Below are 287,497 nucleotides of genomic sequence, written 5' to 3'. Positions count from 1 at the left end.
TCACCATGAGCCATCTAGACTTACCAGCACCAGGCTGCATATTCACCGTCTCCGTTTCCACCACTTCTCTCTCTCCTTTTCCTCTAACATTTCTCCTTTACTGTCACCACAACGTGTAGACAATAATTCCAACTCTCCAAATCTTTCATAAGCATGCTCTCAGTTCCTAATAACATTCTACCCTCTAAACCTTTTAGTTTGCAGCCTACCAGAAAATGCAGTTGTGTGGTACGTGAAAGACATCTTGGTGAGTTTCTGAAAGTTGACCTGGGAATGCATTCTGTCCATTGCTTCACATTGGCTTTGTGGTTTGTAATTCGCCTATTCTTGCATACCATTTGCCGGCTTTATTTTCTTTATGCTCTGTAGCTCAAGTTCATACCTCCCCATGCCAAAGTTGTGTTTACAGTATTCTTCCACAAACTCATTTCTGTAATAAACAGCCTGTAAATCTGGTTCTTATTTAGTCACATTTGCTGTGCATTCAAAGACCGAGGTCAAATGTCAAGCTGTATGTTCGAGGGAGCCTGGAGTTTATTTTACTTTCGGCTGACTTCAAAGTGTGAGCGTTCACAGGAAAAAAGAACGCAGCATACTTTCTCCATGGAGCCTGCTTGTGCCCCTTTTAATGTTATGTTAGACATAGCCATCTCAAAATGTATCTCGTTCTTCAGCTGCACAAAACATTTGCCTTTCATTTGTAGGGCATGAAGTTCACTCTTGACATTGTCAAGAACGTTTGAACGTTTCTAAAATCATGTTTGAAAACGATTACTTACAAAAAAAACTTGTACTGACTTAGGGCCTGATTACGAGTTTGGCGGTCTGAAAACCCGACAGCCAGACCCGCGGTGAGGAGACCTCTGCTGAGCTTGCGGTCTCCCCACCTGCCCTATTAGGAGTTTCCCAAGGGGCAGGTGGAATCAGCCGGGCGGTTGTAATCAGTAGGGCGACGCTGACTTCAGCACCTCCCTGGCTGATCACAACCAAGACTGCTGCCATCCCATCAGGATCAGAGATCCTGGTGGAGATGGCGGTCCGACAGCCAGGGTTGTAATGTGACGGTCGGACCACCACAGCCGTGGCAGTCCAACCACAACTGCGAGTCTGGCAGTCTTCAGAGACCGCCAGACTTGTAATCTGGCCCTTAGTCTGATGTACTAGTACTGCTAAAATGAAACAAATGAAATACATTTTTGCAGAAACGTTTTCATATTTAACACATTTTTTGCAAAATGTCTTTTAAAATGAAGATGGTCCGAAAGTTTAGTGTGCAGGATACCCTTGTTACTTGCTTTCTTTCACGTTGATTAACTTGAGAATAAATGCTTGCCCGTTATCAACAGGGGACCTCATGCAAAGTTCAGGAGGGCCCTTGCGGACTGATTTAGTCTGATGTACTAGTACTAAGATGAAACAGTTCTGCATGTGAATGAAATACATTGTTGGAATTTTTACAGAGACTTTTTCATATTAAACATGTTTTTTTGCAAAATTCCTCTTCTTTGGTGAGCCCATTTAATTTGTGGAACTGCCTTTTTAGGAACAAAGTACAAAACCAAATTTGTGAGACACACACTCAATAAAGAAATCTGACACCAGTTTATAAAAATGACACATACTTTTATATAAATTTAGATACCAAGATCACTAGAATCAGGAGAGTAGTTTTTGAGTTATGAAGTTTTAGAGTTTGCAAAAGTTGACAGTGCATTTTTCAGATGCGGCAATGTCATCCTATGGAGGAGGAACAAACAATGCATACAGGTATAGTACAATCTTCTGGACGTAAGGTAAGAATGGGGCAAGGTCCAAGGCCACACCAACAGTTCACCTCAGGTGGCACTGAGGCAGCCGGGTGCAGTTCAACGTTGGGTGCCCCGTGTAAGTCTATGGGGATCTGTCCGGTCACAAAGTTGCTGCGGGGTGGACTGAGAGTACAGTATGGGTGAACCACCAAGGGGCTTCAAGTCTTGCGATACTCAGGTACACCAGTGGTCCTGTTCTCCTCGGTCTGGGTGTCCAGGAGCAGAGGTGGTATGGACAGTCGGGTTTTCTGTCACTGGTGGGGGGTCACAGTAGAGGAGGCCCACAGAATCAGGCTGCAGGCATGGACTGGGTATCCAGTCTGACTGAACCAAAGAGTGGACTCAGGTCTCATGAGTCTCAGGGATTTAGGGACACCTGTGGTCTTCTTCTCCTCAGTCCAGGGTGTCCGGGTGTAGAGGTGCAGTGGACCGTCGGGTCTCAATCACCGGAGGCAGTTGCGGTACGGAGGGGTCTGCAGACGCCGTCGGAAAGTCCACAGTGGGCAAGCTCAAGGTGGGCTTTGTCTCTGGAGGGCCTGGGAACCACGCTGGCACCGTTGGCCCACTTCAGCTTGGGCTAGGAGACTCGGATGCAGTGGTGCTACCCAGCTTCAGGTTTTTGGCAGTCCTGGTCCTATCAGTTCTTTTTTGAGTTGCCTGCAAATGCAGGGAAGCAGCTCCTCTGCTCCAAGGGAGTTCTTGTTTGTGGTTTGCAAAGCACTGGCACCTTCCTGGTTTCTTGGGGGCTGCAGCTGCAAAACAGGTCAGTTACTCCTCAAGGGTCAGGTGCAGAGGGAGGGCTAGCAGGGTTGGGGCCAAGTTCTTCGTGCTCCTTGGCTCTCTGGGTCAGCATATTTCTTGTCCACCCTGTCTTTTGTGTTCAGAGAAGATCTGATGTCCTGGTATCAGGGCGTCCCCTAAATGCTCAATTTAGGGGGAGTTAAGAGGGATGAAGGGTAGTAGCCTATGGGCTCCTTCCCCTTGGGGGTCACTACACCCCCTAGATGACCACTTCCTTTGGGGAGTATGCATCACCCTGTCCCATCATTCCTAATTCCACCACTCACAAGATGGCAGAATTCCTAAAGTTGTCTTTATTTCAGGCTGGTCACCCTAGGGGTGTGTCCGGCCTGCAAGTGCAACATGTCTTCTTGATAGCTAATTGTGCCACCTGTCCAGGTGCCAGATAAGCACTGGAGCAGGGGGTGGGCATCACCCTCTGAGGAAAGGCAGATCTGCAAACTAAAGGTGGTAGGCTCCTTTGAGCTTCCTGCCTTGGAATGCAGGTTTGCTGGTCATCCTGTTGGGAGGGGTGTGTAACACCCTTTCCAAAGGAGGCTTTGTTTATGACCTCCAGAGAGCAAATGCTCTCACCCTTAGGGGTCAGAACCTTGTCTGTTGGTGGCTGGCTAGAACTAGTCAGTTAGCCCATCAGCAGATGGTAGGTTTTCAGGGGGCACCTCTAAGGTGCCTTCTGGGTGCATGTATTAATAAATCCATCACTGGCATCAATGAGGGTTTATTAGTATGAGATGGTTGATACCAAATATCCCTAGTTCCAGTGAAGCCACCATATAGCTGGGGAACTCGTACTGACCAGTGCCCAGCACATGTACTTAAAATGGCTTTCCTGTTCACTCACTAGGTCTAAGAATTGAAAAAAAAAAAATAGCAGGGGCATATCCACTCTTGCAATATAGTGCACCTGCCTTAGGGCTGTAAGCCCTGCTGTAGGGGTGACTTATAAATATTACATGCAGTGTTTAGAGGACATGAAACACAGGCAAAGTGACCTGTTGTGTTTTCACTTTTTGAGCACCTTTGTCATGCAGCCTGCAGTGGCAGTCCATATGAGGTTGGTGCTGGGTCCCTTAGAGTGCCACAAACTGCTGCAGCTTTTGGAGACACTCTTCTGTACCTAGGTCCTGGGCACCATGGGTACCATTTACTAGGGACTTACAGAGGTGCTAAAGGGCCTGGCCACTTAGGGATCAAGTGACCAGATGTCTTGTTTTGGGGAAGAAACACTGGCACTGAGGACCTGGTTAGCAGGAACCCAGTGCACTTTAGTCAATGTTGCATCAAAATCCAGGCAACATTTTTTGGGGGGGGGGTTCTGCAACCAGAACCCAACTTCCTACAACACCCTAGTTAATGCTTTCTTTCATGTTGATTAACTTGTAAATAAATGCTTACCCGTTTTGAACAGGTGGCCACGTGCAAAGGTCAGGAGTGAGCTCACGGCCCCCAGACTACAGATCTACGGGGACGTTATAGTATAGATTATACAGCAGCGTTAGCTTCAGTGTAGCATAGCTGCAAGTAAAAAAAATGTTATAAAGTAATCAACGCTCACTGTGTCATAAAGCTTTTTATCTTTACTTTCAGCCATTTGCAACATGGCTAAAAAAACATTGGCAAAGCCAATGGATCTTGCATAGGCAAGAGCTTTTGGCTTTGCCAATGCTTGTTAAGAATGCCCCTAAAATGTCAAACACGGGCTATTACAAGAATGCATTGACAAATATTAATGCTCACATAATGGTAAACAGAAAACAGGCATCATATTCTTCTCTGGACAGAGATTTTCACATTGTATTTTTTAACATGCTTTTTATTGATTTTTCAACAACGTTCTGTTGTAGACCGGCGAGAAATTGTACAGTGCTATGGTATTAGCTGATACATAAACTCCATGGGCTACGAAGGTATCGTGGTGAGTATACATATTGATTCTGAGCTTTTAATTCAGTCATTAGCGTTTATCGACATAAATAGCGAAGCGATTTATAACAAAACATTTCGGGTCTGATTTTTACTTTTTTAGCGCCGCATTTGTGTCATTTTTTTGTTATGCAAAAGTGGTGCAAACTTACAAAATATAATTGAATTTGTAAGTTTACTCCGCTATTGCATCAAAAAATAATGTAAATGCGGCGCTAACAAAGTATAAATCAGGCCCTCCGTACCTTAAAACATAACCCACGCCCCTCCCACTCGGAAGTTCACTCAAGGAGGCAGGATTTGTGGGCCAGAGGGATATTTGTTCTTCATGCAATTGTTATAAATGTGGAAACGGCGATGGGGGCGCGGGGACTGTATTTGCTGTCAGTCTCTTAAGTCACATAGAGGTCTGGGTGGAAACAGGGTACGAGCAGCCTTCTCGCTCGGTGTTCCTTATCTGACCGTGTGTAAGACCTCACTCAGACCAGGGTACGAGGGCCACTCATTATTCTCTCCTTATCAGAGCTTAATATGAGGCACTTATTGCAGGTGGGGCCAATGTGCACATGTTTAGGGGGAACAGCACTTATTTTTGCTCTTCAGACTTTGGCACAGAGCAAGATATGAAAACACTCAAGGGTGGAAACTAGGAGAACAAAAAGAAGAAAAAGTTTGGCAATGGGAGAATATAGGGGTGATAATTAACCTGCACATGTGAACTAAAGGCCCAGGGAGTATCTGGTGGTGGATTACATAGGCACGAGACAGAGTTATGACAATGCAACCTTGCAATCAGCTCAAAGGCATTCAATTGCTTCAGCTGTGGACTTCTGACCAACTTTTTCAGCCCCGGCATATGTTCTTTTACAAATTAAGCTCTGCTCCTTATTGCTTCAGTCCAATATCAAGGCATCCCAAAAGGATGCTATTGGTTGTTTCCTCAGGCCCCGTAGCTCTTCCCTATGCAGAGCTTCACTCTCAGCCAAGGACAACCCCTCTGTCCTCCAGGCCACCTTGGTTAGAGGACCTCCAGGTTCCAAAGCAACATTAAACTTCCATTGGAATCATTAGGAGATCTGTGAATCTGTTGTCACGTTAGTCTCGGTGGATCTAGAATAGCTGCATAATAGACGGTCTTACACTGTTGTAATTTGTGTTCTACCCGAGACTGATGCGACCAAGGTCTGTACGGTGCCCTGATATTCTCAAATGATGGGGCAGTCCCACATGATGTGACAAACATCTGCAGGGAAGTGATGACCCCTAGCACAGTCCGAGCGAGACCCTGGACAAACACTAGTGATTTTTTGAGGTGTGAAGAATGAATTGTGGCGAATGTTCAGCTGGATAAATCTGAATCTGGCATTTCTGGAGACCTTCCGCGAATCTCCAATTTCTCTCTGACATTCCTTATCATTAAACACTCACCTCGAGATATCCTCCCAGGACTCCCTTGGTGGCTGCAGAGTTATGTTTGTGTGTTCCCAGATGACCTGGAGGTCCAGGTTATTTGTTTCCAATCCTGCTACATGGTGTGTAGGGTTTGTAACAGTGCATGGTGGGGGCTGGGGGGGCGGATGAGGAGTAAGGGTTTCTCTCCAGAGCTGTTGAAGGATCCCCAAATCCTTGCATATATGAGAAACTGACCAAGTGCCAAATTGCATGTTTCAAGTAGTGTAGGTAATTTGAGCAAGGCTCCCTCTGCATAAAGATCACCCAGGGTGTGGAGGCCCACCTCTTCCCATTGTAGTGGATCTCAGCCTGATAGGTATCTAGAGTTGGTTGGAAGGCCACCGGGGTATAGCTGAAGCTATGGTCAGGCAGCACAAGTGTATGTGGAGGCCTTCCTCAGGAGTTTTGAGTGCCTGAGGTCATAAATTTGGTACACCTTCTTGAGCTGGGAAACAAGTGACAACCCAGGGCGTTGTCTCGCACCTGAGAGGTCATGAGCCCTGTCTCTTGAATGTGAGATTCTGCCTACCAGCGGGCCAGCCATTAAAGTTGGGTGGCTAGGTAGTACCCGTAAAAATCAGGGGCTCCACATCCTCCCTTTTCAGGGGGAACCGTAATTTTGGTAAGCTTATTATGAGAATGATGATGCTGATGAAAAGATTTCTATTGCGCACAGCTACTCCAAGGAGTGTCCCGGCACTTACCACAGGTCTGAGGACTGGAGCCGGTTAATCTTAGTCCTGCACAAAAATCACGTTTTCAGCTTCTTTTTTTTTTAAAACATGAAGCTCCAGAGCGAGCTGGTTTCATGCTGCTGATCCTAGTTAGGTGAGTGATCTTCCTCCTGCTCTGGCCCGTCAAATTCTGGGAGTTACTTCTAAGAGTTTGTGCGCCGACCTCAGGTTTTTTGATGAGACGTATAAACTGAACCTTGATCTGAGATTGGCGGAACCAGTCTGGTGAAGAGCCCCGTGAACCAGAACTAGTGCTTTGAATAAAATTATTTTCCTGATACGGAGCCAGTGGAGAGCACGCAGATGGGAAGACATCCACGTCCTGATTGGCAGGTTTAGAAACAGGTGAGCTGCAGCATTTTGGACTACTTGAAGCATGCCCAACAGCTGTTCTAGTCGTCCAAAATGGAGGACATTACCATAGTCCAACCTAGAGGCTATAACTGTTTTTTTTTCGCAGTGGACAGAAATTGTAAACATTTTCTTAGGGTGCACAGAATCAGTGGCAGCTCCATAGCAGCCACCTCCCCAGCCCCCCCCCGCCCTCCCCCCCAACCCCCCACACCCACCAGCAGCAGCAACTGCAAAACTTTAAAAATTAAAACAATACTAAACTATGCTTATTATTGTTTTATTTTTAAAGGGGTGGGGCAATTGGCGTGACGAGCACATAGGGGGTGTGCACAGCACTTAGCTCAGTGCAAATGTGTATTTGGCCGCCCGTGTCAGACTGGCTAAGGCCACAGGTGCACTGAGCACTCTCCAACCCAGCACTGTGTCGCTGGGTTGGAGACAGCAGGCAGAGACTCCCAGTCTGCGTCGGAGCGTCAAACCAGGGCGCTCTGGCCAATCCTCATGGTGCTTTCATGCCGCCAGCAGTATGAAAGCAGCATTAGGATTGGCCGCTTAAGGCACTCTGTCGGGGATTTATGTAGGATTTACTAGAAACTCCTGATGTTCAGCGATGTGATTTTTCACGGGATTAAACCATTCTGGTTCCTATGAATTGGTGTGGGTAAAATTGGAAGTGGTCGATCAGCTAGGATTTTGTGAGGATCTTACTCAATTACTTCTGCCCCAAAAGTTACTAGAATACCCCAAAACTATAATTCATCAATGCAGAGAACCCCCAGATTATCACTTGGCCAAAGTAAAACTAAAATAACAACAGGATTCCTGAACTGAAGGAACGTAAGACAGAATTGTCACTTACTCAACCGCTCCTCCACATCTAAGCCATCCGGCTCTGTATTAGAGCTCCAACTGGTCCCCACCCAGCTCAGGTAATTGGGAGCTAGGGAAGCCAATCTCCCAAAAACCTCAGCTCCATAACAAGGTCTGACCAGACAGCTAAGAGGCTGAACAAAACATTCTCTTTGGAAATCTCTGATCTGCCCTGCATCCTTCATCTCTACAGAATGGCGTCCATTTACCTCAGAACTGAGAAAACTCATTAACTATTCTGGGCCTTCATCAAGTCTGATACACAGATTTTTATTGGTTGGTCAGATCACTTCATGGTGTTGTTCTCCCTCCTCTACTCTAAAGTAATAAGGACAGATCAACCAAGAAAACCAAGAAAAGGGTTTTTACAAGGACATTCATCAAGAAAATCTATCATCTAGAGCAGTGGTTCTTAACCTGTAGTCCAGGAACCCCTAGGGATCCTCAAACCCTACTTAGGGGGGCCGGGACTGCGTAGGAAATTAAATAATATTAACATATCAATAAAGTTCATATAAATAAAGAAGCAAAATGTACAATTGAAAACTGTAAAACATTCTGTAAATGTGAATGAATTTGAAGTCAGAGGCTAAACATTAGGGTTAGTATCCTCAGACTGATTCATTAGACAGAACAGAAATGAAGTATGGACAGTGAGTGGCCTCAAGCCCTCTCCAGACTGTCATTCAGTCTTTGTAGAAACACCCTGCGTTTAGGATAACCATCAAAATACGATCGTTTTCTCAAACAAAACACATGATGTTTCCGATTCAGCCCTAGTGCCAAGAGGCCCGGTGAATCCAAATAAAGTTAAATTAAAGCTCCAAAACACTGACGTGCTCCATCCTTCCATAAAACCTCACTTTTTTAGGCTAAGCCTGCGGCAGTGCAAGCATTACTTTCACATGCGCTCTGGCTTGCGAGACTATTGTGTAAAAGAAAGGGCTTGCAGCCCGCCCATGGCTTCCCATTCGTGGGCTCCTTTGTCACTCCTCTTTGGTGCCTCTTTATTGGCCAGCCCAGGCTAAGCCTCACTTCTGTTCCCTTCCTGGAGCACAGACCAGTCACAGATTAATCCTACTTAATGAGTGGCCATCACTGCTGGTGCAATTCTCATGCCTGTTGCTTCCCCCCCACCCCACCCCCACCTATGGCATTCTCGGTGCCGCTGCCTCTCCAGTGTTATTTATTCCTCTTTTTGGCACTGTTATATAACACAAACTCGAGCGCTTTACAAAAGCACTGTTTACATTATTTATTTATTTTAATTAGGCACAGAGACATTAAATTAAACAAATTATATTCATGTTTAGGGATAGGGCGATTAGGCAACCTGCCCGGAATCAAAGAATGTTGAGCCGCAGCCAAGACTCGAACCCGGCTCTCCGGCTTCGAAGTAAGCAGCTCTCGCTATAACACCACATTCTCTCCCCTGTGATAAGTGTTAAGTGTTTCCTATTGTTTTCTGTGCAGTGCTATATAGCTAACTCCAGCACTTTACAAGATCACCAATTACATTCAGTCTTATACCGCACATACTCAAGCACTTTACAAGAGTTTTTAAATCTCTGATTTAAAGAAGCATTGCCAAAGCCATCAGGTTTCGCATATGACAGCTACTGGCTTTGGCAATGTGTTGTAGCCATGTTGTACAGCAGTGAGGATGCTTTGCAGTGTGGCTGAAACTAATTTAAGAAAGCTTTTTAGCCACACTGCCAAGCATTCGTGCTGCTGTACAACATGACTACAAAACATTGAAAAAGCCAATAGCTCTCGTTGGCGAGGCCTACTGGCTTTGTCAATGCTTGTTCTAAAGAGTGAGGGAGGATACAATCTTCTCTGCAGTTCCTGTATGTGGAAATGAGGCTCCCGAAAAAGTCCAGCATGACATTTCAACTTTACTGATTCCAAAGGAGGGAGTACTACTGCATTTCTCACCAGGGAACTAACAAAGGGCCTGATTACGAGTTCGCGTAATTGTCCGACACATGCGTAAATTCCTGTTTACGCACGGGTCGAAATTGCGAATTAAAAAGGTATTTAACGTATCTGATAATTATTGGATGCGTTAAATACCTCAAGCTTCGTTAAATTTCAGCAGGTCAAACGTGCCGAAATTTAATGGGGAAATGTGTGCGGTATTTACCATACCGTGGGATGTTGGTGTGTTAAACATCAAATTCTGCACGATATTCCTCGATTAGCTCTCTACGTGATGGAGTCATTCACTGGTCAATATCAATACGTTCATTTTGGGGCCAGGGGGGTCTCCTGCTTTTATTATAACTATTTTTGCCACAGCGTGAATACAAATTCCTATCCTGGAAAACTCCCCGTCAAGTGGCCTTTATGTAGCAAAGTACAATTGGTTACCTTTAAGGATTTCGCTGCCCACAACTGTACATGGTCTGGTAACTGTTAACAGTAGAAATAAACACTGCGGAAGGGTGTGTCTAATAATCGGGTTTATACAGCGCTCAATGCCTGTTTTTGGTTTCTGCCTCACAACTTTACATAGTTTAGTAACTCTTGACGGTCCTAATAAACACAGCGGAAGAGTGTACCCAGTAAATGCTTTTATATAACACTTAATATCCGTTTTTGCAGTCCCTTAGGCATTCCACATAAGGGGTACGGTTGTTACACAATTTAAAGGCACTCAACTTTTCGGCCTCGGAAGGATGGAAGGCTGAATGGGCTGTACCGGAATTCGAATTGTGACCTTCATGGCACTACAGATCAGATATCAGCAGCGAGCCTTCACCCACTGAGCCATCAGACAAACCAAATCACAAAATGCACTAACCAGAGAGACACGGGAATAACTGTCACATGCCATATAAAAGGAATGAATCAGAACCCCCGAAACTAGTAAATAATAAATGAACAAGCCAAAAACAACCTGGAAGTGTCTGAACGCATTGCACATCAGAGTCCAGCTGCACGAATTTAAGAGACAGACAGTGACTGAAAAAGTCCGCGTTACTAACCTGCTGTCGGCCACCTGCGTAGGTCTGGGGGTCATTCACTGCATGAAATCAACTCACCTCATAAAGGGTTGTTTTTACCGCCACCCCCTTATTATAAAGCCCCACTAATGCAGGCTCGTGAGCTACAAAACAGTAAGATCCGCGGCCTCAAGCAGTGAGGGAAGGCCACGATGAAAGGACATGTTTGCTGCTCAAACTCGTAGGAGATGAGTCACCCATCACTCTCTCTGGCACCAACCAGGCCTGCAGTGAGTACTTCCCACATTGCTACTATCAAGTGCACACCCTAGAAGACAAAGTAACAAACATGGCCCCAAATAAAACCCCAAAACGTTTTTTTTTTTTTTTAAATGTTCTAACCAAAATCTATTAATACACAAAGGCAGAGGGACCGCAGGAGGGGAAGCTTGTGTCACACAGCAAGCAAGTGAACCTGGGCGACCGCAGTGCAAGCTTCCCTTATAAACACTCTTGTTACTGTGAGGGAGCGACTCCCCATTGCTCTCTCAGCAGTGAAAACATGGAAAATAAAATTAGAATAAAACTGGTTATTAAAATTGTATTTTTCTTGCTGAGCCGAGTCTAGTGCGGGGCAGTGCAATCCTAATGAACAGCAGCAGCAGGGAGGAGGCGTGGTGGGAACTGCAGCAAGTGCCATGTCGGTTTGGCCGGCCATCTTAGGATGGCCAAACCGACATGCGCACTTAGATCTCTCCACCCGAGTTGTGCTGCACAGCCAAGTGGAGAACAGACACAGGCTCCCAGGGCCTGACAGAGCATCAAACCTGACCGCCCAGACCAATCCTGGTGCCTCTCTCATGATGGGTATCACCAGCATGAGAGCAGCGTCCGGGTTGGTGTTGGGAGTCTGCTAGCCTGTGCCTGGAGTGCAGGAGTCGAGAGGTGCAGAGGAACAGAAGAGCACTGAAGCGGTGGCCACCAGGTAAGTGCTATTCTATTTTTTTTTTTTCTCCCTCGCACTGCCCCCTTCGCTCTCCCCCCAATTTTATTTCACAGCAGCCGCCACTGTTAGAGTGTTTCCCTCCCTCCACCCCAACACACAGTAAGGGCACGGCATGTGCAGGCAGGATTGCAAGCTTCCATCTCACACAGAACAGATATAACACAGGCAGCCGCAGTGCCTGCACAACAATGCACACAGTGCAGACACACAGAACAGTTACAGCACAGGCTGCTGCTTTGCATGCCCCCCTCTTCCCCCACTGACGTAACCTTCCATCTCAAACAGAACAGATACAACATAGACAATAGCTGTGCAAGGTTCATGCCCAAGGAACAGTTACAGTGCAGGCAGCTGCTATTCATGTTGTCTCCCACACACACTAAGAGACATATTCAAGTAGCAATGCAAGCTTCCTTCACACACAAACCAGGTACAGCATAGGAGGCGCTAGTGCATCTGATATGCATGCATTCATATTCATTCATTCATTCTCTCTCTCTCTCTCTCTCTCTCTCTCTCTCTCTCTCTCTTCCCCCCCCCCCCCCCCCCCCAGATACAGCATGTGCGGTAGCATTGCAAGCTTCCACCCCATCCCAGATATAATCGATGCAGCACACTTCCTCCCTCACACACACCCTAAGGAGTTGCAGCATGTGCAGCATTGCAAGCTTCCACCCCATCCCAGATATAATCGATACAGCACACTTCCTCCCTCACACAAACCCTAAAGTGTTACAGCATGTGCAGCAGTGCAAGCTTCTGTCACGTACAGGACAGATACAGCATGGGAAGCAGCAGTGTTCTAATTATGAATGTTCTCTTCTAGGTATTCGCCTTTTTGAGCTACATGTGCTACTCAACCAAAAGTGAATATTTGTGATTCATACTGAACGCTTTCTTTCTTTATTTCGGCCAATGGCCATAAAAGTGTCATAAAGATTTTTTTTTAAATATAGAATGTACATTTACTTTGTCTTATACCGCTATGTAAGATTATAAAAGCTGAGCATAGGAAGTGAGAGAGGAACCTTCACACCAGTTGACAACAGAACAGGCTGTGCAGTATCATTGTGCAGAATTCCAATAGAGGCCACTGGACAGAGAGACACTCAGTGTTTGTTTGATGAGCTCGTTAGCACAGCTGACCTCGCCTGACAAGAAAAGCAGACTCTGGTATTATACTGAAAATAAGCCCTTAATGTTCAGACAGGTGTGAACCATCTCTACAACGCAAAATATGTTGTTACTTTCTGGTGTACTAGAATTAATTTAGTGCTTAGAAGTTGTAGAATGATGGAGGAATTACTACAAACATATACAGCAATGATGTTTCAGTTTTTCCTTTTATTTATGCTTTTAGTAAACTTTACTGTTGCCATTCTATTTGTTTTATTTGTGGTTACACTTCATATTGTGTGCATTAGAATAGGGGTCTTATTTTAAAAACACATTTTTAAAATGTTTCCTAGTGTTCTAGAGTGTGTCCTTCCTGAATGAAAGAGGGTTTAGGGTTTCACCAATTATCACTGCAATGTCACAAGAGATTGAAATACATTTCACTCAAGTGCTGCTCAGTGGGTTGTGGGGTGGTTGCTGTCCAAATGTTTTTCTGTCTTGGATGGCACATTGACTGAGTCCTTGCACCCAAGAGGTCTAGAAAACCGTATGCTGCTGCCAGGAGAAATCTAGAGTATGCATCTGCAGTGCAAGGTTGCATCACACACAGAAGAGGCACAGCCCAGACAGCTGCTACACATGCCCTCCACCACACACGCACTGTGTAGCATCAGTGCAAGTTACTCTTGTTTTTCAGCATCTTTGAATTTTGAAACCAAAAGATCTCAAAATCAGTAAACCAAAACATCAAGAAGAGGTGTGGGGGGTCAGGAAGCAGTCAAAGGAATAATGAGATCTAGGGGTTCCAATAATAAAGCAAGCAGAAAATGAAGGTTGTGGTAAAGCTGTGGACATTCATGAAAAGACCACCTCTGGAGAGTGGTGTCCTGTTCTGCAGGGGCCATCTAGAATATTGTCTTGTTCTTGACATCTCACAGGAGTATTGTGCTCCATTCTCAAAGTATTACCTGGTAACTGCTGTTACTTTTGTGGGCCACTTCTGCCATTTTATGTCTCAATTTGGGCGCTCTAATCTATTGTGTCAAGTCCTGTAAAGTGTCTAATTCTGGAGGCCACATATTGAAGGCCGTGTTCATTTGCGGAGGCCTCGTGTGGAGCATAGTATCCAACCAGCTACATGCAAACACTTCAAAATACAGTTTGCAGCCAACATCTCACTGGGCAATACCCTCTAAAACAGAACCTCAGGACCCAGCAAACATTTTGGCAGCCACATCATAGACTTTGTTGCACTCGTCCTCATCAACACAGCACTTTCATCTTTCTCTGAGACTAACTTTCACCTAGAAGCCCACAACGACCCAAACTCTACTAGAAAACCTCATAAACCTTAGCCTCACCCAGCACATTACCAAACCCACCCACACTGCCAGACAACTCCTGGACCAGATCATCTCAATCAGCACCATCACAGTCCACAAACCAGCAACTATGCCCTGAACAGACCATGTCTTTGTCAGTTTCAGCATACCCACCCTGCACCACCACAGACCTACCACCTCTGGAGCCACGCCACAGCTCAAAAAGCCTCACGGAAGAGGAGTGGGCTACCGCCCTCTCGACGCATCGGCCCAAGCACACTTGCAACTGGCCAAAAGGCATCAAAAAGCTTAACAGCTGGATTCCCGAATATGCTGACACCCTGGCTCTACTCAAACGCAACCCAACAACAAGAGCTCGAACACAGGCCAGGTGGTAAACGAAGAAACTCAGGCTGACAAAATGCTAATGCAAGAATTTGGATTGCAAATTGAGATCAAGGCAAGACACCACAGGTAAAGACACCTTCAAATCAGCCCTAAGAAGCTACCACCAACAGACTCGGAACAGTAAGCGCTCAGCTCTTGCAGACTGCATCAGAGTCAGCACTAACAGCAGCAAGGAAATCTTCAAACATTTCACCCTGCCTCCTGCCACCTCCAACAACATCATGCCTTTGCAACAAGCTCTCAGAATTCTTCTGTAACAAAATCACCTCCATATACAGCAACTTCAACCCTCAACCGGCCCCCGTCACTGTCGCGACTCAACTTTCTATCATGGTCAAAGATTGACCCATCACCTCATAGCCCACCATCACCACCATTGAAATCACTGCTACCATGAAGTCAATTCACTCATGGACCCCATCTGACTCTTGCTCCCACCACACCTAACACCCATCCTCAATGCTCAGTGACTGCACCACATTACCAGACACCTGGAAACATGCCACCATCATGCCCCTGCTCAAAAAACCACCTGCTGACCCAACCATGTTTCCAACTACAGACCCATCCCTTCCCTACCACACCCAGCAAAGGTTTTAGAGAAACTAATCAACTGATGCCTCACTGATCAGCTCAGCAACCACCAGCTCATCAATGCCACGTAGTCTGGATTCATGCCCGACCACAGTACAGAAACAACACTCATCGCTGAAATAGACATCTGCATGACCTTTGACAGAGGAGACACAGCAGCCCTCATTCTCCTGGACCTCCCTGCAGCATCTGACAAAGTCTCACACAGGCGTCATCAGGTGCCTGAACAAGATGGGCATCCATGGCCCCACACTATGTTCCTTCTGAACAGATACAAACAAGCTGTTAAGCCAGGCACCTTGCTTCTCGTAAGCCTGCAAACTCATCTGTGGAGTGCCTCATTACTCACTTCCACCCTCTTCAACTTATACATAGTCCCTCTGACCAACGTTATCTGTGCACACAACATCAACTGTCTCTCATATGATGACGACATGCAACTCATTCTTCCTTTCGGACAAGACCCCCAACACAAGAAATATGTTCACTGCCTGTTTGACCCAAACTGCTAACTGGATGAAAGCGTGTGGTCTCAAGCTCAACACAAGCAAGACAGAAGTAGTAGTTATTGGCAAGAACTCCTCACCATGTGACTCAAATTGCTGGCTTGGCAAACTCAGAGCCACACCCATGCCAAGAAATGCAGAATAATAAACAGCAAACTGGACATGACAGCACAAAGTAACTCCATCAATGAAGTCTGCTTCCACACCCTGTAGATGCTGAGGAAGATGCTGAGAAGATCTTCAAATTGCTTCCAAGCAACACTACTGTTGCTCATGCCCAAGTCACCAGCAAGTTGGACTATGGGGACACCTCTACACCGGGATCCCCAAGCAACTTAATAGAAGACTACAAACCATCCAGAGCTTGGCAGCCAGGCTTATCCTCAACCTCCCACAGAACTCACACCACACCTCAGGGAGCTCCACTGGCTCCCACTACACAAACACACTCATTTCCAACTCCTGACACTACACAACTTAGGTCCCCTCCTTCCTGAAGTCGCATCTCCTTCCACCAACCACCCAGACACCTTGGCTTTGTAGGACTCCTACCTGCAAGCATCCCATGGATACACAGAACCAGATCAGGAAGATAGGTGTTCTCTTACATTGCTCCTAAAGTGTGGAAGAGCCAATGAATACACATCAAAGGCTCCGCTCTGCTTGAATTCCACAAGATGCTGAAGACCTGGATTTTTTATTAACCACCCTACCATAGGGTAGGCTAGGTTCACACACCTGCTTTGCGCCAGGATACCATTGCGGGTGATAGTGTGCTTCACAAATGCACATAACCCGTTGGTTGGAAACCCACAATGCCTGGCATCTCAGCACCATGTCCAGATTGTTTTAGACCTTCGGTTTTTAAAACAGTAGCTATGTGCTTCTCTCTTATGCCCTGGCAAGCATGGAGAGCCTGAGTGAGTTGCAAGTGTGTGTTGATAACAGTAAATAATTTGTTGTGTATAGTGTAGGTTTAATATATTCACTTGCTGGTTGGAGGTGTGTTACTGTTTGTAGTCTCTAAATTCATCTTTTTCACTTACACATTCATGTCCAGCTGACAAATAATGTGTGTGCTGCAGTCTATGTTGTCTCCAAAAAGACTGCCAATTCAATAGTTTCCTTAATGTGAAAAGTAGAAGCATCTTTACTTAAGCATTTTGGATGTATTCTACCTCTATGAAAATCACTCACACAAATATATCATTTTATGATAGCTCATTGAAGGCATATTTGTGCATTGGCAACTGGATTCACAGCGAGTGTCTGCTGTGCATGGTGGGGCAGAGGATCTACTGGGTGAAGACATGGACATCTGGAAGGAAGTGTTTGCAAATGTTACTTTTAAGCACATATGTAGGCAATTTGCTAACAATGTAAGGTCTGACAGGATGTGCTACTGTGATTACATGGAGCAAGGGAGGGAGGCAGTAGGACTTGTGTGCATGAAGGAAATGCAAGAACAGCTCCTGTGTGTACAGAGCTAAAATGTAGCCAGTTGTGTGACTAAGAGGAGGCAATGGCAACCCTTGTGTGTCATACGATGTAAGCCACATCCCCCCTGTGTGTAGTAATAATGCAGGAGGAGATAGCAGCCACTTCATTGTAAGAGAAAAACAGCAGAGGTCATTGAGTTTTTCAATAAGCGTTTTGATAGTAACCGATAAGGAAACACCCACACCTTATGTTGTTTAAAGCACTAAGGACCAGATGTAGCAAAGGTTTTTACCCATTCTGTGTCTATGGGAAAAAGTGTTCGTACATATGGCCCTAAGAGACTACAAGACGTTGAACCAGACGTATGTCTGTAGGTAGAAACCTGCTGGACAAACCAGCTCAGCCCCTTGCTTGGACTGTAACTGTGGCCGCCCACAGTAGACAGGAACAGGACATTCTCTAAACATCAGGTTCTTCAGGCCTGCAGTAAGTCCTACTTCTTTCCTATAGACTGCCTTTGGTATATCATCTTTCTCTCTGAAGTACAGTAATGTATAGCTCCGTGGTCTGTACAAACTGGGCCATAGTTTTGCATACAAAATCTGGAAGGGGTAATGTTTGTATGTATATGATATTTCTATAGCACAAAGTTAGCCAGAAGCCAGCGGAGTTCAGTTCATGGTCACAAGTAAGCATACAGTCAAATTATTTGAGAAGTACCTGAGTTGTGGACGATTAATGCACTGTGATTTAGTGTTGTTTTGAAAAGGTGAGTACTGGGGGAGACCTGATGGATATAGGTATGTTGTTCCAGATCGTGGTTGCTTAGCCGGAAAAGGCCTGCTCTTTTGTTTTTACTTATTTGCACTTCTTAGTCTGCAGTCAGAGGGGTGAGCTTATCTGCAAGGTAAGCTGGAGTTCTGGGTATGATGGCTTTGTAAACGATGCAGCTAGTTTTGAAGGTGGTGCGGGCCGGCAAGGGGAGCCAAAGGCACGCCACTGAGATGGGGGGATGTGATCATATCTCTTCAGCCCCTGGATTAGATGTGCTGCAGCATGTAGGATGGCTTGCAGGGGTGCCAGGGTGGAGCCTCAAGAGGCAATGGAGCAGGGTATTACTGTCCTCCAGAAGTGAGACTATAAGGGTTTGAGCAGTAGTTACTATCTGGAAGAACTTTCTTTAGAAGAAAGAGCTGGTACCAGGCTGTCTTTTTATTTTTGGCAATGTGCTCCTCGAGTCTCAGATTGGTGTTTAGGGGAAAATCAAGTAACTTGGCATTCAGAGAAAGTTGGGGTTCGAAGTCGTCAATGTTCATGTCATAGAGCCAGATTCATATTGAATCTTGTTTGTTGTTCTTGGCAGGAATTCTGTTTTGGATGGGTTGACATTTAGGTATGTACTGGGCTTCCAGGTCTGGATGATGCACAGGCAGAGTTCTAGGCATTAGATGTCTGAAGCAGAGGAGACTTTCAAGTAGACTTGTGGATCTTCAGCATGTTGGTGCATTGTGATGCTGTTATCTGTGAGTAGAGCACGAAGAAGTTCCATGTAAATGTTGAAGATAGCAGGAGACAAAATGGTACCTTGGGGACCTCCACAGGTCAAAGGGATCTTTTTTGACAAGAGTTGCCCACTTCAGGAGGTTAGGTTGCATCCAGACTGGCACAGATGGCGTAATGGTTTCTTGTGAAGAATTCGAGAGCTGGAATGTGTAGGATTAACAGTGCCTTTCACTTGACCTCCAGATAGCATTTAGAAACAGAATTAAAACCTGTGTTTTATTATTAACAAGAGTAGATGCTTTCCCTCCTATTCAGTGCTCGTCAGTTTGAATAACATTTCCCCTATGATCTGTCTCACAAAGCAGCAGCAAGAGATCACTATTAGGAGGTGTTCAGAGAATAAAATAGAGTCCCACCTGAAGCTCCACACTGGCAGCTGGAACCCTGGTTAGGACAACATTCATCATAGACTTTCAAAGAATGCCTGTATCATTGGAATTTTAAATAAAGATCTGTGTTTGTAGTGCAGCATCACAAAAGTGAATGCTAACCTCCTGCCTAATAGAAATAACAGGGGCCTCCATTTTTTTTTCTGGAGTCACTGTATATACCCTATGAGAAAGTCCTTTTGAACAAGAATGTGTTATAAATTAATTTCACTGTTTTATATTGCTAAATAGTTGTTTGCGGGAGACTTACAAATAACTTACTGAGAAAACTAAATTTGGGGGTATTAGCAATGCACATGCCTTTATGGGGACTCTATACGACATAGATCTGGGGTCGTATTACAGAATACAGCGCACTCTCCTTGTTTGCGCCTGGCGCACCATTCGGAAGGTGTCCCCTGTGCAAACAAGGAGAGTGGGCCGTATTATACAGAACGCGCTGCCCCAGGGCAAACAGGGCATTTAGGAGAAATAAGAAGCAGCTGGTTAAAAGCTGCTCCTTGTTTTTCTGTGCAGGTGGCACCCCGCCTGCACTTTTAAGGGGGATTGGAGATCCCCTTGAAGGCAGGGGCAGTGAGGGACTGCACCTGCCTGCAGGGGGATGTCTGAGGGGCCCATGGGACCCAAAGAGCGCTGTCTTTCGAAGGGGCGCTGAAAGTGCGCCATCTGCTTGTGGCGCACTTTCAGCGCACTTATAAAGGCATGTTTGCCTCCCCTCTCACGTCTCTAATACGACGTGGGCGCAGAGCCCCCGTGTAAATGAGGAAATGCCCTCTGATGATAGTGCTGGTGCTATATGTGCACCAGCAGTATCGGTAATAAAGAAGGGGCCGTACAGGTGTCCGCAGCCCCTTCTTTAATACCAAAGTGCCCCGGGGCGTGCAAAGCAGGTGCAAATGCCTGTTGTGCCCACAGGGCACTTTATGTAATAGGCCGCAGATGTTCTGTTTTTCAATAGGGTACGCTTATGGAAACAGTACAAGGATTACATGCTTATTATCTGGAATGGCATAGAGTAAAGCATTCTAGATTTTGTCACAGAAATAAATACAATCTGAATTTAGGAATCTCTGTCACATTGAAAAGGAAATAATTGGATGTTACTGGACTTAACAATAAAGGCAACCAACGGAAAGTTGAAATATGAAGTCCACATCAAGAGTACTGACAAGTACTCATTATTACTTTTTGAAAATTTCCAGCTGAAAGGATTAAAGAAGAATTGACCTCTGTATCATCACTGTGAACCTGAAAGAACTGTTCTGATTTAGGGGCATTTTACAACTAAGCTGAACAACATCCAAGTCAGCTTAATAAAAATAGGTATCTGGATAAGCTACTCCGGACAGCCAGAAAGAGCATGAAATAACAATAGAACTGCTCTTAAAAACCTAATAAACCTCCAGATTATTTGTCTAGTGACCTACAGATCCATCAAGATTTGTAGAATGAGAAGATTTTAGATAATGGAGATCACAGTTCACCATTACCTCTGTTTGCTTTGAAATGAATAAAGCATCTCAGAGAAAAATGAGTGCATGCCAGACTAAAGTGTATCACTACTGGGTATGCCAGGAGTCTGGGGACACTGCTCTTGTGTAATGCATTCAGTGTGCAACTCATCTGGACTTAGATCTTGGCAGACCATAGGGACAGAGAGCAGTGACACATTGTATCTCAGGAAATGAAATATCTGAGCACACGCTCCTACACATTGAACAATACGGTCATCACTGGTGAAGGGTCACTATATGGATGACAGAATATCACATCAACATCCATCGATGCACGCTAACACTTGGTTTGTCATTTTACAGCAAAAAACAAATCGCAACAGGAATAATATTTTTTGCAACAATACTGGGTACAATTTACCCAAAGAGAGACTGATGTTACCACCAGCAAACTATTGGACAAAGGAGAGAGGTGGTCATGTTCTCGGTCAGTCCTGTGCTGAGCTGTCTGTGTGCTGAGACTGATATGTCCAACACAGTTTTGAGTTCCAGTGGCAGCACTATTTTTCATCAGGTGCTCAGTAGGAAGCAGCTCAGATTGCAGTTGCATGTCTACATGCTACCCAAAAGACCCTATGGTAAAGGACATTATGTTTAAATGAACACGTAGATACCCCCTTTTATATGTGATTGGAACACAATTAACTGTTCTTGAATCTCTTGACCAACTACATGTACTGAAAGGAAGTAATCAGGTTTGTAACCAGAATCAAAAATTTGACAGTTTTCTAGTGGTGACTGACACAGCCCCATACCCATATTCGTCTCACCAAAAGTCTCCTCTATGAGAAGGTACATCGTAAATGTTTACCCAGATCAGACAAGCAACACGAAGGAGATAGGCATATCTTCCTGAACTGGACCGCTGACCTCGTTGGTGTAGGTAAGTGGAGATCTTGTATGAGAGTTGGACATAGAAAAGATATAGAAATGAGACTGCAACTTATTTGCTGGTCATCGTGCTTTTTACGTCCTGGAAAGCATCCACGAGTGGAACATACTCAAGGTGATGAGTACCCAGAGACTAAGAGGCACATATGAAAAGAGTATAGTTAGTACATTGAACACAATTCAAGTGGAAATTAGGATGGAATGGGAATGGATTTAAAGGGTGATGTTTCAGGTCCCCTGAGACAACAGACCAGTGACAATGATTGATTGTGTGTGGATAAGGTGCTATATAGCTTACATATATAATTGATATGGAGTACAGTCCTATATTGTGACTATGTCAGACTTTTTTTCCATTTTATTAGTACATGGGGTATTCATTATGGTACAATACATTTCTTAATGTTATAGGTACTAACCTCAGTACTGATGACCCAGTAGTCGCAAAAGAAAATGGCTAATGCAATCTGTGCATCCTTCTGAAGCTCTCTCCCCAGTGTACATTAAAGAGTGTTTTAACTGTCTTTCATTGTTTGTTTGTCCTGATGAATGTTTGTACTTAGAAATGATCGAACACTGGGCACTGAAACATATCAACGTTTAGGACAAGAATGTCAACTGCATGGTGTTACCTGCTTAGGGAGCCTGACCGTGTGTTATCCGATATCCTAGTTTTTGAATTTGGCCATAGTGTGCGGGCAAAGATTTTCACTTGTCCTGTGACATGAGTGAGGTTCTGGACCTTTACTCTAGCCTGCAAGGGCTCACAAAATGTTCCTCATTAAACAGACAATGGACTACTGTCCTTGTTGTGGGTTTAGTACATAGAGCACTGGTGAAAGCATATTGTGTTTTGTGAAATTAGTTATGGCCAGACTTGTTATTATCTGTGTCACCAGAGCAGAGACCTACTGACCCCTCATGTAAAGGTTAGCATCTATGCACTTACCCAGATCCCAGGGCTAACATCCCAAGTGTATGTTGTGCATGCGTTTATAAGTGGTCTGCATGGAACATACACTGTGTGTATGAGTGAATCAGAATAATGGAGGCCTGTGAGATCCATTTTGAAGGCCTCTGGTCTGGCCTTCTGCACAAGATGATCGTGAGGTTGTTTTTCCAGACAGTGGAAGCGCCAGGCTGACATTCCTGAAGCCGGAGGGAGGAGACCTAGACACTGCAGTGAAGAGAGAGGAGACAGGCGCTTTCAGAAATTCAGTTAAGCCGTTTACTGAGTGGGGCTTGCTGATTAGCCTTCCTGTAGCGCTGGGGTGAAGGGTGGGACTGCAGTCTCGTAAGCCCAGCCTATTGTCTTTTCCCTGCTCACTGTTCAGTATGGCTGGGGATAGCTGGTGCTTCTTATGGGTTCTCTGGGCTGATGTCTACCCTGCTGCACAAAGCCTGTGTCTGTAGAGTAGCCTGGGGTGAAAGGAGATCCACCCCCAAAAGATTTCTGAAAATGGAGACAGTAGATCCATATTTCATGCTTGCTTTAACTGAACATAAGTGGGAGCCACTTGTTGATCCTGTTCTAAGTTCTATTTGAAATAGGAATGGAGTACTCCTGAGCAACAAGAACTAGTGTCTGACACCCAGCTCCCCAGATGTGGGGGGACATCAGCTGAAGTCTACCTCTTACTGCACGAGCTGTTCTGAGTGCCTAGAAGCCAGCTTGCCTTCTGAAAGAGGGTAGGAGCCTGCAAACCATGCTGTAGGAGCGAGATGCACAGTGACATCTAGCAGTGGTTCTGCAGCAAAAAGAGGACTACAGAAAGCCGTCTGTGCACTAGAGTTGGTAAGCTGCACACTCAAGCGATACACAGCTTGAATCATAAAGATATGGTGCAGCCTATCAGTGGCAACGTGACCTGAGCTGCAGTGTCATGAGAGTGCAGCGTGATCTGAGCAACTGTGCCAAGAGATCAAGTGCAAAATGACTGCATTTACTGTGTCAAGAAGAGGAGTGGGCTGAGCTGTGGATACCCCACCCACCTGGTGAGGTCCACCCGTCACCTCACGTGCTTCCAAGGACCCAGTCGGCAACTGGCTGCCACCTTACGGACTAGAACAGCTGGGAGGGAGCCAACATGCACTGCTGGGACCATGGACACCCATCTCCCTCTTTCAACAAACTAAGTAGCCAGAGATGCAAACACGTGGAAGGCCCGACTGTGATGACTGGGTTGTACTTATCCCTAGAACTGGGAGAGTTGCAAAGCTAGCAAGAAGCACAGCAGCTAAGAGGATTGGGTCCATTCAACAAGCTTGCATTTGTCTTTGGTTGAGGACCTACAAAAAGAATGCGGAACTATGCATTATTGTAAAACCGCACCTGAACTCATTCTTGCCACATCATGCCCAAGGCGGTGTGGAGGCGTCCACCTGAGTCACAGGGGTCACCGCGGTCCATAGCAAGGACTATCCCCTGGGCACTAACTTAAATCCTCAATATATCTCTATGTGGTATTAAGTACCAATGTGTTATAAAGTGCTTTTCTTTTTGATATTCAATCTTTTGTTATACCAATGTATATTGTGTTGAGGTCAAGCACACCCGCACCACTCTCCTGAGAAGCATGTGACTGCTCACCATCACTACCAGAGTTAAATGCTGAGGATGTCTTAGGCCCGGTTTTCAGAGACAGTGTAGGATGGATCCCAGGATATCAGATGCAAACGATATATGGTTGAGACACAGGAGCCCCTGCTTGCCTCATACATTTTTTAGATCTGGTTTCATAGTGTAGCTGTCACCAGATCTTAAATGAACATCAGAAAAAGGGCTTTAAGAAGCAGTACTGAGAGGGGGCCGAGGCCTTGCGCACACGTTCATCTTCCTCTCTACAAGTTTTGACTGGGGAAAAAGTTGTTCGCTTTCACTGAAAAAAAACGTGACTAAATAGCATTTTTGGTCTTGGGAGAAAATGTGTGTTCACTACAGTAGGCTGGACATGGTGAAGGCCAATGATCAATGTTTTTCCGTTTATTATGAAATGTTATCACAAAGTAGGCCTGACTTGCATATTATTAAAAACACATGTTAAAGGCAAAATGCCTTTATAGATATATTTCTATTACACTATAACAAAGCCTGTAGACATCTATTTCGTTACATGGAATCTTACAGATTACCTTAATAGCAAAGGGGTTTGGTGTTTCTCTCCTTACAAACCCTGAGAGCAGAAAACTTGCACTGTTACAATCCTTGATAACCCTTTATATTATTTTGTCAAAAGTAATTTTGTACATATTTGTAAATTTATGACTGTATGCCTGAGTGATGTCTCGTAGGAAAGTTTATGCTCAATACAGCAGGCTTCAGTTCATATGGTGACAAGCCAACAATTAAGGTTTCTTGACTGACTAGATCATCAACAAAAATTAGCCCAGATGCCAATTTTTATATGAAACTTTATCAATCAATCATTTGTATAGCGCAGCCGTGTCACCCCAGGGGGTGTCTGGGCTCTGGGGTGCAAGGTCTCTTTCGAAGAGTGAGGTTTTGAGTTTCTTTCTGAAGTCTGCAAGGGAGGGTGCTGTTCAGAGGTGACGGGGCAGGTAGTTCCAGGTCTTGGCAGTGATGCAGGAGGAGGCTGCAATGGATTTGTGGTGTATGTGAGAGGTCTAGTGAGGAGGAATCAGGTGTCTGGCGAGTTGGTGGAAGTTCAGTCGGTGGCTGATGTACGCTTTGGCCTTAGTCGTGTAAGGCCTTGTAGGTGTGCGTGAGGATCTTAGACTGGCATCCTGTATAGATGGGAAGCCAGTGGAGTTTTCTGAGGTGAGGGGTGATGTGGACCCGTTTGGGGAGGAACAGGACGAGTCTGGCTGCCGTCTTCTGTATGGTCTGTAGTATTTTGAGAAGCTGGATGGAGATGCCGGCATTGAGTGCGTTGCCATAACCAAGGTGACTAGTGTCGAGGGCCTGGGTGACGTTTTCCTGGTGTTGACTGGGACACATCTGAAGATTCTACAAAGCATTTGTAAGTATGTGGAAGCAAGAGGAGGTGACTCAGTTGATGTGTTGCTGTATTGTCAGTTCATTGTTGAGGATGATGCAGAGATTGAGTGCCTGGTCTGTTGGCATGGGGGTGGGTCAGAGTTCGGCTGGCCACCAGCTGTCGTCCCATATGGATGTGTTTCTCCCAAAGATCAGTAGTTCAGTTTTGTCTGAGTTGAGTTTGAGGCAGTTTGCTTTCATCTAGTCTGCTACGTTGGACATGGCATTGGGGAAGTTAGTTCTGGTGATGGAGGGGTCTTCGGTGAGGGAGAAGATGAGCTGTGTATTGTCTGAGTAGGATAGGATGTTGAGACAGTGGGATCTGACGCTGTTGACTGGGGTTTGGGGTCATGTAGGTGTTGAGCAATGTGGGGCTCAAGGAGGATCCTTGGGGTGCAGCAGGATGATCTGAGTACATCCTGTAAGTACTTTCTCTTGTATGCCAGTGTTGTAGAGCCTGTTGATGAGGGTGTGGTGGGAAACGGTGTTAAAAGCAGCTGAGAGGTCGAGGAGGATCAGGGCAGCGGTCTCCCCGCAACTGAGGAGTGTTCCAATGTTGTCTGTGGCTGCAATGAATGCGGTCTCCGTGCAGTGGTTGGTGCAGAATCCAGATTGGGTAATGTCAAGCAGTTTGTTTTGTTCTAAGTATTCTGTGAGTTGGTGGCCTTCTTGAGTACTTTTGGAGGGGTAGTGGAACAGAGAAATCAGTCGATAATTTTGGTGTTTGCTGGGGGTCGGCAGATGGTTTCTTTAGGAGGAGTCTGATTTCGGCATGTTTCCATTTGTCAAGGAAGACTTCTGTGGTAATGGAGGTGTTGAGGACGCTGGTGAGTTCTGTGCTGATGCGAATGGATCTGAGAAGATGTGGTGGGGGCAAGGGTCGGTGGTGCTCTGCAATGGATGGTTGACATGATGGTTGATATGGATTGTGTGGTGAGCGGAGTCCATGTGGTGATCGTCCGGCTGGAGTGTGTTGGTTGGTCGCGGCTGCAGAGGTTGTGAACGGTGGGTTGAAGTTGTTGTAGATGGTGGTAATCTTGCTGTGAAAGTAGCCCTAGAGGTTGCTGCAAAGTTCTTGAGGAGGGTGGATGGTATTCTCTGTGGACGCCAGTTTGGAGTGTTCTTTGATTTTTTGTTAAGTTATTTTGTGCGGTTGGTTGCTATGTCTATCTGGGCTGTGATGGCTGCTCTCTTGGCTTCCTTGATTTGCCTGTGGTAGTCGACAAAGACAGCAAGACTGACATATTTGTTGTGAAAAGCAACTGATAAAGGACAGGCCTTTAAGAGTTGATTACTATTATTACACATTGTTACAGCCTGTATACAGGTTTTTGTTATATGGAAGTTCACAGACTACCAGAATAAGCAAGAGATTTGGTATAGGATACCCCCCTCTGAGAATATCACCAACAGATATACAAGGAGTCTGAGGGGAAATTATTTTTATTTTCTGTACATGATTAGTGAGGTATTTTAATCAAAGAACTCACTTCTCTGTAGGAAAGGCATTGCCTGATTTTGTGTTCAAGATGGCCTTAGGAATTAAAAGGAATATGCCAACTGTAGATGACATATTGCTGTGTTGAGGGAGATGCCTAACTTTGTAAATAGTTGCACACAAGTTCCTGTGGATATCTCTGCTTTGGACAAAATCTTCCCTTTTTCAGCTATCTTCCCAGATAGGAGACAACCTAAAGTCATTGACAACATAGGTAAGCTGCCACTGACCATGTATTTTGTGAATATCCTTGGTGCCAAACGGAGTCCAAAACAAAGAACTGGAATTGATTGTATCACCCAACTACACAGAGTCAGTGTTTTAGTGGATAGGTATGTATACATAGGCATCCTGCAAGTCTACAGAGGTAATAAACTCGCCTTGAAGTTACTGCAGTATCTCTTGTAGAGTTACTATTGTAAATGACTGCTTCCGAAGATATTTGTCGAGCTGTCAAAGGTTCAGTAAGGATCACCTTTCTCTTGATTTTGTTTCTTAAATCATGAAAATCCTGGAGTACAACCCCTTGTATTGCTGGCATTTGGGAATGGCTGCATTGCTCCCTTTCATAGAATCTGGTGAGTGGTTTTCCCCAGTAGAACCCAGCCAGCACATTGGAAATGGCCCTTTCTGCAGGCTTTAGGACTCTAGGCACTATACCACTGCTAATCAGTGCTAAAGTGCAAGTGCTCTCTCCTCAAACTTGGTATAATTGGCTTACACCTGTTTGGAGTATTTAATTTACCTCCAAGTTCCTTGTGAAGTGGTAAACCATATAGCCAGGGTCTGTAAATGAAATGCTACTAGTAGGCCTGCAGCACAGATTACGCCACCCACAGAAGTAGCCTTTCAAACTTGCCTCAGGCCTGCCACTGAAGTGTCAGCGTGGGCAGTTTACTGCCACATTGACTTGGCAAGTCAAACTACTTGCCAATGACTCAAACTTCCTTTTTACTACACCTAAGTCACCCCCAAGGTAGGCCCCAGATAGCCCTATTGGCAGGGTGCTTGTGTATGTAAAAGGCAGCACATATATTTTTATGTATTACATGTCCAAGTAGTGACAACCAGCCTATTTTGTTTGTCATTGCTGTTAGTGCTGCTCCTCTCATAGGTTTGCATTGGGAATTCCCTTATATATGTCTACGTGGTAATTTCTTATCTGTAAGGAGCAGCATGGGCATGTTTGGTATGTTTTGAATGGTAGTGAGAAATCCCGCTTGCTGGTGTAGCAGGCTTTGAAAAATTATAAAAATGTTACTAGACCTGCAAGCCGAGTAACTTGAATAATCTATTCGACCTAACTGAAATGTACTTGACCCGTAAATGGGCTCAAATTGTGTGATCCTACGCAAATATTTTAGTATAGTCACCTTTTTCTTCATTCTCACATACAAGTGCACCTTCAAATATGTGAGCTGAGCTTTTGTGCTGTATAAAAAAAGCCTCTTTTGTTTGATTAAATAGACTAAGGTCCTCATTACGAGTTTGGCTGTCATTTCAGAAGACCACTGTGGTGGGGGCCGCCAAAAGACCCCCAGTGCTGGCTGTATCCCGACTGCCGTATTACGAGTCACATACTGAAGACCAGCCAAAAACAGCCACAAATTTGAGACCGAAAGGCCGACTGAGGGTTGGAGAGAGGCGGTCCTTCCATCAGCACCGCCACACCGACAACATTCCAACCTCCATATTACGACCCACAAATCAGCACAGCGGTCACTGCACGGCGGAAAACCATTGGCGGTGTGAACTGCTGCAGTAAAAAAAAAACAACAACAAAATAAATCGGCTCCACCAGAACCCAACACCTCATTGGACAGTACGAATAGCCCACACCTGAGACAACCACACATTAGACACACCCTCACACACCACTATAAAACACCCCCCCCCCCCCACACAACCCACAATCCTTTACAACTAAAACCACAGACAGACACAGGGCGAGGACCCACAAAACGATTACTTAGCACTGATACATCATAGGCACAGATACACGTCACACTCAGCACACAAGTGCACCATCAAACACTATACACACATCAAAACTGCACACAAAAACCACAACACACCAGCACCCAAAACTAAGCACCCCACACACTCCATCAAGCACCAAACACTCCATCCTTGCGCACTACACCCCTGTGACCCCCGGAAGCCCTCAAAACCACTTCACTACCACCATGTCTCCTCAAAAGCACCCACGATTCACAGACGAAGAGTTTTGGGTCTTGGTCAATGAAATCGTCAGAGTAGAGCCACAACTGTTGGGAACACAGGTCCAGCAAACATCCATAGCCAGGAAAATGGAGTTATGGCAGAGAATCGTCAACAGGGTAAACTCAGTGGGCAACCATCCACGCATGCGTTCCATGGCATCACAACACCAGACTGCCATCAACAAGACTGGCGGTGGGCCCCTACCTCCTCCCCCAGAGTTTGCATTGTGGGAGGAGAAGTTCTTGGCCATCCTGCATCTGAGGGCCTTACTGGAATAAGCAGAGGACTGGTCTCTGGTAAGTCACTAGCACTCCCCTGGCACCAACGACTCCTGTACAACATGCATCCCCTGCACCCTATCACTTCCTAATTCACCCCATTTTACACTTCTTCCCCCCCATCACCTAATGCCCCTTCCCTGCATGCCACACCACCCCACTTCCACTATACCCACACAGTCCCCCCCTCCCCCAGTGCACAGAGAGCACTCACAATGGCAAGCACCACAACTCCCACAATGCATTACTCCCTACATGAGAAGCTGCTATCCCCACCTCACAGTTGAACATCTGCACGTAAAGCCATCACACCAGCTACACCAACTGGATGCTTCGACTGCGTACTACTACATGGCAATGACAGCAATGCTATCCACTATCCACAACCCTCAATGGAACATGGATACAGTGTCTCAATCCATCACCCACAAACAATGCCTGGTGCTGCATCTGTCATTGTCATCACTGGGAAGCAAGTCAAGCCACTTTATGCATCAGACCATGATACAAACAAGTACACCTCCACAATGTAACTCTCTCTCGATCCACAGGTACCCCTGACACTGCCACCCTGCAGAGGATGCCAGAGACAGCCAGCCCTCCCCCAGGATGAAGGCCACAGTCAGGACTACAACTCTGGATGTCTGGACATTGACAACTTACCCAGCACATCTGGGATAACTGGTCAGTCCACCACCACCAGCCTCACCCTTCCCACATCTGAGCCCCCCACCCCTGTGGCAACAACAGCACAGCCAACCCCTCTTCACCAAACCTGTATCCCAAGGACTGGTCAATCAGCTGTGTGCCTCACAGTACAAGGACCAGAGTCTACCCCTCACACCCAAGACGATGAAGGTCCTGGTGTAACTTGAAGTGGGCGACACCGTGCTAGAGGCACAGGGGGCCAGGGGCAGTAGGAGGGCACCTATGGGCCAAGGGATGCGGTCCCCAGGGGAAACGACTGGCCAGGAGGCCATCTCCCAAGCCCTGGGAGCATACCCGCAATCCCAGGACAAGACGGGCCAAATACTCTCCACCTTGCATGAGAACTAGAGGCTGCAGAGGGAATACCACCCCAGGAGGCCTTGCAGCAGTGGCAGGCTCACAATGCCACCAAGGCCTCCATTGCATGGGTGCTCAAGTAACAAACAACTGTCCTGCGTATGTCCTCCATCCACCAGCAGGCCCTTTCCACTAACCACATACCAACTGAGCCATCCATTTCTACCACAGCTAGTGGACCCACTGGCATCCCTCCCCCTGCAGCTGAGGGAACCCCCACGCAAACAAGGTTGTCCATCCAGACATCCCGCAGGACCTGATGCCACGACCAAAACCACTGACAGGAAGTGACCCTCTCCTGAACATTTTCCCTTGTGTGTCACTGAGACACCCTGTTGACTATCCACAGTCATGTCTCCATTTTCCCATGGCCCTTGGATACTGGAACTGTACTACCTACAGCTGGGCCAACTACTATGATGATTTCATCCACCATGACCCCACTCATCACCCACTGTATTTGAGAATCACATTAAACACCATAGAGCACAGCTACTGCTTACATGGCTTTATTGTAACAAGTATGATTTCCTGTAGTACAATATGTAACTACAGTTAACCCATTGACCAGCAAAAGTCTGTAAGATGGACAGAAGAGGGAGCAAAGTGCAACAAGTTCGGTAGTAGAACAGACATTCTGAAACCATGTGTCAAGGGAGCCACCAGTCAAGCCAGCAACCAGAGTAGCACCATCTACCTGACCTGCAAATAGACCAAGACAGAGACAACCACCATGATAGGAGTCAATGTTGGCCACTCAATACACATGCAGTCAATTGTCGTCCTCCCTAGTGTGAACTGGCAAGTGGAATGTTAACACACATTACCATGGCAGATCCACATTTTCAAGACATGCTTTCCCAATGGTTGCTACCTCACAGCTGACATTACCCAACTAAAGGTAAGTTCCACTGTCAGTATAAGTTAGGTACCATATTCGTCCATTGTGTACAGTGAGGATAAGTAGCAATACTGATAACACTACTTTGGTTGGCAGTACTTTTGCAGTTGACATAACAGTACTGAGAATATACAACACGCCCAATCCTTTGCAGATGTGATGCTAGCCAACAGCATAGTAAACATAGCTCTGACATTTGAACAGGAACACCTCCCCTCATGGGCATTATGTGTTCCCCCAAACCCACAGAGGGATATCTGCACTTAACACCTCCACTGATGGCCCACATCAGGAGGGGCAATGTCACAAGGCAGACAAGAGTACAGTTCACATACAATAGAGTTAACACATACCTGAATTTCATTGGAAGTATTGGTGTATCAGCTCTGTTCTAGAGTCAGCTGCATCCCCAACATCTGCCACCTCATCACTTTCTAGGTCACTGTCATTAGCCACCGGTCCAGCTCCCACCTCCTCAACATCCAGTAGTGGTATGTGATGTCTCAGGGCCAGAGTGTGTGGCATGCAGCAGGCAACAACAATCTGGCAGACCTTTAGTGGTCTGTAGAGCAGGGCACCTCCTGAGACGTGTAGATACCGGAATCTGGCTTTCAGTAGCCAAAAGGTCCTCTCGATGACACACCTCGTCCTGCAGTGGACCTCACTGAAACGGTTTCCCCCATCTGTTGTCGGGTATCTCACTGGTGTCAGCAGCCACAGAAGGTTAGGATAGCCAGAATAACCTGTGTGCACTAAGGTCGGACCTATCACAATACCAGTAGATCAACAGGGCAGAATGTGAAGAGAGGTGACATTTCAGTTGCACACATACTATTGGATACACACCAGTAAGCCAGGCCCTCTCTCTCTGTAGTTGTGCCATCATGTGTGGGACACTGCTGTTCCTCAGAATGCACAGATCCAGGAAACTTGGCCGTCACTTGGGAGATATGCTGGTCAGCGAGACACATCACCTGGACATTTATGGAGTAAAAGTTGTTCCTGTACACTTGTTCATTGGCCCTGGGAGGGACCAAAGCAATGTGGGTGCCATCTATGGCCCCTATCACATGAGGGACATGTCCCATATCATAGAAGTCAGCCTTAACAGAGTGCAAATCCGCACTTTGGTGGAACCTGATGTAGCTGTCCAGGTGTTTGAGTAAAGCACACAGGACATCCTTCAACCCAAGACTGAACATCGGCTGTGACATCCCTGCTGCCAAGCCCACTGTAATCTGGAATGAGCTTGAGGCAAGGAAGTGTAGCACTGATAAGACCTGTACTGTGGGTGGGATGGCATAGGGATTACATATGGCAGGCAAGAGATCCGGTTCCAACTGGATACACAGTTCCATGATAGTCTGACGGTTCAAATGATAGGTCTAGATGATGTGTCACTCTTCCAGAGTAGTGAGGTCGACCAGGGGCCGGCACACCGGAGCATGTCTCATTCTCACCATTGCAAGGTATCTAGGAATAGGAGAGAGGAAAAGTCACAAGTTGACAGTTCACATGCCACCTAACACTATACTTGTAGCACACAATAGTACTATGGACGTAACGCTGAAGTATACACAATCCATTTGGGCATGGAGACTGAAAGTGTATGCCATCCTAGATTGCTGTTGCAGCCCTAAACAGCTTGCCACACATGAAACATGCAACACTTCCATGTAACAACACCCTATTACCACAGGTAATAAGGGGTATGTAACTTTTTAACATACAGATATGGTTACCCCGTCTGAGGCAGCAAGTGACTGCACATGTCCTGTCATTGTCATCAGTACATCTAACTACACTGTGAACCCAGCTTTGATGTGTGAACATAGTTAATATATGCAAATGTCACTACAATTCATCCATGACGCACTTATTATTCTACAATACGCTAACTACATGTATTATGTCAGCCGCCTGTCCTGCATGCACAGGATAGATGGAAGTGACCTTATTCCGCCGGTGTTATTCGCCATGGCGGTAGGCGATCGCAATAGTCGTGCAAGTCCTCATTGAATAACATTGTTGCCTATGGGAGACTGGGGCCAATGATGATCACCGCCGGCAATGATGTACGTGGCGGCCATTTTCTGTTGTATAACTCACTTGACTCTTGACACTCGTGCAAGCAAGACCTCCACTGCATGAGCTGCTGTGTACTGTCTCTGGGAGCCATAATGCCACGTCCTGCAGGAGATAGGGCCCCAGCCTTCACCCAGGAGGAGTTGGAGAAGCTAGTTGATGGGGTTATACCCCTGTATGGACAGTTGTAAGGGGCACCAGAGCAGCAGGTGAGTCCAATGTTACTGTCCTGTCTGATAGTGGTGTGTGTGTGAGGCTGAAAGGTGTTGTGATGACAAACACAGAGTGGATGCATGCAGGTGGCAAAGGAGTTGGTGTGTTTGTGGTGTTAAAACACCTTCGTGTGGGCATGAGATGTGTTGGATGTGTGAAGTTCACTGCTGTTGCGGTGATGCCACTCTACATGACTTTCTCCTTCTGTCTATGTCACCCATGCAGGTCAGCGCCCATCAGAAGAAGGGGATTTGGCCTGCCATCACCAAGCAAGTGCAGACCCTGGGGGTCCTTAGCCGGCAGAGCACCCACTGCAGAAAACGGTGGAAGGACCTGAGACAATGGGTCTGTAAGACTGCTGAGGCCCAGCCGGGGACGTCCTCCCAAAAAGGGAGGGGTGTCTGTTTGACCCTGATCCCCCCCCCCCCCCAATAGCCCGCATTTTAGTGGTGGTCTACCCTGAGATGGATGGGTGTTTGAGGGCAGCACAGCAGCCACAAGGGGGTAAGTACACACTCACATCTCGCTAATGTTAGGCTTGTATGGGTTTGGGTAGCCTACTAGTGAAGCGTGTAGATCATTGATTGACTATGGGTATCAGAAACCCTGACAGGATTTGTATTGATTATGTGTGCTAATACCATGAAGACAGTGACTAATTCCATGTTTGGGTTTGTCTGGACACCCTTCACATCTTTTGAGAGACCAGCTCCTTCTACCAGCATCAGTATACCCGAGTTGTTGGGGCACTGCCATCAGTATTACTCTGCCACTATGACAGAGGTAATTTGTGAGTTCTCAATCAGCTGCCTTTCACTGAATGTGTAGATGGCTGCAGAGGGCCAAGAAATTACTGATCTATTGCTAATGGACTTGTGGCCAAGCTACCTTACCATGCAGGATTCGATTGAGTAGAGTACAGGATATGTCTATGTAAACGATCATGGTAATGTGCCCAGTACTATGCATTGTTAGACCTTTCATACAGTCAATGAGTGCCAATGTTCCCAAATTAGTAGGTTTGTTCAGCATATCTTTTGTTTCCCACAGTCATGCATGTCAATGTAAAGGCATGCCCTGGCATGACATACCAGCAGAAAATTACGTTGTTACTTTGTGTGAATGATGGGTAGGTATTGACCCATTCCACCATTTCCTTCTCTCCCACCCTCTCTCTCTCTATCTCCATCAGCATCATCAGGTGAAGGATTAGGGGCATCAGCGTGTGGGGAAGCTGCAGCCCACGGGACCCAGGAGGCTGACACCAGCGGAGCTGAGGGGACCAGTGGGACGAGTGCAAGGGGAGTGCCACGGGGGAGACCGGATCTTCAACATCTTCAGATTCCTCCTCCGATGGACATTTCCTGGTGGTGGCAGACCCATCTAGGACAAGCCCAGCACCATCCTCGTCTGCCACCCCCCTTACCAGCACTGCCCTTCCTGTAGCTCCCCACCCAGTTCCCCGTACCAACTTACCCAAGAAGGTGGGCGTCTCCTTCGCCACAGGCACCTCTGCCCCTCCCCAATCAGCCCTGCTGTCCTCAATGAGGAGGCTATTGACCTCCTGAGATCCATCTCTGTGGGACAGTCATCCATCATGAATGCTATCCGGGGACTGTCATCACAGAAGCAGCAGACCAATGCCTACCTGGAAGGCATTCACAGTGCCCTGACTGCCCTGCAGAGATCCTTTCAGGCTCGGACCTCCTCGATAACGGCAGCCAGTGTCCCTTCATCTTCCGTCCACCCCTCCAGCTACCTGTGCCCAATCCCACACCCCCTCCCCACACCTATCCAGAGTACAGTCAGACCACCATTCATCCACCTCAACAGACACGGTTCTCAAAGAAAAACAGGCACCACAAGACCCACCACTGCCATCCACAAAGACAACATAAACATGCAGACACAACATCCACTCCCTATACAGACTCCCCCACCACCTCCTCCCTCACAGACACTACACCACTCAAACCAGCTATCACCATATCAACACTCCCAGATCCAGCCAAAAGTCCCCTCATACCAGTCACAATAGCAGACCTGCATACATCCACCCCATACACCACAAGCGCACCGACCACGACTACCAACCCCCCACATGCAGCACATCCACCTTACCTGCAGGCACCACCCAGACACTCACACATCCACCCTAGCATCTCCCTGCATCTCCTCCCCCTCCTCCCAAGACACCTAAACGCCTGCACTCACCCACCCAACAGACACCCAGCACACATGGCTTCCACTCGCGCACCAGCCCCCAAGGCACCTACCAAGACACACCTCTCAACCACTCCCTCTACCTCCACTCCCAAACGTTTTTCCCATGACCACCCGTTTCCCTAAAAAAAAAGGATTCCTTTATAAGTTTTCCCTATCCCCTCCCACTGTCTCAGCCCGTGGTTCCCCAAGCGCCCGGTTACCCTCCCAAACCCAGTCCTCCCATGCCGCCCCTGTTACTGCCCATGCCCCTCCCCTGCAAAAAATACAACCTCTACCAAACCCAAGGTCACCACTCCAAAGCCCAAAAGCCCTCCACAAACCCTAAAACTAAACCCAAAGCCCCCCAAACAAAAACTAAGGCAAAGGACCCCCCTCCTAAACCCAAGCCCCCACCTCTGCCCCCCCCCCCCCACACCACTGAGATGACTGCCTGCTCCATTGATGCCCCCTGCCATGTGGAGACCACTTTGCAGTCAGGAGTTCAGCTGGGGCCAGAGACTGCTCAGTGTGCCTGGACACTACAAACTTTTGGACTGCCCAGTAGGCCTGTGTTGTACATAGTACTTTTCTAGTAACATATTTATTTCAATATATCTGCACCACAGAAAAGTTGGTGTCAAGGGTAACAAACTGGTCCTGCCTTTCCTTCCACATCTATGTGTTGTATTTGTGATATTTGGTGTGTCTTCTGTGCATGTGATGTGTTTGTGTAGCAGCATGTGTTATGCAGGTGAATTGTGCTATGGACTTGTTGTGATGGTGTTGTGTGGTAGTGGTGTGTGCAGTAATCCATCTGTGTTATGCTTTGTGTGTTGGGTGGACATGGCGTGTAATCTGACACGTTGTTTGGCAGAGTTTTGGTTTGGATTGGTTGTGTGCTGTGACGTGTTGCTGCCAGTATGTGTTGCCCTGTGGAGGTGTGCCTCTCTGCCAATGCATTTGTGTTGTTGAGATGGTGTTGGAGTTGTGTGACTCTGTGGTGTTGTGTATGAATGTGTTTGACGGTGGGTGTGTGTATGTTGGCAGTGGTGTGTGTGGTTTGTGTGCGAGTGTGTGGGTACAGGTGTTTGTTTGCATGTGTGTGTGGCCTTCGCTAGCCGTACTGGGTGTGTGTGTGTGTGTGTTGTGTGTGTTGTGTGTGTTGTGTGTGGGTGTGTACTAATAGTCTTCCCCCTAGGGTGTGCTAGGAAGGTGTACCTATGGTTGTTGTCTTCGTCGCGTCACTGTTTCTGGAGTTGTATGGCCAGTAGGCGCAGTGGGAATACTTCATGTTCGGGTTCCATGGCGGCTGCCTCTGTGTTCCTGAAGTGTCTCCTATTATATATATTTGTTTCCACTCATCTTTTCGTGGCGGTGCGACCGCCCTGTAAATCCTGGAGGTGTGCAAGCTTGTAATATGCTCGGCAGAAACATGGTCTCCACCGGCCTGGAGATGCCTACCGCCGGCTGCAGCAGTCCATATGTACTGGCGATGTATTGGCTGTGTTCCATTCGGATCACCATCATGATATGGTGGTCTACTCCGCTGGCCTGGCGGTGGTGTGACTGCACAGCCGGCTTGGCGGTCTGCGGACCGCAAAACTCGAAATGACCACCTAAATGGTTGCTCCATGTATAATAAGAATCTAGCCCACATATAGGGGACATATGGTCCATGACTTGCCTCTTAGTTTACCAATAACATTGCCATCAAGGCAGGTGTGTTTCTCAGTTTATGTTTAAACGCTCACTTTTAATAAATATATCACCAAAGCATCATGTGTCATTTATAGACAGTAAATTTCCAAGAAATGTCCTAAAAATATTCTACTAACTTGCAGCTTTACTGATAATACTATATAGTGTATAAAGAATAATCTGTGAAAATTGGGTCTCAGAAAACATATTTATCATTTGCAAATCACCAAGCGAAGTGCTGTGATTTGTTTTCATATTTTTACAATATTTTTTAATCACACAGAAGTACAAAAAATGGGCTTTCACAACTACTGAAATATATTTTGAAATGTTTCTACACATTTAAATAACTCTTTGTACAGCACATCAGAGAGTTCACCTTACAAAATCCTGGAACTCTGCAGTCAGAAGGAAAATTAATTGTAGGACAAACTGACTTTTGACCTCTGTCTCTGAATACAGAGATACTGTGAAGAGATCACAAGATTTAAATGCATCTTTATAACTCTTGCACTTTCTTAATGAACAGAACACCTGTTCTTTGTCAACTCACCAGAAGGGACCAGTAAGTCCTAAAAACAGCTCGACCTGATAAACTATGACTTGCCATAGTAAGTGGACGAGTAGAATTTTTGAGGCCTGTGTAGGTGAATTTTAAATTACTATTTTGGAAATGCCACTTTTAGAAAGTGGGCATTTCTCTGTGCTTATTACTCTAGTGCTTTGCAGCCTGACTCCAATCCACATCTGGGACAAAGTGACAGCTCCATGTGGTGCATACTTTCCCCACAGCTATCACACAGGAGGGGCTGGGTGTGACAGAAATGCATCTGCATACTAAATATCTTCCTGGGCTGGTGAGAGGGAGCACGTTCACACCTTACATGTGAATAGGCTGTGTCCTGCCCTGACACAATGGGATGATTACCCCCCTACTGATGCCTGGAGACAGGGTTGGGTTGGAAGGGTGTTGTGTCTCACTTGAAATGGCTCCTTATAAAGATACCTCCTGAACAAAGGCATTTTCTGAGTATAAATACAGGGGTTCTTACCCATGAGCACTTTGTAACTGGGAGTGAACCTCTGGTTGAAGAACTGCTGAGCTGCAAAAGGACTAATCTGGACTGCTCTCCTGTGGTTGCCCTGCTGCCTTGTATCTGCTGGGTGGCACAAAGGACTCACCTGGATTGCTTTTCTGCTTGTTGCCAGCTGCTCCCCGACTCGGGTTACACTAGACACTGGTGGGCTATCAGGAGGAAACGCTTCTTGCCTGGTTGTGCTGGCCTTCTTACATGTTTGAGGGAGTGCCACTTGTTATCTGCCTTTGTGTGCTGGCCTGCTGACTACTCTGCCCTACTCCCCGCAAGTGTTATCCTGGGATTGGCTGCCCAGACTTGGCTGTGGGACTCAAGAGTTCAGCCCTTGCAGGCACTTTCACTTCAGAATGTGGCTAACTTTTCAGCGCGTAGTGAGTGGTTTTGTTTATCTACCCATGTGGGTGAAGTGTTTCCCGCACTCCTCTCCCCCCACAGCACCGCAGCAGGAGAGGCAGTCTGTGTTCACGGGTATTGCCTCCAGGGATCATGGAATGCCTCTCTCCCTGTGCGCTAGGCAGGACCCAGCGGTAGAAGCCAAAGAAGTCTTCCTGTGACGACTGCTCGACTGTGGACATCACATTTAGCTCCCACCCTAGAGGGCGGATGCACCGTTCAACTCCTGCATTTCAGGGGCCCTGATGCAGAGGTACTGGTCAAGGATCAGGACTTGAAAGTGAGGAAGCTGAAGCCAGCGGACTGTCAGTGTTGACATGAAGTCTTGCTTAATCTGTACAGCAGATTTCTTCCTAGGCTGTTGTTTAGAGTAGGTGGTTGATATGTATGTGGTGGGTAGCAGGGCTGCCGATAATAGGTTGTCTGGGAAGAGTATTGTTGGTGTAAGAGAGTGATACAGCTGGTTCTTGCCTATAAAGGAGGACAGTCCTCTGCCCCTTGACATTAAAGGCACCATACTGCAATCCCTGTCTGAAAAAGGTTGATTGGAGCCCTCCTTGTTGTCAAATGACAATCACCCCTACCACCTGTCTCAATCCAGTGCTTGCCACATCCACTGTACCATCTATCATTGCCACCAAAGCTCTTTATCCTTCGTAGAGTAACCCAATGCTTCTTATTTTATTTTCTTGTGACATGTGGTTAAGGTACAGGGCCATGCTTACCCACATTCAAAAGTAGTAGTAGTAGCAGACTACTGCCAGTGAATTATCCGTTTTAACAGATGTTCCAGTAAGGTGGACACCCTTTTACCAAACATATTCATCTTTCTGCCTTGTTTTGCGGGTTTGTCAATGACAAAGAGGGATTTTTGCACAGATCTGTGCAAGGGGTCTTCACTTAGGCGCACAGGTGCATCGCCTGGGAACTATGGCCAGTACAGAAACTGGCATTTGCATGATTTTAACTCCTTCCCTCTAGATGTGGTCTAGGATGGAGACTGATTTTACTATGCAGCTTCATATATGAAACTCAGTCTCTATGATAAAATGGTACTTCAAACCCTTTCAAGACCCTCTCCACCAGAGTGGTGATGTCATGAGGAGTCGAAGCAGCCGCTGGCATGATCAGTATTTTGGTGGTAGAAGCAACAGATTCATCCAATTTATCAGACATATTTCTCGAATAGTCTTCAAGTACTTCTTCCTCTTTGAAATTCGCGAGTCCACGTCCCCACTTTGAATGTGAGTTGATGGGTGGAAGTTGCGGCGAAGGTGGGTTTGGGGGTGGCAGACTGTGGTGGTGGTTGAAAGGAGATGGAGGGCATCCTTTGCATTATATTTTACTGGAGGGAACATTTTATTAGTTCTGCTTCATCAAATTCAAGTGTCAATCAGGTCAACAGACACTAACCAAGATGTTTTTTAGTATTAAGAGTTCGCATAACAGTCATCATTAAGGCCTATCGTAACGTGGATGTCAGTAACCCCAGTGATATTCCTTCTCATGAAAATATCTGTATTCTTTTTTGTGATGTTCATGATTATACCGGTCCCCTTTCTTCCTCATCATCCTAACACTTTACTCTATGTTGGGGTAGGCTTCTTGATGTTCCAAAAGGCCCTTCATCATACTATTACCCCTACAGTATCCAATAATTTAGCTGGCAACTACAATGGAACCTTGCTTGAAGTGTCTGCAGAAGCCAAAGCTCTCTTTTCCGGTAGTAAAGGCAGAGAGACAGTTTTCCTCTTTGGTGTCATCGATAAGGTCACTTCAGATGGTACTGTAGAATGAGGTGCCACTGACAATGGAATTATCGAAGGAAGCATTGACAGGAAGGAGTATGTCCAATGACAAAGGTGGTGTTGTCGGCAAGCTTGTTGACAGTACTGCAGACTGTGGAAGCTCGTCTGCAGTTGACAAGGCTGACTGTGATGGCACGATTATGTGCTAAGATGTGTGAAGTGGTTTAGAAATATTTTTCTTTCTGATGTGTGGGCCAGGTGATTAATTCTTTGAGATGTCTTCTTGCTGGACTTCTTTGAAGCCTTAAGACCTGAAGTAGATTTTCCTTCAGGTGTCAATTTATGAGGCACTTTCTCCCCCTCTAAGCACTGCTTTTATGGTTTCTTAACTTCAAGGCAAGAGCTGTGATCTAAATTCCCTATGATAGGTGACTACTTGCCTTTTTCTTTTGAAGCCACCTCAGGTGCCGCCCTTCTTAGCCACTCAGTGTTTTTGCTACACGATTCCAGCAAATTTGGCACACCTTTGGTTTGTGGAGAGGAAAAATAATAATAGATCTATTCAAGCTATAGATCATCCATAAACAACCTGTTTTTTTCAATATGAACTGAAACTCCTTAAAAGTCTTTTTAAAGGTAATTCTGCCATATGTGGCAAATACATTTCTCCTTTTGCCTCTTTACTGACAGAAGTAATGCTCTAAAAACACAGTTTCCTGTATAGAGGTAATCCTGAAAAAACTGTGAAAAGTCAAAGGAATGAAAACCTCTGAGCAGAGCTCTGATCAGGACTCCTTTTCACATGACGTGTGGTAGAGACATGAATTATGGAACCTCATATGATGGGCGTGGAGGTCATTGTACTCATCTCCCTGGCTGAAGCTTGGGTCTTTTCTAAGGTGGAAAATGGGTTGATAAAAAGTAAGGTTTTCATATGGTTTCCAAGGGACTTTTCTCGGTGTTACTAATGTAAGGTTATTGTGGAAGCCCCAGCTCAGCAGCAGGGAATGAGTTAACCATGAGAATCTATGAAAGATCCAATGCATGAGAACATAAGAAATCCTTATGTGCAAGCTGCCCAAGATTCTCAAGACACTGAAATTCACAGGAAGCAAAAGTGAGCGAAATGAATGGCTTCAAGATAAAGTCTCAAGCTACCCAGTTGTTAGAGGTGGCTAAGTAGGCTAAAACTTAGTTGGTTTAAAGAGTGGTGGCTTCTGTCGTTGGAAAATATTTCACAGAAAACATAGTTTTGTTGGTTGTCATATATTAAACAAACACCTGTTCAAGGGTTTTATACATTCATCTAGAGGTTCAAGAGCTGATGTTTTAACCTTCTCTTTAAATGAACATAAATAGTTGGAAGAAGGAAATGGATCGTCTGGCGACCCTTTTCGGTTCTGAGCCCCCTTTTGAGGGAGGATAGCAAAACCAAGGAGAGCTTCAACTGTATGCATTCCAGGGGTATAAGCAGTAGCATAGAAGGCAGGGATAGAGAACATGACGACTGCAAAGACGTTCAGATAACACTTCACAGATTAGAAACAAAGGTCCTACCAGGCAGTAACGGGTTACACTTCAACCAAATAGTGACTGCAAGAAGACAAAAAGTTGACCATACGACATTTGGTACGGGTGTAGCCATTACATATTTAGCCTCCGTTTTACAACTTCTGGTTTCCGCTTACTGGATAAACAAAGTTTTCCCATGACGATTACTGGAATCCATTTGGAGGAAAATTGCTTGCTGCTTCACAAATCAGTATTGACTACATGAAAGTAATTAGTCATTTACAGTTTAAGAATTTTGCTTCATAAACTACAAACAGGAATTTAGTATGGTGGTCCCTGGTCCCATCTCTCTTGAGCATGGCAAGGTGAAACATGAAACAGTCACTTGGGGAACAACACTGTCCTACCTACCTCTTTCGGCTACCCTCTAACACTCTTGTAGGGTTAAATACCAATATCCCTTTTGGTCCATAGGTTCAAAAGTGTAAACCCAGTGTCCATATGAGAGCATAGAAAACAGAAGGCTTTGTGAATAAACAAACATACAGAGAAAGAACGAAAAAGAACTAAAAAAATAAATTTGTTGTGAAGGGACTAGCAGAGGTAATTTGTTTAAGTCTTAATTAGAAAGTTGCAGTAGTTTCCTACTTTCATATCTTGCCTACAGGTAGTGTTTGCAATCTTTTGTCGAAAGTCCTACTGTGGACAATACTGATAGTGGACTTTGGGTCAGCCATTGATTACCACTCGTTGGCGATGTCAATTTCAATTTGGTCACTTCATTGCATTTCTCGCTTCCCCTGGAGCACGGCTTCTTTACAATCCCTTTGACTGGATCACTTGGATCTTTCCACTGCTTACATTAAGGAAACTACTTTTTTCTTTCCTGTTCAGGACTTCACAGAGTGCATATGTTTTCTTGCTTACATTCTCTCCCCTACACGTCCTGCTCAGCTTTTTTCTTTTCATTTACACCCCCGCCAGATCCTTACTCACCCATCTCTTTTAGCTGCTCCTACTACTTGGAGGTATGCAGTTGCTCATTAAAACAAAAACAAAAAAGCCACAGACTGCTGCAGTTTTCATCACACACATATAAGCATATCCCTGTGTAAGTCATCACACTGGTGGACAGTCATTTGTTTTGCAGATGCTGTTTAGCATCGGCAACAACTTTTTTCCTTTCAGCAACAAGCACCGGGAAAAGCAAAAGATCAGCTTGTTTTAATGAATGCCAGCATCGTGAAATTGTGGTAAAAACTCTTCATAATGAGGATTAACCTCAATGCACCGAAATTCTCCAATGTGGGACACAGCTAGACAGACTACAATTCAATCAGGTTAGGAAAGGCAGTGTAAGGGGGCAGACAGAGAGGAAAAGGAAACTAGAAAGAGAATAAATGTCAATGAGAGACAAAGTGCACTGTGCGTGGAGTTGCAAATGTAGCAGTGAGGAGACGCCTAAGAGCCTGTGGGCAGGGGGACCCACAGCACACACTGGAGTAAATGGAGGAAGGGAACATGGTATCACATTAGTGCTTGAGAAAGGCAGCATGAGAGAAGACAGGACATTTGTTCTGGGAAAGAATAAGTGCACGCAATACACACCACTATTCAATGTGTCCAGATGAAATCATTTGCGGGATAACTGCAGGGGTGACCAGAAATAAGTAATTAAATGAATGTGCATGATGCCCCCTGGACCCAAAATATTCTCTGCAAACAAAGTATGAACAATACTTTTTTCTTTCTTTACAAAACCTCATTTTTATTACACATTGCATTACTGAAGAACTTGAAGGGTACAGAAAACAAAGCTCAAACTCCCTGAGGAGTGAGTGATCAGCACATTGCACATGGAAAATAACGCACATTGTATATGCCTGCTGTGGGTACACGCTACAGAACACTAACAATTCTACTACTTTGAGTCACAATCTCTTTCATTTGTGCGCCACTCAGTATTCCTTACACAAGTGTCTTGTAAAGCAGGTAGTTTTTCCCAATCTGTAAATCTTTAGCTTCCAGAGAAGTGATCACCAAATTCTCAGGCAATCAGCATATTTGTCTTAAAATGCACAACTAAATAATAAAACTATCCAGTACCAATTTAGGCTTTTGGGTGTGTTGAAAATTAAAGGTGTTTTAGGCAACGAGTCTGGGAAAAGAAAAAAAGTCTAAAGAAAAATATTCTTTACAACATAAACTATATTAGATAGTGTGATGGTTTTAAACACAGAGATGGTAAATGATTTGAATTGACAATCAACAAACTTTCCCCACAATGCGATTGCAAAAACCGTACTTGCAATGTGTCTTAGATCCTCATGCAATGCTAAAGGATTTTTAAACACATCAATTACTCCTAAGACCCAAATAAGGGTGTGCTGTAGGCTTAAAAACTTTTTTTTTTTTTTGATACAGCAGGAATGCTTGAATAAAAGTTTGTCTGTCTTTTAGCCATCAATCCTATAAGTTCTCCGATCTAGGATTGGTGGCATCGCAGACCATTCACCTCTGCTGATTTACTCAAACTAAAACACAGAACAGGAACACTCAGATTTTCTAATTTATCCTACTCCATAGATAGAATCTGTAGACTACAGCAAGTAAATGCAAGATCAGAAAATGTCCTACTATAATGCTTATACATTTTGGATGGCAAGACCCTCCCACCTTCACCAAGTGGGCCAGCGAGTAGAAATAGCTAGTATAAAATACTGGGAATTAGAAGGCTAGATCAATCTAGCATATTTTTGCTCCATGCTAGCACAATGGCCATGCGGATGTTTAATTATTTTTATGTGTTGCAAAATAACACAAAGTCGACTAGTCAGAACTGCTGCTTTACAAACATTGCTCCCATTTGAGTTATTTTGAACAATCTTATTTAAAAGTACAGGCGGGCAGGGCGTGGGATACATACTGTCGTCACTGTACAAAATTGCAGAACAATGTAACATTATCCCTTAGAAAGGTTAAACAAACCTGCATAATTTATCCATGAGAGCAGTGTGTTGTGGTGAAGACAGGAATTTTGCTAAGGGCAAGTAGGAGAAAAAGAAACCCAATAAGTGCACAGGAGCTGCAATCTCAAAGGCATTAGAAATATCAGTGTCCAGTATAGCGTTTTCACAACAGGTTTAGCCCCAGGTAGTGTGCAGACAATTACAGCAGTGAAGTAGATGCAAACTCTACACAATAAATTATATATTAGGAGTATTCTTTATTTGTTACGAACTTCTGCTGAGTAACCTCTGAACAGTGCTGCTGCTTGTGCTGTCAGTTCTTCCTTTTGCTTTTTCTGCAGATCTTTGTAGACTCTTTTTAGGTTTAAGGCAAGTAAATGCTCATAGGACTGAGGCATATGTTAGTTTTCCCATACTGGTGGCTGTTGACATGTTTTGTGCTTTGGCAAAATGGGAGGTGGTTTGTGGTTGACTATGGGCTCCCGAATATGAATTCTGAACAGAAGTGCTTGCCGGGCACATCCATGCAACTGCTTCCCGAAGAATCCACCTTCAGCTTGGGAGCTGTAGCGGGGATCAATTTACTCTAAATTCCAATGTATTTCTACAGGCCCTACCTTCTTTCAACTGCACAAGTTGAACAACTGAGTGTGCCATCCTACTGTGGTGTATGAATCAGTCATCAATCCAGTATACTGTTCGCTTCTTCCCTGTTGTGATTTCTAGCAGTGGCAATTCGTCTCCATCCCAAGTCAAAGTGCAGTCATATCCAATGTAAGCAGTATCCACGCTCGTGCAAAATGAAACTAAGTCATGTCTTGGGATCTGGAGAAGCCACAGGTAACCTGCACTGAAAAGCTAAGCCCACATGCATGCACCCTAGGCCTTCACTGAGCATGTTAGTAGGTACAGTTTCCTGAAAGATACCACGTTTATTTAGACATGAAGACAGCAGCTCTTGAGAAATTGACAACCACAATCTGCCCACATGGGCAAGGTCATTCACCCCCTTCCCCTGGCCTCCCCATCCAAATAAAAATCAGCAGCAAAATTTCTACAGGCTAACTTGGATCCTCTTCATTTTTTTTTTTAGCAAAGTGCTACTATCAAGTCACGGGGAGCATGGGGCGGATGAGGTGTCCTATTCTAAAACAGATGAAATAACCTAATCTAGTTAAAGTGACTCATGTAACTATTTTCATGCAGAATACTGCTTTATTTTGTCATGATCGATGAGAAGTCAAGCTGGGCCCTCAATTTTCAAATTCTTTACAAAAATGCATTTTTATGCAGTTAAAAACTTCACAACAGAGTTGAAGACATGTTAAACTACTATAGTACCATATTCGACACCTTAAAATAAGAAATAGGCATTTTATGGCCTGGCATTTCAGGCATTTTGAGCACCTGATAAATTAAGACTCCCTGCGACCTGGCAAGTCCAAACACCAGTCACAGGAAGCTCCCAAGATTAACACACAAACGGAAGACGTGGGGAATTGTCCCCACTGTGCTTTGAGTTCCATAACTGGTGGGTTTAGCAAAACAGGTAAGTACTTATTCATTACACAGATATGGGCTGACAACATTACTGTGCATATCAGAGAAGGGTGAAGAGATAATATTTTAGAGCCATATAAGAAGAAGTAATAAGGGGCAAAGTTAAAAGCAGTCAGTGTTTTAGTTTCCGCTCTAAATCTTGACATCATGCTGGCTAAAAAAAAAAAGGGATCACAAAATGGTGGTGAAAGGTTTATGAAAAGTGCCCCTCTTGCATTTCAGGGGAGGATTTTTGTTGAGCATAAGTTTCTGAAAACCATGACACCTTCTTCAATGGTCTCATCATTACAAATGTCCTACCTGATTTCCAAATACATTTCGCTCATTCTGAAATACACAAGACACTGACTGACAAAAAGTTAAAAAGCCATGTGAGGCAAATCTAACACACCTGCATGTTGAACGTAATGTCTATCAACATTATGAACCTTGGCTAAAGTCACAATTTTTTTTGTTAGCCAAAGTACCCACTTGATTTTGTATGAGGGTCCATGAACATGTGCAAAGTTCCTCAAGTCAGTTAGTTCCTCTGACAGAAATATTTGACCATTTGTAGACCCAGTCCTTTGCAAAGATGCCTCCAGTGATTACTTGATGTAAACTTTTCTGATTGCCCTGGCCAGGCTGCCAAACCCACACATATTTCCATAGGTTTTCTTGCAAGGTTTTGTCAGTTCTCTAGATAAATTTGAAGCATTTTGTCTTATCGTGTGGCAGACGTGTCTTGAAAAGAACAGAGTCTACGCGGAACTGGGTGTACAGAAGTGGCATGTACCCATATACCTTAACAAAGAAGTTAATGCATTTGTGCCGCTCGTGGAAATGAGAGTCATCATGCGAGAGAGCCTGAGGGCAGCCCGGACAGCGGAAGGTCCAGCGTGATGTTACCTGAAAAGAAAAGAGCACAGATTAAAAGAGGGGGATTTGTCAGTAAGAGCACAGCAGATTACTGATACTCTACACTAGTGATGCTTCATATATTTCAGTTCAATTAAACACCAGAATCGCAACCCAAGGTTTTGACTATTAGTCTCCTAAATCCTAAAAAAAAATATATATATATCAATATATAAACCATGAATCAATTAACGAGTAATTGCTCTCTAATGGTTATCTATCGCTTCCTGCCTACCAAATATGTAAATACAATTCATGGATTTTTCAGTTTAAAAGCCACAAGGATATCAAACTCTATTTTGTGCTTGTTACGTTGGCTTCTTCCACAAAGAATATTTTTGGTAAAGCACTATAATGAGAAATTTTTCAACCATAGCTCAGAGTAGACACCATTTAAGCTGAAACAAACTGTAAATCAGGCCTTCATGGTGACATCAATCTAAAAAATGGAAGCTAGCTTCTCTGGTTGAAGAGCATTAAATTCATTAAGAATCATCCTTTCACATTCCCCTGATCTTTAGAAAATATATTTAAAAAACTGTGAGGAGCTTATTGAGCACTACTATAGTTCAACGAACCGTTTTTACAAATGTAGGGGAGCTATTGTTTCAAGTGAAGCAGCTAACATCCATTAGTAAGATGTAGTGAAGCTTCATCACCCCCCTATCTCGTAAGAGACTACTGTGTGCTTCAGAAGAAACTGTTATGACGAGGGCCTTACAATTTTATCTGATTGGAAGGCCCAGTCTTATGGTAAACTGATGACTCTAGCTGCTCTTACGATACAAGTTACATGTGGGTAAATGGAAGCCCTTACCTAAGTCATGGTTAAAGGTGGTCAAAATAGAAGGAAAATAAATTTGTCACTAATTTAGATTTGGTCCAAAATTAAATAGCGTGCAAGAATGTGCATGGTCAAAGCTTCTGTATATCTTTTCATGTTTTCCATATCCTGTGACTCACACAGTACTGCGTGTGAGGATGGAATGGTGTCAAGGTTGTCTTGGGGTTTATGAAGGTGGCAATAATTGAAGTGGGGTTTGGATTCTAATATCTGAGACTTGATCAAATAGCTTTATCTCTGCAGCATTGGTAGTGATGGGCTTCTTCAGGAAGAGATAAGCCTTCATGGATGTTGTTTAATTAACATATTCTGTTCTTTTTCTCAAAAGACCAATACTTATCAGTCAAAACATAACACAAATTCTTACAAATTAAGGTTATTGACACCTTGCATGAATACAATTAACAGTAAATGGGATGCGATATACACATTGAGCCATATTTAAAGAAGAACCTGAATGTATAAATTGCTGGAAACAACTTTTTGAAATTCCCATGCCAGAAAATGTTTTACTTCAGTCAACTACATAGGACATAAAGAAGATGGTCCCCCCTGTGATAATGTAACTTAAGGAGCGATGCTGATTGTGCAACAGCGAGCTAGGCAGGCATTTACCATTTAGATGCTCTTTTGGTTTGCGTGTTGAGTGTTTTTGTAGCCTTAAATGTTCTGGCACTGTTTCCCAAGATTACGAAAGGGAGAACAATTTCTGTCTAAATATTTTTAATAGCTGCCCAGATGCAATCAGTGTATGGGGAAAACGATTCATATCTTTAATGGATAGTCAGAGGATTTAGAAAAATGACTGGCATGAGGGACTGAGGAGAAACGGTAATCCCTCGCTTAACCATGACGGATGATTCATCAGAAAACTGCTTTTTGGAAATATTTTACTGGAGTGTCTATGGAGGTCTTCAGTACATCTGACGAGGACAGGTGCCGGTCACTGAGAGGGTCACTAAGTTAATGAATAAAGTGTCTGAAACACTTAGGCCGATAACCGAATATAACATTAAAGGCTCGGCACTGCATATAGAAAGCATGAGAAGGTACAGGACACTTATTAATAAAGTTGTCATTTTTAACAATATCTCTTCCCTTGGAAACCTTGGAATTGGGGATTTTACAAAAACCAGACAAACCACTTTGAGACACTGATCCGACCAGGGCCACTCAAGTGAATCACTCTAGACAGATCCAGTATTGTGGGATGTTAAACAGAACTGGATGTCTGTGCTTTTAATACCTGTGTAAAACAAATGTAATACAGCATTCAGAGCTCAATTTGGGGCGCTCAGTTGTTTTCCAACACAAAGCTTTGAAACTGATCCAACTGTCAAACTATCCAGCCACTCACTGGTGGAGAGAGAGCAGAGGTGACAATGTTAACATATTCTGATGACAGATGAGATCTTATCAAGATGTGGCTATACTTACCAGACCCAAATGAATTAGCCACCAATATAGCAAGATAAAACACAATGTAAATCGAGGGGTTAGGGCTAAAGCAGGTGTGGAGATGTGGCCACTATATTTAAGTACTTTAAGATGACGATATACTACTAGACCAAAACCTTCAGTAAACGAAATCCAAGTATTATGGTGTGATCTTAGTCCTTGTTTTTAACTCCTAGTCATTATGTAACTGTGTCAAAAAACTTAAACTAGGCAGAACAGTATTCACTAATTTACCCACATTCAAATTCAGCTTATGGAAATCACTACGTAATTCTTGTATTTTTTTACTGAAGGTTTTATTAATGTAAAGCTAAATTAAAGTACAGCTGAATTTGAATGTGGTAAATTCGAGAATACTATTCTGCATGGTTTTGAATTTTTGACACAATTACGTATTCACTAGAAGTTAAAAACAAGAAGTTCAAAAGATCACACTGTAATACTTGTATTTCTATTACTGAAGGTTTTACTCTAATAAGTGTTTACTAGAGTAAAACCTTCAGTAAAAGAAATATAAGTATTATGTAGTGATTTCCTTACAGCTGAATTTGAATGTTGTAAATTAGAGAATACTATTTTGCCTAGTTTTGAATTGATGATACAATTACATTTTCACTATGATTTAAAAACAAAGACCATGCCTGGAAGAGGTGTTCATTAACAATATTTAACTTTAAAAAAAAACAAATAGGTGTGATAAGCTATTGTGTTTACATGTTTAACTTAAGTAATACCTAGTTTATGTTTTTTAGTTAGTTGTGCAAGGTAGCACCAAGTGTGTTTAGATTTCAAAGCAGATTCAACATTCAGAAATGCCTGCACTTTAAAAGAAGATTCTCTGAAAACGATGGACTATGTACAAGTTTCCTGATAAAAGCAGATGCTTAAACTGAACCGTTCTATTGAATGATTCAAATTTCACGGGTTACCAATTTAGTTTTTCAATTTAATCAGCTGGCGGTTTTATTAACTGAGAAAAGCAAAAAGTGCACAACTTTTACAGTCGGGCAAGATCACTGTGATACTGTGTAAATAATGAGCTGATAGCATGCCATTTTTGAATTGCTTATTTCAAGATCATTCTAGCTACAAGGATCAAATGAATAAAGCTCCATGGCTTGGCATATGAAACAAAGAAAACTACTGAAAACAGTTAAATGACAGGAATTCTCACCAAAAATATTTACTACATAAGAAATAAAATCGAATCATGTTGCACATTACCTTGATGGGTGGTTTTCTTGTAATATGAGAGACCAGAAAGTTCATGGCAATATCCTCACAGTTGATGTACTCGTCTACCATGTCCCTGATGGCTTGTGGCATCACGTAGGAGTAAAGGTAGGCATAGTACTAAAGAAACCAGAAAGAAAACGTCCATTATTTACAAATATTACTGTGCAATTACAATTATATTTCAAAATAACCCATATCATATTTACTTAATGTATAATACACAGAAAATTAAAAACATTTTGTCTAGTATTTTGTGAATTTGGGCTTTACTTCTATTTTTCGGAGTACTGGAAAACTTTTATCCAACATAAGAATTTGGTCTAACAAAAGAGTAATTTGGGCTTTTCTCTATTCCTAATTTACCTATGTTCACAATGTCGTTCTGTAAGAAAAACTTATTTTATTAAAAACATAATTATAATACATAGCACTAGAATGGTGTGTAAAGAATATGTGCGTTTCTGTGATGTCAGTATGATTTTTCAAGTCATTATGTTAAAAAAAATAATTCTGCTACTCAGCACTGTGTGCAGAGACCCTCACTAGGAGATCGAAATCTCATTCTCAAGACACTTCGCGCCACTGACTTCAGATGATGCTGCTTGAATGGTGTGTGATTTGTGTGTATTGCTAGACAACGCGTTAGAATAAAAAATAAAAAAAAAAAGTAGCTCCTTAAAATTTTCAATAATGCATTAAATGTAGGCTGTGAATGATGAATTCCACATTGGACAGACATCCACAGACTACCTAAGGAATACTGCAAGCTTGATTTGGGTGTTCATCTGAAGCATTAATTAGGCAGTCACAGCATCTACCAGATTCACTTGTGAAGAAGTAATTTAGTGTCTACTATAGGCAGAGTATGTCTTTCAGGGGTTACTAGAAGCAGGAAGGATGCTTCACTGACAAGATACTCATGAAATCTCTGATGCGTGTGGGATCTGTGAATGTTCCAAGACTGTCACTTGATTAAGAATAACTCTGGTAGATTTGGTTTGCTAGAGATGCAAAGTACAGCTGCACATATGCGAAGATAGTCTACTTGCATCTAGGATACATCACGCGGTCAGAATAAAGAGGTTTTAAAGTGCAGCCCACCAAGCTACGCATTTCCCACTCATCACTGCCTACCATAGGTGGTAAAAGAGCCTCACAGTTTTTCATGCTGTTCACAATTAACTTTTTTGATTTTTAAGCCTTCTTTGTGCGCTGTTTATTAAAAGCGATTTTATTTATATTCTCAGTTTGTAAGGTATCATGATTTGGCTTAATATCATCTTGATAAAAAAATGTAATTAGATGCAACAAAAACAATACACTTTGGAAATAGCATCTGTTTAATGTGCTCTTCTATAGCGTCAAAAGAAATCAAACTGCCCACCCAGCATATTTTCAAGCAGTAACAGTCACATTCCTACCGAAAAACACGAATTGTGACAAAAACTGCTTCATAAATTTCAACTTCAAACACTTTCTGAATATCTACAATGTTCAAGTAAAAAGGACAAAACGAACAGGATTTGGTACTCTGGTGCTGTTTCACTAACCTGCCCACCTTCCCATCACCCTCAAAATATTTTTTATTTCCTCTCAGTATGTGAACGAAGAACTCTTGCAAAGTGTCCTGTTACTTAGCCTGGTGCTAGGGATAAAAAGAATGACAAACAGATTGTGGGGGATCAAAGATGAGACGGTTTATGCTGATAAGGATTGTAAATGAACCTGGATTAAAATTTGGGGTGGGTGTCTATCATGCAACCCTTATCAAGGTGACCCTCAGACTTTCTAAATTAACCTGAGCTCAAGCTACTGGCAGCTATAACAGAGCAGTCAGGCTTAACTTAGGGCAATGTGTAAAGTACTAATGCGGTACCAAAACAGTAATGAAGTCAAAATGCAAAACAAACATCCCAAACCAAACTGGAAAAATAGAGTTAAATCTAGGAAACAAAATGACACTGAGATTACAAATAAATAAATAAGGGGAACCAGGGATATTCATTTTTAAAGTTGTAAATACAAATAGTGCCAAAGAGCACAAAGTGCCAATGATCGCTGTAGACCACGACCTTAGGCTTAATTTGAGGCTGACCGCAACGGAGCGAGGATCAGACACATTAACAAGGCTTGTCCTGGTCAAAGATTCTACCTTCTGACTTAGTCGTTTAAGTCCCAATCCACCACTGAAAAACACTTCTAACCGTTCCCCCCCCAGCCCCCTCCCCCTCCGAGTGCAGAGGAGGCACTTAGAGGGTGTCAGGCAAAGGCCATCAGCTGGGTCCAGTCCAGTTCCAGTTGCCACTGGTTAGCTAGGTACTTCCAGGAAAAGGCATCTTGTGGCATGTTGGCATGTATCCTTGTAGCTCCAACAGGTCAGGCTTATGACCCTATGAGTCCACATCTTTAACTTGGGTTTGAAGAAGGAGCAAGTCTAGTCTTTTAGGGCTCCTCTCGGGTCACAGAAAGCAGGTCCAGTCCTTTTCCGATCTTCTGCAGGTCCAGAAAGTGTTCTGAAGTGGGTACCCACATTTATGTCTGGCACTAGCTAGTGGGTGGGAATGATGCATGGACGTGCCCTAACCAATGGGGTAAAAGTTCCCAGGGGCAACCCTACACACTTTGTGCATTTTCAAGATGGCCAACGTCTTCAGTCACAATAAACTCTGGCTCTGAGGGCTGGGTGTGTGTGGGGGTTGTATTGCTGTAATCCTGGTGCACTCCTACGTCTAACACTAAAATCTCTGCCTCCTTGATCAGACTCAGCCATACATCATCTGCAACAGTAAGTAACGCTACCTAAGTGCCATTAACTGGTCGGAATCTAGACTGAGCACGATCTGATAAAGGATTAGTTTTGATGAAAGTGAGGATTTGATAAGGGACATATTTGTATAGAATTCTGGCAGTGAAGTGTTCAGAGAGAGGTCTGAAATTGCTTAGGATTTTGGGGTCAGCAGACTTTTTCTTCATGTAAGGCATTACCACTGACCTCTTGGAACTGTAGTGACAAAAGTGAGTTACTCAGGAAATTGAGGACAGGGGCAACAGTGCTCAGGGCCCTAGTGAGGATGGGGACTTGGCGGGGATGCGCTGTGGTGAGCCAGATTTTATACGTTGAGCCAAAGAAGTAGTAAAACCGATTAAAAGCCGACTAAGATTGTGAAGGAAGACGAGAAAAGGGATGAGCTCCTTAGAGAAGGAGACATGGACATAATGTCAAAAAAAGCCAGCTTTTTGGAAATGTTTCTAAATAATATTCATAAAAATACTGTAAAGCTCAGTCAAAGGAGAATAGATACAGCAGTGGCGTAAGGCTCCATTATGTCTTTTTACTACAACAAACACCTCTGGAAAAGTTAACTTCAGCTTCAATTCTAGAGACAAAGTAGTCTGAGTGAATCTTTTAAATACATTTTGTAGCCTTTTATGGAGAGTCTGTAGGTCGTTCTGGAAAGAGCACTTGGCACCGATGCCATACCTTTTCCAGGGAGTTGTAACGACGTTTAGCTTTGGCCATGTACACTCAGTAAGTCTTAATGCATCGGACAGTGATAATCCTTAAAATGTGGCAGGAATCCTACCCGCCTCAATCAAAGTAGGACAGCCCCGGCCAAAGTAACGGGTCACTTCACTCACTTCCTAAATGATCTCTACTTTGGTTGTAACCAATAAGGACAGGTCAAAGTTGTTATATGTGATCAAGCTGTTTCCCTTCAAGTATTTTGGTGTTTGGGGCAAAATGCTGAAATTCTGCCTTTACCCCCAATAGCTGTGTGCAAGGTACAATTTTTTTTATTTCTATTCTTAATTTTATCTAGACCAGGTTGAGAGAGTTCAAGATTCTTAGCCCCTGTGCTACCAGTGTCTCCAAAGGCAGCACCTGGCTTGTAAAAACATACACATTGCCACTGTTATTTCCTTAAGAGATTCCATGAAAATAAATCCCTTCAGTCTGCATATAAGGAAAGAATCATCAATTTCCAGAGTAAGATGCCAGTCAATACATGCCGAGTGTTCAGATGTCATTGTTTACTATGTGCCCAAGTGTACCTGCTGAAGCCTTATATAGCCTCAAGCTGCCAAAAAGCACCAATGCACACATACTATGACATGAGTTTACAGTCTGTAGAGTGCTTTCCTCGCCAGAAAATGGAGCATTTTCAAAATACATTTTCATCCTTTCTTCCATTGAGTAGTTGTGACCTTATGGTGTAGGGGACTTGTGTTGGTGGGAGAGTGTTCAATCATTGGTGGAAAAGGTTGCCCTAGTGCATACAATGTACGGTTGAACTTGCGGCACAGACATTTTCAGGCTCAGAGAATATTCGGCTGGTCAATTGTCAATACACGGCTAACTGTATATCCTCACACTGCTGCAAGCTAAGACGGCAAAGAACTTGACAAACATCCGTGAAGAAAATAGCAGTCTAAGACTCATTTAAAGAAGTTCAGATGTGCATGCATGCTCCAGGAAATCTGAATTGTCTGTAGAGCTTTGATTTGTTAATTATGCTGTTTAGATTCCAGAGGTCTGCTAGAAGATTAAGGCATTTGTCCATTAGATCCAAGAACTTTTAGCACATCTTAAAAAAAAAGGAGCCTTGGGGACCTGTGCTCTAAGACAAATAATTAAATACTAATTAGAGAAAATGCAATTGTGCCCTTGAGGAACATTGTGCTCCAGAAGGTTAGAAGGTGAATTTGAAGTAAATTTACAAGGCTGATGAATTCCAGTCCCAACTTACTGATGTGAAATTCTGATGGATATTTTAGGGGTTTAGGCCTTACCCAGGTTATTTTATAGGGGACACGATGAAAGGTATTCAAATGTATTTGGGTTGACACGTGAACATGGGAGAGCCACTTTGACCATCCTCTATTCCCTTGGAGTGGCTAGATCTATGGAGCTTGCTTGGATCTGACTTGGCCAGATGCACTAAACACTGCAGGATTTGAAAATTAACAAAAAAGCTACCTTGTGGCTGCTGCCTTACAGACACGTCAACCATGCTGCCTTCTAACTTAGTGTGTTTCATGGTCATGACTCTGCCAGCAGTACTGCTGTCTAGACCAGAGTAAAGTGTTTGCATCAACAGTGAAAGTTCAATATCCTTAGCCAATGGTGCCTTGTGCCACTTGGCGAGATCCGTGAGGTCAATAAGAAGCTTTAAGGCAGGTTACCTAACTCCAGTACTACTAAGCCTGGAGCTGCAGTTACATCTAAATTGATTCCCTACTACCTCAGGAGTGCAACTAAGAAATATTCCGAGGTCGTGTAGCTATTAATCACTTACTTTTTTCAAAATATTATACCAAATGTAATTTTTTTTAGGGTGCATGACTGTAAGGAATTCTCAGCCAGAGATTACTTGTAAATAATTTTCTTCTATTTATGTTGGGCTTTTCAATGAGAAATAGAGTTCATGTGGAAAAGAGAACCTGAAGCCCGAACCCCTTCACACCCACTCAACGCTCCTTTTACGTCAGTGCAGGATATCTGGATAGCGGCTAGGACTCTGTGCACAGTGTAGAAAATAAATCTTACCTTTGAAAATGGAAAGCAAAGTCATTTTCGCAAAAAGACTTAAAAAATTGTACAGGGTATCTCAGCTACAGCATTTTAATTATATATACACCCTAAAATGAGAAAGGGGAGGTCCATATGCTCACACTGGAGAAATGGGGGAGAAAGGGTGTGGGCATGTATAATGTTTTAGGCTCTTAATTCAAATGGAACAGCTCATTTGGGTTGAAAACAGTCTGAACAGGGACAGGGTTTATTGCATAGTTCACCTCGTGTGGCAAAAACTCATTTAAGGGAGTGAGCACGCTTTATGAAAGCTGTAGTTACCATTAAGTGCATAAAATATAAAAAACAAACAAAATCATGACCTATATTTGGACTCGTTTCCTTTCAGCAAATTAAGGCCATGTACTATTTCCATAAATCTCACCTATGGGTTCCTGGGTTTCTTCGCAGAGGAGCAACAGACAGATCTTTTAGTAAAAAGGCAAGAGGTCAAAAAATATAATGATGTATACCCACACAGCCTGGTGTACCGCAAGCATTGCAATTCAACATCATTACTGTAGGAGAGTGTTTATTTTATTTTTAGGAAAAAAAAAACACACTGTGGTGGACAGTTGGACAACAGCGGACATACTTACCTTGTGAAAAAAGGCTGCGCCTGTAAGCACCATGGACAGCTCACAAGAATAGTTGGAGTTGTAGAGCCAGGACTGATGAGGGATGTCCCATGCGTGGTACCTTCCAGGGAAACCAACAACACGATCTCTGGCCTCTCTCCACACCCTGAAACAGAAAAAGAGTTTTGTGAAAACAATATGGAGATAAGCCCTACACTGAAAGTGGGTACTTTACATGAAAGCCAGCTTACGACTCGCGTACAAGGCCTGCACCTACATTCTCAGTTTACCCAGCACAGAAACTAGAATGCTCCAGCAAAACAGGACTTTAATAACACTACTCCTCAAAGCACATCGCTTCAGGACTATGTGCACCGTCAGTCACGCTCTCAGGTAACGCTGTAAGAACCTAGTACGTACTCAGAGCCCTCGTTAGACCTGCTCTTCCACTTCAAATCTTCAAACACAAACCAAAGGTACGTCTACTTCAAAGAAACTATCTCGAATCCCTCTGTTTCTGTTGCACACACGAAGGGATGACATTATGGCTTTGTCTGCACGTATCTGTCTCTTTACACCCCTCCCTTTGTTTTTAGATTGTACAACGCCTTGAGACCCTCACGGGTGAATAGCCGCGCTTTACAAATCCCTGATTGATTGATTTTGCTACTATCGAGCTTTGATGTCTTGGCTATAGTAATATGCATGCTATTGAGCTCTGCTGCATAGATCTTCACTTTTAGTATGTACCTATACATGTTTGGCTATACCCACCTTAGCTATTTTTATTCGTATTTTGTACATGAATGTTTAATAATGAGTACCAAATGGATGCAGTTATAATGAGAAAATGACATTAAGCTTTTGTGGAGGACATATGCAGAACAAGTTTGTATACAGAAGAGAGAGGGTGTTGAAATTGGAGAAATGCCGCTCAAAGACCACGTTTGGCATATGTACAATAACCAACCTATTAGTAAAGCAGTGCACTCATAGGGAAACACCCCAAATCCCTGAAATGAATTACCAAGTAAAACAGGCAAAACAAACATTGACACATGAGGCACTTGCTAAAGTAAATCGATTAGTAACGAGTCTTAGTACTAATGAATTCTTTGGAACCTGTAAGACAAAATAAGATAATCATTGACATAGCCACATATCATGATTTCCAAATAGAGTCCATCCATGAAGAAAAGAGTAGAAACGTATTAGATCTCCAATGTAGTTCTTCAGTCTTCGTGATTTATTTCAATTAATTGCACATTCCGTTCTCCAGTGTATGACAGTATCAATCAGCCACAGTCAGATAACATGTTCATAATATCCTTATGAAACAGCCAACACGTGTTTTGTCTTGGGGATGACCCCACCGACTTCCTCAGGGTGAAAACTCAAAGTATCGTAAATATTCTTAAATATAATGACAGATATGTTGCTCACCAGTACAATCCTTACGTTGTGAAGTTGCCGGTCAAACAGCTCAATATTAATACACCAAAATCTCAATCCAAGATGCGTGAGACTATATGATTATGACCAGATAATATCAATCGAAGAAAAAGTGCATTCTGACCGTGTATCAGTCGTGAGTAAGCTAACCGAAAAAGTTTCTTCTCTTTTCATGGATAGACTATCTGGAAATCATGATATGTGGCTATGTCAATCATTATCTTATTTTGTCTTACAGGTTCCAAAGAATTTGTTAGTACTAAGACTCGTTACTAATCAATTTACTTTAGCGAGTGCCTCCTATGTCAACATAAGCAGAACAAGTCCATTGGCTTTTAAACCTCATTAGTTCATGAAAACATAGGCCTGCTGCAGAAGGAGTAGATTAACTTGTTAAGAAGTAAAGAAACCTTACACCTTACAGATCATGCAGACGCACTTTATTTCTACCCTAAGGGCCCGCTAGGTCGCCACCAACCGAATGATAGTGATTCATGGTTATTAGAAATAAATGTTGCCATGTTCACATTCGTATTAGAGATAGTGTATCACTTCCTCTTTAAAAACACAAAACAAAAAAACTCACTCACTCATATATATATATATATATATATATATATATATATATATATATATATATATATATAGGACTAAACAAACCCAACTTGGAGGGAATGCCGTTTTCCCAGTTTTTACATCCAACTTTCCTAAAGTAAATCTCATATTTTTCATAACTGAAGAACTGTAAGACATGTTAACGCTAAACACTTTGAATAAAATCTTAATAGAGAGACTCCCATCAAGGAAGTTCAGTGTTATTAGCCCATTCAAGATGGTGAGGTTGTTGCTTGTAGTCATGTCCTTTTGCCCACCTCAGGTAAGCTCACTCTTAAACAAAACACCTACGCACTTACGCTTGCCAACCATGCTCAGAGAAGCATCCAGCTGAACAAAACATTCCAAAAGCAAGAGCACGTTTTTGATTGTATTAATAGGTAACATATTGCTTTCACTGTAATCAAGTAGGCAGGTCACCTACCCCGAAAGACACAGTGTTCTGTGTCTAGAATGACAAGGTCACCAGCATGTAATGGAATACCTGCATGTCTCCTACCTATGTTTGTAGAGAAATCTCCAGATTTTGCCAATATCCTGGTTAAAGATGAGCCAAAACCAGTCCATCATTACGTATCTATCCTCTAGACCATTAAAGATTTTAATTTTTCTACATATATGCCCTCTACAACTCAAATAAATGTTCTGCAAGGCGGTCATAATGAAGGATTTAATCGAGAGGATGAGAGAACTGGAAATACTTAGATCTTCCATCTCTGCTTTGGAACGCCTTGTGGAACACGGCTTGAAAGGCTACCAACTAGGCACAAATGTTATGCTCCTATGTGAACCACAGAGCGTCGAACCATGAAACAAAAAATGTTGTCAATTAATATAGTGCTTACAACCCATGATGAGGCGTTGAAGCGCTTTTCAGTGAGTAGCACGTTACTCAGGAACCCAAAGGTGGATTACTAGATGGAAATATAGAAGTTGTCATTAAGAGTAGTGGGAGTGCTAGACCTGTGAGTCTGCTTTATGGATGAATAGGATAAAGGATGGATAGAGGAGGGAAGAGTTTAGAAAGGATTATTTGGTGGTTTATAGTTATCTAGGAGGTATGGGATGAGTTTGATAGCCTGCTGCTGGATGACTGGGATAAAGGATGGCTAGAGCAGGGATGAGTTTAGAAAGGATTATTTGGGGGTTTATAGTTATCTAAGAGGTATGGGATGAGTTTGATAGCCTGCTAGCTGGATGACTGGGATAAAAGATGGACACAGGAGGGAAATGTGTGAAAAGGGTCATTTGGGCCTTCATAAGTTTGGGAAGAGTCCTTTGGGCCTTCATAGTAGCAGCAGGGATTTGGGGTGAGTTAGAGAGTGGAGGCAGGGGGTATTTTGGAAGAGAAATAGGATGACGGATAGTGGTGGTATGGTGAGGTTTGGATAGATTCGTGTTTTTTTTCTCTGCAGTGGGAGGAAAATAGATAAGTACGCAGATGTATAATCACAAGAGTTCTACATACATCAATTGATACGCATATTGAAAATAATCGGGAGTTATACAATTATACTAAAGTCCTATATGTACATGCATGAATATTTACAAACTTATGCTTTTCATTTTTTGCAGTAAATTGAGTTAATTGTATTTATAACGTTTATAATCTAAATGTTTCCAGTAATATTTCAATAGTGAATCGCTTGTAGCTGCATCTTCTATAAACATATGCACACAGTGAAAAGATGTGTTAATATTGTAAAATAAACCCATATGCATACCAAAAATGATGGGCTGCACTCACCCTGGGAGTAAAAGCCTGTTTGTTCTAAGGTTTTGAAAGTCATTTTAACTAATCCGTCCTCCTAACCCAGACAAAACAGTGCAGCTGAAACCAACAAAGCAATTAATCTATGGGATAGTGGATAGTCTTTTCTCACTTTTAGACTATAGATTTCACTGCAGAGCTCACCCATGTAGGTGGGACTCAGACCGAGAGTGCCGCATAAATAAAATAAAAAATACATTAAAAAAGGAGGAAGGTACATTTTTTCACAAAGCTCCGAAAACGTTTTTCATAACAAGTTAGGTGCCCTGCAAAAATCATCACACGAAAAAAACAACTGCACAAGTTGCATTATTTTCGCTAGTATAAATGCTTGATATATTTATACTTTCAGGACTAGCCACGTTTACTTCGTTGATTTGTGTTTTGTGATCTTGAAAACTATATTACACCAATTGTAAACATGCTTCCTACAGTTGCTTCATTGCAGAAGTACGTGCTTCAAATAAATACAGCGGGTCCCTTGAGCACAGAGTTAACAAGGGAGCCATTTCTGTAAGAGAGAACAGACGGTGGAAAGCCCCGCTAACCCGCAAAGAAAAGACTGTCTAGGTAATTTCTCATTTCATAGCGTTACTCCATGACTTTGGAAGTCCACACTGAAGCTAGAACTAATCTTGCTGTGCGCACTGTTAACATTCAAAGTTGAAGTTCCTCAAATAGATTAGCATTTCTGTTTGGCGAAATCACAGTTAACGCGCAATAAATCAGGCGCCAAGAGGATTATTAAAGAAAACATTGTTCTCCTCCAGCACGCGCTGGCATCTGCTAAGTCATAAAATGCCCCGAGTTACCCGTCAAAAAACAGGCGTCTTTTAAAGACACATTTATGATGCAGTGGAACAGCAAACAAGCGCAAGGAGGCAATTAGAGGCGGCAGAGCCAACGATTTTCTAAATTGTGTATTTCCGGAATACAGCCAGCTTGTTGACATCCTTGAAACCATTATTGCTCTATTTAAGTCTCACAATTGTGGTGATTACGTCTAATTACACATGGTGGATCAGTCGCCCCGAGTTCACACAACTGAAAATAGAAGCTGGGGCCGGGAAAACGCAAATTGCTAGTTTGTGGTGCAGGGGAGCTTTGGTGTGCAGCAGAAACTGAGCGTCAGGCAGTGGTGGCCGTACGTGTTAGTGATCGGACTGTGCGTCACCAGAGCGCACCTGACGCAGGTCTATTCACGTGTTACAACCTGAGCAGGACTTCAAGGAATGATTGCACAATGCCCTCCTCTGCAGGATGCTGCCTTGGGGGGATGGTGGGAGGGGGACGCGGATGGACGAAAGCATCAATGGATGGCAGGACTGATGGGTATAGGTTGGTGTGTGTGTTGTTCTGGCTGGGCCCATTTGAAGTGGCTGGCCCCGTGACTATATCGGGGGTCGGACAGGAGCACAAAGCTTGAACTCTCCAGCCCGACAACTGAGCTGATCCTTCTTCCGCCTGCAGTCAGCAGGGGCGTAACAAAGGCTCCCACAGCCCCACGGTGCTCCAGGGGGCCGCCTCAGCACAGCACCTGGCCTTAGTGATTTCGGAGGTGGCCCCCTCCATGTTTTTTGCAGGGGTGAGTGGGGGTGTCCATTTTTGTTACGCCACTGGCAGTCAGCACAGGTGGGAGCATAGAAGAATGCTAGTTCTGAGGGTCTGTGTAGCGAGTATGTGAGCTTTGGGGGCCCCAACGAAAAGCTGTGGGTGCCCTACGTGGGACCTGGGCACCCATTATTAAAATAAAATACATTAAAACTGTAAACTTTGCACTTGTATAGCGCACTACTCACCCGTTAGGGTCTCAAGGTGCTGTATGCATACCGCTGTGGAACCCCTCCTGGCATTTCCCTGTGAGGCGCCCACTCCTGGGCACCCCCAAGGTGAAGCCAGGCATCCAAGCGCTGTGAGAGCCGTTATGGAGATTAAGCAAGCTATTGCCCAGAGTTACAGAGTGGGACCCATTAATTAGATTAGGCACCAAGGCCAGAATTATCCGATCCAAGGGATTTGAGCCCAAGACCTGCCGAGGCGGGAATTGAACCCTGGTCCCGGGCCAGATTTCTGCATGAGGGTCTGCCGCTCTAACCATTGTGCCACACCTCTCCACATTAGAAACATCTTTTCCTGTGAGGGCCACATTAAAGCCCTTTGGGCACTCTGGTCAGCTGGGTCTAGGAGTACTGGAGCGACCCATAAGCCCTTGCAAGGGCATTACAGGATTTGTATTTTCTGCCTGCAGTGCCTCAGGGAGGACATGAGCACCACCAGCATATTCTCAACTGTTTGTGAGCCTACCTACTAAGAGTCTGGCAGTCCCCACAGGAGACCCAGTAAAGTTTTTTTTTTTTTTTTTTACAAAACTGCCCTAAGTCTTCTGGGGATGGAGGAGGTAACACTGGTGACCCTAAAATAGTTTTCACACACTTTCAACCATTCCCAGAGCTTGGGCTTTTGCCCTGAGGCTCTGGAGTATGGACACTCTAGTTGGCTTGTCCTAAAGCTGTACTTGCAGCATGCTGAAAATAAAAAAAAAACCTTGTTTTTTTAAAATTATAATGCTTAATGGGCAATTATTAGTTCATAATATTTCATGTGTCTTAATGAGGGTAAATTAATGTTTTCTGGTGACGATCTCGTTAACAGCGAGTCACTGCAACTTGTTAATAACGCCACTGTATAGTGGTAATATCTCTAACAGTTTTAGGGTGTTTTGATCTGTTAGGATATGCTTTTGCTTTTAAAAACCAGGCAACACCATTAAAAAGCTTGCAGGCCTGCCTTTCCAAAACTACACCCCTTTAAATTATGTCTGATATACGTGGACTGTCTCAGGGTCTTGCATTTCAGAGCTCGCTAAAGGTGTGGACTTGCAGGAGAGTGTCACCAAAGGTATTCCTACTTGTACATATTTGTGAATTAATTTATAGTAGTAAGTAGTGGGTGCATAATAAGGAACATTCCCTTTTTTATAAATAAAACACTGGGTAGACCAGGATTTATTAGATGTTTATTATATATCTGCGTATTGGAGTATTAGCCCCCAGTGTAGGCCTTGGATTGTTCTACTTCGCTGCCCTGAGAGAATCAAGTGCTACAATGGGGTAGTTGGTTCAGAGTAAATGGAATGCTGCAGAACGATCCACATCCTTACCAACTAATAACTCCCTTTCATACATTGGTGGAGGTTGGGCGTATTGTGAAAGGCTGTGTGGTGCTGGCGAGGGAAGCAGAGAGTTTTGGGGTTCCTGCGTGATGGGGACTGGTAGCAAGAAATATTTGTGTGATGACCAGTATATCTAACAGAAGACAATGGTGTCAAAGTGACGTCACTCATCCACGCTTTCAAACAGTTGTCGGAAACCTCAGAATCTACAGAGCAAATGACAATAGAATTCGAGCTGGGAAAGTGCCCAATCTCACACTGCATGGCTGAAGGTCGTATGAAGAAGCTGGTTGCTTGCAATCAAGGAATTGGCTGCACTCAGTGTGTTGGGTGAAAGGCCCGGCCTAAGGCCTTGTACAGCAGGGAGCTGGCCCCAGGGCCTGTGGCCAACTTTGCACTGTCCACAGCTGAAGGCTGCAGATGTTGCACAAAGGGCCTGGTCTGAGGCCAACCCCACACTGCACAGATAAAGGCTGTCCCCAGTGGGATGTTGCCTGCTTGTGTTCGGTTCTGCCCTAGCCCTGTGCCCAACCCCTTGCTCTGTATGCCAATGGAGAGGACAAAAATGTTTATTTTTTTTAACCAGGAAAAGTGGTTCCAACAGGAATCTTTCTTTTTTTTTTTTTTTTAAATGTTTTTTGACTTTGATTTACTTTTTTTTTTTTTAAATGGAACTATAAAGAAATAAAAAAGGGCATGGCATCAAAAGGACTACTTTTTACAAACATCCTCATGAGCACTCAACAGGTCCCCAGCAAATGCAAATTTCAGACAGAACATACAATATAGCGCATTACGTAGATACTGGGGTCGTGGTCACGGGTCAACGTAGCAGCATCAGAAGCAGTTTCCCAGCCTGCAGTTGGAAGTGGCTAGAGGAGAGGTGAAAGTAGAAGCTTTAATCCTCATCACATTTCCACTTCATGGTGTTTAGCTTCGTACTTTGGCAAGACCACATGCTTTGAACATTCCAGAGGCTCCTAAAGAATATTTCTCCCTGGCTCTTGTGGAAAAAATCTCTATGGCTGATCTTGCAAGTAATGATCTGTGAAGACACTTTCTTTTGTCCCTTTGCAATTGTAATTCGCACACAATGGACTGCTCTGCAGTGATGGCACTTCCTGCTCTTGGGTCTCACAAGATTACCTCAGTATTTTATGGGAGGTCAAAAAAAATGAAAACTGACATTTGATTGGCCACGCACAAGACACTACTAAAAAATAAAAAATAAAATAAAAAACATAACCTTTAGAAGCAACCTCAAACTATTTTGCGAACCATCGTTAATGTTTAACAAAGACAGTTTGCAGTGCATACAATCCAATGTCATCTTGGCGTCACACAAAACTGGAGACCATCAACAGGGGTGTGGAATTCCTATAGCCCGATGCCCAGGACATATTGTTTGGGATCAATGGCAACAACTTTTCCTATTTATTTTTTTGTCCTTGGGACATATAGGTGCACCCCCCTGCAGCATAAACCCTTTAGCTACCAGTTTACTGTACCACATTACGGATCAGAGAAGGGCATTGTCTGCAGTAGAGGTAACATTTGTGTTCATAAGTTAATGCTGTTCGAACTTGTATTTATGGTTCATTAATGCAAAGCCTTTATTATTAGGGTGAGCGCGTGCTAAGGGCATATACTAAGCTCAGACAGCACTACTGATATGAGTTCCAGTACATAAAGGTGTACACACATTTGCAAAGATGAACAATATGAGGCTACGTATAATGCTCCCAGAATGCTCTCTGATTAGATGCAAATATGTGTAGAAGCTTGAAAGCAATAATGAGGATTCTTTGATTTCAAAAACAAAATGTTCATTAAAAAATACAATGAGGAAAAAAATGGTTTGCTAAGCTATTGTGAAATTTTAGGTACCATTTCTTTAAAGCATCATTTAGTAAAATGTGTTGATGCATGCTAGTATTTAAAAAAAATAAAATATTTCCATAATGGAAAAATCAGTGAATCCCGTTTCAACAAGATTATGGGAAACAATGAAAATAAACAAGCATTGTCAAAGTCAGTAGGTTTAACATTGGAAGTCAGCCTTTCGATTTTGTCAATGTGTGTCTTGTTTTGACATGGTTTTTGTAAAACTTTATTGCTGTGGGAGCGGTAGGGCCCTCACTATTATAACAAACGTTGGCAAAAGCAAAAAAAAAATTTGTCTCAAAAAGCACACATTGCCACAGAAGTTCCTGGTATTGAACAAATCTTCTTTGCGTGCAGATATGTTCCTTGTAAAATAGCACAGTACTGTCACTCAAAGTGAAGGCAGCCAACAGACAGAGACAGACTGAACTGCAATAAAAACAATAGGTCTCGGTGAATTCCAGACCGAATTAGAGGCCCAATTCTTAAAGGAAGTCACAAAAGTGCACCCATGGTATATGTCCTTCCGTTAGTGAAGATTTACAACTCATAAATTACCAAGAATTTCAGAAGTAGGCCAGGAAATGGTATTCCTAGAAAATATTTGTGAACTACACTTTAGCTCAAATATGTGCACCTAGAATTGCTCATGCGAAAATCTGCTGAGCATTTACAAGTTCACTTTCCCTCCAATTAATTTTCTCTCCAACTGTCCAAGCTTTCTCACTATGGTAAACAATTAGAGAAGAGATGGTAAAACACTATCAAATGCAAGTTTGTAGGTTTGCACAGACTCAAAAGGGCATGTCAAACCTGAAACTATTGCTCACTGCTACCTACAGCCTCAGTATGTACATCTGTAGACAGGTGGCAAAGTAAGGGATTTGCTTGTATGCAAACGCTTCTATAGTATGAGCCCTGGCATATCAGAGAGGCTCTTTTTAGAGCCTTTATATAATGAGATTGCTGCCAAGGTTTGTCACGTACTACATGGTGGCACCAAAGGGACAAGTGGATTTTTTTTACAGGGCAAGTAGATTTATAAAGCAACCTGTCTCATGGACAAGTAGATATTTTATTAAATTTCCCACCCCTGCCATCAAGCATGATCTACATCATCCACCAGGCCTATGCACTACAAGAAGCAAGGTCAGCAAATGAGTCACTGTCAGCAGGCAAAAAACATATAAGTGAGCAGAAGGTTACATGTACTTTGTGCTATAAAGTGTGGCATATAGGGAAGAGTGGACAGTATTCCATCCTTAAATTATTTTTTGCATAGTGGGTGAAAGTGGAGTCTAGAGAATAATAGGCATGCGCTCTGTGCATTATTTAATAAATGTGTAGCGAGAACAAAAATGTGCCCTCACTGTCTGCTTCCAGGGAGGAAGGGGGGTGCATGTGAATCTACAGCGCAACAAGCTAAGAACAGAGGTTTACAGGGTAATATTTTGCTTTGGTAGCATCAGTGGCGGTAGATACACATGCTTTGCATAAACTGAAAAACAGTTTCCACCTTACTGTAATTAATGGACTGATGATGCAGCTGCTTAATACAGCTTGCTGATGATCTACTATATTCATACAGTACTGTTTTGTGAAAGTGTGTGGAGTGTACCAGGTTGCAGATTTGCAAATATCTGCTAGTGGGATACTGCCCACGAAAGACATGTCTGCTCAGTTTGTGTGTGTAGTGTGTGCCCTAGGAGGTATGGGGAGTACATGATTAGCTTTTGCATAGTACGCCTGGATCAATTTAGTATTTAACCTTGCAATGCCTGCTTTGGAAGAAAGTTAACATGGTTCAATAAAGGCAACAAAAAGTTGGATGGTCTTTCGAAAATGTTTAGTATTATCAATATAATACACGAGCACTCGTTTTACATCTAAGGTGTTCAATGCTATTTCTGCTACAGAGTCAGGTTCTGGAAAGAATGCAACTGTTTGAGTCGCATGAAACAGTGATACTAAGTTAGGTAAGAACTCGAGGCTTGTTTTAAGAACCACTCTATCTGTGTGAACGGGAATAAATGGCTCTACTATGGTAAAAGTATGAAGCTCGCTGACATGCCTAAGCAAAGTTATTGCTAAAGACTATATTTTCCATAAAATGAACTGCAAGGCACTAGTGAAGGAGAAGCCCCATAAGCCATGTGAGAACTACATTAAAAGTTCCAAACAAGTTGCTCTCTCAAGGGTGTAACTCTTTTGAGACAAACAGAAATTCAAAACAAGCATTGGCAAAGCCAATATGTTTCGCCTATGCCATAGCTATTTGCTTTGTCAATTATTTCATTGGTATTCACTGGTCCAGGTCTAGGCAAAACCAAAACATATGCAAGCAACCGAAATACATATGAAACACTGGTGCAGCACATTTAAAGTGAGAGTTCTTTAATAAACAGTGTGCTCGTAGGCATTTCAGGCTTTTCAGAGAGATCCTAACATCCAAGCTATAATTAATTTTAAGTATGTGATTTGAAACCTAAACATTGTTTTCTGTTTCACGAGTTACAATAAATAGATCTAAGCTGTGCCCTACAAGTCATCAATGATCAGCGATTGTGTCTAGTTTATTTATTACATAGTCGTGGCATATAAAAAATAGCTGCCTGTCAAGTACTCGGTATGACTATTAGTAACTAAAATATACACAATTACACAGGAAAAGGTACTCGGAGATTGTGGAAACACAATGTCAACTCACTTTTTTGCAGTTTTAAATAGCACAAACTCGACCCAAAGGTATTGGAGCTCTTTACATTATAACAAGGACACCATTTTGTTTTTGCTTTTTTAGTTATGGGGGACCAAGTGCTTTGTCCCAAATCACAGCACGTTGAGCCGACGCCTGGACTTGAACCCAGTTTCAGAAACGACAGTTCTGGCCATTACGCCAAATTCTCTTCTAACATCCCTGTTGCTCAAAGACCATCAAAGAGAAAGGAATCAAAGAATACACACTGGAGTGTGTAATTGAGTTCGGTCAGGCAGTACATAACTTTCAACTGTAAAGTGGAAGATGAAGTGATTGTTAGGTGGTTTTAAGAATACTTAAAATAAACGGAACATGAAGCAGCCGTGTGCGTGTGAATAAATAAGGTAGTGCCTGTGGGTGTCACATGAAACGCGTGTAATGGCAGCACAGCGCACCTGGGTGCCACACACTTTAATAGTATAAGTGTGCGCATGCTAGAACAGCAAGCAACCAACCATCAATCCGAATTTGCCAGGGGGAAGTTTAAAAACAGCATAGTATCCTTGTAAAGAACACATCTTCTGCACATGCGTATCAGTGTGCACGCTATGGACCACACAATAATGTATATAAAAGTGCCAGCCCCGTGAGTGTATGGTGTCTTGTTGCTTCAGCCTGCCACTGTACCTGGGACTGTGCATTGCACATACCAGCGCTTCCCTGCACCACTGCACCTGTGTCCCTGTATGATTTGTTACTATAAGAGCCTGTTCATGCGCAAGAGTGACATGCCTTAACACTGCCTCCAGGACTGCGAAATAAAGCCAGATTTTAACATTGGCTACAATATGGGGTGTGCATATGCTCCATGGAGGCGGCCATGTCAGAGACAGGAAGATAACATTAGTCCTGGGCCCCACCCAATTGTCTGTACCGCTTTGATCACTACTGAGACTTCTCTGTCTGCTTGTAATTAAAATGGCATCCCTTGTGACTCAGTTACGCCCCCAGCGCAGTGTGGAATACGCAGAATGGATGTATCCGCTCCAGAGAACTTGATGTGTGTTTGGCATTCACAGGTGGAAGGGGTAGTGGACTGTAAGCTTACTGCCATATATCAGCATGGAGACCACTCAGTCCCAGACACTAGCTACCCCTGTACTCAAAAAAGCTCAACCACATAGACCATCTGAAAAATTGAGCGATGGAAGAAAACGTACAGCAAAAAGCAATAGAAATGCAAAATCCTGCAAAAAGGATGAAGCAAGCCAGTGTGGCAACTGGAGAGGGAGAGCACAACAGCCTCACTATTGTGCAGGGACAAAAGTAAAAAAAAAAAAAAGAAGAAAAAATCAAATATATATATGTACCTCAGAAGTGTGCATCAGTGGTAGTACACTAGCCGCAAACCACCGCCTGCCAGACGGAAACTGTACTTGGTCCAGGCTTCAAGGAAAAGCCTAAGAGAAAGGAAGTGAACGTTGATATGACCCCGACGGTATTGACCAAGGAGAAGCCAGAAAATGCAAGTGACTGGGAAGCCTACGAATGTTAAGTATGGGGGCGGGTTCTAAGCACCTTTATATATATTTTTTTAAATACATGTGACTTAGCAAGCACAGTGCACAAGCGCTGTGCAGGCGACACCTAAAAAGAGAGGAGTGTTCCTCGTTCTGCATGTATGCATTTACATCAGCTGAGTAAAGGCATACATGCCTTGTGAAATAGGTATGACGCTATAGTTTGCACTGTAACGTTAAAGGGGTTTAACTGGTTTGAGATGCAGAAATGGATAAATCTTTTCCACTTGGCTGCATTACATGCATGAGTAATAGGCCCCAATGCCTCACGCAGTGACAACGCTAGCCCAAGCCCTACACTAGATTGCAGTATAGCTGCACAAGGTATATTATATACACACACATAACCACACATACACCCCTGTAGGGTCCTGACACCCTCTGTGTCTTCTCTCAGGCCTGCCCTTCTTTCTTTTCCTATGATACTCTTTAAGAAAGTGAATGCTTGGTGGCCCATCGCCACTTCCTCTCCATCCATCTATGTAAGAGAGCAGGCACCCTCATGACTGTGGCTGTGTCAAAGGTGTTGCGGAGTACGACGGACATATGTAGTCTGAGTACAACCGAGATATGTAAGCTACCTCTTTTCTCCTGTAGACCTTCAAGAGAGAAGGGGTAGAGAGAAAGCCTGCAAGGACCCCCTCCATCCTCAGGTCTGCGGAGGCCGAAAGAGGCACAGGGAAGCAGGGAACAGTCTAATCAGTACTAGTTTCTAACACACTGTGGGCTATAAATGCAAACATACCATTCTTTAATGGCGCTCCTGTGCTGGTCTATTAAGAACACAATTAGACCAAGCACTCATTGCTATGAGTATCATGAAGTCTGCATGCAGAACTGCCAAATTGCTCCATGTCGGCAGGAGAGCTTGCTTTCGGTTCAGGGTTTGCACCAATAAATACAGTGCATTCTGGGAGCTGACATTTTCATTAGCTGGGATTAACCCAGTTGGATCAACATTCTTGATAAAGATTTAGAAAAGGGCAGCCAGGTAACAGTGCTCTGAAGGCATGGAACAAGATTGTAACCTGGTCCCTCATCCTATAACGAGGAGAGGGCTGCTCTTCAAAATAGAGGTTGCATTACTATTTTCAGTGACAAAATGTGCCCATGCTGTTACAGATCTAGGGTTCTGTTGATGTAGTGGAACTGTCTGAATCACACTATATGAACTGAACGGTTGAAGCCAATGGAAGGGGACTACTGTACAGACCAGACAGTGAGACTTATGAACGTAAAAATGTATGACTCAACTACTTAAATGATAGGTCTTACCTGCTGAAAAGAATACGAAATTCTATAGTTCTAGATAACAATTATGCTCCTTTTTTTCCTCATACATGATCATTAATTATATATTATGAGTGAAGAAAATATGAAGAGAAAACGAAATGACTGGTATGTAGGTCTTGAACTTCATAATCTGTGATTCTGGAAAATTGTGTGGAAGCGTGTGTGTGTGTTACGCACAACAGAGGAAGGCCAGATAGGCGAGGACTGGGAACTATTTTTTGTCTCACCAATAGCACTGGGGAAAAAAATAAATCACATCGCTAGTTGCACACAAAAAAAAACAGAGGCTGTGAAACTGACGCAGTGGGGTAGGAGTTTTTTCCAGAAGTACTGAAAAGGAACCCTGCAAAAAAGCTTCACTTTTCAGGATTGTCTTCACCAACAGAGAGCCTTAACCTTAATTGGCGACACCATCCCTAGAAATAATTCTCAATGTTGTACCTAAGGTAGAAACCCAAAGCACAAAGAAACTTAGCCTCCATCCCACAACTCACAACTCTCCCAGAGATCAGGATGAGGCAATAATGCCAAAAAAATTGATATCACCAACTGTTATGACTGACCCCTTGTACAACTTTTGATTCTGCAGTGACTTTCTTCAAATGGATAGCAAATCTGCAACCCGAACTGGAGCGCTTTCTGAAAGGGGGGAACAAATCAATGTCAAGCATATCAATGTGCACAGCAGGCACTTACCACAGTTCCGCTTCTACAGAAGGGTTCCTGTAGCTTCTGTGATTTTGCAAAGCTACAAAATGATCTTTGATAAAGTGGAATGCATTTCTGATAGGTCATCTCAATCTTTACTTGGGTCCGGGCAGGGTTAGGGAAGGGACTGCAACACCTAGCGTGTGTGCTGACAGATGTTTTCATATTGTAGTGGTTTGTTGCAGTCGCCACTTCTGTAAACTGGACTACTAAATCAGATCTTAAATCGACCCTTAGGTCCTATTATTTCAATATTTGCAGCTGATCTGAGATAATATTCACCTGCCATCACTGACCCTTTACCAGTCCCTCCAGAGTAGCATGTTTGCTTCTTTCTCAACTAAATATCCATCCAATTGCCAGTCAATCCTTCTGGGAAACAGTCTGTGGAAGACATCTTATGAGAGGGAGAACGTACTCCATGAAGAAGCCCTCGTTCCATTTAGCCCTTAAGTTTAGTTCTGCAGTTTATCAGCGAAAGTCAAAGGCAGCTTCTAGGCTGATGTAGTTCAACACGGTGGTTTGTCAAGAGTGGTCATGATACCTTGCTGGCGATGGAGCCTAAAATATAGTGCTATCCTTCATGTCACAAAAGTCACCAGAAGGTGACAATTTATGTTTTATGATAAAAGTACTAATAATTAAACGTAGAAGCTGCACTGACACTTTAAATGTGCACTTGATGTATTTTAAAGTTTGACTAACGTGGTATTTGAATTACACTGAATGCTAACAGGATTAAAGTAGTATAAAAATGTCATGTAGATTCTAGTTTAACAGAATATATTCAAACAATATTGAATTTTAAGTGATTGATTTAATAATGTGTGCAAAATAGAGAAAAATGTAATACTCTAACATATCTATTGACATCTACTAACTGATTTCGTTTTCATTTAGACTGAACAGAAGATGCATTTTACTCATAATAATGATGAAGTTACAATATTTGTATATTATATGTGTTTATTAAAACGGATTAACTGAATGTAATGTCATGATTTTGTGTTGGCATACGTAAGGTCTGCAGAATTTGCATTTAGCAGTCACGTAACTTGCTGAATTCATATTTTTCAATAACATGAAGTCTTCTTTCAGATTTTGTTCCCATGAGAAGCATAGCCTTTTTGTAATAGACGCCATTGTTTAAATGTGGAAAGATGTATTCTTTTAGCCTTGAAATTAGGACATTGCAGAACGTGAAGTGACATAGTATAAAATTGTTTAAAAACCTGCTTGAATCCACATGGAAAGAAGGATCTGGGAAAGAACGGAAATATTGCAGTTTGGATTTGTGTCATAAATTATCAATAATTATTGGACGATGCCCGTGTAACGTAACGTGGACTGATCCCCCTGACAAATCAAATTATTTCTGAACTTTGATAATACAATGAAACTTGGACTTTGACTTGGAAAGAGAGAGGTTAGAACTTTGGAGATGCGTGAGACGCTCACGAGAGAGTTGATGCCTTTCGACGTGAACTTTTGCTGAAGAATAATCACTGTAATCTGAACCCTTGGAGAGGCGTTCTTCTCTTACCATTTTCCTTTGAAACGTCCCATTGAGAGTTGGAACTTTCCCAAGCCCCTTGAGGAGACTCTTGAGTTCCTGACAAGCTGACACGTTTCTCTTTTTGACCCCAGCAGTTAGAATCTAATGACTGAGTTTCCCCTTTTTCCAAATTCTTTTGTCCCCCTTTTGATTACGTTTTCTTGTGCATGTGTTCATCCCCACATATGCTAGCCCCTGATTCGGTAATGACCGGGTTGTCCCTTACATGTAATCATAATAATAGAGCTTTCTGTTGAGTGTGATTGATGCATGTCCATAATTAGCAACGTTTACTGCCTTTGTTACAGTTGATCCTATTAGTGTTTTGTTTTGTGGCTATTGAATGTTGTGGCTATTGAATGTTCAGTTTTGTTAATGTTACTTTGACTAAACGTTTTTCGTCACATTGGGCAACCCTTGGTAATAATGTATATTTATAACTTTGTTTTGAAAATAATCTATACAACTTTAATCCTGAATTTGTAATAAATACCCTAACCATATTCTTGACTGGAGTTTTCCTTGTATGGTCAAATGTGTCATACGGTAATTCTATTGCATGAAATTGGTTTTGTTTGATGGTTCTACCACACTAGTCCAGGTTCAAAAGATCAGTCGCCCTATGTGAGCATTGATTCCTGCAAAGGATGGAAAATGCTGTAACTGTGGTCAGCACAGAAATGAGCTTCTTGTTCTAGCTCCTCACTCTTACAAAGGTGGCCAATGATGACAAAAGGTAGATACGACATCATGCAGCTTCATATGCCTTGTGGTCATAAATAGACAGGCGGTAATGCCATGCCTAGGCATTCTGTGACATGTCACAAACACAAAAGGTATTATGACAAATGCACAGAGTGATCCACTCTGGGAAGAATAATAAGAATTCACCTTTGTGAGTGAGCGAGCATAGAAAACCAGCAGCTACAAAAAGAAGGCTGGTAGTAGAGCATAAAAACACACTTCAGTGAGAAACTTACAGCTCTGTGGACCCGCGATTAATGATGTGAAAATTACAGAGCTCAGGAAAATAAAGGAAACCATGGCAGTGCTTGAGGTATTGTATTGTGTGTTGATGTACATGGAAGGACCGAGCCAAGAGGTGATCTCTCGACTCAAACCTGCAAGAAGAGATGTAGTTTCGTGACAGCCCATACAGCTGGACAGCCTTTATGACTCACAAAGGTGGTCATTCCGACCTAGGCGGGCGGCGGTTGCCGCCCGCCCGTCGGAATCCGCCTGAATACCGCCCCGCAGTCAATTGACCGCGAGGGGTATTCTGACTTTCCCGCTGGGCCGGTGGGCGATCTGATTCAGATCGCCCGCCGGCCCAGCGGGAAAGCGCCTTCCACAAGCGGCTCGGAATCGAGCCGGCGGAGTGGAAGGCGTGCGACGGGTGCAGCAGCACCCGTCGCGCTTTTCAGTGTCTGCATCGCAGACACTGAAAAGCCTAGTTGGGCCCTGTTAGGGGGCCCCTGCCGTGCCCATGCCATGGGCATGGGCACGGCAGGGGCCCCCAGGGGCCCCGCGACCCCCCCTACCGCCATCCTGTTCATGGCGGCTTTCCCGCCATGAACAGGATGGCGGTAGGGGGGGTCAGAATCCCCTCGGCGGCGCAGCGAGCTGCGCCGCCTTGGAGGATTCTACGGGTCAGTGGAAAACCGGCGGGAGACCGCCGGTTTTCCCGTTCTGACCGCGGCCAAAGCGCCGCGGTCAGAATGACCAAGGGAGCACCGCCGGCCTGTCGGTGGTGCTCCCGCCCCCGTTGGCCCTGGCGGTAGGGAACCGCCAGGGTCAGAATGAGGGCCAAAGTGTGCTTCATAATCAGAGAATATAACTTGGCCTCTTAAAGCCAAGGCTTGTGTTAAAAATGAATCGTAAGTCTTCATCTTTAAATCAAAAGTGAATGTGATCCTCTGAAGAACACCCTGCAAAAATAAGACCCGGGTTGGACACTAAGGGCTACACTTAACACCATAAGCAAATACAGAGGTTAGGAATGACTACAGAGACATCTGTGGACAGATTTAGCTCTTCCCTTTTCCGGCAGAGGATTTCCTTCCTAAATGTAGACTTTTTTTATTTGACATTTACTGGCGTATATGGCTGATTACAATGTTATCTTTCAAAAAATTAAATTGGGGTTGCTAATTTTGTTAAAAACCTATAATAAAATGCTCTGTGTGTTTTTTATTATATATGGAGTCTAAATTCCATATATTATGACATTTTGCAAAGCAGGTGAAGTTAAGACGGAAACAAATAGTGCAAGTATGACAAACCTACAAGTCACCCAATATCAGACAGTCTCCTGTAGGCTTCCCTTCCTGTTGTGTGTTAGCTCTTCCCTGGAGCACAGACCAACAATAGGTGTTCTTCTTCGTCTTTTTGTCACACACTATTTTTTTTATGTTATAAGTGCTTCAGAATTATTCCTATATGTGCAATGTAATTTCCTACTTTTAACACAGGCATACATCTTTTTATGTTGCCTTCAACCTATTTGCCATCCCTATTGGTAATTTAGTTACTTAGGCTCACAACAGTACTAGTCTACCCTACTCCACTCTGCGTCATTCCACTCTACTGTACACCAAGTCACTCCCCGCACTCTATGCTATACAATGCCACTTCACACCATTTCACCCGATATCGCTCCACTCCACTGTACATCACTCCACGTCACTCTACACAATGCCACTCTAGGCCACTCTACTCTATGCCACCCTGCATCAATCAAATCTAAGCCACTGCACGCTATGCCTCTCCACTGCACTGTATGCCACTCCATACAATGCCACTCTACACTACTCCATTCCAATTCACTCTATGCCACTAGCCGTTTCGCCAATCTACTAACTTTTAGACTTGCTAAACAGCAGCCATGCTGTTGTAACACATGACTAAAAGACATTGGCAAAGCAATATCTGTCACACAGGCAAGAACTATTGGCTTTGACAATGGTGTTCGAGATGCTGTTACTTCACATGCTGGTGTGGTCTCTGCTTTGTAATGGACAGTGGGTAAGGAGGTGGATGCCTCAAGTAGTTCCTTGGTGAGAGCTGTGGAATACTATATTTCTAGTGCCATACTAGTTAGTGATTTGGGTTGAATACAGCTGCAATGGTCTGGATACCCTTAAAAGCCAGCCAGAAAACATCTGATATTGTCCTACCAGCCACCATCCTATCTACATGACCTTAGGCAGCAGGTTCCTTTCATGCACCAGTCGCGTGGTTGTAATGCACTGCAATAATTCTTAATGTCTGGCTTCTCATGGGTAAAGGCATCATCAGTACATTCTACGAGATCCTCAAAGGTTCCTTTTCGATACCTATATTGTCAAATGATGTTGCAGCGTCTAAAAGGTCTCATTTCCAATGCTAACTAGCAACTTTAGGAAAAGGTACAGACGCCTCAGCATAATTACCATTATTATTGCAGCTATCCTCCCTAACCATGATATATACTGAATCCGTCACCTGAAGCGGTCTTACTTCAAGTTTTCAAACAGTTGTATTTTCCCCCACAAAGAGCAGAGACTCACTCAGTTATGTTAACCCCTAAGTATTTCACAGAATTTTCTTTGACCTTTAATGGTGTTTCATGTTTAAGCCGCTCTCTCGTTTTTAGCTGATTCTGTTCATAGAGGTAGTAGCTTTGGCTTGTCAGAATTAATTTTATATTCCAAGACTTCTCCGAATCATCAGCAGTGTAACAATTGGGGTTCTCATACAAGTCTGGGCAGAAGAGTCTGCAAAGAGGCGGGGATTGAGCTCTGCTCCAAAATAAAGTTGCTGTATGTTTGGGGACTTACATACTGCTGTTGCCAAAAGGTCTATGGCTACAGCAAATAGTAAGGGAGACAAAGGAAATCCTGTCCTGTTGCTCTGTAAATCCTAAAATGTTCTGAGAAGATCCAGTTAACCATAACCCTATCCCATGGGTGGATGCTTGGAGCCATTAACATCCTTATCCATTGCTCATGGAGGGTAAATCTTTCCATTACGTTTTTAAAAGGATTTTTCAGAACCTAAGTGCAGTATTACAGATTTTTCTATTAGATTTTTTAACAAGGTGAATCGTTTTCCTAATACTGTCTTTCTCAGATGAAGCCCGACTGGGGATCATGTACCAGATGTGATAGGACCATGGGTAATCTACTGGGTAGGATTTTCATATAACATTTAAACATCAAAGTTTAGCAATGCTATTGATCTGTATGAATGCATTCCATGGGATCGTCTCGGATTTAGGCAAGACTACACTGTTTACCTTGTACTTGGATGGAATTGCCTCTTCCCCATCAGCTTTGGACTGAAACACCTTGGTCAACGTTGGTGTGACCTGAATCACAAGCATCTAATAAAATTACCCTATGAATTCTTATGGACCAGGTAAGGTGAAGGATTTCGTGTTCCTAATAACCAACTGGGCCTCTTCCAGTATAAAAGCCTCATTAAGCTGTATTCTGCTGACTACTGGAGGGGATGGGGATTTGAATCCTTTTAACATACTTGTCTGGCTCTCTGACGGTTTCTTCGTCATTCTCTAAAATCTTTGTTCTAGTCTTGTCTTCAAATGCTCAAACTCACTTCTCTATTTCCTGTTGCTTGGCTTGTAAGGTCATTACAAATAAAATGTGAGCCTTGTTATCTTAGTCACAAGTGTTTTGTTTCAACCTAAGCATGGCTGTTCCGATTTGCTCACTAACAGGGCATTTAATTGGCCTCTAAATGCGGTTACTCTTTTCAGGTCTCAATTGGCTTTGGTGGCTTTAGGTTTGTTTTCAGCTTCCTTAAGGTATTTCTATAATTAGGCCTGTACTAATGTCATATTCCTCTTGTCTGCTGCTGCCAAGGGACTACGTTCCCTCAGACTACGGCTTACACAGCATCACTGGTCATACGTCAGGATGTATCTGGTGAGTCACTATTCTATAGGTAATCTTTAATGGTCAGCACCATATCTGGAATGCAAACTGTTGGAACTTTGTCTATCCCCTAACTTTCTAAGTCCACAGGGGCATCATCCAAAATTGCTAGGATGTTTGTTCTTATGGTTAGTCCCAACAGTCCAGTGGATACAAAAAAGATTGTTCATTTTTAGAATAAATGTGATGTACATGTGAGTAGAACATAGTCTTTTTCTTTTCTGATGTAAGTGACCCCAATTGGCAAAGAAGCCCAAGTCTATAAGGTATCTTTCACATCTAATGATATTGATCTAGTTGGTTAGCAAAGGAATCCCAACCCATCAGGATTTTCATCAATTCTATGGTTAAAGTCACCCCGCGTTTTTATGATTCCTTTTGCGACACCTTGAGGTTTCCTCAGTTGAGTTAAGGAGGAATCTACCCTGTGCTTGACTGAACATACACATCAATGTGACTCTCTCAGTCTCCTGTCTGCATTCAGCCATTTCATATCGCCGGTCTACTAACATTTCCAGAATGTTAACCCTGGTTGTATTGTGGATCGGGTTTGCTATCCTTCATTTAAAAAAAGAAAAATCATCTCCAGTGGCGTGTACTCAAGTGCTATAGCGCTTAGTTTTAAACCTTCCAGACTCCCCTCTTTTCAGGTGCATTTTACATCTGCTTTATATTTGTCAACCTTCGAGTACAACCATAACCTCTTGGTCAGGGAGTTCAGTGTCCTGATGTTAAAGTTTTTCTAGGGCTGCTGTTAGTAAGCGGGAGTGTTTCCTTTGGGACAGCGTAGTCCGAGCTAGATCATGCAGCAGGACACTTACACTGAAAAGTGAGAGGACTTTTCTTCCTGGCTTCTCCACTGATTTGTTGTATTTGCAGAGATGTCATTTTAGAGACAAAATCACTCTGATGCCATTCATTTCTTGTTTCCTAGGCCCAACTTTGTGGACTCAATCTGAATTTCTTCACTCTCTTCAAGGTCCAGTACTTGCAAAGACAACTGTTTTGTACATTCCCTGATATCAGCGCATTCACTTCTTTCTTCACGTTCAATCCCCTAGTGCAGTCTATTCTGGTGCAGCTCTTCAAATCTTTCCATTTTGCGTGCAGTGAGTGAACTCAGTAATCCAGTTCCTTAAATGTCCCCGTTGTTTTGAATTTAAATATAAGACCACTGTAGTCTAGTATTTGTTGGCCCAGCAGATCCACGTCTTGCCTTAATATACTCACCGCCTTCTCTGTTCCCTTGTAGAAATCTTCCAGTTAGAGTTTTAGGGACATTTTCGATCCCTTACATAGTTTTTTCAGAGTGCAAGGAGGTCATCCTCTGTTGGCAGTATGGTATGAAATAAGGATGGCAACCTACTACGGGTTCTGACGTTTAGCCCAGCTTTGCCGCAAGGAGTTTTCTTGCAGGAACGTGCATACAGTGAGCTCCAATGGTCTGATTAGCCCCTTTCACCTGTTTTACCACTAATTCAGGGAGACATGCCCTGCCTCTGAAACGAAGATGCTATTTTAAGCACAAAGATGGGTAAATTGCATCTGGTTCTCATTCGATGTCCAATTCCATCAACATGGCAGTTGTTTGTAGTTAAATTACTAGGGTTTGGTCTCTTGAGGCGTCCGAGTCACGGATGACATTGAGGTGTTTCGTGTCATTATTTATCCAATCAGGTCACCTGTTCCGTTTCAGAATTGTTCTCCGTGGGACTCAATCTGTATAATATTATGCATGTCACCCTCTGGATTTCAATATATTCAATGTATCTAATATATTGCAGCAAGGTCCCAGTTCCAAGACTAAGATATGCTCTGTATCTTCCACTTTCCTGGGCTCCTCAGCTTTCTGCATCGCAGAGTTTGGGCCCCAGATCTTCGGCTCAGCCTATCCATGCACAGTGCAGCTTGTGCCTGCAACTTTACTGCTGGGCATTCATGCCGGGCTTGGTTGAGCCTCCTCCTAACTCTTCTCCTTGCCTGGTCGCTTGCGTGAACTCTCGAGTCTGTTGTCCTTCTGCATTATCTCTAACTGCAGGCCTTAAGCAACCACTCCCAGCTCTACATAGCTCCAGCCTCTACGCAGGGAGGTCTTCTCCAGCCTGGATCAATACCTCAGTTCTCAGCCGCAGTCCATCTCTTCCTTAGTTTATTCTTTTTGCTCTTTCGCCCTCGTTTTGGTCCGTTAATGTGCGGCGATATGGCGTTCTAATGGAATAAGTCTGCCATCTTGGGGGTCCAGTCACGGTTCCCAGGACATTAAGATGAAAGAGTTATGCACATCTAGGTTTCTGACTAATGGGAGACACTGCCTGGGATCAACATTAGCACAATGGAGCACAACCAGATTTCAACACTACACAGGTGTGATAACAAGGAACTTAAATGACTACAACACACTGAGCTGGTGAACAAAACTGAGGATAACTGCAGGAAATATGCCATTGATTTGTGTGATTCTTTGTTTGAATTAAATAGAAAACAATTCAACCACAACACAAACAGTACGAAAGCATATCCCACGCACCCCTGAGTATCAGCCATCCATTACTACACCAGTCTCTATTTTTCATGTCAGCTTGAGTCAGTCCACTACGGTTTTCCAGAATCAAGCCATTTTCTAGACAGAAAAGTCTGCTGCGATTAGATTTCTACACTTCCGTTGTGCACATCTGGTCCTTCAATGTTTAATGTTTGTACAACTCCATAGGTTTCTGTACCAGGGCAAGTCACAGCAGGGACTCTAAGTGCAAGAATACAAAAACTACAGGTTTACATACTTTACTTTTCACATCATTTCTTTACCTGTTGTCTGTGGAACCAGGGATCTGCAACTGTTTAGAAAATTATTATTACTGAATTATTTACAGATATAAAAGTAAAATGTAAAATTGACAATTTTAAAACGCTCTGTAAAGCTGCAGGAATTTGAAAACGGGAGCCTAAAATTTAAGTTGGCACCCTTAGCTTGATTCGTGAGACTGGTGCAAGTACAGCAAACACTATTAGGGACTGCTGATGACCTCAATTTAGGTAGCGGTATCCACCGAAAAGAGAAGATGCATTAAGGGCAAAACATAGTGAAAAAAATAAAACCAATTTTTGGAAAGCCCCAATCATTCCATTAAAATTTCGATTTAATTTATTTATTTATTTTAAATGGTGAATTAAAGAAATATTTTAGAATGTGTGTTTGATGCATGGTGGTTTCTGGAGTTTTGTGCATCTTGAGGTTCAAATCCTAGAAACTGCTTAGACCGCAGTACCGACCTTCCAAGCAAGGATTCCCGGGGGGTACAGAAGTCAAAAGGTAAATGACTGTTACTGAAGGCTGGAGCGCTGCCCAGGGCACTTGGTCTCTCCTCCGACAGACACCGGCGGTGAAATGCATGACGACACTCGGAGATGTGGAACAACCAAATCAATTTCCATTTCCACTCTGAAAAGCTGCTCATTGAAGCAGCGCTGCTTTGTGGAATGCTGGAAATAATTGGAGGAGCCTGCGGTGCATGCAAATGTGCATCATGGCTCAGCATCCTGTGTGCTGTGACTGCTGAGCCGAGAGGGGCTGCGCGAGCTACCTGCGCGTGCGCGTGCACGTGCCCGGCCCGCAGTCACCCACGCACGGTCCGGGACAGCAGGGGTGACCCGCCAGGCCCTGCTGTGGGGCAGCCAAATGCACGCGCAAGCACTCGTGTTTCAGCTCGTTTCCTGCGAGGCAGTAACACGGGGTCGGACTCATCACCCCCTGTTCCTGCCTCCCTCAAATGGTTACCCCTGGAAGCGGGAAGAACATAAAAACAGCCAGCATCGCTTCTAAAGCTCTGCATCTGTGCACACCCAAATCTGTGCACGAACATCCCTCCCACGACACCCACCGAACACGCTTCAGAAAGAGAACCGCCGTTACTCACTCGTTCTCTAATAAACGCCCTTTAAATGAGGAGTGCTGTCGACGGGCATTAAACTTTCTTTTTTTACATCTTTTCAAAAATAATCTCAATGCAGATATATTAAGTAAATGTATTCACTACGATTAATCTCGCCGCACATCTACTTAATAACCACATTTACAATCAATAGCGTCTTCCTTTTCAAATGATAAATTGTACGTTTATAAATTGTAAATTTTCCAATGTCCTACGTATACTTGCAGGCTCTTAAACATCTGACATTCTTGTTAACTTCAGCACTGCATATAACTCAGACCGTTTGTTTATAGGCCAGCGCCATTTGCTCCGTCTTTTCCTACATGGCGTGCATTGTTCTTCTGACCGAAACGGACTTAAGTTAATTTCTAGTACTGAACTGTTGAGCGCAGGCAGGGGCACGGGTGGGCCTGGTTTGTACTATAACAACTAATACATTAATAGTAGCAGATCTGGCCCACCACAGAGAAAACACTATTTTGTACAGAAGCACGTTTACTATACGAAGACGATTCACTATGATGCACTTGGCTGGATAAATGCATGATCTATTCAAAGTATATTTGAGGGATATGGCTGCTAAAAGGGAGTGGATGACGCGTGGAACGTTGAGGGTGGGATCAGACATAATACTTTCTTTACTCTTGGGAGGCAACATGAAGCAAAGCGGTCCACGCGGTATGACCGAAGGAAACCACCACCATGGTACTTAAACAAGGGACAAAGACTGGCTACTGCCCATACAGCATCACTTCTATTTAACAGTCTCCCTTTGCTTCTACCTTAAACATTTCAGGAGCCAGAAAAGAATGTTGGGAGTCAAAGTTTAGCAAACATCATCACACACCAAAGTCATCAGCTATCTCCATTTTTTTGTTTGTTTAACATTATTAGGACAAAAAGGCAGAAACACTGCTTCACGGTCTGACAGGCAAGCACCCTTAAGTATCTGCAAGGCTGCATGCCACATTGTAGAACAATAAAAAAAAAATAGAAATATGCGCCTAAGATGGTGACAGAGTGACTGCACATCCATACCACTTTGGGCCAACAGTCTGGGTGGTAAACCTCAATAGGAAGTCAAGAGAGAGTCCGACCATTACCTGCGACAGTGGGAACTCGCTAAATCCACCAAGGAAAAAGTCTAGAAATACTTATTTTCACTGTTCACAGAACTACTTTTCATTTGCAGAACTGCAGAAGGTGTCTGGCTAGAGACTTCAGGAGGTAGAAATATAGAATTTGAAATATTGCCCAGGATTTAGAACCCTAATGTAACCCATATGTTTCAACATATGCTTCATACTTCTTTATATTATGTTTGAAAAAGATGGCAAATCAGGCGAGAGCAGCGTCTATGAGTACAAATGGTGCACAAGTTTGTCGATGAACTGAATGTAGGGCAGGTGGTGCAGGATTCAGCTTAAAAGTAATCGAGAAAAGTAACATCCTGAAGAGACAACTGTGGGCTTATGGCAAATTTAACAGCACTGAATATGCAGTCTGAGCCTGAGCCCAGCATTTGCGGAAAGACAAACCGATGCACAGACTGGAATCTCATTGGAGTCTTGGACTACAGACTGTCGCCAGTGATGATTGGGGCAGGTACTATACAGTGGCTTCATAGGGCCAGGCTCAGGGTTCCTACTGCATCCAGGATGTTCTTAAGACCTGACTGGGTCCCTTTACATGGCCTACAATGGCACAGATACACCGTATTTATATGGATGGTAATGTTTTTCTCAGATGCCCAGGCAGACCTTATATAAATGTATAGTTTTGGCAAATATCATGAAAACGGTCTCCGAGATAAACTATTCAGTCTGCTTCATTAGAACGAGAAAAAAAGATCTTTAAAACGCACTGGGATTTGTCGAGCCTCCAGAGAAGTCAAGCTCAGAGCTACTGCACTAAGGCCTTCAGTTTTACAAACGCAGCTGCTCCAGAGCCAGGGCAGGAAGCTGTAGCTTTGAAGATTGAAATAGGTGGATTCGCATTTTTACAAGGCAAAGCAACAGAATTAATTAAGCGCAGGGTTCAGGAGTCCAGACACTTCGACAAGTAGGAAGTGGATGAGTGGGGTCCACCTGGCATCTTCAGCGCAAAGGGAGGCCTCGGGGAAAGTTGAGTACCACAAGAGAAACTCAGTACTTATGTATTCAGTTCCAGAGAAACATTACTGCTGTTAAAGTTCCTTGCCAACCCTAAAAACGTTCTGCCTGTGACTGGTAAAAAATAAAAAAATATCAGCGTCAGCCTCACAGGTAATCTTGCCGAGATAAATGTCAGTTTTCCATATCTGCATCCTCCCTTTTCAGTTTCAGGTTTTTCTATGTAATTAACTACTTAGCCTGTTTATTTTACCAGGCATATGCTGCTAGGCCACTGAAAAAACACCTAAGGAACATTCTTAAAGGGTGCCCCCCCCCCCCTTCACAATGCATCCAGTAGGAGGGGCCACTACAGCACAATCACCATTCCAAGCAGTAAGTTACAACACATTACATTTGCAATTAAGGGTTTAAGAGTGGGTGAAGATAATGCATTTAAGGATCCGAGCATGGGTAGTAATAAGGAGAAGAAAGGGGGTTTCAGGGTTCAGGGATGGGTAGTGGTAAGGGGTAATAATGGGTTTTAGGCTCAGAGAAGGATAGTACAAGTCATAATATGTTTCTAGGGTTCTGTGGAGAGTACTCTATATGTTTAGTAAGGTTTTTTTTTTTTTTTTTTTTTTTTTTTTTTTTTTTTAAAGAGTTCCAGGATAGGAAGGGGTAGTAAAGCGTTTTAGGGATGGCTATGAGGGATTAGGACACAATATAAAAACTACATCTTAAAGAATTGCCTACTGGTGGTCACCAGCAGGCAGTTATAGTAAGGACCTAGTTACCACAGGAAAAGTTTTTTTTGTTTGCCAATAACGTTAGCTCCGTTTGACGAATCCTCACAAAATTGTTTTAGAGCTAGTTGGCACTCACTTCAGCTGCTGTCTTGAAAGTTCCGGGGTGCTCCTTCAAGCAGGGGACGAGAAAATTGTGGGGTCCAAAAAGACATTTTCTCCATGCAATTTCCCAAAGGGATTTTTAGACACTGCTGGACGGAATTACACCAAATTTGGCAGAAAGCTACATCTTGGTCTCAAGAGTGCTTTTGTAATTTGGTGTACTTTCGTTCAGTAGTTTCGGAGATATTAGAGAAAAAAATATATAGCTAACTGGGGACAAGGATCCAACAGATCTCATGCTGAGATCTGATCGGCTGTCAACACTTCAACCAGGAAGTGTTGGCAGTCATTTTGGGACTCTGAGTCAGCCCGGTTTCAAAACAAACCTGTCAGGTCAAATACATGTTTTTTTTTTTCATTTTCAAAGAGAAATTCGCAAATCCCCAGAAAATAAATAATAAATAAATAAAGTGCAGTTTCCAATTCTAGTTTAAAACAATACCTCGGAAGGGCCAGGTCCCAGGGGCACTATTAAGTTAATAATTTGTTGAGGGGGCGCATGCCAGGGTTTGGCCAAAAATTGCAAGTGGAGGGGGGGGAGAAGGGGTCGTGCACCCCTGCCCCCAGGCAGGCTCCCTATGTCCCGAGGTGTGCTGTCGCTTAGTGGGAGCTTTGGGAAGAATTGTGCCTCCCCCGAGGCCCACAAAATTGCACAAGGCACCAGGCAACCAAGTAACAAGTAGCTGGGCCCCCGAGATGGGGTCCCTGGGTCAAAATCAGCCCGGGGAAGAGGGTCATGTGGTCCACCTCTTTTTTTGGGGTTGGCTGGGCTCTTGGGGATGGGGTCCCTGGGTCTAAAACCGGCCTGGGGGAGGGGCCTTTTACTATTGTAGGGATGGGTGCCTGTGGGGGATTAGCCACAGGCCTGACCCTACTGCCAAACCCTGCCACGCATGGCTGAAGGCCTTGCGTGGCGAGGGTTGGATTAACATAAGGTATTTTTATATTACCTGATGTTAGAAAAACCCTAGAAATTCACTGAAACGTTACAGTTAGGAAATAGAATTGCAAAAAACCTTAGAAATTCACTAAATAACCACAGGTTAGAAGGACGTTATATTTAGGTTCAGATTTTACACGCACAAAACCATAGCAGTCGCCATGCACTGCTACCTATCCCACATATTACCTAAGTAATGACCTCTTCTATCAAATCAAAATCAAATCATTAACATTTATAAAGTGCGCTACTCACCCGTGCGGGTCTCAAGGCACTTGGGGAAAGAGGGGGTTACCGCTGCTCGAAAAGCCAGGTTTTTAGGAGTCTCCGGAAAGCAGAGTGGTCCTGGGTGGTCCTGAGGCTGGTGTGGAGGGAGTTCCAGGTCTTGGCCGCCAGGAAGGAGAAAGATCTCCCACCCGCCGTGGAGCGGCGGATGCGAGGGACGGAAGCGAGTGCGAGGCCAGAGGAACGGAGGAGGCTCGGTGGGTTCTGAGCGAAATGAAGGGAGGTAAACTCTTTGGGAGCGGTTTGAGAGGAAGGAGGCGATCCAGTCCAGGGCCTGGCCTTGGATCCCGGTGGAGCGGAGGCAGGTGATTAGGGTGCAGTGACAGACAGTGTCGAAGGCAGCCGAAAGGTCGAGGAGAATGAGGGCGACTGTTTCACCGTTGTCCATCAGTGTTCTGATGTCGTCTGTGACTGAGATGAGGGCGGTTTCCGTGCTGTGGTTGGTTCGAAATCCGGTTTGTGAAGGGTCGAGCAGGTTGTTGTTTTCCAGGAAGGTGGTCAGCTGTTTGTTGACGGTCTTCTCTGTTACATTGGCTGGGAAAGGCAGGAGAGAGATGGGGCGGAAGTTTTTCAGGTCGCTCGGGTCAGCCGTAGGTTTCTTTAGTAGGGCTTTGACTTCGGCGTGTTTCCAGCATTCGGGGAAGGTAGCAGAAGAAAAAGAAGAGTTGATGACGGCCTGGAGGTGCGATGATGTCGTCGGCTTTGTTAAAGATGAAGTGCGGGCAGCGGTCCGAAGGGGCGCCGGAGTGGATAGAGTTCATGGAGGATTTGGTTTCTTCAGTGTTTATGTGGGTCCAGTTGTTGAGGGTGATGGCCGGGGGTGCGGGTTCGGTGGTGTTTGGTTGGGTCTGGTGTCCGAAGCTGTCGTGGAGGTCGCTGATCTTGCGATGGAAGAAGGTGGCGAGGGATTCGCACAAATCCTGTGAGGGCGTGACGGCGTTGGAGAACTCCTTGACGATGCTTAAGAGTTCTCTGCTGTTGTGGCTGTTTTTGTCCAGTCTGTCGGTGAAAAAGTTCCTTTTAGCAGCGCGGATCAGGTGGTGGTGTTCGCGGGTAGCGTTCTTGAGGGCGGTCATGTTGTCTGCAGTGTGGTCCTTGCGCCAGGCCTTCTCGAGGGCGCGACAAGTTTTCTTTGATTTCTTTGATTCTTTGAGGGTGTCCGAGAACCAGAGAGGTTTTTTGGTGTTGGTCTGTCGATGCGTGCGTTTGAGGGGAGCAAGGTTGTCCGCGCAGTTGGAGATCCAGTTTGTGAGGCTGAGGGCTGCGTCGTTGGGGTCGGTGGTGAGGGTGGGTTGGTTGGCGGCGAGTGCGGAGAAGAGTTGCTCTTCGGGGATCTTGTTCCACTGTCGACGAGGGATGGGTTGAGTGCGGAGGTGGCGGGTCTCGCGTCGGAATGTGAAGTGGACACAGCTGTGGTCGGTCCAGTGTAGAGTGGAGGTGTGGCTGAAGAAGATGTGTTTGCTGGCGGAGAAGATAGGGTCGAGCGTGTGTCCGGCAATGTGGGTGGCGGTGTTCACCAGTTGTTTGAGGCAGAGGTTGGCGAGGTTGGCGAGCAGGGTGGTGGTGTTGGGGTCGTTGTTTTGTTCCAGATGAAAGTTGAGGTCGCCTAGGAGGATGTAGTCCGGTGAGGCGAGGGCGTGCGGGGAGATGAAGTCGGCGATGGCGTCGCTGAAAGGGGCGCGCGGTCCGGGAGGACGGTAGACGAGGGATCCTCTGAGGGTGGTCCTCGGGTCGGTGCGAATCTGAAAATGCAGGTGTTCAGCGGCGAGAGGGGTGTCCTCGGTGGAGGTGGTGACGCTGATGGAGTCTTTGAAGACGATGGCGATACCTCCTCCTACTTGGTTGGTGCGGTCTCTTCTGGAGATCTTGTAGCCTTCGGGGATGGCGGTGGCGATGTCTGGAACAGAGGAGGCATTCATCCAGGTCTCCGTGATGAAGGCGACGTCCGGGGCTGTGGAGTCCAGGAGGTCCCTGAGTTCAACGGCGTGCTTGTGGACGGAACAAGGGTTGACCAGGATGACATGGAGATGACTTTTTTATGACATCATTTATAATATAACTCCAACATCTGCAATAATAGGTTTGATGAGAAACCTGTTCACGGCGGAGGGGCGAGTTATAGTTAACAGAGAGCACATGTTATAGTGTCTTGAGACAAGTATAAGTATAACTGTTGAATTTCTATGGTTCTGTGCGTGTAAAATTTGAACCTAACTATAACGTCCCTCTAACTTTGTTTTTTATTTTTTAGTGTACACACACACACACACACACATATATTTAGGGTAGACCAAAGCTTGCATATAGATGTGTAGTCTAAATTACGCAAAAGTCATCTCCATGTTAACCGAAGCACTAATGGTTTGAATGTAGAAGCTGAACAGACATGTTTTTATTAATATGCATTTGTTATCACTAGAATTCGACATAGGTGGCATTTCAATTAAATTAAATGTTCAGAGATTATATTTTCCAAATTATTCTAGCCCTTTTTGTCTTTTGTCTGCACGTGTTCCGCCCCCCTGATTTGGCCAATTGTAGGGTTTCTCCTGTGCACAGCTACATTATGACTCTGCTAAATTGAATTGACTGACAATTGCTAATCCTGAGCAACACTTAATTTATGTATTTTGAATATTTATTTTGATTATATGTATTATCCTTCTTGAATGCTAACTTTTGTTAATGGCGTCCGAATTTATTTTGTCAACTTGGACAACCGTTGGTGATTACGTATCTTTATAACCTGGTCTTGTGAACTGTACACGACTTTGAGCTTCAGATTGTAATAAATCCCTTAACTTTATTTCTGACTGGAATTTTCCTTCCATGGCCACACTGATGTGTAATTTAATTGGGTTCGTATGGAAGCTGTGCTAGTGGTTCTACCACACCCTGTCGCAAGGTCCAAAGATCCATCATCCTCGAAGGGAAATGATTCCTGAGCAGGATGAAAATGCTTCAGCAGATCTGGCAGCAGAGGATGGCTCGTCCCATAAGTGGGAAGAATCATTTATATGTAGTATTAGGGAGTTCAGGACTAGCCCCATGTGACTGCCCAAACACTGCTCACCCCGACATCTGTCCCATGTTTCATTCCAAAGATTGATGAAGTTCCAGCGTCGTGCCTACAAATGACGGATGTGTGAGTATTAATAGGCTTTTGCACTTGCATTGCTCTGGCTTGAAGATTGCGGCGAAGTGTGACGTTCTGAAGTGTTTTGCAGAGTAGTTTTACTCAAAGTGATTGTGGCTCTTTTTGCTTAATAACTGTCCGCAGCTGTTGATGGGTCCGTCGTGGCCTAAGATCCCGGGATAACGCACAAGTGTAGAACACACTTGGTTAATTATTGTCTGCAGTGAGGTACTTGTCATGAGATGTCACTGACCGTGCCAACAGTTTTACCTTGACTGAGTGTGAGTTATTGGTTGATATTAAGTGAAACCTGAGTGCACATGGAGGATCTGTATCAACCGGAGTGAGAACTGCTGGTCAAGTTTCACTTAATAAACAGACAGCACACCTTGGGACATAGGGAGCCTGCCTGGGGGCAGGGGTGCACTACCCCATCCCCCCCCCCCACTTGCAATTTTTGGCCAAGCCCTGGAAAATGTATCTCTGTACAGCTTTGAATTGTTTGAGTCCTACCTGTAGTGTGCAGACAGGTTGTTGGTTTTTGCTAGCAATATTTTGCATTAGGTCTGTGTGAGCGATTGAGTGAGAGACAATTGCGAAGTGACTACAGTGCTGAAAGAAGAGTGTGACAAATCAATTTGTGCTGCACTGGTATAGGCCGGTTGGTGTGAAACCGCAATGGTATTGGTGGACAGTGCTGTACTGCTTTTGGTTAAGAACAGTGAGAGCAAAGGATTTGGGTGATTGAAATTACTTCCTGGTACAATCAAAAAGTTATTGTAATTAAATAAATTCTTCAAAAGTTAAAGTATGCTTCAAGAGGAAATGCATTCATTCCAGTTAGGGAATTACAGATAGGTGGAGGCAAATAATGTATGAGATGATACCGCACCCAAGACCTGCACAGTCTGAAGTCCTTAGTCTTTGGGAACTCGCAGCATGAGAAAAAAAGGCAACCAAGTATGAGAACAGAATGAAGAAAACAATTAAGACACTTTCAGAGGCTAGATGCAGAACAAAAATGTGGAGAGCAATTGTGATTGAGGATGTTAGACTATTTCCAGCTATTTCAAATGAAGAAGGCAATAAACCTAAGACTAAAAGAAGGCAGAAAAGGCAGAACAGGCAACAGAATCTTAGACTAAAAAGACAGTAACATATGACAGAGATTCAGATGATGAGTTAGTAAATCAGGCCCTGATAAATCGTCTGCCTTCATATCACTAAGTTGAGGTAGGAGCAAGAAGCGAAGCAACACGAAATGTAACCCCGACTGTGCCAACTGCTCCAGTTGCACAGACCTAAATTCAGATAGTCAAGGTACACCTGCAAATTCAGTTACACAAGTTCCTGTACTGTTTCCATCAGTTCCAACTATTAACACAGTTCAGCCCGTACCAAGCCCAGTTGTCAACCAAGTTGTGCCAGATCCTAATGTGAGTCAAAGGGTGCAGTCACCTTGTGTGAATCCGCCTATGCAAAACTCTACCCTGAATCAACCTGTGCCAATGTTTAGTCCAGAACAGTCAATGCCAAATGTTACTCCGAGTCAAACAGGACAAAGTTTCAGTACTGTCACCCTTGCATGCTTCAGGAACTTCTGGAAGTAATGCCCATTCAATAAATGTCCAGACTTTCCTGATTCACCAGTTACATTTGCTGGGATATCACAAATTGGTGTGCAGAGATACATTTATTCAAACAATTCAAAGATGGAGAGAACAGATTCTCTTGTTCAACATTTGACCCCTATTCGAATTGCAGAACTTAACTTGATGTTAAATTAAGCAGGACTTATTCCTGATGTATGGTTTCCTCAGGGAATCCCACCCTGTTTCATGCCCAGGCCTGATCAGATCCGGAATGTACATTGCAGCACTACGCAAGGAGAAGTATCGCAGAGAAATAGTATTAGTTTGCAAGGTTTCACAGCACAACAGCGGACAGATTGGCTAAATATTTGAGTCCGCAAGGTGCAAGAAATTCCAAAGCTCGAACAGAAGAATCACCCGAGAAAGATCAGTATATGTTCCCCGATCTAAACTGGAATTAAATTAAATGATTTTAGGATCGTTAGACACAGCTCAATTGGAAACTTACAAAAGATTAACTATGGTTCATGTGCAAAGATGTTATACAAGGTGCAGGACAGGCTTATGAGAGATTAGCTGAAGTGGCCAAGAAATATGATGCGGATTTAGAAAAATCAAAGCCCTTAAAGAGAAGAAGCAGATTACAATTCTGCACAAAGGACATTGTCAACATGAGATCTCCTAGAATGAGACTGTACATTAAGGAATTGAGTACATACAATAAGACATGAGGAGTCTTAGATAAGTGGGAAGGTAGATGGGCGAAGAAACAAGATCGGAAGAAAGCAAAGCCAAGGGCAATGTGAAAATGATGCCTATGAGAGACATACCAGGTGGAGAATATGCCCATATACCCTGGAACAGGAGTGATATACTGTCATGCACAAATGATTACCCGAGATTGAGAGAAAAGCTGTGGAATGATGTAAGCAAAGAGATTATTGAAACTTTCAAAATGCCTGTGTGAAGATTTTAATACGTTGTTTGACATTGTGGTGCTCACTGATTCATGCATTGAATGCAACGTGCACGTTGATCGGCCTGACAGTGAACCTTGAAGAGAACCGGTAACAGGTGCACCATCTGAAGAGGTATCGAAAACGTATTACAAGATGATTGAATTTCTGAAAAATAAAGTGCCCCCAAAAGATACTCATTAGCAGAAATCTGACAGAAGATCTCAGGAATCAAAAGAGTTGGTTCATGCTTATTATGAAATGTTGTTGCAGGCTTTCAAACAGCATAGTGGTACAGAGACAATAGGAACTAAAGATATGGGTCATTCTGTGTTCAGGTTTGTGCAGGGATTGAAGCCAGACATAAATGAAATGATTCAGCAACACCTGATCTGTTGGCAGAATAAACCGATTGATAAATTCCTGCAATATGCAAAGTAGTATAGTGATGAATTGGAAGTGAAGCATAAGAAATTGAAGTAAAAGGTAATGGCCATGCAATTGAAAGCTGCACAGAAAACTAATCAGAATCCGCTGATGATGGTGAATACAAGTTAAGTGCAAGGAGTACCACAGCAGGTGATGAGCGTTGTTCAGCCTAGAGGTAGAGGTTGTGGTGTTCAGATAGAGCAAAAAGGAGGTGTTCTTGATGTTCAGGCTTTGAAGAGAAGGAATCTGTCATGTGTGCAGAAATTGTGGTCATTGGCAACTGCAGTGTCCATATAATAATGTGAATAATCAAGTTAATCAAGTGCAGAATGCTGGAGTTGCTCGGATGCAAGGCAATAATCAAGTTCAAAGAGTTCAAAGAGTTCAAAGACCCTATGCGTGAAATGTAATGTGTCCAGAGGACAGCAGATGTAGGTACTGCAAGCCCTGATGACACAGCAGCAAGTGACTGTTCCCCCAACAAAACATGAATCAAATTGCAAATGCAAATATAAATCAGATAGCATAATACTTTCCCCTAATAGACTTGAGCGATGAGGAATTTTCACAAATTCTTCAAAGTGATAGCTATGATGCTGAGGATTGCATGCTTAGAAGTAGATCTACATTGTCCCAATGTAAATGCCAATGTTCTGTGCCATGATGTGTCATTATTGGTTGAGACAGGAGCTACACGTTCCACTGTCACAACAGCTGAAGAGTCAAATTTGCCTCTTTCAGGAAAAAAGCCGCAAATAAGCAATTGACCAACCCTGTAATAGTGTGTCCCTGTAAAAATAGGTTAATTTGAAGATGAGCACCAATTTGTGGAATGTGATTCAAACCCCATAAGCTTGGTAGAACGTGACCTATGGTGTAAGCTAAACTGTTCTATTAGCTGCTGAGGAATAGCAATTCAAACAAATGAGGAAGCTGTGCCTCATTGTACCCAATGCTCACATGTAATGAACTGCCTGAAGATTTGAAAGAAACAGTGACACCTGAAGTTTGGGATTTCAGGAAAAGAGATAGGACTCAAAGGAGACAACCCTATTCAAATAACAGTGAAGCTCAATGCAGTGTATCCAAAAACATCCCTGTTTAATATGTCACCAGAGGCAATTGCTGATTACCCTTTTGATTACCTGTCTGATTCAGCAAGATATCATGAAAGAGATTTTGGGAAGTCCATGTAACTCTCACATTCTCGGACTGCAGAAGCCCAATGGAAAGTACTACATAGTTCAAGACCTGAGAAATGTGAACAAGATTGTTGTTCCATGTTGTCCTGTGGCACCAAGTCGAGCAGTGATTTTATTTCAAATTCCCTGTGAAGCAGCATGCTTTGCTATGACTGATCTTTGCCAAGCCGTTTTCACCAACCACTGCATGAGGAAAACCAATTCCTCTTCACGTTCAAATCTGTCAGTTTTGTGTTGACATGGTGCAGAGTGCCACACAGGCATACGGAGTCACCATCCATTTTCAACCACATCTTGAAAAAGAATCTGGAGTCCCTTAAAATGTCCTACAGTCCAGTAAGCAGACGACCTGTTAGTCGCGTTAAACACCCGAGAAGCTTGCAGAAGAAATACAATTGCTCTCTTGAATCATTTAGGAGAAAATGGACAAAGTTTCCCCAGCAAAACTGCAGTATTGCAAGAAAAACGTTCTGTATTTAGATCACAACATAGAGAAAGGTGTGAGGAAAGTTTCACAAGAAAGAAACTCAACGATCATGAAAATTAATTTCGTTGCCACACAGAAATAAGTCTGGATGTTCCTGGAAATGGTTGGCTACTGTCGTCAGTGGATCCCACACTTTTCCCTTTTGGTCAAGCCTTTATAAATGCTGACACATAAGGATATGCCTGATCCGGTACCTTTGGATGACAGCTGAATACGTGCCTTCACAGAGCCTATGCCGAGCCCTAGCTCTGAGAATGCTGGTTTATAACAAATGTTTTTCTTTATTTTGCTGTGACAGGGATGGATGTGCTTTCTAAGTTATGACACAGCTGCATAGAAATGTAAACAAGTCTGTGGCTTATTTTTTTTTGCTACACTTGTTCTTGCAGCATCAACAGTGCCTGGTTGTTTAAAGGCTGTCGCTGTACTCCGCATCAGCATTGATTAGTGTAAAGGTATTGTTATGGGGCTCTCATTGAATTTTGTTTTGACCTATACAAATACAAAATATTTAATAAGTGCACTCTTAACCCATTACAAACAAGTTACACTTGCTTTGTTTTGTGTGAATATTAGATGTTCCTTTCGAAAGGTTCAAAGAAAAAAGCATTACATTAATATGTTGCTCCTTTATATCTGTAATGCATTTCGGCGGAAATCGCCTTTGTCAAATCAGGTTTCTGTGAATCTCAGGAAATGCGCGCTTTATGCATATTTGACAGGACTTGCACACAAATGGCAGGCATCAATGCCAGAGGGGGGTGCGACTGGTAGTGTTGCAAGAATGTGTAAACATTCACATATACATATATATATATTTCAAAGTATATTTGAATGAATGCATTGTAAGTGTGCTTTAATGCATTGTAGTATGCTCTTTAGTTCCACTAAAATGAATGCATGGGAAGTGTATTCACTAACTGTATTGCATAGTGCTGGAACAGCAACTTTATTGAAGAGTAGAGGGCAGGGCCTGGCACACTCAGCTGCAGAGCTATATTCACTAGAGAAGCTTGCCAAGCCATATGCTCTCCTATCTATGTGCATTAATCATATCAAAGCAAACAGATGCTCAGCCTCTTCATACTCTTTTTACACTTAAACCGCCTGCAGAAGACATCTGTTTTTCAAGCAAATGCAATGCATTTTAGGCTACTCACCGGAAACCAAACATGATCTCATCGTGGCGAAGATGGGCATCATCATCGATGGAAAGAATTGCTTCAGTTTCAATCTCATCCCATGGTAGGAATCGGTTATTCAAGCTGTTCTTTTCTGTGCGGACAACCTAAGCGAGAACAACGGTGCAGAAATTGGTTTGAAATCAAATACACTTGTCATGGCACAGAGAAAGCAATTTATTTAAATTGTTACTGAACACTAATATATGTGAACTTTGGGCCAAGGTGGATGGGCCTTCCAAGACATGCTGCTTCGACTCCTATGCGTCGATTCCCTGCAACAGAACACCCTTACACCAAACGTAGATTCCGCAGGCTTCTGCTGTACTCATGTCTGGAACAACCAAGGATAATTCTAGCTCCTAGTGAATTTCTTCCCCGCTGTTTTGCAGCAATTCACTACATGTTACGTATATCTAGCGGAGGTGTAGAATGGATTAAAAGATCTCGCCATCTTTCCCTGTCCCTGGATTTTCTAGCCTCTACCTCTATTATTCAACACGGACTACAGTCCTGTGCTCCATTTGACATCCCTGGCCGTCTAGTCTATTTGCCACACAAGCTGCCAGCCCACTCCTTAGTAATCTCTATTCCTCCATCTCACCAAACATTCTAGAAAATCTGATTTCAATACTTTCACGTGTTTAATCTGCTTCCTAACTATTAACACTTTATTGATGATTTCCCACCTCTCTACTCCAATCAACAGATACATTTGATAATCCTTTCACTCACCCACATCTGGAACAAGGTCTCTTCCTCTCAATTTCTCCTTCTTCTGGCTTGCTTCACTAAACCACAACCCTCACCTCTGCGTTCCTCCTCTCTGGACTATGTTACCATGTACCTTACCTTCAATCAACATTTCTCACTCCAGACATGAAAACTGCTGTCTGATCATCACAGAACAGTCACACTCACCTTCCTATTGTTCCAAACATTTGATCCCTCCGTTTCCTACACTGCCACACAAAGCTAAAACATACCTACTAGTAACAGTTTTCTAACTTCTGAAAACATTTTCCACTGACACACGCTTCCTCTTTCCAATATTAACTGTCTAGGCCTGCAAACTCCGCAATCTCCTGCGGTACTACTCGACGGGCAACTCAGACTTGTTTCCTTCTCCACTTGTCGGTCTTTATGCTCAAAACCACAGAAAAGCGTTGTTCCCTATAATCCAATATGACTAGTTCTTCTTCAGAGAGTTTAATTTATGCCTGCCAAATGCTTAGATATCTGGCTTTACAAGTTTACTCACACACACAAAGTGTAGCAATCACATCACGGTTGAAAACCAATGGGAAATCACAAGCGTAACTCTTTCACCCAATACACAAGCCAAATTAGTCTCGCCTTAGTTTGACACAGAATTTGTTAAAAATAATAGTAGACACAATGCGTAAATATGTGGTCATCGCAGGATTATGTGATTTTGAAGAACATAGCTGTGATGAAAAAACCTAATCTGAAAACAAGAAATATAGAAAAATAATAATGCCAAATTAAGGCATTAAATATGATTAAAGAAAACACTTAATGATCGCCTAGTGAAAGAAAAATTATTTTTCACTGAAGATCAACTATTTGTAGAATAAAAGCCAAATAAATGGCATAGGATTTAAAATAAATTTTATTTGAAAATTAAACTGTATAACAAGATTATTCAGGTTTTGAGGTCCCCTTGCTTTTCCATTTAAACTTATGGGAGACAAGAAGCAGGACATGGTGCGCAAGGGACATCGGGCCAGTTAAAGTATGAGTGCGGTATAGATGTGACAAAACAACGTGCCAAACTGCGAGTATAAAAAAAACAAAAAACACACACAAAAATGTGATCTAAGAAAAGGTCAAAGGTTCAATTTTGTAAGATGTTTCAAATGATAATCAGATGGAGGAATCTATGCAAGCAGGGATTCATTGGTGCAAGGCCCTTTTCTTCTTGTATATGAGCAGTTATGGACTACTGAATAGTAAACTTTGCTGGGTAAAGGGTATTAATCACTAAAGGTTCAGTGTGCAGTGAACCGGTGCTCTGCAGAAAGTTAGCCAAAAACATCCCTCTGCATACTTGATACTACGAATATAGCTAGTTTTTAAGTTACTAGGGGCATATATTTTTGGTTTCATGTACCAGGTCCCGAGAGGGATTTATTTTAAGAAAAACATTAGAGCACTTTAAAAAAAAAAAAAAAAAAAGAAGAAGATGGGAGCACCTAAGGAAGCTTACAGGTATGAGAACACTAACTTGGTTATTGATCATCGAGGACTCTATAAAAGACCATGAGCAGTGATTGCAACCACTCAGAACTGACCTGCGCTGGATCCTAAAAAACCTGGCTAAGGATTGGAGGAATGCTATGGTTTCCAGTGCAAGTCTCAAGAATATCACAATACTGCCATGCTGGGTGGTTGTATGGACCACATTCCTATACCATGGAGAACGAGCTGTCGTACTGGCACATGGCAGGCTCAAAAAGACCAGCCCTAACCAAGGCCGGACAGGCCGTAGCGGGCAATTCGGCATTTCCCCAGGGGGGTTTGGAAGATTGGGGGAGGGTTGCTTTTATTACTGGGCGCCGATTTTGTAGCAGTGCAGTACTTTCAAAAGTACTGCAGAGTTCCTTGCGTATCCAACAGCTCTCAGGCAACAATAAAAGTGCCAAAATAACTCTAGTGATTAATGTAACTGCTGTAGAGAGATTGGGTTTTGTCTAGTGGCAGTTTTGAATCATCTAAGGTAGCGCAGAGGGTTAATATGGCTGCTGCAAAGAACGTGGATTATGCAAATCACAGAAACGTTTTTTATGTGCAGAGCTCAGTGGGTTACTGCTTTTGTCACAAAGCTCCTTTTGTTACTGTACAGTACATAGGTTACAATCATAATCTAGCACAGTGAGCTATGAACTGCCACCCAAGAGCTGCAAACAAACTGCAATGGTGCAGGTTGGATAGTTACGTTCTGTCCCAGTCTACCATTATCCTAATTTTGCTAAAAAGGTGTTTGTTTGGGTAGAAACAAATTCTTATCAATAAAGTCAACCCTAACCACTATGCTACGTTCCAAATCCTGAGTTTATGCTTCCCCAGATAAAGCACTCTTAAAAATTGCCTACCAGTGTGGATGACATGCGAATCTTACACCTTGCAGTCCGCTTACCACCTATTTAACATTTTCTATACAATGATTTACACGCGTATGATTCATTGTCTCTGTATGCGTCAGTAACGTAAAGTGCTCCGACACCCTACACTGGTAAGAGAGGCACTCTCAAATGAAATACATGAGAGAAGGGCTATGGAGAGATGAGCGCCACTGCTGGAGAGGGGATCATTGAAGATCCCCAATAAAGACTGCTGTATCCTGGTGTTCTGTAAGGCCATCATTTACTATACTTTAAAATCTAAAAACAATTAATACATAACGAAACATGTTGTGTAATGGACCATTTTTGCCATTTTCCCCAAATATTCTTGGGGAGGGCTCTCTCAACCTCCCTTCTGGAGGTCAGACCCGCTCACTACACTTGCTATGCACCCTATGGGGGCTGGCTGGCAAACTTTAATTGCCAGGGCTGCTTTGGGTTCCCAGCAAGGCCCCTGCCCTTGCTTAAAGCAGGGGGCCAGGAGAGGGCCCCGAGGGTCCAAAAGTCATGCCTGGTTTAGAATTTGAGCACCCAGCCCACCTTAGTTGTGATGACTTTCAGAAACTTTGCCTCTCTGTTTCTACATAGTAGGAGTTGGGCACTGAGGGTGGAAACGTTCAAGGCTGGCTCGATGAGAACACTGCATACCCAGCCAGAAACCTGTAAAGTAAAAAATAATATTGCCCATAGCATTTGACTATTTACTCAGGGGGAGGGACAATAAAAGACCCAAAAGAGGGGTCAGAACAAACTTTACTAAGATGGTAAGCAAACTGGGCTTCTTAGGACGTAGGAACGACATAGTATGCAACCTCCATTTCTTACGGATGTAGATAAAAAGACGTACCAATGATTATGAAATAATTTCTTTTTACTATCATTCTACCCACAGCTTGGCCTCCTGGAATATGAAGAGGGCACACTTTAGGTGTATCACTAGTACAGCAGTTGAGTAAGCAGCAAACATACCCAGAGCTTCCAAAAGATTCAATAATGTACGGACAGAAGGTAAGAAAATCACACAACAACAGAGAATTGCTAAACAACATGGAAGGGGGCTGTGCAGCGGATTGCAGGGTTGTACAGAGAATGTTTGTCAGTGAAACTGGCTAATGCATGGAGACACTGTCTTGTGCTCTCCTCATGGCCACATCGGGTTGGCTGGCATGAAAGGGATTGAGAGGGTGCGCCAACTCAAGAGTGAAAGGTGCGCCAACTCAAGAGTGAAAGCGATGGTGGTGTGAAAGAGGCAATTCCTCCACACCCCGGAGAGAGGTGCTATAACGTGATCAGGCTGCACCACAAAAAGTTGATCCTGTGAAGCAGCAACATTTAGTAGGAGCTCTGCACCTAGCTATGGGCAAAAAGGGGAGAGCTAGAAGCTTACGGCAAAGTGGCTGAGCAGCCAGACCCGTTGGCCTGTTGGAATATCGTGCGTGACTGAGTACGGGTGACGTTGGAGACAGGTTGTGCGCATGTCTGGGTACGTGTCTGTAAATCCTGTTTGCTGCTGCAAATGTATCAACTGTTTCTTCTATAGGAATGAAGCAACAGAATAAACAGAATACATGCAAATTAGGTTGCGCTCTCTGAAAATAGCACCGGTGTTATATCTGCGCTAGCTCTATAAGTATTACAGAAGGAGCCTCTATAACACCATAGCCACCTCCATTTTGTGAGCCTCTATGCATCTCCCCTGTGTCCTGATACAGGCCAGTGTTCAAGGATTGCAAAAAGACCCAGGTAAGGAGCCCTGAGATTTTTCTGGGTAAATAGTATTATTTGTTCAAAAGTGTTTGTTTCAGCTACCTGTGTATGTTTTACTGTGGACTCTCTGTGTTTCAGGCAGCCTGGCCTCTTTTAAAGTGGTGTTTTTTTTAATTCATTTTTGCCGTGAATGTGTGAATTGCCTTGCTAGTTTGTGGCACCCCCCCCCCTTTTTCACTTCTAAGTAAAAAGGCTACATACATCTTGCAGAGTGTGTTTTAATCTGTTTCTGTGATTTAAATCGTGCTTAAAAACTGTCTGCACCCCTGTATTTTTGCCTTTAAAAAAGCCAGATTTTAGAGTGCGCGCCGAGCACTATTGCAGTGTTGGTTTCTTAAATAATCTCTCCCTTACCTGGAAAGTAGAATCTGCTAGCCTGGAAGTGTGGATTCAGCCTGTCTGTATCCAAGGAGATTCTGAACAGAGCAGCAGTTGCCTTTCCCCCTGACCACAGGGACTGGATTTCAGTTAACTTGCTCCTTATATAAGTTCCTATTGGTTGTTGCATATGTTGTTGTGATAGGTTGTTGTGATAGGTTGTTGGGAGATGGTCTTTCATTGATTGCTGGCTCCAGGGCTGCAGTTATGATTGGTGGATAGGGCTGGGAATCTGATTGGCTGTTGGTTCTAGGGCTGATATTCTTATTGGCTGTTGGTTCTATGGCTGTGATTGGTGGATACGTCTGGGATTCTGATTGTCTGTTGGTTTTAGGGCTGTGATTGGTGGATAAGTCTGGGATTCTGATTGGCTGTTGGTTCTAGGGCTGGGGCTGTGATTGGTGGTCAGGAATAAGGCTATGATTGGTGTTTAGGGCTGGGTCTCCCATTAGTTGTTTGAATCAGGGCTTGAAATTGGATTGGCTAGGGTTAGGACCATCTTCTTATTGGCCAGTAGGGCTATAAAAGGCTAGGACTCAGGGTGTCTCAGCCCGGGCGGAGAGGACAAGGGCAGCTGCCTGTTTGGGCCTGTTCAGGACAGGTAGGGACTAGGGACATAAATGCTGCCCAATTCTCAACTGACCAGGAATGGTTTCAGCCCCTACACATCCCTCAACATGCAAACACATATTCTACAAAGACATCCAACTCATGCATCACAAACTGACCACAGACAGAATGCATTGCCCCATCACCCAACACCCTATATACAACACATATACACATATCCCCCACAACTACTACAGTCAAACACCTGCATTCTCACGGCCAACACTACTCTGTCCACTCCCACTAACACAACCTGCCATCACTCCCACAATACAAAACTACAGTAAACATTTCTCTCAGTCTTCCAAATACACTCTCTGCTCATACTAACCAACAACACTATCCGCTGTTTGCTCCACACAGACCACCTGTCATCATAACAATGCCCAAACCCTGCCTTCAAACACACCATCTACAAACACTCTTCCCCTCTCCTCACCAATTACACACAACCATACAATCCCCACATTTCACTCCACCACACATTACCTCTTCCAGTCAACGCAACTAACACTAACTCCCCTGACACACATCCATCACCTCTTACACACCTCGTACATTCATCTCCAAAACACATCAACACCCCATCTAACACTCAAATTCCACTTACCAGCACTAACTCGCATACAAATCCCTCACTAAAAACAACTACACCAATATCCCCTCTCACTATTCCACAAAAACAATACCGACCACAAACATCAGCACATCAAAGCAACACAAACTTACATTACACTTATCGTCATACCCACTCCCACCCTCAGGACTGCACAAAGAATACAAATTCCATCCTATCTCCACCCCTACTTTCTCACTCTTCACAAACACCTACCACAAGCACCCCAACCCAGCAAATTTCATTCACTCGCCCTCTCCTCCATTGCACAATTTAGAGCCTTACATCATGATCCACATGCTCCTCCACCACGCCTAACCCATACTCCATCCACACTAAACAAACGCAAATAAAATAAAAAAACATGCCACTCATAGCAACCTCGCATCCCCTTGTCTGTTACATAATAAAACTACCCTACAAAAAACAGTACACTCCTCATGTCTCTCTCAGTCACCAAGTCCACCACCCACACACACAGACCCAACAAAATGCCTCCTTAACCTGCTGGAAGAGGAACACTATATTGAAAAGCAAGACTATTTTGAGCCTCAAACAGTTATCACAACTAGCAACACTCCTGCTTCAAGCTCACATTATACTACTTACCCTTCTCCTAAACAAAACAACACTACCACTAACACACCTTTTCTAAACTGCCAGCTCATAAATGCTCGATCACTCTCAAAAAACAAGCACCACATCTACGACCTGCTCACAGACACACAACCTGACTTACTATTCATAACTGAATCCTGGTTGGGAGATGACATGGCACCAGTGTTGCACGAAGCCGTTCCTCCGGGCTATCAAACCATCACTCAAAACCGTATAGGCAAGAGAGGAGGTGGACTAGCTATTATATTCAAACAGGCAATGAACCTCAGTAAAACAGACAACATCTCCATACAAGGTTGTGAAGCCCTCCTCACCAGATGCCACCCTACTCCAACTTCCTCCTGTAACTTTCTCCTCCTTTACAGACCTCCACCTAACAACTCCACATTCCCAGATGCTTTTCTAGACACAGTCTCAAACCTTATTACACTATACTCCAATCTATGCATTCTTGGGGATCTAAACATTTGGTTTGACAAACCCAATATGCCCCATCCAAAAGCTATCACCACTGGCCTAGTCGCATTGAACCTACATCAGATTGTACACAATCCCACACACATCGCTGGTTACATCCTAGATGTCATTTTTGCTAAGCCTGAACTAGTTACTATTCATAGCATCATGCCAATCACTTGGTCAGACCACCATATGATAACTTTCCGGCATACAACTCCACAAATCAACACACCCCACAACTACTTACATACATACACCTATCGACCATGGAGCAAACTCAATTTGGATCACTTAGAAACATAACTAACAGCAAACACAGATCTAGATACAATTAATTCTGTGCCAAAACTTTATGAGTGGCTACAGGAAGCTTTTGATATCCTAATACCACTCAGAAAAACTAAACATGACAAAAGAAAACCAACACCTTGGAGAAACACAGAACTTAAAAAGATAAAGCAACAGATCAGAAAGCTGCAGCGGACCTGGCTCAAAACAAACAGTCAAGACAAACTGCAGCTACACAAACTTAACAGGATATACAAATCATCAATCAAAAAATCTAAAAAAAGATACTACTCAGACAGAATTCAAAATGCTCAATCTACAACCAAGGAATTTTATAAAATTCTCAATGAATTTCAAAAACCTACATGCATGGAAGGAAGTCATCCCACTACTCAAGATTTCACAAACAAATTGGCAACTCACTACACAACCAAGGCAGACACATTGGACTCCTATTTAAAACAGAAGAAACCCATCAGCACCAACCCCTTTCCTAAAATACCCTTTAAGAATAAACCAACCCAACCTCTACAGTCCTTCAAACAAATATCCCAGGATGAATTTATGGATTTGGTCAAAGAAAGCAGACCTTCTGGTTGCCCTTCTGACCCTTGCCCACCACAAATCTTCAAGAAAATTCTTCTACTTCTGCTGTCACACCTGTAAGAAGAATCATCAACAACTCTTTAACTTCAGAAACTTTTCCTGTAGACCTGAAAAAGGCATACATACGACCTTTATTTAAGAAAACAAACCTAGCACCGCAAGGCCCCAACAACTATAGACCAATCACAAATGGACCTTTCCTGGGCAAATTGATAGAAAGAGCAGCATTCGCCCAGATGTCAATTCATTGAAGAAAATTCTATACTTTCAGACTTCCAAACTGGAGTCCGCCCAGGAAGAAGCACTGAATCGGCACTCCTAGCAATCTGGGATGATTTTAAAAACAGTCGACCGCAATGGAGTTGCTGCACTACTTCTCTTGGACCTCTCGGCTGCCTTTGATACGGTTGACCATGACACCCTAACTCAAAGACTCCACAAAGCCGGCATACAAGGGATTGCTCTCGACTGGATTACTTCCTATCTTAAAAAAAGATCTAATATCATCCACTCGCCCCCCTTCTCGTCCGAATCCTACCTCACAGAAGCAGGGGTCCCCCAAGGGTCAATCATCTCACCTTTGCTTTTCAACATCTACATGATATCTTTACCAGAACTGATCAATGATTTCCATCTCACATGCTACAACTATGCAGATGACACACAAATACTACTTAAATTAGAATGCCCCAAAAACATTGAAAACTCACAAATCTTTAGTTGCCTCAGAGCCATTGATCAGTGGATGACCTGGAGCCATTTCAAACTAAACACCTCCAAAAGAGAAATACTCTTATGTGGTGACTGGAAAAGTTATGACCCTCTGTGCGTCTGGCCTGACGATCTCGGACCACCACCTCAATTATCCAAGGAAGTTAAAAACCGAGGAATCACCATGGATTCCAAGTTAACTATGAATGCCCAAGTGGACAAATTACCACGAACAAGCTTCATCATCTTGAAGACTTTACGACGCATCTTCCCCCACCTCGGATTTCCACACAAGGTGCAAGCTACTATCTAGCTTGTACTATCCAAACTGGATTATGCCAATGGCCTCTACCATGGATCATCTCTATCTGTTATGAAAAAACTACACGTATCCAGAATTCCGCAGCCAGGCTACTATTACATGTAAAGCCGCAAGCCCACATCTCCCCTGCCTTGAGAGCACTACACTGGTTACCCGTTGTCAGAAGATGCACTTTCAAGCTGCTTTGTATCACCCACAAAGCTATACATGGAACAGGACCGCTTTTTATCAGAAAGAAAATTAGCAAATACATCCAACAAAGAAACCTCCGCTCAAGATTGGCACCCCGCCATACAAGAAAAAGACTATAGGTGGTACATCCTTCTCCGTCCAAGCAGCCAAACTATGGAATTCATTAACCCCAACTATAAGAGCCACAGATAACTTTCTTGTCTTCAGAAAACTACTCAAGAGTTGGCTCTTTCCTTCATAACCACCATATTCAAACAACTATGAACTGCATATGCCTATGTTGATAAATATTTTTTCAGATTATGTGTATATTTCTATTTATTTATAGTTTCTTTAGAAAATATGTATTGCTACTATGTCATAACAATAAAATACACACACACTCTTTAAACCTGTTTGACTAAGTATTTTTTACCCATGGTTCTAATTATGTATTGTATGTGCATGTGTGTGTTAAGGGGCCACAGACCATGACAGGGCAGCCTCCGCATAAGGGCGAAGCATCCCATCTTAACATAGAACAAAAATAGCTAAGGCACCAGTTTGGGATCCATCCAAACACTTTATTCCAGAGTGAACAACAACTCGCCTTTTTCTGACGCGTTTCGGCTCCAACTGCCTTGATCACAGGTGTGAGAATGCAAGTGATCACAAAGCCAGTGCTTTTTAAATTGCTGATCATGGAATAAAGTGTTTGGATGGATCCCAAACTGGTGCCTTAACTATTTTTGTTCTATGTTAAGATGGGATGCTTCGCCCTTATGCGGAGGCTGCCCTGTCAGGGTCTGTGGCCCCTTAATGGAGCGTGTTGTACAAAGATTTATTTTGAAGGGGCCCGACCCGCTTTCCTCAGTGAGAACCACAGCATTTATCCGAGACAGAAAGTCAAACTGAGGTGAGCAAGGGATGGGAGAGAGGTATTTTACCTCCCTTCTAGCTGTTTGGGACCTCCTTATAACGAGAGGAATATGGGCAACAACTTTAAACAAGGACACTTTTCCAGCATACATTGTAACTTTGGTGTCTAAAACGCTATTTTATGCAGTACAAGGATTCAGCACCAGAGTTTAAGAACATGGAATGGTGCACCTTGGGACATGGAGTTCGTGATTATCAGGTCACATGATCAGCAATTTAAAAAGTACAAAGATTTATTTTGAAGGGGCCCGACCCGCTATCCTCAGTGAGAACCACGGCATTTATCCGAGACAGAAGGTCAAACTGAGGTGAGCAAGGGATGGGAGAGAGGTATTTTACCTCCCTTCTAGCTATTTTTGTTATATATATATATATATATATATATATATATATATATATATATATATATATATATATATATATATATATATATGTTGTTTCTGCGCTTGGCATGTTCGTGGATCATTGCATGGCTCCTGGGTGGGTTGTTATACTAGATATCTATGAATTCCTGCTCTCATCTTATCACACTTATCTACTCATCATCATATGTCATGTCTCTATCAAACTATCCTCCATTCTCACTCTGACTCATCCCAAATCCCTTCTACTACTTTCATCTCCTAAATAACTCTGCCTAAGCTCTTCCCTCTGCTTCCACATCTATCTCACCAAACCTCACTCTACTACTGTGACCTCCCACACAACCCTACTAAATTCTCCTGCATTTATCTCACCCTGCTACTATGCTCTCCCTAACCCTTCCACATACTCTTCCTTTCTCCACCCCCCTTTACTCATCCCAAGTCTTTGGGTTGAGTAAATGAAGGATAAACTCCCAATTAACACTTCTGGATTTCTTTCCTCCTCCACCCCTCCATTACTCCAGTCAATCTAACTAACAAACTCTCATATCCGCGGCTCATATTAACTCTTAATAATACTAAAACTGTACTCTTTATTTCCCGATACCAATATATCACTAATTCTTGTTGGGTTCCAGAGTAGCGTGCTACTCATCGAAAAGCGCTTCGACGCCTCGTCAGGGGTAGTAAGCACTATATAAATACGATTACAATAAAATTACAAAACAATAGTGCTTTGAGGGTGCCAAAAAACAAGGCGCACATGCCCGTTGTGCTCTGGGGGCACTATGTGTAAAACGACCCCAGAACTTTGGCACCTACAGAATGCACATGCAGTGACTATCTCGATAACATAAGGTCTCGGTGTTTTGAAGGGCATCTACATGTTTAATTGTGAGGGAGCAATGGTTAATTTGTAAAAGAATTAGTATGGGTACCAGAGTTGCTCTCAGAAGCCTGCGGGTGCCACTGTTGAACGTCGGCGTTGCACGATTCCAAGGCTGCATAGTCTTGATTCCATCTCATACCTGTTTCATGCACCAGTCTGCACTCCCTTCCCCTTTATCGCACTCTTGCAGGTTTTTTTGTTTTTTTACATCACTACTTTCTCCCTCTGGCACTGTTTTCACGTCTTCCTCTCCTCTTCTTCCCACCCTTTTTTTGCATTCCCCTCTCCTGTTCTCGGTCAGTGGCTGATGAGGAAAAGCCACGTGGCCCACAAATGAGTGCTGGAGTGCCTCACCTGCAACCACCGGCTCAAATTAAGCATCAACTGGGAGTTAAGTCACAGAAGCTCTCCTTCGCAATGCGAGGAACACTACAACTTCAAAGAATTAAGGAGATAAAACTAGAACATCACCATGATACTACAGTGGAAAAATACACACTTAAGCAGCTTCAATTCATCAAAAATACGAATTACATTTAAAGCAATATTTTGTTTGAAATCGTCCATGATTAGAATTTGTCATGAAAATCACACGAATTTTTTTTCTCAATTCTCCATCCTATGAGCGCCCGTCCTAAAAAGCACACAGTGTCGCAGCCAAGAGGCAACAGCAGGCAGCGAGTGGGCAACAGACATCCTTTACTTAATCAGTGAATGCGTGAAGCAGATTTTACAACCAATGCATTTCATTTTCAGAGGATGCAGAACAACCGAGACCAGCACTGACCCGGACAGTGTGACCTCTCACTGCTGGAACATTTAAAGGCACCTGGTCTAGGGTGACCAGACGTCCCGGATTTGCGTGGACAGTCCCGGTTTTTGAAAGAGTGTCCTGGTACTTTCTTCTAAAACCAAAAATTGTCCCAGTTTATAAGGGAGGGTCGGGTGAACCTGCACATTATTCACGGTTTTGTGCAGGTTCACAAATTTAACCGGTCCTCTCAGACACCAAGGACAGAGGTTCGCTGGTTTAAACTCTCCTGCTGTGCTGGGTCGCCCCATTCAAGCAGCACAGCAGAATTTATTGAGGTGTACATCAGGGCGAGTGTATGTGAATGCCAAACAGCCTGACCCAGGAGCTCTACATAAAAAGGGGAGGGAATGTAAAATAAATAAATTTAAAAAAAAAATATATATATATATATATACATATATATATATACATATACATATACATATACATATATATATATATATACATATACATATACATACACACACACACAATGTATGCCTTGTGACCTAATAGGACATTTAGTCCTATTTCTATGTCTGTGCCCTTTTGTTGCTGAAACTCTCCTGCTGTTCTGCCTCGCCTTATTCAAGCAGCACAGCAGAATTTTATGATGTGAAAATCAGAGCCGGCGTATGCCAAGGCCGGGCCAACCAGCCTGGCACAAGACCTCTACATATAAAGGGGAGGGAATGTAAAAATATCTATATGCTTTGTAACCTAATAGGACATTTAGTACTATTTCTATGTCTGTGCCCGGGTTTTCTTGCTGAAAATCTGGTCACTCCCCTCTGGTCCTCATTCTGTAAAATCCTGAACACCACGGCCGTGCCAGGCATCAGTGCTTTAATCTTGGTGGAAAAGGAAAACAAAAAAGTGGGCGTTATGAACCACAGCCCTAAGTCAATGGCACCTTTAAAGCACATAACTCCCCCTGCATGGTTTGCACATGCTTTTCGAGAGAAATGTACACCTCTACTCTATTTCTGATGACTTCTTTCCGTATACTGTTAATGCATACTGTGTTTTACCGTGTGAGGTTACAGACACTTCAATAAAGAACTATGATAAAAGCACAAAACCCACACGGGCAGCATCCTTTTGTTCTGTTAATGAAAAAGATGCCTATAACGCGCGTTCATGCTCAACGCACTGCACAAAAACCGTAAATTGGTAGGTTTAAACTACAGCACACGACACGGTACAGAAAAGGCGTAATGAGACGGTCTCTTTCCTAAACAGGCTTTTGCACCCTGCCAGGAGCAGCAACCATCAACGCTGCAATTACTGAGCATCCACTCATATCACTCTTCCAGAGTGATTTACAGCACGCGCAGAACCAATCTTTGGTAATCCGTGCTTTATTGCATATTTAAAGTGAGCTTTTCATCAGCATGACATCTGTAAACAAATGGCAGCCCTCGCGCCTGCTGATGGATGCCTTCCACGCAGCACGTCTGGAAGCCACTGCAAGCGGTGTACAGCCATCATCACTGCGGAGATGACGAATACATGTTCCGCCGTGCAGTGGGCGTCATCAGCCCCATAATACAGCAATTTATATTCAGCACAAGCTGCGACCTCGCGGACTTCGGGGATCTCCTAACTGGCGCGCTATCGCCAAAAGATCGTCTTTTGTGCCCAGTGTTTGATCTTTTCACTAGCCTGGCACAGAGGGGTTACCCTCAAACATGGCAACAGCCTGCTGCTTTTCAGTCTCCTACTTGGCGACCGCATCTTGTTAGAATCAAACGTTTTTTGTTCCCCCCACGGAACAATTATTCACCCTTCATTACAAACCCTGCACGCGCTACTGCCTAACACACCCCATACATTTTGGGAGAAACAAAATCTGAACCAACTCAATATTTCAGTATTGGCATTCAAACACGAGTACTGGAGAAATAATGAAGCAGGAAATGTAATCTCATCAACGTTATTACAAGGCACAGGAACAATCAATTACAAATAATTCTTCCAACGATAATGGTTGTTAAAGAAATCCCCACTAACAACATAATTGACCCTTCCCTAAACTTTTAAAATCTTCACTCATCAATCGGTTTTTTCCTTTCAATTCACTAGCCCCAAGTCCAGACATTCGCCCCATCCCGGGGTGTGCAAGAGTTACATCCGGAAAAATGGTTTCAAATGCTTTACATGCTGCCTTTGAGGGGATGTTGCGGGGGCAGGCCACGAAGGAAACTGAAATCTAGGCCACCTACCTAATGTCCTTACTCTATTCTCAATACCCTACATGTGGAGGGGAAATCTTCACGCTGCTTGGCAGCCCGCTATGCAAAATAACTGTACTCCCTGGCCTTGGCTAGCTATTAATATACAGATGTGTGCCCACAGGCTTCTACTTGGCAATGACGTGGTGGCAGGCCCCATGTAATCCTGGTGGTGTGTAAGCGAGCAGCAACATCACTGTACAGCAGAGGGGAAGACACACTAAACCGATACACTTAGGTGTTTATGGATAGCAGACAACGAGAAGGCAGAAAGAGCTGTAAGAAGAAAATAGAAGACTGTAGCAGGTGATAAAAAACACTCAAATTCTGCTGTCAAACCATCGACCACACACATCTAGCCCACGCCCAAACTAGGACCAGCACCTGAACCCACCCTCAAGCGCTTCTCCCCAAATACGCGTGGACCGGAGTTACACAAGTAAAATAAACCGGTTCCACAAGGAAAAGGGCTAAGGCTAGACTTGGCAATATATAACAGGTGGAGCTATAATTATTTAATATTCAACTAATGAAGCCGAACATTAATATGTAATAGTCATTCTGGCATTAGATGGGGGAGTGCATGCTTTTGCATTCCATAGGTTTGAGTCTGTTGTCACACTGAATTTCAGAGACTGTGTGGTGTGTGATGGAGGGTGTCCATTATATATAGCTGCAGCAGTGCAACTACGCGGAAAAAGTTGTGTAAGTTAATAGTGTATGCGCGTGACCAAGGGTACCGGACATACATGTCTATCAACTTGATGCAAGACAAACGCTTCCCTGTCTCATCGACTTTGGCAAGCTGTGGTCCAAGCTCTTGAGTGGCCTCCCAACTGCTGTGGTTCGCCGTGCGGGCGATGACCCTTGGGCCTAAAGTGAGAGGCGAATGCGTAATAGTAAATCTCTTGCTTGCACTTGTAGTGGTTAGGATCTAAAACCACACGTGTGACGTGTTAACCTGAAGATTTTGTACGTCCCTAAATGTTTAAAATTGAGTGGTGTGAAATCCGGGTGCGAAATCCAACTGTGTATTTCACACCAATATGCAAAACGTGTTACTGATATGTGTTTATTAGATAAGGTGGCCAGTGGGGTGTCAGGCAATCTGTCAAATAAAATTTATAAATATGGCACCTATATTTCTACGTGTTAAATGTTAAAAACTACCATTTCAATAGTCATATTTTTCTTTAACTTGAAGACATTTTCCATCCATGAGATACAGCCATGACAGCAAACACCGACCACACCAGCCAGTGCATCCAACGACCAGACTTAACTGTGGGAGATGCATGCTTTGGGTGCAGACCAACAATTGTCAACTCTGAACAGTTTGCACCGGAGAAGGGGTGGGATGGAAGCCAAGGGGCCGTGACTATTTCCCCCTCTAGACTAATGGTCCAGTGAAAGGATTCAGATGGCTCGCTCTAGTTTTTCACCAGAATCTTCAATCTTGGAACAATACCAAACAGAGGATGACTGGGTCTGTGCATACTGCAATACTTGTGCAGGGTCTGCACAGACACACCCAAGTGAACACACTCATGATCAGCTCTGCGCCGTCTGAGAGAACACTAGCCTGATGACTCCTGGCTGCTGAGGAGTCACAATAGTTATTTCAACAATGACAAAATGCTTTCCTAACAAAAAGGGAGCAAAAAGTCAAAGGGGACAACAACAAAAGAGAATGGCTATGGTGGAAAAGGGGAAGGAGTAATTGAAAGGGGAAAGGGCTTTAGGAATAGGGCACTAAAGCACAGATAGGAAGCCAGGTGGACCAGAATAGGGACAAATAAAGGTACTAGGCACCAGTAGGCATGGAGAAATGAGGTATTCCGCAGATGCGTGTGTAGGGCTCGTCTACTAGGCCAGGGGTACTATAGTACAGGTAATGGTAGAGGTACATTTGCAGGGCAGCTGTACTAATGTTCAAGTAATGGTACAGGCAGGAGTACAGGCACCAAGGTGTAGGCATAGACAAAGGTACTAGAGAACAGGTGGCAGTGCTATGCTATTGTCATGTGCACTAGTATTTCGGCACAGAACAGGTACTGTGATATTTGTACCAGACTAGAAGACTAGGGAAAAGAAGGCACTGCTGAGGGAGGAAATAACTTTGATATAGGAAGAGTGGTGTAAGTGAAAGAAGGTACCCCTTCCATACAAGAAGAGATTTTGCGAGAGTTCCCAACCTGTAAAAGGCGCATACGGAATTTATGTAATTCTAGAACAAAACAGACTGCAGCCATTTTACCACGGATTCAACATTTCGAAAAACTGACCAGAAGTTTTTCCAGAACACTTCTCTTCAGGTACATTTTCTCATGAACCCTACACCTCTGCATGATAAGCTGGTCACTCTAAAAGTCAGTATTTATACAAGTATGCTTGGACATAATCATTTTTTAAATCCGGGGACCCACGCTGAGTTATTTATGGAAACCAGAGGCTCAAGCAATTTCAATGATTTGAGCCTCAAAACAATACACAAAAAATACAGAAACAAGCACTCGCCAAGTACACAAATTATGAAATATTGAATTCACAAATAAATATAAGAAATTAGAACTTTCATTTTAATGGGAAGATTGGGGCTTTTCTAAATTCAACTGAGGCGACCTATCATCCATGATAAATTCTGTTTGATGCATTTGCACTACTCCCACGAATCAACTCAGGGCGCAAACTTAATTTTTACCCTCCAATCTCAAATTCCTTCACATTTATGGAATGTTTTAAAATGTTCAATGTTGAGTCTTATATATATATATATATATTCATTTTATTAGTCTGTGAATATTATATAGTTTTCTAGGCAGTCTCGAACCCCCGAGTATGTGCCTTACCACGGATGCCGTAGTTGTAAATGGCGGCCTTACATACAAGACAAGGCATTTAGTAGCCAGCTAGCAGGTGCTCTCCACTGGTAAATTAACCCATGCTTCTATTATGCGGCACTCCGAGAATTATAAAATGTTATAGAAAAAGTGCAAAAGTCTGCCCGTTGGAAATGCACCTAGAATGTTATAATTTTAGAAGGGGCATGCTACTCATTCTGTTCATAACTATACTTATATATACATTATCAACTACTATTATTGACTCAGAAGCACTTGGAGCAAATCTTTTTCGCCACCGCTATCGGTCTCAAATCCAATCCAGTTCAGTCATGTCTTCTTTCTCTATGGCTGGGATTTTGTATTCTGTCTCATTTGCCATTTTCAGATCGAATGGCAGTCATTTATATTCATGCAACCACTACCTAGAAGAGATGATAACTTGTAATTGAAATTCTCAGAAGGTTATTTTTATTAGAGTGAAATGAAGCTCTTTGCAGCCCATGAGCATTAAAGGAACCATGAAGAAGGAATTTTTACGAGAAAAACATATTACTTTCTGTGAGGAGTTGTATTGAGAGCGCCCAATTGGCGCAATGTACTGTCAAATCAAAGCAGAATGTCACAGCAATTCCCAGGTGCCCAATGAAAACTATGCTAAATTGTTGTGAGAGGGTTTCTTATGGGGTTTTAGGTTGAGATACCAAAGTCCCAGGACACGTAGATAGGCGACAAATCTGAAATTCACAAATCAGCATAGACTTGTGATGCATGACAAGTTGGATAAAGAAGTTCGGGCAGGTATAATGGCAGGTCCTTTTTCGGACTGGCAATTAGATGACCTGATTGTTTCACCGATTGGAGTTGTTCCTACTAAAGAAAAATTACAATTTAGGTTGAGTCAGCATCTGTCCTGGCCAGAGGGTCTTTCAATTAACGATTTCATCCTGAATGACTTGGTGTCCGTTTCTTTCTCTTTGGTGGACGTCGCCATGCAATTGGTGGAGCAGGTCAGACGGGGGTATGATGGCGAATAGTCATGTTAGTCAGCCTTTCGCTTGTTGCCGGTACACCCTTCCGATTTCCAGCTCCTGGGGTTACAGCTTGAAGGTTGCTGCTATGTGGATAAGGCTCTGACAATGGGCTATTCCGTTTCTTGTGCTTTATTTGTGTGTTTCAGCACATTTTTGCAGTGGCTGTTCACTCGTGTAACAGGTCACAATGGTATCACACATTATTTAGATGACTTTTTCATTGCAGGCAGGAAGGGATCTTGGGAATGTCATGACAAGCAGGAGAGCTTTTAAGCGATAATGGCAGATGTTGCCTCTGGTGCCAGAAAAACAGTGGGCCCCTCTCAGATATTGTCATTACTAGGTATTGAAATTGACTCAGAAGCAATGTTAGCATGACTGCCGGAGGATAAGAAGTTAGCAAGGAGATTATTAATTGACGAGATGTTGAGGAAGCAAAAAAGTGACAGTGAAGGAGAAACAGATTTTGCTCGGCCATCTTAACTTTGCTTGCAGAGTGGTCCGGGTGGGATGAGTTTTTTTGAAGGAGACTGGGTCTCTCTTTGCAAGGAAAATAATTACCCCACCCTCATGTTCGCCTGCTGGTGGGGGTGAAGGAAGACTGGAGGATGCTGCACTTCTTTTTGGAATCCTTTAATGGCATTCCGTTGTGCCCATGGCAAAGGTTACAAAGGGAAGCACAAATTTTCTCAGATGCAGCCGGCGGCTGCGGATTTGGCATTTATTGGCAAGACAAGTGGTATGCTGAGGAATGGTCACCAGAGTGGGATCATGGGGGATGTAGTATTATATTTCTGGAGCTATTTCCGGTGGTGGTGGCAGTGGTGTTGTGTTGGTCAGTTTTGGCACACAAATGAGTCCTATTTTGTTTTGACAATTTGGCTGTGGTGCAGGTTATCAATAGATAATCTGCGAGAAATCCCAAAGTCCTGAACCCTTTGAGGGCTTTTGTTTTAAGTTGCCTCAGACATGACATTGCATTTCGTGCTTCACCTGTGCCAGGTGTGGACAATGACATTGCAGATGCTTTGTCTCGTTCACAGTGGAGGAGATTTCCATGGGCTGGCCACGGATGTGGATGTGGTTTTGACGCAGATGCCAATAGAGCTGTCGAGGATACAACTGGTTTGGAATTCCATAGCGTAGTCTACCAGGTCGGCATATGCCCAGGCATGGGCGGAATTCCTGAATTGTAGGGCGCGTCGTAGGCGGTGGGCTTGTGATAGGGAGGAAGATGTTGTGCAGTACATAATGATGTTGACTGGCAAACGACAATCGAGGGTTACCATTACAGGAGAGTTAGCAAGCATCACCTTTATGGGTAAGATGCTTAGGATTAACCATCCGTCGGCAGAGGAACTGGGTATGAGAATACTATAGGGTTGGTGCTAGGGAAGTAGGAGCATCAGGGAAGAAAAGGGAACGGATATCTTTGTTCCTTTTGGGGCGACACATTGGGGTTCTTTCTGACGTTTGCAAAAAAACAGAAGAAGCATTGTTATTTAGCACACTTATGTCTTGGGTGATTTTTGGGGCTCTTAGGGTTTCCAAATTGTTAGGTAGGAAATGGGCGATGGGATTGACCTGGCGGGATGTACAGTTCGGTAGACAGGGTCTAAGGTTGTGGGTGCATAAGTCAAAGACAGATCAGCGAGGCCAGGGGACAGCAGTGAGTTTACGGTATTATCCAGACAAGACTATATGCCCTGTCCAATTAGGTTGTCCGCTTCAGGCCGCCCGGGGTCAAAGGGATTTAGGGTTTTTTGTGCACAGCAATGGGAGCCCAAGGACACATTCTTTTCGTATAGGGATGGCCACATAAACAAGCAGGCAGGGATGGGTGAGGGAGAGAATTATGCAGGTGGGTAGGTGGCGGTCAGTGTTTTCATAGATATGTCATGGCAACGAATAGTGATTGTTGAGCTGGTCACACCACCAAGAGAATGTTTTTGTTTATTTTAAAGGTTCGGTGGCAGGCCCCGGTGTGCCGGCCTTGGAAATCTGGATTATGGGGGCATTCCTTTTTTAAGAGGGCTGAGAGACAGGCGCTAGAAACACATTTTGGACTGCAATTGGGTTTGGACAGCCAGTGTTATCGCCTGCGTTGGCATGGGAAAGGTGGTATGCTATGAAGAGAATTGATCCCATGCCTATATGGTCTACTGCAGAGAAGAACATGCCCAGATGTGCTATTACACTTGGGGGGGAAATAACTTAGTAAGATCCAAAGGCTTAGTGGTGATTAAGCAAATGAAAAACGACTTAAAAGCTATCCTGGTGTTATGGCATGCTATCATATTATATGGACAGCGGTTATGCCACGGAGAGCTTGGCGTGGGGCTACTCGCTCAGCCGCCATTGAAAATGCAAGAAAGAAGCTTAATAAAGAAATGCTGATTTGTTTGTAGGGAAAAGCGGATTGGGAATCGAAGAACACGGGGACATTAAGTTTCAAGACAGAGTTTTTCAGGGGAGACGGAATGCACTTGTCCTTCATGGGCATGGGCCTTTCTTTCTTACAGGTAAGAGAGACTTTAGCGTCTACATTGAAGTTATAGAGGGTCTTAGTGCTAGGGGGGCAGGAAAGTCCTTTAAGGACTTGTCCTGGGTGGCGGACAGGCTGGGCTTGGGGCAGGTCAGGCTGGAGAGTCTGGGGTACATAGGACCAAACACGGAGGGGACAGCTTTTCAAGCTTGGTTGCAAATGTTATGCATTCAGCAGTTTACAGGTTTACATATCAAAATGCTGTTATGGTTGAAATTAGTTTAGAGCAAAGGTGGGGAATTTGCATTGATAATGGTTGGGACAAGGAGGGTACTTTAGGAGAGGGGTGGAGGTTATAGGACAGGTTCATGTAGAGTGAGGTTTTTAGTTCTGGAAGTCTAAGACCAGGTTTGCTGCTGTAACTAGTGAAGTCACTAGTTTAACCATGTCGTCTCGGGGAAAAACTGGCCCACATCCCCTTTGACAACCCACAGCATGAAATACAAATGGGCATTTCCAGGAAGAGAGCAGAGGACCATAACAGGTTTGCTGTTGTGATTGTGCACCTAAACCAATAAAAGCGGCCTTTTTCACACAATTACTCACAGTTTTCTTTGAGTTCATCTTATTCCCCAATTCAATGCAATGTGTCTGACTCATATGTGCCAAGCAGCAGAGTGGGAAGAGGAGGGGGAACAGGGAGTCCGGAAGATGGGATACTGACAGTAAAGAGATGAAAGAAGGGGGCGTGGGAAGGGACAACAACAGTAGGTGGGGGAGTGCGGCACGTGTCACTGGAGGGCAGGGGTGTAAGTACAACATCTAGGGAAGGGGGTTGGACAGAATGGGGGTTCACAGTGAGGATCCCCGTGACTTGTTCCCCTCGCCCATCTGCGCACTGAAGGTGCTGAAACGGTCTCTATTCTTGCAAGTAATCTAGTAATCCATTCATGGAGTAACGTCCGCACTAGGCCCAAGTACCATTTGGGCTTACTACGACGAACAACCGAGAGGAAAACACGCGGACTAGTCTCTCACATATATAACTATACACGTGGAACTATTTTGGACTTTCCACAACACATGGAAGTGTTAGGCCCCTTGGCCGAGAGGAAGCCATCCCCCAGCACTGGCCACTTTCACTCACTCGGCTGAGCCAACAGAACCGGCTGAAGACGGCGCCCTGCTGAAGAACACCTGCTCACGCTTAGGCATTATTTTTAAACCTCACTTGCGATTCTAACAACCCTGTTATATTTTGGCAGCCTTCACGCCACCCTGGGCAGCTCTTCTGGCAAACGATGCCATCTGAACATCAGGAAGTTTTTTGTTATTTTTAAGTAACAAAAGCGCAGAGAAGGCACTCCTTCAAGAACAAGGCAGGGCGGGCTCTGAAGGCTAAACACTGCTGAAATATCAAACGAAAACGCACATAGACCACCAGTCCGGCTTTGAGGGTGACGCATTATGGGGGATTTAGGGAATGGGCACATGAAGGGGTCTGCGATCTCCAGCTCCGTTTACAAACTTCAATGAACACTCACAAACTGCTCTCATGTTACTTTATCGGTTACTTGCACATTAATATGATAAAACCTTCTGGGCCCCATAGCTTGTTCTTTCCCTTTACATTTGCTCTCATGTTTCACGTGTGTTCGTCTGTCATACTTCAGCCTTTTTTCTATTTACCATTTGGTCTGTATTTTGGTTAATTGTTCTGTAATGCAGGCTACAGTTAACTTGTATTTTTGTTGGTATTTAATAAAGTATTTTTTTTTATTTATTTTTTTAAACACGACATATTTTTCGCATCTCCCAGAGCATGAACTTTCCCAACTGATGAAACCATTACACCAGAACTAATTTTACCACTAGATCAAATTCCCAGCGCCATCTTAAAGTGCAGCCACAATTCTTTCACAGTGCACTGGTTACAGAAAGTTATATAAAAAAAAAACAACACCAGAACAACTCAATCACCCCAGATCAAATTAATTTAGCAGGCATTCTAATAGCGTATGTATATAAAATATCGAGACTTATCTCTTGCAGAAAAAAACAATTGTCTGGATTGTTTATAACGTTCTTCTCATCTTTACAAAATTCTCAGTCAAAAAAAAGTGTTCCGACTGATCAAGAAATGTTTATTGCAGATTGTAAGAGAGGGCAAAGGCAGGTGTACAAAAATGCCAATTTCTGACTCGCTCTACAATAAGAAACTCTGGTAAGGACAGACTATAAACTTTTTTTTTTTTTTTTTTTTTTTTAATATTACCCCTCGCACTAATACTGAACTTGTCCAATGCATGCTCCGAGGACTGCACAGCACTAACATAGTGAGCTATCTCGTACTGAGATTGTAAAACTGATGCGACATTTCCAACCATATACTCCAAATGTGTAAAACTTTACAGGAGGCAGACGTTAATGCAGACTAAAGGTTATTCCGTATGAATTTATGAGCACAGCGCGCTGGGGATTACAAATGTGCACTGAAAGCAATCAGACGATGCATGAAAGTCAGACTTTTCCTGTAGAGTAATAAGCATTTGCAATGCAATAGGTCTCACATTTTCAGGAATTCGAGCTACTGGCATTGTGAATTCATAACTGGACTTTTCTTGCCATATAAATTGGTTAATCCTGCCTCATAATTTTGTCTTTCGCTGCCATACAATTCCAGTGGCCCAGCATGTAACTAAAGCAAATGCTTATTCCTCTATCTTAAAACATAAACAATTACCATATAAGCCTTTATCAGAAATAAACTTTTGACATTAGAGTGTAATGCTCAAAACGCCATAACAAAAATATAATTTGGGACGGATTGGAGGGTAAAAGCAAAGAGGGATTCGGGAGTAAAGATGGAGAAGACAAGTGGCATAGTAACGTGTCATGGACCCTGGAGTAAGAAAGGAAAATGGTTGACTGCAATTTCGGTAGGAAAATACAGCAGTAATTAGAGTTGAGTGAGATTCATAGGTCTCCTGGCCCCAGTGCCACTGCACCTGTTGCTCCATTGATAACTTAGCCTCATGAGAGAAAGCGGATGGGGCAGAAAAAGAGAAATGAAAGGAATACAACAGTCAAAAGGAACAAAGAGAAGGGGTTGCAAACAAAAGAAAGAACTAGAAAATGAAAACAACTAAGAAAAGAAATAGAGCAAATATGTGAGACAAAAGAAAAAAAGGGAAGGAAGCTAGCGAACAAAAGATAACCAGTAAAAAAGAATGAAAGAGAAACAAGCAGCAAAAGAACCAGGGCATGTATGTACCAACACATTTCCCACAGACGCAGAACGGGAAAACAATTTTGACAATTTGGGTCCGGACAAGTAACTTGTGGCTTCCGCATACAGATGGGAAAAAGAGGGATTTATAGTAAAATGTGAATTGACAGATAAAGATAAAAAAAAAAAAAATTTTTTTAAAAAAACACCATATAAAGGAAGGAAGAAAAATGTTTTTAAAAAAAAGTGAAAGGACACATATTGAGTCAAAGGAAACAGCAAATAAAAGAAGACAATGAAAGAATGGAGAAGAGAAAAAAGTGAAAGAATGCCTGATGAAGAAAGAAGAGAAGAACGAAACAAGGAAAGAAATAACCAAGTTTTTGTGAGTTTGAAAGAGGAGGCAGCAAGAGGAAGAGGGAAATTTAAACAAGCATTTTCAATGCAACGGGTCTGCATTTGCTTGAGTTAGAGCGGTGTAAAAAAATAAAATAAAACGCAGCGCGATCGCGCTATGTAAAACACAGCGCAATGGCGCTACGTGGAAAATAAACAGATAAAGTAGTCCGGACCCAGGCTCAAAACATCGAGCCTCGTATGTTTCTAGTAGTTTACCAGTGCTGTGTAGGTGGGCTAAACACTGGAAAAGGCATGACTTATGCATGCCTTTCACAAATGAAAGCAAGCGGATTTTAAAAGGCAAGCCCACAAACCAATGTAAGTGACTGACGTGACATGAAGCCCAAAGAGAGATTACTGAATGGACTGAGCGCTTTGCGCTCGCCCATAAAAAAGGGAGAGGAGTAGAAATAAACAGTTGAAAGAGTAAAAGTGTTAATGTGTGGATGTTAAGAGCTGGAAAGAGAAAGGTGGGGGATAAAAAAGTGAGCAAAGGAAAGAACAGAGTGACATAGGTTAAACAGACCCTCCCAAATAAAGAAGGCAGCTAAGAATAGATTTAATTAGCTCCTCCACATCCTCAAACAGAGGTCAGAGTTCGGCAGGGGGAGCTGCAGAAGAGCAGGAGGTGCATTAGCAGAGTTCTATGTGAAGCCCAACACAGCAATTTTGGGACGCTTCATGTGCCCGGGCCCAGTGCTGGAATAACAAAGGCAGTGGGTGAGGAATGAGAAACGGAGCGCAGTGTAATTCCTGGTATTGGAATAATGGGGTGCTGCAGGTTAGGGCTGAGGTGCACTGACAGAGTTGTATGTGGGCTGCATTACTGGAATAGTAACGGGCACACAAGGTCAGAAGTGGGGTGTGTTAATGGAGCTATGTGTGGAACTTAGTATTGGCGTGCCAGTGTTTTAGAGTGTTAGCCTGGAGATGCCCTGGTGAAGCTGTGAATGGGGCCCAATATGGGAGTGGCCTTGCCTCTGAGCCACAGAAGCGAGGAATCCTAAAGGGCGTGTGTGTGACCCTTAGCACTGTGAAGAAATGTGCACTGTATTTTAGAACTGATGGATTCTGGTCGAGCTGTGGTGGTTCCCATCAACAGTGGCGTTGGATGTTAGCCTTGAGGTGCACTGGCTGAGCTGTTTTTTGCTCTTTTGGGTCCAGTATTGGCTTGGCAGTGGGACTGAATATTAGAATTGAGCTGCTGCAATGGAATTGTATGTGAGCAGGGTCCCAGTATAAGAAAGGAAGTGACCTCGCCGGGGTAGGACTGCGGTGCACTGATGGAGCTGCGACTGAGGTCCTAGTACTGGAGCAGCAGAGTCCAATGGACTGTAAAAACTGAAGTGCTCTGGCAGACAGCATGTGCGCCGTTCTGGCATGGGCACAACTGAGTGTGTGAACTGAGGTGCACTGATGGAGCTGCGCCCGATGTCCCAGTACTGGAACAGCGGAGTGTATTAACTGTAAGTAGGTGCTCTGGCAGACGGTGTGTGTGAGGTTCTGGCACGGCTGTGGGGCTTGGAGTGTGTGAACTGAGGTGCACTGATGGAGCTGTGCCTGAGGTTCCAATACTGGAACAGCAGAGTGTACGAACTTTAAGAACTGAGGTGCTCTGGCAGACAGCGTGTGGGTTTCTTACACTGGCACAGCTGAGGGCATGGAATGTGTGAACTGAGGTGCACTGATGGAGCTGCGAGTGGGACCCCAGTATGGAGCAGAACTGGGCACTGTCTCCAAGGATTGCAGAGCCCTGGTAGAGCTGGGTGAGGGGTACTGCCACTGGAACAGCAGTGGGCACTGAGTGCTTGGAAGAAGGTGCTTTGGCTGAGCTGCATGTGGGTAGCAAAACTGAAAGAACAGGGACGCCGTACAAAGGTTTCCTAGGTAACATCAGGTTACATCTGGGGGTAGGGTCCCTGGGTGGGGGGGAAACGTTCCTACAACACCACTGAATTACTTCATTAGGAAAGGTTAGGCACGTCTGACTAAGAAAGCAGGAACTGTGAAGCAGTCACAGTTCATTTCAAAGTTCACGAAAACAACTTTGTGTTGTGCAGATAACACTGCTAATCTTTTTTGCAGACCCTGATGTAAGAAGCCCTAGAGAGCTAGGCTACAGGCAATCCAGAGGGACCACAGTCAGGCAGACCAAATGTGACCAAGATAACAGCCAGATTTATAGCCTTGTTACAGCTAAGCTCAGAAACGGAGGTGCTCTGGCACCCAGCATGTGTGGGGTTCCTGGCACTGGCAGGGCTGAGGGCTTGGAGTGTGTGAACTGAGGTGCACCGACGGAGCTGCGCCTGAGGTCCCAGTACTGGAGCAGCAGAATGTACTGACTGCAAGAACTGAGGTGCTCTGGCGGACAGCGTGTGTAGGGTTCCTGGAACTGGAACTGAGGTGCACTGATGGAGCTGCAAGTGGGATGCCAATATGAAGCAGAAGTGGGCACTAACTCTAAGGATTGGGGAAGCCTGGTAGAGCTGGGTGCCTAGGCTATAAGCAACCTGCAAGCAATCTGCCGCCCTTGCTCTAAACACACAGGCAGGCACACTTGGTAAATACAATCCAAGCCAAGGAAGGGCAGGAGCCAAGCAGCTGAGAGAGGGTGCAGTGAGCCCACAAAGACCAAATGTGACCAAAATAACAGCCTGATCTATAGCCTTGTTTACAGCTAAGCTCAGAGGAAGAATGCTCTGAAAATGAAAAGGGAAGCTTCCCTGGACAGGAGCAGTAAACAAAGTAAAGAAAGACCCCTACAGACCAGATGAACAGGACAATGCATAATTAAACAGTAATTGGTCCCTGCTCCCACACAGAAGGAGGGACAAAGGCATGACTGTCCACTAGCAAGCAAGGATTTTTAAATGACACAAACTAACAAACTAAATAGCTGGAGGCCCACAGAAGAAGTATACTTAAACGTATACAAGAGGTCGTACACTTACACGCAACCTAAAAACATTGGATGATGTATACAGAAGGTTGCAGATCTCACTCCACTGGTGCATGTGCTGTCTGAGTGCCGTAAGACCATTACAGAGGAGGCAGACATTCCCCACTTCAGACTGTTTACTGGATCTGCCTCTACACAAAACGAGAGCACTACGGATCAATGATGGGGAAGTGATTGCACACACTTTTTATTTATTTTTATGAGCACACGTTAAATTACCCACCACATCCTCTCTCTTAATCGTGTAAGTAGAACACTCACCACGCTGCAACACGAAGGCATACTGACATCCGATTCACAGACTTTACACAAAGCTGCGGCACTCATCCAGAAGAATGAATGGCTGCGTGGGCACCACGAAAATACAAACTTTTGCTCCTTAAGGTTACACATGTTACTGCAGCTGTAGGTCAGCCCACTAAACTACCCTACTGTGACTGTTGCCTAAGGGTGACAGGTTACACAAACATCTAATCAGCAGGTGTTTTTAGGCCCCGACTGTTAAACCCATTTGTCAATAACCACTATACGTAGTGCACCAGGAGACCCTGCCACCCATTTGCAGAGCACACCGGGGATTACAAATTTGCACTGACAACAATCAGGAGATGCACAAAAAACAAACTTTTGCTTCAGAGTAAAAACATCAGGCTGGCTAAATGACGTATTGGATAGACTTGTAACAGGGTTGGCACCTGTAAAAACATGCACTTGGGGCAGTGACAGCGATAATTACGTCAGGGAGTAAAATGGTGAAATATACACCAGGCAACAAGAGGCAGGCAGGTAGTGCGAGATCCCCCTCTATGTAGCAACACAAACGATGGAAGGCCCCTGAGGGGCGCTGCTACAAATACACTGAGATAATCGGTACCTAACAACAAGCAGGATGGAGGGGTGAGGGTACAAGCAACCAGGAGACAACTACAACAAGGAAGCAACCAACAGGTCGGGAAGCTACAAGGAAAGCTAGCTGAATTAAATGAATGCCTTCTTGTGTTAAGCGCTCCAGTATCTTGGTGTCGAGTTCACGCTATTTAAAAACACCAACAAAAAAACAAAGTCAAAGGCTTTCTTGAAGCAGGACAGGACAAATCGGTCTGGATAATGTACTGTGCTAGGTGGGAGGCCGGCAATGGGTGCGAGGGGCAACACAGAGGGAAGAAGCAGACAGAAGGTCGGAGGGAGCAGACGACAGAGCCAGCTACGAAACATGCTTTCTGTGTACAGTGGCTCAACAAAAAGAAAAAAATAGCTCCGAAAATCGCAAGCAGTGTAAGGACACAAGTACTTAGTCACATTCTAGCAGAGGGAAGTGCTGATGGCAGAGTTGGCCAACAGGAAGCAAGCGATTAAGAGTGGCTTTGAAGCCCACCAATGATAAGCAGTGGGTGGCCCTGGAGCCCACTAACAGTTAACATATCTGGAAGCGCATGCACTGTCTACACGAGACCTAAAAACACTGATCAAAACTCAATACTGTAGGAAGGGGAGATCATTGTGCTCACTTTCTTTTACATTTAGTATACATCTATTTGCGGCTTTAGAGAAAAAAATAACGAAAGAATCCCAAAGTGTTTAAGAGCTGGGTTTGCGGACATACATGTTTTGACTATGAACTGGAAATCTCTCTTTGGCTGCGAGATGCTTACGCGTTTTGCTCTGCCAGGATTCTTGGGTGAATCGAAACAATTTTGAAATGTCGTGAGATGAAGGGTCTGGGGAATACCCAAAGAGGTTGCAAATAGCTTTAAAAAAAAGTCCAAAACTGCACTAAGGGGCTACCTATGCAGATATTAGCCTACCTAGTTCTCTCTCCATATTATTATTATATATATATATATATATATATATATATATATGTGTATATATATATATATATATATATATATATATATATATATATATACATACACACAAAAAATAGATGGCAACTGTTCAATGCTCTTAAATGTACACTTAAACATAGGTCACCACGGCTCTTTATATCCAAAACTATAGGGAAAAAAAACTTGCTTACTATGTCTGCAAGCGTGCATTGCAGGTCGTTACTCACAGTAAAGGAAACCTTATTTTTTTTGTTTGACAGGATTAGAATCCATAGTTAATTCTCAGCCATAAATCTGGCCTTTACCTAAACTATTAATGAAAGTCCAAAGAAGGCATTTAATACTTTTGCTAGTTCCTTCAAACTACTTCTCAACTAATACTTCTCAACTAAAGAGAAAGAATTACGTATGAGCCACAGTGTCTCTTGAATCTTTCAGCTGAGGCCACAAAGCCATAAGTAAGCAATACATTTTGATCTGTGGTTCTGTTTTTAAATCCTATAAGTATCCTCTGAATTAAACGGTGTTACCTTCAAAAGACACAGCCCCACCAGCTGGTTTCTGCAATTTCTTCACAAAATTCCTTACCTCCTTGTCAAAAACTCCTTAGTCTGTCAATATACAGAGTTCCTTACTCAAAGTGTAAATAACACGCATGCCTAGGTCAGAATCATCCACATCAGAAATACTGTTCAGATGTGTAATAAGTGAGATCGTATTTGGGCTCATTCTCAGAATCCACTTCCACACTGAGAACCACTACACAAGCCCTGCCTACTTTCTTGCCTTTAGGGTTGGACCGGCCTGTAGGGCAATCCTCCAGTACCAAAGGGCTGGTCTGACATATTGTTTGAGCTGGTTTTCTGGTTGGTTGTGGGATGGTTTTATGGTGGGCTGGGTGGATATTTACTGTTGATTTCCCATATATTAAACTAAAGATTGCCTCTAGCAATCTCAAATCCATGCAGGATTCCATACCTTGATTTGCTGAGAGGGGTAAAGAAAAGGGGATATCCGCCCGCCCCCTTTAATGACTTTATTTATAGGAACTGTCAACCTATGAGTGGGCCAAACCCTGAAATTTTAGAGTAGTAAGTTCAGGTAGAAAGTTGAAGACAATGTCAGAAGTTCTATTATGGAGAGTCTCCAGGCATTCATACTTGTAGTAGTGAGACTCATTAGAAGACATATTTATTTCTAAGTTGTTGATAAACCGATCATACAAATAAACCAGGCAGCATGTGTTTCACCCCCTAGTCTGCACGCAGGCCTGGGGCTTTTTTCATGGCAAAAAGGCTTAACGTATTTCAAGTCCACTATTCCAAGTAATTAGTAGAATCAATATGGATCAACAATTAGACCGCGTTCAACTACCAACAGCAAGGACATTTAAATTACTTCACCTACTTTCACTACATTGACAGTAAGCGCACGGGTGGATAGCTGTTACCTGCTCGACTATGTCTTTCAATTGGCTCTACTAATTACTCTGAGTATCAGACCTGAAAGAAAATAAGCCTTTTCTTTATTTAATGCTTGCTACCAATCTGGAGTTGGTACAGCAAAGAAGGGCATTGGTTTTAAAAGTGTGGTCAACCAACTTCCAAAAGACGTTTGTCATTAGTTTACACATGCTGAAACAGCATTCCTTTACAGGAAGAGAGACTAAGAAAAGCCCAAAATTAGACCACTTTGTTGGTTTTATAGCAGGGCACTGGCACAGACTTCAAAGAAACGGATGGATGGGTAGGTGTCTGAGGGGACCACAACCACCTGTGGGAATAGTGGTGCGGAGGTACATTACATTTTGTTTCATTTTACTTTAAACACAAAATTGAGACCCATCCAATTATTTTTGGTTTTTGCAGCCTGGTTTTAATTTTTGGGTGAAAGCCTGCCAGACAGGACAGCTGCCTGGTTGCTAAAGGGGTCTTTGGGACATTCTGAAAAATGACCTAAGAATGCATTTTGCCCATTGCTTACCATTGGCTTTGTGATTTGCCCGATTCTATTTGCTGGATTTATTTGTTTTAGGCTGTCCAGCATGTCTTTGCCCCTCCCGTGGAGCATGGACTGTTTACTGCTTCTACCACAAATGCTCACTTTTTGTAAGCAGGCCTTTGAAGTACAGGAAACGTGACAAGATGAGAACAAACTTTAAAGACCGAAGTCAAATGTCAGACTCTGCCTGGGGAACTTAGTGTCTACTTTTCTTTGTCTTACTTCAAAGTGAAAAATGTATATGACAATCTGTATCTGAAAGGATATTTTTCTTCCTAGCACACAACAAAATGTAAATGTCTGTAAATGAACTGTGCAAATATTTCCAAGTACATTAGAAAAGCACAAAGTGCATTTTTTTGTAATTCTGAAGCGTGTTGGAAACAAATATTGTAATACAATCAAAACAACTCAAAACACTGGGCAATGACATTTGCACACATTATTGTTTGTGCTCTGTATAGTCTGATCGTTAAAACTGTATGTCTGTGCAAATGTAATGGTCATTTTAATTGCAAGTACGATGTCTGCAATAGCAGTGCACTACCACACCATGCGTACTCTACTCCATCCTAGGCCACTTCATGGTACTCTACGACACTCCAATCCATGACCCGACACTCCAACACTCTACTACTCTCCACTCTACAACAGTCTACTCCACTCTACATAACCCCCTCTACGCCATTCCATGCCACTTGACTCCACTCTACTCCACGATACTCCAATCTACGCCATTCTCCTCTATGTCACTATCTTTTAACCATGCTGAAAGCAGCCATATTGATGCAGAACATGGCTAAAACACATCGGCAAAGCTAACAGCTCTTGCATAGGTAAGAACTATTGGCGTCGCCAATGCTTGTTCCTATTGCAGACCCAGCAGTCAGCACATTTTTTTTTTTTTTTTTTTTTTTTTTTTTTAAACTTAAAGTCTGGTTTTCCACTATGTTAGCTTAAAAACTTTATTGAGCTGTAGTAACTGCTGTACATCACTGATCTCACACAGTTCTAATTAGAAGCTATATGCAGAACCTAGCTTCGGCCAACTACGCGATAAGTAACATGACAGATTTCTAACAGAAGGAGAACAGCGTAAACTGGACTTTGGGCTTGAGGGTTGAAAGAAGGAGACTTGCATAGGTCTGTGGCCTCAGCTCCTTCAGGGAAAAGGGAAAAATCACTCTAAGAGCAGAACACCAAGCACCTCACTATAGAACCAGACGCAGCCAGGAAGAGCCACGTTTCCTACTATATGGAATATTTAGATATTTTAAACTGGTGCCACTAAACAAAAAAATCCCAAACATACTCCTTTTTTTGTTTCTTAAATAACATTCCCTAAATTCTAGCTGTGGCAACCATAAGTCCCAATCCAGAATCGTTTTATTAGTATTGACCTTTCCCAAATTATCAATACAATTTGCAAAGCTTGATAAGGTTATAAATGACAATGATGCCCTTTCTATTGTAAATTCAAAGATAAGTCACCCTGAAGCGAAAAAGTTCCAATTCCCTCCCAAACACATGATCATAACTTTATCAGGGTTTAACTCACCTGAAGTTCCAAGTGGTTTGACATAAGCCGGCTGTGATACCCATTCACTCAACTAAACAATTACTAAGACCTCCTAGTGCCACTGCTATTTCTAAATTGGAACAGTAAAAGGAATGATAGGTGAAGCAGACAAAACTTTTTTTAACCCATCATTACATTTTTAGGGCTTTTGGAGATAGCTAAAAAAAAAAAATCTCCAAATATACTTAAGAAAATGGAATGTATGGGCTTTAGAGGGATTAAGGTTCAAAGGGCTCGTGAATATCTATTTTTTCACCTAATTCATCATAACCCAGATTATCAGAGCCTATGAAAAACTTTGTTGTCCTGTAGAATCACAGTTGTCAACATGCTTCTCCAAGCATCACAGCGCGATACAGGAAGGTTTTTCACAATACAAAAGCCAGACCATTCACATCATAAATGGTGGCTGCAAGGTTGTTGCCCTTGCAGAAATGATTCTCTAATTATGTTTTGGGATAAGGGAGACCGGGTTACAGAAGTGAAGATCCGTGCCCTTCTTTTCCTACATTTCAGACCCTCCTGTCACACACCTCCCTCAGAATGCTCAATATTATATCTTCTTAACAACCTAGCCACTTCGCTCTCCTACACATCTACCCTAGACAAGCTGCCCAATGTGCTACACCTCTCCGTTACCCATACGTCAAGCTCTTAGAACCTTGTGCATCAGCTACATCTGCAAAACTCCCTTCCCCGAATGTCCATCCTCCCTGGCCCACCTTCCTCACTGGTCGTGTTCAGATACGGACCACTCGACCCCTACCTGTACTCTACATGGACCTGCCCGCCACCACTTGGGGCTGTTGTAGGTGGTACGATGGCAAACAGGTAGGCGGGCTCATAGCCATGTTAGCAGAGGGATGTTGAGGCAGAGTGCTATGGTATTTTCACACATGCACAAATAAACAATGCTGCAAGTGACATGCGTGCTGGCGATAAAATGCTAATTATCTGTGGGACACTCGTTTAATCCACACTGATTTTAAGTGATTATAATATAAATATGTACCACTCAGGACTATCTGGCATCAGGCTGGGCTGCAGGCGCTTGAAGGATCTTGCGTGTTGGTCGTCCTTTGCCTTATGCATCCAGGCAAACATTGTCTCACTCTGGAATAGATTTCATAGCAAGATATCGACTCGCAGCGCAAAAATAGTGGTTTTAGGAAAACGATGCAGAACGAGGTGTTCGAAGTGCCAAGGGACCTGGTGAGCTGGCACACTGTCAAACCTCAGCTGCAGAGAGGTTTTGTTACTGTACCTTTGTGAAAATAAGCTTTCACGACATGAAGACCACAAAACAAGAAACAGTAGCGAGCCATTCAAGCCACATCATTTTGTCAAGCAGGCTGACAAAGATGAATTATTGAATATTCTGAAAAACACACAATAAAACAGTGACACTAATCTAGATTCATCGGTGTCGACCACACTGGTTAAACGCATTAGCTTGCTGTCTCCTCAGCTTTGCTGCTGATATGCGCTATTTTGCTGCCTAGCTTTTTTTTTCAAATTAGTTGTCAAGTGCAATTTGATGCTTGATACTTGAAGTGCCTCCTGACCTTCGATGCAATCTGCCGCTTCACCCAGAGACATTCATTTATGTACTGAAGGAAACCAATGGGAAATTCCCATCTTGGGGCCAATGGGATGCAGCCTTGGGAGGTCACATTTTTAAGGAGGGACAGCGGAACTCCTCACCGCTCCCCCGTACCACAGACACTGCTGCTGTGATCGGTTAATCCAGTGGTGCCCAAACTGGGAGCCGCAGCTCCCTGGTGCGCGGCTCCCCTGGCTAGTTTTGATGGCGCACCAGGGAGCCACGGCTCACAGTTTGGGAACCACTGGCACAAACGAGACATTTAGTCTAAAATGGCTGCCAAATTTCCTGGCTAGAGATACTCTACGTCGGGAAATGGCATCACGTTTTGTAAAAGCCACGTGCTTCCGACTGGGGCAAAAAACTTACTGGGGAAACAAAGGGGTGAACTTGGAGGAAGGCTCTCCGCGCAGGCAGGCACATTAGAACCTCGCACCCGTTCGCATTAGGGCCCGCTACACAGAACACTGGCGACCAGAGCTCGTTAATACTCTAGTAGCCCTTGCTGCTTGCTTCCTGAGCTACTGGAGAATGAAACTCTCCTGCGACTGCGACAATTTAATGGGAAAGCCTCTGGGAACTTGGTCCGAGAGGCCTGTCACCTTACAGAACATGTGGCTGTCACTGCTGTCAATAAAACAACCGATACAACTCAGTCTACACAAAAGTAACATTTAGAACAAAGATTTGTAGATTTTTTTCCCCCCATATCATCTGTGCAGTGAAACAACGTAGTTTAATCGTGGTCACGTTCTCCTTGCCCAAGACAAATGGGGGTCCACATGGCTTGATCCTATATCCATGCTATTACCAGTATAAACGAAGCCACTAGGTGAGCAGGTTGGTCCAATTTGGCCTCATCAGCATTCGCCATTATAGGAATAATTCCACCCGACATTATCCCTGCGTCAAATCCAGTGGCCGTGAGGCCCTCACAGTCGGCAAGGCAGACTCAGGCCAACGCACAGACTCCAAAGTCCTATGTAATGGTTTCCTCGTAGAGGCTCCAAGCTTCTTGGTGCACTATTGGTACAACTCAGTAAGTCCAATTTGCACCTTATGGCTTTTTGCATCGCTCCTTTAAATCCAATAACATGGCTGTACCGTTGACTTAGGAATTTGGTTTTGTGCTGCTCATTACAAAAGGACGTCGACTCTCACATTTCCTTAGTGTCTCAATAGTTACTTTGTCGTAAATAAACCCTGCCACAATCAGGGGTTTCCTCAGGACCAATGCTGCACGTGCTGTTTCCTCGGTACCCCATCATGCGAAATTAAGTGGAATAGTGAATTAGCCTGGGATGAGTGCAACAGAAGTGGAAACAGAGACAGATCAGCTACACAGGTACTGCCTACAGTATTCTGCTGAAAGCAGTCATAAATCCAGACAAATGCATAACGAACTCTGACTCGATTACAGTGCTTTATGTTGAAAACCAACATCTTACATAATGTAGTTTGCATGACCCACAAATTAGTCTGCAAAAAGCAATTTAGTAAAGAAAACAAAACAAATGAGTAGTGGGCACGACATTTCTTAAAGCAACCTGATTATGGGATTGGATGTCTGTCTTGCTCCCAAAAACGAGCGTCCATGTGAATACACAAGACAGACATATTCACACTGATCTGCCAAGTGAAATCATCCTTAGAACAAGACAAGGCAAGACTGTCTATAACACAAGCCCGACACTCTTTAATGTGTAAAAGCCTTTGAAACTTACATTTCAATTGTAGAGCAAGAAAAAAAAATGTGCGGTCAAATATGAAGCTTACCACAACCATCCCAGGTCACCTACATATACACTACAGTTTTTAAACGTTATAAATGCAAAATAAATACTCATAACTGACAGGAGCATAACAGAGAAATCATAAGTTTTTTTTTTTTTTTTTTAACTGTGCTTCTGCATCCTCTTTCAAGTTTCAGATGCTTTGGTGTGGTGAGGCACAGGCCAACCCACACTACATGTTTAGTCTCAAACAGGAAGGGATGTTGATCTTCGTAACAAACAGCAGAACTATGGTTGTAAAGTTAAGCATATGAATGAGATCCAACAATGATTGAGGAAAGCTACAATTCTACATTGGAAGACGTCAGCTGGCGCCACAAGCTGCTACAAAAGTTCTGACAACAGATCAGGCCCTGGGGCGCCACATAGTAATGGATCCTAGCGGGGAAATGGGCAGAGAGGAGACTGGCCTCTCTGGGGTTTATCCTCAGAAAGAACGCAAACTTGGGTTGTGGGGACATCTCCGTAGTGCATGCTAACATATGGATAAATATGGAAGTGGGTCTAAAACAAAGATAGATCCCCGTGTCTTAGATGCAAGAAGATCATCCATTACAACCATGTAATGACAAAGCCAACAGGAAGGGCCTATTTAGTGAATGTGCTGGCAAATGCGCAGAAGGTTGTATTTATGGACTGTGGAGGGATGTGTGGTCTAGTCTGGGTCTTGTCACGGTTTTTTTCTGGTTTCATTTGTATATGTATGGTCGCCTCAGTGGATGTTGTGTAAAGTGGGGTGTCCAAGATGCAATGTTGAAAGGGCTACATCTATCACGGTTGACCCAAAATATGGTAAAAATTATACACCTATGCCAGCTAATGACAGACACAGGCTGTTATTCTGCCATTAAACTTATGAAGAAGATAAATAATTGTTGTGTCCCTGATATGGTGTAGTGCTGCAAGGACTAGAAGGTTGCCCCCCTATCCCTCCCTCCCAGTGGACATCAAAGCCATTGTTCAGCGCTGTGAGACCCAAGGAAAATGGGCCCCTCCCACATTTCTCCTTGCACTGCACTGTGGCTGCAAGTCCCAGGATATTAGGCTGCTCTTCTGGGCACTACTGTGTCAGAGCTGTAAAATGGCTATTTACATTGGCCCATGTCAGGGGCACAGACATCAGTATTGCAGCAGCTGCAGGGGCCCTAGGTCCAAGGGGTACTAAGTGCACAAGGTACCCACATTATAGCTATATTTTCCTGTGTACCTAGTGGGTGGAGAAGTGGTGATGCCTTCACAATGCTCTAGTGCCCAAGGCACAATTACAATGTTACTAGGCTCTCTTCCATGCGCCTGGATGCTAATTTTGAGCACACAGGGGAAGATGAGCCCATCCATGGACCCTGGAGCGCTGGATCGGTCTTGAGAGGCTCACAGGATGGGTTTTTTCCCCCCAGAGTTAGTATTGTTACTAGCTACTAGTATCAGCTATTTAATAGTTCAACAGGTGCAGTGGAACCAGTCGAGGGATGTTAAGGACACAGTGAACTAGGACACTGGTCCCATCTCATGCGCCTCAGTCATGACCCAGAGCTGCGAGGCTCCGAAAAGGTCCATCTTACCTGGGCCTCCCAGCCATAGTCCAGTGCTGCAAGGCCACCTCTCCTGGGTATTGCAGCCCCTGATCATGGCGGTAAAGCCCGGGAGATAAGGGCCCTCTCAGGGACACAGCTATTAACAGTACAGCGGGTGCAGTGGTACCAGGGGGCTAGGGGTCCAAAATATTGCTATATTTTACTGTCTAGCCAGGGGACTGGGGAGACAGTGATCCATTTACCTTGCTTTAATCAGGGCTCATGGCACCAATGCTAACACGACTGGCCCCTCTCTCTCACGGGCCTATCAGCCATATTCTAGTGCAGCAAAGCCTCCCTTTGCAGATGTTTGTCATGCATCCTACAGCAGTGGTTCCCAACCTGTGGGCCAGGGACCCCCTGGGTGTCCGCAAAGCCACCTCAGGGGGTTCGCAACTGCTTAGAAAATTAAATAATATTAACAGATTAGGTCCCTAGCTTTCAGTAATGACTCAGTGGGGTGGTCTCTGGATTGCAATTATGATTCAGTGGGGGTCCCCAGGTTCCAGTAATGATAAAGTGAGGGTCCACAGAAGTCAAATGGTTGGGAACCACTGTCCTAGAGGACACCAAATGTCCAACATTATTTTCTGTTTTTCCAGAGAGTCATGCAGTCAAGCAGGATCAGCAATAGGGGATGTAAAACAATCCGGCCGGCTGGAAAGCCTTGAGCAACCAAACCCAACACAGAGACAGAGACAGCGAACGACCACTCTGCAGAGGTGCGAGGGGCCAGGATTTGTTAACATGGTAACTGGGAGGGAGGACTTGAAGCACAGGAGATGACCGGAACAGGACAATTTATCAAAATGTTTACCCCTTCAAGTACTTAAAATGAGGAATGAAAAAAAGTGAGAATGAAACACCCCGATGTGAGCTGGCACCCACCCCAAAACATTTGAGATAATGGCCAGCTGGTGCATGATGGGAGAATGACATTCTCTCTGTGCCTGTGTGTCCTCATCAGCCATGAAGATGGAGACAAAGGCAAAGGGAGAACATGATTGGGCCGCGAGCAAACCATTTGGTCAAATAGAAGACCCACAGCTGACACACGGGACTGCCTGGTTCAAGACTCACAACTTTCTTTTTGTTTCTACCAGTTAAAGATATTAGGAGCCTGACTGAAGGCATGGAGGCCTCGGGACTGCCGTCATTAATTGGTGCAAAACCGTTTAAAGTAATCACAGATTGGATGTTGCGAGGGGTCATAGATAGTTATCAGTCCAAGGACATCTTTCTGTCACCTATGTTGTCCTTTATTATTTTAATCTGGTTAAAGAATTGAGAAAGGTCTCAGAGTTGTTTGGAGTGTTTTAGAGTAGCAGAGGAAGAGGACAGTTCTGGAATAATACTGTCCACAGGGTTAAAGCTTTGGAGAGAAGATCAGAAGAAGCTTTTCTTGGCTTCTCTGACTTTACATTTATAGCTAGCAGCTGTGTTGATATATTCTAATATTTTGTTTATATCACAGCCTCTACACCATTGTATTTATACTCTGCACACTTCCAAATTGAGAGATTGTAATTTGTCACTGAGTGCTGTCCAAAAATTACCCTTATTTGTGCAGTTGTCACTGTTCACTGGTGAAAAGAACCATTTTAGGTCTGGCCTAAAGACAGCTTTCCAGGCTCATCGGCCTCATTTATTCTAACAATTCATAGATATGTAACTGTGTACAGATTTGTCTCTTAAATTGTCACTGACATTTTGTTTTTGCCCGCTATAGAATACACAATGGAACAATGGGGCAACTCCGGTTACTCACTGGCTCGCTTGTCTGAGAGTGACAGCATTTGCCAGATCGCATGTGCACAACTGCCTAAAATGTAGAGCACTTCAGTGCCAGGGATTTGAGAACCATTTTTTTTTTACTTTTAAACTTTGCAGTGCAAAAAATTAAAATCTGCACATTTGCCAAGATTATACCTACTGGCTTTGTCAATGAACGATTTAGTTTGGATTGGTCCAGCCAGTAAGTGTCAAGAGCCTTTTCAGAAATATGTTTGCAAACAAGCCGAAGCGAAACGGCTTGTATGGAATCTTGCGCATTACTGCCATTCAACTCACCTGAACAGGGCATCTTTGTGGCTTGTTCTCAAGATGTGGGTAGGGGTGGGCATCTTCCCAGGCGTAAATGAAGGCAACTACCACAGACAAAACTAGATAGATGCGGGAGAGTCCTCCCACCCCAGACATAAAATCTTTGAAAACTTACTGGTACATAAAACTATTCCTTTGTCTTGGACAGCCCTATCCAACAGCAACAGCCTACGTGAAGGGTAGAGATGGGATGTGGATGAGTCAGAGTGCACGTGGGGCTCAAACAGGGGCATGAAAGTGGAAAAAATGAAAAACGCACAGCATAATTGTGAGCTACATACAGCTTTGGAACTTCATTACTGCAGTTTCTAAATTCTGTCGATCCAGGATGACAATGTATTTAGGTCAAATCAAACTCCTCATTCAATAAAAGCTATTCGTATTAGGGTGAAGAGGTAACCCACAGAGGGGTGCTGCACTTTTAGGTCGAGCATAGCAGCTCGCAAGTGCTGGTTTTCAAACGTGTTACTATTTATTTAGTCTTTTAACCAAGTCCACCTCACGCCCATCACTATCGCTCGTTCATGGGCTTGCCCTTCAAAAATCCTTTATCATTGGTAAATGCCTTACCTTTGTCCCTCCTTGTGGCGGTTTGGTTACCGCCTTGGACATCAACCCTGTTACATGTCTAATTGCACTTTTGCCGATCCGTTTACTGCTAGCAAACTTCTTTTGCTTTTTGTGTGTCTCCTTCACGCCAACACGGATGGCGGCCATTGTGCTTTGAATCGTTTCGCTTATGTGAAACTGTTTTACATTTCATTTTCAATTTATGTGGCAAGAAAAGTCCGATTAGGAGTTTAGACCGCTAACAGCACTAACTGGAGCAAATGCGAGACCCACTGCATTGCAAATGCGCGCTTGTTATTGAAAATGCCCACTGGATGACTCTGCATTTAATTTGAAATAAAACGTTCTCCAGGCAAGGGTAGGCCCAGGCACGCAGTGCAGCCTTTAAAGTAAATAAACAACAACTCTACGGCCAGCTGCAGTGTTAAAACTGTAGAAAGACCACATTCTCAGTCTATGGGACATGGTATCTTTCTACAACATCTATTGTCCTTTCAGACAGTAGGACAAGCACTCTTCTGCTCTGAACATAGCAGATTAAGGTTTATGATGATTCTATGGTGTATGTACACACAGGGCACAAGTCCTTAAAAAAGTCGGGGAGATTAACTCCCACTCACGGTGCTTGAAATCTCACAGGAAGTGGGATCACAACCCATGACCTCACTGGAAGTAACATCACAAGAAGTGACAGATCTTAACATTTCACACAAATGTTTAACAGGTCCATCATGAGTGCATTTGAGCACATTACAATATTTAAGACATTCGATTTTGCATCTGGGTTGAGTAAAAAAAAAAAAAAAAAAAAAAAAAAGCGATGCAACCCCGACACAAAATCTGGGCCTCAATTTATACATTTTTTTATTTTTTTTAAAACTCTACCACAAAGAAATTGGCAACAAGGATAAGTGTGGCAGTAAATCGGTTCTGCTTAACGTGTTGCAAAGTCACCATTTTAAAATATCCTATGGGATTAAGGCATCTGCTGCAGAGATCTTTGTGTGCCCAGTAAATCTCAGGGAATAATAATAATACTGATAAAATAACTGTAGGGTAAGACATTTGCTGGAGAGACCTGGGTTGTGTCTAGTCCCAGTTGTGAAACAAAGTAGCATGCAGGGTTATTCTGGCTCCTGCTAAGCACATCATGTGATATGCTGATGCCATTTTATTTTATGTGTCTAGGTAAGAGGTCACTGCTTTTAACACAGAGATCATTCTGTTATTTGCAGGTCATAAACTGTAATCTTTCTAAGACAGCACAATCTGCTATGAAGGACAGGTGAATCCTGCAACTTCTAACTTTCACTATGATATGTAACATATCCTGTACATTGATTTACACACATGATTTATTGCCCTAATGAGATCGTGTCCGCTAAAGAGCTCAGACACCCTGCATTGGGATGTGTAGCAATGTAAAAGAAATAAATCAAAGTAGTAAGATTTCAATTGTTATTTGTATAAATACTGGGACAGAACAACGCACTTGACATTCTTACAGTGCACACACCTCCTATTTAAAGGGACTGAACAAAGTCAAAACATAACAACCTTAACTACCTGGGAGGTGATAAGCCATGCGCCTTTGTTGCAGTCTCCACTGCATTTGATTCTAAGTGTGAGGCTCCAGACACACCCATCCACGTGCAGTGATGGCGACGCAGCAGGGGAAGAGCGCGACGCAGCAGCAGGGGAAGAGTGATGCCGCAGCAGCACCAGGGGAAAGAGAGCGAAGCCGCCGCAGCACCAGGGGAAAGAGAGCGATGCCGCCGCCGCAGCACCAGGGGAAAGAGAGCGATGCCGCCGCAGCACCAGGGGAAAGAGAGCGATGCCGCCGCCGCAGCACCAGGGGAAAGAGAGCGATGCCGCCGCCGCAGCACCAGGGGAAAGAGAGCGATGCCGCCGCCGCAGCACCAGGGGAAAGAGAGCGATGCCGCCGCAGCAGCAGGGGAAAGAGAACGATGCCGCAGCAGCAGCAGGGGAAAGAGAACGATGCCGCAGCAGCAGCAGGGGAAGAGAACGATGCCGCAGCAGCAGCAGGGGAAGAGAGCGATGCCGCAGCAGGGGAAGAGAGCGATGCCGCAGCAGGGGAAGAGAGCGATGCCGCAGCAGGGGAAGAGAGCGATGCCGCAGCAGGGGAAGAGAGCGATGCCGCAGCAGGGGAAGAGAGCGATGCCGCAGCAGGGGAAGAGAGCGATGCCGCAGCAGGGGAAGAGAGCGATGCCGCTGCAGCAGCAGGGGAAGAGAGCGATGCCGCTGCAGCAGCAGGGGAAGAGAGCGATGCCGCTGCAGCAGCAGGGGAAGAGAGCGATGCCGCTGCAGCAGCAGGGGAAGAGAGCGATGCCGCTGCAGCAGCAGGGGAAGAGAGCGATGCCGCTGCAGCAGCAGGGGAAGAGAGCGATGCCGCTGCAGCAGCAGGGGAAGAGAGCGATGCCGCTGCAGCAGCAGGGGAAGAGAGCGATGCAGCAGCAGCAGCAACAGCAGGGGAGAAAGGGATGCAGAAGCAGGGGAGAAAGGGATGCAGAAGCAGGGGAGAAAGGGATGCAGAAGCAGGGGAGAAAGGGATGCAGCAGCAGGGGAAGAGCACGCCATGCAGCAGCAGGGGAGAAAGGGATGCAGCAGCAGGGGAGAAAGGGATGCAGCAGCAGGGGAGAAAGGGATGCAGCAGCAGGGGAGAAAGGGATGCAGCAGCAGGGGAAGAGCACGCCACGCAGCAGCAGGGGAAGAGCACGCCACGCAGCAGCAGGGGAAGAGCACGCCACGCAGCAGCAGGGGAAGAGCACGCCATGCAGCAGCAGGGGAGAGCTGGCCTGGGACCTGCTAAGAGAGAACAATGGAATAGAGGTATGTGTGGGGGCTTAAATTAAGGGGGAAGGGAACAGACTAACATTGATGAGTTTAAATACATGCATACGCACTTCAACAGCTATTCATCAATCTACTTAAATGACGTGTCTAGCTGGGGCTTTCACTAATCATGCCAAAGCTCTCGTTCTTCACAGACACTAATAAACGACAACGAATCTACAAAGTGAACGTGTAAAGTCCCCAGTATGCACCTTATTACGTTAAATACCTGCTGACAAGCCACCTAAAAGAGTGGAAGAATAATTTAATTAGAATGCACACGTTTTGCATTTGTTGGGGGGCACACATGGTGTAAATTTCTAGGAGGATTTAAATAAATGGGAAAATTCGGTGCAAGACCCTACAATCAGTAAAAGACGCCCGCAGGTACACTGATGAAGCATTCCAAACTGAAACCACGAGGTCCGTAAACACATGCACATTTCCTATTAAAGTGAGGCAAACTACGCAAATACTTTTAATCAAGGCACCTCTTGTAATGTGGTTTCCATTTGGCAGACTGAAGTATGGCATCCAAGAACTTGCTCTTGGCAGTACACGTTCAATACCACATCTGTTGGCGTTTGCTTCCCTGCAAGTCTACAATTCAAATTCTGAGGATGTAGCTATTTACTTTTCTAGAACCTCATTTCGAGGCCCCCTAGCCTCAATGAACTCTGGCTTGGCTACAAAGTATGTCGGTGACGTCAGTCGCAGGCAAGAGCAGAGATGAAACCGACCCGCTCACGTCAGTCGAATCATAAAACAAGCCTAAGGTACAGATGCTCAGCGGCCATTTACATTCTAAATCCAACTAACTTTGGGCTTAATTTGCTTGCCGACGACAAATGAAAATTACATTTCACAGCCTTATCTGGGACAGCATTCCAGGCACTTTGTTATACGCACCGGCAGAAAGACAGGGAACGTGAGGCTCTGAACACCTGCCAGCTCAGACTAAATTTATCTCAACAAAAACAGAAACAGGCACTTGTTTCCCTTTGTTAACCGATGTCCGCCAGTGTAGTAGCCTCCGTGGCTTCACATTACTATTCTACCTGTGACTTAAAACGATTGCTCCTGCCCACCCCCGGCCTAGAAACACAGCCTGGCGCACAGAATGAACGGCCCTCTACAGCGGAACACACGCGAGCTGTGAATCTGCGGAGATTCACACCGAGGGGCGTGAAGGTGGTGAGCCATTTCCGACAAGTCACAACACAAAGAAACAACGTAATTTTTATTACGCCTCTCAGGGTGTCTTATCGGCTTCGCCACGCAGTATCACTGAGAAAACTTTGCAAATACAGTTCGCAATACGTAAAGGACATGAAGAAATAATGCAAAATTAGAGAACATTAAAAAAAAAAAAAAAAAAAAAAAAAAGTAGCTCTATTTTGCACTAACTCGTGGGATTTGTAAACGAGTTCACCACAGTATAAAAAGCAGTATGGTGGTTATGGCAATAGTTGGTAGAAGGTACAAATGTGTGTATTATAAATATATATATATATATATATATATATATATATCTACACACACACATTTACACGTGCGCACAAACATACACACACACACACTATTCGTGTCTGGAATACAAAGCAAAAATATTTTTTTCATCTTTATTAATTAAAGTAGCTTCAGTCCTTTTCCTAATTTGTCCCATCAATGGTCCCGACCCTCCCTATCAACTATTCAGCGCCTCTCTCCCAGGCTCGAGGTCTTTACTCTGCCTTCGCATGCCTTCAGTTTGGTTGTACGCCTAATATCAAAAGAGCTCCCTGGAATATGATTTGAGCCCACCCTTACTTTAGGGGGTCACGGTGAACCCGATGATGAAGCACGCCACTATTGGAGTGGGTCAGGGTTACTGATGAAAAATGATTTCTTCCCTTTTTTCCCCCCTCACCTTCTAGTGAAGTAGTGTTTGGGCATGATATCTAACAATGCCTACTTTCAGTGTCTCTTCGTTACAGAGGGATACCTTGATGTTGATGGCGTATTTCACGAAGGAGGACGTATCCCTTAATCCTTTGACATAGTACAGGATCTCCACACCCGGCCAGGTTCAGCAGGTCTCCCGACCTCCCTTACTGGGGTTTTGAGACGTAACCACAAACATCAACCATGAATACAGGGAGTGCAGAATTATTAGGCAAGTTGTATTTTTGAGGATTCATTTTATTATTGAACAACAACCATGTTCTCAATGAACCCAAAAAACTCATTAATATCAAAGCTGAATATTTTTGGAAGTAGTTTTTAGTTTGTTTTTAGTTTTAGCTATGTTAGGGGGATATCTGTGTGTGCAGGTGACTATTACTGTGCATAATTATTAGGCAACTTAACAAAAAAAAATATATACCCATTTCAATTATTTATTATTACCAGTGAAACCAATATAACATCTCAACATTCACAAATATACATTTCTGACATTCAAAAACAAAACAAAAACAAATCAGTGACCAATATAGCCACCTGTCTTTGCAAGGACACTCAAAAGCCTGCCATCCATGGATTCTGTCAGTGTTTTGATCTGTTCACCATCAACATTGCGTGCAGCAGCAACCACAGCCTCCCAGACACTGTTCAGAGAGGTGTACTGTTTTCCCTCCTTGTAAATCTCACATTTGATGATGGACCACAGGTTCTCAATGGGGTTCAGATCAGGTGAACAAGGAGGCCATGTCATTAGATTTCCTTCTTTTATACCCTTTCTTGCCAGCCACGCTGTGGAGTACTTGGACGCGTGTGATGGAGCATTGTCCTGCATGAAAATCATGTTTTTCTTGAAGGATGCAGACTTCTTCCTGTACCACTGCTTGAAGAAGGTGTCTTCCAGGAACTGGCAGTAGGACTGGGAGTTGAGCTTGACTCCATCCTCAACCCGAAAAGGCCCCACAAGCTCATCTTTGATGATACCAGCCCAAACCAGTACTCCACCTCCACCTTGCTGGCGTCTGAGTCGGACTGGAGCTCTCTGCCCTTTACCAATCCAGCCACAGGCCCATCCATCTGGCCCATCAAGACTCACTCTCATTTCATCAGTCCATAAAACCTTTGAAAAATCAGTCTTGAGATATTTCTTGGCCCAGTCTTGACGTTTCAGCTTGTGTGTCTTGTTCAGTGGTGGTCGTCTTTCAGCCTTTCTTACCTTGGCCATGTCTCTGAGTATTGCACACCTTGTGCTTTTGGGCACTCCAGTGATGTTGCAGCTCTGAAATATGGCCAAACTGGTGGCAAGTGGCATCGTGGCAGCTGCACGCTTGACTTTTCTCAGTTCATGGGCAGTTATTTTGCGCCTTGGTTTTTCCACACGCTTCTTGCGACCCTGTTGACTATTTTGAATGAAACGCTTGATTGTTCGATGATCACGCTTCAGAAGCTTTGCAATTTTAAGAGTGCTGCATCCCTCTGCAAGATATCTCACTATTTTTGACTTTTCTGAGCCTGTCAAGTCCTTCTTTTGACCCATTTTGCCAAAGGAAAGGAAGTTGCCTAATAATTATGCACACCTGATATAGGGTGTTGATGTCATTAGACCACACCCCTTCTCATTACAGAGATGCACATCACCTAATATGCTGAATTGGTAGTAGGCTTTCGAGCCTATACAGCTTGGAGTAAGACAACATGCATAAAGAGGATGATGTGGTCAAAATACTAATTTGCCTAATAATTCTGCACTCCCTGTATATGGATTGTTTGCATCATCATCAAAATCAATAAATGGAGACGTGGGGTGGATACTACATCTTTAGCTGTAACAAACTCTAAACTCCTGAACAGCTCAATCTAGATATTAACACAATATAAAAGAATAAATCATAGTTGGAACTTTCAAACCCATCAAGGCTATGTGTTCGTGACTGAGCACAGAGTGTTCTGAGCTAAATGGAAGAAGTGCTCTCATGTTTTATACTCTGGCGTTAATTGCTTTGCAAAAAGATAGTTGAAGGGGCAGATGTGTTCCTTTCATTTTTTTTTATATTGTAAATAAAGACAATCATCTCAAGGTGAACATAAAATATGCAGCTCCCTCCTGCATGCCAAGTTATGGGGCAGGAAGGTTGGACTGATTTTCCATCTTGAATTTCCGAGTTATGAGTCCTCCCATTCGCGTAAATAAGCACCGTTTACGAGAAGAAACAGATTGGTTTCTCTGCAGGTGAATAAGCCATGGCCACAACAGCACACGAGCTCCGCTGATAAAGACGGGGTTTGTGCTGTGTTGTTGGCAGCCAGTCAAGCATATCCTAGCAGCCATGAACTAGCATCAAATCCTATAGAGCAGAAAATATTTTTAATTTAATAAAAATGGAACATTTTACTGTAGATACCTTGAGCACCGTGATCAAGGAAATCACATTGGGACTGCAATTTTATCAAAGATTAATGCAAAACAAAATTCAATGTATTGCATTTATAGGCAAGATACTCAAATGGTCTTTATACGGATATTTCAAATAACTGAGGAGCTCCATGACCATACAGAGGAATAAGGTCAAAGGCCGAGTTCCTTTATAAAGCCACACAAGGGAGAAGGAATTTTATTCTTTATGTTACATGGTCATGATAGCCATCATCGATAAACCTGTTTTTTATTTAACTTTGCTCTTTCTTGTGAAAGATACTAGTGGTGGACAGACTAAATGTGAAATAGGTACTGTGAAAATAAGTACAGAACAGGCTGCTTATTAATAGGTTGCAAAGGGATTTTAAGTAGTTAGGGTTGCTTAAAAGCGGCTACAGTTCAATCCTTGGGATAACTCAGTTAACCATGCAGTGCAACAAATAAGTTTGCTATCATAAATGCCACCTTGTCAACAAATGTTTCAAGGGGACATATAAAAGAGCTAACAGGACAGCTGTCCCTTGTCCTGTTTCACTAGCATTTGAAATTCAGCTCAATGATCTGGCTTTTATCCTGTCTGCTGGATATGCCAGCAGGAACCGTGACGTCACTCGGAAACTGGATTAAGGTGTTACAGTCAATAGCCAAGTCATTTCATAGCTGGTTTCTAGATAATTAGATTGTAATATGAACATTCGAGACAAGGATTACATGGACTGCAGATTTATATGCATTACCCCTACAATATAATTGATGTTATAATGATCATATAATTTTTTTCATTTACATATCCCTTCTCTTGAATTGTATATTCTGGTTATTTAGGTACAAGTGTGAAATATTAAAATGCACATTTATTCAGGTTATCATTCATTGCTACATGATAATCAAGCCTGCTGGAATATATGTTCATGTTATTTTATTTGAATTAAATCATCTGCTCCAGTGCAAATTTTAAATAATGCACAAGTTATCAAAAAAATTGACAAATTCACTTCTTGTTTAATGTTTTCAAGCAATAAGTACAGCTTCAAAGAATGTACGTAAGTGAAATAGTGCCAAGGCCTTTTCTGCTAATTGTTTATTCTGCAAGATTCAAGAATCAAAAAGACATATTGTATAAACTAAGAACAGAGGAGATAGAAAGGAACTTCATGGCAGAGGCCAGAGAAAGACGCCACCCGGAACCATATCACTTTCCTTTGCTGAAGGCTACCAGTAGTCACATTTAGCTTTTGTTCGGTGGGCTTACTGGCCAGACGAGAACAGCAGATGCTGCTACTTTGCTGAACATTGGTGAACCATATTTAGAACTTGAACTAGGCACCTTTTCGGTGCAAAGCTTAGTTTAGTTAGCCAAAGAGATGTTATGTTAGTCTGATTTGTAAAATGCAAGGTTGCTCAAGAGGGGGTGGGGAAGGAGTGTGGGGCTCCCATCCCTATCATACCAACTGGAGCATAAAGATGAAGATTTAAATAGCCAAGCTTTCAAAAACTTTTGGAACTTCCCAAAGGATTCGCATAAACACAAAATTGGAGGGTGAGCTTTCCAAATTTTGGGTCTCAGAAAAGCAAAGGAGCACCCCCTCCTTGTCACACCAGTTTGACTCCAGGAATCATAGCTGGATTTTGACTACCCACATAGAGAAGAGTTAGAGACATGAGGATCAACAGGCATAATTAGATATGTAGGTCCAGATGGAGTCATGGCTTTGTACATACAGCACAAAGCTTTGAACTTAATAAGCCTGTCAATGGAAAGCTGACGAAGATCCCGAAGATAAGGAGAAACGAGGCATACTTCAGAATGTGGCACAGCAAGAGAGCCGCAGCATCCTGAATTGTCTGGAGTCTTTTCACAGGGGATTTAGCAGCCCCTCAGTATAGTACGTCATCAGAGTCTAATCTGGAAGTAATCGAAGCCTGTACCATTTTCCTTTAAATAGAAGGGGCTAGTAGCTATGAGGTTCTCCCCAGACATCCAAGTAGGCCGAAGCAACTGATGGCCACCTTATTTGCTAGTCGCTGGTAAGCTTTCAGTCCAGCCAGAAATCCAGATCTCTAAGAAATGATGGTGAGGTTACAGATATTATACTTAATGCAAAGATAGGTTTATGACTTTGGAGGGGTTACCTGAGCATCAGCCTGTGCTTTCAATATTGCACATATGAAGGTGCACTGGGGTATACTTCTTAGTCCCGATCTCGCGGATTTGGTCCTCATGATGGCTTGTTGCAAATGCGCTATCATGAAGAGCTAGGAACTCATTGATATTGATATGCCTATTGGATTATTCTGGTTCTCACGGTTTTTGGAACTATGCATGCCCTGAAGAAGTCTACTGGTGTAGACGAAACGTGTTGGCAGGCTGTATTTTAATGCTACAATTGTTGAAAACAAGGATCACAGATGAAGAAATGAATAAATGGATGAATTATATAATCTGACATGCTTAGTTGATTTTGTAGAATTGGGGCTGGTGCTTGGCCATTTTGATTTCTTAATTCATTGTATGACAGACACCCTCTGGGCAGTGGATGGATTTTGTGTTTGCACATCATGTGTTATCAGGAAATTGGTAGTGAGAATGGTGGTGCTATGAGAGTCTTGCTGCCTGGTGTTTACTAAAGAAAGCTGATGATATAACCAATGTGTCATAATATCTATCATTCACTATTTTGATAAATATCGCCGCCACATCATTTTTCTTGATTTTTATAGCAGTTACTATTCATACTGTATGCACTAGAATAATATTTTGAATACGAAAAGAAATCTTTAAATTAGATCCCTGGTTTCCTACTGTTCTTGAGTGTGCCTCTCCATAAATAAGAAGAGTTTGGATCCCACAAATTCTCTCTCTGATATTTCATAGGATTTATTGTTACCTAAACAGCATCAGAGTGCTTAGTGTGTTAGTGGGATGGTTTCAGTCTTGGTGTCTCTCTGTTTCCATTTCTGGATGGCACGTTGACAAAGTTCTTAGTGTCAGGGAACTCTAAAAAGGCCATTACCAGGCTATGTTCTGGAAAATCCAGAGAACTTATCAACTAGGCAGTAAAGCAACTTGCACATTGTTTCTAGGGAATTCTTATAGGAAAACTCGGTCTGTTCCTTCTAGAAATTTAGCTATAGGCCAGAAAAAAGCCTACATACCGGGGATTCCCAAGTTATTGAGAAAGAGAAAAGACACATTATTGTTTAGCTCAAACCTTGTAAGGGATTGAGTGTAGCCCCTCACATGTTTGGGCAGTGGATCTTCTTTGGAGACGTATGCAGACACCAAAGTGTGACAAGAAGATGATTTACTCCATCAGTCTCGTCAGAGCTCAGGAGAGGAGACTTCCAGATTTTCAGATTGTCCAGAAGCAGTGTCCCACTGTGATACAGTACATAAGGGCAACTGAAGAATGTCTTCTTATAGCCGTGTACCTTTTTATTTGATGTTCCGCGTGATGCTTCCATTGAGGCAGCTGAAATGACCGAGGTCGGAGCTCTCTCATGTGAAAAGCTGATGTTACGGCCCTGAGGAAAACTGTTTTCAGTGTCAACAGATGTAGGAGACAACTGTGTAGTGGTTCAAAGTAAGTACACATCAAATAAGCAAGGACCGAGTGAAGCCCCCACTATAGCATCACAAACGTTTTGGGGGGGGTGGGGGGGACATGTGGACCAAACCTTTGAAAAAACACAACTGGCAAGGGAGAAGCCAGAACAATAAAATACCTCCCACTTTAAATCAGTTGCCAAATAGCACTGAATGTGCACCTTAGGCAAATATAACACTTGTTTGACAGCTTCCCCAAATTCTGAAAACAATCGGTCGAAATGGTTCTTTTTAGACTTCAGCTCTTAATGAATTTGGCTATTATTCCTTCCATGCCATCTATCCACCCCACCCTTCCTTCTTTCCAGAAATACTTATTTTCTTAATCCATGCATTTTTCTCTCCATCTAACCATCCTTTTGCTATGCATTCCTCTCCCTCTCCTTTCATCAGGCTTTCAATTCAATATTTTCCCATCTAATCAGACCTATCCTTGCAATCATTTATCCCTCCCACAGTCCATCCTTCTCTTATCCATCGTTCTCACATATCTCCATACATTCATCCTTCTGTCCATTCATTCATCCATCCATCCACCCAACCAACACTGCTTCCTTCCCATCCAGCTTTTGTTTTATGTAGTCTTTTTTGCATGTGTCACAGCTTCATCAAGCTCTTTTACTGCAGTGTTTTTTGTGAGTTTTGTTTGGGGACAAGAGTGATTTAAGTCAGAGGAAAAATACATTTTCTGAAAATTCTATGCTATATTCATATTCTGGTGGCACCCACCAACCGCCTAAGCTGCAAAGGTGGGGGATTTCTGATGACTCTGACAGACAATTTGAACAAGGATGGAAGGACCAGCCAAAGCAAAAAGGCAGAAAAGCCTGGAGAGTAACCTTTAATGGCAAGTACTTACTGCAGCAAAGACAGAACAAACAACAACACATCTGACAGTTTAGCCTGCAATGGGTGTATATTACAGGTTTAAAGATACAGCCAGGTGGTGTATGAACAAGGAGATGCCCTAGCAAGTTGGCAAAACACAGAGATACACAGCCTCTTGTCACAGATCCAGAGCCCCACTCCACCCCGCTTGTTGGAATGCTACATGGCAGTGGTGTTGTCCGTAAAGATCTGAACCATCCTCCTCTTGATGCAAGACAGGAAGGGATTCAACACCAAGCTGAATGGTGTTAATCAGCCCTCTGCCTGAGACCAGAGTCCTATAATCTCCACCTCTCCCAAATGACCTCACTAACCCACGGGTAAGGAGTTTGCTTCATCTGCTCTGGGTGGGGCTGTTGGTCCAACTGTGGTTGAGCAGTCACCATTGTACATTTTTTGCAGTCTTCCCTGAAATCTGGATATAATCCTTGATGCTGGGCCCACCCAGACTTCAGATCTTACTGCAGAGTCAGTATGTGTCACCTGACAAGATCAACCAATCAGGATGTAGGAGGCATGAGAACCATCTTCACTGATATTCATGGTGAGGCTCACACAACTGGATCCTAGCTCGAATGGTCTTGACTTCTTGCTCTAGGAGGGATGCCTCAAAAACACAGTAGCCAGGATGCCTCGAATGAAAGGGACCCTCAACGAAGGAGTCAGGTTTGTCTGCAGCACACGGACTGTGAATCCCAAGGATGTTAGGAGGCTTGCCATCATCTGGTGGTAGCCTTCGACTGACTGAGGTGATCCCGCCTTCAACAGCCAGTTGTCAAGGTATGGCATGACGAATACTTTTGACATTTGAAGATACGCTGCAACCATTGCCATCTTCCTCATGAACAACCAAACTGCATTGGTAAGGCAAAAAGACAGCAGAAGAAACGGAAAATGCTATAGGTCCACCTTGAAAAGGCAGGTAGCGTTTGTAGGCCTGCAGGAAGGGACTAAGGAAATAGCCATCCCGCAGGCCTAATGCTATCATCCTGCAGCTCCAAGGCTACCATCCAGGCTCCTGGACTCAGGGCTGACAGAACCTGGGCCAGTGTAAGCATCTTAAATTTGATCTCTCAAAGAAGGATGAGTGGTCAGAGATCTAAAATAGGGTGAATTCTTCCACCCTTCTTTAGCACTAGGAAATACCAGGGGCGACATGGAGGTCAGATTTTGGAGGCTGGGATCAACCCTAGGGCTACCTTCTGCAAAACAGCCTGAACTTCTTCTGGCAAAATAAGCAAATGGTCCTCCAAACGCTGCTCTAATGCAATGGAATAGGCGGCGGGACATCTTGGAATGGCAGTGTGTAGCCCCCTTTCATACTAACTGAAGGACCCGCCTGTGTGATGTATTTGCTTGCCACTTGTGGAGAAAATGTGTGATCCTGCCTCCCATGCGCTGGTTGTACACTAATAAGGGAAACTAAAGCAGCTTGAGAGGAAATGGCAAAGTTGCTGCCCATTTTGGCATGTGGGTTGATTACTAGATTCCTCTCTTGACCCTGAAAGTTATTGTGCATCTGCTATTCGGACACTAGAGGATGCCTAAAGGCGGAGCCCCCCCGGTAATACCTCAAACATGGCAAAATTGATGTGGATACTATCTCAAGGGTGTAGAAAGGCAGAGGGAGAGAGTGCAGTTGCTCAGTTTTCTTTGAAGCGCTTAAGGGCAGAGTCAGCCTTCTCACCAAAGCAGTTAGACCCCTTCGAAAGATATCCGTAAGTGAGACCTCGCTGTCACTCGAAAAGCCTGTGGATCCCACCCATGCATGGGGTCAGAGTCTGTCTTGCTGCATCCTGGCTGGATGATATACTTGGCCACACCCTAGCCATCCTGAATGGTCTGTGCCAAATTGGCCCTGAACTCCTCTGGAACCAACAACAAAATTTCATCCATGTCCCGTAATGGAGTAGCGTTCCAGCAAACAGCTGGGGTTGATGGACCTAAGGGCAATGCTGGCAGAGGAAAACAGTCCGAAATGCCTCAATCCTCTGACTCCCTATTCAGCTGGTTTGTAGGGAAGAAATTAGAGCTGACTGCGGCTGAAAGCCTGTACCACCAGACTCTCCAGGGTAGCACCAGGAGCTGACAGGAAACCTATCTATTTACCAGTGGGCATGAACAAGGTCTTGCCCAAGTGCACATTAGGCTATAAATGAGCACTTTGTTAAATGGTAGCTGAGGGTCTGAGGAATACTGACAGAGTTGCAGAATCTTTGTGAGGATGGCAGACTTTACTTTGATGGAAGACAGTTGCAAATCTAGGACTTCCTGTCCTCTAATAGGTCCATATAGAAAATGTCATCATATTGTGGGACAAGTCTTCCCACGTCATGTCCAAAACGTGGATGGCTTTGATCAGAGTCTGATCCAAAGCGTTGTTGGAGTCCTGGATGACAGCTTCTAGGTAAAGGTACAGTCTTGTAACAGGTGCCTTTAGCTGTGGTCAAGACAGATTTTGCACAGAGTCAGATAGAACTATAAACTCTACATCCTCTTCCTGTGTCAGCAGCAGCAGCAGCAGCGCTGATGTCGACGTCGTAGGAACTAGCATGGCTCGAGGTGCTGGACATGTAAACAGCGCCACAGTCAGGACCTAAACCCAAAGTGGGCTCAGGAGTGATAGTCACCACCACCAAGGTGGAGGCTCTGAGGATCCATGGAGGCTAAAAGCATGCCAGAGGGAGCCAAGTAAGATGTCGAAAATAAGAGGCATGGCCTCCTAAGCTCTGCATTCTGTTGCGGCATCATCAGTGGACCCAGGTACTCCTGGTTTATTGGAATCAGCTCCGCAGTAGGAGACCAGGAGTGAGGGCACGGGGAGTATGGAGACATCCCCACGACGTCTGAGACAGAGTGGCAAGGCGTGCTTGGAATTCATGCATTTCTTTTTTTACGCGAATCGGCCACACAAAAAGAAATAGGTCTAAGCCCTTGACTTCGAATGGTTGTTGCCTTTACTTGACTTCTGGTAGTGCTCTGCGACGTTCAGCTTGGCTCTGCATTCCCTGATCGCCTTAGAGTTGTGGCTTAACGCTAAACACCAGAGGCACACCTTATAAGGATCAGTCACAGGCACTTACTTGCGAATGTCTCTACAAAGTTCAAACCTTGTAGTTTTTAGGAGGGGGCATTTTTCCTTGCACACTGAATTTCAGTTTCTTTTTTTAAAGAAAAAAAAAACCTGTGAACTGGATGTGAAAAAGTAGGAACTAGCTCTGGATCTGCATATGTTGGCCCAGAAAGAAAGGAACTGAAGTCAGCGCACCTGGATGGCTCCTATACACAGCTCCAGTCGTCACTCTGAGGACGGAGAGTAGTTGACAAAGAAGCCGCATGCCCCACCTGTCGGTGTGCAGGCGCTATACTGAAAAATCTCCCAGTTAGAAGTAGCCATCAGAAAAAGAAATACACAGAATTATAGTTACTGTGCTAGTAGCAGCAGACAGAATTCAGTCCATATAGGGAAATATTTTCTTTCGTGTAGAATCTGAATCTGTAATGAGATTTTTGATAACTTTCTTTCATGAGTTATTGGAGAATAAAGATTTACTTTACTTTTCAGGCAACTAGATTTAAATGAATATTGCTGTCTGGATGAATGCTAAATTAATAGTAAATACATCAAGCCAGCAATTAGCCTTCCAGAAGTTAGGCTAGCACCATTTTAAGGAGGACTAGGAGACATAGCATTCAATGTCACCATAGGCGGTACTTTCTGATACTTGGACATTTCAAAGCAAGGGATCCGGGATGACCAAGATTCCTGCTTCCCTACACAGAGCTTGAGACTTGTTAGTAGGCATGAATGAAGAGCCCATTCATTCTTCAGAAGCTGGATTGGACAAAGAGGGGCAACAGCATGAGGGCTGGAAGGTGCTGTAACTCAGGATGTGTGTGGGGAGAGGGCGTCTCCCTCACGATCTTGCATTTGTGTAACACAAAAGACGCTTGAAGACTACAAAGTACACTTCATAGGCAGAAGGTACATTAGTCTGTCATGAGAAAGGGTATGAACTTGAGTGGGAATTGTGGGTAATATAGCTATGAACCAACAGCAGAGTTTGCTGACAGAAAACATCAAAGAGTTAGATGTGGGTATGAGATCATGATTTGAGGTGAATAATTCTGCTAATATTTTCCTGGTTTTCAACAACTGACTGTGACTAATAACGTTTTGCCCTCTAATACAGCGTTGTTTGGTTGGCTCCTGAATAATACTTCAGCATTTCTAATTTTATCTAAACTTGGTTTCATGTTCATTTCTATTGAAGAGTACAGTCTTGCGGCTCGGACCACGTTACCAAAGGGGACACCGCTTTCACCGCGGCATAGCAAACTATGGACCAAATTCAGCAGGATGGTCCGACAGAGCTTTAACATCATAACCCCAGGGTACCCTTAAGCAGTCAGTGCTTGGCTTTCGTTTACAGAAGTGCAATTTTAAGAGGGCTTAGGTGGGTTGGACCCCTGCACTGGGAGCACTATCTTAGAGTCCTATGCAATGAAACAATCTACTGAGAGAACTGATGTTGTAAAGGCCTTCAGTCAAGTCAATATCAGTGTGATTTTTATTACAAACAAATCCCCTTTATTGTTCAAATTACATCCAACACTGCTCTTTATTCACGGCTCTTTTCAGCACAGCACCTAAGAACATAAAGATGCACATTAAAGTATTAAAACTGCTGAAATTGCTTTAATGATAATATATCATTTGCCATATCTAAAAAACACTTTCCAACAACGTGGGCGGATAATCAATTACTAATGGAGCAGAATGTTCTTGTGTTTGGCCTCTGGCTACTCTGAAGATTGGTTATTAATCTGGGATTTATTTTCGTGGCAAACACATTCAGCTGTGAAATAGGGAAATTACTCTGAAGTGCACAGCTAACATACCTGCACAAATCAATGGGATGTATGGTGCAAGGTAGACTGCACATTACGCATACATAGTTTAGGGTATGCTATATGTAACTCTATATGTATATAAATGCAAATATATGTGTGTGTATATATAAATACATAAATATAAATACACAAACACAATACAGGTGTGTGTGTGTGTATATATATATATATATATAGATATATATATATATATATATATATATAATGTCACTTATCCAGTGTACATCTGTTCGTCACATGTTCCGCTGCAGATTCACATGCTAAGCAAATTCTGCCATCTAGTGTTGGGCTCAGAGTGTTACCAGTTGTTTTTCTTCGAAGAAGTGTTTTCCAGTCACGGGATCGAGTGACTCCTCCTCTTTGGCTCCACTGCGTATGGTCATCGACTCCATGTTAGATTGTTTTCCCGCGGACAGTAAGGTAGGAGTGATAGAGTATAAAGAAAAGAGATGTCCATGCAAATGGAATTATATATATATATATATATATATATATATATATATATATATATATATATATATATATATATACACACACACACACATATGTACAAGTGAATGTTGAACTTAAACGGCTACAGGCTCCCGGGGAGGTGGGAGGGTGCATGTGAATCTGCAGCGGATCATGCCACGAACAGATGTACACTGGGTAAATTACATTTTCCGTTCAATGGCATGTGTAGCTGCAGATACACATGCTATGCATAGACTACAAAACAGTTTTGCCTCCCATAAGCGGTGGTTAGCCTGTAGGAGTTGAAGTTGTTTGAAATAGTGTTCTTAGTACAGCCTGTCCTACTGTGGCCTGTTGTGTTGCTAACACATCTACACAGTAATGCTTCGTAAATGTATGCAGTGTAGACCAAGTGGCTGTTTTACAGATTTCGGCCATTGGTATGTTTCCTAAGAAATCCATTGTAGCTCCTATTTTGCCAGTGGAGGGTGCCCTAGGGGTAACTAATAGCTGCCTTTTAGCTTTTAGGTAATAACATATTTGGATGCATTTTACTAGCCATCTAGCTAGCCCTTGCTTTGAGACAGGGTTACCAGTATGTGGTTTTTGGAACGCCACAAATAATTGCTTGGTTTTCCTAAATGATTTAGTTCTATCTATGTAATACATTAGTTCTCTTTTAATGTCTAATGTATGCAGGGCTCTTTTTGCTACAGAGTCTGGCTGTGGGAAGAAGACTGGTAGTTCCACTGTTTGATTGATATGAAACGGTGATATAACCTTTGGGAAAATTTTTGGGTTTGTTCAAAGTACAACTTTATGTTTGTGTACTTGTATGAATGGTTCTTGAATAGTGAAAGCTTGTATTTCACTGACTCTTCTTAATGAAGTGATTGCAACTTGGAAGGCAACTTTCCATGTTAGGTATTGAATTTGACATGAATGCATAGGTTCAAATGGTGGACCCATGAGTTGTGTGAGTACTATGTTTAGATTCCACAAAGGCACTGGAGGTGTTCTAGGTAGAATAATGAGTTTTAATCCTTCCATGAAGGCTTTGATAACAGGGACTCTAAATAAAGAGCTGTGTTTTATATTTTGCAAATAAGCAGAGATTGCAGTGAGATGTATTTTAATGGATGAAAAGGCTAGATTTTTGTAAATGAAGCAAATAACTTACAAGACACTGAAAGATGAGTAATTTGTTTAGATTGACAGTAATATACAAACCTTTTCCATTTGTTTGCATAACACTGCCGGGTAGTGGGCTTTCTTGCCTGTTTAATTACTTCCATACATTCAGTTGGTAGTTGTAGATATCCAAACTATGACTTCAGGAGCCAAATCGCTAGATTGAGCATTCTGAGATATGGATGTGGTTAGTTTTGGGTTAACAGATCTGGTCTGTTGGGGAGTTTGATATGTGGTACCACTGAGAGATGTAACAGCGTTGTGTACCAGGGTTGACGTGCCCACGTTGGTGCAATAGGTATGAGTTTGAGTTTGTTTTGACGCAGTTTGTTGACTAGAAATGGAATAAGGGGGGAAAAGCGTAAGCAAATATCCCTGATCAATTCATCCATAGAGCATTGCCCTTGGATAGAGGATGTGGGTACCTGGATGCAAAGTTTTGGCATTTAGCGTTTTCGCTGGTGGCGATTAGGTCTACGTCTAGCGATCCCCAGTGGTGAAAGTATGTCTGAAGCACTAGGGGATGAATTTCCCACTCGTGTGTTTGTTGATGATTTTGGCTGAGAACGTCTGTCAATTGGTTGTGTATCCCTGGAATGTATTGTGCTACTAGGTGAATGTTGTTTTGTATTGCCCAATGCAAATCTTTTGGGTTAGGAGGGACAGTTGAGATGAATGGGTCCCTCCTTGTTTGTTTAGGTAATACATTGTTGTCATGTTGTCTGTTTTGATAAGGACGTTCTTGTGAGGGAGAAGAGGCTGAAAAGCTTTGCGTGCTAGGAATACAGCTAGCAATTCTATGTGATTTATGTGAAATTGTGTTTGGTGTCCCATTGTCCTTGAATGTTGTGATTGTTGAGGTGTGCCCATCATCCAATCATTGATGCATCTGTTGTAAGTATGGTGTGAGGCACAGGGTCTTGAAAAGGCCGCCCTTTGTTTAGATTTGTGGAATTCCACCACTGAAGTGATATGCATGTCTGGCGGTCTATCAACACTAGATCTTGGAGGTGACCGTGTGCCTGGGACCATTGCTGTGCGAGGCACTGTTGTAAGGGCCGCGTGTGTAACCTTGCGTTTGGGACAATGGCGATGCAGGATGCCATCATGCCTAACAGTTTCATTACGAATCTGACTGTGCACTGTTGGTCTGGCTGAATTTGTGCTAATACATTGAGAAATGCTTGCACTCTTTGTGGACTTGGACTTGCAACTGCTGTTTGTGTATTCGGCGTGGCTCCTAAATACTGCTGAATTTGCGCAGGTTGTAAGTGGGATTTTTGGTAGTTTATGGAGAACCCTAGGGTGTGTAGGGTTTGTATTACATAATGTGTATGATTTTGGCACTGTGTATGACTGGTACACTTTATTAGCCAATTGCTTAGATATGGGAAGACATGAATGTGTTGTCTTCTGAGGTAGGCAGCTACCACTGCCAAACATTTTGTAAAAACTCTGGGAGATGTTGTTATCCTTGAGGGTAACACTTTGAACTGGTAATGTTTTCCTTGAATTACAAACCTGAGATTTTCTGTGCGCTGAATGGATGGGTATGTGAAAATACGCATCCTTGAGGTCTAATGTTGCCATGAAATCTTGCTGCTGTAGCAGCGGGACCACATCCTGCAGTGTTACCATGTGAAAGTGTTCTGACAGGATGTAAAGATTGAGAGTTCTGAGATCTAATATCGGTCTTTAGGTTCCGTCTTTCTTGGGGATGAGGAAGTACAGTGAGTAAACCTCTGTTCCTATCTGATCTTGTGGTACAAGCTCTATGGCTTGTTTGAGTAATAGTGATTTCACTTCTTCTTGCAACATTGAGATATGTTGGGAGGAGAGATTGTGTGGTTTTGGAGGTATATTTGGGGGAATTTGTTAATTCTATGCAATAACCATTGCAGATAATACCCAGTTGTCAGTTGTAATGGGTAGCCAATTGTGGAACCTTTGCAGTCTTCCCCCCACAGGTGAGGTATGAGATGGGAAGAGCTGGAGTAAGTCACTGTTTTGGCTGTGAGGCTTGTTTTGTTGGCTAATATTTTCCCCTGCCTCTTGGGAATTGGCCTGTGTAATTACCTTTAAACCCACCTCGTTGGTATTGAGGTTGGTAGGTTGGCTTTGATTGTGAAGTGGATGCCCCAGGTGTTTGTGCTCTAAAACCACCTCTGTATTGGGGTTTCCGAAAGGATCCCATGTATTGTGTCATATACAAAGCACCCATGGCTTTAGCCGTGTCTGAGTCTTTTTTCATTTTATCAATAGCCGTATCTACTTCAGGGCCAAAAAGCTGTTTTTGATTGAACGACATGTTAAGGACTGCCTGTTAAATTTCAGGCTTAAACCCTGAAGACCGAAGCCATGCGTGTCTCTGTATAGTAACAGCAGTATTAATTGTTCTAATTGCTGTGTTTGCTGAATCTAGGGCTGATCTAATCTAGTTATTAGTAATAGCCTGCCCTTCCTCGACTATTTGTTGTGCCCTTTTTTGTTGGTCTTTCGGGAGATGTTGTATGATATCCTTCATCTCGTCCCAGTGTCCTTTGTGAATGTGAATTCTGGCCTGCCTTTCATCAATGTCCTCCATTTGTGTGTGTTCCTCCGAAAATGTATGGCTTTCTCTAAGTACTTTGGAAAGTCCATGCTCCTCCATATAAACTGGCCTTATCGGCTCTGAAGATGGTTTTTTCGGGATCGAAAGGCTGGGAGTGGTTGTTGGCCTCGGCTCCGAAAGTGATTTTTGCGGTTTCGACTTGAGGTTTCAATGTCTGCTTGCTTCGGCGTCAGTGCTTCGGCAGTGTGGCCTTTTTCGGTGCCGAAGTTGTTGCTTGGTCACCGAGGATCTTTTTGCGGGTCGAGCCATGGCCTTCCAGCAGTGTCGTTCCCAAGGCCTTATGTTTGGGCTTGGATGGGACAGTGGCAGGCGTACTCACTTGCTGTCCTGCTGTGACCGGTCTGTCCTCCTCGGACTCCTGCTCGGAGTCGGACCCTCGGACGGAGACTGTGGTGTGCTCGAGCTCCTCTTCCTCGACGTTGAGACATTCTGTGCTCTTTGACGCCATCTCCAGTCTTTGTGCTCTTCGGTCTCTGAGAGTTTTCTTCGAACTGAAGGATCTGCAGGCCTCACAATTTTCCTCTCGATGGTCTGGGGAGAGACAGAGATTACAGACGAGATGTTGGTCTGTATATGGGAATTTGGCGTGGCACTGAGGACAAAAGCGGAATGGGGTTCGGTCCAGGAGGCTTCCACGCAGTTGGCTCGACCAGGCCAGAGTTGGGGGTGAGCGCCCCGAAGGGCGAGTAAAGATGTTTGATCCGACTGTACCGAGGTGTCGACGAGAGATGTTACGCGACCGAAACAATACCGACAAGAATTAACGAGTTATAGAATTTTTCCGATTCGAACTATCAGAGCGAAAAGAAACACGTTCGAACCCAATGGCAGAAAGAAAACAATCTAACATGGAGTCGATGCCCATGTGCAATTGAGCCGAAGAGGAGGAGTCACTCGGTCCTGTCACTCGAAAATACTTCTTCGAAGAAAAACAACTTGTAACACTCCAAGCCCAATACCAGATGGCAGAATATGCATAGCATGTGTATCTGCAGCTACACATGCCATCAAACATATATATAAATATATATATTATATAAACACACATATATGCATGGAGAGAGCGATATAGAGAAAGCTCTGATAAATCAATTTTCATCAACGCCATCAAAGCAGAAAAACAATTATTTGAAAACATTATTCAGGTTCAAGCAAGGAATAATCAAAGTGTGCCGCTGTCCTCCACCAACATGGGGAATACTGCATGACTAAGAGGTAATTGATAGGGACTGCCAAAAGTGGGCAGTATATTGCCTGACAGCTGGACCCCCTTATGCTTCTACGGTAGAATATGGAGCATCAATAGGGTACGTAATGCAGATAATGTTCAGACTCTGCTGTTCGGCAAAAAAAACACTATTTTAAGAACTAACTGCAGATCGGAGCAGACAGAGTCCACATAAGGACACACAGAAGGAAAGTCCAATTACTGTAAGTGGCAAAAAATTCTAATCAGACACCACTTCCACTAAAAAGAGAATATTTGGTGCCCAGAAGATGTTCAGATATTTATGCCCCCTAAAACATCCAAGCTGGAAGCAACACCTTGCCTCTGAGGCAAAACTTACTACTGTTTGTAGCCCACAGCTTGCAATCTGCTTCATATTCAAACAAAAAGGATTTTGACATGAAGAAGGAAGCTCACATTGCACCAAGTGGCGAGCCTTCAAACTAGAGGAACCATACACGTATAAGTGACTATGTCCCATTGCCCTGCTTGTTGGTTTGTGGGGTGGGACCAAGGAAAGGGAGGCGAGCGTCAGGCCAATCACTGCCCACGCAGCCAAGGAGATGCCTTTCATGGATGGGTGGGGCTTAGAGCCCAGCACTGCCTGGCCAGGCATTCATACCCTCCCCCCACGACACACAGGCTTCTGACGCCACTACCCATGTTTATGGAAGGCTGGAATGGCATATGGGCTTGCAGGGTCCCCACAGGAGCTGGAAACCTACTCTGCCTACAGTTTCCAGGTCACCTTGTGTTCACCATGTGGGTTCTTTACTAGGTGATAGGTGAAGCTTTGAAACATGGTGTGTGACACAGTGGCACCATGTGAGCAGGGTTGTGTGGCTGTGACCAATGGTTGAAGGCTAATCAGGGTGAAGAGGGTAAGAGGCGACAGTCTCGGTTCAGTGCAAGAGAGTCATCATAAAAGGTAACTTTACTCGACTCCTAGAGCCAAGCTCCCTCCTAATACAAACCTAGGGAATACTTCAAAAGAAAATAGGAGAAAGGCTGAATGGGGCAGCAAACGGAGAGAAAATAGGCCCTGGTGCCGGCAATTTTGCTATCACTGGGAGCCTCTTAAACGGACAAGGAGATATCACTTCTTTAGGGTAAAGCCCAATAAGCCATTCGCTGCCCACAGTGAGGTAATGGCTTGAAAAACACCGCACATCTCTGTTCCCCTGGGCAATGCGCCAGTCACCTGAGCTGTCAGCCCTGCAACCGGTCATGAAGAGTGGTGCATGCGGGAGGGAGGTCTGCAGCCACAGGAAGGAGGGGAAAAAGGACTTACATCGCACCGTTTTTGCTGATGCACATCTAAAATTAATCTTTTAACAAGACGACGGAAAGAGCACTTTTCAATTTTTGCTCATAAAATGAAATAAAAAAAAAATGTATAAAATACTTGGATGTTGGGATAGTTTGCAAAACTGTTGTGTCAGCCATGTCAAAAAACAAACACACTTATGGCAGAGCACAAATGGCGTTCAGCACTCCTCAACGTTTCTTCTATATAAGCTCTAAAGAACAGGGACACAGTTACTTCACTTTCTGTATCTCAAGCACGCTACACCTTATACAGTGTTGCTTGGTTGCTGTAAATTGCACCTAATTTCATACTGTGGCAGTGCCTTGAATCCAGGGTATAAGGCAATGCATGCACACCTTAAAGAACATGAATATGTCACCCAGATACTGCTTCAAAATGGCAGTCATCCACTGGTGTGAGTCAGGGACACAGGCTTTTTTTTTTAATTTTTTTTTTAAAGCTGAGATATACAACAAAAAAGTCAAATATTTCCGTCGGGGTGCTCCTGGTGTGATATGAAGGGATTTATGTATAGTTCGGGCCACTGGAACTATGGAATTTTACCATCGCAATGTTTTACACATAATTATGGATTTGTAGCAATTGCCACCTAATTGATCATCTGCTGTATAATCTACGGAGTTTAACACAAAAAAAAAAATTCTAGCCCAAACTGATCAAAAGTGACAAAAAATGTGGCAACGTGTTGCCGCACCGTGGTAGACCCTTCACAAAGGCTTGTGTGTCACTCTTCAGTTACTTACTGCCGTATTTGGATGTCAAACTGATACTGAGGTGAAACCTTTGCCCAGGTAGTGTTAACGTGCAAAAACAACAAAATAACGAGGTAACACTATCACAAAATCTTCTGCATTATGCTGCATAATTAGCTTTTTCTTTCCACATAATTTGGTCTGCCCCTGCCGCATACTTCCAGTGTCCCTGTGTATAGTGTATGCTCACCAATTAGTTTGTCTGTGTAAAAATATTGCACTTATGGAGTAATACTGCGAAAAACAAAAAGTGCTTTCGACATTTACATCAGGCCTGCTCCCTGATCACTGGCACAACCTTCACGAGCCCGCAAGAAATCCAAATCTAAAGCTGTGTTGGGCCCCAAACTACGGAACCGCTGGCAGCGAGAAGCAGGATTCATCAGCACCGCAGTCTCTCTGGGGGCTTCCAGGCTCGCTACTGCTAGGCAGGGTGGTATCCCTGGCTCACTACTGCTAGGCAGGGTGGTATCCCTGGTTCGCTACTGCTTGGCAGGGTCGTAATCCCAGGCTCGCTACTGCTAGGCAGGGTCGTAATCCCAGGCTCGCTACTGCTAGGCAGGGTGGTAATCCCAGGATCGCTACTGCTAGGCAGGGTGGTAATCCCAGGATCGCTACTGCTAGGCAGGGTGGTAATCCCAGGCTCGCTACTGCTAGGCAGGGTGGTATCCCAGGCTCGCTACTGCTAGGCAGGGTGGTATCCCAGGCTCGCTACTGCCTGGCAGGGTGGTATCCCTGGCTCGCTACTGCCTGGCAGGGTGGTAACCCTGGCTCGCTACTGCCTGGCAGGGTGGTAACCCTGGCTCGCTACTGCCTGGCAGGGTGGTAACCCTTGCTCGCTACTGCTTGGCAGGGTGGTAACCCTGGCTCGCTACTGCTAGGCAGGATGGTATCCCTGGCTCGCTACTGCTTGGCAGGGTGGTATCCCTGGCTCGCTACTGCTTGGCAGGGTGGTATCCCTGGCTCGCTACCGCTTGGCAGGGTGGTATCCCTGGCTCGCTACTGCTTGGCAGGGTGGTAATCCCTGGCTCGCTACTGCTTGGCAGGGTGGTATCCCAGGCTCGCTACTGCTAGGCAGGGTGGTATCCCTGGCTCGCTACTGCTAGGCAGGGTGGTATCCCAGGCTCGCTACTGCTAGGCAGGGTGGTATCCCAGGCTCGCTACTGCTAGGCAGGGTGGTATCCCAGGCTCGCTACTGCTAGGCAGGGTGGTATCCCAGGCTCGCTACTGCTAGGCAGGGTGGTATCCCAGGCTCGCTACTGCTAGGCAGGGTGGTATCCCTGGACTGGGAACGAAGAGCTGGAACCTAGCACGTTACGCAAGAGCTGGGAGCCTGTGGGCAGCTCGGAGCAGCAGCTAAACCCCATGCTGGAACCGCGGACAGGGAGGGGATTTCCTACTCTATTTTTAATGCACACGCCCAACGTAAACAATAAAACGCTGCTTTCTAAAAACTTTTGTTTACTGGGAAAACTTCGACTTAAATCAGGTTCTTTAAAAAGTAAGCTGAAGGACAATTCCAGGGACTGGCGGCCCAAGGACACTTCCAGGGACGGCCCAGGTCGCTCGGACATTTGGAGTTGGCATGCCAATGCTCGGAGATGCTAATGGCTGCTTAGAATGACGCGATGCAGCCCAGCTCCAGCTGTACATAGTCTCACATCCTCAGTACACGTGGACCGGCCATCGCTACAGTGAGAGGAAGTGATAACGTGATGCCGTGACCGCGGGTGCTGGTGTCAGCGTCTGCGGGCACTTTGCCCTTATGTGGCGCGTTCCTGCTGACCCAGGCACAGACTCGGAGTTGGACTGCCATAAACGAAGAAAGGCGCTTTAACGAGGACACTGTAGTGGGCAAGGGATGCCACTAGGCAATGGAAAGTACCAAGGCAGGCAAGTGTTACGAGATGCGTGCAATGTGCCCGCAATGATTAACATTATTTGAAATTAGGGGCAATTGCTCCTCATTAGGCTTAATTTCCGTCATCGCCGAGGACTCCACAGAGATGCTGCGTGTTTTATGTTCTATCTGAAAATGGCTGACGAAGAAGCAAGCAAGGCTCGGAGACATGCGAAAGGCCCACACCACCTAGTCTCACCAAGAAACTAGGATCTGTGCGGAGACAACACTTCCCTACTGAAGTGACACCCGTGGGGTCCCGCTCGGGTGGAAATGATTGGATTACACAAGGGGCTTTATGCGCCTCGGCTGGACACAGCCAGCACACCTGCAGGTTACAGGTGTGAATCCTGGGAGCACCGACTCAGCCTTTCACCCTCGGAGACCTGTAAAAGATGCGCAGATGAGCTCTGTAGGGCAGCTCGGCCGTGAGTGCGCCCTGCAAGAAGAGTCTAGTTATAGTGGGGCGCCACAAGGGAAGAGTCCAAGCTATACTTCGAAAATCTGATGCTTAGTAGTGTGCAGATGCCATGTGATTTTTTTGTTTACTGCAGCTCATCAGGTAAGGCTGTGCAAATGAGGCCAGAGAGTGGCCTCTGGAGCTCAACTACAACACGCAAAGAGAAAACCTGCTCTTAACCCCTTCGCTGCCAGGCCTTTTCCCCCTCCTGAGATAGGCTTTTTTTTGGCTATTTGGGGCAGTTCGCGCTTAGGCCCTCATAACTTTTTGTCCACATAAGCTAGCCAAGCCAAATTTGCGTCCTTTTTTCCAACATCCTAGGGATTCTAGAGGTATCCAGATTTTGTGGGTTCCCCTGAAGGAGGCCAAGAAATTAACCAAAATACAGTGAAAAATTTGTTTAAAAAAAAAAAAAATGGGAAAAAGTGGCTGCAGAAGAAGGCTTGTGGTTTTTTCCCTGAAAATGGCATCAACAAAGGGTTTGCGGTGCTAAAATCACCAGCTTCCCAGCTTTCAGGAACAGGCAGACTTGAATCAGAAAACCCAATTTTTCAACACAAATTTGTCATTTTACTGGGACATACCCCATTTTTACGATTCTTTTGTGCTTTCAGCCTCCTTCTAGTCAGTGACAGAAATGGGCATGAAACCAATGCTGGATCCCAGAAACCTAAACATTTCTGAAAAGTAGACAATTCTGAATTCAGCAAGGGGTAATTTGTGTAGATCCTACAAGGGTTTCCTACAGAAAATAACTGAAAAAAAAAATCCTGTGGATTTTGGCCTCTAACTCAGCCGTCCCCAGAGGGGGCAGAAATGGCCTAAAATAAATATGCCCCTCAGCCCCCTGGGGAGCGACCCTTGCCTACGGGGTCGCTCCCCTTGCGTGACATTGGCGCAAAAAAAAAAAAAAAAAAAAAAATAGATTGACCTAAAATCGGCCAATCTGCCCCCGAGGGGGGCAGAAATGGTCTAAATACAATTTGCCCCCCAGGGGAGCGACCCTTGCCTAATGGGTCGCTCCCCATCTCTAAAAAAACGAAGAAAAAAAAAACAAAAACAAAAACAAAAAAAAAAACACAAAAAAAATATTAGCCCTGGCACCTAGAGGTTTCTGCCCCCCTGGGGGCAGATCGGCCTAATAACAATAGGCCGATCTGCCCCCAGGGGGGGGCAGAAATGGCCTAAATACAATTGTCACCTCCAGGGGAGCGACCCTTGCCCAAGGGGTCCCTCCCCATCTGTAAAACAAAAACAAACAAAAAAAAAATACGGTGCCTAGTGGTTTCTGCCTCCCTTGGGGGCAGATCAGCCTAATTAAAATAGGTTGATCTGCCCCCCAGGGGGGCAGAAATGGCCTAAATATAATTTGCCCCCTAGGGGAGCGACCCTTGCCTAAGGGGTCGCTCCTCACCTCTAAAAAAACAAAACAAAAAATGATCCCTGGTGCCTAGAGGTTTCTGCCCCCAGGCAGATCGGCCTAATAATAGAAAAGGCCTTCCAAGAAAATGCCCCCCCGGGAGCGACCCTTGCCCAAGGGGTTGCTCCCTTATGCCAATTTCTAAAAAAAAAAAAAAAAAAAAATCCCTGGTGTCTAGTGGGCGTTTCAAAAGCCGGATTGACTGCAATCCGGCTTTTGAAACGCTCAGAGAGACTTCAAAGGGAAGGAAATTCCTTTCCTTCCCTTCCCTTTGAAGCCTCTCTGGCCTCCTCCACGTGATCGAAAGAGAAATGCTTTGCATTTCTCTTTCGATCAGCGCGATGGAGGAGGCCCTCTGTGATTGTCAGCGTGCGATGCGTGCTGACGTTACTGGCGGAGGGGGGTGGAAGGGGAAGGGCTTCCCCTTCCATCCACAACCGGGGGGGATGGGTGGGGAGCCCATGGGGGGAGCGCTAGCGCTCTCCCCCAGTTCCCGGGTGCAGGACGAGGTGATCTCGTCCAAGGCACCCTTAATGAGAAGATATTCCAATACACGTACGAAGAACCTTCATGCAATCGGATATATATATATATATATATATATATATATATAGTTATAGTAAGGTTAAAGTTTCCATAGGAAGAGCGTTTTCTGGTTTGCAAATAACTTTGGCGCTCTTTCACAAATCACAGAGGTCATGAGTGATGTAATATGGGAAGCTGTAAGTAGGGCACGGCAGGGGCGCAAGTCACAGTTAGCTCAGTAAACTATAACAGTTGAATGTATTTATTTTTATGTTTTTTAAAATGCTTGTTTTTGAATTATTATAACACCAAACTATAACGTCACACTTTAACCGTAGGTTTTGCCAATTAATTTTTAGAGTTTTCTTTAGTGTAAGCTAAAATCTAAGTACTTTACCCAACTATATCTCTTTAACCTCTTCTTTCAGAGAAAAAAAAAAAAATATATATATATATATATATACATATATATATATATTCACTGAAAAAATAAATGCTAAAGTGGTTATAGATAGGTGAATAATGTCAATTTAATTGTAACATTTTCAGCAAAAAAAAATTAAAAAAATAAAATAAATAAAACACTTGAATCCACCAGCTATAGTTAACTAAAGTAAATATAATTTACGCCCCCAGCATGCACAATGATGTCACCAATGATGTAATTTCAGGTGTTCAGTGATGCTATCAATGAAGTCATAAAGCACATCATGAGTGACAGAAAAATATTGCTGGCTGTGCCCTAGAGCTTTTTTTTTTTTCTTCAGTGCAAGTAGGATGGGGAACAACACTGAGCAAAGGAGTGTGGGGAATGGGAGGAAATAAGCAACGCAACTAAGAGGACGTGGAAAGAAATAAACATTATGGACAACAGGAGGGTGGGATAGGAGTAAATAAGGAACATGGACAGTGGGATTGTGTGCATGGGAGGGATAGAAGCGCAATGGACACTGGGAGGATGAGAGGAAATAAACAGTGGGAGGGTTGGGGTAGGAGGGATAGAAGCACGATGGTGGTGTGAGGGAAAGAAGCAACAGACAGCAGGGCTGAGGATTAATAAGCAACACAGATGGGGAGCGGAGGTGCAGGCAGGAAGAAGCAAGACTGACAGCAGAAGGTGGAAGGGCAGAAACAACACAGAAAACAGCAGGGTGGGGTTGAGAGGGAAGCAACAACATGAACAACGGGAGATTGTGGATGGGAGCAAAGAAGCAACATAAGCAACGAGGTGAGACTGAAGAAGCAACACAAAAGTAAGATAAAAAGAAAAATAGTACCGCAATCACAGCACCAGCATCTAATCAAGATGAAATAATAAGTACTTATTCAATGCTCCACATGAAAGAAGAGGAAGGGAAACCAGCACATGCTGACCAATCACAAGGCAGCAAATAAGAGTGACAATGCAGCCAAAACATGGTTAGTATGCTGGCTTCAAACCGTTTGTATAACAAAGTATCTCACACAAGCCCTATTGCAGGTGAGACCTAAAAAGTGATAGGACACGGCCAGCGCTGGCTGTGCCAAATCTCTCCCCCCCACCATCTCATTGGATGTTCCCTCTCACCTTTCCACCCTCCCTCCAGTTATCCTTAGGTCCCTTACCTCCCACCCTTCCTCAATCTGAGTTGCCATCACCTACCCATCCTAAGGGAGAAATAAAAAGCACTATGATGTTGCCAGCGGTGGCCGTGTCACACCGCTTTTTTTACCCCTAACATTTACCCATGCTGCAAAGCAGCCAGGCTACTGTACAACATGGCTAAAAGTCATTGTTAAAGCCAATAGCTCTCACACAGGTGAGGCATATAGGCTTTGACAATGCCTGAATTGTCCATGCCAAGCGACATGACTGTTTTGGATGAACGTAGCTTCTACTGAGCACACATGAAAAAAAATGTAATAAAATGTGATGTTTGGCCCTTCCTCAAGCAGGCAGTCACAAAACAGACAAGCTAATTGATGTACTATTCCTTAAAAGAAGTGCTAAGCCTCTATCCTGGGAAAGGAAAACTGCTTCCACGCACATGCACAGCTGGGATTAACGGAACGCGGATCACGCTCACGCAGGCACAAGTACCATTCTTTGGTGGTTTAGCCTAGCCTTAATGCTTGCATACAATGCAGACTGTGCATGAGCCAAAATTTTCGAAAAGACTTTGCTTAGTATTGCAAATAGGCCTGGGCTTTAATGTGTTGCACCTTACATTCACACAAGCACATCACCCCCTACACTCACCCCTCTCCTACCACACATATATACACACACACAAACACAAACACTCCCCACACTCACATAGGGTCTCACTGCACTCAGACACATGGGCACCCCTGCACTCACATTTCTGCAGTCACACAAAAAGGGAAACAAAACTTGCACTCACACATAACACACACACCTATAATGTTCCTTACAAGCACCACTGAGCTAAACACCTATAGCCACCCCGCTCTGGCCTCCATCAGGCACCTCCTGCATGAACCCCCGCTATGCCCTCAATTACATACTGTGTAGGACTGCTCTTAAGGGAGCTGCTTCCAGGACATACTAACAAGCTAACAGTAGCACGCAAGTGACCCCTGCAATACAGAAACCCTTGTATTCATCCCCTGCTTTCACATATGCACCCCTTCACACTCACACCCAGCTTAAAGAGGAGCAATTTGCACACACAGGTACACCTGCATTCACTTCTTATACCCACTCTGACCCTTACCCCATACAGGTATTGCCTGTAATGACCCCCTGAAGGCATTCTTTTCACTGACCCTAGAACCCCCCCTCCCCCTACTTTCAACAGCCAAGAAGTTCCCTAAACTCAACCCCTGTACAAACACAGGCACCCCTTGCATAGAATGAAAGGCTGCCCTCAGGGCTGTGGAATTCCTGTATCCCGACACCCAGGACGTATTGTTTGGGGTCAAGGACAACACATTTTCATGTTTATTTTGTCCTTGGGACAAGTAAACCCAATCCCCTGCAGCACAAATCCTTTGGCTGCCAGTTTACATGGAAGGAACAATCTGCAGTTGAGGTAGTATTTGTGCCCATATGTTATTGCTGTTCGAACTTGTATTTATGGTTCATTAATGCAAAGCCTTTAGTAATAGAGTGAGCGCTGTAAGTAAACGTTTTAAGGTCACACTGCATTACTGACAGTGGTTCCAGTTAAAAAAAAAGTGTATACACCTTTGAAAAGTTTAACAATATGAGGCTATGCATAATGCTCCCAGAATGCTCTGAGTAGGTACAAATGTTTGCAGAAGCTTGCAAATAAGATTGAGGATTCTTTGCTTTCAAAATAAAATGTTCAGAAAGAAAATGTAGATTGAAAAAAAAAACGTTTTGCTAAATTATTGTGAAATTATAGGTACTATTTCTTTGAAGCATAAAAAGATTCATAATGGAAAATCAGTGTGACCATTTTCATCAAGATTATGGGAAATATGAAAATAAACCAGTTGGCTTTGCCAGTGCTCATCAGAAATTGGTGGTCATCATTTTGTGTGTCTTGTTTAGACTTGGCTTATGTAACCCTTTATTGATGTGGAAGCTGCCAGGGGCCCTCATCATTGAAACAAATATTTCAAAAAAAGGTTTTTGGGTCCCAAAAAACACATTGCCACAGTAGTTCCTGGCCCTGAACAAACTACTTTCTCTGCCAATATGCTCCTTGTGGAACAGCAGAATGATATCACTCACAGTGAAGCCATTCTATAGAGAAATAGAATTTTAATAAAAACAAAATGCCTTGTCTAACGACAAACTTAATAAGGGGCCCAATTCTTAAAGAAAGTCACAAAAGTGCACCCAAGGCATATAGATCTTTGAATTAGTGGCTTTCATGAATTCACCTGAAGCTACAGAAGTATATCAGAAGTATATCAGGAAATCATACTCCTAGAAAATATTTGTGAACCGTATTTTAACATGACCAAATATGCACACATAGATTTGCGCATGCAAACTATTCCAACCCTAGAAGAACTTCTATTTCTGCCCCGGTTAGGAGTACATTTTCAACCTTTCTCAGGATGAGAAAAGATTAAAGAGCTGGTGAAAATCGTTAAAACGTGGAAGTTAGTAGGTTTGCACAGACTCAAAGGCATTCCGGCCCTGGAACTATTGCTTACTGCTTCCTCCAGCCCAAGTATGTACATCTATGGAAAGGTGGCAAAATAAGGATATTGCTATAGTAAGGGCTTGAAAATTCTAGTATTCAAGTCCTATTATAGTATTAGCTGTGGCATAATCAGAGAGGCGATTATCAGAGCTCTTAGATAATGAGATTGCTGCCATAATTTGTTTGCTGGACTACGTGGCACTAAAGGGACAAGTATTTTTTTTTTTTTTTTTTACAGGTCAAGTAGATTTAAGAAGCAACCTGACCCCATGGACAAGTAGATATTTCATTATTTTCCACACCCCTGGCCCCTGTATTCATAAAGGCACCTCTTGAAGTCCTGCACTCTCAGATAGCAACATTCTGCAGTCCGACAGCAGCAACCTGTGCACTCACAAGGACCTCCGCACACAGAGGCACCTTCCGCATTCCCCTCTAAAAGTACCCCTGCATTCACCCATTGTGGACATTTCCACCTTTCACAGGCTTACGGGTACCATTAGAGATCATTACCAACATGCAACCATGGCATATATACCGCCCCCCCCTTTACAGGCATCACCTGCACTCAACCTCTACAGGCAACCCCTACACTGTCTCATTACAGGCAACACCAGTACTCACACAAGAAACTTCTACACTCGTCTTTCAGAAGAACCTTCGGCTCTCACCTCCTATGGGCCCCCCTGCATTCACCCACTGGAGGAACCCTTTCCACTAACAGGCACACACACAAACACAGGCATTCCCGCACAGTCCTTGTGCACTTACCCCCAACAGGCAATTGTTGCAGTCACTCAGGCACCATAATTTTCACCCACTGGCCACACAAGCACAAGAGTACTCGAACACTCACACAGCCACCCCCTGCACACATCTCTGCACTCATACAAGGACACTGGTATAGGGATCCAAGCCCTCACACACAGGCATCTCCTACTCTCCCCACAGAAACCCCCTGCACTCACCTCTACAAGCACACTCTGGACTCACCCCGTACAGGCACATCCTGCCCAATCCAAATTCAGCCCAAGAGGGCGAGATTCAATGAAGAGTTTTAGGATACTAACATAAAATGAATCAGCAGACGGTGAGTCTAAATGGAACTCCCTGACTCTGTCAGAGGTCATCTAGAAACTCTGGCTGTGCCTATTGCACACGGTTACATCACAAAGGTAAATCAAGTCGTTCTTCAGGCCATCAATGAACTGTTCATTCTTTGCTGTGTTGAAGACTCCCCAAAGCTGCTAATGGATGTTTTAGGATAACCATTCCAGCTGCATTTTTCGTACATCCCGGTGACAACCTCCACCCATAATGTTGCAATGGCCCTGGTTTCCTCTTATATCCTTTTAAGTAGACAATTAAATGGGATTTCTATTTCTTCTGCCTTTGCAGTCTATTTTAACATAAAGCAGTCTATTTTAACATTTTTAACGTTACCCATGATTCCGTTACCTCCATAATATACACCACATGTGGGGGAAATTTGAATTCCAGCTAACAACAGTTTTCAAGCTTTATTCCCACATTAACCCATGTTACTTCATTATTGTCATCTATGTTGCATCCTACCACTCTGTGCTCATGTTTGGCTTTCTTGGCGCACCACCAGTAGACCCATCGTTCTACTGTGATAAACCCTTCTTCACTGCGTTCCTAAGTAATTCATCCCTCCTCGCTATCTTACTCCTGGTACAAGTTAACCATCCTTCCATCAATAACTCAGTCTCGCCTATTCTTCTGGCCGATATAAACAGTGTTCACCTCATAAGGGGTGCCATTGTTGCAAGATCTGTGATCCATTAAGCCAGCACCAAGCTCTCTGGTGGATTTTTCTCCCAGATAACTTTTGAATTTAAAAAGCCCTTGTATATAGCAGTGCAACATTTCTGAAATTTCAACACTGCCTTCAAATTTAACCTTGTTGCCAGAAATGTCTAAACAACATGAAAAACATGCACTGGCAAAGCCAATAGTTTTTGACTTTACAAGGCGAGTGCTGAACTGTAAGCAAACATATCTTTTGGTATCCCAAAACTGTAGATTCAGTTTAATGTTTTCAAACTTTATAAATGGCATGGCTTATTTTTGCAATGACTTTTCACTTCACAAACTCTAAACAGAAATAAAAAATAAGAGGCGTCAGAATCAGGGTTGTGGAATTTAATAAAATATCTACTTGTCCATGGGACAGGCTGCTTCACAAATCTACTTGTCCTGTATAAAAAATAAAATAAAAAAAATCTACTGGTCCCTTGGTGCAATATTGTGCGGCAACAATTTATGGCATTAATCTCCTTATATAAGAGCTCTGATAATAGCCTCTCTGATTATGCCAGGGTTAATACTTTAGTAAGTCTTCAATACTAGCAATTTCCTTATCTTGCCACCTTTGCAGAGATCTACATACTGCGGCTGGAGGTAGCAGTAATCAATAGTTCAAGGGCGGAAATGCCCTTTTGAGTCTGTGCAAACCTATAAACTTGCATGTTTTAAGAGTTTATCAGGTCTTCACTAATCATGTCCCATACTGAGAAAGGTTGGGAATTTAATCCTGGCAAGGGTCAGAAGTAAAACTTCTTCCAGGGTTGATAAAAAAGTGGTTAACGGGAAAGTGAACTTCTAAAAACTTCTAAATGCTCAATAAATTTTTGCACGAGCAAATCTACACCTGCATATTTGCGCGGTCTAAACTACAGTTCACAAATATTTTCTAGGAGTATGATTTCCTGGTCTACTGTGAATTTGTGTGAATTCTTGAAATATGCAAATCTGCACTAATACAGACACATACCATGGGTGCTATTTTGTGACTTTCTTTAAGAATTGGGCCCCTATTTAGGTCTGTTGTTAAACCGGACCTTTAGTTTTATTAATAATTCTATTTCTATCAACTGGCTTCACAGTAACTGATCATACTTGTAGAACCCTCTCCTACTCAGTGCCTGGATACCCTCATGTGTGACAAGTTCAGCACTCCACAAATCCATGTTACATTACAATGATTGCAATCTGTTTTTTCACAAGGAGCATATTGACACACAAAGTAATTTTGTTCACTGTCATGAACTACTGTGGCAATCTATACTTTTTTTGCGACCAACAAATATTTTCATTTTTGCTAAAATCAGTCAATGGTGAGGGCCCAGCACGTCCCACAACAGTAAAGTTTTACAAATGCCATGTTAAAACAAGACACACACTGACAGAACCTACGGACTAAAACAAATGTCGACCTATCGGCTTTGCCAATGCTTGTTTATATTCATGTTTCCCAAAATCTTGCTGAAACTGGTAATACGGACTGAATATTTTTTGGAAAAAATGGCACCTAAAATTTCTCAGAAGTTTAGCAGAACTTTATTTTTACCTAGTTGCATTTTTTGTGAACATTCTATTTTCAAAGCAAAAAAAAAAAAAAGAAAAAAAAAATCTATCTTGCTTTCAAGCTTCTACAAATATTTGCATATAATGAAAGAGCATTCCCAGGAGCATGACACATAGCCTCATATTTTTACACTTTACAAAATTGTGTACTCTTTTTTTCTGAAACCACTATCAGATGCAGTCCGAGATTATAAGATGTATTTAGAACACTAACCCTAATAATAAAGGCTAGGCATTAATAAATTATAAATACAAGTTTGAACAGCATTAACATATGGACACAAATATCACCTCAACCGCAGGCAATTCCTTTCCCTGTTCTGTAAGGTGGTACTGTAAATTGGCAGGCAAAGGGGGTGTGCTGCAGGGGTTAGTTCTACTTGTCCCAAGGACAAAATAAACCTGAAACCTTGTTGTCCCTGACCCCAAACTATATGTCCTGGTCATTAGGTTATATGAATTCCACACCCTTGCAGAATGTGAAGGGAAATTTTACCAAGGCCTCTTTTACTTTCCACTGTATTCAGCCATTTGATCCTCTCTATTTATCCTCGGAGGAGTTTGATGGGCCTCCAGGAGAACTGTCATGCTAAGTACATCTTCTGCCTCAGATGCCAGCTGAATGATTGCAGCGTAAGGCCCTTTCATCAGCAACATAAAAACCTGTGTGCTAAAGCTTGTGCTTTCATGCAATATCTCTAATGTGGAAAATAAAACAAAAAATAACCCTTAAAGTCTGCTCTTTAGCCATACCAGGGGTGGAAAGATCTGAAACCAAACTTTGAAAAAATAAATAAAAAAATAAAAAAGGAGATTGAACAAAAAAGACTGGTCGAGCAAACGCAAAAATGTTGATAAAGCAGCCAGACACCCTTTAAAAGTTCATAGAGCAAAACCTTGCATGGCCAAGGGAGAGAGAAACACAATACATTAGAAAGCTTGGCACAAAGTGTGTCAACACGATTTAAATACAATTCCACTAAGAATATCTAGAGACCACTGAGAAATTACCTATTTTTGGTGTGCTCCACTCCCCTCCATTTTGGCCATTTGATTTGGCTGGCTTTAGGACTCTGTGCACTTTACCAGTAGTAAAGCACCTGCATTTGTCCCCCAAAACAAGAGCTATACATTCAAACTTTCTTTTTGGCCTATTTAACTTCCATAACAGCCCACTGTAAATGATTCCTGACAAGCACCTACACCTAGATAGGCTAAATCCCCTATGTGGGCTGAAATATGTATTTATCCTACCCATATGAATGACAAAAGTATATGTCTGCCAAGAAAACTACTGTGTTCTGGATGGGCAGGGAAGCTCTAAAATGTGCTTTGCAAGCTCACTGGTAAAGGTGCTAATATAATAATAGGGTACAGTCCATATTGAGGTTAGTGTGATCTCGCAGTGAAATAAAACCCAAAAAGCTATTTCACAGTGTAGGTATCTCCACTAAGGAAAATGCTAGAAAAATGCTTCAAAGTTACTTCTTGCTTCATTTTTTTTATTGAATTTTATGGTGAAATCAGATTTTTGATAACTTAAGTGGAAAGTAATTTTGTGAAAATGTACTTTAGGCTGCCTGAGCCAGCAATGGCTTCAAAAAGTTCTACCACTCATCTTACCATCAGTGCTGAAATACACATTCTTGGCTGGGAGAGTTAACAATTCTGGCTGGAAAGACAATAGCCTGCCTGGAGTCCAGGAAGGGCAAATGGAGGTTAACTGCTGACCACTTCGCTGGGATTAGCTATCAAGGAGCGGATAAGAACAGGTGGTAGATCAAAGGGCAGCCTGATCACCACCTCTTAACTTTTAGATGCCAAGGAAGGCTTCTCATGTTTATTCCCAGTGCCTTCCTAAATAGAAAGAGTTCAGTGAAAGTATCAGAGAGAACCAGTACTGACCCTCTCAGGGAGGAAAGCTCACCTAACTAAGGCAGCTGCTAAGGAGGTCACCCTGGTGGCAGCTGGAAGACAGGCCAGCCTGGTGGCAGATGAGCTCTGCTTCCTTGAAACAGCCTGAAAGACAGCTGGGTTCTGCCACCTTGAAACATTCTGAAAGCTTAAGAACCAAACCCAGTCCTGCTGTTTCAGAGCTTAAGGCACTGGCACCAGGGAATGCATTTTGAAGTTGTGTGGAACTCAGCACAACTCAGATCCAAAATCAGCTGTCGCCCGCCATCCTTCTTGAGGACTAAATAATGAAAATACCAGCCCAGGCTCCTCTCCACTTTTGGAACCACTCCACAGGACGCAAGCAGAACATGGAGCCAACCTCCATCAAGATGGGAGAGTGGGGAGCTTGTGAGGCAAACAAGTGGGGAGACTCAAAGGAAACGCCTTCAGAAGACACTTGCTATTAACACGGTCTTCCCAACCATTGCCCCCATACCCAGCGGGTTGAGTTCTAGAGAACTTCTGCTGTAGAATTGTTCTGCCAGGTGACCAGACAAGGGTATGAAAGACAATGAAAAGTAACAATGCTGCGGCACCGCTGTAATTAAAAAAAACTTTACTAAGGACTCAGCCTTTCCACCAAAATGCTGTTCCGTCCAAAAGCATGTCCACTGAGTTTGCGTGCACATCCCCGGAGAGCCCTGTAGAGGGCATTCTGAATTCTACTTGGATAAACACACTGCGCACATGAATAAGGTGACCATGTCCACAGTATTCAAGCTACACACAATGATCTGTTTAGCAGTTTTCTCACCAACTGTCCTCAACTGGATGACTGGGTCCACCAGGGCCTCACAAAAATAGCTAAGTAGTTTCAATGTGGTAACAGAAGACTGAATGAGATTATATTTAACCTCCAAAGGCAGCAAAGGTAGTTATAAAACTTGAGGGTTAAGGGATGTCTGTCACCTAAGAGCCTAGAATGCTTGAATTCTGGGGAGCCAAGTAGGGTAAAGCATCCGAGTAATGCGGGGCTAATAAGTGGTCAGTCTCAAAATCATCTTCAGAGTGGGGGGAACTCTGAACTGGCATTGTTAAAGCACTGGAAATCACACCAAACCGCTCTTCTGCCATGCGGGGAAATGTCCGCACCCTTGGAAGGTGTTCAGCAAAGGGCTCGAAGGAAGCAAGTGCTCTCTTCCAGGCAGACGAAATAATCTGTCCTTCCAGAGAAGGTAGCCTAGGACTCACCTAAGTGGGCAGCTCTGAAAGGGCTGTTGTCAGTAGCAACGCTGCAGGGTCTGTAAGCGAGTTTTATCTGTGGAAACTGGGACAGGAGAGCGGCTGCACATCTCCAAATGGATTCAACCCTAGTCAGTCACCAGCGAAGCTGGTGTCAGAAGCCCAAAATCCACCTTGGAGAAGTAGATATTACACTTATTTTATCCATCATTACCTGCCGGGAAGCTGCAAGCCAAGAGGATGCAGGAAACTAATGACTGAGCTTTCCCAAGCTGGCACCAGGCCAGCCACCAGGTAGATTCTGAAATCTGGCAATGGCACTGCCTCTCCTTGTGATGTTTTTTTTTCTTGTTATGGTGAGAGGAACTGCCAGGAGAAATCCCCTGTTTGGAACGATGTATTTGCTAAGTGCAAGTGAGCGCAGGCCGGCTCCGACATTCCCTGGGCCTCCCCATCCTTTAACACCAAGGCACATTTCTCGCAAGAGAAGGAGTAGTGCCAGAGGCCCGGGCACCACTTGCCACCATGATAAAGGAGGAAAATTGCCATATGTTTCCTACAGGGCTTACAGGATTCGAAACCAAAGACTTTTGAAGTCAGTTTTTTTTTTTTTTTTTTTTTTTTAAGAGACCAAAAACAAGAGGTAACACTTCTCAAAATTAATTTTGCTAAGTAAAACGACTAAACATAATGGAGGGAGGCCCGAACAGGGTCTGAAGGGCACAGAAAAAATAAACAGACACAGTGGTGTGTTACAGTGGTATGTATCATCGCTTCCGGAGGTGGCGTGCAGCCCAGCGGCTCTCAGGAGCTGTTATGCGATGAGTTTCCAGATCCAGTCTTAGTCCTGGGAATTTTCAAAAGGTGAGGAATCAGTTGGAAGAAGCATCCATAAAGAACAAGCATTTGCAATGCAACGGGTCTCGCGTTTGCTCATGTTAGAGCTGATAGGTGAAAAGTTGGGTAAGGAGTTTACAACGCTATCGGCAAAAGTGTATTTATGTACCTAACACGAAAAAGTGCAATTAACTATGTAAAGCGCTCGACTTCTGCCAAGCGAAATCGCGCTAGTAAATTAGAGAAAAAGTAGTCCACGAGCCGGACAGAAAACAGCGAGCCTCGCATGTTTTCTGTACTTGGTCGATGCGCTCGAGGAGGGCTAGCCACCGGAAAAGGCATGACGTATGCATGCCTTCCACTAATGAAAGCAAGCAGATTTTAAATGGCAAGCCCACGAACCAATTAAAAACACTGACGTGAGGTCGACAGGGCTCCGAGCCCTTTTCTAAACACTAAAGAGTCTTGCTGCGATACGCATGCGCGAGCGCATGCAACGCAGGCTCGACCCTAAAAAACAGAAACCTACTGCTGCGATCGGACTTCAGTTCCAATGTACAAGCTTTAATCCTATACCAACCGGAGAATGCGGCGGATGTCTGCTCGTTGGCAATCCTGAATGCCAACCAGCTCCACTGAAAAACAGTGTGCTGCTACCTCAAACATGTGAAGAAGCAAGACTAGATCACCCCCACCCTGCATCTACAACATTACCACATGAGGCAGCAGCAACCAGTACCATGACAGCCTCAGGAGGCGAGCACCACAAAAAGCCATGACACGCCAACAGAGAAAACCGAGAGGTGCAAAAAGGGCAAGACCACAATATTAGCATTCTCAAGCTGTGCATCCTTGATAATTATACCATATCAAGGTAGCTCCTTCTCCCCTGTATTTTAGAAAGGAGCTGGCAGTAGCCCATCTGCCTCGAACATGATTCATCATCTCAACCCCTGCCCTTCCTAGGAGACATGAAAGGAGTTCTCCCCCACCCCGTCCAATTACAAATACACACCTGAACCAATCCCTTCCCCATTACTTCCTTAAGTACTCTGTCGCTTACAAGATTCCAAGATAGATTGCAGGGAATTATAATGGCCAAATACATAAATGCAACCAGTTTATTTAAAATAATGTAAGGTTCATGCATAATCCGTAGGAAAGTGTTACTCTCCTCTGGGAAATAAATATATGGACCGCAATGAAGGAAGAGGCCTTTATTCTGTGCTACCTCGGATGGCCTAGCGCCTAGAAGCTCTTTTTAAGCATTAGCTGCTCTCTATAAATCTCACTTAGGTTACATACATTACAAACATATTTGAGTCTTAAAGGAACAATTAATAGCAAAATCATTAGGACATTCCATCAAAATCTGTGCAGAATGTTCACATGGCTGGAGTAACACTAACCAAGGCAACGAGAGACAAACTCAGAACGTGGCTTCCTTTAATGCACTATTTCTCCAAAGTAGCTAGGGAAAAGCAGTTTTTTTTTTGGAGCATCCGATTATACAAGAGCTGCTCAGACATGCACCATTCAACAGGAGTCAAATAAACACTGGTTACCACATTTAAAGAATGATCACATTACAGTGGCAATGTATTACTGGATGCAGCTCACGTGTAAAACACATTTCACAGGGCCCTGGGGAGCTGGACTGTACAGCCTCGTTTCCCCGAGGCAGACAATGAAAGCGGCTGGGAGCTCGAGCCAAAAGGGATGTCTGCAATAACACAAACAATAAAAGGGATTATTTGTTAACTGTGGGCGGCTAGCTGATGAGAAATGGCCCATGCAATGCGGCTTCCTGCAGGATAATATTGTTTTCATTGCATCGCTGACATGTTTATAGGGCCAGGGAGAAGCCAGACATAATGCACGGTTTAATTTGAGCCGAATGAGAATTTATTTCAGGCTTATCTTGGACAAATACTGGGATAGAAATATCTCTGGTTAAATCAGCCATTATGATACACGCTGTAGATTTTTGATGCAACATGAGCATACAATAAACCATTCTAAAAAGCTAAACACGTCAAGTTTTTGCCCATGTGCCAAGGAACAGGCATACAATGCTGTGTAGATGAGGTGGAGGTGAGTTCTCACTTGAAAAATCATAAGTAATAGGCCCAATGCCGCAATAATGGTTTATTTATATCAAGAAAAAGAGGTCAGTTCCATGAAAATATGGCTCTTGTTATTTAATAAAAGTCTTTAAGCAAAGAATAAATTCCGAAGGTCTGCTATCATGTAATATTTTTTCAACCTGGGTATTGGTTGACTGGACTACAGAATTGCAGACCTTTGGAATTTATTCTTTGCTTAAAGACTTTTATTAAATAACAAGAGCCATATTTTCATGGAACTGACCTCTTTTTCTTGATATAAATAAACCATTATTGCGGCATTGGGCCTATTACTTATGATTTTTCAAGTGAGAACTCACCTCCACCTCATCTATCATTTTAAATATTGGGAGGCTTAGGGTCCAGGCCCCCCGGTTTGAAGTTCTCACAACCTTCCTATTAATCCGGCATTTTAAGGAAGTCAATAAGTTGGATTCCTTTCCTTTTCTTCATACAATGCTGTGTAACCTAAAGGATCAAGTAGAATTATAACACTATGGATATGCAGCATGTTTGTTTTATGCTGCTAAGGATGATTACATGCCTTGAGAACACGAATGAGTCCTGTTTGGGTCTGGTCTCCATCGTCTAAGGCAGTAGTTCCCAACCTTTTGAGTTCTGTGGACCCTCACTTTATGATTACTGGAACCCGGGGACCCCACTGACTCATTATTGGAGTCCGGGGACCCCCCACTAAGTCATTACTATAAACTGGGGACCTATCCATTAATATTGTTTAATTTTCTAAGCTGTCGCGGACCCCCTGAGGAGGCTTTGCGGACCCCCAGGGGTCCCCGGACCACAGGTTGGGAACCACTTGTCTAAGGCAGTGCTTCCCAAACTTTTAAGAGCCACGATCCACTTTTTAGTACCACAAACTTTCGCAACACACCTAACTTTAATGGACATGAGGCAGGCATTTTTTTATTTTTTTTTAATATAACTAAAGCATCGCGTGGTCGCGCATTGTCATTTACAGACAGCACATTTTCCATTGAAATGGTCACTAAGTTTGCACAGACATGCAGTTTACCGATAAAACTATGAGAAAGTTTACGCTATATCAACTATATTGCCCACAAATTATAATGTGTGGAAAACCTGTTTTCAGTGGCTATTCATCATATGTACATCACCAAGTAATGTTCTGTTCTGATCCTATTAAAATCTTTGTTTCCACCACACTCCAGAATTACAAACAAATGTACTTTATTTCTGCTTTCTAAACTGCTAGAGGTTTATAGTTCCTTTCCGGGTATTAACATTTTGTTGTGTGTTAAGAAAAAATGTGCCCCAGCAAGACATAATTCACTTTACTTTTCTTTCTCCGACAGCAAAGTGAGAGGCGTTTGTAAACACCCATCACCATGTTACAAAAAAAGTATGTAGGAGAAGGAATAGCCTAATATTTGACATATCTTTGAAGCACAACAAATGTGACAAGATAAATACAGAATTTGAAGGCATCTTTATTGCTTAGACTTTGGTGATCCACCCAATATTGGCTCATGAGCCAGGGTTTGGTAAACACTGCTCTAAGGAGACTCCGAGGGTTGTGTATTATTTCGGCCCATTTTAATCAGTACCGTAAACTACTTTGGGGGTGGGGGCGGTGAGCAGGGTTTTCTGCTCTCATGAACGTCCAGTCCCAGCACTGACCACCAATGAGAGGGAAAGACCATGAGGCGGCAATGTTACATTAACTTTTTACAGAGTAAGCCCTAGACAAGGATCAGGATATGTTTCAGCATACAGACCCCAACCTGAAAAGATCTAAGTGATGAAGAAAGAGACACAGGTGTCTGGAGGAACTGGAAAGTTACCTTAAGTGTTTTAGTAAAGACTGTGTTTTTTTTATGTATCTTACTTCTGAATTGTGTCTATTATCAGTCTGGCAAAGGTTAAAAATGTCCCCCTAAGCAGGTGGGGTGAATGTAGAATAATCTCACAAGGAGAGGGAACCTTCAACACTCTAGTCTTACTGGAAAACTCTTAAGATTAGAATAGTCAGAGCAAACATTGGGTAAATAACCAAAAACAAAAGGGCATCTCAGCAACACAGAACATAAATAACATGGCAGATTCCTAAGTTAAAGATGTTGACACTGCAAAGGAATCTGGTACCTTGAACATATGTTTTCCAAGTAGAGTGATGGTGAAAGTGTTGCATTATACAGTCATGCTGTTGAGGGGGAGGGGAGTGGGTCACGTACAAGTGTGGGAATAGTCATATGGAGATCAATCAATCAATCAGGTTCCTTACAGACCACAGCTAATCACCCGTTCGGGTCTAACATTTGGATTGAATAATTTGGAGAGTGGATCGGACTTTCATTCCAGTGTTGGACCCCCTGCACTGGAACAGGATTCTTTCCTCCTACAACTGTCACTACCTGGATTCACGACTGCTTGCCTGCCCATGGTTATGCAGCTTGCATTTGATTTTATGCCTCACGGTGCTTGTTAAGTTTGTTTTTGACTTGTATATAGTTTGTGTGTGTATTATTTTGTTAGGTGCACAGGTGATTTGTTGACACTATGATTAAATTGATTTATTTGTAATAAAGAAATTACTATTCAGCAAAAATTGAGTTTTTTGCTTAGATACTTAGCTTAGATTTATCCCTGTTGGATATTTTGATTTCTTCTAGTCTGGTAGAGTTAGCAGGCCTAGAGTCAGTTGGAAGGCATTGGTAAGGAATGTTTAAGCCAAGAAACATTAGATTTACTTTGATTCAAACACATCCACAATCTTGAGAAAGTTCGGCCGCTGATCTGCAATTGTGAAGCAAGAAGCTGAGATGGGAGCTCTGCATTATGGTGAGGAGAAGCGAGAATCAAGACGAATACGTTTATTTTTGTTTGGACGAGGTGTGTAATGCTCAGCTCTTGAGGTGATCGGGATCTTGGAGTAGACTTTGGCGGGATAAAGGCATGTAGCATATTGTATAAAAGGATGACTTCATTTCAGGTTGATAAACTGCCGATTCCTAATGCACATTAAGTGCATCCCACCAGAGGCTCCAAGGACAAGTAGAGTCATGATTCTCCACTTCATCCCTCGGGGGTCCATAGATCTTGCAGCGAATATTTCCACGACCAGGTGGCCAGAGGAAATCCTACCAATTAGAGGGATGCAATGGCTCTTCTAGTAGCGGGAGGAAATTCCACAGTAAGAGGGATGTAATGGCCCCCAGGTACCAGAAAGGTACTCTGCCAGCTCATGAATGTAATGACTCCAGGTGGCAGGAGGGCATTCTGCCAGCTACAGACATGTAGCTGCTTGCCCGGTGCCAGGAGGACATTCCGCTAGTTAAATTTCTTTGACGCAAACCTTTAAGAAGGTTTCTCCACAAAAGAGCCCGTGTCGGCAGCAGGCGGTCTAATGAGAATTTCGCTAACGCATTACATGAAAGCATGTGCTTGAAGAGGGCATCTAGTAGCTACTCCTGCCTCCTCATAGACACCTTTTCATTTTTAAAGCCTTTCATAAGAATCCCGCTCTGCCCCTTGTCTTAAAATATACGCTTTTTATCTTAAAATGACAAGGGCTTTAAGGATATACTCGTAATTCGATGGAACAGGGTGACTGCGGTATCAAATTACCAAGATGGCAAATGCAAGTCACTTCAAACCCCTGAAAAGATGTCAAGTGCCCATCCTCATCCGAGGCTGCAATCCAGAGGGAAGGGCTTCTGTGCAGACGGGCACTCAGCTCTCTTTGCAGGAGTGACTGGGGAAATGGTCGGATCTGTTTGCACGCATGAAGGGGGTGAATGGTGAAGTGCTCAGCTCGCTAAGTGGTGGGCATGGTGAAGTGCTCAGTTTTGTTTGCAGGAGCTAAGGGGGGGGGCATGGTGAAGTGGTCAGTTCTGTTTGCAGGGGTGCATGGTGAAGTGGTCAGATCTGTTTGCAGGGGTGCATGGTGAAGTGGTCAGATCTGTTTGCAGGTGTGAAAGGATGAATGGTGAACTGACCAGCTCTGTTTGCAGGCACAAAGTGATGAATGGTGAAATGGTCAATTCTGTTTGCAGGCGATAGATGATGGAGGGGCGAATGGTGAAGTGGTCAGCTCCGTCTCCATGCGCAAAGGAGTAAGTAGTAAAATGGTCAGCCCTTATGACATGAAGGGGTGACGTAGTCAGCTCTGGTTGCAAGGGTGACGGTGAAGTGGTCAGCTCTGGTTGCAAGGGTGACAGGGGAATGGTGAAGTGGTCAGCTCTGGTTGCAAGGGTGACAGGGTGAAGTGGTCAGCTCTGGTTGCAAGGGTGACAGGGTGAAGTGGTCAGCTCTGGTTGCAAGGGTGACGGGGTGAATGGTGATGGTCAGCTCTGGTTGCAGGGGTGAAGTGGTCAGCTCTGGTTGCAAGGGTGACGGGCTGAATGGTGAGGTGGTCAGCACTGGTTGCAAGGGTGAATGGTGAAGTGGTCAGCTCTGGTTGCAAGGGTGATGGGGTGAATGCTGAAGTTGTCAGCTCTGGTTGCAAGGGTGACAGGGTGAATGGTGAAGTGGTCAGCTCTGGTTGCAAGGGTGACGGGGTGAATGGTGAAGTGGTCAGCTCTGGTTGCAAGGGTGACGGGGTGAAGTGGTCAGCTCTGGTTGCAAGGGTGACGGGGTGAAGTGGTCAGCTCTGGTTGCAAGGGTGACGGGTGAAGTGGTCAGCTCTGGTTGCAAGGGTGACGGGGTGAAGTGGTCAGCTCTAGTTGCAAGGGTGACGGGGTGAAGTGGTCAGCTCTGGTTGCAAGGGTGACTGGGTGAATGGTGGTGGTCAGCTCTGGTTGCAGGGGTGAAGTGGTCAGCACTGGTTGTGAAGGTGACGGGGTGACTGGTGAAGTGGTCAGCTCTGGATGCAAGGGGGACTGGGTGAATGGTGAAGTGGTCAGCTCTGGTTGCAAGGGTGACAGGGTGAATGGTGAAGTGGTCAGCACTGGTTGCAAGGATGACGGGGTGAAGGGGTCAGCACTGGTTGCAAGGGTGACTGGGTGAAGTGGTCAGCTCTGGTTGCAAGAGTGACGGGGTGAAGTGGTCAGCTCTGGTTGCAAGGGTGACGGGGTGAAGTGGTCAGCTCTGGTTGCAAGGGTGACGGGGTGAATGGTGGTGGTCAGCTCTGGTTGCAAGGGTGATATGGCAAAGTGGTCAGCTCTGGTTGCGAAGGTGAAAGGGTGACTGGGTGAAGTGGTCAGCACTGGTTGCAAGGGTGACAGGGTGAATGGTGGTGGTCAGCTCTGGTTGCAAGGGTGACTGGGTGAAGTGGTCAGCACTGGTTGCAAGGGTGACAGGGTGAATGGTGGTGGTCAGCTCTGGTTGCAAGGGTGACTGGGTGAAGTGGTCAGCTCTGGTTGCAAGAGTGACGGGGTGAATGGTGGTGGTCAGCTCTGGTTGCAAGGGTGATATGGCAAAGTGGTCAGCTCTGGTTGCGAAGGTGAAAGGGTGACTGGGTGAAGTGGTCAGCACTGGTTGCAAGGGTGACAGGGTGAATGGTGGTGGTCAGCTCTGGTTGCAGAGGTGAAGGGTGAAGTGGTCAGCGAGGGTGACGGGGTGAATGGTGAAGTGGTCAGCTCTGATCGCAAGGTGACGGGGTGAATGGTGAAGTGGCCTGCTCTGGTTGCAAGGGTGAATGGTGCAGAGGTCAGCTCTGGTTGCAAGGGTGACGGGGTGACGTGGTCAGCTCTGGTTGCAAGGGTGACGTGGTCAGCTCTGGTTGCAAGGGTGACGGGGTGAAGTGGTCAGCTCTGGTTGCAGGGGTGACGGGGTGAAGGGTGGTCAGCTCTGGTTGCAAGGGTGAATGTGATGTGGTCAGCTCTGGTTGCAAGGGTGACGGGGTGACGTGGTCAGCTCTGGTTGCAAGGTGACATGGTGAAGTGGTCAGCTCTGGTTGCGAGGATGACGGATGAATGGTGGTCAGCTCTGCAAGGATGAATGGTGAAGTGATCACCCTCTTCTGCGGTGAACATGTTTTTCACTGTTTGCTCAGGGGCGTCAAGAGGATCTGGTTTGTAACTGAACCTACATTAAAGATTACAAAGAGATAAAGCTATCTCCATAACATCAAATGATTTTTTTTCCAACTTTTTAGGTTGAGCATAGCAGCGCACAAGCACTGCTTTTCCCACGTGTTGGTATGTATCTGAGCTTTTAACCACGCCCACCTCACGCCCATCACTATCACTCGTTCGTGGGCTTGCCCTTCAAAAATCCTTTATTAACATTGGTGAATGGCTTACGTTTGTCCCTCCTTTGGGAGGTTTTGTTACCGCCTTGGCCATCACCCCTATTTTTTTTTTTTTTTTTAAATCCATTTAATATAGTTTTCAATTCTTATTCAGTGATCACATTATACTGTTGAGTTGTATTTCAAGTTACATCACTTGTAAATTACAATTCTTGTATCACAAATTTTTTAATCTTTTATACATTTGATGCTTACTATAATTTACATCACTCAGTTGGGTTTAGTTTAGTAGATCAGAGAGGTTACGATAGAAAGGGAGAAATTGGAGAAAGTCCTTCAAGAGTTTAACAAAGTAAGGAGTGTAGTAGTCTAGGGGTATGCTCTGTGGGAATTTGTATTCACATTTATTTATTTTTTCGCGGATTAAGGGAGTGGGTGGGTGTGAGGGGGCGTAGTTAACAAGGTGGAAAAAATATATGTCTTAATCTTGAAAGGGAGTGATGTGTGAGGAGGGAGGAATCTGCCAGATATGGCATCTTGTGTATGCTATTTTTTTCTTTTTTTGTGTGAGTGTTATGTCCACGGTCTAAGGTGGTCGTGTGTCGTCTTTTTCTTGTATCTGGTCTAGAAAGTGTCCCATATGTCCGCATTTTTTACTTCGATTCCAATGTCACGAAGTGTATGTAGTACTTGTATCTCTGCTTTGACCCAGTGAATCAGGTCTTTGATCCATTTGCGTATCTCTGGGGCGCCAGGGGACTTCCATTGCGTTGCAATGAAACACTTAAGTATAATGAACTCTAGGGCATCTATGTTTTTGTTTATCTTTACTACGTCTGTGGCGTATTCCTAGTATGCAGGATTTGGGTGTGGGAGTCAGAGGCAAACCGGACCACTCGGCAATCTGTTGTGTCGTGCCACACACGGAGTAGTGGAGGGCAATTCCATGTCATATGGAAAAAGTCTGCCTCTGTATTTCCACATCTTGGGTATTCAGGTGTAGTTTGTGGGAACATGCGTTTTATGCGGATGGGAGTTAAATATGTCTGGTGTAAGTAGTTGATTTGAGTGTATCTGAAGCGGGCGTTCCGCAATATTTCTCGAGTGTTTGAGAGGGCCATAGACCATTCTTCTGCAGTGAGGGGCGTTTGCAGGGACCGGTCCCATCTGGATCTGGCTTGCATTTGTGTTTCTTCCGGGTGGGCCTGTAGTGTGCGGTATATCCAGGAGATACTGGTTTGCGTGCCGGCCCCCGTTAGCAGTTCATGTAAAACCGCTGATGTTGGTGGCTCTGCTGCGCCACTGCCCCATGTTTTGCGTATTAGATGTTTAAGTGCACCGTGTATAAGGAAGCCGCCCAGTCCTAGCGTGTATGTGTTTGCTAGCTCCGTTTATGTGATAAAATGATCGTCCACGAACAGGTCGTCGACCAAATGTATCCCCTTTGTGGTCCATGGGATGGGGCCTAGTCTACTTTGTAGTTTGTCTATCCCTGGTATGGCTAATAATGGAATCTTAGGTGAATATAATGGTGTGTGAGCACCGCTTATGACACAGCGATTCCATATTCGATCAGCCACGGTTAACAAAACATTGTTATGGGATGAAGGAGGCTTGCGGCCCGTGAGCCAACCCAGCACGTCAGCTCGTCCCAGGTGTGATCTCACTTTGCGGCCCTCTGGGTTTAGGGGGTCCTGTAGCCAGACCATAATCCAATGTAGCTGTGCAGCCCCATAGTAAAGTTCGAATTGTGGTGCGCCCATACCCCCTTTTTCTATTGGCAGGCAAATCTTGATCATGGCTATTCTCCTTCGTCCATTGGCCCATATCAGCTCAGTCAGTAGTTTAGTTAATTGTGCGAAGAATGTTTTCGGTAATATAAGAGGCAATGCAGCAAAGTAGTACAGCAGTCGGGTAGCACTATCATTTTGATCAGAGCCACTCTGCCTATGGGTGAGAGGGGTAGGGAGCACCAGAAGGGTATAGATCCTTTTATTGATCTGAGTGCTCTGTCTAAATTGCCTTCTTTCAAATCGGAAGCACTATGGTATATGTGGACACCAAGATATTTGAATGTTGTATGTTCCCATTTTAATTTGTTCTCACTTGCTGTATTTCATGTATTTCTAGGTGTGGCTGCATAGGGAACATACATGATTTGATCCAGTTAACTCGTAGGCCTGACACTGTCCCGTAGTGATTGAGCAGTTGTAGTATATGTGGTAAGGATTCAGTAAAGTTGCGTAGGTATATTAACGCATCGTCTGCATATAGGGATACGATAGGAGATTCCTCACCGTCTGGGATACCCCATCTCGCTGCCTCCTTGCGTAATCTTGCTCCTAGAGGTTCTATTGTAAACAACAGAGGTGATAGTGGGCAGCCCTGACGTGTGCCTCTGTTTATGTGGAATTTCTCCGAGATGATGGAACCAGTTGTAACCCTTGCTTTGGGACTAGTGTATAATATGGATATCCACCGCATGATCCTAGCGCCAAATCCCATTTTTTGCAAGGTTGCCATCAAGAACGGCCAGCCCAGCGTATCAAAGACTTTCTCGATGTCTAGCGACACCGCCACACTAGAGTGTACTGCTTCAGGGGTCTCGGCTATTATGCATATTAGGTTCCTAATATTAACAAAAGTGTTGCGCCCAGGGATGAAGCCGGATTGGTCTGGGTGTATAAGGGTGGTCATTATTGGCAGGAGACGGTTCGCTAGTACTTTCCCTAGTATTTTATAGTCTGAGTTTAATAGTGATAGGGGTCGGTAGGAACGTACATCTAAGGGGTCGCGGCCTTTTTTGTGTAGAACTACAATGATCGCTTTCCGTTGTGACTCTGAGTTGTCCGGTTTCGTATATTTCTTGTAGCATGGTTTGGAATGGTGGGATGGTCTGTGAAATGTAGGTCTGGTAGCATTCGATGGGTAGTCCGTCTGTCCCTGGTGTTTTATTGTGGGCTAGTTGCTGTATTGCCTGTAGTATCTCCTCCTTTTCTATGTGCTTATCTAGCTCCGTTATTTGTGCTGCTTGTAGCTGCATCAGTGGGATATTGTTGAGGAACTCTGACACTTATGATGGGTGTGGTGGGGGTTCAGCACTGTATAGTGTGCTGTAATATTGTTTAAAGGCGTTGTTTATCGTTAATTGTGTATTTACTATTGTGCCCGTGTCAAGTCTTATGGCGTTTATAGGGGTGGTTTTCTGTGTCCCCCTTGCCAACCATGCTAGCATTCTACTAGATTGGTCGCCTTTGGCGTGTAGACGTGCTGTATAATGCCTGTAGTCAAATTTACGCAGACGGGACTCGGTCATGCTCCATTTTTTTTTTTTAGATTGTTTAAATCATCGCTACTACTCTTGCCCAATGCCAGGTCGCGTTCCTGGTCCTGTATCCCACTTTCTATGTTGTGTAGCTCTGTGGTTAATTCATGGCATACCCCTCCTGTCATTGTCATGCACACGCCCTTAATGACTACCTTGGGCCATCACCCCTATTACATGACTAATTGCACTTTTTCTGATAAGTTTGACTGCGAGGGAACTCTATTCGCCTTTTGTGTGTCTCTTAACACTGATGCTCATGACAGCCGTGAATCGGCACGCTTATGTGAAACTGTTTTACTTTTAATTTTCAATTTATGTGGCAAGAAAAGTCCAGGAGTTTACAACACCAATAGCTCTAACTCGAGCAAATGCGAGACCCGTTGCATTGCAAATGCTTGTTTTTTCATTCAGTTTTATTTTCCGATTTCCCGGAATGCTCTGGCATAAAACAGTCACGGTTCCGCCGTGGTTCGTTTTGCAAAGTAAGGAAGCACAATAACTAAAAATACTCTCTAACTACAGTTTAACTGAGGGGCGTTTGTTGCCGGTTAACAAACACCCGAGGGCGGACCCAGCAGGGGCACGGGCCCCTCAATGCAGAGCAGGATTGCCACACTTCCCTCGTGCCCGCCCACCTGTAGCCGGAGGCATCCAAGAGAGGGGAGGGAGGCGGGAAGGATGAAAGGGAGAGAGGGTGATAGACAGAGAGAGGGGATCAGGGAAGGGAAAAGGGGGGGGAGAGGAGACATGCATTTAAAAAAGCAGGTCTTTGACAGAAGGTTTAACCTCTGAGCTCCCACTATTATAATGCTAAAACTATCAAGCAGCTACAATACAAAAAAAAAAAAAACACAGAAAGTGCACATTTTCGACGGCATACGAGCCACCTGACGTACACACTGAAAGACCTCTTCTAAGTGCCAAGAACTTTTGTCTTCAATAGGATTCTAGGAGGGCATCGGTATTTAACGTAAAGACACATTCATCTGTGGCATTAGAGAAAGAAAAGAAAAAAACCTTTTCCAACAGCGCTTCATATGGAACTTACTCCATTTCTAAGCACTGTTAATTAATAACAGATTAATCTATGGTTTCAAACTTATCGACCTCGGAAGGATGAAGACCGAGCTAGACTTGTCGGGTCTCACATCTTAGATCACCCTATTTGTAGCAGCAAGCGCAAGTTTCACCCAGCCCTTCTGCTGGTACCATATGAGCATCTGGACACAGTTCAACCAGTTCACACCCTTTTGTGTAGCCATTAAACCGAAACGTGTAAAGCATGTAAAATCACTAAAACGATGTGATCAAAAGTCACATAAGCATGTTCGTGCTAACTGCTGTTCTCTGTATTTAGTGCTGCTGTGAAATACCGACCTCTCTCTACTGCAGCACATCATCAAATATTAAACGTGAACAAGAGTTTTCCCCACATATGCCTTACAACACAGCCAAGACTAGTAATCACCAGACTGAGCTCATCCGAACCTGCGGATGGGCCTATCCCAGTGTTTATTCTCCCCACTGCAGTAGTTTGCACAACCTTGCTAAGTGTACCCCACGCCTTCACATCACCAACCGAGGGAGCTGGTTCTCTGCTACTATGGAAGCTACTGAGATTTGCATTTTCTGCTGCAAAGAGTGCTACCTGCAACATCCCCTCCCACTATAACTAGGGCCACTTAAGTGTGATTATTCAGCAGCAGTGGTGGTGGTTGTTTCCGCATAATTATGGATTTGCTTCGTTGTTCAGCATTCTCTGTATGTTTGACCAGTGTTAACATGTACAAAATAAAATAAAAACGAAAGACAAAATAGTGACGTGATATTGCCACAAAATGTAATGCATGGCTCCGCACAATTTGCCTTTTCTTGCTGCATACCCTTACTGTTACAGTGCCGCATAATTTGGTCCTCCACTGCTGCATGATTCCAGGGACCCTACCTATAATACCTCACATTCAATTACCACCACCTCCTAGTCACACTCCATGAACCGTGTACAGATTTCAAGTTTGTATCCTTTTATAGTTAGGTGTTTTTATGGGAACTTCTCTCCGCCACCCATTCAAGCATCCAAATGCCGCCAGGAATTACAACCAAGAACGCTGCAATTTGGATGGGGGTGGGGGTGTGTGTGTTTTCTTTTACAAAGGAACCACAATCCCTGTTCCAAATTCCTCCTCAGATACTCTACAAAAGTTTCAGATTGACACGTTATGTCTGCTAAATAAAAACATACTTACAGATATTAATCCATGTTTAAAAAAATAGTGACTTTTCAAAGCTGAAATGATCAGTGACTGCACAACAGGACTTGCTGGGAGGGACAGAAACGAGCCGGGTGAACTGAAAAGCATTCCACCTGATCTAGACGATGAAGGGATGCTATGAACAAATGAATGCAGATCACTGTCAGACTGCCTACAAAGGTTCAACCTGAACCGTGAGCAGCTGGAGAACAGCTCGGTTCTCGAGTCTCCTGAAGACTGCATGCGGTTCTGCAGATGCTTGGAGCTAACCTGCGTTGGTGGGCCTCATGCATCATAATAAGGATTTTTTTCTACACAGCGAGTCACAATGCACTTAGTTTATAAGCACTGCAACTAAATGTAATTTAACGGTAGTGATTTTACCACCACTGGAAAATTGGAAGGCTAAATTGGCCTTGCCAGGGTTTGAACTCATGACCTGCAGATCATTGCGGGTTTCAACAGTGAGCAGTCAACTAGTTGATAAAGGCAACAGAACTTACATGACATGACCTTTCACCCAAAGGAGACTCTGCTTGGGGCTAAACAATTTGTATGCAACAATATCTAGACAAACAGGGAGTGCTGAAATGAACACACTTTGCCCTACTGACAAGGCCGAGTGGTGCAACCGGTCTACAGTGAGTGTTAGCCAGCACGGCATTTCATCACTCTCAAGTGGCGCCAATAACACCTGGGCCTCAAGGACCAAGTTAGTGAGAGGTCGTCTCTACCAGAGTCTTGGGCATTGCCCACACCTCCTCTTATGCCCCCCTCCCAAATATCCCAAGAGGGACTTCAAGAGCAAACTCAACTGGGACCTTATGAAGAGCAACACACTACCTGAAACTACCCGAAGGATTTCGTTCCAAGAGTTGGCTGCAGGAATATTATTATATTTAAAAAAGAAAAAAGGATGATGGAGATTGTAAGTAAACAGGGGTGAGGACGAATTTACACCCAGTGCATAGCCCCATTTTGTTATCTACACCCATCTTCCAAAAACAAAGCGATTATTAAAGACACCAAAATGGTATCGTGCAGGTCAAGTTCAAATGTATTTGATCAGATCTGCCAAACATGAACCATGATCCTTGCTATTAGCATTATTAGAGTGTGAACTGACCCAAACTTGCGTTTTCCTCCCACCATCATATGCATGCAAACACACAAAGAAACACGTCCCTTGCCTTGGGTAATGCTTTTTCTGGGGGATCCTCTAGCTAACTCCCGATTCTTCACCCTGCGGATATCCCCGGGCACAAGACTGGATCCAGAAAGCTTTCACCAGTGCTCCTACATGCCAGCTGCGGGCACCGTGTGGTTTGCCCTGGGTCTGCATCACTCCGAAATGACAGAAGAGCTGCATACAAGGGGCACCCCGATTGCTGGAGTGGTAGGGACGACTGATGCTGTCTGTATGTCAGTCCTCGTGATAGCCCCTAAATTTCCGAAGCTGGTGAGGGAACAGTATATCCGGGGTCAGAAGTCCCAGAGGGCACGCAGTACCTCTACTAAAATTAAACTGCTCAGAAGCAAATTCATCTTTTCACGAACGATCAGTAGTGCTAAGGCTGGTAAAAATCATTTATTTGGCAGCACCCTGACAGCCTGTCCTAGAGAATCTCGAAGGTTTCCTGGCCCTGCCAGGAAGATCTCACTGGGTATGTCCCACAGGGCACGCATATAGTGACCTAACAAGCAGAGCATTAAGCTGACTGCAGTACGAAAGAGAGCATTAATTTCCTGGAAGCCTCAGCTGTTTACATTCCCTATCTGGCGGTATCAAAGGGATATTTTCTGTTTTAGGGGGGGGGGGTATTTTCTGTTTTAGGGGCGGGGTGGGGGGGGGGTTCGGGGTATTTTCAGTTTTAGGGGGTGGAGGGTTGGGGTTTTAGGGGTGGGGGTTTGGGGGAGTTTTAGGGGCAGGGGTCGGGGTATTTTCAGTTTTAGGGGCGGGGGTTCGGGTAATTTTAGGGGCGGGGTGGGGGTTCGGAGTAGTTTTAGGGGTGGGGTACTTTAGGTTTCAGGGTTGGGTTGGGGTTGTTTTAGATTTTGGGGGTAGGGTGGGGTCAGTTTTAGGGGGTGGGGTGGAGGGTTGGGGTTTAAGGGGTGGGTTGGGTAATTTTAGGGGCGGGTTGAGGGGTTTGGGGGGGATTTATGTTTAGGGGCAGGGGCGTCAGGTATTTTCTGTTTTAGGGGAAGTGGGGGGGGGGGTCGGAGTTTTAGATTTACGGCCGGGGGTGGGGGTATTTTCTGTTTTAGGGGCGAGGGGCGGGGTTTTAGGTTTAGGGCCGGGGGTGGGGGGACGCATGCAGGAACAATGGATGCCTATCACTAATGCCTTTACCAGGAATGCCTTTACAACGAAAAATCGTTCTTAAGGCATTCGTGGTAAAGGCATTAGTGGTAACAACAAGGTCGTTGTTCCGACCTCGTTGTTCAGGCATTCGTTGTTCCGGCAGGCGTCGTTCCGACATTCATTCTTAGTAGATGCCTGCTACACTAAACTCCCTGGAGAAAGTGAGGATCTCCAGATGCCTGTCTACGTCGCTGACCATCCGTCTATTCACTAGCAGACAGGAGCATTGTTTGGACCAAGTCCCCAAAGTGTCCCTAAGGGCCATGTTAAAAGCAAACAGGGATCAGACGTAGCTGGCCCTGGGTGCAAGTTTTCTGTAAGGATATTAGTTTTGGTTTTAATAGAGTACAAGCGGAAGTCCAGCTCTTCCGCTGCCCTATGAATTACTGCATATTACTCTCTTCCCTCGGTAGGTGGTTCAAGTGGCAAATACATTCTCCTTTACGGGAGGTATCAAGCCTACTGGTTTCTTGCAGGTCTGTGTAAAATGTTTCATTGGTATGGTGAAAAGGGACAGCACCATCATCACCTCCTTCTGGTGTGCCTTGGTCAGAACCACAGCCAAAAGGAGAATAGAGCATCTTCTGGTGTGACAGAATCAGGTTGTATGACAACCGGTTGCACTTTTTCTATTTCAATAGAAAATATCAGTTGAGACTGTGGTGAGTTGGTAACGGACACAAAAAAGGTCCCACATGGTCACTTGGTGCCTTGGGTATGTCCCGCCAACAGAAACCCTGAGGGAGCCAGTAAAGCATCTAACATCTGCAGTTTGGCCTCTATAAAGGTTTCCACTTGGTGCGTCGTCGATGGCCAGTCGGTTTGGGGCACATCAGTATCAATTGGGGGAAATCAACTCCATTCTCAGGGAGCCCAGTGGAGAACAACTGGTATTGTAACACACTTGAGCCCTCTACTTGGACAAAGAGAGGCACAGGATGGGAACTGTTAGACCTGGCACTCTTGGTGTGGTTTCCCCTGACTTTTTGTCTTCAGACCTGTTTTGCTGACCTCGTTTTTGCAGGCTTTAGAACTCTGGGAACTTTACCACTGCTAGCCAGTGCTAAAGTGCATGTGCTCTCTGTTGAAAATATGCTAGCATTGGCTTATCCACAGTTGGCATATTTAATTTACTTATAGGTTCCTAGTTAAGTGCACTACCTGTGCCCAGGGCCTTTAAATTAAATGCTGCTCATGGGCCTGCAGCCCTAATAGTGCCACCCACTTCAGTAGCCCTTCAATACGTCTCAGGCCTGCCACTGCAGAACCTGTGTGTGCAGTATTAAATCGCCATGTCGACCTGGCAAGTTAACCCTTTAGCCAGACCCAAATCTTCCTTTTTAATACATACGCGTCAAACCTAAGGTAGGCTCCAGACAATCTAAGGGCAGGGTGAAGTGTATTTAAAACGTAGGGCATGTACTTTTAAGTTTTACATGTCCTAGCAGTTATTAACTCCTAAATCTGTTTTTCACTACTGCAAGGCCTATCCCTCCCATAGGGTAACATTGGGATTGCCTTATTACATTTTATAATTGTGATTTCCAATTAGGAAGAAATGGAATCCCCAAGTTTGGTATATCTGGAATCACAATTTAACATCACAAAGTATGATGAAGTCGGATTTCAGGTTGCTTTTCTGAAAATTGGCATTTTCTTACTTTAAGCATCTGGTTCCTTCTGCCGGTCTCTGGATACACGTCTGGGGTGGGTGATAGCTGGGTTTGTGCATTCCCTACAGACAGCCACACACTAAGGGAGCTTAGGTGTGACTGATGGGCCATCCTCAGCCTGATGGGCTATCTTGGGCAGGCTGGGAGGGAGGAGCAGACACACCTGATTGGGCTGTGTCCTGTCCCCACTCAAAGGGCTGCTTACACCCCTGAAGTGAGTCTGGAGCCAGGACAGAAAGGGCAAGGACTCTGTGCACTTCAAAAGGCATCTCTATGAAGTCTCCCTTACTTCAAAGGCACAGCTGGGTATAAGTACTAGACCTCACACACTACCAACAGAGTACACTTCTGGACCTGTGGATACTCTACCAGGAAGAAGGACTGCTGTACTGCTGAAAGGACTGTCACTCTGCCCGACTGCTGCTCTGCTATGCTGACCTGCTGTCCGCCCTGCTTGGGAGTGAGAAGGACTGCACCTGCATCTCTCCAACCCAGAACCAAAGTGACTCCAGGGGCTTGCTTCCTATTCAAAGTCTCAGGGACACCAAAAGACTTTCAACCCATCTACCTACAGCACCTGCACTCTGCCATCTGAAAGTCTTGCCCTGCCAAGTGGTGCCAATCCAGTTGTGGGCCGCTGGAAGTGGGTATAAAGTGCAGTGACTGCCAAAATGCACACATCAAAGACAATGAGCCGCTCAGAACTGGCACATCTCCGTTGATGCATCGCAGTGAGGATCAAGGACATCGCACTGCCGATGGAGCAATGCATTGCCTCCATTCCAGACTTCGCGCAGCTCGGGGCTGACGCACCACCTACATCCTAGAAGCAATGCAGACGCACCACCTTTTTTTTATCGTGTCCTCAATGTCAACGCAACCGTGAATCAAGGTAATGTTTCAGCTGGTCAAGGCTAGTCCATGTATCAGACCACACCTAGCACGACCAGATAGCCCCGATGGATGCTTTATGCTTTTAAGCACTACATTTCAGTTCATTCTTTAAAAATTCATAATTACGGTTATACGTATTGGATTTTTGTCTCTTTGGTCTTGTTTTGTTCATTACATTAAGCTCTATTTTGCTAATCAGGTGGGGTATCTTTTTGCGTGGTGTTTTCATTGTTTTACTGTTTTACGTGCACACAAAGACTTTACACATTGCCTAAGCTAAGCCTGCCTGCTGTGTGCCAAGGTTCCATGGAGGGTAAGCACTGGTTAATTTAGGATGTGAATCTCACTCACCTTGACTAAGATTGTGGTTCCTGCTTGGACAGGGTGCATACCTTTGCCAACCAGAAACACAATTTCTAACAGGAACATATTTTGCTTTTTTTGTTTGTTTGTTTGACTTACAGGAAGGCTTGGACTGTGAGATGACCTGGTAGCGGCCCCACACCCGCAAGCAGGAGCAGCATGAAGGCTTAGATGACTTCTGGTGCTCAGCAACAAGCAGCTTCGCCTACTGGTCACAGATCACTTTAGAATGCATAAGGTAAGCGTGCACTTGTTGCACAACTGTGAACTGGGGCTGAACCCAAACAAAAGATACGCACCTTGAGCAAATCTGTGACTGATACCTGTTTCCTACAGTAACAGCATGGCGTGAAGCCTATAGTTTTAGGGAGTACACCGTGTTCTAGCACACTGATTTTATCGTTTTTAGTGAAGTCAAAGGCCGGACGAAAGTAGGAACAGAGCTCTAGACCGGAGTAGGAAGGCTGGTGTGGTGGGTACATGCGGCTCCGCCATCATTTCTGGGCTGGCCTGAACCTGGCATGGAGCTGCACGGCACCACCTGGTGGTGTGCAAGAGCATTGGTGAAAACTTTCCAGATACTCAGGCACCTGGAGAATATTCTCTAGGTGGGGAATCTGTGGTTAGAATTATACATCAGAGCATAGCCCATCAAGGCACAAAAGAAGCTTTAGGGGGATGCCTGCCCAGATTTTACCTACTTTTAGGATGCAGGAGCACTTCCAGGCATTATCTTTTTCAGTGAGAAACCACTGGGATGGTGTATTTTCTTTTATGAAAATCAAGACATTTGACCTAGTTGTCCAAGAGTGTGGACAAACCCTTACTTTCCGGGCAGCTGAAATTGCCACTGCATATTAAGCTGGGGGGGTCCCGAGAGAAAAAGCTACGCTGAATTAATTATTTAAGCATGAGTGCCTGTACAGTAAGGAATGTGCGACCTTTAGAGGCCTTATACTTGTTGTCGAAAGATTTGAAGGTTTCATCTTATAGCAAAGCGTTTTCCAGAAAATCCAAGTCTACCCAATGAGTTGGGGGCTTTTCTCTGGAGCAAAGGGTTTTGTGGGTTTTCATACATGCATAGGATTCATTTTTACAGAAGTCGAAGCAAAATCTTTATTTCATGCTAATGTAACAGTGCCCCCCCATATAACTATGAAGGCACAATTCAAGGACTGTGGAATACGTGATTATAAGTGGCTCAAATGGGTAAAAACATAAAATGAATTCTTAAAGCTATATAAATGATAAATTTAAAATTATGACAAGATAAAGTGCTTTGAAAAAGTCTAAAGACACAAATGTATCAATGTCTGAATAGGGTACTCACATCAAAGGATACCTAGTTTAGTGTGAAAAAATACAACACTTCAACACACCCTCATAAACCGTCTTTATATTTCAGTAGATTAAGTATACCAAAAATGGGCATAATGGAAAAATAGTACTAACATGTAGCACAGAAAACATGTTAGATTAACTAATAGAGGCGCAAAACAAAGACGGGATCTTGATTTAAGCAAGCTGCTCTTTTAACTTTCAGAAAATGTCCTCCTTTCTTTTAGCTTTTCACACTGAAGTAGATCTTTTCTCATTTAACCATACAGAGTGGAGCGAAGGGAGGCGCACGGGTCAGTCAGGTAAGGCATTCATCTGGAGTTGGAGACATCTAGTATCTGCACTAAAGGGGCTCCTCAAATTGATGTGAAGTCCTCCAGCTCGGATTCCATCTTAAGTAGGTCTCAATTCCATCCTTCCTATGACTGCCACCATCTTCGCTGCTTTAAACACGGACATTGCCCTATCCTGTGTTTCTGCAGAATCAATGTCATGTCTGCCTTTTAACACCATTGTTGTCAGACCTTATCTTTCTAGGAGTTGTGATATCGTCATGTTCTTTGATTTATGACAAAGATACAAAATCTACAGCAACATTCGTCTGGGTCAAATGTGGATTCTCCATCACGTCAAGGATATATAAAAACAAACAGCCATATCATCAAAATAATGTAGTCTAAACGGACATACTTTTACCCTATATGTCCAAAAGGGGACATCAGAAATGCATACTTTGCTGTACATAACTGTGTTAGACATTCCTAAAATTGTCAGAAATTCCAATCTCTAATAAGATTTAGGATACAGGGGCTGTCTCTTTACCACCAGTGGACAGAGGTCCTTCACCCAGATTATCGCCCAAGATTCTGCCAGAGACTGTTTCACCTAATTGCCAGAGCACTTCATACGGTGCAGATGTTTCATCTTGCCTGAAGCTGATAGAGCCAAATCCCAGGGGAAGACAAACCTAGTAGGGTTTGCCCTTCGCGGGAAACACTGCCTTCACGCCTTCTCTGAAAAAGACAGCTTTTGCTGTCAACACGGTTTGCTGTGTGTCCCTTTTCCCTAAGAAACTCTGGATTGCAAGTTGCTCTGCCTTTCATGCTCTCATAGCACAGCACATGGAAATAGGCATTAGGTTGCTAGTTTCTACATAATATTTTAAATTGCATTTTAGCAAAGCTGAAAATGTTCATTTTGCACTCATTATGTAGAATGTGCCTTGTTGCTAATACTCTGAGTTGTTTTAGATATACTGAGAAACAGAATGTTCCTGTAGTGATAAATACTTCTAACATAAGTGCTCATTCCAATTAGAACAGTGTGTGATATTGCGACTAGCAAAATAAGGTTTGTTGTTGTTTCCTTGGCAACCAGGATCCCTTGATGGGATTGTTAGTAACCCAAAAGCAATAGGTCTATGTCAATTACACACTGAACAGTGTCTTGCGGGGCTACAATAACAACTTGTCATTCAAATTCATCTAAGTCCACCTGTGTCGCCAGATACTCTGAACGGTTCTTTTCCGACTTTTTTTTTTCTTTTTTTTTCTAAAGATTTTAAGGAAACAGACCCAGTTGCAAAGATGTGATTAAGACGAAGCTCACTGTCAGAAAAGAAAAAGACTGATTATGATCTGGAGTCCTGCTAGCCTAAGTGAGTAACAATTGTGTCTTAAGACTGGCTCAGACCTAGAGTTTTTTTTATTAAATAGCATGGTTTCCTTTTAGCAGGGGACACAGGAGCTTCGTCAGGTGTTGATAAAGAAGAAGGAAATTCAGTCTATGAACAGGGGTGTGCAAAATCTGTGTGATTTTTCTTCTATGTAATAATGAGACATTTCTGCAAAATTACGCAAATTGCTAGTCATTCATTTCGCACTATATTTTAGTGTGATTGTGTCCTCATGTCAATTTTTGTGGCTACAACACTTTTCACACCGAAAAAAGTCACAAAAACAAAACTGCTGATGACAACAGCAACCCGCTATATTTTAGCGTGAATGACAATATAATTATGAGACTGCCAAAAAGGCTACTTTTGCGTAAAAAGCGTAACGTGAAATTCCGAAAATTAAATAAGTTGCCCAAGCATAATTTAGCTTTGCCCTGCCCTATCTATGACAAGAAGCAAGCAGAGTGTAAACCAAGTCACATTCGTTTGTGCAACTGTAAAGGTATAGAGGCAACAATATACTCGGTGCATGTTTACGTAGGGTGCTACTCGAAGGGCCAAACAGGTGTTCAGTTTTTAATTACACAACATATGCTATAGGTTTAAAAAAAATACTTTCTGAATTTGATTATTGTTACTGAAAATATTGCATGTTAAATTAGTAAGGCTCTACTAAGTGTTGTGAACTATAAATCTAATTATAATCTTGCTTTTTTTTTTTTCAGTAGAGTAACTAATTTTATGGGGAGACACTGAACCAGACTGTCAATAAGATTTGAGACAGCTGCTAGGCTTGGAATATCTTATTTATCTGCAACAAAAAAACGCCAATGAAAGCTTGCTGGGTCTGCAGATTTGCACACTTACAATTTAGGAGATGATGATCTAACCGACATCCGCTTGCCAAGCCCTTCCTGCCTTCGAGTTAAACGCACTCTCACTTTTTCAGGGAAAGAGCCACCATCTGCTGTGTCCTTTGGGCACAGATGCAAATATACATTCCCAGTACGACAGCAAAAAAACAAATGTAAGATGATTTGCAAATTATATAAAATAGATACCACAGAAATCAGGTATTTTTATCGTTTCCTTCCCTATTTAAAGTTAGGAGGTTGCATCATACAGAACCTTGACCACAAGTACCTCTGTACCATTTTGTCAAAAAAGCTAAAAAAATAAATAAATTCAAAAAAAAAGGAAACCCTCGTGAAGAGCAGGCCTTTGTGTGTTTGAGTGTAGGTATCACACTTTCTTCTAGCAGTAACATTAGTAGATATGGAAAAATGCATGTAAATCAAGACATGCAATGCTTCTTTTGCTTGTTCTCGAGTACTAGCACCAGAATGTCCCCTCTTGGTAGACCGCCGTCTTCCCCTGCCCGGAGCACGTGACCACATGCGTATCGGATACCTGACTTTTTATTTCGGCCCTGGCCAGTGTTCATGAAGGCCTAGTGCTGTCCCTGAAAATGAGAGGTCCTGGAACCTAGTGGAGCGCTTCGTGTGCGCCCTGATTATGGGTAGACTACTGCCATGGGTCCAGACCACAGGCCCGCAGCGGCAGCAGACCCTGGTTAAAAGGATCAGTACAGTAACAGTGCCCCTTCCCTGGGTCTATCAGGCTGCTTCTGCTTCTACATGCTTGTTCAGATCCTTGTGCCGACACAGAGTGCGTTAACGGTGGTTGTGTGTGTAGCCAGTGTAGCACACGGCTGGTGTTTTTTGGTTTTGGATAAAACACCGTCTAGCATAGCACAAGATGGAGGTTGAGGACTGTGCTCCCAGACAGTGGAAGTGTACTGCCTACATTTCTGCAGGTGGAATACAACCGGGCGCTGAAGTGACCATGCTGGTCAGCAAGGGGCTGCTGCACAGTCGCTCTGAACACTATCGTGGGGTGGATAGTAGACGTGAGCGATAGGACTGCAGATTCCTTTGTGAAAGGCGAGGAAGTCTCTATTCTGTTAACTTTCCTCTAGTAATCCTTCCACTGGGCTGATGACAGCTGCGTGTGGGAATCCCATGTCAGTTGTTGGTGCTCCAGGGTGGAGACAGCCCCGGTGCTACTTGCTTTGCGACATCACACTCTAGACAGAGGCTGTGTCTTAAAAACAGACTGGGAGAGACAATTTAAACCTGTTCTACATTTTGAGACAATGGATCCATGTGCCTTGTCTGGAAGTTGCATGTATCAGTGGGATCCAAAGTAGCCCACTCTGTCCCAGTACAAATTTCTCTCAGACCAAGAAGGGCAGTGCGTCAGAGTACTCGGAGAAAAGCTTCGTAACTGGGGCTAGTATCGGCCTCGTAGCCAGTCCCCGAAGATCTGGGCGAGGAAGCAACTGCTGAATAATTGACAGTGCATCAGGGCTGCATCTGCGCAACAGTTGGCCCAGATGTGGGCTACAAATGTAGACTATGGATGTACCCCGCAAAGACCTACATCACTTCAAGACTGGCAACCGCTGAGCTACAGACTGCGCCTGTTGTGTCTGGGACCATGACCATTCAGGCTGCGGAGGCTGCACCCTAGACCATCCACATGGGAACTGATTCAGCAACCACAAGAAGACGGCTGGGCGGATGGGCTTCCATCTGTAACACATACCCAGTCTGCAACAGAGACCTGTCAGTTCACAGTGGATTTCCACAAGCGTGTGGGAGAACCCCTCCGAATGCAAGGAGGCAGCCAAAAGGACACGTGAGACTCTACTACCCGTGAAGGGTAAGAAAAACAGAGGAAGAGTATCTTTGGACCTGGGGGCGATTGAGAATGCATCTGAGCGAAATTCACTAGAACTCCTGATCGCCCTTAGAGCAAGCGGGACCCAGCATCCCGTGAGAGCCCTGGGAGGGGACTGTGAGGGAGAGGGGTTGGTCCAACACCTGCGGTAAACTGCACCCAGAGACCTTAATTAAATATGTTAGCAATGAAGTGTATATTATTGTGTGTAACTTTGTGATTAAGGTACTTCCGTTCTTACAAAGACCAGCACTCTCAGCTCAAGCAACCCTTCACACTCCCTCCCCGAGAAGCCTGTGACTGCTCGCCCTCACTGCCCTGAAAGTCAAGGATAGAAAGGGTTGTAATTGGCCCAGTATGCAGAGTCATAGTAGGACAGGTCTAGGATATCAGTGACAAATTATCTCAACCCCCACTATTAAGGCCTAGTCATCTCTGCCTGTCTGCTGGCCCCTCAAAAAGTCAAATAAACAAATACAAACGTGTGTGTTTAGAAGGAGTTCAGGAAGCTGTGACTTCTGAACATTATAAACAGCCACACAGGATTTTGTATTTTCCTTCCAGAGCATTGGCAGGCATAAGGCTGTGACAGGTGGGCAATGACAGAACATAGCGTGCAGAGGACTTCAGCCCACAGCGCAATCATAATGGCTTTTGTAATAACGGTCAGTGGGATAGCCTTATTCCCGCCTGCCTTTCCAAGTCTCGGTCCTATCATGACACTGACCGATTCTTGCACAGGAGTGCTCTTTAACTTCCTACTAGGGCAGTGGTGCAGTAATTCGTGCAAACAGTACTCTTAAATGTAAATGACGCAGCCTCGGTCCTACAGGTTTTGTGGATGGAGTGGCCTGTTGGAGAATACTGCTTAGGTGCTAATTAGACCTAGCAACACAATATAGAATGTGGTCTACCAAGTTTAATCCCTTAGAGGCTAATCTCACAACATCTGTACTACCTGAGTGGAAAACAATTTTGAGGTTGCAAGGGCCATTACTCAAACATACCAGACACCATTCAAATTCTTCAACAAGCTTGAAAGACCATAATAGGCCTCATGAAGAGGAAGATGCCAGATTGTACTTATGCCTCTTTGAGAGGCGGTTAGATCATTCAAGTCACTCAATTTTAATATTTGCACAGAATTTACTTAGCAAGGCAGGAACTATGGAGCATGCACAGGGAGTGCTGTCCTGCATATCTCCGATAACAGGAGCAATAAGGAGATTTCCTCGCAACAGTCTGGAGCAGCACAGGATCATTCTGTGTTTTTTGGGGGAAATGGCAGAGAGGGTTATCATGGAGGTTCCAGATTGTCATGTCATCCCTCAAACAGCAACATATGAAGCACATGTATACCAAAAAATTATGCAGGAAATGGCTACATCATTAAGACTTTTACGGTGGACGAAGCTCATGCCTGTTAAAATTACCTGGTGTAAGAACATTAATGAATTGTCACTTGCCAGAATCTTTTGCCTTGTTTATGAAAAAGAACTGAATAACTGAGAGTGCCTCTGTTCACCCAAAAACCACATGCGTTCCTCTTCCCATGAAATCTGTATCACACATGATGCCTTCAGCTCCCGCTCCCACCAACATGGCCTCAGCGGCACCGTATCTAAGGCTAAGCACAGCGAGGAAACAAAGGCTTAAGAAGTAAACTCCCTGATCATCAGTAATGGATCCGGGATCAAAACACAGAACTTACTCAACCTTATTTCAGAAGTGGCACCAGACCTACTCACTAGGAAACCAGGCTCTGCAACGAGGATGCACCGGTCTGTCGTGAAGCCATTCCTCCAAATACAGCATCATCTGCAGACACCAACCTTGAAAAACATGAGTAGATCATACTCCTTTTCAAGACACTTATGAAAACATCCTGCGATTAAGATAATAATAGCTGGTGCTTCCCGATTTATGGACCAGCTGACAAACAGGAAAATTAAATACATTTTACTGGATGGCAACAACTAGGACGATGATGAAGCACAACTACCTGTACATTGGGGAGGACTTCAATATCTGTTTTGTTCGCCAAGATCCAACTAAAAACCAATTCTATTGCATTAAACCTCTAAGCGTTACAACAGCAATTGAGAAAAGTACAAGATGAGAGAGAATATCTTCTTGCATCAGTATTTAAGGTTTATAAAGAGGTAATGAAAACTACAAAGGGATCCCACTACACCACTCATGCAACAGATGCCGAATGCCCTTGAATGAAACCAATTCCGACAGAACTCCACAACACAGAGCGTGACTTCACAATCCTAAGCATCCTGTGGTGCAATTTCGAAAGAGTGTATCACGGAAATAGAAAAACAAGGACCACACCTCAAGAAAGCAACAATAGGATGATTACGAATAAAGACATAAATCAACGATCCCCTACATCCTTCAACACATTTTTGGGAAAGGCTTTCAGCAACATTATCACGGCAAGCAAACTGTCAAGGGTCCCGAACATCTCTTTCCCTACCAAAAATCTTCAATGGCATCCTACTGAATACATGTGCTTTATCGGTGGCCAGAAACATTCTTAGCAATTTCATAGACAGGGGTGGGAATTTCTATTGTCCAATGCCCATCTGGGGCACAGGACAACAAGCGTCTGTGTTTTTTTGTCCTCTGGACAAGTAGGCACAACACCTGCGGCACAAACCTTTCGGCTGACAGTTTACAGTATGCTGCTAGGGATATATATATATTTATTATGTTCAAACTGGTGTATATGACTTAATAAGGCAAAACCTTTAATGCTATGCCATGCATTGAGCTCTTAGTAAAGCAAGCTAGGCATGTAGCTCACTGCATTTCCTAACAGTGATTTCAGTCTAAAAATATTTACACGTTTGCAAAATACATCTGATTGTGGCTGTTTGTAAATTTCTAGGATGCACCTTGCCAGTACTTCAAGACATGAGAAGAATGGAAGCAAGATTAGCGATAGATTATTTCAAAATAAAATGCTATCAAAATATATTCGAAACTTGAAAAAACGAGTGAAGGTTACAGTTTTACTAAACTACGGTGCTACCCGTACAGACATCTTTGTGTCGTTTCTGTAAGCACTGTTTAATAAAACATGCATAATAAATTCCAATTTTCAAAAATGGAGAATGAGCATAAAATCATTATGAGCAACATTTTAAATCAATAACTCTGGGGTCCCGGTTCTTGCAGTCACAAAAGTGTACTCCATGGTCGGTGACCTTGCAAAGGTGAGGACTTACAATTTTCAGGAGTTCACATATGTTTATAGAAGTAGCCCTGGACACTTGCAAAATTTACAGATTTCCAGGATTATGCTTAAATATTTATGCATTCTATTTTTACAACAGCAAATATACAAATGTAGATTTTGTTCTGAACATGTGGGGGGCAAGTATAAATTCACTGTGTTTCTTTTTTCTCCATGTGGAAAATATTTTCTCCACGGAGAAACACTTTTTGCTACACCCCCAAGTTTGTGTAGGTGGGATCCCTTCACATCTTGGAAAAGGTTGTACTTCTGCTCTTGACAGGAATACATTTCTGACCTTCTGGAGCGTGGGAAGCAGTTGCAGACGTGCTGAATATCTCTGTGCACACCCACAGGCCTAAACGTTCAAACTCACAGGACATTCCAGCCATGAAGCCGGCCGCCTCTCCTGCTTCCTGCCCGTGTGTAGATTCGCTCACATGAAACCCTTCATGCTGTGCAGAACTATTTTTATTGAGCCTATAACCTGCTTTACCTGTTTATTCTAAACTTGTGCGCCTATGTAGCTTTGATTATAATATTTTGGCCTTTGACCTTGGAGAAAATGTCAAGGCCATGCTATGGCGCTAAGTAAAGTCTAATAATGATGGCGACCAAGGGAACTGAGGGACAGCAAGATGATTTGATCTGACAAAGAATTACACAGGGTAGTCAAGTGGAAAAGGTCTCACTGAGCACTGTGGTTTCTGCATCTGGCAAGCTATGCACTGGGCCACAACTATGATCTTGGTTAATTTGTAGTAACGTTTTGTGACATGAGTGGAGTTTAAAGTAAATTTGCCAAAGAAATTCTCAAGACACTTCGGGCCAGATGTACCAAAGGATTTTACCCATTCTGTGTCTATGGGAAAAAGCTTTCGTACATATGGCCCTTCATCTGAATCTAAAATGAGAAAGGATGGTGCAATTAGAACGAGCATTGGCAAAGTCAACATGTTTCGCTTATGTAAAATCTATTGACTTTGTCAATGTTTCTTAGATGTTCTATAGCAGTTGAGTTATTCTTCAACATGGTTTAAAGTAAAAAAAATAAAAATAAAAAAATGTGCTATGACGCGGCCACTACTGATTCACAGCACTTTTTTTTTTTTTTAATGTTTTTTACTTTTAAGCTGTATTGCACAGTGGCTCAATTGCTTTGTAATGTAAAAAAATTGACAGCCAATAGATTTTACATAGACAAAACATACTGGCCTTCCCAACGCTTTTTTTCCCCCTTTACTTTGTTTGGTAAGCTGGTCAAAATGACATGGGTGTGCAATGACGTGGGTTCTGAACTCGCTTTGTCACAGAAACGTAAGGCCCCGCGAGGCTGTAATACGTCTGAGGTAGCTCGCATCCCCATAGAGAGGGGACGCGTTCTAACAGCTTGGTCCGCGCGGTCCCTCCTAGGGCTGGCGCACCGCTAATTTGAACAAAGTTCAGCCCTTGTGTGAAAACGGAAAAGTAAGCAGAAAATGGAGGAATGGAATATGCACAGAGAATTGCTGCTGTTTGAAATAGTTTTATATTGTTCTAAAGTTACTGAATGGTGACACAATGTTATTACACGAAACCAAGACAATTTTCAGACAGTCCTCCACTTCACCTTCGTGCTCTTTCACATGTTCAAAGTGGCTGTATGGACTCAACCTAGCGTGGCCACGGTGAGGCGCTCCAGCGCACTCCAGAGGTTCTTAACAAGACAGCATCATGAGGGGACTTTGGTTTCAGTGATCTTCGCTCTGTTTGGCAGGAAACACCCTCACAGGTTTACAGAGGTTGCAGTGACAGCCGGGAGCGTAGATGTGCGCTGAGCAGTGTGACCTGCCTTGAAAACTGGCACTGAAATTGGACATGGCATGCCACAGACAAACGCCATCCCAGACACGACCCTTTCTGGGGCAGTGGTCCCCAACTGAGTGCTGGGACACAGACCGTCTGCAATAAGGCCCCACAGAACTGAAGCTCTCTGGCACCCTGGGGGATATTAGCATAAGCTCGGTCAAAAGCCATGCCCAACTCCGATTGCAGTGCCTAGAAAACACTTCAAAGGGCATGAATTTTTTTTGCCAGAGATGAAAAAGTCTCTATTTAAAAGCATGTTAGATGCTGGTTTAGTGCCTCACTTTAGAAAGTTAACACTGCATACACCCACAGGCGTGCTATGCCGTACATATTCATTAATTTCATGTGCACAATTAGTAAAAAGCTAAAATGTGTGGTGTGTTTCCTTGCGGAATGTTTCTAAAATGGCTATCAAAGCAGAATACTGTCTGGAAACGTGCATTCTTATGAAGTGCTAGAACGTAAATATTTTTTTTTTTTTTTTTTTTTTTTTTTTAAATTACCTTGAGAAGTATGTGGCCAGTGGAAGGACACTGGCTGCCAGTCAGAGATTATACTTCTTCCAAGCTCCAGGGAACAGAGAGGAAGTGAAAACTGATGACATGACCCCGATGCCGCTGACCAGTGAGAACCAAGAAAACAAGCATTTGCAATGCAATGGGTCTTGCATTTGCTCGAGTTAGAGCTATTAGTGTTGTAAATTCCTAACTGGACTTTTCTTGCCACATAAATTGAAAATGCAAAGTAAAACAGTTGACATAAGTGAGCCACTTCAAGTGCCACGGCTGCCATGAGCGTGAAGTAGACACAAAAGGAAAAATAAGTTCTCTTGCAGTCAAACGTATCGGCAAACGTGCAATTATCCATGTAAAGGGGCAACGGCTAAGGTGGTAACACAACTGCCGCAAGGAGGGACAAACGTAAAGCATTTACCAATGATAACAAAGGATTTTTGAAAGGCAAGCCCATGAACGAGTGATTGTGATGGATGTGCGGTTGACGTAGTTGAGAGCTCAGAGATAGATTACAAACAGGTCACAGAGCTTGTGTGCTCGACCTAATGAGAGCAACTGCGTAGCCAACGAATGGTAAGTATGGGCTTAAAAGATTCTTTTTTTTTTTTTTTTTTTTTTTTTTAATTACAAGAGATTTTGCAAGTACAGCACAAGCTCTGTGTAGGCAAAACCAAAGTATAACATATCCTGAACTCTGCTGAAGATCAGACATGTGGCATAGTGAAAGAGGTGGCATATTTGGAACCCTACCCATCAGAACTCTTGCCTTAAGAGATCCTGTTCATAGATGGAGCCTTTGCATACACAGAATCCAATCACTGACATAACCTGAGAAGGGATTATCAAACTTTTGACATGAGAACACTGACATAATATGGCAACTCGCCGCATGACACTAAACAAGATTTTTTTTTTTTTTAACCAGGCTAGCAGAATTCGGAAGCATCTCAACCCGTGGACAAGTGGGGATTTGTTAAAAGTTCAACACCCCTCCTTTAACAATAGATACTTCCCATCTGAACAGAAGTCCTTATATGACAGATTGCTCCCCAAAAAGACGAAACTTGAGCCTTCCATCCAAGCAAACTAATAACCAACTTTCAATGGCCTGTTTGTGGTTAAGCTGATAGAGAGCAGTTGTCACCCAGCTTTCTAGCTTCACTGAAGAAACTACTTGCTGATCAGATCTCCAATTGGGATTCTGGCCAGGATGAGACAAAAATTAGCCTCGATATCCAATTGGAACAACCTAAAATTTACAGTGGAGAACAAAACTACAGCTCCCCTGATCCTGGTCTTATGAGCTTCCGTCATGGTCCAACACTAAGCATTACTACTTGAGACAAAAAAAAAAAAGGTTTTGCATTTGTGAAAACACACCTGAGATGGATACTGTAATAATGGATATGTGCCTCAAAAGAGAAAATGCCTGGCAACCAGCCCCCCTCACTTTCCCTCACCCACACCTCGTACTGCAGTATCCCACAGTGATCAATCATTCCCCCTTTTCTATTTAACGTCTACCTGGTCCCTTTAGCAGAATCTGATCAAATTCCTCACGGTTATGTGCTGCAATTAAGCAGAGGCACAAAATTATTCTAAATTCTAAAATTTTACAATTTTGGGCAACTTTGCTCCTCAAGATTCGATGACTGACTCCCTGCCCTAACTTTATGGATTATTACAAGCCACCTGAACCTCAGCAAAGTAAAAGTGGAGCACTTGAATTGTGGACAAAGGCATATCCTCCACCTCGCAACTACGTGGCCCAAGAAACTTGAAGCCCAACCAGCAGGATCAAGGTAAGAGAATAATCTAGGAGTGACAATGGACTCAAGCTTATAACTGATCCCACATGTCAATGACTTCACAACTAGCACCTTTTGCACAATGAGAATGCTAAGGCCTATTCTCCCCAACCCATACACCATTAGAAGATACAAGTCATTCCCACACTTAGTATTGCTAAGACTGACTATGCTAGTTGTCTATATCATGCTGTACCCTTGCTTCTTAATAAGAAACCACAATGGATTTAGAATACAGCTGCAAGACTACTACTTCACCTACATCCAAAGAAGCACATGAAGCCAGACATATAAGTCCTCGACTAGCTAACCATAGCTAGTTGATCAATGTTGAAGGCACTCTGCACTGTTCACAGAACAGCTGAAGTAAAAAAGCCCAATGCCTCAACAACCGAGCTGACACCACCAAGCAGGGCACTATGCTCCAAATTAGCTCCAAGGACAGTCAAACCATCTTACAAAAAGAAATCAATCAGCAGCTCTGCCTTCTCTCTCAGGGCTGGTGGACTCTGAAACTATCGGCCAGAGGATGGAATATACAGGAATAGCCTGAAAATCAGAAAGGAAGTAAAAATGTGGCTGTTCCAAAGATAACCTTCCAAAGTGCAGAAATAGACAATTAAAGCCAACAAATTGTCAATCGTAAAGGGTACCATAATCGAATGTCCATACGCTTTAACCACCAACACACTGAGAAAGGCAGACACCACCATGACCTCTTGATCTGGAGAAATAACTATTTTCCAAAGATGCACCTGCTTATATACCCCCAAGTTAACCCACAGAGAAGAGAAAATCCCTCTGTCAGGAAATACTCCCATGTACATAAATCACTACAGCAATCCCAACCAATCCTTACCCTATAAGAAGTGATTCATCTCAACATTATTCAATGATATCAATTCAAATGAAATGTCACCCTATTATACATGTTGGTTCTAGCAATTTAACATATTAGGAGTTCACTCCAGTTTAAGTGCTCAATGACAGAGGGGCTGGCACCCTTTGATGAAGAGACCGTAAATAAACAGGTCATGAACTAAAAAAGACTAACATGCCCAATGCGCTAGGTTGCACAACAATTTAATGATCCCTCATCTTTAATAATCACAAGGATGTCTTTAAAACATTTCAACCAGGCTGATATTTGCCTCTGCAACTTGTATCAATTTCCAAAAACATAAAAGAACAAAGGGGCACACTTCTGCTGTAGCTAGAATAGAAAGGCACTTAAAAAAACATAAATAAAAACAAATAATGATGAACTGTAGATCTTGTAGCCACCAGCCTAATGCAACGATAATCTGCATATCTACCTCTCACACAGTTATCAATCACACTGCTAAGCATAGCGCCACAAGCAAGCACACCTCTGTCCACTAAGACACAACACCAAAACACTTTCCACTTAGTACACTTTCATTGATGTGAGAGTGAATGTGCAATTAACAAATAGACAGGCCTAGTCAAGCCTTTAATATACTTGCATTTTGTTGTACTCCACATTTTTTAAATAAACATGGTTTCCCGTTTCCCTTTGTGTAGCTCAGGTTTAAAATATGTCCGACATTTTATAAAATACTCCAAGCTGTTTTACGGTCTTATTTTGCTGCATTTTTAAAGTGTATTCTTCATGTTCTTGATGTCCTGGGAGGAAGAAGCAGAGCTCAACTGTGTTTTTACAAGGCACTTCCTCTGGCTAGAGGAGGCTATGAATGCAATTTTAAACTTGCCTTTGTTTTCTCTAGTGCAGTATTATTCATCCACACACGCTTTTCCTTTTACTTATAGTGCACTCTCCAGGTTGGTCTGCCTCTGCTGCAATACTTAAGAGAATTGCCCTGCCTTTTAAACTGAGAAGTGCAAGTGACAATCAGATTTAATTTATCCTTGCATAATTTTGCCTTGTGCTAGACCATCTCGGGTTCGGGCTACTTGACTAGAATATGGCTCAGACTATTAGCCCTATGATAATTCCCATGTACTTGCATTTTGAGATTTATTGATATTTGGATTGCACTATTTGTGCCTTCTGTAATGAGTTAAAATTCTAAATAAACGTTCACAGTGATAGAGATCAAATGTTATTAATCCGTTGGCGGCATAGATGTGAGCATATGGCAACCTACAAGTTTCAATTTAAAGGTCTAACAGAGAAATTAACATGATATGTAAAAACGTGCACGTCTGAATTATGGCTGACATTGTGATCTACATTTGTTTTGGACATCGTGCTTTGCAGTGAAAATATGTTATGCTTTTATATTGAAGTGAACTACTGACATGAATTAATATTAAAAGCATTATTGTAGTTAACAGTAGAAATAAAAGTATTAGGAGTATTGAACGCCCATGAATTAATCGTACTTATACTGATTTACATGAATTTATTAACATGAGTTACATGTGTGCAGAGAAATAAATACACTTTTAAATTGTTCCCTAATATTAAAAGTGAATAATTATTGCAATTAAATAATTAGCTTTACATATTTAATTCAAATTGTAAGGTGTGCAATAGGATTAATATAGATTAACTGCATTAATATATATTGAGGCTTTCTTAGCTAGTTTAGGCCTGAAGATTTATTTTTGCAGTAGTAGAGGAGAAGTGCGGATTCGAGATCCGTTCCTCGGTTGCTGACGTATTGGTGAATGCCCTATTTTATTAAAAAAAGGGTACATGTCTTGACAGATAACAAATGTAACAATACATGTTCTATCTGTCAAACAAGACAGGAAGCCTTATCAATTTTGTATGAGAAATGTTCGAATCATCCTGTGAGTTGTGGGAAAGACTTGTAAAGTTGCAATTGACAAATACATGTTATAATTTGGCAGAACTGTATGAATCCACCAAGATGTCTTTGCATGTTCCGTGAGAAAATCTGGAAAAGTTGCAAACATGATGTTGTCAGCGGTTACAACTGGATATTGATCAACCTGCGCAAGATGAACCCACACAGTCATCCAATCAGAAACCTGTGGACATTTCTAGTTAGGGAGAGACTTCTGAAATGTGTAGTCGGTCTGTCAGAGCCCTCTTGGGGTAGTCGTGCTGTCACCTCCTGTTCCTCTACAAGACTTCTGCCACACTCTTTAGTCTTTATTTTATGAGTTAACCTTTAGTCTATTTACCCCATTTCCTTATGCTGTTCAGTATTAATATGGCCAATAAATTCTGAACTGCTGACCTGCCCTATGTGCAGCTTGTGTTTTACACTGCCCTGATGTTGCAGTCTACGGATGCTGAGAGATGGTGAATGTTCTTGTCTAGACTAATCTTTCCTGTCTGCTGTCCCATGAGGAGCTGCATAATATAATTGTAGTTTCTTGTTTCCTTTTCAGCTCAGATGATTACACCAGTGTATTTTTATAGCGAGTTACCCAAGTTAGATAATTTACCAAATTGTTTTTGTCTTTTCTTTTGTTTTGCCAGCATGTGTTAGTCCAACCCCACATATGCAAGTGCAAATTCATATTAGAGATAAGGATGGCATAGCTCTGAAAACTGATTGTTATTAACTGAATTATGATCATTTACTGATGCCACCATTTTCTGCTTTGAAATCGGATTCCAATGTACATATTATAGTTTTGTTAATTTGTGTTATCCTCTTGGATTGTTCAATAGCATTGATGTTTATCAGGTTCAATCTTTCGTCAGCCTATGATATTCATGTAGGTTTACAATTTAGTTTTGTGTACCACTTACATTACACCAACTTTGAGATTGTAATAAAGCTTTGAAACTTTATTTGGTTTGGAGCTTGATTTTGTGGTTAAATTAGTCACAGTGTCTAGAACTGTATGTGTTTCTCATGTTATTGATCTGTGTTGAATGAATCCGATTATCACACTCCTCACGGAGTTGAAAGATCTGGTCGACCTCTATTGAAGGTGGGCTAAGTTGTGGCAGCTCACCCGAGCGCTTACGGTTTCTGAACCCGAGGCGGTAAGAAGACCTCTGCGAGCGCTCCAGCAACGGTTTTCGACTGTGAACCCTGTCTGGTGTAGTATGACTTTCCTCTATTTGTCTTTCTCTCTATTCTGGGTTCACTGCACTTTGAGATCTACACAAGACCCAAGATCCCAAAAATGAATGCTTAAGAAAAATAAAACAGCACAACAGTTTTGCTGCCGAGATTAGCGCTAACACTGACAACACCCTTTCAACTATCCTGAAAGGAACTTCAGCTCCCTAGCTAGGAGTATGAAGAATGGCAATATCCTATAATAATCCATCACAAAACCAATAAAAAAAAAATTGAAGAAATGATGCATATCGTGGACAAAGTTGCTATTATCATCTTCCAAAATGGTGAATTCCTCACAGGGAAGTTTGAAACAGATTACACTTCAATGGAAATATCCTGCAGTGAATTTAGCAAATCAGCAAGAGGTCAGTGGAATGGAAGGCAGCATGAGAGATCTGTCGCAATCCTGACCGCAGTACCCTATACGCTATTAGCGGAACAGGCAGGGAGACAAGACTGGTTGAGGCAGAAGTCTTCTTGAGGCCCAGGAGGAAAAGCAAGGGAATCATCCACTCTCAGCTTCCAGATGCACAGACATCCAGCTGCACCACAGTGGATGGAGGGAGCTGAGGGAAATCTGCATATTTATTTTCATTATCGTGGTGTTCTATTGGCACAGAGCGATGGGTATTCAGCGCGACCTTATTTTCACACAATGGTTTATGGAGTAATTCATTATTTAAACATTTTATTACGCATTAGATGGTTATGTTATGCAGATTTGTAGAACAACCTATTACCCAGTACGGTACCCTGGTGCTGAACAGGTGCGAGTCTAACCAAACCTGGGGCCTCACAGAACTACCCAAAAAGCAAGGGCTTCAGATTCTTGCGGAATTCAGAAAGTGAGAAGGAGCCTCTTATGCATAGCGGCAACGCGTTCCATGCTTTGGGAGCAATATAGAAGGCGTGTCTGGACGTTTTATGAAAGCAGATGTGATAGCGGAGGGATGCTGGCCCAGTGTTATGTAGTGCCTTGAAAGCGTGGGTGAGAAGTTTGAAATGTGCTCTTTGAGGATGGGGAGTCAGTGAAGCTCCTTCAAGTGTAGGGTGATGTTAGTGAGGCGTGGGATGTTGAGAAAGATTCTGGCCACACGTTCTGAATGACATTAACAACACAAAAGAATGATGGACGGAGTGCTGACAATGCAAACACTCTCCCCCAGTCACAGATCTGGGTTTAATCCATCGTTTTTTTGCTGCCCATGCCATTCCAGTTTGGACCCAGCCATATGCAAATCAGTCTTGACCCTGTTCTCCATGGGAACAGTCCAGCCCGAACTGCCAGGCCAGGTCTTCCCTGGACTGGAAACAAGCATCCTGGGACCGGTTTCGGGATGGTCTGCAGCCTTCTGGTGAGATTTTTGTTGACCCCAGCATAGGGAATGTTCTCAAAAACCAGCCTGCTTATTACGAAGGCATGTGCAACGGTTTTCCCGATGCTGACTGGAAATCATTTGAAAATCTTTCTCAGCACCTTCAGGGTACAGAAGCATGAAGACTTGGGCAGTCATGTTGAGTTTGCTGTCAATGATGATCACAAGGTAATTGTTGTTATCAATTCTAGCTCTGTTGGCTATAAGGGGCATGGAGAGCCACGGTGAAGTACTCATCCTTATCTGTGTTCATCTTGAACAAACACTTGCATTCCTGCTGCCTTCTCAGTCAGATACTGATAATGTACAATGACTGAAATAGGGAGGACACTCTGGGGAGCAGGCTTCAGGTAACCAAAGCCAACAGAATCAAATAAAATATACTGTGTTTTTGCTCATCACACACGAGCTGCTGTAATAATCAGAACAGTGCAGGTGTGGGTAGACGGATGCAGGGCATTATAGTGGTCATATGTGTACCATTTCCACGCAGCTCCGAGTCACAAAAAAAGATTCCAGCCATAGGATTTCAGGTACATGATACAGCATTCTGGAACGTGTAGCACTGGTTTAGTACATTTAAACAAACAAAAAAAAAAAAAATCTGAAAACAGTGATTTGAAAGAAGAAACCACAGGGCCGAGCAGTAGGCATCGCTGTGAAATTGTGTCATATGGTAATCTAATTGTGCCATATCATGTACAGAAACGATCCACTTCCAGTACTGCCTTTGCATTCTAATACTTCCAGTTGAATATCAATTGTTCCAACGGCGTGTAATACAACTTGTTGACCTTTAAAAGTTGTTGAATTACACTGAGGTCTTTCCAACACATTTTTGTGGTAACAACAATATAAACATATACAGACCGATACTTGGGTTTTTCTTTATAAATATATTTTTTCATTCTGGGGGGAAATACATATCACAAAAAAAAAAAAAAAAAAAAAAAAAAAAAGTTACAGGGACATTATAGTTAGGCTTACATTTTAAACGTACAAAACCATACAAATTCAGCTGTTAGCGTGATTTAAAAAACTATAACTTGTGCTCTAAGATAACTAACTCGCACCCCGCCATGCACAGTTTTCTCATCAATAATGTTACAGTGATATTATCAATCATGTCATAGAAAATGTCATGAGTGACGTGATATCTGGGGTAATTAGCAGTCCATGGCGATAGTGGGAGTTATAGACAGGGATAGATACACACACACACACACAAAAAAACACCTAGTGGCGGTCATCACTAAGTAGTTATAGTTAGGACCTAGTTTCTACAGAAAAAGCATTTTATTATTTGCCTATATCTTTGGCCCTCACAAATCTTTACACAGCTGCTGTCTGGGGGGGTTAGGGGATTCCAAAACGATTTTTCTCCATTCATTTTTCTATAGGGATTTTGAACAGCCGTAGTGACGTAACTACTGGACGGAATTACACAAAATTTGGCAGAAAGGTAGGTCCATGTCCAGAAAGCAACTTTTTTAGGTTGAGCACGCAAGCGCTCTGGCCTGTTATAATCTATCTGTGGGCTTTTAACCATGCTCATCGCATGCCCATCACTATCGCTCGCTCATGGGCTTGCCTTTCAAAAATCCTTTGTTATCATTGGTAAATGCTTTAGGTTTGTCCCTCCTTGTGGCAGTTTTGTTACCGCCTTGGCCATCGAACCTGTTACATGGATAATTGCATGACTGCCGAGACGTTTGACTGCGAGCAAACTTTTTTCCTTTCGTCTCTCTCCTTCGTGCTCATGGCAGCCGTGGCACTTTGAATGGGATCGCTTATGTCAACTGTTTTACTTTTCATTTTCAATATATGTGGCAAGAAAAGTCCAGTTAGGAATTTATAACGCTAATAGACCTAACTCGAGCAAACGCGAGACCCATTGCATTGCAATGCTTGTTGCGATTTAGTGTAAATCCGTTCAGTGGTTTTCTTGTAATTAACTGGAAAACAGTATATAGGGAAGCGGATCTTATCGGATCCTCAGCAGATTCAGAGGAAAAGCAAGGCCCTGATTCGCTGGCTGCAACCTGACAAAAAAGTTGCATCCGCCGTTTTGTTTCTTGCATTGCCTGGGGGCTGGGAAAAAAAAAAACTGTAAAACATAGAAGGGGTCAGGATTCAGGTACCTTGACACCACAGGACACATGGAGGGGGGGTCCAAATTGCCCTTTTTTTCCCAGCTGATTTGTGGATTCGCAGATCCTCTTCGGATCTTTGGAAAACGCAAGGATTGGCTTGCCCCGATTGCCTTGCCACAACCTAATTGGCTTGCCACAACCTGACACAAATGTTAACATGCGTGTTAAAAAAACATAGAAATTCCCTGAAAAACCAAAGGTTACAGGCATGTTACAGTTAGGTTCTGAAGTTACTCGTACAAAAGCATAGAAATTCAGCAGATAGAGTTCTTTCAAGTACCTAGAACTTGCTCCCTATGGTAATTATACCTCGTGCCCTTGCCATGCACTGCTAATTACCCCAAATTACTGAAGAAAAAACTGTGCATGTTGGGGGTATAGTGTTTGCTCCTCTAGATATACAGATTTAGTTTTCCTTTAATGTTTCTAAAGCTCTGAACTGATTTATACCAAAGAACAAAAAGTCTTCTTTCTGGACCAAAAGTTACCTTTCTGTTAAATGTTGTGTAATTCTGTCCAGCGGTTCAAGCTGTAGTCATGTTCAAAATCACTATGGAAATTAAAATGGGAAAAACAGTTTTCTACCCCACCCCTTTTCTCGGCTTCCACTCGACGGATCGCCCGAAAGTTTCTATGCACAACAAGATCCCTGGGCACACTTTTTTTTGGAAAATTTCGTGAAGATTCATAAGGTGGCACCAAAGATATAGCCAAGTCAAAAAATGCTTTTTCCATGGAAGCTAGGTCCTAACTATAACTACCTACTGGCAACTGACAGTAGTAAATATATTTATATATATATATATATATACACACACACAGACACTTTTTATCTTCTGTTAAACTCCTCTTACACTACCCTTAAAAACACCTTACTACCCTTATGCAATCTTTGAACCCTTAACTCTCCTACACCTCTTAGTGTTGGCTGCCTAACCTTGCCCATTCCTGAAGCTTAAAAACACTTACAACCACATACCTTTACCGATCCGCGAACCATTAAAATCTCTTACTAACCCGTACCATTACCAATCCCTAAAAACCCTTACCAATCCCTGAAACCTTTAAGTCCCCTTACTTCCCTTAATAAAATATAACTAAATAATACACACCTGAGTGCTAAAGTCCACCATTGTAAAGTGACAATAAATGGCACATGTGGTTCTTATTTGAACGGTAATGGCTGCGCTGTAAATGCACTGTAAGGAGTACATTATCAAGGTTGACTACCCTTTTCGTCCAACATTTAAAAAAAAGGGAACAGCAAAGACAAGTATAATAATGTACCCTGAAATTAACAGGACGCCGATGAGCTGATCACACCTAAACCTGTTGTATGTGTTCCCCTTCAGAAAGAAGGGCATGTACCTAAGCAAAATATCTACCGGTGTGACTTATAACCTGCTAGATAGCTTGGCATAAAAACCCTGATGAAGCACAGTCTATCTCTACATCCATTTTGTTGAGTTTCCCTTGCTACATGGAATGGGTATATTATTAAATTAATCAGTCGAAGTCGGTCCACCTCTTTCAGCAGTCCAACACTGTGTTATTGTTAGAGCAGGTGTTTTAATCAAAATATTAATGAATATTCATGTACTCTGAGTAATGAATTTGTGCAGAAAATTTAATATAGAGAAAAATAATGCACACATTTGAAAATGTGCCCACGTGAGTGGCCGTCAGTGTCCACTAAGTGTAACTATTAATGGCTTATTACAATGAAATATGGAACTTATGTTTGATTAATGTAGTAATATATCATATTAAAGGGTTATGCAATTATGTATTAGCTTTATTAATTGTTGGCCTTAACTTAGCGGAGATCTTGGCCTAGTTGCACGGCCTCATGTCAAGCTATATTTCTTAGGCGTATAATAAAATGTTTGCTTAGAGAATTAAATTGTGATTTTCCACTGTGCTGACCACATGTGCTCGTAGCTATAAGTCTTTCTCATGAGAACCGTTTGCTAGAAGATGCTGTTCCTGTTCAATGTAACATTGTAAGTGTAATATGTGTAAGACTGACTTTCTCAGGAGAAAACAATAGAGACACTGACTGGAGTACAAGCTGCAATAATATTCTTACCCGACAAGCCGGATGATGAGGACATTGCGAGAGAAGCCAATCATCGACATGTGAACTGTGAACTAATAGAAATTGCAGATTTGATGTTTTAGTTTTATTGGACAAAGTGTGAACATGCGATCCCTTGACCAATAGGGATATGGGAAGTCGTTTTAGGAAATCTAACTTAGCCAGACAGCAAAGAGAGATGACCCCCTCACTCATGCCCATCTTCTGTCCTGAGAAGACATGCTTAACTTTACAGCTTCAAGACTTTGCATGTCCTGAACTTTGATGCTGAATCCTGATGTCTTGCTGACCGAACTGAAGCCCTGATGACGAAGACTATCTTAGCTTGCCAATCCAATTGAGGAGAGGTATACTACCACTGATGTTGTTTGCTATGTCTATTTGCTTTTCTTTCTAGGTACCAACCGCACTATTTTGATAGAGCCATAGTTAGGCGTTTTTCCAAATTTGTGTTGATTAAGATGTTTTGTATGAAGCCCAAACATGCTAATTCTAATCTGGTGTTAGTCAAGGATCCTCACTAATGAAAGTTCGCTATATGGAATAACAATCGATGTCTTTTCTTTGCTGAATCTAAATGTATGTGATATCGTTTGCGCAGTTGTTCTTATTATTAGTTTGCACTGTAACTTTAGAATGTGCAATTGTTCAAGCTTGATTAGATTGCATTTCTTTCATAGATTTGGTCAACCAGTGTTGTTTCTGAATGTTTATCATTTGGTATTGAGATTACCTTATGTGACATTAGCACTGTTAATATAGGGAAATAAATATTCTAACTTTTACTAAAAAGGTGTGGTTACTCATGACTGAATGATCATGGTGTGTGATAATTACTGACTAATTGATTACTAATGCTATTGATTATGATTAAGGTTACTGACTGGTTATTGATTATTGAGCTGTGTGTACTGGAGATATGGTGGGAACATATTAATTGCGAGTCAAAAGAATCATCGACCTACTCGCGTCCCCTTGTAAGTTTACTAAAGTTCTGACATGCCATCATCTTTAACCTGCTAGATAGACCGTGCTTCATCGGGGTCTTTATGTCAAGCAGTCTTTCCATCCACTTTGTTGAGTATCCCTTCTTGCATGGAACGGGTATATTGGGAAATTAATCAGTCAAAGTCTGTCCAACGCTGTGTTGTACCTACAGGTGCCCTAGACCTTCCGAAGGCTTCTGTACAAGTCTTACATTTAAAAAACTTCACAACCTCTCACCCAAGGTGCTCTGTCCTCACAAAAGGCCTTCAACCAGCTGACCCTACTTAGGAAGGCAAGGTTTGGCAGGATGTGCCTTTTCTGCGCAGGTCCTAGACTTACGGAAATCTTGCTTGTTCTCCGGTTATTTTCCTAATGCAAGTAACTGAGCTGTTTTTGCAGAATAAGATCCTACTCTGGTCTGTTTACATTTGTCATAGACACCTGTATTTCTGTCTTGCATCTAGACCCCGCCACCGAGAAGTGTGGTAAAAGCAATGTGATAAACCCAAGGCTGAAAGTTGCCGTATAACAGTCTGATTCTCAGCACTTCGCCTAATCTCCCTGTGCCTAGAATGTAAGTGTGTGAACTGTGCTGCAACTACACAGTTTAAAAGAAGTAAATCCCCACTTAATGTACGTGACTTTGCATCATCTCCCAACACTCAAAATGCAGCGTTTAGCTCCCACCACGTAGGTTTGTGCTATGTAACTATTAACCCACACATTCATTAACACATGAGGATGACAGGGTGAGATATGCAGTAGATTTGATAAAAGGTGAGACAAGCAGAACAACAGACTAACGGTTAGACAAGTAGGAGGACTGAGGAAAGGTGAGAGAAGTAGAACAGAAGAAAGGAGATAAGAACTAGGAGGACTGAGGAAAGGTGAGAGACGCAGAACACAAAAAAGGTGAGAAAGTGTAGTTAATGAAAGGTGAGAAGAGTAGAACAACAGAAGAGAGGTGTGGGATTGAGGAAAGGTGCACCAAAGAATGAACATGGCAGTGTGGTGAGCCGTGGTGAAGTGTGCGGTAAGGCATAAAAGAGGCAGGTGGAAGACATAAGTTGGGGCATGGAGGAGATGTGTAGTGAGGCTCACAGAAGTGTGGGTAAGGCAGTGGTGAAGCACGGAGGAGAATTGTGGGCAACCTAGCTGCAGAATGGTAAGAAATGTGCATGTCACAGAATACATGTCGAGCACATTGTAGAATTCCATGATGTAATATATTAGAGTTCTAGAACAGTGGATCCCAACCTGTGGTCCGGGGACCCATGGGGGCCCGCGCAGCCTCCTCGGCGGGGCCGCGAATGCTTAGAAAATTAAATAATATTAACAGATTATGTCCCCAGCTTTCAGTAATGACTCCGTAGGGGGGGTTCCCGGAGTCCAATAATGATTTAGTGGAGGTCCCTGGGTTCCAGTAATGATAAAGTGGGGGTCCACAGAAGTCAAAAGGTTGGGAACCACTGCTCTAGAATGTAAGCACACTGCAGGCACTCTGAGCTGCTGTGCAGGGAAGTGGTCCTGGGTGCTTTTTCTGGAATAAATCTTTCTTCTTCGATGAACTCTGCGCTTCAAGGCGTTTTATTTATCAGGCAGCATACTATGCCAGCTTGGTGAGATAACTCGTGGTGGGTAAGTTGCTGTGATGAGAGACGAAAGAGAGGCACGTTGAGGTTTGGAGGACAGAGCAGTGGCCTTGAGGAAGATGGTGGGTTGAGAGATGTGGGAGGGCTTTTAAAGACAGAAAGTGACCAAGTCCTACCGATGTCACACACACAGTGAAATGACCTTTGAACGAGTGCAAACATCCCTTTTACCGTGCCTCATCTGATTCTCATTTCTACAGATTGTGACAACCATAGACCAGTGGTTCCCAATCTTTTGACTTCTGTGGACCCCCGCTTTATCATTACTGGAACCCAGGGATCCCCCACTGAATCATTATTGGAATCTAGGGACCCCCTACTGAGTCATTACTGAAAGCTAGGGACCTAATCTGTTAATATTATTTAATTTTCTAAGCCGTCGCGGACCCCCAGGGGTCCCCGGACCACAGGTTGGGCCATGGACTGTTTGCAGACAGCTTAGGGTGCTGAAACGAGCGGGCACACAGGGCTGTATTTATCCTCAAAGCCTTTCCGGGGGTGAGGGGGCGGGGGGCTGTGTCCCCGTTATTGCTCCGTTTGTAGCTTTGTCCTGTGGTGTGGTGAGGGTGGCATTCAGAAAGGAGCCCGTGCACAGCAGCGGTGTGCCAGTCTCGGAGGAGTTTTTGTTTTTAAGTAAAGCTGCCCTGGATGTAGAAGGATATCTCGGCCCCGCGTGCTTTGCTGAGCGCTGCAGAGAGGGTCGTGCTGTTCAAGGGCTGGCCATGCCCGGGCGCCTCTGCCAACAGCTGGAGGCGGCAGGGTGATGCCGCAGTCCGGGGAAGGCAGCCGTGGGGGAAGGAACCGAGTTACAGAGGTCGTGCGAGCGATGCATTCCAAAGCCACATCTTGATAGCGCCCCGACCACAGCCTGATCTCTGACCAGCACTGTAACTCTTTATCGTATATCTACGTATTTTAGGTTTTATAGGGCGTTGCTTTTTCATGTTGGATCCAAGTAAGCATTTATAATCTACAACCAAGTACTATTAGAAATATTTCAAAACAATATGTAAAATGAACGAATATCTCTCAAACATTACATTCGAAATATTAAAAGCAACATTTGCCCAAAAAACTGAGCGAAAGAGGGAGCCAAAACATAGGTAAATTAGCTCTTGTAGGAGTAAACGCTGAAATTCCACCATGATCTCTTCTTTTGCTCAGTTACTCCGGGCTCCTAGGGCACACAGCAGTGGTAGGACCGTGCTCTATGCGCTACACAAGCACTCTCCCTTTATCCTAGTTTTCAAGGTACGGGTTGGGCTTTAATGGGCAAGAGCGGTGTTCATGGACCGTGGCACTTTTGCGGCAGCAATTCATGAAAACAATTACCCGCTTGGGCTGGTGACACGTCTTGCTTGATTGAAAAGCTATTTATAATGCTCGCCTCTGGCCACGGCAGCATCCAGGAGCGGGAGGGAGTTACAGGCCGGTGCATTACCCTAAAAGAACGTCTGGCTCTTTTGGGGCAAAATGAATTTAGCGCCTTGTTAAGGTCGGGGTTTGTTTTTTTAACAATATTTGTGGAAGGGAGTGAGGCGCCAGGGCAGGCGTGCAGACTCACGGACAGCGGGGCACTTTGGGGGGCGAACCAAGGTCAGGTGCGGCTGCTTTATCGCATCAGGTGCTCCCGGAAGGGATGAAAGGTACACAGAGGCCATCGGGCATAGTGGCATTCTTAACGCACGTGGCTAGCCTGTACCACCCCAGTGTGCAAGGTGAGGCGCGTGAAGACCAAGGGAGTACCTCTGGGTAATGGAGAAGAGCGCCCTAAAGGAAGGAGAAGAAAGTCACAGATTGGCCCACCTAGAGAACTGAGCACTAACACCGATAGGAAGCGACCCCAATGGAGACTCGGACAGCTCGTGCCCTGATAGATTAACAGCACCAGTCCCTTGGTACGGTAGGAGTTTGGGACGTCCAGCTGCCACCGAGTGGATTATCTCTGGGCGCCAGCAGTAAACTGAGCAGGGACCAGATAAACTTTAAAGCGCACTCATCATGGTCCACAGCAAGTACGCCAAAATGCTATAGATGTCAATGAATAGAACCGCTGACGCCCTGGCAGATGATCTGCAACCCACCAAGGCAGAATGGGGACCACCGGATGAGCTAGACACCACTCCCAATGCCATCACAGCAATGTACGGCTCACTGGAGACTAATATCGATGCAGTGGCAAATTCAGGTGGACTTTTGAGAGAAGACCAGATTAAACTGGCTAAAAGAGCGACTCAAAATGAAGGTATGCTCCCTAAATTGCGCCCACAGGCCTCAGAGATGCAAAAACAGAATCACTGATCTAAGAGAACAGGGGTGTTTCCTTGAGGGCAAGCAGAAGTGACAAGGAAAAGCCCACACGGAGAAACATCCAAACAATGGGTCTGCTTGAGGGAGTTGAGGGCAGAGGTGCGTCTGCCTTCATAGAACAGTGCCTGTGTAAGGCTAATCCCTAACGAGACCCTGTAGAGTTTTATTTTTTTGGGGAATGAAAGAGCCCACCAGCACAATGACCCCACCAGGCGCACCTTCTAAGCCCACTGCAGCGTAATTGCTGCACTACTCCTTCCCACCAGGTAAAGATTATCTGAGACCAGAAGTCATTCTTCTTCACAGACACCGCAGAGGCCCTGGTAAGGCTCAAACAACATGACCCAGCATAACACCCCAAAATCCCTGAATAATGGATATAAAGGAGGCACAAGAACCAAAGTCTGCAGAGGCCTGGACATAGTGACCACTCACAAACTGTCTCTACGCCCACACAACGGTCACCACAGAAGAGGCTTTAGTCGCTGTGGCGGCTCTCAGCCCAAGGCCTGCAATCACGGCCAGTCAAGTAGCTAGCTGTCTCTACAGATCAAGGTAAATCTTACAACTCCATTATATGCTCTGAAGAGGGTGACCTGCCAATAGTTGCCCCACAAACAATAGAAAATGTGCTTTGATCCCAGACTGAGCAGTAAAACGTAGGCTGTCAAATGTACCACTGACTGACAGAGTAGAAATTTATGTTAGGTGTCTAATATGGCAGGAGGTTATCGCTGTTATTTTACAAGAAAACCACCCAGAAAACCTGAAAGAGACCCCGTATTACATATCCTGTTGACTTGTGGAAGAGGGGTCCAATAGTACAACAAGCATTTGCAATGTAATACGTCTGGCATTTGCCTGCGGTAGAGCTATTGGCACTGTAAATTCAAAACTGGATTTTTCTTGCCACATAAATTGGTCAACCCTGCCTCATAATTTCGTTTTTTCCAGCCATTTAATTCCAGTGGCTCTGCATATAACTAAATCACTTCCATTTACCTTCCTCCTCTATCTGCAGCAAAAAGTGAAAGCTTTGCCATTTAGTACCCTAACTTAAACCTGCCATGCTAATTCCAATAGAATAACAATTTCACTACCCCACTATCAGAGTTGCTGGCTGACTTACACAATTCCCCCAAAAAAGACAAGACAGCTACAGAGGAGAAATAAAGTAGAAGGTTCACCCAAACATAGCAAGAGTGTTCAAATAGTCAGTGTAATAAGGATATTAAGTAGGTCTGAATTATGGTTATAATTGCAATAAGGAGAGATTGTTTTGTCATTAGGGTAATGCTCAAAAGAGCCCCTAAGGGGCACCATAACAAAAATATAATTTGTAGGAAACATGGTCATGTAACCATATTGTTAGCCCCCGGAGGGGATAAGCCCATGAAAAAATACAGGAGAAAGTAATCAGTGTACCCATATACCTTTATAGGGCGTTTTTAGGGCTTGCAAGCCTACTGCAATATTACTACAAACAAGGCCTTTAAAACAAAACACTCAGCTGTAAAACAAAAATTGTAGCCATGAGAAAGCTTACGACAATGAATGGAGAGAGGGGTATTATTTTGGAGTCCCTACTAACCTAGTGTGGGGACCCAGAGATGATGTAGAGAGAAAAAGCATTTCGAAGATGGTCCCACTGTCCCAAGCACCAGAGGCTGAGTTATGAGCAAAAATGTTTAAGTAATGCCCTGCAAAGCATTATGTGGCAAGTTTTTGTGCTGCAAATATTCTAGTATGTTGACTACAATGTTCAGAACAGCCCCTAGAGGACACCACAATAAAAATAGCATTTGGAATAATCATGGTCATGTAACCATAGTGTTAGCCCTTAGAGAGCATAACCACATGAAAAAAGAATAGGATAAAGTAATATAGTGTAACCATATATTTAGCCCGTAGAGGGCTCAATGCATTACAATTTTCAGGAGTAACAGGCCTTTAGGAATGATAATACAAACAAGTCCCTTAAAAAAGAAGCTATTCCCAGCTGTATAACAAAAGTCCTAGCAATGACAGCGCTTAAAAAGACACTGAATGGTGGGTGGGGTTATTATTTTGAGGTCCCCATTAACCTAGTGTGGGGTCCCATACATGACCTAGACAGAAAGAGTGTGTCGTGCTGAACATTTTGGTGGTGGCCCCATTGTCCTAGGGCCACCACAGGCTGAGTTATGAGCAAAAATGTTTTGTAAAAGTAATGCCCTGCAAAGCATTATGGGGCAAGTTTCCCTATTACAGTGAATACTGCAATATCTGCTCTCCCGCTGTGCTGGGAGAGCCACTTTTGCTTTGAGGATTTCCGTTTTAGGTAAAGCATTTACCAATTTCAAGTGTTTAAGAATTTACTCTGATTAGGTAACCCTGAGCAATGTGACCAGCACTCCAATACAGCCGATAGAGTTCACGCTGTTGTACCTGTTTGCACTGTGAGCACCATGGTCACCATGCAGCACTAAGGGGGGAAACAAAAAAATTGTTCGCCCACGCTGAAGTATATCGGCAATTGTGCATTCATCCATGTAACACGGGCAGTCTGCAAGGCGTGACAAAAACAGCCTCAAGGCGGGACAAATGTAAAGGATTTACCAATGACATCAAGTGATTTCTGAAAGGCAAGCCACGAACGAATGGAAGTGATGGGCATGTCATGGTGGTGGTTAAAAGCCCACAATACTTACAACAGGTCAACGCGCTTACGTGCTTGACCTAAAAATAGGTCTCCTTCGGAGAGAGCTTACAACCTATGTTCCCCTGTCAATTTCTTAAAAAGTAGAGATTAGATATACCACCTGCTGTATGAGAAATACATAGTTTTTACCGGTTTATAAATATAAAAATTTATACAGGTGCTCCAAAAATAAAAACGGCACAGTGCAAGTGGTTTGTGACAAAAATATGAACCACAGGGTTGCAAACATTATTTACAAAGGATTATCCATTGTTGAAAACTGATACATTTCTACAAGCATAGAACTCTTATACATGGATTTTATTGCACAAGACAACAACCTAAGGAGAATCAGAGGAATTAGTCAACATTTCGACCTTTTATCTGACCATAGATATGGGGGGGTCTTCATTAGGCAAAGACCCACTGGTAGCACCCCTGAAAGCTGCATCTGAAGTAAATTTAGACCTGTTATCTCTACATAGCTATGTGGTCTTCATTAGGCAGAGGCACAATGGTAGCACCCCTTAAAGCTGTGTCTGAAGTAGATTTTCTAATCACCAAAGATATGCAGTTGGAGAATAAACTACTTCAAACAACACAGCAGCGGCTATCGTTCTTGAGATATTCACTCTTGGGGCTGTAGCGAGGGTCCACCTCACTGCTTATCGCAGCATACGACAAATGGCGCATGTAATCTTTCCTTTTTCAGAGTTTGCCAAGGGAGCATACGCTGTAAGCTTTCTCCAAAGGAGCTTTGTTTTTGTACTATTCATGTACTGCCCAGGTTCCCAGGCTTTTAGGCGACCCCCCTTCTGTTCATGGGTTATGGAAGAGGGGAACACATGGCACCTAATAATGTACAGGTCTTTGCAAACAAAGGAGGGGTGGACCTAGTCAACATGAAAAGACACTGGGAAGCTGGCCTGGGAGAGAAGCTTTACAGAGATTGAGTGATTCGGTACTTGGAAAAAGCCCACAAGGTAGCCCCTAAGGTTAAAACTCATAATTCAACTATGTACACCAGGCTTACCAAACACACATTAGAATTCATAACTCCCTGGATGATGATTTTTACTTGACAGATAGGAGCTGAACAGGTGGATGCAAGCAGAAGGCACTGCCTGACGACAAGCCACCTTAGGCAGATGATCTCATTAAGGATAAACTTGTACGGCTGGAGAGTTACAGAGATGCCTGTACTCTTCACGATTAAGACACACGGAGAAAGGCCGCACCGATATGTCAGTACTCACTGTGTAATTTTATGTGAAGCATCGAAATGGCAATGCAATACGCCAGCCAAGCAGTTCGATAATGACGGTCCTAGTTACATACTCTGCGCCGTGCCCAGCTATCTGTTGAATTTTTTTGTGCATTGTGTGGTCATAGTCACACACTCTAATCAAGCATTATTGTAATCTGTTTCTATTCAATTAAAAACAATAAAATACATTGAAAAAATATTAATTTTGGAAGCAATTAGGAACGTTGGTCTCCAAGCACTGGGTCACGTCGGACTCATCCTCACACGCTCTGTTGGGATGGGCGACAGCATGAGGCCCGGAAGTCAGGAAATATTTGAGCCCTACTGACTAAAGGAACACAGGGAAGACATAGCAGGTTTACATCAGAGCAGGAGGAAGGGAAAACAGCTGTAGGATATACAAAGTAACTCTCCTAAATGACACTAATTTGGAAAAAAATATTTCTATGAAGAAACATTTTGCTCCTCAATGTTTCCAGTCAAGATACCACTAGTCAGTACACCCTCCCCCCAAACTCCTCCCCACCCCAAGTTCTTTACTCCTATGAACATTTGCATATTTATAATATCTTTTACTTGGCCTACTGAAGAACAAGTGAAACTGCCAACAATACTCCTGATTCATAAACTTTTTTGGGAATTATTATGCTGTGACTGCCAAAGAAGAGGCATTGATACATGGTTAAAGCAGGGTGTGTATACGTATTTATACGAATACCCACATCTAGTGAAATATGTGACTATCTAAGCTTTCAGACAGGTGGACAGGGAAGTAGGGGGTATTAAATATTCTTACTAAGCACACCAAGTTCTAAACAACAAATGATGGATACCACACACTTTACTGCCATGTGGTCCGTTTTCTGTAATTAGCAATCTCTGTGAACTGTGCTATCATGCTGTAAGTTAATGAAATAGTGAAAAGGCAAGAGGAGGGAATTCCTAGCTGTTGTTGAAAAAAAAATAAAAAAAAAATTATATTATATTGAAGAGAAGGACTGAAAGATTAGTCAAGGCATTCAGAGAGAGAAATGTCAGGTACAGGCAGACATCCAAGTCTGTCCAGCCTCGGCTAACGCTGAGGTCTGTAGTTCCACAACATTTAATCTGCATACCAAAAATATCTGAATGTGAATGTTTGCAATGAAAACCTCTTGCAGTGCCTTGAATCATTCACCACGGTGGAGCAAAGCACTACCCATTCCTTATTAAACTTTAAAGACACTTTATATTAAGTCTACTCATATATGTTGTAACATTACAAGTTTAAGCTTATTCAAAGTACATAATGCATTCACAAGCCCACTGCTTACCATGTCACAATTCTGACATTCATAATTCCATGAGAAGGTTCTCTTTTAAGCAAACTCATTATTATTCTACATCATTCCGGCTAACGTTAGACGTCCAAAATGGCAGCCCCTTCCGCTGAACTCTTGATTCTTGTCTTGCTTTTTCATTATGAAGAAGCAGAACAAGTCATGAGAGAACATGAAGCGGTCACAGCGACCACCAGTATTTAACTACTTTGAGGCAATCCCCACATATTCTAAATTTGAAGGGTCGAGTCTCATGTACCAGACCAGCCAACGTTTTCCAAAAGCAGGTGTTTTTTCCCAAAACGTTTGACTCGTTCCTTTCCAGACAGGACCTGCACATTCTTCTCTCCCTGTCGAATAGCCCAGGCATTCTAGAGCAATGGCACAATTCTTAAACAGAACATTACTATCTATATCTATCTACAGAGTCACTGAAAAAAGCGAAGGTTACACGGATGTAATAGTTAGGTTTTGAATTCACTCTCACAAAACCAGAGAAATTCATCAGTTAGAATTAGTTATTTCAAATAACTATAGCTCGCGCCCTAAGGTAACTAGAACTCGCTCCCTCATCAGGCACAATTTTCTCATCAATAATGATATTGCAAATGTTGCAGTGATAATACCAAAGACGCCATAGAAGGTGTCATCAATGATATAAAATGTGGAGTAATTAGCTATGCATGGCGAAGGTGCGAGTTATAGTTATTTGAAATTACTCGATAACTGCTGAATTTGAGGTTTTGTGCAAGTAAATTCAGAACCTAATTATAACATCCCTCTAACCTTTGTTTTTTTTCAGTGAATTTCAGTGATTTTCTTTTTATAGCAAGCACAGACGAGAATATAAGAAGCGCCACACATGGCGGGCTTTGGCCACAGGGTCTGGCCTAAGGCCAGGCCCGGCAGCCTGCCCTTCTGCATGCACTCAAACCCAAGCTGCACACCGCCTTTGGCCATGCACAGCATGAGTTTAAATGCAGTGGGTTTAAAAAAAAAAAAAAACTCTGGATTCACAAATCCTTAAGTGGATTCGCGAATCCAAGAATCCAACCCTGGATCCATGGACCCGCAAATCGGACAAAAAATAAGGACATTTTTACCCACAAGGGCCCCTCAATGTGTCCTATCCTAACCCTTTGTGTGTTTTTTCTGTCTTCTTTTCCCACCCTTTAGCAAATGCGCCAACAAAATAGCAGCTGCAACTTTCCCGGCGGGTTGCGGCCAGCCAATCAGATCCTTCTTGTGGCACGTGGATCCGCTGATCGACCCGTGGTGGATCCGCTGATCGACCCGTGGTGGATCCACATCCCTGTACATCTTGGTTTGTTGGCCCCCAATAACTCCAAAACTGCTGAACAGATTTACACCAAATCACAAAAAAGGGTGATCTGTGCAACAGAATCAACCTTTGTGGCAAATTTGGTGTAATTCCGTCCAGTGGTTCGGGCTGTAGGCGTGTCTTAATGTCCTATGGAAAAAGGAATGGGGGAAAACACATTTTGAGACCCTCCCTTTTCTCATTCCCTGCTTGAGAAATCAAGCCGAAACTTTCAAGACAGAAGCTGAACTTAGCAAAGTATACATTTTGAAAATTTTGTGAAGATTCATCAAACGGCGTCCAAAGTTATTAGCAAAACAAAAAACATTTTTTGCTATAGAAAACAACCTAGTGGTTACCACCACTTACAATCTTCTCTTAAACGCTCTTCCTTCCTCATATTTTTTCAATAAAACTATATATACACACACACACAAATGTATACGTACACACACCTGGCTTCATGAGTTTTTGTGAGATTATATATGTATATATTAAAATGTATACATTAGTGTTTTTGTGTAAGATACTGGTTAGTGTCTGTTAATAAACTACCTCCCTCCCTCATTTTAACATTTCCAAAGTATAATGAAGCTCCTGAATCTTTGTACCGCCACTGGAAGTGGTTGAGATGATTTGCTCAGTTTTAATTAAGGACAAGAAGGTAGTGGGAGCCATGCATGATGGCTCAGATGGTACTGGGCTCTGCAGGACAAGCACCTTCACAATCAACGATGAAGGTCTGTCTTTTGTGAGATTCAGAATAAAAATTGTTCCACAGAACTCGAAGAATCTCCAGGTGGCCATGTTGTAAATTTTACTTCGCGGATGAAGAAGCAGAACAAGTCATGAGAGAACACAGAGTCTGTCTTGATAAAAGGAAACACAATGTGATATACTTAACAAGCTGAAATTGTATTAGCCCAGCAATGGGCTAATAAACCTTTAAAAACGATTATCAATACTAATGAGCAAAATGCAGGCAGCTATACCACTGAACATGATGCAGTGAATACTCTTCTGGACGACTGTGTCTGGGTCAACTTGCCATACCGTTAGAAAGTTAACAAGCGTTTGGAGACAGCTCACTGAAGGCATACCGAGATGGTGAATGGAAGTAACCACAATGGGCTTCAACCTCTTTCACCTTCAGGAAGAGTTTTTCTGGTTGCAAACATCCACAAGGAAAGCCTTCAACCGTGCAGCACAAGGTGTTAGCCATCAGCAATGTCTCAGAAGTTGCCCTGTAAGCACAACAGTCCGTCAGAATGATTTGTATCATCGGGAAATGATTACCTGACAACCCCTCTACATCCCAAGACGGTTGCCCTAAACCATAATGGCATACGTAGGACCACAAGAATTATGCAGGGCTGTGGCTTGTTTTCTGTAGAATTACAAATCTGACATTTGCCAAGTAATCCATCATTTCTTTCATGACCTGCCAATTTTAACAAAAAAATAAAATAATTCTAGCTCACACAGATAATAAATTAAGTAAAAACTTGGCATCGTGTGTTCCAGTGAAGTGGAAGGTCCTACGCAAAGGTTGACTGGTCATCCTTCAGTCACTTACTGCTGCATTTGGTGGTTAAACAGGTACTAATGAGGTGAACTATTGTTCAGTGTTACCGTGAGAAAAAGGAAAAATGAATGAAGTAGTAATATCACAAAATGTGCAGCATAATTTGACTGTTTTTACAGCACAACTTAGTCAACCCTGCTGCATATTTTGATCCTCTTCTGCCATATAATTCTAGTGGCCCAGACCATACCAAAGGGGAAATACACTAAACACAGATATAGACAGTTCCAAAAGACTTCTATGTGCTCATTCAATGGCACACTGAAGAACGTTTCATGCTACTTAAACCTCTCCCTTTCCCATTCCATGAAGTGTGCCTCAGGTGCCCACTTCTTCCTATCTAGCCCTCACAAGCTTCAGATGAGCTACATGCTTCTCTTTCATACTGAGTCTATCTACCCTGTATGCAGAAAATAATTAACATCCTTGCTCTCCAGCTCTCTCACATTCTAATTTGCTGCTGCTTAATCTTCATTTCTGAAACTCGCCTTAAAATGCACTATGAGCTTAACAAATCTGCATGGAACTATATATTTTCATAAAACATTAACATTCAATAGATGAGCCGTTGGGCCTGCACTGCCTCCAGCAGAGGTCTTACACGCTTTTTGTTTTTAAGATAATGGAATGCTTACACAGTAACATTTTGACCGATAAAAGGTTAAGTAATGTTAAACATGTCATTTGATACAATCCTAATTAGCACTAAGAACTCTGTGAAATGTGTCAATGTGATTCTTTTATGCTTTAGAATCTTGAGCTCAATTTTCAGTCTTTGAGGTGCAGCTAACACGTGTCGACCCCTGCGGCATGCAGGCCTGGGCCTTCCTCAAGGCAGCTGAAAGCAGAGCTATGGCTTATGGAGTTTTTCTTGTGCTGAGCCAGTGTCAGTCCCATCCAGGCTTAGGCTGCGTCTTGTTAGAAAACTCTGGACAGCGGAGTATCCGTCTCGTAGCGATGTAGGGTATTGTCTGTGGGGTACATGAGAAGTAGTGGTCGCCAGTCTGGTCATCTCTTGCAGTTTTGGTAGCACTATCAGATGGAGCTAAACTCCACATGGAACTGACTACAACATGGATAAAGAGGCTGAGCCAAAGCCCCTCCATGTGTGCATATATTTACGTACTTTTATTTTTTGATTATACAAGGCTGGTGAAACAGCTAATATGGTCTCTTAAGCAGACCTAAGAAATGAACCTACACTGACACACGTCACTGTGGTCCTTAGTTCAGACAAACGTGTGGAGCACTGAGCCTAGAGTGACCCACCCTACTTAGGTCACCATGGAACCCTACTCACGTTACCCCAGTCGTAGTGCACGGACAAAGGAGATCTTATACGCATCATCAAGAAATCATAGGTCCTTTAATGAAACATGCAGACAATAGGTAATTGTGCCTGGCATAAATGAAGGGTAATGTTCACATACCACGAGTGCTACGCAAATACACCCAATTTCCCCAATGTTAAAAAAAAAAAAGCAAGGAAGTAAGAAAGATGATGCAATTTCAAACGTTCCAAGTGATTTACATAAAAAAAAAATCCTAAGTAAACAATTTCAATTAAACCTGGATTACATCAAGAACAAAATAATTATTTTTCCTGCAATTTTAGTTCAAATCTGGAACTCTAGGTTGGAAGAAACATTGTGGCTATGACTGAGATATAACGTAGGCTGCAGAGAAGTAGTGGCACGAACACGTGATAGGCAGTGCTGCATTAGCAGCGCACCCTATCCTCCATAACTAGTCCCAACACAGCAAGGACTGGGGCAGCCCAAGCTACTACTTATCTCTACATGCAAAAACTCCTAGTTTTACCAAACCCATGTGTTGTTCACCATACTCCCAGGAATAGAATTGAAGTATGAGTGTAACACGTCATGCAGAGAGCATACTGCAAATGTAAACTGAAATACTCTTTAAAATGATATGCTTCACTAGCTGTCAATAGGAAAGACAAATAGGATCGAATCAGATTCAGCCACACAGAGAGAGGTAAGACGATAACAGGAGTCTACCAACAGGTCGAATGAGATCTACCTGTTGCTTGCACACTGTCGTAGAGTAATTCCCCCGCTGTTACACTGGGCTGAATATGCAGCTGTGAGGCCCAGAAAGGTGACTATGCAGGGCTGCAGCTTGACAGGAAATCTTAAATGAACAGTACATAAATGCCTCACTTCAGAGCACACTGTATGAAAACCTTTACCCAGAAAAAAATATTGGATCTATAGATATGAATTGCCTTAAAGTCAAAAGCAGAAATATATCCAGAAGATAGTTGCATTGCATTTAGATCTTTTTTTCATTTTTTATATTTTCTTGTTCCTGTCATTGTTCTCTTTCTTTTACCTACTTCATTTTCTCTTTCTTCTTCACCCTCCTTTATTTTTATATTTTTTTCTCTCTTTCATTTTAATTTCTTTCTCCTTTTCTTTTTCCGTTTTTAGGTCGAGCCTAGGTAGCGCATGTCTCTCGAGACATGATGTATCTGCTCTGTGGGTTTTCAGCAAGCTCATTGCTATTCATTGGTTCCTTTGTCTGCCTTTTCAAAAATTGAATTTTTTTTTTAATGAATAGTTCATATTTATCCAGCCTTTTGGCTGTTTTGTTCCTGCCCCGTTACATGGATCAGTTAACTTTTGGCCATTTATTTTAGATTTGGCGCACTACTTTTTTCTTTTGCCTTGGCTCCTGATTCGAAAAGAGCCGTTTCTGAGGTGTTTGCCCCCGCCATGTTCCCAGCGCCTTTCCCACCCCAGATTGGCTGAGCGAGGGAAGACAGGGCCAATTGACAAGGATGTCTTTTAAGCAATAAACGAAAGACAAATTGCACTGTTATCTTTCCCTATTAAAATGGAGCCTCTGTGTTGTAAGTCCACTTTACTCTAAACATTATCAAGATGTTTTTCCCCATTCGTTAATATGCTTTGCAATATCGAGAAACTAACAAAACCCCTAGCAAGAATATGTTCTCTTGACTTTGTTTAGTTTAACAGAACTTAAAATCTATTTGCATCTAAAATGGGGTGTTTTACAATGGCAGTCACCACTCTGTTTGAAGATGTACAAAGGTTGGGAAATGATTCTCCACAGTTCTATCTCGATATCTATGTCTGGCATGCGTCAGGGACCGTGCTGCTAACAGTCGCTACCCTGGGCCTGGGGGACCGCTGTGCTACTGTTGTGCCATCAGTTCTTTTCACCTGGGCTCCAGGGGTGCCCGCTTAGCCTCATAAGGGGCAAAAAGGTGATCATAACTGCCAATGCTTGTTAACACCTGCATTGCATTTCTTGCTCCAATTTGCTCTTAAACTTGATCTTTTTCTTTTTGGTATTTGTATTTCCCTATATGTTCCTCTTCTAGGTCTTCTCACTTTTGTTCCTTCTTTTCTTACTCTACTTCACTTCTTCTCTGCCTTCTTTTTTCATTCTTTTCCTATCATTTTTTCCATCCATTGAGACTACACAGATAAACCTTTGATACAGCTCTTCTGACATCAATGGTGTTTGCTTACCCTCAGCTGGAATGGGTGTTTTAGGGTAGTGTTTCAGTGGTGTGCTCTTTTTGTGAGGTTATCAAATCTATATATAAAGCAGTAGCTCAAGACAGTTTTCACAGATCAAAAGCAGCTCTTGCTACCGTGAAGGATGGAGACCCCAGGACTACTGCGTCTCTACATGCGCACGATAGGTGCTGACACACACTTCCCAAAACCAGCAATCACATCCTCGCCATGTCTGGATCTGCTGTTTCTGTGAGGGATGATACTCTCTGCCACAAATGCCAAATCACATGCCACAATGAGGGCTCCATAGACATGCGCAGTGGTGTTTATAACATAATAATGCACATGGTCGGTGGCACCAGGACAGCCACGGTGCACACTGCACGGTCTACAGTAATCTAACAAAGGTGCAGCATTGCGTGCTCGCTTTCGATGCTGCAGAACATTTACGTTTCTTCAAGAGTCACAAGCAGTAATTACCCCGCCTCACCTTCTTGTAGGACATATATTACACATCGTGGTTCTCTAAACGGAGGCGTCCTATGGTTGGCTCGCAATGCATTAATAATGTGATGATGATGCCGATAACCCTGTGACAGCCCAAGGTAAAATCACACAGTTACAGGAATAAACCACCCTGCAGAGCGTCAACATGCTGCAAATGTCAGACATTATAAAAATTGCTCGTCAATGCAAAGAAGCTATTACACATGTAAATGGAAGGCGGGCTTCAGGGTACAGTAACAGAAAAACAAGAAGACCTTATATTTCAATCCCCTTAGCGGCCGTTTACAACTCACCTGTGCAATTACAGCTCCCAAAAGCATAAAAGAGCTTTAAGCGCAACACAAACTGGTGGCATCAGAGAACAATCTGGCATTGCCTAACCCCAATATGCCAAAGACAACCAACTATACTTAAAAATCTCCTCCCAAAAGAACACGATCACTAGCATCAACTCTAAGCAAAATACAAGTCTGGATGAATTAACATCACCTCAAATTCAATCCTGACTAAACTCAGTTTCTCATGTTCTCTCCACACCCTGGTACAACAAGCATTTGCAATGCAATAGGTCTTGCATTTTCCTGAGTTAGAGCTATTGGCATTGTAAATTCATAACTGGACTTTTCTTGCCACATAAATTGGTCAGCCCTGCCTCATAAATTCGTCTTTTCCTGCCATATAATTGTAGTGCCCCAGCAATTAACTAAAGCACTTCCATTTACCCTCTTCCTCTATCTTACAACATATACAATTATCATGTAAACCTTTATCAGAAATAAACTTTTGGCATCAGAGTATAATGGTCAAAACACCTTAAAAATATAATTTGGGATGGATTAGATGGTGAAAGGAAAGAGCGAGTAGGGAGTAAAGATGAAGAGGACAAGTGGCGTAGTAACGGAGTCATGGGCCATGGAGCAGGAAAGGAAAATGATTGACTGCAATTTTGGTAGGAAAATACAGCAGTAATTAGAGACGAGTGAGGCCTATAGGTCTCTGGGCCCCGGTGCCACTGCACCTGTTGCTCCATTGATAACTAGACCTCAGAAGAGTAAGCGGATGGGGAAGAAAAAGAGAAGCACATAAAAAAATAAAAAAGAATGAATGCCTGATGAAGAAAAAAAAAGAGAGGAATGAAACTAGGAAAGAAATAACCAAGGTTTTGCAAGTTTCAAGGAGGAGGTAGCAAGAGAGAAATATAAAAAAAAGGGAGGGGAGTAAAAATAAACAGTTGAAAGAAACAGCAAAACTGTTAACGTGTGGATTTAAAGAGCTAGAAAAAGAGAAGTGGGGGAGAAAGAAAACATTGAGGGTAAACAGAGAAAAGGAAAGAACGGAATGAGGTAGGTGAAACAGACCCTCCCAAATACAGATGGCAGCTAAGAATAGATTTAATTGACTCCCTCGTGTCCTGAAATAGAAGAGTACGGTACATTGGGGGGGGGGGGGGGGGGGGACTGCAGGAGGTGCATTAGCAGAAATGTATTTGAACCCCAATACAGCAATATTGGGGTGCTTCAGATCAGGATTGGGGGAGTATAGACAGAGCTGTGTCCCGGCCCAGTGCTGGAATAACAGAAAGGCAGCGGGTGAGAAATGAGAAACGGAGAGCCGTGTAATTCCTGGTATTGGAATAATGGGGTGCTGCAGGTTAGGGTTAAGGTGCACTGACAGAGTAGTATGTGGGTGAAATACTGGAATATTAACGGGCACACAAGGTCAGAAGTGAGGTATGTTAATGGAGCTGTGTGTGGAACCTAGTATTGGCTTGCCAGTGTTGCGAAGTGTTAGCCTGGAGGTGCCCTGGTGAAGCTGCGAGTAGGGTCCAGTATGGGAGTGGCATTGCCTCTGAGCCACAGAAGCAAGGAGTCCTGAAGGGCATGTTTGTGAGCCTTAGTACTGATAAGAAAAGTGCACTGAATGTTAGAATTGATGGATTTTGGCAGAGCTGTGGTGGTTTCCATCAACTGTAGCGTTGGATGTTACAGCTAAGCTGTGTTTTGCTCTTCTGGGTACAGTATTGGCTTGGCAGTGGGACTGAATATTAGAATTGAGCTGCTGTAATGGAACTGTATGAGTGGGGTCCCAATATAGGAAAGGAAGTGACCTCGCCAGGGTAGAGCTGCGGTGCACTGATAGAGCTGCGCCAGAGGTCCTAGTACTGGAACAGCAGAGTGTACTGATTGTAAGAACTGACGTGTGTGCTGTTCTTGCACGGCTGGGTGTTTGGAGTGTGTGAATTGAGGTGCACTGATGGCGCTGCGCCGGAGGTCCCAGTACTGGAGCAGCAGAGTGTACCGACTGTAAGAACCGAGGTGCTCTGGCAGACAGCGTGTGTGACGTTCCTGGCACGACTGAGGGCCTGGTGTGTGTGAACTGAGGTGCACTGATGGAGCTGCGAGTGGGATCCCAGTATGGAGCAGAAGTGGCATTGTCTCTAAGGATTGCGGAGCCCTGGTAGAGCTGGGTGCCAAGGCTATAAGCATTTACAAGCGATTGGTAAAGAAAATACAAGCCAAGGAAGGGTGAGAGCCAGGCAGCTGAGAGAGGGTGCACAGAGCCCACAAAGAGCAAATGTGACCAAGATAACAGCCTGATTTATAGCCTTATTTACAGCTAGGCTCAGAGGAAGAATGAAAAGGGAAGCGTCCCTGGACAGAAGCAGAAAACAAAGAAAAAAATAAAAGTCCCCTACAGACCAGATAAACAGGACAAAGCATAATTATAAAGTAGTTGGTCCCTGCTCCCACACAGGAGGGGGGGGACACAGAGGCATGACTGACCACTAGCAAGCAAAAAAAATTAAATGACACTGAAGCGAACAAATGAAATAAATGGAATCCGACAGAAGAAGTATACAAACGGTTGCACGCTGACACAAACTAAAAATGGCTGGATTCCAAAAATGTAAGGAAGGAAGGAAGGAAGAGACACTTAGCCAGTACCACACTACGTTATTATCCAATTGTAAGGTAATGTACTTTATGCATCCAATCTTGGTAAAGGCACAAAACCTAGTTAATAGACAACATTCATAACACAGAGGACTGCTGAATGCTCAATAGGGCCTTACATAGTATATGGTCAAGTTTAAATCACTAAGAAAACTATTGAATACAGCTAACATATAATTATTGTTTCTTGATTATATTTATGGTATATCAATTTTGTTTTAGATAAATTTCACATGATCAGCCAACATGTGTTACGGCCGGTTACATCACAAAGGCCTAGGGCTTTTTCAAGGCTGTAAAGAAATGTAAGAGGTGATTACATTTGTGAAGGTAAGGGGTGGAGAGACACAAGTAAGAGATTTCTCAGTTACAGCTTTAGTAAAATTATTATTTGTGTATCTAGTAGTTAGGAATAAGCAGAAAGAAATTACGAGTATCTTTAAAATAATAAAATGAAGACTATCAAAATACTGGGAAGGTGGTCACGGTCCTATGGTCAGGTAGATCAAAACTATCAGAATGGATCTGGTGTGTTTGCTCAAATTCAGTCCGTAAGAAATGGTAAGGAGGATACAAGATGACCAAAGAAAGAAGAGGAAGGATTTAAGGAAAAAGGGAGAAGCAAAAATAGAAGAAATACATGAGGTGCATTTATGGATGTCTCTTGAGAGAAACACCACAACAAGTGTAACTTGGAATCGTACACCAGGTTGCAGTAAATGTATGAGCAATGTGTCCAGAATTATGTATAATTTGTAAGCCCACATGGGTACGAGAGAAACACAGTAGTAATATTAGCAACAGGGGCTGTAGTAGAAAAAGTAGTGAAAAGAAATTCTTACGTCAAAATAAATAACATGTATAAACAGGCAGTTCAAAAATGTTGCGCCAAAAAATGAATATAAAATACCATGGTAAATTAAGGCTGAATTGGAGAAATTGGTCATTTTACTAAGAGGGCAGAGTGCAGCTGAAGTGGCCGTTAGTAATTGCTGGAGCAAGTCTAATCTCATCACATCTGTCAGTTAGCTAAAATTCTCATGCCTTCTGTGTGGTCTTGTTAGCGGAAGTGATTACTGGGAGATTTAAATATCTGTGGTTCGGGGTAGGGATGCCGAGGCAAGTTCTGGCCTTACCGGAAGTGTGCCATAATAGCCAAACCGATGAACTAGTGAATACCTCATGTGAAGGTTCTCTAAACGGAATGCACATGATTACTGTGGTAAATTAAAGGTCCATATGTCCAAGTAAGAGACAGTAGCATTGCCTGGATAAATCAAAATCACACACTAACCGTTGTCATGTTATTGGGGTGAAGACCTAGACTAAAATAATTTTAACGTTTCCAAACAAGTCGGAAATAACACACAAAACGGAAAAAGGGATTCCTTGAAGCAAAATATATGCATCTATAAAAAGAGAAAAAATGTGTTAAATAGATGCCAAAGATATATTGTTAATGAAGCCTAAGTAGGGAAATGCACATGCATTATTATAAAAAAGAATGTCCTGTGTTGCAAATGTTTGAAACAATGTAGTACAGTTATGTTGGAACTGGATGTTTATATAGGATATGAATACAGTGAAAGGAGTCAAATTGGGCAGGTGAGTTGTAAAGAAAAATCAGCAAGAGATCAGGGTGTACAATTCACATAGTTACAGTTCTGATAGAAAATACAGTTGCATGGAGAAAAACAGCCAAAGTCAAACTGACCGAAAACCAAAACACAAACTGAAACAATGATATGACAAAGCCAATGTTATAGGTACAACACTGTAAACAACCTAGTTATACAAAGAATATTAATTGACATTAAAGTTTAAATAATGTTGGGTAAAGTAAAGGTCAACGTTTGACAAAGTGAAGCAAGAAATCAAATCTTTGGCATTAATTTCTAGGTATTTAGTTAAAAGTAATACAAAAAAGACACAATAATCCTTATTATTATGCCGTATTCCAAGCTTATTCAGCTGCTCCAATGAGAAGTCATACAAAGGCAGTCAGGAAGTTGCCGGCTGAGTACACGTGAGCAGATTTGCCTCAACTGGAATTTATTAAAGGTCATTCCAGGATCTTGAATAATAAATAACTGAGGAATTACAGATACAAATAAAGGCGAACTAGGGATTTAGAGAAAAAATGGCACGTACAAATACAGCTGCAGTGACCTAGAAAATAAGGTGCACAGTGTCAGACTGCAGTAGAAGAGTAGAAAATAAAGTTGTGAATGAGAATTTAAGATTTGAAAGGCTAAGGCCTTGAGAGTAATTTGAGTAGCCAATAATGCATTTCTGTGTTTTGATTCAAGCCTCTTTTCATGGTGTCCGTAGGATCCATTCAGTCACTTTGCATCCAAGGAGGAAAGTTCCCAATTCCCACCTCTGGGGTTTAGAGGTACGCAGTCAAACCCTATAAATTGGAATGCCCATGTTTTTACTAAGCAATGTTCCACCAGGAGCTGTTTTGTGCCAGATTTATGACCATTGTGAAAGTGCTCCTTTGTCTGGATTTTGAGCGGTTGTGTAGTGCTTCTGTCACAGGGAGAAATGTGTGCGCCTATCATGTTAAATATTGCAGCTTCACTCTTCATAACAGACTCAATCGTATCAACACCCTTATCAAGAATGACAATTATTAAGCAAGACTAATCAAAGGCATCAAATCTTCCTTACCAGACGATCTGAAAGTAGTAACATAAGTGCTGATGTTCTCTACACTGAGTTACAGAAACATGGTCTTATCTAGAATTCGTAAAATTAATTTTTTTATGCTCAAATCTTCCCTACATACAGCTGCCCCGTAATATAAAAAGTTAGACATTTCAAGCACATTACTCCAGTCCTTCACTTGTTGGGTTAGCTTTCTAGTGAAGGTAGATCCACTTTATACAGTGGCCTATACTGTTCACAAACTCATCCAAGCTCACAATACCACAAGAAATTAAAGATATCTAGTGGCGCTACCATTGTCCACTGCACTGGCTCTATATCTTTGGTCATACAGGTGTTAAAACAAAAAACACTTTAAATCAATCCATTTCTGGTTACGTGTCAAAGATTTGTAATTCACCTTGCCAAACATCCGCACATCCCCCACCTCTCTAACAGAGATTAAAACACTTCCAGCATTCCACAGCACAACCTGTCGGACTATGGTGCCGCTTTCTATACCGACAGCTCCAACCTCTTTGATCCCTAAGCCTGAACAATGATACCCAGATAACTTTCCTTTCTTGGGAGATTGTGAGTATTAATGAGTTTGTGTACAATAAAGGCTGTCTTAGATGGATCTTCCTTCAATAGCAAGCCAAGTAAAAGACAAAGCGAAGGACTGGGTATTGTGCTTGAAAAGTCCAACTCCTGACAATAGACGGGCAGTTTGCTCACTGAACTAAAAACTGCCTTCCTAATCAAACCAATGAAAGCGGGGTAAATCTCCATTAGCTTCATGTCGTTTTTACCTTGAAATGCCATTCCATAATAATACTTAAAAGTGGAAGTTGCTTGTGAGGAAATTCTAGAAATTAAGGGATATGCCTCATCATGTAAACTAGAAAATGTAGTGTCTCTGGGATTTAAGAAGACATGGGGCACACATGAAGGAGTGAAGACAGAACGGTAACACTGGGCAGGCCGATACATTTTTGTTTCATCATGGCAGCAACCTACCAAACACTTTGCCTCTCACCTTCACATGTGCAAGGTGCCAGTGTAGTGAGGTTCTGAACTATGATTTAACTAGGGCTCGGCAGACTGGTGCATGTCAGTCTTTGGGAGCATGAGTTTGGCTTGCAGCGAAAGCCCCTGCTCAAAATTTGGCCTCTTTCGGCCTAGCAGGAGCACGTGGAATCAAAGTCTTTTAAACAATAGGTAGGTTTTTGCTCAGATTGCCATCCTGGAATGGACTTTCACTTCTTTTCTGCATGAGGTGTATTTCTACAGCAGTAGTATCATTTAAAAAGGTGCATGGCTACTATTCATGTCACCAACTTTCCCTTGCTCATTTGACACCACTTTACTAATCTGACAGCATTTGTGCCTTGCACATATTGTCACATGGATTACTGGGACATCTCCATCTACCTTCAGCCCCCTATTTTTTGGATACTCGTCCGTAACACCCTACTGACCCTCTGGCTATGCTGCTGCTGTGTAGCTACCTACCTGTTTCAGCCCCTCTGGCTCCCACTCCACCTACACCGCTCGTGCATCAAAGTGGACCATCTATAGCACAGATCATCCAAGTAGATTGTTGCCTCTTTCTCCTGCTTCTAGCATAAAAAACTACAAAACAGAGCACGGGACCTGCACAGTAAATTACAATCTTATTTTACACACCGGTCTCCCACACCTCCCCCTTCACACTGGTAGGTGCTGCAATTCCAGACAAGATAGTAGCACCTTTTTGGTCACTCATACAGCATCAAAATGCTTCACGAGTAAGATCACAACAAATACAACACTGCCAACCAAGCACTACCAAACTGTGTAGCGTGCTACCCTTCGAAAATACACTGCAGCACCCCAGGGGGGTATGAAGCGCTAAATAAATGCTATAATACAATTTATAGCAGGCTGGATCTGCAATGTGCGTGGCAAGGGGCATCACAGAGCACTTTTTCAGTAGAGAATAATGTGTTGGTTCCAGCTCCTTCCCGCCAAATGTTAATTTCCTGAATGATACACTCAAGAGTTCTGTCCTTGTATTTCTGGTCACTGTGTCACACACCTAGACAAAGGAAAGCTGCTTTCATCACTCCATTAAGCACAATGGATTTCAACCAGTACTTTCTCATTACTGCTTCCCTATTTCAATGTATCTCCTGCTATCAGCCTAAACTGTTCCTATCCAGCCAAACCCCTGCCAATGTGTTCTCAGCTGCTTCTGAAAGCACAACAGGAGAAGGATACAATAAAAATAGTCAGCTTCAGCAAAGTTCCCAAATAAAGAGAGACTGCAAACTTAAGTGCTCAGCTAGACGCCTACCAACTGTGACCTAGTTAGCTTTCCACAATAAGTGATTCTTATTCCCTGTGACTGCCCCTTCACACAAGGAATTTCAAGCTTGGTGATAATTAGAAAATACAATTTTTAAAAGCTAGACTGGCATGTGTAAGATACACGAGGCAACTAGTGTTGACGAACTTTAACAAAGCAAGAATTATCTCACTGACTAGATAATCAATTAAGGTGAACGCACCTAATCCTGGGCTTTCCAGGGTACTGAACAAAAGTGTGCATGGGCCGGAGTGACACATGAATTATTATTATTATAGAAGCTTCTTTCAATTGTGTAGAATTGTGCTAGTGCTCAAACAGTCCAGGGCCTGGTCCTCTAAAACTTATTTCACCACGATATCAATCCCACAGCAGGGTTCGCCACCTGGTTCGTATATACTTACAACCGTTGGGACTAGCCATACATTGCAGTACAAGAGGAATTTTCAGACTGGTTATCAGGGATTAATTCTAGTACCATGCTTATGCAAGATCTTTACTGATCTAGTAAGAGAGCACTTCCTCGCCCTCTCCCAAGCAGATAGCCCTCATATGAAACCATAGGAGAAGATACTGGCTCCAGGACATCAAAGGACGGGTCAGGCCTGCTGCGACTGCACACACTTTGCAAGTGAACATTCGATTTGAATTTCACAAAACAAATGCAGTAGTAAAACAACGGTCTGGTCATACACAGATGATCACCAGACGCCACAATCAACTCAAAAACGTGTTTTTTGTGATCTCAAGCCCAAGTCTGTACTTCACGATCCCCAGTGTTTATCCAAAAACACATTCTATTTTTAAAAATACGTAAATAACACTTAAAGATAACAGCTACATATTTGAACTGAGAGACCATTTTCAGGAGAAAAAATAAAAAAAAAATAGCCATGAGCCATAATTATTATCCTCACCTTTTAAGAGTACACCATCAAAGAACAACCGTGGGTGTGTGCTAGGCTGTCAACTAATTTTAGTCCAGAAAAACAATATTTTTGGAACAACATGAAATGCGAATCCAAGGTTTGTCATGATGGGGGTGGGGAGAGAGCGGGTCATAAATAAATGTCGGACAAAAACATGACTAAAAAAAAAAATTTAAAAAAAAGGACTTACAAATACAAAAGTTTAACATTTTATAGTGTTAAGCTCTGGTGTATTTTCTGCCAGGCCCAGGAGTAGCACAGAGCACCATAAAAGGACGTGCTGTGAAAATCAAAATGCAGGTATTGAAAGATTGGTATCTTAGTGCTACGGTTCTGAACGCAGTGGTGTACAGTTGTTCTTCAGTCCCACAGGCTAGTGACAAAACAACTACAAAATGTATCTGCACCAGTTTTAGCACTGAAGCCCATTTGGACACAAGTCCAATATTCACACATACTGGCTGCTTCTCGATTACTAAACAGAGCACGTGCTGTCTGCTGTGATACATTTTGTTAGGTTACAGCGCGCTTAGTGCCCGAACACTTCTTAACATTGGCTGGCTTCATTGTGACTCATTTGTTGGTTTCTTATTTGTTAGCGTGTGTGGGCTCTTTTTCCCTTTTCTTCTATCTGTTCCTCCACTGGAGCACGGAAGCATTACTGTGACCTTACACTACTTGCTTGCTTTTCAAGTGCTACTTTTTGGTTTGTGTTCTCCAGCGGTCTATCTAGCGTGTTTCTCTTCACCTGTCCGCCCTGCTCTCACGTCTGTGCCTACCCGCTGTGAAGCGCCTGCTCTTGTGTACCCCGACCCACGTTTCTTTCTCACCTAGCCCCTTCCAGCTCAGTATGCTCTCTCGCCAGTTTGCTTTTCTCCCAGGATTTTTTTTTAAATCACTCGCAGAAATAGATTTCAAAACACCCCTGATGTCTGGTGGACATTATTTGCTCCCAGTATTACAAATGACGCTTAGTAGAATTGTACAATTGTAGAGTACTGAGATTGGGCTTGCAGAGACAGCATCTACAGGGCAGTACGTGTTTCCTTGTTGGTAGTCTAATGCCAGAGCAGATCCGCAGAGGCACTGGCAGCAATGTGAAAAATACTTACATTTCCTAACATCTTTTAATAACAGAGAACACTGGCTTTACCCGCTGGGTAAACCGGTGCACTCTGGGATGTAAGAAAACACACACAAAATATATTGTGAAAATACTTAGAACTTTAAGAAAAGGCCCTGTTCACCAAATAAGAACTTTGACAGTGTGAAAGGGCGTCTAAAATAGCAATTGTAAACATGTTGCGCCAAACCAACAATAATGATAGTGTGTGATAGCATAAGAGAAGACCAACAAATGTGTCAAACACAGCACAAAATCAAACACATCTGGATATCAGGATCAACGTTTAACTAATACCATAAACAATCCAAACAATGCAACAAGTAACCAAACAGCAAACTACTACAAGATCCTACTACAAGATCCTTTGGAAAAGTTAACAAAAACAAGCACAAACGTCCTATAGAAAAGCTGGTAGGAAATTATAGGGTATGGTCTGAAACAAATAAGCATATTTGTGTTCTTCATGCTAGCGCTCCGGAGGGGCTGTCTGATGGCCAGAGAGCCTCGAAAGACAGTAATGAATGTCTGCAAGTCGATGCTACACGTCTGTTTAGCAAAACTTCCACAACCACTCCTTGACTTCTCCTAGAGCCCAGCCAACCCTTACTTAAAAGGTGTTCTCCATTAAATGAACAAACGTCACCGCTTGTCATCTTGAATACTTTCTCACCACTATTCCCTGTCTGAAATAAAGGATACTGAAGAGAAACATCAGCTGTCCAGTATCAGCAGTATTTAAATTACATATAGCACCTGTCGAAGAGAGAAAACTCTACTGTGTGGAAATCTTTCAGTGTCCAAACAATGTTCCCAACAACCCACTGCACCCAGGCTGCATCATCCAACCTGCAGCGGCATGAGATGCGGCATTCGCTTTGACCACAGACCATACATCCCTCTATGTGCTCACAGGCAGATTTAAAGCACTTTCCTGTGCGTGTTCCTCCAAGCCTGAGTGCCTCCAAACAAATGCCTAGCTCTGGTTACCACCAGCCTTTTACAGGCATCCTCTCTGTCTACACGTGTCACCATGTATATTTAATATCGAAAGTAAACAAGGCCCGATGAGAGACAGTCGTCAGGAATGAGAGATAAAGGTCTCCATTTGCAGAATGCAGAAAAATGGCATTCTGCCAGGAGTAAAAACCTTGTGCATAGTCTCCACTTTCTGGCTTTGCAGTACACAGGAACTGAATGTCAGCAAGTCGAGAGTTCACCACATACAACCCATTGCCAGTGGTTCTCAACCTTTTGACGCCTGTGAACCCTACTTTATCATTACTGGAACCGTGGGATCCCCAATGAATAATTATTGGAATTTACAGCCCCCCACCACTAACTCATTACTGGAAGCCAAGGACCCCGGCCCAACCATTGTTGATGGTCCACAAAACAAAACACATAAAATAGGTAAATAATCATTCAAACAAATACACAAATGATAACACATTTTACTTAATTTGCAAACCAACATAACTAAAAAAAATATATACATTTTAATAGGAAGGTTGGAGCTTTTCTAAATTCAATAAAGGATACTAATTTGATTTTTAGCCCCCAAATTTAAAATTCCTTGACATTAACAGTACGTTTTAAAATGTCATTGTACGTTTAGCCACTTGATTTATATACACTTTATTAATATTCATTTTCTAAGCAGTGGCGGACCCCCTGATGAGGCTTCACAGACCCCCTGGGCTCCACGGGCCACAAGTTGCGAACCACTGCCTTAATGGATTAACAGACACTGCGCACATTTACCTGTAAATGACTTATTACCAATACAATACATTTTGTGAAAGGTATAGTGTTTCCCTCCAAGTTGGTCATGGTTCTCTACCACCCTTTTTAGGCATTTATTTCTAGCCTAGATCTAGTAGTGTAACCAGTGCTCAACAACAAATATTAGAACTTCCTGGACCATAGTGACAGATATGAAACTAATGCGACAGTTTTAGTTTGAGGATCTTAGACTCAAAGTATATGAAAGCAGCAAAGCCAATATATTCAGGTCGCTGTAAAGAAGCCAGGACAACAACAGTGCTAGCCTGCTAAATAGGAGGGAAGCTGTGGTCACAGCAAGAGTCTTTGATCATGTGTGAATCATTTTTTTTCTTTTCAGGAAGTAGGATTGAGATAACTAAACGAAACACCAGCAAAACAGACCTAAATAAACAAAAGGGTTTCTTACCACAATTGGGACTCCGATGTCAGGCCATAAGAGGTCGTCCGATGGCAGCTTAGGCGAATTCCAAACCACAACCACTTTATTTAAGTAAGGAAGCCCATTCAGCCTCTCCAGAGAGTTCATAAGCACTTCCTCCCGCTCATAGGTCAACATGACCACTGTGAACTGTTCGCGGGGCACATTGCCACCCAAGGCCGCTTGGAACTCTTTTCCAGATCCACCAGCCCCTCCCCCAATAGGTCGAAAACCAGTACCAGATCCTAAAAACTTAGCCTCGGAGGGCAAAACAGGGTCAAATGGCGTATGGGGGAAGAGATGAAAAGGACCTGGAGCTGTATTCCAGTTTCTATAAATATCCATTGCGGTGAGGGTGAAGTTACGGAGGTACTTTGGGGATGCGTAAGGTGGCTCAGTTTCCACAGGCCCTAGATCCAAATCCCCATTGTCAGCCATGTTAGGATCTGTCCCAGCTGCTTTACCAGACCGGTGAGGGATTTCGACCGCTGGTTCTTCCCGGATGGGAATCGCAGGTATTTGGATGCGAGTCCTTACGCTTGCCAAAACTGTATTGATGACACTGTCCGTGGTAGAGAAGTAGGTCTCCCACAGAAAGCGCCCTTGTCGCCTCATGGCAAGGAGATCATTGTCAGAGATGCTTCTCAGGAGGAAGTGCACCTCTGTGATGCGAGGCTTTGGTATGATTAATACTGCTTCTTGCCACTGAAGCAAGTCGTGGTAGGGCAGCTGGACGTGCTCACCAAAAATGACAGGAATGGCCCCCACCTCCAGCGCCTCGAAGAGCCTCATGGCGCACCCAGCGGAGATGAGGAGATGGGTGTCCCCAGGGGTGATAATCAGTGCAAATGTAGACAACTTCAGCAGCTCCAGACGATCTTCCCTTTCGCCACAAAGAGCCCACTCGGTGGGCAGACTTGCTTTTGGCTGGTTCTTACAGGTGAATTCCACTAAGACGAAATCCAACTTGCTGTCCTGGACTCCTTTCAAGGTGGTAATGATTCGATCATCGTAATCAGCTGGGGCATTGCCCTCGATTTCCTCTTCGAACGAGCGGGCCTCTTGCAGGCTGGAACGGAGTGATTCGATTTTTTCCCCCTGGAAACTAAATAGGTACTTTCGTTTCACTGGCACCTGCGGAGTTATCTCCAGAAAATTGGGCTCAGACATGGCATGAACCAGCGGAGACACAACTATGTCAAACCCCGGCCGGTACTGTACATCATAAAAAGTGGACTGGGCTATCATGGCACGTCCTGTGCTTATATTATAGAGAAAGTTTTGCGTTTCAGACTTCCGCGATAAGTTAATAATGAGATGGTTTCGACCATCCGTCCTCCAGTATGGCAGAGAGTGCAACTGCTGTTCTAGTTCAACAGGTTTTGGCATGGTAGGCTCCTGGATCTCGCCCACCAAAACAACATATATACAAGCAATATTCGCATTTTCAGTAACATAGACGTTAGTTCTGACTGAGGCCTCAAAGGCCTGCTTGACCAAAGAGTCCAAGAACCTACCAAAAAGATATTTATCACCATTATATACAAAAACTGGAAATCCAGAAGTAAGGGGGCAACGGGAGTAGTCGAAACAGTTGTGCAGCCTACAATTCCTGTTCGATTTTGGCAACGGCAAGTTAGAATCGTCTTTCTCTGGCAAAAGTCGAACCGGTAAGGAAAGCTTCGGCTGGTTTTGGGCCATAAGTTCCTTGTAAGAATGCTCGGTTTGGCTGATGACGTTCTTGAGCTGCAGGAGGTCCTGCTTGGCGTTTTCTATGCTCTTCTTGCATGCTTCAATCTTCAAATTCAGCTTGGCAATCTCACTGTTGAGTTCCTGGCGTTTGGCTTCCAGTTGGAGCAGCTCCTCGCTGACGGACTCGCGAATGCGGCAGAGGTCTTGCACATGCTTCACTTCGCACAGCTCGTTTCCTGTACGCGGACCAAAGATGCGCTTCCCAGCATCGTCTGCATCATCGATGGTGGTGAGATAGTAATGAGCAATCAAGGGGAAGAAAACCAGAATGATAAACAAAGTAAAGCTGAGCCATGTTAGCCTAATCCGGCTGGACCACCGCAACATCCAGGGCTGTCCTCCGTTCCCCACTCCCCCATTCCGCAGCATGGTATAACCAGTCATGAGTTCAAGAGTCTGGCCAACCAATCACGTTGGATCAGAAGCCATAACCGAAGCTTTTTCGGTACGGTTTCATTGATTTTTTTTCTTATTATTTCACTGTCTTTGTAAAGAGCCGATAAAATGGAAATTTCATTTTTCCGTACCAGCAAGGGCTGTTTCTAATGTATCTTTTCACTAAATGAGATAATAGCATGGTATTATCGCCTGGTCTTCGTTTGCTCCAAAGTTAGCATTAGTATGTTGCGGTCATGACAATATGTTGCAGGAAGTGCCCCGGAGAAGCACAGCAGGACCAAGGATGCTGTCGCCGACATCTTGCATCAGGTTGTCATTAAAACCTCGAATTAATTTAAAGTGGAGAAGGTAAGCCGGAGAAACAGATGCTTCAGCTCGCAGCAGGTCACCTGCCTCTGCAACATGACCAGTACTTGTCCATTTCTAAGAAAGAAGAAAAAAAACAATTTACAGAATGCAGTATGATATATGTGGGCACATATTGAAGCCACTGTCAGACACCTGGCTTCCTTCACAGTTTTAGATTCCAGCTTCTTGTGCCATAAACTCCAGTAAGTTGAAAACAATACCGCTCAGACATCACACAGGCAGCACACAGTCAACAAGCCTTCGGAAAGTTCAGAGCACTGGGAACCTGAAGCTCTATTACATACACACCTCTCTTCCATTCTCATTACTGCTCGCTCTAAATGATTCATGATTAACTCCGGCTGTCAACTAATGATTATTCGCATCTCAGTGTCTGTCATTCAGGATGAATATCCCTGGAAACGAGGTACTGTCACAAACTGTAAATGTGATTATACAGCTCCTTACGGCAGGTTACACAAATCATAAACATCGGAGTTTGTTTCATATGTTAAAAAATGCAATTATGTAGTTTTCCTTTATAAAAACATTATGTATAAAAATTGTTTGAACAATAAAATAAGCCTCAGCTGCGCACTGATTTAGCCTTCTCCGAAGGTATATGTGAAAATTAAAAGGTGTTTTGCCCGCATGAGTCTAGAAGAGGCAGTGTGGGTGGGATCGGGGTTCCTGAAGGGTTACTTTAGTGCACGGAGGCAGACAGGAAGTTCGCAGGCTTTTTTTAAAATAGGTTGGAGACAATAGGTTTACAAATAGGCTGCTCGGGTACGACGAACCGAACACTGGGGACGCAGCGTTTTTCACTTGAAACTGAAGGCGTTCTTTGACATTTCACAACTATGGGTCTTTGCACACATTACACGTGTTCTACTGCAGGATTCCTGCAGAGGTGAATTATACTGCTACGTTAAAAGGGCTGCTTTCTTAATAGTATCCGCTGTTAACAGGCATCGCTGCATTGGACTAACAATTACAATCTTGAGCCAGGCGTGAGCATTGCTAATGACAGCAGGCGTATGGTGGAAATCTGATTGGACAATAGATGCGAAATAATACTGAGGTACAGTGCTCAGCTGAGCTGTCGGACTGATGGCGTGGGAAAACGTAGATGTGCAAACAATTACGCATGGTGCGTAGCCCAGGAACGCATTGCTCAACCCTTTATCAATCTGCTCTGACAGAGCTTCGCATAACGTGCGAGGGAACCAGCTCACGCCTACTGCTCAATGTACCACGACATTTTAACGAAGCATCCTTCCAGCATACAACAGCCGCAAGCCTCTGCAATAGGCCTCAGGTAAGATTTACAGGAGTGCTGACCCAACACCAACACATTTTCAGAATATACGGCAGAAGGGCATGTAAATGGCTTGTTCAGGGTCATTCCCTTAAATGGGAGCGATTACTGCTAAGGAGGGGGCGGGGGGTATCCTGAGAACTGTCAGTCTTCTCACAGCACCTAAAGTCAGGTTCCAGTGCGAATTTTCAAAACTTGCCTTCTCACAGCGACTGAATGCACTGAGACTAAAAAAATATATGCCTTAAAGGGCCACTGTCAGTCTGTGTGTGTAGTGATGGCTCTTCTGTTAACCAGGTGATGGGCCTGCGTGTGTGGCATGAACACAGCGATTCACAACTTACTGCTTGCTGAAAGCCACACAGAAGCTAACGAGAATCCCTTTACAACCGCATGTGTGGACTGGTGGAATCGCACTGTAACTGGGAGAATTCCACGTGCTCTCTTTGCAAAAAATAAATGTTCCCCAAAAATGAAAATAGAACAAAATCTGATCAGCAGTGTATACAAAATGGGTAAGTGCGCTCTGAAGACGTCATAGTGCTGCAGAAAGCGACCCTACCAAGTCTATTTCATTCAAAACAAATGAACACAGCCAGATAAACTTATATGAGAATGGTTGGCGCTCACTGTCTTTACATAGGAGAAATGAAACAACCACGTGGCCTCCGGATGTTTCCACCAATCAGATGGCGGTGATGACACAGATACATGGAGGAAGCAAATATTGCCTCTCCACAGTACCAGCGCTACCAAGTGGCTGCCACAGTTGTGCTAAAGCTTCACAAAACAACTGAATCAATAACTAAGCCAGGTTTCTAGGAATGGATGGAGTCAGAAAACCACACGAACTTTGTGACAAGGCCTCGACAGCGATAGGACATTATCGTGTGCATAAATGACATACATATTCACGACAGTAGACACAATCAGCGCGATCTCGCCCAGTGAAGACCCTTTCAGCACCGGCAAAATAACAAAAAGGTCTGGGACAAAATACGGACAAAGCGTTTGCAGGGGGATACACAAGAAAAACCAGACCCTTTTGCGGTTTAGTTTTTTGTTCCCTTGAGCCATTTATGGTGGAATGAAATTAAGTATAGTGGGCATACGTCTCAATGAATAGGCATCCTTAATTGGTATGTCCATTTTCTAACTCTGCCCTGCATGAAAGGATCACTGCGTGGTCAGGATGACGCTACTAGAGCACAATAGCACTATTGCATAAGGAGCACAATAGCACTATTGCACAAGGAGCACAATAGCACTATTGCACAAGAGCTTCTCACAGATTTTCAACATTTTATGCAATAGTTTACATGCGACGAAGTCAGCAGTTAGTTAAGTGTATTTTTTATGTAATGGCTAGATAGGATGAAAAATAATATGTAGCCTTTCCCGTGTGCATAGTGAAAACAATGGAAGGGTTAGCAAGAGGCAAACACACTTAAGTATGTATGCCAGAAAGGGCTCTATTTCATTAACTTGAAATGCTACTGGGGTGGATTTCATGGCAACTTCAAAGCTGGCTGGTTGGCTGGCTTGCTTGCTGCACAGGTTTTTTTTTGGGGGGTGGGGGGGTCGCCAAAGAAAACAAATATTCGGGATCAAATTTATATTTGGGATAAGGAACACAAACAACCACAATACCTTCACATACATACTGTACATATGGCAGGGTAAAGTAGTTAAAAAGGCACTGGCTTTTCTCATAATAGATGTTAACACTTGATAGCAATTCCCCTTCCCACTACACGCATGACACGTTATGGAAAATAGCCACATGTGAAAGATTCGTTTAAAGAAATACAAGGGTTTCAAAACTACAGGGTAGATTGTCGACTTGGCAGGCAATGTTTGTTTTCTCTGTCCACTGAACAGTAGCGCCTGGAGAATAGTTAATGGTCTTTTTGGGGAGTGAACCAAGCAAAGAGAGAGTGACATCTACATTGAAATCGTGGCACACAATGATCTGTCTCAGTATGCTACCAAATGATACTAAAGACATGCTCCAGGTAACCGAGGGTTCCCTTACTCACTTTACCATATAGTCAATGGACATAACAAAATATATGTATTTCCTTAGTGTTCAGTGCATACTGCCACATTACAGTAATCAGAAAATGCACGGGTTTACAACACCTACTAAACAAGAGCTAATTACAGCGAGCCCTAATGTTATAAAAAGTTGCCAGGGGTTTCCGGAAGCAATGTTAGTGTGTAAAGATTATCCAGTTGGGAGGTATAAGTTTAAAGCAGCTGCATAAACCAATAGCTTACCAAAGATACCAAGGGCCCTGCTACAAGCAAGGACAATGACCACTGAGTACCGCTCGGGAAGTAAAATTCAGCAATTATTAGGATTCAATGGACCACTCAGAGGTCTGGGCCCTGGTGCCACTGCACCTGCTCCACCAATAGTAGGTAAGCCCCTGGTACTGACATAGAAAGCTACTCGACCAATTGAATAATGATCAAATTGAGAGCTAGTTAATCCACTTTTCTCTACTAGTCAAATGGCAACCACTGGAATACAAAGAAAGAAACGATCAAGAAGCCAGTTTCATTCCAAGGTTTCTGTAAAAGGAACATTTAACCAGATCAGTTGGGTTAAACATGCATTGGGTTGAGTTTATATGGCTACGTTCTGGCATCCTATGCCAGGCATATATATCCATTCGTACTTGCATTTCATGTCTGCCTCAACACCATATACACAGACAGCGCAATGCCAAGTACATTCTGTTATTAGATTTTTTTGTAGTGGTGTGCTGACAGATCCACTTAGTGGATCACAAGTATCAGTTTGATACCATATTTCTATGCTTGTTGGAAAGTAACTTCAATCGTTTCAAAGAATCGTTAATATTTCATCTAACACCTCGTACCCTGCCTTCATCTTTACACTGGTATCATGTCTCTCGGCCCCAACACAGAACCACAGTGGCCTTCCGCTAACATGGCTCAACTCTCCCTTCTGCATCTTCGAGCGCCCTCGCATCCTTCTGCACCCCATTCACCCCAAGTTCCACCTCATACCCCGCTCGTCACCACCTCAAGCTCGCCATGCGTCCCTTCTCGGCCACAAGTAAACACCGCCCATGCGCTCCTGACTCACGCTCACATACCGAGCCGGCCTGGAGCACCCCTGCCCCCCACATCTCCGCCCCGGGCTCGAGGCAGCCCCCTCTCCACCCAGGTTTCACCATGCCCTCCTCCACCCCCACTTACCCTGACCCCGGGATTGCCTTACAGCACACGGCTTACTTTCACCCAGACCCCACACCCCACCTACCATGACACCCTCACCCAACCTCCCCCACACTCCGGCCCCTCCAGCCGCAGCCCCACGGGCTGGGGGACATGCCCACGCCTGACGGAGCGTGCTCCCCACACCCTCGAGCGTTGGCTCGCCTTCCCTCGGGCTCGCCCCGCGGCGGCACACGCTTTGCTGCTCACACTCCCTCCCCACATGCCCTGACCCGAGGGCTGCTCACCTCGCGGCCGGCACCGGAGGCTGCACGCTGGCACGCTCCTCTGCATGGCGGCCGGTCCTGCCCACGGTCTCTAGCCGCGCCGGTGCACGGCCTCAGCCGGTCCAGGGGCTGCGCTGCACGCCGGTGCCCCTCCTGCCGCCGGGGATCCGCGGGGCTTCTGTAACCCGTTCGCTGCAGGACTCGCGGGCACTGCGCATGCGCGCGCATGCGAGCCTCCAGAGGTGCCAGATCTGAACGATAAAAACAAGCACGATTTCTCCTGGAAAAGGAGTGCAAAACAAGCTCAAGTCCTACCACAAGAGCCCGAAACAAGGCCGGCCCCCCACAACGAGGAGAACGGGTTAGAAAAGAAGACAATTAATACGAGAACCAACCCTTCCGCTAGCATCAAATTGGATTTAGAGTGCGTTAGTCTAAACCATGTAAAAAGAAACGTGTCACTACCGCTGGTGTTGATTTCGGAGTACGCTCTAGACTTGACATTTTAGGTGGCTGTAGATTTAGCTTGTGGCGTTATGGCCAGAGCTGTTGACTTTGGAAGAAGGAACCGGGTTAGGGTCTCGGCGTCAGCACAGTATACTGTGATTCTGTGCACATCCTGTAATCTCCCCGTGCCTATAAAAAGGGAATGTGATCTTGTGTAATATACATGTAAAGCATTGCAATACACATGGATTGATATCGCGCTATAAAAAAACTGTAAAAAATAAAAAATCCTCAGTTGGAAAGTGTCATCTTCTCTTCCTTGGAATCTTTTTCAACCCATCCTCAGTGTAATAAATTAATTGCAAAGCATAAATGGTATTAGTATATTATTTGTGCAAACAGCAGTATAAATGACATTGTTTGAAAACAAATAGTAAAAATTAATTTCGTACTCCTCCATGGATCCGAGGATCTGCCGCGAAGTTACACGAGGGCCTGTGCTGATCGCTGTGGTGGATCTGCGAATTCGGACAAAACCCCTACCAAATTGGGGGTATCTTTTCAGGAGTGTTACTAAGTGTTAAGCATAATGACCAGTCAGAAGAGGTATGTCATAAGTTAAATATAAAAGGGACATTGTGATTGGTTTTCTGATTGAGTAACCTTGAAAGCAAAGTTGAAAATGTTGCCAATAATGGTTTCCTTGTATGACAGTGGTGTGCCACTCTTTCGTTAGATTTTTGCGCATTTTCAATGAGAAGAAATTCTAACTGATACTGAGAGACAAAAATACACACCAGCAAACATACTTAACAGGTGTGTGAATTATAATGTAGTTTCATTTAAAATGTGTTAGAAAAGGCATGAGTGTATATGAGGTGAAAGAAAGTGAAAAGCATGCTGATAAAAAGTAACAAGCATTGGCAAAGCCAATAGGTCTTGGCAATTCGAGATCTATAGGCATTGCCAATGTTAATGTTAATTACATTTCACATGCACCGGGTGTCCCAGTTGCTCCTCTCATCTCAAGAATGCACATCCACCTCACTAATAGCATATTGTTATGGAGATGGTCTCCTTCCTGGTAATTAATGAATGATACGGACAATATAAAAAGGGTATCATATGCCATTAAAACAACAGCCAAATGAATACCAGTGAATGTTCTAAATAGTAAATAAAACACTGTCGTCCCATACCTTCGCAGCGGATCCTGGCCGTAGCGGTAGACTCACAGCTGTAAAAGTATGAATGCCAACAGCAAAGCGCATTTTGAACACACACACAATATAATTGGCCATAAACAAATGCCATCAGCTAAGCATGTTTTGTATGGAAAAAAAAGACAACTTTCATTAAATAAAAAGGAACAATTGTAAACACGAGCACTTGAGTTAAGTGCTCAAAAGAAACAAAAAAAGTAGTCCCGGAAAAAATGGCTGCTGCGTATGTTATCAGTATTTAGCCAGTACTCTCAGGGAGGGCTAAACACATGAAAAGGCATGACATATGCATGCCCTTTACAAATGGGGAGAATGCAAAATAGAGCGACAATGGTGCCAGCAAAGGGTAAGCTTATGGGAGGACTGTAAGCCGACAAAATTGATACAGCATGTCTCGGTTCAAGAAATCTCATGCGCACCATCTAGAGCTGAGACTTAAAAAGGAATATAAATAGAGGATATATAATACAAATAAGGAAAAGTAGAATAATCACTAAAGAAGGAATTAAAGGCACACAATAATGCATTCTCATGGTAAATAATACAAAGAAACGGATCTATACACTAATACACATATGCTTACACTTATGTATACAATAACAAAGTCACAGACACACTAATGTATGCACTAATACACTGAAACACAGTTATGTATCCTGCAGTATCAGAGCCAGCTGCACACAGAGTTACATACTGCTGTACTCACAACACAGCCCGTAAGCCATTCATACAGGCACTTGGATACACATTTAGAGACCTATAGAATTACTAAAATAGTCAGTGACACAATGGCATACTTACTTTTCATAGCACACCCATAGAGGGACTCATTCACTCACTGAGATATGGAGTCAAGAACTGACACAACCTAGTCACCTATCCAGACAAGTAGTCCTTAAAACATCCCTCAGGCGAACTACTGCAGAGCCTGAGTATGCAGTTTTACTGCCAGCTCAACTTGACTTTAGAAAACCCACTTGACAAGCCTTAAACTGTTCTTTATCTACACAAAACTTACACCTCAGCTAGGCTGTGGTTAGACCATAGAGTAGAGTGCATTGTGATTAAAAGGTGAAACATTGTTCTGAGTTTTACCGAGTAAGATGTGCAGTTGCAGATCCTTATGCTCAGTTAAATGCGGTCTGCCGCCCATACTGCAACTCACATGCCTGTTTAGAAAAGCATAAACCCACATACACAGTTAGACAATGAAAGAGCCAATTACCCATTCATGGACATTTCCAGACAGAAGGTTTGTATGCTGTAGTATCGGAGCCAGTTGGGAACTGATTCAGTCACTCTGATATGTAGTCAAATACTCATACAACATAGTTGCTCATTCAGACAAGTAGTCCTTTAAATATGAATTGGGCGTACTACTACTGACCCTGAGTGTGTAGTTTTACTGTCATCTTGACTTTGAATTAGGAAACACTCTTGACAAGCCTCAAACTCTCCTTTTACTACACAAAACTCACCCCGGCTAAGTTGTAAGTAGGCCACAGAATAGGGTGCTTTGTGATTAGAAGTCAAAACATGCCCTTCTGAGTTTCACTGACTTAGATGTGAACTTGCAGACCCATGTGCTGAGTTATATATGCAATCTGCCACACATACTTCAACTCACATATCTATTTCGAAAAGCATAGACCCACAGACACAAACCCAGTCAGACAAGCCACTTATACATTCATGAACATACCCAAAAAGCAGTTATGTATCCAGAAATATCACAGCCAGTTACACACACAGTTACACAGTTACATACCCCTGTACTCACCAACACAGCCAGCATGCGATTCATATAGTCACTTACGTACACATTTAGAGGCCTATACACTTACTAAAATAGGCAGTGCTATCCTGGCATATGTAGTTAACCATCTGCTGGCACACCCATAGGGGTACTCATACAGTCGCTCAGATATATACACAAGTACTGACATAACCTAGTCACCCATTCAGACAAGTAGTCCCTTAAACATGGCTCAGGCCTACTACTGTAGAGGCTGAGTTTGCAGTTTTACTGCCAGCTCAATTTGGCATTCAAAAGCCGTTTTTCAAACCTTAAACTCTCCTTTTACTGCACATAACTCACCCCTCAGCTAGGTTGTAAGTATGCCATAGACCCGGGTCCTTTGAACTTAAAATGTGAAATGTGTCCTTCAGAAGGTGCTTTCCGCTTAAAAGGTAAAACATGTCCTTTTGAGATTCACTGACTTAGATGTGCACTTGCAGACCCCTATGCCCAGTTATATATGCAGTCTCCCACCCATACTGCAACTTATATACCTATTTGCAAAAGCCACACATACACACAGCCAGTCAGCAAAAGAACCATTTATACATTTACGCTACCACCCAGACAGCAGTTTGTATCCAGCAGTATCAGAGCCAGTTGCACACGCAGTGACATACCCCTGTACTCACCTCACAGCAAGTAAACCATTCTAATAGTCACTTACAGACACATAATTTTTTTTATAGAGTTACTAAAATAGCCAGTAATATACTGATATACTTACCTAAACATCTGATGGTACAGCCATAGAGGAAGTCATACACTCACTCAGATATGTAGTCAATTACTGACACACCCTAGTCACCCATTCAGACAGGTAGTTCTAGAAATATGGCTTGGGCCTACTACTGCATGTCTTTTTAAGTTTACATGGGTTACATTTGCACTTGCAGACCTCTATCCCTAGTTAAACATCCCACCCATACTGCTACTCACATACCTATTTACAAATACATAGAGCCACTCATACACCAACTTAGACAACAACAGAGGTATTTATACATTCAAGCAGGCACCCATACAACAGTTATTGAGCAGTATCAGAGCCCGTTGCACATATAGTTATACACCCCTGTACTCACAAATACAGCCACTAAGCCATTCATAAAGTCACTTATATATACATTTAGAGACCTATAGAGTTACTAGCAGAGCCAGTCAAATACTGGCATACTCACTTAAATGTCTGGTACCACACCCATAGACGTACCAATACACTCAATCTGTTATGTAACAAAGTACTGATGCAAGCTAGTTACCCATGTGCAGAAGTAGTCCTTTAAGCATACCCAGGCACACACTGATGCAGATACTAACATACCCAGGCACTCACTGAGACACCAGGTGTGTATTCATATATTCACTGATACAGCCAGAATCACACTTATGATTATGCTGACATACCCAGGAAGCTATAGAATGAAACAGACAATGACACCCAGGCAGAAAGTTATGAATACACTAACACACCCAGATGTAAAGTGACATGTGGACTAACAGATCCAGGGAGATACCAATGCATCAAATAACACAGCCACACACACATACTCATGTATACAATGAGACACCCAGGCACACACTGATGCATACAGTAATACACCCAGGCATACACCTATAAACTCACTCACACACCCAGCTACACACTTGTGCATACACTGACATGCCCAAACTCAAACCCATGGATAAACAATAACAGCCAGGCACACACTAATGCGTACACTGACAAACTTAGGCACACAGAGACAGACAGTAACACATCTAGATACACACTGATGCTTACACTGAGACACCCATGCATAGACTGATGCAGACGTTGACATACTCAGTTACTCATTGATGCTTACCCTAACACTCTTTGATATACAGTCATATGTATACTGATGTACCCAGGTACACACTTATGTATGCACTGATATACTCAGATACTCACTAACAGATACACTGACATACTTAGACATACACTAACACATACACTAAAACACCCGGGTGCACACTGATGTATACATTAAAACACCCAGGCACACGGTCATGCATATAATTATAGATCCAGGAACACACTGACATACACGGGTACAGACTCATACAGACACTGACACACCCAGACAGAGTACTCATACATACACTCATGTTCCCAGGCACACACTGAGCATGCACTAACACACTGAGGCAGACATTTGTTAGTAAGACAGGTAGGAACACAACATGTCCTATGTATACAGTAACTAGTATACATATTTATAGATGTATAGTAAGAGATGTCTACAACCTTTTAGGCACTGAAATGACTGCTTATGTACTTAGTTAGTACTTACTATATCTAATTTTATACTATGTTCTGTAAAGGTAAATGTATTCTTTGCTTGTTTTCTAGATATCTTCTTCCATTTAAAAAAGAAGATTGACAAGGCCTGACAAAACACAAGAAAAAATAACAAGAAACAACAGTACTACCTGGTTAAAACTGACAGTAAAAAGTAAGATAAGGTGGAAAATGTGGGGAGAAAAAAGAGTCGCTGTTAAGAGTACTAAGGATTTTTTGAAAAAAAGTATGCCAGAAAATGCAAAAATGAGGGAAAGATGTCAATTAAAAAGGGAAGTTCGAAATGTACTGACAAACAGTAAGAAGTGTATGTTGGTAAAAGTAGGAAATCTAATAAGAAAACAGGGACTTTGACTTGGAAACAGAAACAGTTTAAGGAGTTAAGAGTAAAATGTTTCGAAACAGAAGAATTCAACATTTGCTGAAGAAGATGAAGTAGAAGAGGAGAAGTGCTGCACTGAAGCAAAAGCAACATATTGAGACTATAGTTGAGAAAGCATTTGCTGTGAAGAGGAAACCCCTTTTTATTTAAAAATTGAACCGATTGAAGACACTGGACAAAACAACATTGTGCATAAGGAAAAGAACATTAAGAAAAAGGCTTATTAACAAAAGTAATTTTTGTAAAAACTTTAAAGGTGAATGGATGCACACATCTGTACAGAGCCATTTTCTAATGAAGAGAGCAACTTACAAGAGAGCACATTAGTGCATGCAGTTGACACAGCTGGTCGTTGCTATGAGGTAAAAAACAGTAGTCCCATAGAAAAAAGAGATAGTTCCTAGGAATGTAGAGGAAATCATAGCTGAAGAAGTACAAGGAAGGTGTAGGCAGGCACCTGTGTTCAAATGGAAGTGTAGCAGTATTTGCACTGTCTGTCAGGAACCTATTGATAAACTGAGAACTTTCCTAAGAAAATTTTCATGCAGAAGTTTGAAAGAGAAAATTATAATGCTGCAAGGATCAGATCCATGCAAAGTTAGGAAATACGCTAGCTTACAAGGGCACTCACTGCCATGTCTTTCAAAGAAAGTGTACAAAAGTACTTTTTACCACCCTAGAATGTTAGCTGTGCATCAGTCAAAAATGCAAAATTTACTTAGGAGACTTTGGGCCAGATGTAGCAAAGGATTTGCGCGTCGCAAACTGTGAAAATCGCCGTTTGCGAGGCGCAAATGCCTCTTTGTTATGCAGAAATGCATATTGCGAGTCGGGACCGACTCGCAATATGCATTTCAGAATCTCAAATAGGAAGGGGTGTTCTCTTCCTATTTGCGATTCGGAGTGGTATGCAATACCATTTGCGACCGCATGGTGTCGCAGTTACCATCCACTTCAAGTAGATGGTAACCCACTCGCAAATTGGAAGGGGTCCCACCGGGACCCCTTCCAGTTTGTGAATGGACCCAAAACAATTTTTTCAGGGCAGGTAGTGGTCCAAGGGACCACTGCCTGCCCTGAAAAAATACCGAAACTAAAGGTTTCGTTTTTTTTTTTAAAGTGCAGCTCGTTTTCCTTTAAGGAAAACGGGCTACACTTAAAAAAAAAAAAACTGCTTTGTTTAAAAGCAGTCACGAACATGGAGGTCTGCTGACTACAGCAGGCCTCCATGTTTGCAAGTGCCTAGACTCGCTATGGGGCCGCAATTTGCGACCCACCTCATTAATAATAATGAGGTGGGTCATTGCGACCCCATAGCGAGTCGCAGACGGTGTCTGAGACACCGTTCTGCATTGCAAATTGCAACTTGCAATTTGCGAGTCGGAAGGACTCGCAAATTGCAAGTCGCAATTTGCAATTTTCCTGCATCTGGCCCTTTACTATGTAAAAACACCAGCTTTATGTTTAGGAGAGATGAATTGAGCACTATTGCATGGTACTGTGGCAGAGGTAGAGAAAAGTTTGTGAAGATGTTCAGTTTAGTTTCTTGCATCCTGAAGAGGAGTGTAGAGAAAATTAGGAGATAGTGACTGGAGGTGTACAGCAACAGAATACAGAAATTACTACTGATACATTTGCACAAGAGATAGCCAAGTTCAACATTTCTTCAGAGAAACCAGAGTATGTTTGTATTTGTTGTCACCGCAGTCACTACAAAAGCCAATGTCGTAAAGTAGTGGTATTTTCTGAAACTGAACAAGGAAACAGAGATAAGTGGTAGGAATATGGTACAAATTTATTTGTAGAAGAACGATTTGATTTAACAAAAAAGGAAACAATATGTAAGTATTGATAAATTAGAGGATAATAAACTACCAGCTAGAACAATACATAACAGATTAGAATTAGTATTGATCCCAGAAGAACTTCAACAATTAAATGTTTGTGAATCAATTTTCATAAAAACTATACATCCATTTCAAGCAATAGTTCGAATGGAATTAAAGGCAAGGAAAGTACCACTAACCGAGCTACAGAAAAGACGTAAAGGAAGAGTTGTGTACTTGCCTTTAGATGTAAAAACATGTCAACACTGTAGGTGTTAGTAGAGATATCGATGACCCACTCATCATTCTAGTGAATGGTGTGCCATCAAAAATAAAAAAAATTGGCAAGAGTTAGTGGATGTAAGTAAAGTGAAAAAAGCCACATTGTACTTGAAAGAAAATAATGTTTTTTTACAAAAATGTTATGATATTATTGAGAATGTACATTGTATTCATGATAAAGTATTACAATCAAGTGGACAGATTGAAAAAGTGGATAAACAGAAATCAGAATAAATTATATGAGCACTACAGTATCCATCCCTTTCATTCCAAAGAAGCTATTGGCGATGTCATTGATCTGTTTCAAATGCAACAAGCTAAAGGAGCTCCAATTAGTGTGTGGAAAAATGTTTAGAGGCTCTCTGTTTTCCACAGCTATTTCCCACTGCAGTAGGTGGACGATATGATGACCGGCATGTACAAATACCAGAAGCTGAGTACAAGTCAACAAGACTATATTCAGAGACTTCTTTCTTACACACTGTCTTAGATGTGGAAGGCGCAAATTCATAGAAAGACAATTGATAATAACTCTTGTTCTACTTTTCTGTGTTCCCCTAAGTCTCCTGATAAAAATGGTACCTCACTTCTGTGGGTAGGCTTAGTGCCTGCAACAGGAAATGGGCCAAAACCCAACGTGGACACAACACATTTTTCCACTAAAAATTTACTCTTATTTTTGCAATGTGCCTAGGTGTGGATTTTGAGATCTAGCTCTTCAAACACCTAGGGAAACCTAGCAAACCTGAATATTTTTGAAACCCAGACACATAGGGGAATCCAGGATGGGGTGACTTGTGTAGAGGGAAATATAGGGAAAATGTAGGGAAAATGTGTGACTTCAGGCAAAGTTGGAGTTTTGCAAGGCACTGTGGGTAAGAAAAGTGTGGGGTGCATTTGAAGCACACCACCCTGGCCTTCCCCAGATGTCTACTTTACAGAAGTCACTGAGTCTGGGAGGTTTTTCAAGATAGCAGTCTACCCAAGCCCAAAAAGTGCAGCTGCTCACCATTGCAAGTGGGACGATATTGGGAGTTAGCCAAGCTCTCCTGGCCCATTTGTGAAATCAACACCCAAAAGAGTCACGTTTTCTTTTCCTAGCCTTTCGGATAAGATACTTTAGTCACTGGGGAGGGGGCAGAAATACTGTGCTCGTTTTGGGTGCCTAGTAGGCTTTCTGCCCCCCAGGGGGAAGATCAGGGGCTGTTGCCCTCACCAGTCCCCAAAAGGGGCAGAAAGGTTGTGCCCATTCTTTTAGGGTGGGGGCATTGCCATGCCCATACTGGGCAGCCCCTACACTAATCCATGGTGCCTAATGGGCTTCCTGCCCCCCAGGGGGTGAGGGGAGGAAGATTGGGGACTATTGCTCCCCAGGGGGCAGAAAGACTGTGCCCATTTTTTGTGGGGTAGGTTATTGACAGGGCCATCATGGCCATCCCCCAACCCTCCACTAATAAAAAAAAAATCCCTGGCCTGCTAGTGGGCTTTCGGCCCCCAAACGGGGGCAGCAGGTCTGTGCCCATTTTTGTGGGGGTGCGGGCATTGACAGGGCCATCATGGCCAGCCCCAAACCCTACACTAGTAATAACAAATATTTCCTAGTGTGCTAGTGGGCTTTCTGCCCTTCTGGGGGGCAGTAAGACTGTGCCCATTTTTATTTGGATTGAGGGCATTGACGGGGCCATCATGGTCTGCTCACACCCCTACACTTACAATACAAAATTTCCTGGTGCCCTGATGGGCTTCCTGCCCTCCCGGGGGGCTGATCTGGGCGTACTGCCATAGAAAGACTGAACTTAGGCAAAAAAACAGGGGGAGCAAAAGCCCTTGGCCAAGGGGCCGTTCCCCCTCCCTGGGGTCTAGTGGAGTGGATCCCTGCTTGAGGATCGCCCTCCTTGGGTGATCCCCAAACAGGAATCCACTAGGGAAGGATGCCATTGGAAAGGGGGTATTCTCCCCTTTCCGACAATACCGCTTTCATCTGGATCGGTGCTTTGGGGCTGAGATGGGCACTAGTGCAGAGAAAGTGAAATGAGCCCATCGGCTCATTTATCTTTTGTTTTCAGAGAAATGACATCAGCGCACTGCACGGGCTGATGTCATTTCCCTGAAAACACAGAAAGAGCACCGGGAAGCTTCCCCCCAGCTCCAGTGGCTATTTTGTTTGCTAAGAGAATCCCTCTGGTGCCCGCACCAGAGCGATTTCCAGTGCCATGTATGTCGGATGGCTGGGAACCATGCAACGTACACAAGCACCGATGTGTCGGACAGCTCCTGGCCGTCCAACGCATCGAAGAGGTTAATTATTTTAGTGGCATGTCAATGTGGTACCAGCGAATATTGGTATCATCTTCATGGAGAACTTAAATGTATGCTGCAAAAGTTAGGTACACCTACTTGGTTTGTTACGCTTAGTCGCACAGAGTTTGTATGGGATGTTTTACTTGAGTTAGAAGCAAACTCTAACCTTAAGGATATTAAGATGAAGACAGCAGGGGAACTTTGCTCTTTGGATCCTGCTAATGTGTGTAGGTATTTTAATCACAAATTTCAAGCCATGATGGTCTTTATGTGCAATAAAACAAATTCTCCTCTTGGTGAAGTTACAGATTTCTTTAAGAGTAAAGAGTACCAAGCAAGAGAGCTCCTCATATTCACATGCTCTTATGGGTAAAAGATGCACTGAAATTTGGAAATGACAGTGATGAGCCTGTACAATCTTTTATAGAAGAGTATGTTACATGTACCATTCCAAAAGACAATGACGACAAAGGGCTAAGACAGCAAGTTCTACGGTTTCAAACACATAAATGTGGCAAGGATTGTCAACGATGATACAGATGTAAAGGAAAGTTTTATGCAAGGTGTTGTGTTGGATTTCCAAGACCTATCATTTCCAAAGGAAGAGTGAACAGCTTTTTATCTGCAGTCAGACATACACTGCCATGAGAATCACCAAAAAATACATATAATCTAAGAAGAGCAGAGGCCCCCAAATATATTAATGATTATAATCTTGCCATTCTAAAATTATGGAATACAAATATGGATATACAGTTTGATGCAGACAACTCCATTGCTGTTGTTTTCTATGTCACTTCTTACATAAACAAATTAGAGAAGGTAAAGATGAAGGAAATCTGGGAGGAGATTTCTGCAGAAAAATCTCTAACGAAGAAATTGTACAGTTCCTATGAGCGCTGTGACAGGTTGAGTTCAGCAAGCTTGCATTCAAAGTCTAGGGGAATTGTTTTAGTCAGTCTAGGCCTTGCCAACATGCAAAAGAGAATGGTGAAGTCTTACCCAGAAATTCAGTACCTAGCAGAGTTTGATCTGGAGAGGTCAGGACTATGTGATGGTTGAGCCTCAGCAACTGTGGTGGTTTGACTGCCACATTACAACATTGGTGGGGTGACCCTCCAGGGTACCACCGTCCCCGCCAGGAACATTGTTCCCGATGGGCTGATGGCAGTCTGAGTTGTACTCGTAATGAGGACCATAGTAAAAACAAGTTTGTTGGATACTCATTATCCAAGAAGAAGTCCACACCTGGAAAACGTGTCTATACGAGATTCTGCCACACTGTAGGTACAGAAACAATGTGACAGAAAATGTAAATAAGGGGAAATATGCTGTACTTTGATGCGACAGTTGTTTGGTTTGGCATGCAAGAGGTAGTTTTATTAACCACAGAAAACATAGTTGTCAAACTCCTGAGGAAAGAAAGTTTTTCTACTTAGCACTTCTGAAACTCTTTATGCCTTGGCGTTCTGAAACGTAGTTACTCAGACAGTATGACTGCTATGAAGATTCTTTCAACGCTGTAAAAGACAGCATTGAGTGTTCAGTCTTTCCCAACTACCTAAAATGTTAAATGATGACATTGAACAGGAGAAAACAATTGCTACTGAGATAGCAAAGGACACTTCACAAAGCAGGCATAGTTCTGGATCTCTAAGTCAAGATCCTCTTGGACAGGCAGTAATTGAAAATGAAGCTGCCATAGCCATGAATGAGGTGGAGACTGCAATACAATAAGCAAGAGAAGAAAGTGTTGATTTGAAACAGTTTGTTGGACAACTGAAGGATGAGCAGAAGCAAATATACATGGAAGTGAAAGAAAAAATAGAGCATGGATTCCGCCACAAAAAGAATCAATGTAAATGTTCAACATTTAAGCCAATTCTATTATATGTCAGCGGTCAAGCTGGCACTGGAAAAAGCTTTTTAATCCAAGTTCTCACCACTTACCTACAGAGGACTACAGACTCCATTTTGTCGTGTGTTGTAACAACACCTACTTGATTAGCTGCACATATTAAGGGAATTACCTTGCATTGACTACTTATGCTACCTGTTGAACACAATAATAAACTGCAGTACCGGATGTTATCCAGTGAAGCTTTGCACAAAGTTTCCAGAGTTTTGAAGAAATGTAAACTTTTAATCATCGATGAGGTGAGCATGGTCTCAAACTGAGGGCCTGATTTAGGTCTTAGTGGAGGGAAATACTCCAACTGCGATTCTATTAGCTCCTATGGGGATTGTAATATAACAAGCGGGATATCCATCACATTTGTGACAGAGTATTCCCTCCGCCAAGATCTAAATCAGGCCCTTAATGCTTACCTTTGTCCATTTGAGAATGCAAGTATGATGTACTTTTTGGAGAAAAGCATCTTATTGTTTTTGGTGATTTATTACGACTTACACCCGTGAAAGGACATCTTGCGTTCAAGACACTTCTATATGAAGAAATTCAAAATTCTTTAGGAAGTATTGGAAATGTAAACATTTGGTTAAATTTCCAATACAAAGAACTAATTAGAATCATGCATCTAGCATCTGACATGGAATACACAAACGTTCCGAAGGATATTGGAGTAGGAATTCTCTCAAAAGAAGGAAAATGTTGCTTGGAAACTCGACTTATAAAGAACATATTTCCTACGAAAATTCTGCAGCCCATCTAATGTTTAACTTTATTCAACAACAAAAATACATTGTGTGTCTAATGCCTACTCTTCAGAAATGTTCCACTTTTAATGAACAATTACTACAATTGGAGAAAGAAGAAATTTTGGATCTGACAGCAATTGATAAAATGAACATTAGGGAGTGACAGTACTGTTAACTGAAAAGCTACAATCAAAATTGGATTCATTGGAGAAGTCTGTTTCTAAAACGGTCGGAAGTGTATATGTGTTTGCAAAAACTGTAGGGTCATATTGTGGCGTAATTTAAATACTGTGGAAGGGTTCGTTAATGGTGCTATGGATAAAGTATTTGATTTTATTTTCTTTCCAAACAGGAATGAGGTTCAATACCTAGCAATGAAATTTGATCAACTTGAAGATGTTAAACAAACATTAAGGTCTGTTTTGCGTTTCTTGCTTGTAAAAGACTAGTATAGTTGGAGGGAGCAGTTTCCAGTGTCTCTACCATATGCTATAACAGTCCATAAATCTCAAGGTTTAAGTGTGCATGCAGCATTCATTAACATTGGTAGTACCGTCTTGAAGGAAGGTAGGTCATATGTAGTATTGTCACAGGGTTAGAAATTTGTTGAGTTTGATGACATTAAAGTAAATGCAGATTCAAGTTGTGTCAAAAAGTATAACTGTTTGAGAAGTGTGTACACCCCTCACTTAGGACAGTATATGGTTTACAAGAAGCCTACAATCTTAGTGAAACAAAAGATTTCAAAGGATCACAGTGATATTCATGAGAAAAAGTGCAAGTAAAAGAACACACATGTTTTGAAGAAAAAAAATACAAAAAATGCTGGTGATATTGTTGATTACCAGTTGTCAAACCCGCCTGGAGTCAACTGCTATGCCAATGTAGTTCTCAGTACACTATTGTCTTTAACTCATCTGGTTCATGCAATTCAACAGAAAAAAGATAAAAGATTGTGCTTTGCATTTGTTACTTGTTACAACGCTTTCCCAGTGTTTGAACAAAAACATATTCTGCATCTTAGATTAGAGATCTTGCTGATCTATGCACAGGGTCTGTTCACTTCACACAAAACACTCAAGAAGATGCACAAGAGTTCTTGATAGTACTATTTGGTGTCTTGGAAGAAGGGATGGGTCCTATTGATGAGCTATTTGGACTTAGTTACTCATGGCAGCATGACTGTGAAAATTGTTCTTTTTCATCAAAAACACAAATAGATTCAGAACGATTTACCTACTTAACTCTACCAGACTGTAAAAAAGTCATGTTTGACAAATTGTTTAAAGAAGCATCGCAAAATAATACCTGCAAAAAATGTCAATCAGATCTTCTATCAACTTTGAAATACAAGAAAACGTGGCAAATATATAGTACTAAGGCTACAGCAAAGCACAGCAGATGGAAATAAATTGGAAACACAAATACATTTTAAAGCTGGACAAATCTCTGTTTCTTGTAAAACATGCAGCTATACAGCTATTATTTTTCATGAAGGACTAATTATTACATCTGGACACTACACCATCTGCTTAAATATACAGCTGGATAGACAGAGTGTAACAACAGCAACCTTACATTCAAGCAAAGATGAACTTATAAATTATACATTTCCTACCTTCTGTTTCTTGAAACAAAATTTTAAGGAGGATTTCTACTGAAAGAAATTAAATAGTACACTTCTGGGATTTCTAATACAATCCGTTAAGATGTCATACAGCCTACCAAGGGTGATGTTTACATAAGGGATTCCAAATATTGATATGCACTTACCCATGGAACAAAACAACAAAGATACCACTAAATTACAAAAAGATATCACAAACTAAAAACCAGGACAAACACATTTTTAGTGGAGAAGCAGATACTGATAAAGTGTTAATGGATTATCAGTTGCCACAACATCATGTGGCCTACCAAGGGTGATGTCTTTATAAGGCTTCATCTACCAGCACCTTTCCTGAGTGTCCTGTTCTGCCAAGTGGTGCCAAATCCAGTTTGGGCCCTTGAAGGAGGTTTTTGGTGCTGCAAGAAGTAAATCCACGCATAGAATCACTGCTTCATCATGAACCGACGCACTGCTGCAAGAATTCAACGCATCTCTGCTGCCCGCACCGAAGCATGATCCCCGCTTGATGCATCAACCACGGTTTTCCACACAGGCCCCAGCTTTCTGTCGCAGCGTATCAGAAGAACCACCGCTGAATGAGTTTCAAAGCACTGCATCACTGAAGTCTTGGACGCACTGCCCTAACTCCGACACAGCACTTGCTTCATCACTGGGAGATTGATGCATTGCAGCTTAACTTCTGTCGCATCACTGACGCATCGTCCCTGAGTGCTATTTTCATCACAGACACCCCACCGCAGTAAGGAACTTATGCTTTGTGCCGGACACGACGTATCACCTCCCCTGTGGCAGTAAGGAACTGAAGCATCACCTCCTCTGGGACGATAGGGAGCCAACGCATTTCTCTGGCTCTTTCACCTTTGTTTTTGGGGCATTTCAGATACTTTGCCTCATCCAAACGCTTCATTGATTTCAAGGAATTACAATTGCATTTAATCTTTTAAAAGTGATATATTTCCTTGTGTATGTTGGATTCTGTCATTTTGGCCTTGTTTTACTCAGAGAAATATTGGCTATTTGTCTAAACTGGTGTGGAGTACTTTTGTGGTGTTTTCACTGTGTTACTGTGTGTGTGTGTGTGTGTGTGTCTGTGCAAATACTTTATGCATTGCCCCTGAGATAAGACTGATTGCTTGAGCCAAGCTACCAAGGGGGTGAGCAGGGGTTATCTTAGCAGTGGGGCTCCCTTACCCTCACTAGATTGAGGGTCTCAACTTGGACAGGGTGCAAACCACTGCCAACTAGAGACCCCATTTCTAACAACAACTGTTTCATGAGACCACTACCAAAGCAATTATTTTTCTGCTCTCTGTTGTTGAAGAAGGACTAAAAATCTACTGCTCCAAGTCAAAAATGGCAAAAGGCAATCCTCCAGCTCCATTTGAGCAACCAGAGGAAGATCTTGAAATTCAGGAGGAGGCATCCACATCAAGGAAGGAGAGTGATGTATGGTATGGTTTTCTATTGCATCAGGAGAGAAGGTGGTGTCTGCAAGTTTTGTGGAATGCAAGCTGTGCGGGAAACAACTGCGGAGAGGCACATCTAAAAAAACACAGCTACGGCACTTCCTCTATGCAAAAGCACATTAAAACAATACATGAATGTGATCTATTAGGATGATCAGGGAGAAAGCAACTTATGCAAGTGGCACAGGTGCCTCAACATCTGGAGAAGCTCAACCTCCTGCCCAAATTACCATGGCAGCTACACGCATTGAGTTAGGGGGCATGGTAACACACTGTGCGAAGGTTCACAAACTCGTGGCACTAGATACCTCTGATGTGATGTTTTTTAAAAAAAGTTAAGAAGCACCATTGTTAGTTATTTTTTGTTTTATTTTGCAGTCAGTGTTGAAACACACTGTTGTTTTTGTCCATACAACAGTTTTGCATGGAGTTTGTTTATTTGCAACTTTTGCATTCATATTAGTTTTTTTGGTAAAAAAGAAAAAAATACAAAAAAACTTGGTTCAGAAAAATTAAGAAAACAAACTGTTCTTGTTAGAACCATTATTTAATCCATCAATGAGCTGAGTCTGTATCCTTATTATTGTAGTTTATTGTTTTAATGTTATCAGTTGTATGATTGTATAGTTTACCGTTTAAGCCAGTTCATATGTGTGCCTGGGTGTTTTAGTATGTGGTCCAGCGTACCTGGGTGTCCTAGTGTATATGTCAGTGTATGTCTGGATATGTTAGTGTATGTCATAGTGTATGCCTGAGTGTGTTGGTGTATGCCTTAGTGTGTAACTTCATGTTTGAATGTTTGCATTTTTATGTGCCTGGGTGTTTTAGTGTATGCATCAGCATGTGCCTGGGTGCGTTAGTTTATGGATCAGTGTGTGCATGGGTGTGATAGTGTATGCATAAGGGTGTGAGTCAGTGTTTCAGTGTGTACAACAGCATGTGCCTAGGTGTTTCAGTGTATGCATTGGTGTGTGCCTAGCTGTGTTACTATAAGCATCAGTGTGTTTGGGTGTGTCAGAGTATGTATCAATGTGTGCATCATGTATCAGTGTGTGCCTCCGTGTCTCAGTGTGTGCATTAGTGTACATCTGGGTGTGCTATTGTATGTATCACTGTGTCCTTCAGTGTGTCAGTGTATACGTCAGTTTCTGCTTGGGTGTGTCAGTGTATGCATTAGTGTGTTCCAGGGTGTCTCAATGTATGCATTAGTGTATGCTTGGATGTGTCTGTATAAGCATGTAATATATGCTTGAGTGTATCAGTGTTTGCATAAGTGGGTGCCGGGGTAATACAACGTATGCATGAATGTGTATCTGTCATTGAATGCGTCAGCGTGTGCTTGGGTGTGTTAGTGCATACATGAGTGTGTGCCTGGGTATGTTAGTGTATGTATCGGTGTGTGCTTGGGCATGTTAGTCCATACATCAGTGTGTACCTGGGTGTGTTAGTGTATGCATTCATGTGTGTGTGGCTGTGTTATTTTATACCTGATTGTGTGTCTGGGTGTGTCGGTGTAAGCTTGATGGTGTGTCTGGTTGTGTCAGTCTATGTGAAAGTGTATGTGTGGGTATGTAAGTGTATGGATGACTGTGTGCCTGAGAATGTTAGTAAATGCAAGATTATGTCCCTGGGTGTGTTGGTATATATTTCAATGTGTGCTTGGGTGTGTCAGTGTATGCATGATTGTGGGCCTGGTTGTACCAGTGTATGCATCAGTGTATGCCTAGGTGTTATTGTATGCATTAGTGTTTGGCTGAGAATATCAGTTTCTGCATAGGTATGTGCCTGGGTGTGTCAGTGTACGCGTCAGTTTGTACCTGGGTGTGTTATTGAATGCACTAGTCATTGGGCGGGTGAGAAGTAAGCTACTGAATGGAAATGCCCCGACTCAGGATCTTGTTGGGACAAGACACCACTCACTGCCATTTGGGAAGCGTCTGCTTCCACGAAAAATGAATGTGTTTTTAAGGTGTTGGAAGGCTTTCTCAGCATTCGGCATTCCGGAGGAACTTAACCCCCTTTTGTAGGAGACAAGTTATGGGAGATAACATGGGAGAAAAGTGGGGTATAAATCTCCGATAAAAATTTGCAAAGCCCAAAAACTGTTGCACTTCCTTGATGGATCTTGGGGCTACCCAATCCAGGATGGCCTGTACCTTGGACCTATCCATGGAAATTCCATCGGGAGTGATCACATATCGCAGGAATTCTACAGCTGTATCGTGAAAAACACATTTTTCCTGCTTGGCGAAGAGATGATGCTCACGAAGCCGTTGTAAAACCGCTCTTACATGCCCTATATGTTCCTCAGTGGAAGAAGAATAGATCAAAATGTTGTCTATGTATACCACTACAGAGTTATCCAGAAAATCCTGCAGCACTTCATTGATGAAAAATTGAAACGCTGCAGGAGCGTTACACAATCCGAAGGGCATCACTGTGTACTCAAAAAGTCTGAATTTAGTTTGGAATGCCGTCTTCCACTCATCCCCCTTCATCACTCGGATCATGTGGTAGGCGCCCCGGAGGTCGAGTTTAGTATAAATGGTCAAATGACATACCTGATCTAAAAGTACCAGGATCAATGGAAGTGGATACCGATTTTTTATGGTCACTTTGTTAACTGCGTGATAATCTATACAGGTGCGCAGCTCGCGATTCTTCTTGGGCACGAAGAGCAAAGACGACAAAACTGGTGACATTGAATGACAAATGAAACCCTTAGCCAATAGATCATCTAGGTAGTCTCACAGGTATCGATTCTCAGGCTCAGAAAGAGCATACACCCTACTACATGGTAGCGTTGCCCCTGGAATCAAGTCTATATGACAATCGTATGACCTATGTGGCGGCAGCTGGGTGGCCTTCTGTTCACTAAAGATATCATGGAAGTCTTTATACGGTGCAGGAATGGCCAGTTGATAGCCGTACTATGTGTGGACCCACAATGCAAGGGTGCCCCAATAATGGTTTGTCTTGGTAACAGGAGTGCCAGCAATGTTTAGAGTCTAATGTCACTGTCCTTGCTGCCCAGTCAATTTTGGGATTGTGTAACTGAAGCCAGGGTATCCCCAAAATGGCTCAAAATACTGGGGTATTTATGAGGTCAAACTGAATTTGTTCTGTATGGTTGTTTGCACAAAGTATGGACAAGGGTGTTGTTTGATAAACGATAAGCCCTGAGGACAATTCTGAGCCATCCACGGCTCTGACTGGTTCAGGGACGTCTTTTCTGACACTCGTAATATTTAGGGTTTTAGCCAAACCCAAGTCTAAAAAGTTTTCGGTAGCCCCAGAGTCAAGCAATATGGGAATGACCTTACGAACCTGAGGGGACAACACTAACGTCACAATAAGAGTTAGATGTCGAGGTACTGGACTGGTGGTATTAGCCAGAAGATGTGAGACCAAATTGAAAGAAGCGCTCGATAAAATGGTCTCAGAAGTTATCGAGCCAGTTAGTTTTCCACCTGGTCAGGAAGAGAGAATTCAGGCCCTGTTACCACTCAGTAGGCTTGCTTTGGAGCAGTAGGCTTGTTAGGACATTCCCGAGCAAAATACCCTGCCTTACCGCAGTATAAACACAGTTTCAATTTTTTACTACGTTCTTTCTCTTCCTTAGATAGTGGGTCCCGCACACTGCCAATTTGCATGGGCTCAGGTGTATCATGAGTGGGAATGGTGGACTCCTTTTTCTCAGTTTTAAGCACCACTAAGCTTGTGTCACCCCAGAAGTTTTCTCCCTTACGTTCACTCAAGCGGTGATGCAATCGTACCACCAGGTAAATGAACTCGGAACACTCTGTTGGAGGTTCCACAATTTGGGCTAGAACATCCTTGAGATCGTTCCAAAGGCCACAATACAAGAGGTAGGTCCACTTTTCCTCGGGCCACTCAGTCTCTGCCACCAACCGATTGAAAGAGGTGATAAAGGACAGTAAATCCTTGTTTCCCTGGCGCAAATTCAGAAACTCATTGTCATTGGCTTGCATGAAGAGGGGTTTGGCGAACAGTTTCCGCAAGGCTTCCTTGAACCGGTTGAAATTATACAGTATAGGGTCATTGTGCTCCACCAGCGGAATAGACCGATTAGCTGCATTGCCTCCCAAATAAAAGATAATGAAGGCTACCTTTGCCGCATCGTTGGGGAATACAGTTACCCAACAAAAAAACTGTAGCTGGCACTGGTTAAGAAAAATGTTGAACTTGGCACTATCTCCCAAAAACTTTTCTGGAGGAGCTAAGGGCACAGGGGTTGGTGTTGTGACCATTACCTGCATGGGTTGTGTGGTGGAAGTCGTTGGGCTTAAATCGGGTCTAGGAACATGATTAGCCGGGTCAAACCAAGGGGCCTGTGGTACAGGAGATCTTTGTTTTAGTTTGACTCCTCCCCAGGGGGTGTCTTGTGGTTTATACCGCTGTAGTTCAGTGTGCAACTCCAGGTTCTCTTGCTTCAAGGAAAGAACTTCCTTCTGTAATCCTGCTAGGGCCCTAGTTAAATCTAATAAAGATGGAGCATCCTGATCAGCTCGTAAAGCCTGTGCTAAACCTTTGAAAGTACCCATTGAGGAATCCATCGCCCAGGCAGCCCTGTATGTTGTGGCTCTGCTTTATGTCGAGATGGGGCCACTCACCTGAAAAGCAGGATGTCTGCAGGGGCGATGGTATGCCCCTGACCTCTTGGAACACCTCTCGGCACTTCCTGGTGGACACAGAAACCCCAGCAGGTGTCCGAAAAGGAAAGGGGGAGTGGAAGAGAAAGAGACAAAACACTGCCAAGTCTTGCCGGTCCAGCCAGGCACCCTGTATCTTCGGGGGGCAGGTCGTTGTTGACAGAGTTATAGTAGAGTTAGTGCACTCAACTTCCTTGAAACTGAATCTCTCTTTCTGATATGGGCACGGGAGTGGTAGAAGAACACCGGGATGCTCCAGCACTTTTCTTGGATAATAATAACTGTTGGCACAATTACTAACACTGCATTACCAAAAACCCAAACTGAGTACCATAACAATAAGTACTGCGACACTAGGGCTGGCTTCACAGAGATTCACTGTTGCACACAACAATTAGAACTGTGGTTGCACTTATCATGTACAAGAAAGACAAACAAGGGCATTAATTATATCACATATAACTTTCCTGCATACATAGGGTTAAACTAAAGGGAACAAAAACAATCCAAGAAATACACATGTCCACTCTGGGTTTAAACAGTTAGGGTGGCACAGTTTGGTTTGCTTCACTGTGTGTGTGAAAAACCCTTCAAAAGAAAATTCAAACCTGAAACACAGGCATGAATGACACAATTTAAATCCAAGAGTTATGCTATTAGAGGAAGAAAAGTCACGTAAACGCTCTCTTAAATAAAATTGCACTGTCACTTTTTGTAGTACTTGAGCTCAAGCAGATTTCCTGAAGCACATTTAGGCATGTAGAATGTTCAGAAATGCATTTGTCTCTTCAAGATGAGCACTTTGCCAAAAAACGAGGTCTGAAATACACCAGCTGTTCTAGGAAAGCGCAGCGCTCAAAGAACAAACTCCCTGGAGAATGCTAGTCACTTAGCTGCAGTCTTTTCCGGAGCGCTGGTAGAATGCCTGGTGTCAGCTGGTACAGGAACGAAGAAAAGAATTGCCTCAAAAGTCCTGAATATGAGGATTACAGCAGGGGCTGGACTGCCAAATGAGATGCTGAGATCAGGAAGCAAAACAAAGCCAAGCAGGGAGGCATGCTTCACTCTGCTATTTATAGCCAATCAGGAAAGCAGTTGAGTTTCCACATGTGGATGAGTCACCACACCCAATTAGAAGCAGATGTGTACACGACACCCAATTAGAAGCACATGTCTACACCTGCTCACATTAGCAAACAAGCATTGATAAAACCAATTGTGTAACACAGCACATTATATTTACTTAGAAACATGAAGGTTTAACCAAGAACAGAGATATGATTTAACCCTAATCCCTGGGGATGCTGACAGATAACGCAGGAGGCCCCTTGGGGATTCCTGACACTGGCAAGGAGGGGTTGAGTGGATGCCTTCTTCCACTGGTTCTGGAAGGGGCTTTGTGTCCCGTGTGCTTCATCCTGGCAAGGAGGGGGTGAGTGGGTGCCTTCTTCCACTGGTTCTGGAGGGGGTCTGGTGCCCAGTGTGCTTCATCCTGGCAAGGATGGGGTGAGTGGATGGCTTCTTCCACTGGTTCTGGAGGGGGCCATGTGCCGTGTGATGCAGCACTTGGGGAGTGCAAGGTCACAGTCACACACCTGGGTGTCAGACCCACACGATTTGCAGTGGTCAGAATGCATTACAGTCCATGGAGGCAGGACTACACACTTCCCGCCGGCGGTGACGGCTGCTCAGTGGTGGTAGTACAGGTGCTGGTGTCGGTGCTGCCAGTGGTGGGGGGAGGCTCCAGCCCTTCCCCTGCATCTTCGGATGGCTGCCCACTGGGGCTGCTGCTGCTGGCAGTGGTGCTGGTGGCGATGCAGGTGATGTTGCAGGTGGCAGTGCTGCCAGCGGTGGGGGGAGGCTCCAGCCATTCCCCTGCAGCCTCGGACGGCTGCCCACTGGGGCTGCTGCTGCTGGCAGTGGTGCTGGTGGCGGTGCAAGTGGCGGTGCTGGTAGCGGTGCTGGTGTCTGTGCTGCCAGTGGTGGGGGAGGCTCCAGCCCTTCCCCTGCAGCCTTGGATGGCTGCCCACTGGGGTTGCTGCTGCTGGCAGTGGTTCTGGTGGCGGTGCAGGTGGCAATGCAGGTGGCAGTGCTGGTGGCGATGCTGGTGTTGGTGCTGCCAGTGGTGGGAGGAGGCTCCAGCGCTTCCCCTGCAGCCTCGGACGGCTGAAGTGCCATGGTTGGTGTTGGGGGCTCCGATTCAGTCCCAGCACCAGGCCTCCTGTCCTTCCTGCCTGTAGGGGCAGGCCTTTTGCCATTACCCTTGCCGTCTGGTGGTGCCCCCTTGCCCTTCCCATCTGGTGGTGCCTCCTTGCCCTTCCCCTTGTAAGCTGGTGGTGCCTCCTTGTCCTTGGCAGCTGGTGGCACATCCTTGCCCTTCCCCATGGCAGCTGGTGGTACATCCTTGCCCTTCCCCTTGGCAGCTGGTGCAGGCACACTGCCAGTGCTGATGGGTGTTTCCTTGGAGCCTCTCACACCTGCAGTAGCTGCCAAAACAACTGTGGCCGTGGACTGGGTGGCTGAGGTGCTAGCCTGGGTTTTGCTCACCCTGGCCTGACGTGAAGGATGGGGGGTAGAGAAGAGGTCAACGGCGGAGAGGAAAAGCTTCTTAGGGACACTGGGGTGGGGAGAGGGTGAAGGTTAGGGAGTGGAGGAAGAGGGAGTGGTGGTAGGAAGTGTCAGTCTGCTGTGTTTGGGTGCAGGTACATGGGCTGGATGATGTTGGGAGGTGGATGGCTGTTGGGTGTCTGAGTGCTTGCGTTTGTGTACTTTGGGAGGAGGGGCACAGACACAGTGGGAGAGGACACAGGGGACGTGTGCATGAATGCGGGGGTGGTGACTGCAAGTGAGGGGCGTGTAGTGATAGGCGTGATGGTGATGGAGGCAGTGGGTGTGGATGTACTGCATGCAGGTGTGAGTGGAGACGCTACTGGGAGGGAGGTGGACTAGGAGGAGGAGGGAACACAGTGGAGGCAGTGGATGTTGGCGTGCCTGCATCTGGATGGTGTTTGTGTGAGTGCCTGTGGGATGATGTGTGTTGCTTGTGGTTGCCTGAGCCACTCCTGTGTGTTGTCTTGGATGCATGCTGGTATGAATGTGTGCTTGGGGTAGGTTGGGGTTCAGTAGAATGGGACTGGGCAGAGGAAGTTGGAGGGGGGAGGCTAGAGACAGGGACAATGGCTGCCATCAGGGAGGAGGCCAGAGCCTGGAATGATCTCTGTTGGACCGCCATGCCAGAGTGAATGCCCTCCAGGAATACATTTGTTTGTTGCAAATGCCCTGCCAGCCCCTGGATGGCATTCACTATGGTTGAGTGCCCAAAAGAGATGGATCGCAGGAGGTCAAAAGCCTCCTCACTCAGGGCAGCAGGGCTAACTGGGGCAGGGCCTGAGGTGCCTGGGGCGGAGGAGATACTCACCCTCCTGGGTGAGCGGGCATGGGATACTCGCTGAGGGGCTGCTGGGAGGGCGGTGCAGGTACGGGGGTGGCAGCTGTACTTGTAGTTGGGGTGGCCACAGAGCTGTCGACCACCACTAGGGAGCTTCCATTGGAGGAGGTATCACTTTAAGAACTGTCCCTCCCTGTGTCTGTCATGGTGCTCCCCCCTCGCCCTCCATCCCACTGGTGCCCCCACCGTCGGTGGATTTGGCCTCATGGGCCCTGTGGGATGCAGCTCCCTCCATCACCGGTGCATCTGCTCCTCCGCCAGATGATGCTAATGCACGTAAGGACAGGATGACAAAACAAAAAGGGGGGGGAAGAGACAGAGGATACACTTGGTCAATTGCAGCAACAACACCACAGTTGGCGTACACAACACACAGGGAACAGCCCTACGTACTAGGCCATGCACTACCAGTCACAATGCTGGTCACCATGCCATGGACAGTAATACCCAACGCCAATTGCAGCATACCTGAGATCCACAGAGCCCTGCCCAGTAGTGGGTGCCCACTCGCTTGGTTGGAGGTGGAGTTCATCAGCCCCTGCCCAACATGGAGCCTACCCTGCAATCCGGACTGGCCTAGGGGCACCAACAGGCCCACATCCCCCAGCCTGAGACCACCTCACCACACGCAAGTAGTATATTGGGAAACTGTACTCACCCCCTTGTGGCTGCTGTGATGCCCTGAAGACCCCATCCAGCTCCGGATAGGCCACTGCCAGTATGCGGAACATCAGGGGGGTCAGGGTTCGACGGGTACCCCATACTCATTGGGAGGCCATCCCCAGCTGGGCCTCCGCCGTCTTCCGTGCCCAGCCTCTCACATCCTCTCACCTTTTGCGACAGTAGGTGCTCCACCTGGCGAAGACCTCCAGGGTCGGCACATCCTTGGCGATGGCACGCCATATACCCTTTTTCTGATGGGCACTGACCTGCAGAGGAAATACACATAGAAAAAGGGCATCAGTCATACCGTCCAGCCTGTTACACTAATGGACCAGCAGATCCCTCCCATCCCCTTACGCACATACATTGCCCAACAGCCGTGCAGCACGCAGCCCAGGACCCCTCAACCACCCCCCCTTACACGAGGTCCTCACATACAGCACTCCATGCATTCATACCCCATGCATCGTGCTCACAGTGTACTCACCTGTTTGTCTAGAGGCCCATACAGCATTCGGTACTGGGGTAGGACCCCATCCACCAGACTCTCCAACTCCACAGCGGTGAAGGCAGGGGCCCTTTCCCCAGTCACACAAGACATGGTCGGTTCCAGACACAGGTCACAGCAGCACACGCAGTGTAGGTCCTCTCCTGTTGAAGGTCAGGTAGCAAGTGAGTGAACAGATAGAAAATGGCAATCACGTCCGTGGTGGTGCATACCATCACCGCCAGCGTACATCACCATTGGCTACTGTAACCCATAGGGCCCAATGACAACCAATGAGGAGTTGCACGGCGGTACTCGACTGCCTCCCACAACGGCGCACAACGTCAGCGGCATTACCTCATTTCCACATGTCCATCCACACAGGACAGGCGGGCGCCATTTCAGGGGGGGCAGGCCATGGCACCTAAATGCGTCACAGCACACATAGGCACCATTTGGGCCTACACAACAACATACTGTTTCTGTCACAACATGCAATGCACTGTACATTTTGGAAATGTTGAATACTGACCAGATGCTCATCGTTTTCCCCCCTAAATTACAACCGCTGAGGATGAGTAGGAGGTGGAGACATCCCCCCGTGTACAGACCCCTGGTGGACTTGGCAACAATGGAGGACAGGCACATTATCCTCACCCACAGACTTGACAGGGCCAAAATCCAAGAGCTGTGTGCCCAATTGGAGCCTGACCTGATCTCTGTTATCCGCCACCGCACAGGGATCCCCCCTCTTGTGCAAGACCTATCTGTGCTCCATTTCTTGCAACTGGATCCTTCCAAGTGACAGTAGGCTTGGCAGCAGGAATGTCTCAGCCAATGTTCTCAATATTGCTGACCAGAGTGCTGTCTGCCCTGATGAAACACATGTGCAGCTACATTGTTTCCCCCCAGGTGGATGATTAGGCCACAGTGAAAGCTGACTTCTATGCAATGGGACATATCCCCAACATCATTGGGGCAATTGATGGTACACATATTGCATTTGTACCCCCTACCCCGGAGAAATGAACAGGTGTTCAGAAATCGAAAGAGCTTTCACTCGATGAATGTGCAGATAGTGTGCCTGGCGGGCCAGTACATCTCCCATGTCCATGCAAAGTATTGTGGGTCTGTGCATGATGCCTTTATCCTGAGGAATAGCAGCATCCCATATGTGATGGTTCAACTCCAGAGGCACAGGGTGTGGCTAATAGGTGAGTCCATGGTCCCCACCCAGTATATGTTGGTGTGTGGGGTTGGCCCTAAGGGTTAGTGTCTGGCTAACAGGTATCCCTTGGTATTTGCAGGTGTCTCTGGTTACCCCAACCTCTCATGGCTACTGACCCCAGTGAGGAATCCCAGGACAAGGGCAGAGGAACGTTACAATGAGGCACATGGGCGAACAAGAAGAATTATAGAGCGAACCTTCAGCCTCCTGAAGGCCAGGCTTCGGTGCCTCCATCTAACAGGTGGTCCCCTGTACTACTCACCCAAGAAGGTCTGCCAGATCATCGTGTCATGTTGCACAACCTTGACTTACGTCGCCAGGTGCCTTTTCTGCAGGAGGATGGGGCTGGAGATGGGCGTGTGGCAGCAGTGTAGCCTGTGGACAGTGACAGAGGAGGCAGAGGATGAGGATGTGGACAACAGAACGTCAATCATATGACAGTACTTCCAGTGACACACAGGTAAGACACTGTAACTTCACCTTCCATTGCAGTTTTGTGTGGTAAATTTTCACTGGCAGGCTGATATTCCCACTACTATGGCCACTTACTGTACCCTTTGACCACTCTGGCTCCTGGTGTATTGACTGCAGCAAAATACAGGTCATACCTATGTATACATTACTGTACAGCTGAATTGCAATGTCTACAGATTGTTAAACAAATACATAGTTCAATCACTTGACAGACTCAATACTTGTATTTTTTACAAGGATGTTTATTTATGTGCTAATAAGCGGATGAGGTATTGCTATAGGCTGGGGGGGGGTGTGGAGGAGAGTCCAGGTAAGAGTTCCAGTCTATTTGTATCACAGGTGCATTGTCCAAGGGGGCTAAGGAAGAGGAGCAATGGCAGTTCAAGGTGGACAGGGTGACAGAGTGGGAGACAAGGGTGACAATCAGGAGAGTCTTATTTCCTGGCGGGGGTCTTGGCAATGTTCTCTGGCTTCTGTCTGGATCGCAAGGACCATTTGCAGGGTGGTTCTCCTTCTGCAGGGGGTGGGGTGGTGGTGGCCTGTTGTTCCTGTGGCGGGGCCTCCTGTCCACTAGCGTCAGCGGAGGTGGAGGGCTGTTCATCTGTGTGGCTAGTGTCAAGGGCCCGTTGGTGTGCCACTGCCCCCATCATGGTGTTGGCCATGTCTGCCAGCACCCCTGCAATGGAGACCAGGGTGGTGTGGATGTCCCTTAGGTCCTCCCTGATCCCCAGGTACTGTTCCTCCTGCAGCCGCCGGGTCTCCTGCAACTTGTCTAGTATCTGGCCCATCATCTCCTGGGAATGGTGGTATGCTCCCAGGATGTTGGTGAGTGCCTCGTGGAGAGTCGGTTCCTTGGGCCTGTCCTCCCCCTGTCGCACAGCTGTCCTCCGAGCTTCCCTGTTGTCCTGTGCCTCTGTCCCCTGAACTGTGTACCCACTGCCACTGACCCCAGGTCCCTGATCGTCCTGTGTTTGTGGGGTGGCCTGGGGTCCCTGTAGTGGTGGACACACTGCTGATTGACGTGTCCTGGGGACACAGGTAGGGGTTCGCTGGGTGGATGCTGTGCTGGTGTTTCCTGTGGGGGAGGGTCTGTGGTGGTATGGGACTGTGATTGGGTAACCGACTGTCCGGAGGTCCCTGATGGGCCAGGTTGGTCATCCTGATCCAGGCGTGCAGGGCTGCTGTCATCACTGTGGGCCTCTTCTGTGGGGGGGACTGGATGTTGCTGGCACCTCCTCTTCGGTGACGTTGGGTGGAGGACCTGTGGGGATGTAAATGCAGTTTTATTGTTTCTGCATGTGACATCTTGTGCATGGGTGTGTTACCCTGTAAGGTTGTGATTGCCCTGGCATCTTAGGCTTGTGTGAGTGGTGATTTGGTTGGCTAGGCGATTCTCTCAGGTGTGCATGCTTTGGTGATGGTTGTCCATGCAGGTCTGTGATGGGTGTCCATGCATTGGTGTTGCATGAAGGGCTTGGTAGTGGGAGGGTTGTGATGGTGGGGTGTATGTGAGGTGGTGGAGTGATGGGAGTGAGGGTGAGGGTGGGGGTATGTGATGGCATGCAGGTAGGGGGGTGATAGTAATAGAAATGTGACTTACCAGAGTACAGTCCTCCTGCTTCTCCTGCCAGGCCCTCAGGATGCAGTATTGCCAAGACTTGCTCCTCCCATGTTGTTAGTTGTGGAGGAGGAGGTGGGGATTCACCACCAGTCCTCTGTACTGCTATCTGGTGTCTTGCAACCACGGAACGCACCTTCCTCCGTAGGTCATTCCACCTCTTCCTGATGGCATCCCTTGTTCTGGGGTGCTGTCCCAGGGCGTTGACCCTGTCCACAATTCTCCACCCTAGCTCCATCTTCCTAGCGATGGATGTCTGCTGCACCTGTGATCCGAATAGCTGTGGTTCTACCCAGATGACTTCCTCCACCATGACCCTTAGCTCCTCCTCTGAGAACCTGGGTGTCTTTGTGGTGCCATGGGTGTAGTGTGAGTGGTGTGTGTGAGGGTGCGTGGGGTGATGTGTTGGGGTGTGTGCTGTGAGGTGCGTGGATGGTGTATGTGTGATGGTGTTCTGTGGCTCTGGTTGTGTGGGTACTCTTGCTGTATCTCTCTGTAGTAGCAATTTTTTTTTTTGAGTCGTAAAGGGTTGAGGGTAATGTGTGTGTGTGTTTTATAGTGGTGTGGGTGTGGTGTGTGTATGGGTGTCAGGTGTGTGTTATTCAAATTGCCCAATGTGGTGTTGTTTTGTATGTGTGTGTGTATTTTGAGCGTGGCGGTATGTACCGCCAATGATTTACCACGGTTGAATGTCTGCTGCGGTGATTCGTGGGTCATAATGCTGTGGGTGTAGTTCTGTTGGCGTAATAGTGTGCGTTTTGCTACAGCCATTTTATCACTGACCTTTGGGCTGGTGGACTTATGTGTGTGTCTGTAAAGTGACGGATTGCTATGTGGGTGTCATAATATGGGTAGTGGTAAACCGCTGTGGCGGCGGTATGTTGGCGGCAGTCAGCATGGCTGTAAGCGGGACTTACCGCCAATGTCATAATGAGGGCCACAGTCTGTTAAATGAGTTGAAAGCAAATGTGCAGCCGCTCCTAGATACAAGAATCTGTAATAATTCATCTCTTTTAACTCTGTCCTCCTTTCTGTAAGCCAACATTACTTACCAATATATTGTAACTCTATACGGACCTCTATTAGAAAGGTATCAGCTGTAGTCAATGCTACATAATGAATATTTTGAGTTCTATTTGTCCTTATCAAAGGAGATTTACTTATTGTAGTATTTTCAATTTCAGATTGATTTTGCCAGAATAAAATATCTCCCTTTCCATTATTTGAACCCGTTTATAGTTAATCACAAAGTCCTAATCAGAAAAGAACAGTGTTCACCTCAGTTGTCTGTGAGAAAATGCCCTGGCTGACTTTAAAAACAGTAAATTTCTGTGATATGTGTAGACTTCTACTCTGTGCTTACCTCGTAATACATAGGTGGTCATTACAACCCTGGCGGGCGGTGTTAATGCGGCAGTAAAAAAAATGGAATTACGACCGTGGTGGAAACCGCCAACATAGACAGCCACTTTAACACTCCGACCGCCACGGCGGTACAAACAAACAGCGCGGCGGTCACCGCCAACAGACAGGCAGAACACAATGTACCGCCCACAGAATTACAACCTACCAGTCCGCCACCTTTTCTGGGGTGGATTCACCGTGAACAAAAACACGGCAGAAACAGGACTTCGAAGGGAAAACGCTCACCTCTGCACACCCCACGAGGAACCAGGATGCCATGGAACCAGAGCTCCACATTTTTCCAGCCTTTATCTTCTTGCTCCTCTACCAGGAGAACGAACGCCGGCGGCGAAGACCACGGTGAGTACTGCACCTATGACACAGGGGAGGGGGGAGGGAAAAAACAGTGACACACACACGCAACACCCCCACCCCCACCCTCACCCACAACAACACACACACTACTACAGCATGATACATTACAGTTACACCCCCGAACCCCCACTGAAGAATGCAAAGACAAAGGGAAATGAGGTGAACGATTGTAATACATTAAAATTCAGTATTCAAAAAATATACATACACAATTTACAAATATATACACCAATAATATTAGTCCAAGGTATTTCACGATTAAAGTCTGTGGCCATAGGGCCCAAAATGCATGGGCAAGGCCCACACAAGATACCCGAACAAGACGGAGAGAACACTGCAGGGGCATCAGATAGAAAAAAAACAGGCACCTCAGGGGGAAGGGAAAGGGTGGGCACCTCAGCCGGTTGAGTGCACAACGCCAAATCCACGAGGGGGCCCCATACCCACTGTTCAATCCTGGGGAGTGCAAAGCCACAGTCTCTCAAGTCTCTACAGTGGGTGGTTTGCCCACTGCTTTATCCTGGGGAGTGCAAAGCCACAGTCTCTCAAGTCTCTACAGTGGGTGGTTTGCCCACTGCTTTATCCTGGGGAGTGCAAAGCCACAGTCTCTCAAGTCTCTACAGTGGGTGGTGTGCCCACTGTTCAATCCTGGGGAGTGCAAAGCCACAGTCTCTGAAGTGGATGTCAATCTCCACTGGTTCTGGAGGGGGCCTTGTGCCCAGAGTGCTTCATCCTGCCAAGGACAGAGGTAGTGGATGTCAATCTCCACTGGTTCTGGAGGGGGCCT

General features: G+C 43.8%; 1 protein-coding gene across 1 annotated transcript; it reads right to left on the bottom strand.

Annotated features, from left to right (window-relative positions):
- Nucleotides 1–44,292: 44,292 nt before the first annotated feature.
- EXTL3 (exostosin like glycosyltransferase 3) lies at nt 44,293–256,253 on the bottom strand. Its single transcript, XM_069233782.1, has 6 exons — nt 256,026–256,253; nt 248,700–251,285; nt 96,446–96,573; nt 57,688–57,832; nt 51,505–51,633; nt 44,293–47,969 (listed from the first exon to the last, which is right to left on the bottom strand). The coding sequence occupies exons 2-6, from the start codon at nt 250,845–250,847 to the stop codon at nt 47,760–47,762; spliced, it is 2,760 nt and encodes a 919-aa protein (XP_069089883.1). The 5' UTR covers nt 250,848–251,285; nt 256,026–256,253; the 3' UTR covers nt 44,293–47,759.
- Nucleotides 256,254–287,497: the final 31,244 nt, after the last annotated feature.

This window comes from Pleurodeles waltl, chromosome 5 (genome assembly GCF_031143425.1).
Source record: "Pleurodeles waltl isolate 20211129_DDA chromosome 5, aPleWal1.hap1.20221129, whole genome shotgun sequence".
Taxonomy (NCBI): Eukaryota; Metazoa; Chordata; class Amphibia; order Caudata; family Salamandridae; genus Pleurodeles; species Pleurodeles waltl.
This window is presented reverse-complemented; position numbering and strand designations above follow the sequence as displayed.

What these genes read in the sequence shown, in the direction of transcription:
- EXTL3 (XM_069233782.1), bottom strand. Translation starts at nt 250,847, where the DNA reads ATGACTGGTTATACCATGCTGCGGAATGGGGGAGTGGGGAACGGAGGA. An exon ending in ACATCGGAGTCCCAATTGTG is followed by an intron (nt 96,574 to 248,699) that starts GTAAGAAACCCT and finishes GTTCTCGCTTAG; the next exon opens with GTTGTCCGCACAGAAAAGAA. An exon ending in GAGATCATGTTTGGTTTCCG is followed by an intron (nt 57,833 to 96,445) that starts GTGAGTAGCCTA and finishes TTTCTGTTTCAG; the next exon opens with GGTGTGGAGAGAGGCCAGAG.